At 36.1% G+C, this 288,358-nt stretch overlaps 1 protein-coding gene and 1 non-coding gene across 5 annotated transcripts; one reads left to right on the top strand and one right to left on the bottom strand.

The window, feature by feature from the left end:
* The first annotated feature begins 46,528 nt into the window (after positions 1-46,528).
* On the top strand, positions 46,529-256,738 carry BRWD3 (bromodomain and WD repeat domain containing 3). Of its 4 annotated transcripts, none has more exons than XM_055338286.1 (41): positions 46,529-46,836; positions 46,958-47,016; positions 47,219-47,248; positions 47,635-47,694; positions 66,014-66,164; positions 67,702-67,800; positions 130,313-130,473; positions 131,436-131,657; positions 135,633-135,733; positions 136,834-136,904; positions 138,311-138,411; positions 164,886-164,926; positions 167,540-167,644; positions 168,883-169,036; positions 172,935-173,069; positions 174,098-174,226; positions 175,148-175,373; positions 186,920-187,087; positions 189,099-189,282; positions 190,832-190,925; positions 192,612-192,761; positions 201,256-201,332; positions 201,918-202,086; positions 203,151-203,264; positions 216,371-216,478; positions 218,630-218,754; positions 219,670-219,752; positions 221,219-221,330; positions 222,321-222,382; positions 222,486-222,641; positions 223,300-223,420; positions 224,801-224,926; positions 225,015-225,093; positions 230,114-230,170; positions 231,497-231,637; positions 232,533-232,604; positions 235,217-235,369; positions 236,380-236,543; positions 237,115-237,212; positions 237,752-237,904; positions 250,771-256,738. In XM_055338286.1, exons 1-41 carry the CDS (start codon positions 46,806-46,808, stop codon positions 251,523-251,525), a joined length of 5,397 nt encoding a protein of 1,798 aa, XP_055194261.1. In that variant the 5' UTR covers positions 46,529-46,805; the 3' UTR covers positions 251,526-256,738. The 4 variants fall into 4 exon arrangements, with proteins under 4 accessions (XP_055194261.1, XP_055194260.1, XP_055194263.1 ...); XM_055338285.1 differs by having other exon boundaries at positions 237,746-237,904; XM_055338288.1 differs by lacking the exon at positions 192,612-192,761 and having other exon boundaries at positions 237,746-237,904.
* On the bottom strand, positions 187,669-187,770 carry LOC129518952 (U6 spliceosomal RNA). The gene has a single exon (XR_008666287.1). It is a non-coding gene; the product is annotated as a U6 spliceosomal RNA (small nuclear RNA).
* Positions 256,739-288,358: the final 31,620 nt, after the last annotated feature.

Here is a 288,358-nt window from a genome sequence, read left to right as displayed (position 1 = left end):
GAGGAATCTCACAGAATGATCCAGTATGGTATACCCCTTGGTTCTGGGTGCATATTGGTCATGTTTTAGAAGGTATTACTTCTGCCATTGTAGAACAAAATGAAGCAGAGCAAACAAACAAACAAAAAAAAACACAAAACAAAATAAAACAAAAACATATCTTGGATATCTCCCAAAATTAAGTTGAGTATGTTGAAGGGAATCTAGAAGTGGACTATATATCTAGGACCTGTAATTGTAGAAATATGAAAGTCAAAAAGGAAAATCTTAAAAAAGAAGAGGTGGTAAAATATTGTAATTAAGGTATGAAAAGAGAAAAAACTCTTGGAAAATTACACTCTGATATGAAAACGAGTTGTACTGGAAAAGGAAGAAAAAAAAGGAGGGGTCCCCTCTGGTTCTATATACTGCAAATTCCTCAACTTCCCTTGGAGCTTTCCAGGGCTGCTTGGTTAAGAACATGCTCTTCCCCTGTTTTTCTAGCTTGTCTTCTGGGGGAGTGGCCTGCTGTGCTGATTCTCAGGTGTATGCACAGCTTAGTGGGAGCTGTTTATCGTTTGAGGCCCCTGTTCCCTGGCGGCCCCACCCTGTCCCAGGCACATAGTGACACAAGGAGGAACAACAACATTGGTATCGGCCAGCCTTCCAGCTCTGGAGTCAGCTCCCTCAGTAACTAATGCAGTCTCCCAGTCTGCACTGGCCTGGATGCTTCTGGGGTGGTAGGGGTGCTGACCTGCACAGTTTAGGGGTTCCTGGCAGCAGGAGAATCCTCGCTGTCCTGTGCCCTCCCCGCCTCCACCTGTCCCAGGGGAAGTGTAGGATTGGGGCCTGTGTTGTGCTCGGTGCCCTGGTATCTGGGGCCTGCACCACTGGAAGCATGCTCCTGGGACACGCGGCTCCTGAAGGCAGCAGGGCGCAGGCCTCTTTGCTCGGAGCCGTCGCCTGAGCTTCTCTTGAGGTCCGGCAGGGCGCGCGCTGCAGCCCTTTACCAAGATCAGCCCTTGGCACATGGCGCAATCTCCCCCGGGGCGCAGTTCCTCTATTAGTGACTGCAGGAATCTTGTGGCTCCACTGCCCCTCCTGTGATCCTACTGGATTATCCTGCTATGTGCCTTTCCATCCAGGTAGAATCCAGTGTAGATTTTTAAAGTTCCCACTTCTTCATGGCTGAGCTCTCATGTCTCAGAGGCTTTAGCTGCTGGGCTTTAGCCTGGCTACTCGCGGGGCCCCTCACCCACTTGATTCTTTTTTATCCTCCCCCCTCTTCCTACGTTGTTAGAAGTGAAAACTCCTCTCTGTAGCGCTCAAGCTGTTCTCTCTTTAAATCTCAGGTAGGTTTTCAGGATGATTTGAAAGTTATCTCAGAGTTTATCAGCAGTGTACCTGGAGCAGCACCAATAATTTGCATTTCTAAGTAGTTCCCAGGTGATTAATTAAGCTTTTTATCACTTAAGCCAACTTTGATCAAGTGTTCCATTACTTTTATCTAAAAATATCCCAAGGTGCACAATAATAGAGGACTTCTGAAACTGCAGTTAAATTATTTTAACATGAAACATTATACACACACACACACACATATATATAACAGAATATATAAGACACATAATAAGATTTTAAGAAATGATGATGAATAAACACATGTGTAGTCACCATCCAAGTAACAAAATAGAACATTACCATCATCCTGGCAGACCCCTATATGTCCATTTCTAATTTCATCAACTTTCTTTCTGACTTAGAAGCAACCCCTATCCTGACACCAGTGCCATTCGTTCACTTCCTTTATTCCCAAGCCTTACCACCTAGGTAATGTATACTTAAGCAAACTATTGTGTAGGAGTATACTGCATGTATTATTTTAGTTTTTGTCTTTTAACTGAGTACCAAGCCCAAACTTAGCTGTGTAAAGGATAATAGTACCCTCAATAGATGAAGGTTCCCAGAAGGTGATTTGCTGATTAGTCTCCAAATAATAATCTTTTCTGAAATATTAGTGGGTAAGATCATAGGTGGAACCTGGAAAATTGTCAGGGTTTACCTCAGTCAGAGTATTTGGAAGGGCTATTGTACAGAACAAGTGAAATACATCCAGGAGGAATATAGCCAGAGGAAGTAGGCTATACTGTATTTTCCAATGTTAAGTTCACTGTGGTCTGTCTCTAGTTTCAGGTATAGGTCAAAGCAAAATAATTCTGACGGATGAAATAAGTGTTCTTAGTTAACTCCTGAAGGGGACATTGATTTGGAGGTATTTGGGGAGCAAAATTTCATCATCACTCTGTTAAGATAAATGAAGTACTGGGTGTTATATGTTGGCAAATTGAATTTATTTTTTTAAAGATTTATTTATGAGAGAAAGAGAGAGAGAGAGAGAGAGAGAGAGAGAGAGAGAGAGAGAGAGAGGCAGAGACACAGGAGGAGGGAGAAGCAGGCTCCATGCCGGGAGCCCGACGCAGGACTCCATCCTGGGACTCCAGGATCAGGCCCTGGGCCAAAGGCAGGCGCCAAAGCGCTGAGCCACCCAGGGATCCTGGCAAATTGAATTTATATAAAATAGTTTTTAAAAAGATAAATGAATTAGACACAAGAATCTAAGCTAACCACACCAGACTGCGTCTTCAGGTTAAAAATAGGTATAATGGCAACAGAGATCTTGGTCATGGCATTCCTCAGTATTCCTCAGGATCTTTGTTTTTTAAATCATACTGATTCAATCTGATCTTAATGCTTTCTATGTGTGGTGCATAAAGCTGTTGTCCTCAGATATGTCTTCACTTTATTCACAAGGATCTTTTTAGGTTCTCTTTTGTGTTGAATGTACTGTGTTCTGTATCTTTAATTTTCCTTCTTATTAATTTACTTTATTGTTTTTATGCACACATCCTCTAGCATTTTTTTTCCTCTAGCATTTCTTAAGAACAAGTGCATGAGATGTAAATTATTTGAGATTTTGCATGTTTGAAACAATCTGCTTTAGCTTTATACTTGAGAGTTTGGCTGCCTATAGAGTTTTACATAAGAGATAATTTTCTTTCAGAATTCGAAGCAATTTTAACACTATCTTCTTGCTTTCAGTGTTGTTTGTCAGAAACACAAAAGCATTCCAATTCTAATCCTTTGCATATTTGTGTAATATGACCTTTACTTCTTATCTTTACTTCTTTCTCTATGTATCTTTTTTATGTGTAAATTTTAAAAACAATTTTATTGATGAATAATTACATATTATAAAAGTTACCCATTTTAAATGTATAATTAAGTGATTCTTCAGAAATTTACTGAGTTGTGCAACCATCACTACAATCCAGTTTTAGAACATTTTCATTACCCTAATAAGATTCTTCATGCCTGGTTACATTTAACTTTAGTGCCTATACCCAAATTCAGATACCACTAATCTACTTTCTTTCTCTATGAACTTGGTGATTTCTTGTATTTTTATCTCTCAGTTTTCCTTTTCTCTTTTTGTTTGTAGAATCATCTCTTTGCCCTCAGAAAGAAATATCACAATGATATGCCTTGGTGTGCATCTATTTTCATCCACTCTAATCAGCCTATAGTAGATCCTTTTAAACTGGTAACTAATGTCTTTGATATCTAAGAATTATTTTAAATTATTTCATTGATCCTGCCCTCTACTTTCTCTGTACTCTTTCAGGAACTACTATTAGTAGGATATTGGATTTTTTGGGCTGGTCTTCCATTTTCATTTCTTTTTCTTTCCTATTTTCTATGAGTCTTTTACACTCATATCTGAGAGATTTTCTCACTTTTGTCATTCTAATTTTCTGATGAGTTTTTTTTACATGTGAAAACATGTTTTATGTTTTTAATTTTCAAGACTTCTTTTTTGTACTCTGAATGTTCCTTTTTATAGTATTCTATTCTTAATTCATGAAAATAACTTATTCTCTTATCCTTTTGGGAATACTAATGATAACTCTTTTACTAACTTTTCAAATTCTTGCATGGTTTATTTCCTTGAATATTCTTTCTGCCTATTTGTTTCAGTCTTTATCTTCTCATTATAGTTTTTCTTCAAATTTTATAATCTTTGTTTACTTATTTTAGGAATGGAAGACTAAAAAGCTCATTTGAAGTTCTAAGCTATGGGTTGCTCTTGTCAACTTTGAACTTCACTTTAGGATTATCTGGGTGGGCGATTTGGGAGAAACCCCTACCCGCATCACTACCATTAAGGTATGTCTAAGGGTTTGTAGATTTCCTTGGGAAGTTTTCTAATTGCCTGGTTTCAGGTAAAGATCTGGTTGACAGCATTATAGGAGTATGCAGGGAGAAGAAAGCTGGTGGTCTCTGCATTCAGCATTCAGTTTTGCATTTGGTCCTTTCAATTTTGTTTTTCGTACAGTATTCTTACCCTTGAATGAGCCTAATGACCCCCATTCCTGACACTGTTTTATCCTTTCCAGGAAATAGATCTCAATCTCTGCTGCAGTTGGGGAAGGTCAGTGTGGAGTAAAAAGGGGATAATGGGGCCTAAATTCCCAAATCTTTCAACCTGGTTCTCCTTATTTTAGTTCTTTCCTCCCTAGCTATACAGTTAACTGGTAATATTAGTTTTTCTGCCTTTTAAGGATTCTGTGGTGTAAATAGAATTGGTTTTCAGCTTTGCCCATTGCTGACATGGGATTTAACTTCCTCAGTTTTTCTAAGTTTCAGGACTGACTGCTTTCCAGCTTCCAATGTTTTATGGCTGTTTTCTTTTTTTCTGCTCTTTCAATCCATTATTTTAGTGGAATAGTGAGTGAATAGAATTGGTTACATATATCAGCTCATGATTGTAATTTAGAAGATTGAAACTGCAATTTGATAATACATATGAGCAAAATCGTGGTCTTTTCTCAAAGTTTTAGATAAAGGTAAAAATCTAAATACGATATTTTCTTTCAATAAAATGTCTATAAGATTGCAAATATCAGTTTTCTTTGATCAATTTTTTGAGAAGTATCAGAAAAAATTAATTTTTATAATAACATATATTGTGTTTAATATATGTTCTAAAAATAGTTCACTGATTTTTGGCTAAATGGTATCTCCAAGGCCTTATATTAAATAATAGAATTTTGTAAAAATTGTATTCTTTTTCTTGCTGGATACATCCTATATATTACTAAATTATGCACACTCTATAATTTATCTACAAGTTAAGCAGAGTCAGGAAAAGCGAAGGTTTACATAACTGTATTGTTTCCCTCTCTACCAACTACTTCACACATGCTGAAATCTTTTTAAAAATTCCATTCTCATCGCAAAAGAAAAAAAATTTCTATGTATGATGACAGATGGTAATTGTACTGATCTTTCATGGTATATATATAAGTATCAAATCGTTACATTTATACCTGAAATTAATGTTATATGTCAATCATGCCAAAATTCAGAAAAATTCATTCTTAAAAAATATCCATCTTAAGGAAAACCATTTTTACCTTGCTTTCCTCAAACCACCAGCTCTATCAACAAATTCAATGGCCTATACATTTTTCCTAGAAACTTTTGTCCATTATCATGGTGTTCTCTTATTATCTATCTATAGAAATTAACATTATTTGTCACTTTTCTTGAAATGCTTTCTTCTCCTAATCTCCATGGCACCTGGCTCTCCGATTTCTTTACCCCAACATCTCTGACATCTCTTGTTCATTTTTTTTCTTTTCTTAAAATTTTATTCATTTATTCATGAGAGACACACAGAAAGAGAGGCAATGACGCAGGCAGAGGGAGAAACAGGCTCCATGCAGGGAGCCTGACATGGGCCTCGATCCCCGGTCTCCAGGATCATGCCCTGGGTCAAAAGCAGTGCTAAACCGCTGAGCCACCCAGGCTGCTCCTCTTGTTCATTATTATTATTATTTATGCTCATTATTCATTATTATTAATGCTCACTTATTTCACTATTCATGTTGAAAATGTTGCAGAGCTAAAGGACTCTGTCATTATTCCTCCTCTTTTCTCATTTAATTTCTCCTAACTGGGTGATCTCATTCAACATTGTGGCGGCATAATACAATTTTGAAATTATATATACTCTTTGAGATTTCTAGTAATGACAGTTATAAGGACTATATTTAAACACCTTTGCTTCAAGCAACCAAAATGTCAGACAATATATATAACAATGGTTTTCAAGACACTAACAAGGCAAAGAAAGACAGTAATACCTGAAAGACAGAAAACAAAGGAAGTGAGCCCAACTCTTGTTCCAACGTAATGCCTTAAGAGTTTCCACTCCATCCCAGAGGGATAGAGAAATAAGAAAAGAGCCATCTAGATTTCCTGGGATGAGGATATAGAACTGAGAATCTGTAGAGATCAAGATGGCTAGAGTTTGAAGGACAGAGTAATGGAAAGGAGAGAGTTGCAAAGAGATAAAATTCCTGAAATCTGAAGAAGTTCATTGAGTATTAAGTAGGGTCCTGATCAGCTTATATATTTGAGGAAACTACTTGAAGCCAAAGAAATTGGATTATTCCATTTTGGTGGGTGTTGAGTTTTATTCATTCTTTATATTTTGGGTACTAACCCTTTTTCAGATATGTCATTTGCAAGTATCTTCTCCAATTCTGTAGACTGACTTTTAGTTTTGTTGGTTGTTTCCCTTGCTGTCCAGATATTTTTATTTTGATGCAGCTCCAATAGTTTATTTTTTCTTTTTTTTCCTTGCCTCAAGAGATATATCTAGCAATAAGTTGCTACAGCTGATGTCAAGAGCCTTTTATTTCTATGTTCTCCTCAAGGATTTTGGTCTTTTTCCCATTGGATATTATTTCCTTTTTTGTCAATGATTAATTGCCCATATAGTCATGGGTTCGTTTCTGGGTTTTATATTCCATCCCATTGCTCTAGGTGCCCATTTTTGTGCTGGTACCATACTATTTGATCACTACAGCTTTGTAATATAACTTGAAGTATAGAATTTTAATGTGTCCAACTTTGCTCTGCTTTTCAAGGTTGCTCTGGTTGTTCAAGGTCTTTGTGGTTCCATACAAATTGATTATTTATTCTAGCTCTGTGGAAAATGCTGTTGGTATTTTGATATGGGTTGCTTTGAATGGATAGATTGTTTCAGGTAGTATAGATGTTCTAAGAATATTCATTTTTCCAATCCATGAACATGAAATGTCTTTCCATTTCTTTGTCTCATCTTCAGTTTCTTTCATCAGCATTTCATAGTTTTCAGAGTATAGTTCTTTCACCTTTTTGGTTAGGTTTATTCCTAGGTGTCTTATTGTTTTTAGTGCAATTGTAGCTGGGATCAATTCTTTAATTTCTCTTTCTGCTGCTTCATTATTGGTGTATAGAAATGCAACAGATTTCTGTACATTGATTTGTATCCTGTGAATTTACTGAATTTGTGTATCAGTTCTAACATTTGTTTTTTTGTTTTTTTAATAATAAATTTATTTTTTATTGGTGTTCAATTTGCCAACATACAGAATAACACCCAGTGCTCATTCCATCAAGTGCCCCCCTCAGTGCCCGTCACCCATTCACCCCCACCTCCCACCCTCTTCCCCTTCCACCACCCCTAGTTTGTTTCCCAGAATTAGGAGTCTTTATGTTTTTTTTTTTTTTTAGGAGTCTTTATGTTCTGTCTCCCTTTCTGATAACAATTTTTTGGTGGATTCTTTTGGTTTTTCTATATAGACTATCATGGTGTCTGATAATAGTGACAATTTGACTTCTTCCTTGTTGATTTGGAAGCCTTTTATTTCTTTTAGTTGTCTGATTATTGTGGTTAGGATGTCTAATGTTATGTGAAATAACATTGGTGAAAGTGGACAAACCTGTCTTGTTCCTGACCATATAAGAAAAGCTCTCAATTTTTCTCCAATGAGGATGATATTCATTGGGTTTCTCATATACGGGCTTTAAGATGTTGAGATATATTGCCTCTAAATTTACTTTGCTGAGAGGTTTTTTTTCTTTTATTTCTTTTTCTTTACCATGAATGGATATACTTTGTCAAATACTTCTACATACATCTATTGAAAGGATTATATGGTTCTTATCCTTTCTTTTATTAATATGTTCTGGGATCCCTGGGTGGCGAAGCGGTTTGGCGCCTGCCTTTGGCCCAGGGCGCGATCCTGGAGACCCGGGATCGAATCCCACATCGGGCTTCCAGTGTATGGAGCCTGCTTCTCCCTCTGCCTGTGTCTCTGCCTCTCTCTCTCTCTCTCTCTTTCTCTCTCTCTCTCTCTGTGACTATCATAAATAAATAAAAATTTATTAATATGTTCTATCATGTTGATTGATTTGCAAATATTGAACCACCCTCAAAACAAAGGGGTAAATTCCACTTAATTGTGATGAATTATTTTTTTAGTGTATTGTTGGATTCTATTTGCTAGTATTTCATTAAAAATTTTTCCATCGGGATCCCTGGGTGGCACAGTGGTTTGGCGCCTGCCTTTGGCCCAGGGCGCGATCCTGGAGACCCGGGATTGAATCCCACGTCGGGCTCCCAGTGCATGGAGCCTGCTTCTCCCTCTGCCTGTGTCTCTGCCTCTCTCTCTCTCTCTCTCTCTCTCTCTCTCTGACTATCATAAATAAATAAATAAATAAATAAATAAATAAATAAATAAATAATATTTTTTAAAAAAATTTCCATCCATATTTATCTGGGATATTGGCCTGTAGTCCTCTTTTTCAGTGGAGTCTTTATCTGGTTTTGGTACTAGGGTAATGCTGGCCACATAGAATAAATTTAGAAGTTTACTTTTGTTTTTGTTTTTCTGTTTTTGAATAGTTTGAGAAGAAAAGGTATTAACTTTTTTTAAATGTTTGGTCAAAACAACAGCTGGTGGTGAGTATGTGGAGAAAGAGGAATCCTCTTGCACTGCTGATGAGAATGCAAATTAGTGAAACTACTCTAGAAAACAATATGGAATTACCTAAAAAAGTAAAAATAGAACTACCCTATGATTAACCAATTGCACTACTGGTATTTACCCCAAAAATACTAAAATATTAATTCAAATGGATATATAAACCCTGATGTTTATAGCAGCATTATCTACAACAGACAATATATGGAAACAGCCCAAGTGTGAATTGATAGATGAGAGATAAAGAAATATACATAAACAGTGGAATAGTACTCATCCATAAAAAAGAATGAAGTCTTGCTATTTCCAATGATGTGGATGGATTTAGAGTATTATGCTAAGTGAAATAAGTCGAGAAAGACAAATACCATGTGATTTCATTCATATTTGGAATTTAAGAAACAAATCAAACAAGCATAGGGGAAAAAAAGAAAAACAGAAGCAAACCAAGAAACAAACTCTTAACAATAGAGAACAAACTGATGGTTACCAGAGGGGAGGTGGGTGGTGGGATAGGTTAAATAGGTGATGGGGATTAAGGAGTATATTTGTTGTGATGAGCACCATCTGTTGTATGAAAGTGTTGAGTCAGTATAATGTACTCCAGGAACTAATATTACACTGTATGTTAACTAACTGGAATTTAAATAAAAACTTAAAAAATTAAACTTATTGTGGTAACCATTAAAAAAGAGAAAATTTTAAAACAACAGGAATAAAGGAAACAGTTACATACAAGGGAAATATTATAAGACTTTGAGCTAATTTTTCAACCAAACATTAAATGACAGAAGGAAATGTCATGATACATTCTAAGTTTTGAAAGAAAAAAAATACAGCAAACATGAATACCCAGAACAGTTATAATTTTGTACAAGAGACATAAAAGCTCTCAGAGAAGCAAAAGTTAAAAACCATTCATAACCACTAAGCCAGCCCTATAAGAAAATTTAAAGAGGAGCACCTGGTTGGCTCAGTGGTTGAGCATCTGCATTTGACTCAGGTCCTGAGATTAAGTCCCGCATGAAGCTCCTCACACGGAGCCTGCTTCTCCCCCTGCCTATGTCTCTGCCTCTCTCTGTGTGTCCCTCATGAATAAATAAAATCTTTAAAAAAAGAAATGCTAAAGAGAATTATTTGAGTGGAAAGAAGAGGCCAAAAATAGAAGTAAGAAAATGATAAAAGGAAAAAAATTCATAGGTAAAGAAACATACAGCAAAGGTAATAGACTAATATCTTATAAATTCAGGGTAGAGATTAAAACATAAAAGTGCTAAAATCAGTTATATAAAAGAAAATTAGTCAAGAAATACAGAAAATTAAAGATGTAAAAATATATTATATATATATACTTACATATTATACATAATAGGGAGAGTAAAATTGTATGCTTTTACTCTGTGTCCAAGGTTAAGCAACCATAAATTTAATATATAGACTTCTATACACACAAGATGTTATATGTGAACCTAGTGGTGACAACAAATAAAAAACTTAGATACACAAAAAGGAAAAAGAAAAATCCAAGCATAACACAAAGATAAACCCACCAAACCACTGAAGGGAAGCAGAAGAAAAGAGAAACAGAGAAGAAATACAAAAATAAACAGAAAACAATTGCAAAATAGCAATTAGTACATACCTATCAATAATCACTTTAAATGCAAATGGTCTAAAGGGTAAAATAAAAAGACGGGGTGGCTGAGTTGATTTCAAAAGAAAACAAGACCCACATATATGCTGGTATAAGGTTACTATACTATGCTGGTATAGGTTACTACAGACCTAAAGACACATACATGCTGAAAGTGAAAGAATGGAAGAAGATATTCAATGCAGATGAAAGCAAAAAACAAAAAATCTGGGGTAGCAAAACTTATATCAGACAAATTAGGCTTTAAAATAAAGACTAGCAAGAGAAAAGAAGAGAAATACATAATGATAAAGGGTTAAATCCAATGGGAATATATAATAATTGTAAATACCTATGTACCCAACATAGGAGTACCTGAATACACAAAGCAAATATTAATAGACATAAAGAGACAGATTTAGAGTCATATAAGAATAGTATTATTAGTAACACCAAACTTATATCAGTGGTTACATTATTAGACAGAAAATCAGTTATGAAACATTGGCTTTGAATGACAAATTAGACCAGTTGGACTTAACAGACATTTATAGAACCTTCCATTCAAAAACTACAGAATCACATTCTTAACAAGTGTACATGGAATATTCTACATAATAGATCACATGTTATGCCACAAAACAAGTCAATAAATTTAAGAACATTTAAATCATATCAACCATCTGTTCTAACCATAAGATTAAACCAGAAAACAATTACATAAAAAACTAGAAAAATCACAAACACATGAAGGATAAAAATATAATACTAAACAACCAATGGGTCAATGAAGAAACAAAGAGGAAATTTTAAAAAATACATGGAAACAAATGAGCATGAAATCCCAATGGCCCAAAATTAATGGGACATAGCAAAATCAGTTCTATGAGGGAAATTTAAAGTGCCCTATGACCCAGCAATTGCACTGCTGGGGATTTACCAGATAAGATACAGATAAGATACAGATGCAGTGCAGTGATACAGATACAGTGAAACGCCGGGACACCTGCACACCAATGTTTATAGCAGCAATGTCCACAATAGCCAAACTGTGGAAGGAGCCTTGGTGTCCATCAAAAGATGAATGGATAAAGAAGATGTGGTCTATGTATACAATGGAATATTACTCAGCCATTGGAAACGACAAACACCCACAATTTGCTTCGACGTGGATAGAACTGGAGGGTATTATGCTGAGTGAAATAAGTCAATCAGAGAAGGACAAACATTATATGGCCTCATTCATTTGGGGAATATAAAAAATAGTGAAAGGGAATAAAGGAGAAAGGAAAGAAAATGAGTGGGAAATATCAGAGAGGGAGACAGAACATGAGAGACTCCTAACTCTGGGAAATGAACAAGGGGTGGTAGAAAGGGAGGTGGGCAGTGGGTGGGGATGACTGGGTGATGGGCACTGAGGGGGGCAGTTGATGGGATGAGCACTGGGTGTTATGCTATATGTTGGCAAATTGAACTCCAATAAAAAAATGGAAAAAAATAAAGTGATACAGGCCTACCACACAAAAAAGAAAAATCTCACATAAACAATTTAATCTGACACCTAAGGGAACAACAACAACAAAAACAAACAAAACCTAAATTTAATAGAAGGAGGGAAATAATAAATTTTAGAGTGGAAATAAGTGAAATTGAAACTTAAAAAAAATAGAAATAATCGTTGAATCCAGGAGCTGATTTGTTTAAAATTTGAACAAAATTGATTAACCTTTAGCTATACTCATGAAAAAAAGGGAGAGAGTTCAAAGAAATTAAATCATATGTAAAAGAGAAAACTAACAACTAACACCACAGAAATACAAAGGATTATAAAAGAATACTATGAAAAACTATATGCAAAAAAGTGGACAACCCAGAAGAACTGGATAAATTCCTAAAAATATGCAATCTTCCAAAACTGAATCACGAGGACAAAAAATTTGAACAGACTAATTATGACTAAAGAAATTAATTTCAAAAAACTCTCCCAAAACACAAGTATAGGACCAAATCACTTTTCAGTTGAATTCTGCCAATATCTAAATAAGAGTTAGTTTCTATTCTTCTCAAACTATTACCAAAAATAGAAGAATGAAAACTTCCAAATTCATTCTACAAGGTCAGCATTACCCTGATACCAAAACCTGACAAAGGCATTATGAGAGGGGGTGGGAGGAGAAGGAAGAGAGAGAAAATTACATGCCAATATCCTTGATCAACATAGATATGAAAGGATTTTTAAGGTATAAAAATTCTTTTTTTTTATTTTTTTTAAAATTTATTTATTTATGATAGTCACACACACACACACAGAGAGAGAGAGAGGCAGAGACACAGGCAGAGGGAGAAGCAGGCTCCATGCACCGGGAGCCCGATATGGGATTCGATCCCGGGTCTCCAGGATCGCGCCCTGAGCCAAAGGCAGGCGCCAAACCGCTGCGCCACCCAGGGATCCCTAAGGTATAAAAATTCTTAACAAAATATTAACAAACCAAACTCAAGAATACATTAAAAGGATCATTCACCACTATCATGTGGGAAGCATTCCAGGGATGCAAAGATGGTTCATTATCTGCAAAACAGTCAATATGATACATCACATTTAAAAAAGATAGGATAAAAAAACATATAATTATCTCAGAATGTTCTAGATGCAGAAAAACACATTTGAAAATATACATCATTTCATGATAAAATCTCTCAACAACATAGGTTTAGACTGAATATGCATCAATAAAACAAAGATCATATATAAAGAAAACAGAGCAAATATTGTATTCAATGGCGAAAAACTGAAAACTTTTTCAGATGAGGAAGAAGACAAGGATATACACACTCATCACTTTTATTTTATATAGGACTGGATGTCCTAGCCACAACAATCAGACAAGTAAAAGGAAACATGTTCAAATTGATAAAGTAGAAGTAAAACCTTTACTATTTGCAGATGCAGTGATACTATATACTGAAAACTCTAAAGGTTCCACCAAAATCTATTAGAACTAATAAAGGAATTCAGTAATGTTGCAGAATACAAAAGAGACATACATAAATTTGTTGCAATTTGTATACACTAATAATGAAGAGCAGAAAACAATCTCATTTACAATTGCACATTAAGATAAAATACCTTGGAATAAACTTAACCAAAGAGATGAAATACTTATACTCAGAAAAGTATAACACACTGAAAAAATTGAACACAATACAAATGGAAGTATATACCATACTCATGGATTGAAGGAATTAATATTGTTAAAATGTTTATACTACCAAAAGGAATCTACAGATTTAATGCAATCCCTATCAAAAGACAATAGTATTTTTCATAGAACTAGAACAAATATTCCTAAATTTGTATAAAACCACAAAATACTCCAAATATACAAAGGAATCTTGAAAAAGAGCAGAGCTGGATTTATCAAAATCCAAGATTTCAAGCAATTGCTGCAAAGCTGTAGTAATTAAACAGTATGGTACTGCCATAAAAGAAGACACATAGATGAATGGAATAAGATAGTGATTCCAGAAATAAATCCATGCTTATATTGTCAATTAATCTATTACAAAGTAGGCAAACATAAACAATGGGGGAAACTATGGTGTTTTCAATAAATGGTGTTGGGAAAGCTGAACAGCTACATGAAAGAAAATGAAACTGGACCACTTCTTATATCAAAACATACTCAAATTGATTAGAGACTTAAACGTGAGATCTGAAACCATAACACTCTTAAAAGAAAATTAGGCAGTAATCTCTTGGATCTTTGCCCTAGCAACATATTTATGGCTATGTCTCCTTACCCAGAGAAACAAAAGCAAAAATAAATTTTGGGGACTCCACCAAAATATAAAGCTTTTGCACAACAAAAGAAACTATTAACAAAAGAAAAGTTAAGAGAAGAAGGCAAGATGAAGGGAGTAGGGTCCCTAAGTTACCTGTCCTCACCGAATTACCTAGATGACCTTCAAACCATCCTGAAAATCTACGAATTCGGCCTGAGATTTAAAGAGAGAACAGCTGGAATGCTACAGTGAGAAGAGTTCGCGCTTCTATCAAGGTAGGAAGACGGGGAAAAAGAAATAAAGAAACAAAAGGCCTCCGAGGGGGAGGGGCCCCGAGAGGAGCCAGCTAAGGCCTGGGCGAGTGCCCCCAGGACAGGAAAGCACCAGCCCGGAGAAGCAGGAGCTTCACCAATCTTCCCGGGCGGAAAGGCACTCACAGGGAGTAAGAGCAGGACCCCAGGAGGGCGGGGATGCCATCAGGCTCCCTGGGACACTAACAGACACCTGTGCCCCGGGGAGAGTGCGACGAGCTCCCTAAAGGTCTGCAGCGTGCACAGGGCTGGACCCGGAAGCAGCTCGGAGGCGGCTCCGGCAGAGGAAGAGGCTCCACGCAGAGGGGCCTGCGTGGCCCCGTGAGCAGCTCGGAGGGGCTCAGGCGGCGGCTCTGCGCAGAGGGGGCTGCCTGGCCTGGAGAGGGATTCCAACAGCACAGGCCCCGGAGTACAGGGCACCCGGGACACAGCCCAGGATCCGCCCCCCCCCCCACCCCGGACAGGCAGAGGCCAGGAGGGCACAGGACAGCAAGGACGATCCTGCCCCAAGCTGAGCAGATCAGCTGCCCCACCTCGGGAGCATCCAGGCCCTGCAGACTGAGAGCCTCGTAGCTACTCCAGGAGCTGAATCCAGGGCTCCAGACCTGGCTGCCGCCACTGTGGTTGTTCCTCCTGGGGCCTCACAGGGTAAAAAACCCCCACTGAACCTCACAGTGGCCTCACCAGATAAACAGGATACACATTACTCACTGAGCCCTACACCAGGCAGGGGGCAGAGCAGCTACCCAAAGTGCTAACACCTGAAAATCAGCACAACAGGCCCCTCCCCCAGAAGACCAGCTAGAGGGACAGGTGAAAAACAAATTATTGACCAAGCAGCACTGGAAAGTTCCAGGGGAATTCAAGGGACTTACAGTATACAGAATCAGAGGATACTCCCCCGTGGGTTTTTTTTGTTTTTGTTTTTGATTTTTTTTGCTTTTTAATTTCTGTTTCCTTCCCGCACCCCTTTCTTTTCCTTTCTTTCTTTTTCTATTTTTCTTCTATTTTTTCTTTTATTCTTCCATTTTTCTTTTTTCTTTTTCTCTTTTCTTTCCTTCTTTCTCTTATCTCTTTTTCTCCTTTTCCCAATACAACTTGTTTTTGGCCACTCTGCACTGAGACTACAAGGAAAACCTCACCTCAAAAGAAAGAATCAGAAACAGTCCTCACTCCCACAGAGTTACAAAATTTGGATTACAATTCAATGTCAGAAAGCCAATTCAGAAGCACTATTATAAAGCTACTGGTGACTCTAGAAAAAAGCATTAAGGACTCAAGAGACTTCATGACTGCAGAATTTAGATCTAATCAGGCAGAAATTAAAAATCAATTGATGTTTCTAGCAGCCATGTCCACAATAGCCAAACTGTGGAAGGAGTCTCGGTGCCCATCGAAAGATGAATGGATAAAGAAGATGTGGTTTATGTATACAATGGAATATTACTCAGCCATTAGAAACAACAAATACCCACCATTTGCTTCAACGTGGATGGAACTGGAGGGTATTATGCTGAGTGAAGTAAGTCAATCGGAGAAGGACAAACAGTGTATGTTCTCACTTATTTGGGGAATATGAATAATAGTGAAGGGGAATATAAGGGAAGGGAGAAGAAATGTGTGGGAGATATCAGAAAGGGACACAGAACATAAAGACTTCTAACTCTGGGAAATGAACTAGGGGTGGTGGAAGGGGAGGAGGGCGGGGGGTGGGGGTGAATGGGTGACGGGCACGGAGGGGGACACTTGACGGGATGAGCACTGGGTGTTATTCTGTATGTTGGTAAATTGAACACCAATAAAAATTAATTTATAAAAAAAAAAATAGAGTTCCCCTACCCCCCAGTAATTGCTCTACTGAGGATTTACCCCAAAGATACAGATGCAGTGAAAAGCCGAGCCTACACTCCAATGTTTCTAGCAGCAATGTCCACAATAGCAAACTGTGGAAGGATCCTCGGTGTCCATCAAAAGATGAATGGATAAAGAAGATGTCGTATATGTATACAATGGAATATTAGCCATTAGAAACCACAAATACCTACCATTTGCTTTGATGTGGATGGAAATGGAGGGCATTAGGCTGAGTGAAGTAAGTCAATCGGAGAAGGACAATCATTATATGGTTTCACTCATATGGGGAATATAAAAAATAGTCAAAGGGATTATAGTGGAAAGCAGAGAAAATGAGTGGGAGAAACTAGGGTGACAAAACATGAGAGACTTTTAACTCTGGGAAATGAACAAGAGGTAGTAGAAGGGGAGGTGGGTAGGGGGATAGGATGACTGGGTGATGGGCACTGAGGGTGGCAATTGACGGGATGAGCACTGAGTGTTATACTATATGTTGGAAAATCGAACTTCAATAAAAAGAATATATGTATACAAAAAAAAAATAAAAAAAATAAAAATCAATTGAATGAGATGCAAACCAAACTAGAAGTCCTAAGGACGAGGGTTAACGAGATGGAAGAACGAGTGAGTGACATAGAAGACAAGTTGATGGCAAAGAGGGAACCTGAGGAAAAAAGAGACAAAGAGTTGGAAGATGTTGAAGATAGATTAAGGGAAATAAATGACAGCCTGAGGAAGAAAAACCTATGTTTAATTGAGGTTCCTGAGGGCGCCGAAAGGGACAGAGGTCCAGAATATGTATTTGAACAAATCCTAGCTGAAAACTTTCCTAATCTGGGAAGGGAAACAGGCATTCAGATCCAGGAAATAGAGAGATTCCCCCCCCCGCCTAAGATCAATAAAAACTGTTCAACACCTCGACATTTAATAGTGAAGCTTGCAAATTCCAAAGATAAAGAGAAGATCCTTAAAGCAGCAAGAGACAAGAAATCGCTGACTTTTAAGGGGAGGAGTATTAGGGTAACAGCAGACCTCTCCACAGAGACCTGGCAGGCCAGAAAGGGCTGACAGGATATATTCAGGGTCCTAAATGAGAAAAACATGCAACCAAGAAGACTTTATCCAGCAAGGCTCTCATTCAGAATGGAAGGAGAGGTAAAGAGCTTCCAAGACTGGCAGGAACTGAAAGAATATGTAACTTCCAAACCAGCTCTGCAAGAAATTTTAATGGGGACTCTTAAAATTCCCCTTTAAGAAGAAGTCCAGTAGAGCAATCCACAAAAACAAGGACTGAATAGATATCATGATGACACTAAACTCATATCTTTCAATAGTAACTCTGAACGTGAACGGGCTTAATGACCCCATCGAAAGGCACAGGGTTTCAGACTGGATGGAAAAGCAGGACCCATCTATTTGCTGTCTACAAGAGACTCATTTTAGACAGAAGGACACCTACAACCTGAAAATAAAAGGTTCGAGAACCATTTACCATTCAAATGGTCCTCAAAGGAAAGCAGGGGTAGCCATCCTTATATCAGATAAACTAAAATTTACCCCGAAGACTGTAGTGAGAGCTGAAGAGGGACACTATATCATACTTAAAGGATCTATCCAACAAGAGGAATTAACAATCCTCAATATATATGCCCCGAATGTGGGAGCTGCCAAATATATCAATCAATTAATAATCAAAGTTAAGACATACTTAGATACTAATGCACTTATACTTGGTGACTTCAATCTAGCACGTTCTACACTCGATAGGTCTTCTAAACACAACTTCTCCAAAGAAATGAGGGCTTTAAATGATACACTGGACCAGATGGATTTCATAGATATCTACAGAACTTTACATCCAAACTCAAGTGAATACACATTCTTCTCAAGTGCACATGGAACTTTCTCCAGAATAGACCACATACTAGGTAACAAAGTCAGAACCGATACCAAAAGATTGGGATCGTCCCCTGCATATTCTCAGACCATAATGCTTTGAAATTAAAACTAAATCACAACAAGAAGATTGGAAGGACTTCAAAGACGTGGAGGTTAAACCATCCTGCTAAAAGATGAAAGGGTTAATCAGGAATTAAAAATAGACCTGCCCTACGACCCAGCAATTGCACTGTTAGGGATTTACCCCAAAGATTCAGATGCAATGAAACGCCGGGGCACCTGCACCCCGATGTTTCTAGCAGCCATGTCCACAATAGCCAAACTGTGGAAGGAGCCTCGGTGCCCATCGAAAGATGAATGGATAAAGAAGATGTGGTTTATGTATACAATGGAATATTACTCAGCCATTAGAAACAACAAATACCCACCATTTGCTTCAACGTGGATGGAACTGGAGGGTATTATGCTGAGTGAAGTAAGTCAATCGGAGAAGGACAAACAGTGTATGTTCTCACTTATTTGGGGAATATGAATAATAGTGAAGGGGAATATAAGGGAAGGGAGAAGAAATGTGTGGGAGATATCAGAAAGGGACACAGAACATAAAGACTTCTAACTCTGGGAAATGAACTAGGGGTGGTGGAAGGGGAGGAGGGCGGGGGGTGGGGGTGAATGGGTGACGGGCACGGAGGGGGACACTTGACGGGATGAGCACTGGGTGTTATTCTGTATGTTGGTAAATTGAACACCAATAAAAATTAATTTATAAAAAAAAAAATAGAGTTCCCCTACCCCCCAGTAATTGCTCTACTGAGGATTTACCCCAAAGATACAGATGCAGTGAAAAGCCGAGCCTACACTCCAATGTTTCTAGCAGCAATGTCCACAATAGCAAACTGTGGAAGGATCCTCGGTGTCCATCAAAAGATGAATGGATAAAGAAGATGTCGTATATGTATACAATGGAATATTAGCCATTAGAAACCACAAATACCTACCATTTGCTTTGATGTGGATGGAAATGGAGGGCATTAGGCTGAGTGAAGTAAGTCAATCGGAGAAGGACAATCATTATATGGTTTCACTCATATGGGGAATATAAAAAATAGTCAAAGGGATTATAGTGGAAAGCAGAGAAAATGAGTGGGAGAAACTAGGGTGACAAAACATGAGAGACTTTTAACTCTGGGAAATGAACAAGAGGTAGTAGAAGGGGAGGTGGGTAGGGGGATAGGATGACTGGGTGATGGGCACTGAGGGTGGCAATTGACGGGATGAGCACTGAGTGTTATACTATATGTTGGAAAATCGAACTTCAATAAAAAGAATATATGTATACAAAAAAAAAATAAAAAAAATAAAAATCAATTGAATGAGATGCAAACCAAACTAGAAGTCCTAAGGACGAGGGTTAACGAGATGGAAGAACGAGTGAGTGACATAGAAGACAAGTTGATGGCAAAGAGGGAACCTGAGGAAAAAAGAGACAAAGAGTTGGAAGATGTTGAAGATAGATTAAGGGAAATAAATGACAGCCTGAGGAAGAAAAACCTATGTTTAATTGAGGTTCCTGAGGGCGCCGAAAGGGACAGAGGTCCAGAATATGTATTTGAACAAATCCTAGCTGAAAACTTTCCTAATCTGGGAAGGGAAACAGGCATTCAGATCCAGGAAATAGAGAGATTCCCCCCCCCCGCCTAAGATCAATAAAAACTGTTCAACACCTCGACATTTAATAGTGAAGCTTGCAAATTCCAAAGATAAAGAGAAGATCCTTAAAGCAGCAAGAGACAAGAAATCGCTGACTTTTAAGGGGAGGAGTATTAGGGTAACAGCAGACCTCTCCACAGAGACCTGGCAGGCCAGAAAGGGCTGACAGGATATATTCAGGGTCCTAAATGAGAAAAACATGCAACCAAGAAGACTTTATCCAGCAAGGCTCTCATTCAGAATGGAAGGAGAGGTAAAGAGCTTCCAAGACTGGCAGGAACTGAAAGAATATGTAACTTCCAAACCAGCTCTGCAAGAAATTTTAATGGGGACTCTTAAAATTCCCCTTTAAGAAGAAGTCCAGTAGAGCAATCCACAAAAACAAGGACTGAATAGATATCATGATGACACTAAACTCATATCTTTCAATAGTAACTCTGAACGTGAACGGGCTTAATGACCCCATCGAAAGGCACAGGGTTTCAGACTGGATGGAAAAGCAGGACCCATCTATTTGCTGTCTACAAGAGACTCATTTTAGACAGAAGGACACCTACAACCTGAAAATAAAAGGTTCGAGAACCATTTACCATTCAAATGGTCCTCAAAGGAAAGCAGGGGTAGCCATCCTTATATCAGATAAACTAAAATTTACCCCGAAGACTGTAGTGAGAGCTGAAGAGGGACACTATATCATACTTAAAGGATCTATCCAACAAGAGGAATTAACAATCCTCAATATATATGCCCCGAATGTGGGAGCTGCCAAATATATCAATCAATTAATAATCAAAGTTAAGACATACTTAGATACTAATGCACTTATACTTGGTGACTTCAATCTAGCACGTTCTACACTCGATAGGTCTTCTAAACACAACTTCTCCAAAGAAATGAGGGCTTTAAATGATACACTGGACCAGATGGATTTCATAGATATCTACAGAACTTTACATCCAAACTCAAGTGAATACACATTCTTCTCAAGTGCACATGGAACTTTCTCCAGAATAGACCACATACTAGGTAACAAAGTCAGAACCGATACCAAAAGATTGGGATCGTCCCCTGCATATTCTCAGACCATAATGCTTTGAAATTAAAACTAAATCACAACAAGAAGATTGGAAGGACTTCAAAGACGTGGAGGTTAAACCATCCTGCTAAAAGATGAAAGGGTTAATCAGGAATTAAAAATAGACCTGCCCTACGACCCAGCAATTGCACTGTTAGGGATTTACCCCAAAGATTCAGATGCAATGAAACGCCGGGGCACCTGCACCCCGATGTTTCTAGCAGCCATGTCCACAATAGCCAAACTGTGGAAGGAGCCTCGGTGCCCATCGAAAGATGAATGGATAAAGAAGATGTGGTTTATGTATACAATGGAATATTACTCAGCCATTAGAAACGACAAATACCCACCATTTGCTTCAACGTGGATGGAACTGGAGGGTATTATGCTGTGTGAAGTAAGTCAATCGGAGAAGGACAAACAGTGTATGTTCTCATTCATTTGGGTAATATGAATAATAGTGAAGGGGAATATAAGGGAAGGGAGAAGAAATGTGTGGGAGATATCAGAAAGGGTCACAGAACATAAAGACTTCTAACTCTGGGAAATGAACTAGGGGTGGTGGAAGGGGAGGAGGGCGGGGGGTGGGGGTGAATGGGTGACGGGCACGGAGGGGGACACTTGACGGGATGAACACTGGGTGTTATTCTGTATGTTGGTAAATTGAACACCAATAAAAATTAATTTATAAAAAATAAAAAAAAACAAAAAAAAAGAAAAAATTAAAAAGATTCATGGAAACTAATGAGAATGAAGATACAACCATTTAAAATCTTTGGGATGCAGCAAAAGCAGTCCTGAGGGGGAAATACATCGCAATACAAGCATCCATTCAAAAATTGGAAAGGACTCAAATACAAAAACTAACCTTACACCTAAAGGAGCTAGAGAAAAAAACGGCAAATAGACCCTACACCCAGCAGAAGAAGAGAGTTAATAAAGATTGGAGCAGAACTCAATGAAATCAAGACCAGAAGAACTGTGGAACAGGTCAACAAAACCAGGAGTTGGTTCTTTGAAAGAATTAATAAGATAGATAAACCATTAGGCAGCCCTATTAAAAAGAAGAGTGAGAAGACTCAAATTAACAAAATCATGAATGAGAAAGGAGAGATCACTACCAACACCAAGGAAATAAAAATGATTTAAAAACATATTGTGAACAGCTATATGCCAATAAATTAGGCAATCTAGAAGAAATGGACGCATTTCTGGAAAGCCACAAATTACCAAACTGGATCGGGAAGAAATAGACAACCTGAACAGGCCAATAACCAGGGAGGATATTGAAGCAGTCACCAAAAACCTCCCAAGACACAAAAGTCCAGGACCTGATGGCTTCCCAGGGGAATTCTATCAAACGTTTAAAGAAGAAAACATACCTATTCTACTAAAGCTGTTTGGAAACATAGAAAGAGATGGAGAACTTCCAAATTCCTTCTATGAGGCCAGCATCACCTTATTCCAAAACCAGACAAAGACCCCACCAAAAAGGAGAATTACAGACGAATATCCCTGATGAACATGGATGCAAAAATTCTCAACAAGATACTAGCCAATAGGATCCAACAGTACATTAAGAAAATTCTTCACCACGACCAAGTAGGATTTATCCCAGGACACAAGGCTGGTTCAACATTCGTAAAACAATCAATGTGATTCATCACATCAGTAAGAGAAAAACCAAGAACCATATGATCCTTTCATTAGATGCAGAGAAAGCATTTGACACAATGCAGCATCCATTCCTGATCAAAACTCTTCAGAGTGTAGGGATAGAGGGAACATTCCTCAACATCTTAAAAGCCATCTACGAAAAGCCCACAGCAAATATAATTCTCAATGCGGAAGCACTGGGTGCCTTTCCCCTAAGATCAGGAACAAGACAGGGATGTCTACTCTCACCACTGCTATTCAACATAGTACTGGAAGTCCTAGCCTCAGCAATCAGACAACAAAAAGACATTAAAGGCATTCAAATTGGCAAAGAAGAAGTCAAACTCTCCCTCTTCGCTGATGACATGATACTGTACATAGAAAACCCAAAAGCCTCCACCCCAAGATTGCTAGAACTCATACAGCAATTTGGTAGCGTGGCAGGATACAAAATCAATGCCCAGAAATCAATGGCATTTCTATACACTAACAATGAGACTGAAGAAAGAGAAATTAAGGAGTCAATCCCATTTACAATTGCACCCAAAAGCATAAGATACCTAGGAATAAACCTAACCAAAGAGGTAAAGGATCTATACCCTAAAAACTATAGAACACTTCTGAAAGAAATTGAGGAAGACACAAAGAGATGGAAAAATATTCCATGCTCATGGATTGGCAGAATTAATATTGTGAAAATGTCAATGTTACCCAGGGCAATTTACACGTTTAATGCAATCCCTATCAAAATACAATGGACTTTCTTCAGAGAGTTAGAACAAATTATTTTAAGATTTGTGTGGAATCAGAAAAGACCCCGAATAGCCAGGGGAATTTTAAAAAAGAAAACCATAGCTGGGGGCATCACAATGCCAGATTTCAGGTTGTACTACAAAGCTGTGGTCATCAAGACAGTGTGGTACTGGCACAAAAAACAGACACATAGATCAATGGAACAGAATAGAGAATCCAGAAGTGGACCCTGAACTTTATGGTCAACTAATATTCGATAAAGGAGGAAAGACTATCCACTGGAAGAAAGACAGTCTCTTCAATAAATGGTGCTGGGAAAATTGGACATCCACATGCAGAAGAATGAAACTAGACCACTCTCTTGCACCATACACAAAGATAAACTCAAAATGGATGAAAGATCTAAATGTGAGACAAGATTCCATCAAAATCCTAGAGGAGAACACAGGCAACACCCTTTTTGAACTCGGCCACAGTAACTTCTTGCAAGATACATCCACGAAAGCAAAAGAAACAAAAGCAAAAATGAACTATTGGGACTTCATCAAGATAAGAAGCTTTTGCACAGCAAAGGATACAGTCAACAAAACTAAAAGACAACCTACAGAATGGGAGAAGATATTTGCAAATGACTATCAGATAAAGGGCTAGTTTCCAAAATCTATAAAGAACTTTTAAACTCAACACCAAAGAAACAAACAATCCAATCATGAAATGGGCAAAAGACTTGAAGAGAAATCTCACAGAGGAAGACATAGACATGGCCAACATGCACATGAGAAAATGCTCTGCATCACTTGCCATCAGGGAAATACAAATCAAAACCACAATGAGATACCACCTCACACCAGTGAGAATGGGGAAAATTAACAAGGCAGGAAACAACAAATGTTGGAGAGGATGCGGAGAAAAGGGAACCCTCTTACACTGTTGGTGGGAATGTGAACTGGTGCAGCCACTCTGGAAAACTGTGTGGAGGTTCCTCAAAGAATTAAAAATAGACCTGCCCTACGACCCAGCAATTGCACTGTTGGGGATTTACCCAAAGATACAGATGCAATGAAACGCCGGGACACCTGCACCCCGATGTTTCTAGCAGCCATGTCCACAATAGCCAAACTGTGGAAGGAGCCTCGGTGTCCATCGAAAGATGAATGGATAAAGAAGATGTGGTTTATGTATACAATGGAATATTACTCAGCCATTAGAAATGACAAATACCCACCATTTGCTTCAACGTGGATGGAACTGGAGGGTATTATGCTGAGTGAAGTAAGTCAATCGGAGAAGGACAAACAGTGTATGTTCTCACTTCATTTGGGGAATATGAATAATAGTGAAAGGGAATATAAGGGAAGGGAGAAGAAATGGGTGGGAAATATCAGAAAGGCAGACAGAACATAAAGACTTCTAACTCTGGGAAACGAACTAGGGGTGGTGGAAGGGGAGGAGGACGGGGGGGTGGGAGTGAGTGGGTGACGGGCACTGAGGGGGACACTTGACGGGATGATTACTGGGTGTTATTCTTTATGTTGACAAATTGAACACCAATAAAAAATAAATTTATTATTAAAAAAAAAAAAGAAAAGTTAAGGGACGCCTGGGTGGCTCAGTGGTTGAGCATCTGCCTTTAGCTCAGGGCGTGTTCCTGGAGTCCCAGGATCGAGTCCCACATAAGTCTTCCTGCATGGAGCCTGCTTCTCCCTCTGCCTGTGTCTCTTCCTCTCTCTCTGTGTGTCTCTCATCAATAAATAAATAAATAAAATCTTTAAATAAAAGGAAAAGTTAAGCTCCCTAGTGGGAGAAGATATTTACAAATGGTACATCCAATAAGGGGTTAATATCTAGAATATATAAAGAACTTCTACAACTTAACACCAGAAAAACTCTACAAATAATGTGATTAAAAATGTGTAGAATAACTGCTTAGACAGTATTCCAAAGAAGACATAGAGATAACCAATGAATACACACAAAGATGGTCAACATCACTAATCATCATGATAAAGCTAATCAAACTACAATGAGATATCACCTCACATCAGTCAAAATTGGTGAAATAAAAAAAGACAAGAGATAAAAAATGTTTGTAAGGATATACAGAAAAGGGAACCCTCATGCACTGTTGATGGGATTGTAAAATGGTGCAGTTGATATGGAAAACAGTATAAAGTTTTCTTAAAAAAATAAAACTAGAAGCACTATATGATCCAGTATTTCCACTTTGGGGTATACATTCAAAATATTTGAAAGCAGGGTGTCAAAGAGATATTTGCACACTTATGTTCATAGCTGCACTAGTCATAATAGCCAAGAGGTGTACAAAACACAAATGTCTATTAATAAGTGAACTGTACATCTGAAACTGATGATGCACTATATGTTGGCTAATTGAAGAAGTTTAAAAAACACTTTACTATTTGCCCCTAGTCATTTCTCCAGAATCATCTCCCACTAATTCCTGATTTGCACCTTATATTCTACCTATTTTGAGTGAGTTTTTCATTGTTGTTGTTGTTACTCTAAGTGCTCCAGACTATTTCCATCTTCTGTGACTTTGCATATTGCTGCCACAGATGATAATTTTTTCCTTTCCATTTCTGCTTAGAATTCAATCTCATCATTTTGTGTACCTCTTTTCCTCCATAGTTCCTCAATTCTCCTTACTAAGTACACAGAAACCTTAAAAATCCTTCTTCTCTGAGTAACTTTGGCCAAAATAAATGAATAGCAGTAACTTAAAATTCCATTCATATTATCAATTAAATGACCAATATTGGCTTAAAGTCTCTTCAGGTCTTTAATACTTTTGAAGAGGTACAGAGTTTTAATTAAAAGTACTCTTGGGGCACCTGGGTGACTCAGTCAGTTAAACGTCTGCTTTCGGCTCAGGTCATAATCTCAGGGTACTGATATTCAATATCAGTATCAATATCAGCCTAGAATAGGGCTCCATGCCCAGCAGGGAGCTTGCTCTTTCTCTCCCTTTCCCTCTCCCTCTGTTCTCTCTCTCTTCTTAATAAGCAAACTCTTAAAAAAAATGCTTAAGCAGTAGGTTGCATATAGAGAATGAGTGAGTATTCTCAAGTGAATGAATATTTTTTTGGTTAGAAGTCCTTTACTCCACACTTGGAGTAATGAATATTCTCAAGTAAATGAATATTTTTTTGGTTAGAAGTCCTTTACAGCCTAAGCACGTGACCACTCCCACTTCAAGTTCCCAAACTTAGAGTTTCCCATTTATCATGTCAATCAAATCCTTGAGCTAAATTCTACCTTTACTGACTACAATGAAGAATGTGGCCTGGGAGTCTTTTCCCATAACTTCATCTGTAATCAAATAAGCCTCAGGTTAGTTTGCATTTTCTTCTTCCTTAGACTGGAACTACAATATTTTGTATATCTGTGCAACCTTTAGCTTATTTTACCTCCATTTTTAAGCAGTGATAAGTTTAGAGTTCTTTTTTTCATACTTTTAATTTCTTAGAGAAAAAATTTGCAAATGCTCTGAAAAGCATGATTTTTCTCTTTGAAGGGGGAAACAAGTAAAAAATCAACTGGTATGATAAGCAAATTTGTGAAGTGATTATGTTTTTTTTCTTTTTAAAAAGTTGGAAAGGTATAGCAAAATTATCTTTTAAAAATTTATCTTGATCCTGATGAAAGAGCCCCAATAAGATCAATAACAACATGGGATGTTCTTGAATGGATTGCCACCTAACTGTGACAAAAGATTTGTATGTGGTATAGTGACTGTGCATCTTAGATTTTCTGGTTAAGTCCCAACTTCAAATATTTTGTACTTTTGTCAGATCTTTGTGTTGATTCTTATTTTCTTAATTGTTCATTGTTATTTGCCATCATTCTTTTTTCTTTGTTTTAATTGAAATATATTTGACATATAATACTGTCTTTATTTGAGGTATACAGCATGTTGACTTGATATATTTATATATTGTAATGTGATTGATACTATAATGATAGCATTATAATTTCTGTGATGGAATAATTAAGATCAAGTCTCTTATCAAGTTTGATGACTTAAATACAATATTGTTGTCTATATTCACTGTATTGTGCATTAGACATCCATGACTTATTTATCTTCTACTTCAAGTGTTGTACCCTTAAAAACATATCTATTTCCCCACCATTTCACTGTTTTATGAATTAGGGTTTATTAAATTCTACATATAAGTGATATCATATGGTACTTGTCTTTGTCTTATCTCACTTAGAATAATGTTCTCAATGTCCATCCATGTTGTTGAAAATGGTGGGATTTCCTTTTTTCTCATGGTTATAAAATATTTTGTTGTACATATATACTACATCTTCTTTTTAAAGATTTTATTTATTTATTCATGGGGGGTGGAGAGAGGAGTCAGAGACACAGGCAGAGGGAGAAGCAGGCTCCACGCAAGGAGCCCCATGTGGGACTTGATCCCGGAATCCCGGGATCACGCCCTGAGCTGAAGGCAGATGTTCAATCGCTGAGCCACCCAGGCGTCTGTATACTACATCTTCTTGATCCCTTCATTCACAAGTGGACACATAGATTGTTTCCAATGTTGTATATTTTAAATAATGCTGTAGTATATATGGGGTGCATATATCTCTACAATATCCTGCTTTCTTTTCCAGTGGCCCAGAAGTGGAACTTCTGAATTATATAGTAGTTCTATTTTTAATTTTTTGAAGACTCTCCATTTAAGGACCTCCACATTTTGAGAAGTCTCCATGGCTGGAGCAATTTACATTCCTACCACCAGTAGACGATGGTTCCCTTTTTTCCACATCTTTGCCAATACTTGCTATATCCTGTTTTTTTTTTCTTTCTTTTTTTTTTTTTTTTTTTTTTTTTTGATGATAGCCATCCTAATAGGTGTGAGATGGTATTTCACTGCAGTTTGGGTTTGTATTTCCCTGAGAGTGATGTTGAGAATCTTTTCATGCACCTGTTTGCCATTTGTTTATTTATTTTCTTTAGGACAATATTTAGTGCCTCTGCACATTTTAAAATCAGTTTGTTGGGGTTATTTTGCAACTGAATTTTAAGTAGTTCTTTATATATGTTGGATATTAACCCATAATCCAATATATGATTTCTAATTATTTTCTTTCATTCTGCATGTTGCCTTTTATTTTGGTGTTTCTTTTGCTGAGCAGAAACTTTTAAGTCTGATGTAGTACTACTTGTTTACTTTTGCGTTTGTTGCACTTTTGGTGTCATATTCAAAGAATAATTGCCATGATCAATGCTGAGGAAATTCTTCTTTGTTTTCTTCTAGGAGTTTTATGATATTAAGTCTTATGTTTAAGTATTTGATTCACTTCAAGTTAATTTTTGTGAGCGGTGTTAGATAGGAATTTAATTTCATTGTTCAGTATATGTTTACACAGTTTCCCCAGCACCATATGTTAAAGAGACTATACTTTCCCTTTTCTGTGTTCTTGGTTCTCAAGTTGAATATTAGTTCAGTATATATCCAGGAGTTTCATTCTGGGCCTTCCATACTGCTGCATTGGTCTGTGTGTCTATTTTATGACAGCAGAACACTGTTTTTGTTACTTTAGTTGTGTAGTATAGTTTGAAATCAGAAAGTGTGATGAACTGAACTTTGTTCTTCCTTCTCAGGATGGCTTTGACTGTTCAAGGTCTTTTGAGATTACATACGAAGTTGAAGACTTTTTTTTTCCTATTTCTGTGAAAAATATCATTGGAACTTTGATATGGATTGTGTTGAATCTATAGATAAGCTTTGGGTAGTATGTACATTTTAATGATATTTATTGTTTTAACTCATTAACATGGAATTTTTTCCATTTGTCTTCTTTGATTTGCTTCAATAAAGTCTTTTAGTTTTCATTGTACAGATATTTCTCTCTTTTAGTTAAATATATCCCCAAGTGCTTTATTGTTTTGGAATCTATATTAAATGGGATCATTTTCTCTCTTTTTTATATATATTCCATTATTCATATGTAGATATTCACTGATATATGTATATTATTGATTTTAAATCCTGCAAGTTTATGTAACGTGTTGATAAGTTTAACTGTTCTTTTCATGAGTCTTTGGGACAGTATGAAATCATATCAACTGCAAATAATTACAATTTTACTGCTTTTCTAATTAAGATGTATTTTATTTATTTTTCTTGCCTAATTGTTCTATCAACTATTCTAGTTTGAACTATATTGAATGAGTAGTTAGCATGGGCATCTTTCTCTAATTTGTTTGTTTCAGGTTTTCATTTAAATTCCAGGTATAACATATAGTGTAATAATAGTTTCACATGTAGAATTTAGTGATGTATCACTTATATACAATACCTAATGCTCATCTCAAGTGCCCTCTTTAATACTCATCACTTATTTAATCCATTCCTCTTAACCACTTCCCCTACTGTAGCCCTCAGTTTGTTCTCCATACTTAAGAGTCTATTTCTTTGTTTGCCTCATTTTCCCCCATATGCATTTGCTTTGTGTCTTAAATTCCACATGAGTGAAATCATATGGCATTTGTCTTTGACTGCTTTATTTCATGTAACATAATACTCTCTAGCCCCATCCATGTCATTGCAAATGGCAAGATTTCATTCTGTTTTATGGCTGAGTAATATTCCATTGTATATATACATATGACATCTTCTAACTACTAGTGTAATTGGTGAATTGTAAGGTAGTTCTATTTTTAACTTTTTAGGAACCTCCATAGTTTTTTTTTCCCAGTGGCTGCACCACTTTGTGTTCCCACTAACAGTGTAAGAGAGTTCCCCTTTCTCTGCGTCCTCACCAACACCTGTTTTTTCTTGTAATGTTAATTTTAGTCATTCTGACTTGTTCATATCTCATTGTAGTTTTGGTTTGTATTTCCTTAATGATGAGTGATGTTGAGCATCTTTTCATGTGTCTTGTTAGCCACCTGCATATCTTCTTTGGAAAAATGTCTATTCATGTCTTCTGCCCATTTCTTAACTGCATTATTCATATTGTGGCTGTTGAGTTTTATAAGTTCTTTATATATTTTGGATGTTAACCCTTTTTCAGATATGTCATTTGCAATCAGGTTCTTCCATTCTGTAGGTTGCCTTTTAGTTTTTTGTTAATTTTTTCTTTCACTGTGCAGAAGCTCTTTATTTTGATGAAGACCCAATAGGCTATTTTGGCTTTTTGTTTTCTTTACCTCAGGAGACATATCTAGTAAGAAATTGCTACAGCCAATGTCAACAGATTATTGCCTGTGTCCTTTTCTAGGATTTTGATGGTTTCTTGTCTCACATTTATGTCTTTCTTTTGTTGAATTTATTTTTGCATATGATAGTGGTCCAGTCATCTTCTTTTGCATATAGTTGTCTAGTTTTCCCAACACCATTTGATAAAGAGACTGTCTTTTTCCCAATGAATATTCTTTCCTGTATGTCAAAGCTTAAATGCTAATACAGATGTTGATTAATTTCTGGGTTTTCTATTATGTTCCATTGAACAAAATATCTGTTTTCGCGACAGTACCATACTCTTTTGATCACTACAGCTTTGTAATATAACTTAAGTCTAGAATTGTTATGGCTCCCAGTTTTCTTTTCTTTTTCAAGATAGCTTTGGCTATTCAGGGTCTTTTGTAGTTCCATACAAATTTTAGGATTGTTTCTTCTAGCTCTGTGAAAAAATCCTGCTTGCATTTTTATAAGAAATGCATTAACTGTGTAGATTGTGTTGGGTAACTTAGACTTTACAAAATATTTGTTCTTCCAATTCATGAGCATGGAATATATTTCCATTTGTTTGTATCATCTTCCACTTCTTTCATCAGTATTTTGTAGATTTCAGAGTACAGGTCTTTCACCTCTCTGGTTAGGTTTATTCCTAGGTATCTTACGCATTTTAGCGCACTTGTAAATGGGATTGAATCCTTGATTTCTCTTTCTGCTGCTTCAATATTGGTATACATAAATGCAACAGATTTCTGTATGTTGATTTTGTATTTTGCAATTGTATTGATTTGTTTATCAGTTCTAGTTATTTTTTGGTAGGCTCTTTTGGGTTTTCTATATAGAGTATCATGTCTTCTGCAAATACTGGAAGCTTAACTTCCTTTTCTAGTGTGAATGAGTTTTATTCGTCTTTGTTGTCTGTCTGTGATGGTTAGTACTTCCAGTACGATGTTAAATAAAAGTGATGAGAGTGGACATCCCTGTCTTGTCCTGACCATAAAGGAAAAACTCTCAATTTCTTGCAATTAAGGATAATGTTAGCTGTGGGTTTTTCATATATGGTCCTTATGAAGTTTTTTTTTTTTTATTTACGATAGTCACAGAGAGACAGAGAGAGAGGCAGAGACACAGGCAGATGGAGAAGCAGGCTCCATGCACCGGGAGCCCGACGTGGGATTCGATCCCGGGTCTCCAGGATCGCGCCCTGGGCCAAAGGCAGGCGCTAAACTGCTGCGCCACCCAGGGATCCCGGTCCTTATGATGTTGAGGTATGTTCCATCCACATGTACTTTGTTGAGTGTTTTTATCATGAATGCATGTTTTGCTTTTGTCAAATGCTTTTTCTTCAATTATGGAAAGGTTCATGGTTCTTATCCTTTCTCCTATTAATGTGATATATCACCTTGACTGATCTGAGAATATTAAATCACCCTGCAACCCAGGAATATGCCCCACTTGATTGCAGTGAATGATTTTTTAAATGTATTCTTGAGTTCAGTTTGCTAGTATTTTATTAAGAAGTTTTGCATCTCAGTTCATCAGGAATATTGGACTGTAGTTATTTTTAAGTGAGGTCTGTATCTGGTTTTGCTATCAGAGTAATTCTGGCCTCATAGAATGAATTTGGCAGTTTTCTTTCCTGTTCTATATTTTTGAATAGTTTGAGAAGAATAAGTATTCGCTCTCCTCTAAATGTTTGGTAGAATTTGCCTATGAAGGTCTGGATTCTTATTTCTCGGGAATTTTTTGATTACTGACACAATTTCTTTGCTGCTTATTGGTCTACCTAAATTTTCTACTTCTTCCTGTTTTAGTTTTGGGAGCTTATATGTTCTAGAGATTTATCTATTTCTTCTAGATTGTCCAATTTTTTCACATATAACTTTCTCTCATGATTGCTTGTACTTCTCTGGTGTTGATTATTTTTTCTTTCTTGTATGTGACCTTATTTATGGGTCCTTTCTGTTTTATTCTTGATAAGTCTGGCTACAGGATTGTCGATTTCATTGATTTTTTTCAAACACCCAACTCCTGATTTCACTGTTCTGCTATATTGTTATTTTAGTTTCTATAGCATTTATGTCTGCTCTAATTCTTATTATTTCTTTCCTTGTGTTGTTTTTAGATTTTATTTTTTTTTCTAGCCCATTTTCGTGTACTATTAGGTTGTCTATTTGAGACTTTTTTTTTTTGTATCTTGAGGTAGGCTTTGATTGCTATAAACTCCCCTTTTAGGACTGATTTGCTGCATCTCAGAAGTTTTTGACCACTGTGTTTTCATTTTCATTTGTTTCCATGTACTTATTTTTTTCTTCAAGTTCTTCATTGATGCATTCATTGAATCATTGATTAGTATCATGTTATTTAACCTCCTGGTCTTATACAGTTTTTCTTGTGGTTGACTTCTCGTTTCATAGATTTATGGTCAGAAAATAATCATGGTATGATTTCAAACTTCTTGAATTTTTGGCTTTTTTAAGAGGACCAATATGTGATCTATTCTGGGGAATATGCCATGTGCACATGAAAAGAATCTGTATTCTATTGGTTTTGAATGAAGTGTTCTGATTATATCTATTAAATCCGTCTATTACAAAGTGTCATTCATAAACATTGATTCCTTGTTAATGTTCTGTTTAGATCAGTTTGTGGATGTACATGGTGTATTAAAGTCCCCTATACTACTATTTTATTCTTATCAATTAATTTCAGTTTCTTATTAACTGTTTTATGTATTAGGTGCTCCTATGTTGGGTGCACAAGTATTTAGAATTGTATAACTTCTTGGTTTGTCACAATTATTATTACATAGTGTTCATCTTTGTTGTATCTGCATATGTTGTAAAGTCTATTTTGTTCAATATAAGTATTGCTACTCTAGCATTCTTTTCTTTGTGTGATTGAAATGTCTTATTTTGTCTCCCTTTCCGATTTCATCTTCTTTTGTGTTTTTCTCTCATCCCCTATGATCCTCCGTTTGGCTTCTCTTTTTTCCTCTATTTTGCTTCTTAAATTCCACATATGAGTGAGATCATATGATAACTGTTATCAATGATTAACTTATTTCGCTTAGCATAATATCCTCTGTTCTATCCACATAATTGCAAATGGTAAGATTTCATTTTTTGATGGTTGAGTACTATTTCATTAGATAGATGATAGATAGATAGATAGATAGATAGATAGATAGATAGATATCTCATATCTATTTTATCCCTTCACCTGCCCATGGGCATCTAGGTTTTTTCCATAATTTGGTATGGTGGATATTGTTCCTATAAACATTGGGTGCTCCTTCAGATCACCACATTTGTATCTATGGCGTAAGTACCCAGTAGTGCAATTGCTGGGTAATAGGGTAGCTCTATTTTCAACTTTTAGAGAAAACTCCATACTGTTTCCTGGAGTGGTTGCAGCAGTTTGCATTCTCTCCAACACCTAAGAGGATTCCACCTTCTCTGTATCCTCGCCAACATATGTCATTTCTTGAGTTGTTAGTTGTAGCCGTTCTATTTTGAGGTGGTATCTCATTGTGGTTTTGATTTCTATTTCCTTGATGCTGAGTGGTGTTGAGCATTTTTTTCATGTGTCTGTTGGCCATTTGTATACATTCTTTGGAGAACAGTCTATGTATTCTGCCCATCTCTTTAATGGATTGTTTGTTGGCTGTTGAATTTGATAAGTTCCTTATAGATTTTGGATTATAGCCCTTTATCTGGTAAGACAATTGCAAATATCTTCTCCCATTCAGTTGGCTATCTTTTGTTTTGTCAACTGTTTCCATTGCTGTACAGAAACTTGATGAAACTTTTATCTTTATGAAATGCCAAAGTTCATTTTTGCCTTGTTTCCCTTGCCTTTGGAGACATGTCTGGAAGAAGTTCCAGTGGCTGATGTCAGAGGGGTTGCTACCTCTGTTCTCTAGGATTTTTATGGATTCCTGTCTAACATTTAGGTCTACCATCTATTTTTGTGTCTATTTTTGTTTATGGTGTAAGGAAAAGTTCCAGTTTCATTCTTCTGCATGTGCCTGTCCAATTTTCCCAATATCATTTGTTGAAGATACTGTCTTTTCCATTGCATATTCTTTCCTGCTTTGCCAAAGACTAGTTGACCATAGAGTCGAGGGTCCTCTTCTGGGTTCTCCTATTCTGTTTCATTGATCTATGTGTATGTTTTTAATGTATGCTTTTGTGCCAATACCATACTTCCATGGTGATTATAGCTTTTTAATAGATAATAGAGCTTGAAGTCTGGCATTGTGATGCCACCAGCTTTGGTTCTTTTTCAACATTCCTTTGGGTATTTGGTGTCTTTTCTGGTTCCATACAAATTTTAGGATATTTGTTCCAGCCCTGTGAAAAAAGTTAATGGTATTTTGATAGGGATTGCATTGAATGCATAGATTGCTCTAGGTAGCATAGATATTTTAGTGATATTTTTCTTCCAATTCATGAGCATGGAACTTTATTCCATTTCTTTATATCTTCCTCAATTACTTTCATGAGTTTTCTGAGTACAGATCCTTTGCCTCTTTGGTTAGGTTTATTCCTAGGTATCTTAGGGATTTTGTTGCAATTGTAAATGTGATTGACACTTTGTCTTTCTTCTGTTTCGTTGTTAGCATATAGAAATGCAACTGATTTTTTGTGCATTGATTTTATATCCTGCCACTTTGCTGAAGTCCTCTATGAATACTAGCAGTTTGGGGGCGGAGACTTTTGAGTTTTCACATTGCTTATCATGTCATCTGTCAGGGCTGAGAGGTATACTTCTTTTCAGATTTGGATGTCTCTATTCCTTTCTGGTCTCTGTTATTTTTATATCTCTCTCCTTGCTTACAAGATCTGCTTTACTATTTCTTGCAGAGCTGGTTTAGTGATCACAAATTATCCTAGTTTATGTTTGTCCCAGAAGATCTTTAAATCTCCTTCTATTTTAATGATATCCTAGCTGGATAAAGTATTTTTGGCTGCATATTTTTCTCATTTAGCATCCTGAATTTTAATGCCAGCACTTTCTGGCCTGCCAGGTCTCTGTCAGTAGGTCTGCTGCCAGTCTAATATTTCTACCCTTTGTAAGTTAAGGACCTCTGGTCCCGAGTTGCTTTCAGGATTTTCTCTGTCTCTAATATTTGCAAGTTTCACTATTATATGTCAGGGTGTTGATCTATTTTTATTGATTTTGAGTGGGGCTCTCTGTACCTTTGGGGTTTGAATGCCTGTTTTCTTCCCCAGATTAGGGGTGTTTTCTGCTATAATTTGCTCCAAGGTACTTTCTGCCCCACTCCATTTCCTCTTCTTCTGGGACCTAAATTATTCTAATATTGTTTCGCTTTATATCATTTATCTCTTGAATTCTCCCCCTTGTTATTCAGTAGTTGTTTATCTCTCTTTTTCTAAGCTTCTTTATTCTCCATTATTTAAAAAAATATTTTGTTTAGTTATTCATGAGAGACACACAGAGAAAAGCAGAGACATAGGCAGAGGGATCCCTGCAGGGAGCCCGATGTGGGACTTGATCCCAGAACCCCGGGTTCACGACCTGAGCCAAAGGCAGACAACCACTGAGCCACCCACGTGCTCCTATTCTCCATCATTTTGTCTTCTATATCACTAAATCTCTCTTCTTCCTCATTTTTCTAGTAGTTACAGTCTCTATTTTTATTGCATCTCATTAAAAGCCTTTTAAATTTTGACTTGTGTAGATTTTATTTCTTTTACTTTCCCAGAAAGAGATTTCCTATTGTCTTATATGCTTTTCCTAGACCAGCTAATATCTTTATAATAATTATTCTGAACTATATTTCTGACATCTTACTTATATCTGTACTGATTAGTTCCCTGGCATTCAGTACTGACTCTTGTTCTGTTTTTTTGAGGTGAGTTTTTCCATCTTGTCATTCTGTCCAGAGAAGAATAAATTAAAGAGAAGAAAATTTTTTCAAGGAACCGGCTCCTGCTTCCTCGATCTGTCCTATTTTCTTTGTTTCTATATGACTGTTTCTCCTGAAATCATTATTATTCCCTTCCTTCTGTTGGCTTCAGTCTTCAGACGGTGTAAGGTTAGGTTATTTGAGATTTTTCTAGCCCCTTTAGGTGTAAGGTTAGGTTATTTGAGATTTTTCTAGCCCCTTTAGGTGTAAGGTTAGGTTATTTGAGATTTTTCTAGCCCCTTTAGGTGTAAGGTTAGGTTATTTGAGATTTTTCTAGCCCCTTTAGGTGTAAGGTTAGGTTATTTGAGATTTTTCTAGCCCCTTTAGGTGTAAGGTTAGGTTATTTGAGATTTTTCTTGGTTCTTGAGGTAGGCCTGTATTGCTATAATCTTTCCTCTGTAAAACACATTTTCTGCATCCCAATGTTTTGGGGCCATTTTGTTTTCATTTTCATTTGTCTCCATGTATTTTTCCATTTCTTCTTTGATTTCTTGGTTGACCATTCATTATTTAATAGCATTTTGTTTAACCTCCTTATATTTGTGGTCTTTCCAGATTTTTTTCTGGTGGTTGAATTTTAGTTTCATTGTTTTGAAGCCAGAAAACGTTCATGGTATGACTTCAGTCTTTTTGTATTTGTTGAGGCCTGTTTTGTGACCCAATGTGTGATCTATTCTGGAGAATGTTTCATGTGCATTTGAAAAGAATGTGTATTCTCCTGTTTTAGGATTGAATGTTGTTATGTTAAATTCATTTGGTACAGTTGTGTCATTCAATGCCACTGTTCCCTTGTTGATTTTCTATTTGGATGATCTGTCCATTAATGTAATTGGAGTAGTAAGTTCTACTATTCTTGTAGTACTATTGATTAGTTCCTTTATATTTGTTATTGACTGTTTCATGTATATGGGTGGTCCCATATTGGGTGCATAAATATTTACAATTCTTATGTCTTCTTTTTAGATCATGTGTTCCATGATTATATTGTTTTTCCTTGTCTTTTCTTACAATCTTTGTTTTACACTGTATTTCGTCTTGGCAGACAGCCTCTCCTCTGATGTCCTGCTCACTATTCCCTTGCACTGTAGTCAATAAAGTTCTATCTCCTTTAAAAAAATACAAGAACAAACACAAAAATAAAATTATTTTGTCTGATAAGTATTGGTATCCCTTCTTTTCATATCTGTTAGAATGATAAATGATTCTTAATATCCTCACTTTCAATCTGCAGGTGTGTTTAGGTTTAAAATGGGTCTTTTGCAGGCAGCAGACAAATGGATCTTGTTTTTATATACATTCTTACACACTATGTTTTCTGATTGGAACATTTAGTAAATTTTCATTCAAAATAATTATTGATAATGTTTTTATTGCCATTTTATTCCTTGTTTATTGTTGTTTCTTTAGATTTTCTTGATTTTTTCTTTTCTTTGTCATTTTTGCTCTTTCCTTTCCCCTTAACGAGTCCCCTTTAATATTTCTTGCAGTGCTGGGTTCATGGTCATGAACTCCTTTAGTATTTGTTTGGGAAATTCTATCACTCCTTCTCTTCTGAATGATAGCCTTACTGGATAGAGTATTCTTGGCTACAGAGTTTTTCTATTCAGTACTTTGAATATATCATGTCACACTCTTCTGGCTTGCCAACTTTCTTTAGAGAAATTTCTAGCTAGTCTTATCAGTTTTCCCTTGTAAGTTATGGACTTCTTTTGTCTTGGTAATTTTAAGATTTTTCTTTATCACTATATTTTGCAAATTTAAGTACAATATGTCTTGGTATTGGCTTGCTTCTGTTGATTTTGATGGGAGGTCTCTGTGCTTTGTGGATCTGGATATTTGTTTTCTTGCCCAGGTTAGGGACATTTGCAAGTATTATTATTGGATTAAATTTTCTGCCCCCTTTTCTCCCTTTTCTTCTTCTTGGACTCCTATAATACAAGTGTTAGAACATTTGTGTAGCACTGAGTTCTCTATGTCTATTCTCCTGTTGCATATTTCTTCTTTCTTTGTTCAGCTTCATTACTTTCTGTTACTTTGTGTTCTAGATTATTAATTAGTTCCTCTGCTTCTTCTAGCCTTCTGTTCATGGAATTAAGCATGTTTCTTGTCACATTAATTGCACTCCTCATCTCTGATTCATTCTTTTTTAACTCTTTTATCTTTGTGGCAATGGTCTTACAGATATCTTTTATTCTCTTCTCATACCCAGTGAGTATCTCTATGATCTTTGCTTTAATTTCTCCATCAGGCATGTTACTTATATCTGTTTCACTTAGATCTTTGGCAGTGGCCTTATCTTGTTATTTCATTTGTGATAAATGCCTCAATCTCTGCATTTTGTCTATGTCTCTGCCATCTTTTCTGTGTTAGAAAAGCCAGTTATGTCTCCAGCTCTTGGAAGAGACTGCCTTATGAAGAAGAGGACATGTACTGCTGAGGCCCTGGCACTTCAGGGATTATATACAGTGTATGCTCTAAGTCCTCTGCTATTGTGCTGAGGAGATATTTGCTCCTCTATCCTTCAGGTCAATTTTCTGTAGAGGTTCTTCTTGTCTGCTGTGGGTAGTATTTGCTCCCTGGCCTTGAATGTGGTAGGTTTTAACTAGGTGTGCTGTGGTCTGCTTGTGAAATGAGACCTGTCACCACATCTACCAGAAATGAAGCCCTACAGAACTCTTTCGTTGTGAGAAGTGGTGTCAGCAGGGTTTTGTGCTGGTCTTCAGAGGTCTGGCTGCCCTGGGACTGTGGCAAGTGTGACTGAGGTAGGCAATCCCAGTGTAGTGCAGGGGGTGGGGGGCTTGGTGTAAGCAAGTTAGGTAGCTAGTGGTGGTGCTGTTTTACTTCCCACAGGTGGCTCTGTGTTTGTGCTGAGGGGTATGGGAGGGAAATGGTACTAGGCAGCTCCTTTTTTACCAGAGAAGTATTTCTGTGAAGGCTGCCTCACAAGAATGCACTCTGAAAAGAGTGAGTAAGCTCTCTACTATGTGTTCCTGGTGCTCTTCAGATTGCTCTTTCCAGGCTGTGTGCTCCTTAGTTGTTTACTTGCCTTCTCTCCAGGAGGGCACTATTCCAACTAAACACACTGACCTTTTTAAGTTCCAGACTTTAAGCTCTGTTGGTCGCAAGAAATCATTTTCAGCCCCTGAATTTAGCCCCTCTCATTTTCCAAGCCAATGGCTTTTGGGGAAATGTTCTTGTACGTTCCCTTGTGAGTCTCTCTCTCTCTCTCTCTCTCTCTCTCTCTCTCTCTCCCTCTCCTCTCCCTCTCCCTCTCCCTCTCCCCCTCTCTCTCCCTTCTCCACAGTCACAATTCACTCCTCTCTACAGCACAAGTGATATGTTTCTCCCCTAAACCATGTCTCCACACTTTCTACACTTTTTGATGTAGCCTCCTCTCACCCTTTAGTTGTGGAGTTTGTTCTGTCAGTCTTAGGTGAATTTCTGGGGTATTTAGGATGATTTGGTGGTTATTTTGTTGCATTCGTGGGATGAGGTGATCATAAGGTCCTCCTATTCCATCCTCTTCCTCTGTTACTCCAGGTTTCTTTTGACTTCCATTTCCATGATAGATGTTTTTCCATCCTCTCACTTTCAACCTGCAGCTGTCTTTAGGTCTAAACTGGGTCTTTTTTAGGCAGCATATAGATGAGTCTTATTTTTTTATTCATTAAGCCACCCTATGAGACTGGACACTTTAAATAATATATTATGGCAACCTTTGGTACTGGTACACTTTTCTCTCAAGTCTTGTTATTATGTGCTTGTTTATATCACTGTGCAAAGCCTCTGACATTGCCCTCAGAGGATGCAGCCTTGATTACACACACATTCACCCTGGGAGAACACTCATTTTGGCAGGGCTTTCCTTGTCTCCTTCTCTGATCACTCCCAGATCTTAAGTTTCACTAATTGCCTACTGATTGGTCTATATTTTTTAAAATATGCACTACAGCATAAATTGACTTAGAGTCTGATCCAGTCAAATTTCAGCTCCTTTGAAAGGATATTTGCCTAGATCAGTGTTTGAGATTTGTTCTGTCCTCTGGATGTCTCTTTTCAGATGCTTTTCTGCCTATTTCTCTCCAGAAAATAATCAGTCTAAGATTTAGCCTATAATTCAAATTATTCTATTAATTTCCTTCCAATTGTATTTTGCCACTTCCCTGTTTTAGAGTACTCTTAGGTTTAAATCTCTATTGTAAATAAAGTCAGTTCCTTTGGGGGAGATTCATAGTTCTCTCTTCTAAGCCCTCATTCTTTCCTAGTGCAAAATCTCCAAGGTACAGCTCTGGTACTGAGGGCCAGCATAGTAGGATACTTCCCTGTGACATCCCAACTTTTGGAGATGAGTGCTTAGTGTAGGAGGGATGCAGCAGGTTTAGGTCTCTTTGCCTTGCCTGTCTTAGCATGCATCCCCTGTGCCACATTTCAGTGTAAGAGTGATCAAGACCCAAGTATTCTCAGTGCCACCATGTTCCATATCTAGCCTTGTCTCATGAAAGAGGGCTGGGTGAAAGAATGATGTCCACCATGTCTTGGCTGCACTGGATCAGAACTAAGCCTCAGGAACAGGTAGTTGGGGGAATTATGAGAAACACCTGTGTCCTATTCGACCCAAGAAGGTACACCTTCAACTGAGAACTAGCAGGAGAGGAAGCCATATATTTTCAACTATTTTATTCTGCAGTGGAGTTTCTCCCTAGATAAGCTTCTATGGGGATAAAGAGGAAGTGGTTCTTGGTTCAAATACCATAAATTTTGTTTCGAAAGTTTTAGATTTTCTTAAATACATGCTTTTTTCATTTATTTTATACCTTTAGGACCATTTCTAGAGATTTTAAGTGGCTGTTTATATTTTATAATTTCCACTAGTTTCACTGGGAAGCTTATCCCACAAAGCTCTTCATGCTGTTATCCTGGAAGTAGAATCTATCCATTCACATGTCATGCTATTATTGATGTAGTTGGGTTTATATGTATCATTTTAATTTTGTTTTCTATATATCTCATGTCTTTTTTGCCCTATTCCTTCTTTCATTCTCTCTTTTGCATTAAGTAAATATTTTCTAGTGGAACGTTTTCAGGTTATTTTTTTCCATTATTTTAAAAGTTATTTTCTTAGTTGTCCTAGGGCTTAGCATATATGCCTTAGCAGAATACAGTTCACTTTTTTATTTTTTTTTTTAGATTTATTCCTTTATTTTTTTGGTTTTTGATCCTATTGTAAATGATATTGGTTTTTATTTTTTTTTTACATAGAGTAGAATTTTATTTAAAGAGTTTTCTTTCTTGAATTACTTCTACTTAAGATTTTTTTCCCAGAATTTTTTTTTATAAATTAATTTTTATTGGTGTTCAATTTACCAACATACAGAATAACACCCAGTGCTCATCCCGTCAAGTGTCCCCCTCCGTGCCCGTCACCCATTCACCCCCACCCCCCGCCCTCCTCCCCTTCCACCACCCCTAGTTCATTTCCCAGAGTTAGAAGTCTTTATGTTCTGTGTCCCTTTCTGATATCTCCCACACATTTCTTCTCCCTTCCCTTATATTCCCCTTCACTATTATTCATATTCCCCAAATGAGTGAGAACATACACTGTTTGTCCTTCTCCGATTGACTTACTTCACTCAGCATAATACCCTCCAGTTCCATCCACGTTGAAGCAAATGGTGGGTATTTGTCGTTTCTAATGGCTGAGTAATATTCCATTGTATACATAAACCACATCTTCTTTATCCATTCATCTTTCGATGGGCACCAGTTCACTTTTTTAAAAAAAGATTTTATTCATCCATTCATGAGAGAGAGAGAGAGAGAGAGAGAGAGAGGCAAGGACATAGGCAGAGGGAGAAGCAGGCTCCATTCAGGAAGCCTGATGTGTGACTCAATCCCGGGTCTCCAGGATCATGCCCTGGGCCAAAGGCAAGCGCTAAACCACTGAGCCACCCGGGCTGCCCTATAGTTCACTTTTATACTAACTTAGTTCCTTTGAGATATACAAATGTTACTCCTGTACAGTTCTATTCCGTCTTCCTTCCTTATTCCCCATTTTGTTATACATATTATACCTATTTAATATGGTAAAATATATTAACATATCATAATGTATGTGATCTATTTAAAAATCTAAGAGTACATTATTTTATTTATTACATTGTATGAATTTTTAAGAAAATAAGATAGGAAAATGGAACTATTTATTTATAGTTTATTATATTAATCTTCCAGTTTACTACTTCTGTCCCTCTACCTCAGGATATCCTACTTTTTAACTTTCTTTTTTTGCCATCCTAGGGAGATTTGTTAAATTTCCAGCCTTTGCCTACCATTAATGTTATTTTAAAGAGACAGAATAAAATAAATTATTTTGTGGGTTTAATTATGTCCCTTCTAAAAGATATGTCAATTTCCCCATCCCCAATATGTGTGAATATAACTTCATTGGAAAATAGTATCTTTGCTCAATGTAAATCATTAAGGTTCTTGAGATGATAGCATTCTGGATGTAGGGTGGACCTAAACTACATGACTGGTGTTTTTATGAGAAAGAGGAGAAGGAGTTTTAACACAGGGACACACAAGGAAGACCACACGAAGAGATAGAGTCCAGTCTCCATCTTCATGTGGTCTTCCTTGTGTGATACTGCCACAAGCCAGAAGCCACCAGAAGCTGGAAAAGGCAAAGAAGGATTCTCCCCTAGAGATTTTGGAGGGAGTGTGGCCCTGATGATACTTTGGTCCTAGATTTCTGGACTCCAGAACTATGACAAAACAGATTTCTCTAGGGCAGCCCAGGTGGCTCAGCAGTTTAGCGCTGCCTTCAGCTCGGCCTGATCCTAGAGACCCGGGATCAAGTTTCAAGTCAGGCTCCCTGCATAGAGCCTGCTTCTCCCTCTGCCTGTGTCTCTGCCTCTCTCTCTCTCTCTCTCTCTCTCTCTCTCTCTCTCTCTCTCTCTGTGAGTCTCTTATGAATAAGTAAATAAAATCTAAAAAAACCAACATTTCTCTGTGGTAATTTGTTATGGCCATCCTAGGAAAGTAACACAGCCAATCAGGTAAACATTCCAGGCTTTTTTCTTTGTAAATCCATGTTTGCTTTCATTTATTAAAATTTCCTTCCCCTTTCAATTAAGATTTTGGGCACAGGGTTAATACTGGTGACTTTAATTGCAACAAAGTAATTCAAAGCATTTGGTTTATCATAAACAACAAATGAAAACTTATGTTAACATTTACATCTTAATAACTTTCCTTTTGTCAACCTCGTCATTAAAGTCAAGAGAAAAGCAAGGAAATTGTGCCAGTTTATTGATTTGCTGCTTATCATCTCTAAATTCTCCCTTCTGAGTGCTCTATGAAAATGGTCCAGAGACATTTAAATATTTTTCCTTTTGTCAGGTAGAACTGAAGATTTGTCAGTAGATGGAACTGGAAATACAGTGCAGGAAGAGAGTTTTGCTTCCTGCTTCTGACAATTTACTGGCTAGGCTGTTTGCCCAGCTTGTGCAAATTTCTTTGGTGCCTTGTTCCTGTGGTGCATTGTTTTGGTAGCACTCCCAGCAGCTTCCTCTGGCAGCCTTCTTCTGATGTCTTTGTAGTAATGTGCTTCTGGTGTTACACACCATGTGTTCCCAAGAACACATTTCTCAGGAACCCTAAAGGACTGACCCCGGAGGGTAGGCTTCTAGAAATTTCCAGAAGTCAGAGTTCCAATGATTTCCAGAGTTTAGTTTCAGCAAGTTCTGCCTACAGAGCACCATCTTTCCTGCTATTTAATAAGACTTGTCTGGCTTTATTCTCTCCAACCAAGTCTGGATCTTAGCCCTAAGTGGAGAGTAGGGTTGAGGGTACTATATCTCAACTCTAGGGGTAGTGGCTATTCTATCTACTATTATATATCTGCTATTCCTATATTTGTTAGTATATATTTACCCCTTATAAGGTAATCCCTCATTACTCCAATCTCCTGTTATCATTAATAATTTTGTATCTTGAACTGTCTGGTACTTTGAATTACTATGTGACTTTTCCCTCCTGATTGCACTCAGACTGGTACTGAGGCGATCACTGGAATAACAATGTCCTGGGATGCCTGGGTGGCTCAGAGGTTCAGCCTCTGCCTTTGGCTCAGGGTGTGATCCCAGAGTCCTGGGATCGAGTCCCACATCAGGCTTCCTGCATGGAGCCTGCTTCTCTCTGCCTATATCTCTGCCTCTCTCTCTCTCTCTCTTTCATGAATGAATAAATAAATAAACAAACAAACAAACAAACAAATAAATAAATAAATAAACTATTTTAAAAACACCAATGTCGGGATCCCTGGGTGGCGCAGCGGTTTAGTGGCTGCCTTTGGCCCAGGGCGCGATCCTGGAGACCCGGGATCGAATCCCACGTCGGACTCCCGGTGCATGGAGCCTGCTTCTCCCTCTGCCTGTGTCTCTGCCTCTCTCTCTCTCTCTCTCTCTGTGTGACTATCATAAATAAATACAAAAAAAAATTCCTAAGAATTCACTCCTAAACTTAAATCTTCAAATTTGATTATTTTAATGAATGAAAATAGTACATGTACTGTAAAACATAATTTCTAATCTCAACAGGCTCAGCTTCTATTAATTACTTTTAGTCAAGGCTTGAAGTGGGAACAAAATATTAGGGAAAAGTAGAGAAGGAAACTCAGTTTATTATATATGTATCAATTATTCTACAAATCCTTTAATCACTTAAGATTTTGGTAACTAAATAAAGTCAGTACTGCACTAAAAATTTAGTTTTTGTGTAATAAAAAAAGTCCCAAAGCTTGCATACAGATTTGTATACAGATTTGTATATATTATTTGCAATAATATATAAAACCACCTTGCATACCACATGTAATAATACATAAAAATCCATGGTTAGCATAAAACACTTTGGCAGTACTTGAAGACACAACTGAAAATTATCCTAAGGGAATGAGACAGTTATGGCACGTGTTAAACTTTCAGAAGGGGAAAATAATAAAATGCTTCATATTTGACAGCATATTTCCCCCACGACATCAGATTTTAGAACTGGTCGTTATAACAATATAAGCCCTGCACTCTGGACTGGTAAATAGAATATTTTCGTCTGGGAACAAAAACCATTTTGGGCAGCCCTGGTGGCGCAGCGGTTTAGCGCCGCCTGCAGCCCAGGGCGTGATCCTGGAGATCCAGGATCGAGTCCCGCGTCAGGCTCTCTGCATGGAGCCTGCTTCTCCCTCTGCCTGTGTCTCTGCCTCTCTCTCTGTCTCTGTGTCTCTATGAATAAATAAAATCTTAAAAAAAATTTTAAAGCAAAACAAGTGACGTTGAAATAGGGGCTCCTTTTCCTCCCTCAGTCACAAGATCCTTCAGTGGCTGGCCGCTTTTCGGCGAAGAGGCAAAAACAAAAACAAAAAAAAACAAAACCCAAAACAAAACAAAGCCTCTTCGGAAAAAGAAGAAAGCATCTGAATGAAGTCACCCCCTCACGTTTCCTCATTACAACGCCAGAGGGAAAGGTTCTCAACAGGAAAGAGATTGCCCTCACAGGAAGAGAAACGGACTCAGGCGCTCTCGGAAGAAAACTGCACCATGGAGTTCTACGACGTCAGCCAGAGCGCCGGCCGTCAATTAGCACCTCCCCCTGTTTCCGGGAGTGGTAGCTAGGCAACCGCCGGCCTCCGGTAGACCAGAGGATATTATGTTGCGTTAGTGCCCCTAGCGGGAAACGACGAGCACTGCAGGATCTTCTCAGTTTTTACCTCCCCTCTCTCCACCCCTTTTGCTCGTCCCCCCCTCCACAACTTCGGCTCCTCCCCTCTCTTCTCTCAGGCTCGCCAGCTCGTGCTCGCTCTCGCTCACTCGCTCTCTTGGTCGCTCTCTTGCTCTCTCTCTCTCTCTCTCCTTTCCGCCTCCTCAGCTCTTGGGCTAGAATATCTGTGGGTCGAAACGTGATGCGATGAATCCAAGAGAGACCAGAGAGACCGAAACTAGGACGAGGAGTAGGGCGGAAGCGGTGGGACTCCTGGGCATGGGGGCTTCACCACAATAGAGGCAGCGCCCCCACCCGCCCCCGCCAGCTCCTCCGGAGCAGAGCCCCCAAACCCCTTAGGGAAAAGGATGGCGGCGGCACCTACCCAGATCGAAGCCGGTGGGTAACTGTGTCTGGGGGCTAAGGAGATGGGAGCTTGGCGCGACGGCTGTCAGTTTCTTTTGAAAAAGCTTCTGTTTTTCTTTACCTCCCTCTCAACCTCTTTTTCCCCTTTTCACAGAGCTGTATTACCTGATCGCTAGATTCTTGCAGTCTGGACCCTGCAACAAATCCGCTCAGGTGAGAGGGAGAAGGAGATCTAGGAGACGTGGGGAATGGTCCCAATGGGGAAATCGAGGCATCGGGTGTGCGGTTTCACTGAGGGTGAGGGAAAGGCCGGCCTTGACTAGTCCTGCCGTCAGTGGCTGGGTTCTAAGTGGGGAGGGAGGAATGTGTTGATGGCCCTAGCTGCTCCTCATATCTGTGTTTCCCTTTTGCTCAGGTGCTAGTGCAGGAGCTCGAGGAGCATCAGGTACGCAGCCCCTTCGGGAAGAGGTGGGGAGGGCTGGGGTGAGACTGGAGGAAGAGGAGGGCAAGTCAGGGGCGGAGGACACGGGCTGGGAGGGAAGCTTGGATCTGGGCATTGGAGTGAACCAGCTTCTTCCCTCAAAGGGGGCGGATATCACCGGGGTCTTAACTCGTCCCTTCTTTTTTACCATGGGAGGCGGCTTTTCAATATTTCCTCCCCCTCGGCCTCCTTCCTACACTGGACTAGCTTTGGGGCAACAGCTATCGGACCTAGAAAAATACAGACGCCAGAGGGTCGGGGACCAGGACCCAGGTTGGTTCGGGTTCATTGGGAGCCAGGCCTATATATGGTTTGCCCACCCCCAACCCTTTCTTTTCTCCTGCCCCCAGTTGATTCCTCGCCGCTTAGACTGGGAGGGAAAAGAACACCGAAGAAGCTTCGAGGATCTGGTGAGTAAAGTTTTCATTTCAACTTAACCCAACTCTTTATCCACTCCCTCCCCACCTCGTTCCTCCAACCCGCTCCCGACCCCTCAGCCAACAGGGCTCTAGAGCTTTTTGCTGGGCCGAAGAACGACTGCCCCTTCCCCCCCCCCCCCCGCCGCCGCCAGTCGGAGAAAGGATACCTTGCCCTCCCCTTGGTTTCGCTTATTTCCACCCGAAAACTTTGAAGAATGTGAGTTAGTTATCAGAGATGCCGTTTTGTATATTATGAGTATGTTACAAACATTGAGAAAGGCCCATTGTAGGGGGAAAAGGGAGAGAAACCTGGGGGTTATCTTGGGGCACGTACCAAGGACTGACGTTGGCCAATGACAGCGTTCGTAACAGCCCAGAGTTCCGGATTAGTGGAAGAAAACTGTTTTCTGGTTGGTCCTGGCTTGAAATACGGGAACTGAGGCCAGGCTTAGTCTTCGCGGGTGGGGGTACGGGGGAGGGGGCTCAGGGGGGTTGTTAACCGACCCTGGATTGGGCAGAACGACACAATTAAAAATGATAGGAAGCATCAAGCAAATTCCAAAATTTGCCGGTTTTAGGTAATCGACTACCGAATAAAAAAGCATAATTATTGTATATATCACATGTTAGAAAATAGCTCATTAAATCATAGATCGCATTTCTGCATATACATTTTCACCAACAACTACGAATTATGACCTTTTTGAGAATTGGTGAAACATGATTTGGGGGTTTAGAAGAGACAACAGGGGTTATATTTTAAAATATACTTTAGTAAAGGACCAAAGGCATTGGATTGACTGTGTTGTTTTTCCTACAAATATAATTCATAGTGTACATGCACTTCTGTTCAGCATTGACACACACAAAAAGGTGATCTTGTTTTTATTTTTGGAAAGATGTCCCCTTGCATTAGCCTCTGGTACAGTGAATTGGGAGGAAATGAAAGGAGAAAGGGTAATGTTACTGAAATCTAAATTCAGCTATCTTTCTTTCAAATAAGATCCAAATGGAGGAAAATCACAGTTAAAGAAAGTTGAAGGGGTATGGTAGACTCTAAACATAAATATAATAATTTAATGACAATATTTAAATGATTTAGTATATTAAATTATAATAAGGCCATGTTAATAATTATGACTAAATAATTTTAGTTTGCTGACTAAATATTTTTTTGCATATCACAAAATAGTTTAGTATTGTGATATGGATAAACTTCATGTGTAATATTAATGGTACAAAATTCTCAGGTGGATAAAAATTATTTTGGGAAAGCTGCATGTATTATCAATGCATTTAATTTGTAGTCAGACTTTTTGTTGAAGTCCTGCCAAAAAAAGGGCAAAACAGTGCCTACCAATATCTATTTAAACACTTTTATAACTAAGGTGGTTTTGAAGATCGAGTTTTATACTGGGGTATATTGAATATATTTTCATTGACATTTGTCTCAAAGCAGACCATTTTAAGCAAATAGCAAAAGGTAACTTAAAAGTTTTTTAAAAATTACTTGGCAGTGATAAAAAGCAAATGGACATCAAAATAATTTAAAGCCTACTAACCACACACACACGTAAAACCAAACCAAACAAAACTCAAAATCCAGTTTACTGGACTTCCTTTCCTTATATTGTAAAGGCATATTTTTACATAATTGTAATCAGTGTCCATTTTAAGCTCTATGTTTTCTTAACATTTTAACATATAATTATATTTGAATGGACATTGTCATTTCAATGGTAAGAAAAGGTTTGTTACATTTAAGTTTGCTATGATTTGAATCAACATTAAGTTGAACATTTTAGGTTGCTTCCAGTCTTTCATTAATATCTTTGCGTAGTTAAGTACTCTTCTTTTTTCCTTTTTTTCTTTTCTTTGGATTTATTTTCCTGGGCAATATTTCTAAAGTGGAGTTTTCAGGTCAAAGGGTCTCATCAGTTTTATAACTTTACTTATATCTTAAAAAATTGCTTTCCAGAAGAGCAATTTCTGGAGAAGTTTCTCCAGAATTTCTCCAGAAGTACTAATTTCTCATGTTACCATAAAGGTACTTAGAGTGAATTTTTAAATATTTTTAAAATCTTTTAGTGGCTTTATTAGGTGAAATAGTCCCTAGTTGATTTAATTAGTTCTTTTTTTCATTATTTGTGAGGCTTAAATTTTAACCATTTATCTTTCTAATTGTTGTTAATCCATTTGTATATCCCTACATGTGCCTGATTTTCACATTTATCTTTTAAATTTTTTTATACTTCCGTACACATTATTACTTTTATATACACAAAATTTCATCTATTTTTTGAACATTGTCTATAGTTTAGTGTATCTTTTTTGTTTTTAATTTAAGTTTCATATTGTACAGAAGTTTTTATTTTTCTGGGATCTAGTGTTTCTAGGAATATTAAACTTTGATAATATGGTCCGGTCCTATTTTAAATTAAATATCTCTTCTCTACCTATGAATTTCTTTGTAAGGGAAGATGGGGTAAGGTTGAGTGAGAATTTGAACAGAAGGAAAAGAAATATTGTGGCTGAGAACTGAATGTGCTGAGTTAGATTGATTGTAGATGCATCATTTGTTTAGTTGCTTAGAATTATTTCACATTTGACTTTTGATTTTGTATGGCTTCATTGTGGAAGAGATGGGTTTTTTTCTTAGTGTAGGTATTTTTTCAAATGCTTTTAGAACAATGGATTTAGGGATCCCTGGGTGGCGCAGCGGTTTGGCGCTTGCCTTTGGCCCAGGGCGCGATCCTGGAGACTCAGGATCGAATCCCACGTCGGGCTCCCGGTGCGTGGAGCCTGCTTCTCCCTCTGCCTGTGTCTCTGCCTCTCTCTCTCTCACTGTGTGACTATCATAAATAAATAAAAAATTAAAAAAAATTTAAAAAAAAGAACAATGGATTTATACAATGTGATCTTTGATTTGCCTAAATGTTTCAGGTTGAAGTTTAGGGCAAGTATTAGTAGTAAAACCTTATGTACCTATAATATTTATAAGTAATATAATCTTATATGTTAAATTATATAGCAATACTTCAAAATGAAGGTGTACTAGGGTATAAAAAAGAATGAATACAAATGCATGGAGAGGTAAAGGATTATAAATAAGGATATCAAAACACTGAATTAAGATTGCATAGCCATGTATATTACATCTATGAAACAAAACTCCTGCCTTTCTATCTGTCCATGTATCTTCACTTAAATTGTATATGCTGCTTAACTTGGTTTATCTGGAAGAATATTAAGATAATAAGTTGGATTTCTTCAGCACTTCATTACTGTTATTATTATGCATTCTAGAGATCCCTCTTTTTCTTTCTTAAATCTGATTTTGTGTTTTATTTATAATTTGGAACACAAGGGAAGGTGGTATTTTGTTAAAGCTACTGGGAGGCAAATATTGACATATTCAGATCTGAAGTGTCTTTTAAAATATGAGAGTCTTTATACAAAATGTTTGTCAGTTTATGTTGAACTATAAAGTTTCTGAATATGACATTCAAAATAAAACATTCTAAATTAACTTTCAGAATTTTATGTAATGATAAAGGGAGAAATTTGAAGTCATGGTGAGTGTTTTTGAAGTTTGATCTGGACAGGTTTCATTTCTGCTTGACTCTTATTTACAATGTAATATAATTAGATTTGCTTCTTACAATTCATCTTGTGGTAGATAATTTAAATAATTACAGATGTCTGTTCATTTGTGGTGACCCTGTCGAACTGTTGGCTATTTTATTGCTTCCTCCTTGGAGCTTTACTGGGGACTACAAACACAGTAATGAGGGGTATGTTTGTATGTGTGTATTTAAATGAATAGTTTTTGTTAACATACAAATTTTATATATTGAAATTGTGACTTGGACACTTTTTAAAGGCATGTTTTAATATTTTATAAGCACTTTAAGGGGACTTGCATCGTAAGACTGAGCCAAAGGTATAATTATCTTTAGGTGTGGTATATATTTTTACATTTATTCAGCATTTTTCATCTATAGAATTGAAAGCCTTAATTAGTGCTTTCATTTGGAATGACATATATTGTATTACGTTTATTTTATATTCAAATTGAAAATATATTGAAAAAAAGTTTATCAAGATTGTATGTTCATTACTATCTTTTTAATGTGTATATCTATGATGATATTGTCATAAGAACTTGCATTTGCATATAATATATGCAAGTTTAAAAATGCTTTCACATTATCTCATTAGATCCTCAGCAAGTACTTTAAAATACTGTATTTGAATTCTAGACATACCTGTATCTTTTTTTACCTTACCTAGCTCTTGTTCTCTAATTACTAGTAATAGCTTAAATTGTCTATTAGAATAGTAGAATGATTTTTGAGTGCTGGTGGCATAATTATTGCATCCCTAAGTTTGGAAGTAATTTAATTGTGTGTGATTTATTGCCTGCTATGTGGATACCCAGTCATGTTTGGAAGAACAGAATGCATCCAGGGAAACAAAAAGGCATGTGTTACTCAACCCCAGTGTGGATATAGTGCCAACTGATAGGTCCTATGGTAGAGAGTAATTGATGCCTAGAAATTAGTGTTCCTCACTTTTTGATTTGTTTGAGCCATGTACATATATCTACACTTTCGCTTTCTACAATATGTTGGTTTTAGGTATTTGTCTAGATTGATCATTGTCTTTTTTTCACACTTTGGCCCTAAGAACATACTTTCAATGATTTAAATCCTAGGAAACTGGAATCTTAGTACAAATGAAATGGCATTAAGAAAGTGGAGATAGCTGCTGTTAGGGAGTCAGAATTTGGATTGGATGAATGTTCCTTTTACAATTTTGTTCTGAAAGCACCTTTGTCAATTTGAATATTAGTTTGTGTGTTTTTGTTCTTGGTTTACTGATGTTGATTACTGATTGTTTAATAAATAGTTTTTTTTGGTAGAAACCAAAAAAGTAATTTTAAGGTAATTTAGTGTTTGTTTGGGTCAATTTTCAGAGACGCCCTTGTTTGACATTTCTCATACAGGATTTTGTGAGTAGGAGAAAAGAAAATGAGATTTGGTTGGGAAGATAGTTTACTTGCTGAGAGACCCTGAGCAAGTTACTTAACCTCTGAAAGATGCAGTTTCCTCATTTGTAAAATAAAACTCCCTATCTCTTTTACAAGGTTGTTGTGTGAAACAAATGGGTTAAATATGAAAGAATGCATTTTGTTAATTGAAAATGCTGCGTAAATGAATTGGTACTGCATTTTAAAAATAGGCATAGAGGTGAATGGAAAATAGATATCTAAAGAACTATGACCCCAGATTTTATGTTATTGACTAGCTAATTATCACCACTTCATTTTCCTAATATTTTTATAAGGTGAGGGGCATATCAAACAGTACCACTGGAAAAAAAGTATTTAAAAAGTGTTAGAACTGAACCCAAAAATGAGTGCTTTGAAGTGCATCTGTATTAACTCAAACAAGAAATGATTGTTATGTCAAAAGATGTTTAGTGATATTTTCATTTTTATTAATTAGAGAAAGTAATTTGGTATGATACTGGTATAGTATTCACTGTATTTTAAGAAGTGGGAGATATGTCTTTCTGATATGTTGTTGCAGAGATCCTCAACTCTTGATTGATTTTTTCTTATCCTGAACTTATTTTCTATACATTATTGCTAAGTAATTTCTTGTATTTTAAATTATTTTGTTGAAGATGTTTTCTCATGCCCTTTAATATCTACCAAAAGATTATATAATATCTGGACCTCAGTTATTATTTGCGTAATTTTCTTAACTTTTGTTAGGAACATTTCATGATATATATTTCTTAGTCATATTTAATATGCTGGCCGGAATAGAGTTCTTTTATCGGACCTTTCTCTACTGAGAAACTTCTAGAATGTAGGGAGGTCATTTGTCCTTGTCTTGATATTATCTGCCTTCAAGGTTATAGTACTTTTGGTGCTTTCTTAAGGTACTGTAACCCAGAGAATATTTGAGCCTAGGTGGGTTGCTCTTCGCTGTCTTATTTCTGAGGAATTCTTAAAACTAATAGAAAAATAAATGCTATGAACAATACAAACATTTTCAAAGGACAGTGATAAGTGTTAAAACTTTGCAGCCCATTGTACAAACTAGTGGTATTACTCTAGTAGAAAAGTCTACCTGTTTTATTTGCCCTTTCTGCCCAGTTTTTCCCTTTTCATTTAAATTCAGCAAACATTAAAACTCAATACTTTATGATATAATATTGGAGTATTGCAAACATTTATATTTTACTGAGAAGTATCAAGAAAATAAACTTATTATTTTTTTGCGTTTTATTCTAGTCTTATTTTTTTGTACATGCGTATTTTCCCTTCAAAATCAGATCATCCTCTGAGTTTTTTATAACTTTTTTTTTAAGTTAATGTTGTGGGGGAGAATCTTAAACATTGAGGGATATTATGTGTTAGTCACTGTGCACAGTATGTTTACTGGGTAGGGGTACCTTTTATATTTGCCTGGAATGCCTTCCATTCCTTTTGTCTGTTCTTGTGAATTTTCACTTAGCCTTCAAGTGTGAAGTTAGACAGGAACCTCTACCCCTAGGCTGAAGTAGGTATTATATTTCTTTGCTTCTCTTAGCTCTTTGTATTACCTCTCAGCACTTGTTCTTTGATTTGTTTTATTTACTAGTTTGTTTCCCTCACTGAGACTGTGCATTCCCTTAGGGCAGCAGTTTAATTGTCTTCCCATCTCATCTCTATACATTAAATGTCTGAATGAATAAATGCACAAGTGAATGATTTTGTTTTTGTTTTACAAATCATATGAGGTAGTTATCCTTACTCCCTGTTTTACAGATGCAGAAGCTCAGGCTCTTAGACTGAGCAACTTTGCAGGTCACAGAGGTAGGAACTGAAGATGGTAGAAAAATGAAAATCTAAGTCCTTTCTACTGCTACAATTTCACACTGCTGGAAGGAGTAACAGCTAGTAAATTTTAGAGCCCAAATAATCTGGGCTTTCAGACTTCAAAGTACCATGCATATCTCTATATTATACTTATATTGATGTATGTGAAACCCTGATCTATTTTTCAAAATCTATTTTGTTTTCTGTCCCTAAATATAAAAAATAATGTGACTAGTTTTTTTATATGTACTTCACCCCTCCTCCCTTGCCCATACCAAAAAAAATAAAATCTCAGATAAAATATTATATTTCACTTCTTCAACGTATAGGCCCAGTTTGATTATTCATTTTGCCTGTGTAGTCATGATCTTAGAAAACAAAACACAGAAACAATTATCTTTGTATTTGTTTTTTTTTTTCACTTGACCTATAATTTCTAATAGCTAAGGTAAAAATGTTATTACTGCTCTCTGAAAATTAGTATTTCAAATGTAGTGCTTGGTATGGGCGTGGCACCCTGAAGTTAGGTACCTTTTGCATTTTATTCAGTTCTCTGCTGGATTCCTTTTAACAATTATGATGAGTAGGATCATTTCTGTGAACTCACTGGTCTTCTCACTTGTCATAATAATTCTGAAGTTTAGTAATTCATTTGTTAGGTTTGTTTTTTAAGTCGGCCAGTCTTCTTATCAAGAATGTTTATAATCCAGGATTCATTTAATTTCTTTCAGTTGATTTAAATTTATAGTTTTACTTTTTTTGCAGTCTTCATGATAGTTATTGCTATAATTTTTTAACTGCCTTAATAAGACAGTAATGGGAAGAACAATAGACGGGGAAACCCAGATTTCTGTACATTTACTGTGGCCATTGGACTTCACTTCTCCAAATCTGTTTTTCCTACTGTAAGATGTGAAGTTAGGTTGATTATGTATGAGGAAACTTCTAAATAACACCCTATAATTTAACTCCTTGGAGCTCTTTACAGAATAATATAGAAGTTTGAGTTATACTCTTGAACTTTGTTTTTAGAGAATGCTTTTCTTCTGTCGATATCAAAGTACTTATTGTGTTACTTGGGTCATTATATTCCAGGGAGAAAATGTGGTTAAATAACTGAAATTAGAATGTTTGAGCTTTAATTGAAAAGAGTGACTTATTATGTTGAGAATTTCATAGAATAATACATACTTTAAATATTAAATCTTATTACATCATGCATATTTCTAATACAGAATTTTTTAAAGACTTAAAAGTAATTACTGAGGGTAGATAAGAGTTATTAGGCTAAAAAAAGATCACCTTTAAAAAATTCCAACTTTAATCAAAGCAGATAGATTGAAATAAATGTCGACTATCACTTATAAATCCTGATATTTGATTTAGAAGAAATTATTATTGCAAGAACTGAGCTGGTATAGTGTAGAATCCTGTTGATATTGTTTAAAGGAGATGCTAGCATATTCAACTCAAATGTATTGTTATTGCTATTGTGTTGATAGAATCTGTGTTCACTACTGGTTCATAATCAAATTTTTATTGATTTTAGAGGAATGGACTTTTTTTGAATGGGGCCAGTTAGAAATTAAGCAATTTCCAATTGTATAGGGTAGAAATCAAACTTGTGAAATTTATTTAATAGCTTATAATAAAAGTCTTCAAGGTGGAGAATTTGGTGTAGATAAGCCCTGTTTGGTTGTTTTATTAATGATTCTGTATTTTAAAATCATTACCGAGGAATTGATAGAAAGATTACAAAATTGGCTGAAAATCAAACATCATTGTTTCTATAAAATGAAGTTGCCAGGTGACTAAAGATGTCAGTTTAGGATATACTTCTGACAGATTTTCTGTAAGAGGGTGATTCTAAAAAGAAAATTCATATTAGAGAACTATTTTCTGGATTATAGATGGCTAGATACATTGTAATTTCTAGGCCGATGAATAACTCTTAAAATAGTAATGGAATGAATAAAATAAAATTGATAAAAAGAAAATGCCAGCTAGGAAGGGCACTTGATGTAATGAGCACTTGGTGTTATATGTTAACTGATGTATCGCGAAATTCTACCCTGAAACTAATAATACACTATATGTTAACTAACTTGAATTTAAACAAAAAATAAAAACAACCCCCCCAAACCCAGGCAAACAAACAAAAAAGAAAATGCCAGTAAAGACATAAACTACCATCCTATGTAAAGCCTTCATGCAGTGTTTACTTGATGAAAAAATAATGGCTGATAAAGGAAGCCAAGTATATCTGAGACAGTGTTTTTTTTTTTTTAAAGAATTTTTTAATTTTTTATTTATTTACGATAGTCACAGAGAGAGAGAGAGAGGCAGAGACACAGGCAGAGGGAGAAACAGGCTCCATGCACCGGGAGCCCGACGTGGGATTCGATCCCGGGTCTCCAGGATCGCGCCCTGGGCCAAAGGCAGGCGCTAAACCGCTGGGCCACCCAGGGATCCCTGAGACAGTGTTGATGGGAAAAAAGACATAAGCTATTATAGATGTTCATATGCAGTATTTTAAAGTAGTTTTCTTTCAGATACATATTTTCTAGAGTACTTAGTATACTTACTTGAAGGCATATATAGGAAAATGTTCTAATGTGGAGGGAATGAATTACAAACTAGGATTTTTAGGATATCAGTGTTTGTAGATAATACTAGATTGAATTGAATCAGCTACTTTTTTTAAAGATTTTATTTATTTATTCATGAGAGACACACAGAGAGAGAGAGAGGCAGAGACACAGGCAGAGGGAGAAGCAGGCTCCAATGTAGGTAGCCTGACATGGGACTCAATCACAGGTCTCCAGGATCACGCCCTGAGCTGAAGGCAGCACTAAACTGCTGAGCCACCCGGGATGCCCGAATCACCTACTTTGACTTTAATAATACCTGTATGTTTAACTGAGAGGTGTTTCTGTGTAGTTATTTGCTTAGAAAACAAAACTAGAGATATGAGAAGTAATTGAAAGAATTTGCCCGATCCTTTGTCCCCATCCAGAAGCTAAACCTTTTAAATGCAGATATAAAATAACCAGGCTAGATTGCCATTCTTTCTGAGCATCATGACAGTTCCCAAGCCCCATTTATTTTGGTAGATTAAAATGAATTTTTCCTGGGACTTAAAAAGATAATTTGCAGGAAATAATTTTTAAAAATCACAATAGAATCATTTATTCACAGAATTCTGAATACATGTTGGATTGTAGTTCTTCAGCTTATGTTTTCTAAGAAAATACAAAAAGTACCTAGATAAGAGAATCTAAGATTTTTCCTCTTTATAGAGGAAGTGTCATGTGATATTTCTTATAGTTAGACTTTACTTTGGTTTTTTAATGTTCATTGATTCGCTGAACAAATAATTAACAAGAACATATATAATTGCTTCTTTCGAATCATTAGGGATGTTTTACAAAATTATTCTTTAATGTTGTATTGTTCTTGACCTGTTGATTATGTATTGATGTGAGGTCCTATGTGATGTTTTTTTATGTATATATATATATTTATATATATATTTACATATATATTTACATTTTTATTTATATTTATTTTTCCTTCTCTCTTTCTCTCCCTTTATGTCAAAATGAAAATATAGATGATCTTTTTATTTAAGGGTTTTTAATAGTCCAGTTCTCTGTTTGCTTCTTTAATAATTAGATTTTTATGAAACACCGTGGGGATTTGAACATTAGTGTAGATAAAAAATGAACAGTTTTGTTGTTTAATTTTCACATCCCTGTCTTCATATGTTTATCATCTTCAGAAATTTGCTTCTGTGTTTTAAAAATGAGTTAATGTTGTGATGAATTTTGAGTACATTGCTTATTTAGAGCATAATATTTATAAAAACATAATTTGATACTGTTTTGGAAACCAATTAACTTTTAAAAGGAACACCAGTTCTGTTTTTTTAAGTAGATATGTCCAGTTAATCCTTAAGGGATTTAGGAGAGAATATGGTGCAAGTAATACCTATTTTTTGTATCTCTATAATTTTTTTGTATATTATTTTTATTGGAGTTTGATTTGCCAATATATAGCATAACACTCAGTGCTCACCCTGTCAAGTACACCCCACAGTGCCCGACACCCAGTCACCCCAACCCCCCCCACCTCCCCTTCCACTACCCCTTGTTCATTTCCCAGAGTTAGGGGCTCTCATGTTCTGTCACCCTTTCTGATATTTCCCACTCATTTTCTCTCCTTTCCCCTATAATCCCTTTCACTATTTTTTATATTCTGCGAATGAATGAGACCATATACTGTTTGTCCTTCTCCAATTGACTTACTTCACTCAGCGTAATACCCTCCAGTTCTATCCACATTGAAGAAAATGGTGGGTATTCGTCGTTTCTAAAGGCTGAGTAATATTCCATTGTATATATAAACCACATCTTCTTGATCCATTCATCTTTTGATGGACACCAAAGCTCCTTCCACAGTTTGTCTATTGTGGACATTGCTGCTATAAACATTGGGGTGCAGGTGTCCTGCCATTTCACTGCATGTGTATCTTTGGGGTAAATCACCAGTAGTGCAATTGCTGGGTCCTAGGGTAGTTCTATTTTTAACTCTTTGAGGAACCTCCACACAGTTTTCTAGAGTGGCTGCACCAGTTCACATTCCCACCAACAGTGCAAGAGGGTTCCCCTTTCTCCACATCCTCTCCAACAGTTGTTGTTTTCTGTCTTGTTAATTTTCCCCATTCTCACTGGTGTGAGGTGGTACCTCATCATGGTTTTGATTTGTATTTCCCTGATGGCAAGTGAGGCGGAGCATTTTCTCGTGTGCTTGTTGGCCATGTCTCTGTCTTCTTTGGTGACATTTCTGTTCATGTCTTTTGCCCATTTCATGATTGGATTCTTTGTTTCTTTGCTGTTGAGTTTAATAAGTTCTTTATAGATCTTGGATACTAGCCCTTTATCTGCTAGGTCATTTGGAAATATCTTCTCCCATTCTGTAGGTAGTCTTTTAGATTTGTTGACTGTTTCTTTCACTGTGCAGAGGTTTTTATCTGGATGAAGTCCTACGAGTTCATTTTTGCTTTTGTTTCTCTTGCCTTTATGGATGTATCTTGCAAGAAGTTGCTGTGGCCAAGTTCAAAAAGAGTATTGTCTGTGTTCTCTAGGATTTTGATGGATTCTTGTCTCACATTTAGATCTTTCATCCATTTTGAGTTTATCTTTGTGTAAGTTTCATTCTTCTGCATGTGGCTGTCCAATTTCCCTAGCAGCATTTATTGAAGAGACTCCTTTTTCCAGTGGCTAGTCTTTCCTGCTTTGTCGAATATTAGTTGACCATAAAGTTGAGGGTCCATTTCTTGGTCCTATATTCTGCTCCATTGATCTACGTGTCTGTTTTTGTGCCAGTACCACACTGTCTTGATGATCACAGCTTTGAAGTACAACTTGAAATCTGGCATTGTGATGCCTCTGGCTCTGGTTTTCTTTTTCAATATTTCCCTGGCTATTCAGGGTCTTTTCTGATTCCACACAAATCTTAAGATTATTTGTTCCAATGCTCTGAAGAAAGTCCATGGGATTTTTATAGAGATTGTATTGAACACGTAAATTGAATTGACATTTTCACAATATTAATTCTTCCAATCCATCAGCATGGAATATTTTTCCATGTCTTTGTGTCTTCCTCAATTTCTTTCAGAAGTGTTCTGTAGATTTTAGGTTATAGATCCTCTACTTCTATGGTTAGATTTATTCCTAGGTATCTTATGCTTTTGGGTGCAGTTGTAAATGGGATTTATTCCTTAATTTCTCTTTCTTCAATCTCATTGTTAGTGTATAGAAATGCCACTGATTTCTGGGCGTTGATTTTGTATCCTGCCACACTGCTGAATTGCTGTATGAGTTCTAGCAATTTTGGGGTGGAGTCTTTTGGGTTTTCTACGTTCAGTATCATGTCTTCTGCAAAGAGGGAGAGTTTGGCTTCTTCTTTGCCAATGTGAATGCCTTTTATTTCTTTTTGTTGCTGGATTGCAGAGGCTAGGATTTCTAGTAGTATGTTGAATAGCAGTGGTGAGAGTGGACATCCCTGTTGTGTTCCTGATCTTAGGGGAAAGGCTCCCAGTGTTTCTCCATTGAGAATGATATTTGCTGTGGGCTTTTCCTAGATGACATTTAAGATTCTGAGGAATGTTCCCTCTGTTCCTACACTCTGAAGAGTTTTGATCAGGAATGGATGCTGTATTTTGTCAATTGCTTTCTCTGCATCTGTAGAGAGGATCATATGGTTCTTGTTTCTCTTGCTGGTTTGATCTATCACGTTGATTATTTTATGGGTGTTGAACCAGCCTTGCACCCTAGGGATAAATCCTAGTTCGTCATGGTGAATAATCTTAATGTACTGTTGGATCCTATTGGCTAGTATCTTGTTGAGAATTTTTGCATCTGTGTTCATCAGGGATATTGGTCTATAATTCTCCTTTTTGGTGGGGTCTTTGTCTGATTTTGCAATTAAGATGATGCTGGCCTCATAAAACGAGTTTGGAAGTATTCCGTCCCTTTCTATCTTTTGGACCAACTTTAGTAGAATAGGTATTGTTTCTTCTTTAAACGTTAGATAGAATTCCTCTAGGAAGCCATCTGACCCTGGACTTTTGTGCCTTGGAAGGTTTTTGATGACTGCTTCAATTTCCTCCCTGGTTATTGGCCTGTTCAGGTTTTCTATTTCTTTCTGTTCCATTTTTGATAGTTTGCGGTTTTCCAGAAATGCACCCATTTCTTCCAGGTTGCCTAATTTATTGGCGTATAGCTTCTCATAAGATGTTTTTAAAATCGTTTGTATTTCCTGGTGTTGGTAGTGATCTCTCCTTTTCATTCATGAGTTTATTAATTTTAGTCTTTTCTCTTTTGTTTTTAATAAGGCTGGCTAATGGTTTATCTATCTTATTAATTCTTTCAAAGAACCAACTCCGAGTTTTGTTGATCTGTTCTACAGTTCTCATTTCTATTTCATTGAGTTTTGCTGGAATCTTTATTAACTCTCTTCTTTTGCTGGGTGTAGTTTTTATTTGCTGTTTTTTCTCCAATTCCTTTGGGTGCAAGGTTAGCTTGTGTATTTGAGTTTTGTCCAATTTTTTTGAGGGATTCTTGTATTGCAATGTATTTCCCTCTTAGGACTGCTTTTGCTCTATTCCAACGATTTTGAACGGTTGCATCTTCATTCTCATTAGTTTCCATGAATCTTTTCAATTCTTCTCTAGTGTCTTGGTTGACCCTTTCATCTTTTAGCAGGATGTTCTTTAACCTTGAGATGTTTGAATTTCTTCCAAATTTCTTCTTGTGATTGAGTTCAAGTTTCAAAGCATTATGGTCCCAATTTTTTGGTATCAGTTGAGACCTGATTTGTGACCCAGTATGTGGTCTATTCTGGAGAAAGTTCCATTTGCACTTGAGAAGAATGTCTATTCAGTTGCCTTTGGATGTAAAGTTCTGTAAATATCTGTGAAATCCATCTGGTCCAGTGTATCATTTAATGCTCTTGTTTTTTTTGGAGCTGTTGTACTTAGAAGACCTGTTTTTGCTGAAAGTGCCGTGTTGAAGTCTCCCAGTATTAGTGTATTATCTAAGTATGTCTTTACTTTGTTTATTAATTGATTGATATACTTGGCAACTCCCACATTAGGGGCATAAATATTGATGATTGTTAGGTCCTCTTGTTAGATCCTTTAAGTATGATATAGTGTCCCTCTTCATCTCTTACTAGTCTTTGGGATTAATTTTAGTTTATCTGATATGAGGATTGCTACCCCTGCTTTCTTCTGAGGACCATTTGTATGTTAAATTGTTCTCCAACCTTTCCCTTTCAGGCTGTAGGTGTCCTTAGATATAAAATGAGTCTCTTGTAGATAGCAAATAGATGTGTTTTGTTTTTTATCCAGTATCAAACCTGGTGTCTTTTGATGGGATCATTTAGCCCATTCATGTTCAGAGTTACTATTGAAAGATATGAATTCAATGTCATTGTAATACCTATTAAGTCCCTGTTTTGTGGATTATTTCTTCGGGTTTCCTCTTTCTTTTACAGTGTCCCCCTTAATATTTCTTGCAGAGCTGGTTTGGTGGTCACATATTCTTTCAGTTTCTGCCTATCTTGGAAGTTCTTTATCTTTCCTTCTGTTCTGAATGAGAGCCTTGCTGGATAGAGTATTTTTAGCTGCATGTTATTCTCATTTAGGACCCTGAATATATCCTGCCAGCCCTTTCTGGCCTGCCAGGTCTCTGTGGAGAGGTCTGCTGTTAATCTAATATTTCGCCCCATGTGTTTAGGGATCTCTTGTCTCTTGCTGTTTTAAGGATTTTCTCTTTATCTTCGGAATTTGCAAGTTTCACTATTACATGTTGAGGTCGTGAATGGTTTTTATTGTATTTATGGGGGTATCTCTCTATCTCCTGAATCTGAATGCCTGTTTCCCTTCCTAAATTAGGGACGTTCTCAGCTGCGATTTGTTTAAATATGCTTTCTGTCCCTCTGTCCCACTCAGTGCCCTCTTGAACCCCAATTATATGTAGATTTTTCCTTCTGAGGATATCATGTATTTCCTTTAATCTTTCCTCAGGGTTTTTTATTTGTTTTTCTCTTTTTCCCTCAGCTTCCTTCTTTGCCAGTATCTTACTTCTATGTCACTCTTGATTCTACCTCATTAACCCTTGTTTGTAGGACCTCCAGTTTGGATTGCATGTCATTTAATTGATTTTAAATCCAGCCTGATTAGTTCTAGATTCTGCAGTCATGAAGTCTCTTAATTCCTTTATGTGTTTTGCCAGAGCCCACCAGTAGCTTTATAATTGTGCTTCTGAATCGGCTTTCTGACATCAAATTGTAATCCAAATTCTGTAACTCTGTGGGAAAGAGTAGTGTTTATGATTCTTTCTTTTGTGGTGAGTCCTTTTTCTAGTCATTTTGCTCAGTGTAAAGTGGCTGTATGAGTGTTTTGCATCAAGAATATTAACCACGACCTAAGTAAATTTCACCCTCGATAAGTCTGCCGAGGTCAGAGACCAGAAATTGAAAACCAAGATCAGAACGAAGTAACACAAAAGGGCCACTAAAGTGAAAAACAGATTTTCAAACAAAGTAGTAAAAAATAAAAGGCCAAGTATCCTAAAGAAGAAGAGAGAATAGAAAAAGAAAGGAGGATAAGGAAAAAAAAGAAAAAAAGTAGGGGTTACTGAGATATGGTGGTGGTGACAAAGTTGTAGTGGAGGGAGAATGTAATCTACCTGAGGGTTCCTAGAGCATGATCCTCTTGTTTCTGAGTATATTAAGTTTTATATGTTAGAAGATTCTCTGTTCCAAATTTATATAAACCAGAAATACTTGTAGAGGGCCCCAACATTGACCACCAAAACATAAATGATATAAAAGAAGGAGGCAGAATGGGAATAAGGAATTTCACAAAATGGACCAGCACAGTATACCACTTGGTTCTGGGTACTTACTGGTCATGTTTTAGAAGGTATTAACTTCTGGTATTGTAGAAAAATGAGGTAGAGAAAACAAAAACACAAAACAAACAACAAAAAACATATCATTTATATCTCCCCAAATTAATTTGGGTATGTTGAAGGGAATCTAGAAGTGGAAAATATATCTAGGACCTGTACTTGTAGAAATATGAAAATCAAAAAGGAAGAATCTTAGAAATGAAGAGGTGGTAAAATATTGTAGTTAACGTGGAAAAAGAGAAAAAAAGTATTAGAAAATTACAGTCTGATATAAAAACGAGTTGTCTGGAAAAAGGAGGGGTACCCTCTGGTTCTATATAGTGTAAATCCCTTGACTTCCTCTGGAGCTTTCCAGCCTGCTGGGTCAAGAACTTGCTCTTCCCCTGTTGTTCCAGCTGGTCTTATGGGGGAGGGGCTTGCTGTGGTGACTCTGGTGTGTGTACCTGGGGGAATTGACCCCTCCCCACAAGTGCTGGGCTCAGTGGGAGCTTTTTACCCTGTGAGGCCTCTGTTTCCTGGAGGCCCCACCTTTCCCAAGCACAGTGTGACACAAGGAAGAACAACACCTATGGCAGCGGCCTGTTCTCCATCCCTGGAATCAGCTCCCCACTTCACTACCGCAGGTCCCAGTCCACACTGGCCTAGATGCTCCCAGGACAGGGTACGCTGATCTGCATAGCTTGGAGGTGCCCGTGGGCTGTAGCGTCAGTCCCAGCTGTCCTCTGCCCTCCCTGTTTCCGCCAGTCCTAGGGGGAGCGCAGGATGGTGGGCTGTGTCGCCTGTCGCCCTGGGATCTGGGGCCTGTCCTGCTGGAATTGCGCTCTGGGGCTGCAGCTCCCAAAGGCACCGGGGCGCAGACCCTTCCACCCAGAGCCCCCGCCTGACTGGCTTCTCCCCAGTGCCCCACAGCCTGCGCACTCCAGCCCTTTACCGAAATCGGCCAGCGGAGTGTGGTGCCCTTTCTCTCAGGTGCGTTTCCTCTATTAGTGACTCCAGGAAACTAGAGGCTCCACTGCCCCTCCCCCTGCGATTCCGCTCAGCCCCCCCCCCTTTTTAAAGATTTTATTTATTTATTTATGAGAGACACAGGCAGAGGGAGAAGCAGGCTTCATGCAGGCAGCCCGATGTGGGATTCGATCCCAGGACTCCAGGATCATGCCATGAGCAGGCGCCAAACCTCTGAGCCATGGAGGGATCCCCTCGATTTCCCTTTAAATCACCTTTCTATCCGGGAAGAATCTGGTGTGGATTTTTTAAAGTTCCAGCTTTTTTGAGGCTGGGCTTTCCTGTCCCAGAGGCTCTCTGGTCTTAGCCTGGCCCCTTGCTGGGCCCCTCCCCCACTTGATTCTTTTTTATCCCCCCCCCACCTTCCTACCTTGTTAGATGCGAAAACCCTTCTCTCTGTAGCATTCTAGCTGTTCTCTCTTTAAATCTCAGGTCGATTTCATAGGTTTTCAGGATGGTTTGACAGTAATGTAGTTAAGTTGGTGGGGCCAGGTGATTTGAGGACTCCTAGTCCTCTGCCATGTTGCCTGAAGCCTATTCTTATCACTTGTATAGAATCTAGATTCTCTGATTTTTGAACAGTTCATCATTACTGAATAGATCAATTTACCAGAAGAGTTTACCCATTGTCTTTGTAGTTTAATTTTAGGCATGTACACTTTTGCTGTTTTGCAATACTTATTTCATAAGATTAACAGCTAAGCAAATGATTTAATCAAGGCATGTAAAAGTGAGTTTGAGTGCCATACCATTTAAATGTTATCATTTAGATGTGCTTAATTTTTGTAGCTGTTTCCTTAATTTGGTTGAAATATTTAATGTTTAAAATGTTATTTTCCTGATTCTGTAGATAAAAATTATACTTTGTTCCAAGATGGAATGGTTTGGTAATGGATTAAATTATGTTTTTAAACCAAATTGGTTTTCCTGTTTTATTTATGCTTTTTAGGTGGCAGCCAATGCACACATTCCTCCAGACTACCTCCTTAAAATTTGTGAGCGGATTGGTCCCTTACTAGATAAGGAGATCCCTCAGAGTGTTCCTGGGGTACAGACATTACTAGGTGTTGGTCGGCAATCTCTGTTACGGGATGCCAAAGGTAAGATTTTCAGTTTTTAGAGGAAGAAATGGATAAGGGCTTATTTTTATGTTAAGCAAATATTCCCATGCTTTCCGAAATACTAGTTTTCTTCTAGCTTTCCTTATTTTTCCAATCTTATTCTTATTTTCTTAGTGTACAAGTAAATTTTTAGAGTCCTAAAAGGAGCCCTCTACCATAAAATAGTGAATGCAATAGAGGTAAATAATATAAATATTTTTTAATCCTGTGAAATAGAGATGTTAAAACATCACTGCTTTGATTAATGTAGTATGAATGCTTAAAATAGTCTTTCATTATATTTTATTATTTTTAAGTAATTATGAGTCTTTATATCATCCTAATCACATTGTATATTATAATAGGTAAATGAAAAATGATATATTAACATTTATATATGACATATAAACATTTTTATAATTGGAAATATTAAAAAAAGAAAATATTAAAAAATATATCAATCTATTAGTGACTGTTCAATAATAGTTTTTCTACTCTACTGTTTTTCAGTTTTAAAGATTTTCCCCAAAGTTTTTCATGGAACCCCAATATGTAAAATATATAAAGTAGTATTTTATGAACATAAAAATATGAAAATAGGCTGCCTGTTTAGTTTAATAAAACTTCAGGTCCAGCAACTAATTTGTTTTGTTTTATTAGCATCATGTCTTTAAAAATTCTAATTCACAACAGTAAATAGCTTCAAAAATACCAGTTTTAAACATCTCATTTTATAATATAAGGAAATTCTTCAAATCAGTTAATTTGGAAGCTTTTGAGAGAGCAGTATAGGGGTGCTTGGTTGGCTAAGTTGGTTAAAGTGTCAAATTCTTGATTTCAGCTCATGTCATGATGTCAGGGTTGTGAAACTGAGCCCCGTGTTGGGCTCCATGCCTAGTGTGGAGCTTGCTTTGGATTCTCTCTCTCCCATTCCCTCTGCCCCTCCCCTCAAAAAAAGAGTAGTGCAATATTTTTTATCACAGTTGAATTATTAGGAATATGTCCTATTTGCTTGAGCTTTTGACATAAAGGACAAAACCATAACTATTTATAGTCAGTTATCATCTGATAAGGCAGTATTGATACCTATTGTGGCACAGTTTGCAGGCACTCCATAATGTGACTGTGTACCAAGTATAAATATTTCTGAATTTTACCTGGCATACTTGTGCTATAGTTGTAACCTTGCTTATATAGTTTTATATAATTAGAAATGTATAAGCCTAAAGATCAAGAAGGACCAATATAAAATTAAAACCTTATTAATCCCTGACATATTTACATAAGATTCAAATACACACCTAATAAAAGCTCTAAGTTCTAGAAACAAAATATCCTGGTGATATATTAAAATGTTGTTGTTTACCAGTCATAATATTTTATAACATGTTTAAAATTATACACATTAATTTTTATTGTGGTAAGGGTTAAAAATATTTCCAACAAATGAAATTGAAAGCAGACATTTACCTCTAAGGTACAATTTAAAATAAAACACTGTTTATTTCTTGACTAACTTTTCAATCTTTTTGAATAGACTGTAAGAGTACACTATGGAATGGGTCTGCTTTTGCAGCTCTACATAGAGGCAGACCTCCAGAACTACCTGTAAATTATGTGAAACCTCCAAATGTGGGTGAGTAATATCCATGTGAGCTATGAACATGTTCTTGATTTGTTTCTTCCTGATCTCATTATACAGCCAAAAATAGGTAACAGAATTAAATTTGAAGTATAAACAATCTGCTTACATTCAAGGAATTTCTTAGTCCAACTTTTTAAAGCATTTTTTAATGTAATTATGTTTTTGTGTTCTTGTTTTCTTTCTTTTTTCTTCTTTCTTTCTTTCTTTCTTTCTTTCTTTCTTTCTTTCTTTCTTCTTGCTTTCTTTCTTCCTTTCTTCTTTTTCTTTCTTTCTTCTTAGCAGATGCATTTCCTTTATATATACTATAGGTGTTTTTAACCATATGGATGTCTATTTACATATCTAGGTACTGAGCTTAAAGATTTTACAGGGAACTATGTAAAGATAACTTTCAGAACAAAACATAATACATTCTGCTTATATCTGTTTGCTAAAAATAATGATGTGATTGATTTCATATGTCTTTATTAAAACAAAAAAGTCACTCCTCCCCCTTTTAGTTTACTGAAATTCACATGTTCCATTCAAATTATTCCTGGGGCATCTCTAGCCAGACCATTATGAAGAGATACTACTAGTGGTTTCCAAGGAAATGTAGCTACAAAACCATTTGTACTAAAACTTAACTCTTAAAAAGAATGTATAAATAGCTGGATGAGTAATTGTCACTCTGCTTTCCTATTTTCTCACTCTTCTAAACAATTATTTTATATAGTGCCTAGGGCCTAGAGAATATTCCTTAAATTCAAATTGAAAAATAAAAATACATTTTAAAAGGAATACTATCTTATATAATAAGCCTATTGAAGTTACCCCAAGAGGTTAAACAAATTTAGGCTATAATTTCAAAAGTTATTTAGACAAAATTATTGATAAAAATTCATAAGGGTTATTGAAATAAATTAGATGTTTCCATATACATTACTAACAATACTATTCCATGGCCTAGATGTTATTGGGTGAAGAAGACTACTGATGTGGGTCTAATTGGAAATGATATTTTTAACATTTCTTTTTCATTTTCAGGGGTAGTTTGCTTACCCTTTAGAATTTTCCAGTGTTCACTTTTCCTCTTTATTACGAATAAAGCTTTATTCATAATTAACTTATTAACTTGAATTAAGATGCCTCTTATTATTCATGCATTAATTTATGTTCAAAAGATTCAATATTTTTAACTACACTATCAACATTATTTAAAATGCTTTATACTTCTATAAATGGTCACATGTAAAGTGCTGAAGAGTAGCATTTAGAGTATTAGGTTCCATCTTTCTTTAGTCTTTCTTCCCTTCCCTTTTTAAAAACTATTTTAACTATATACATTCAGACTTTTACCGGTTTTATACAGTGAACACTTTACATTCTGACCTAGATCACTTTGTTATTTTTATTGTAACTGCTTAGGAATTTCAGTGTTCCTGGCATTGATGCTTTTACATTCTTAATTCTGCCTTATAATTTGAAGAGGAGGTATTACAATAGAAATGATTCAACCCTGATGTATTTTCATGTAGTATATACTGGTCAAAAACATTTAAGTTTAGGATATTTAGAATTCACAACCTGGTAAAAACTCGAGGAGTTGTCTAGGAAAGTAGCAAGATGAGTAAGAAGTCTTTTAAATTTGTGATTTAAGGGTTATCTCATTAAGGGGTATGTACAGTTCTGTATAGCTACTTTAAAATCAATCAGTTTTATAGTTTCCCAATGTAAATAAAATTTAATCAAGATTAAGTGAGGCACCTGGGTGGCTCATTCTGTTGAGCATCTGACTCTTGGTTTGGCTCAGGTTGTGATCTCATGGGTCATGATCTCTTGGGTCCTGAGATTGAGCCTCCTGTGGGGCTCTGTGCTCATCAGGGAGACTGCTTGAAAGGTTCTCTCTGCTCCATCCCCAACTTGATCCCTTGGGTGTATACGCAAGTTCTTTCTCAAGTAAATAAGTCTTAAACACTTAATCAAGAAGATGATCTTGAAAATTTAATTAATGAATCTTAGAACTTTAGCAACACTATTTTTAAAAATTATTTATTTGTTAAAAAACTTTATTTTGAGAGATAGAAAGAGCCAGGGGGAGGGTTGGTGGTTAGAGGGGCAGAGGGAGAAGGAGAGAGAGAATCTTAAGCAGACTGCATCCCGTGACCCTGGGATCATGAACTAGGCCAAAATCAAGAGTTGGATGCTTAACTGACTTAGCCACCCAGGTGCCCCAACAGCACCATTTTGTAATAGAAGTGTTTCTTGGTCAAGTAAATGTGGGAAACACTGAGTTTAAAAAAATTATAGAAATAAATCAATGCATGTAGGACTGCTCAGAGCCTTTCATATGCTAAATGCATTGTAAATTACCATATGGGGAACATTTCCTAGATAATTTAACAGTAGAAACCCTTTTTCCAAAATATGTGTAACATTCTGAAAATTTCTTGGAAACAGATTTGAGAAACTGGATAATAATCCCTAATTACACCAGAAAAAGCCAAAGTCTAGAGAAGCATGGGACTGGTATAAGTTACACTGCTTGCCTTCCAGTCTATTTCTATACCGTATTTTCTTAATATAACCGATCTATACTTATAGGGCACCAAAGATAGAAGATTAGCCATATTACATATAAACATGCATTATTTATTTATTTATTTAGATTTACTTTTTATTTATTTTTAGAGAAAGAGAGTATATGTGGGTGGGGCAGAGAGAATAGGAGGAAGCAATCTCCTTACTGAGTGGGGACCCTGAAGTGGGGTTAGATCTCAGGACCCTGAGATCATGACTTGAGCCAAATCATAGAGTTGAACACAAGTGACTGATCCACTCAGGAGACCTTATTACTTTTTATTTTTTAAGTCAAATATATTATGGTATAATTTCTATTAAATAAAATTTTCCCCTTTATAAGTTTGTAGTCCAATGAGTTTTGACAAATATATACATTTGTGTAACAGCACAATAAAAGTGTAGGATATTTCTGTCACCTCCTGAATTTCTTCATCTCATTGCAGTCAATCCTCTGCCCCTCCGGGTATTCCTGGAAAACAGGAAGTTTGTCCACTCTACTTTTGCCTCATTTACAATTTCATCTGAATGAAATAATAAGCATGTAGCCTTTTGTTTATATCTGATTTTGCTTGGAGCCTAATGATTTTTGATTTATGCATGTCATTTCATGTATCAGTAATTTATTCCTTTTTATTACCAAGCAATATTTTATTGTATGAATGGATATACCATGATATGTTTGTCAGTTCTTCAGTTGATAGGCATTTGAGGTGTTTCAGATTTTGGCTATTTTAAATAAAACTACTATATACTTTTTAATATATATCTTTGCATGAACATTTGTTTTCATTTCTCTTGGGTAAATATCTAGCTAATGGGATTGTTGGGTCATATGGTAAGTATGGGTTTAACTTTATAAGAAACTGCCAAATTGTTATGAAAGTGACTATTACATTTTGTATTCCTACAGCAATGTATAATTTTAGAATTAGCTTCTTAATTTCTATCCAGAAACAACTAGGATTTTGTTTGGGATTACCTTGAATATGTAGATAATATGGGGGAAATTAACATACTAACAACATTGAATCATACAATCCAGAGCATGGAATAATTTCCCATTTATTTAGATCTTATATAATTTCTTTTTTAAGATTTTATTTATTTATTCATGAGGGACACACATAGAGAGAGGCAGAGACACAGGCAGAGGTAGAAGTAGGCTCCATGCAGGAAGCCCAATGTGGGACTTGATCCAGGACTCCGGGATCACGCCCTGAGCAGAAGGCAGACGCACTTAACTGCTGAGCCACCCAGGCGTCCCTTCTATAATTTCTCATAGCAGTATTTTGTAGTATTTAGTGTAGAGGTTTTGCACAACTATTGTGAATTTTTTCTCTTAAGGGTTTCATGTTTTTTTGGTGCATTTTAAATTACGTATTTTAAATTTTCAATTTACAGTTTGTTGATAGTAAATAGAAATGAGTTTTGTTTTGTTTTTGTATATTGATCTTGCTAAATTCATTACTTCTAACAGCATTTTTTTAGATTCATCAGAATTCTCTACATAAATGGTCATGTTGTCTATAAATGAGACAGGTTTACTTTTCCATTCTAATCTTATCTGCCTTATGGTTCTCTCTTGCACTAGTGAACTGCTAGTGCTTCAGGTATAATGGTGAATTGAAATAATGAGACTGGACATCCTTCCATAGTTCCTGATTTTAGGGGGAAAGCAGGCAGTCTTCCACTATTAATTATGATTGTAGATACCTTTATCAGTTTGAGGGTGTTCCTTTCTGTTCCTGCTTTGCATAGAAGTTTTATCATAAAAAGATACGTTCCACTTTTTAATTTTATCCAGTATAGTTAGACTTACATCAGTTATTTCTTGGGGCTCATATTAACTGGTATTTTATGTAGAATAGTGCTACCCAATAGAACTTTTTGTAATGATGTTTTATTTGGTGCCATCCAAAACAGTAGGCATCAGCCACATGTGGCTTTTGTGTTGTAGGCAAGGAACTCAATTTTTAACTTTAGAGAATGTTTACTAATTTTTAAGTCTATAACCGCATACGGCTAATGACTACTATAATGGAAAATGAAGATCTAGAACAATATGAAAACCAGTAAGAAGCTTTCTGAATAGGTACATAATTTAGTAGTAATGTATTGACTAATGATTCATAACAAACTTAACCTGGAATGTTTTCTACTTTTGTACTTAGAAACTACTTTTATGGGATCCCTGGGTGGCGCAGCGGTTTAGCGCCTGCCTTTGGCCCAGGGCGCGATCCTGGAGACCCGGGATCGAATCCCACGTCAGGCTCCTGGTGCATGGAGCCTGCTTCTCCCTCTGCCTGTGTCTCTGCCTCTCTCTCTCTCTCACTGTGTGCCTATCATAAATAAAAAAAAAAGAAACTACTTTTATTTAGCTTTTCCTATTTTTATTTTAGTAACTCACTTCAAAGATCATATTGTCCCACTTCTTTCTAGTGAGTTTCACAATTGTCTTTGGCCATAAACAGTAAAATTCTGACCTTATCTGGACTTTCCACAATATTGGATTATTTATTCAAATGTTCCCATCTTTTGTGTAGTTAATAATGTTACTTAGTAATTTAATGAAATGGATGTGAGGGAGCATTGTAGCATAGACTAACTCGTCTAATACTTTTCATGTATGTGTACTTAAGTTTACCAAGGCATGTGTACTTAAGTTCATCAAGGGTGAATTTCTAAATCACTCTAGGGTAAGAGCAAAGGTACCTATGATATTTATGTTATAACAAGTCTAAGCTCCAGTCATGCCATTTCCTTAGCTATATGCTTTACTAATCAAATTGGGTTTGCATTATGCCAAAATTAAATCAAAGGAAGAAACTTGAACTAAATTCAAAACTATATTAATACCTAATGCCATGCAAAAAAATCCTGGAGCATATGTAATTAATTATTTGGAGATATTACTTGAGATTTTGCCCTTTAATCACCAAATATTGTTGTTTCTTCATTCCTTTAAAGATTAGTATTTGTTTTGGAAACTTTGTAAGTAGTTGCATTAAAATTTGAAAATAAAAGTTCATTCAAGCACAACTCCAATACTCAGCTCGTATTTTAGTACAGAACTAATTTCAAAAGTCTGTTTCATGTCCATTTGAAATGAATATTTGAAAGAACTAGTATTACAGTTAATTTCCATCATTATAAAAGTTTGCAAAGTTTTCCTACTTATATTCTAAAAAATTTCTATAAAATTATCTGTAGAAATGGCAGCCCGATGGCTTGTTTATTCTAGTTGGAGACTGACAGACATTATTACCCAAGGAACAAATGTGCATACTCGTTTCTAAACTGAATCAAGGGCGTGATATGACAAGACTACTTTTAAACTTTTTTTCTCTTTTATCTTCAGTAAAATTGATATATAGTATTGTCCTGTAATTTACATAGTAGGCCTGTATTTTATACTTATTTTTACTGTATATATACTATATTTTGTATAGCTTAGGAAGCTTGCATTAACTCTAAAGCCAAATTAATATTTATATATTGCCATAAGCTCCCATTTAGCATTGATTGGCTCTTGACTTATTGGTGATTGTGTGGTTATATGTCACATGTAAACCCATAATTCACTGGGAGGTGGGAGACCACCTCATGTTACTGTAAATATAAATTGAAAGATAATCCAATGTAAATTTATTTGGCTGAGGTGACTGGGTTTCTTCCAGGAATATTTGTTATCCTTCCTCTCTAATTTTATGTATATATTGATACATATAATATCTGCATAGAGCCTGCTTCTCCTTATCTCTTGTCCATGGATAACACTTTTGCCAGGCTTTACTTTTTCTTGCCTCCTTCCTCCTTTTTGTACTCACATAACTGTACATGAAACAAGTTGATTATAAAGTCATTACTTTTATGTATCTGGACAGGAGCAGGTGTTTCTTGTCACACCTGCAAGCAATTAGAACTTGAAAATAAACTCAGAATATTTTGTGAGTGCTACACTGTTAGTGCTCACTAAATATTACACGAATAAAAGTAGTATAATTGCTGCCACATGGAAACTTAAGCATGCCTTTTAAATGCATTGATATGGTTTTATATAGCTCATATTAATTTCTTATTTGTATTCATGTCAATATTGTATTAATATTAGGATTAATTGTTTCTTTATTTGAAATAAAACAGCCTTTATTATAGGAGTCTTAGTATCATCATGTAAAATATAATAAAAAAAGAATTTCTCTGTTCCTATTTTGAACATTCTTTCCCTTCTTCATTATTCTTTATTATTCCTTTAGCTTTTTCATTCAGTATACACCAAGCCATTCGAAAAGAATCTTTTGGTATTTATTTTATACATTTTATTAAGTACCTTAGAGAAATAGAACTTCATATTTATGGTTCACAGAGGTAAGCTATAAAACAATTTCAGATTTGTTTAGTTGAAGAAAAATACAGCCTAAAACATCTGTGTTTAATAACCAAATCCAGTTAAATGGTTTAGGAGATAATAAAATAAAGATTTAGGGTATTTATTCCCAAATAATGTTTTTTTTAAATTTTTATTTATTTATGATAGTCTCACACACACACACACACACACACACACAAACACACACAGAGGCAGAGACACAGGCAGAGGGAGAAGCAGGCTTCATGCACCGGGAGCCCGATGTGGGATTCGATCCCGGGTCTCCAGGATCGCGCCCCCGGCCAAAGGCAGGCGCCAAATCGCTGCGCCACCCAGGGATCCCTATTCCCAAATAATGTTAAGTGAACTTTGCAAAAAAGGTTAAATGGAATTAGAAATATCATTTATTTGCTGTATCTTAATAGTATCCTAGGAATAAGACATTCAGTGATCATGAATGTAGATACTCTGTGGGTCTTAGTAGTGTAGTTTAAATTGTACTCTGGATAGGTGTTGTGGGATGGGAATGGCATCAGCCTTAAAAACTGTAAAGCTGTTCTGTGTGGTTAAGTTTCAGAGACATAATTTGATCTATAGTAGCATCGAATCTATGAAAGAGATAAATCTGTTGTTTTGTGCTTTTACTACAGTTTTCAGTTTTTATTAAAATTTGTTTCTGTTCTTTTTCTGGCTTCTTTTATAATACTTTTTTTTTGTTTAGTTGTTAGAGCTTTTTTTGGAAACCCTCAAATCAAGCTTCACAAAAAATATTGCTAGTCATTGTAAATCTAGAATTGACACGGAATTTCATGAGTTACTTTCCATTGTTCTTGAAAGAGTATTTTCTTAGTTTACTGTTCTCTCTGCTTATAAAGAGTATTTTCTTAGTTTACTGTTCTCTCTTCTTATAGGAGCCAGTATGTTCAAGTGCATTTAATTAATTAATTAATGAAGATTTTATTTCTTTATCTGAGAGAGAGCGAGAGAGGGACAGGGAGCTTGACAAAAGACTCCATTCCAGGACCTTGGAATAAGGCAGACACTTGACTGACTGAGCCACCCAGGTGCCCTAGTTCAAGTGCATTTTAAACAATCAGAAGGATGGGATCCCTCAGTGGCTCAGCAGTTGAGCCTCTGCCTTTGGCTCAGGGCGTGATCCCGGAGTCCTGAGATCGAGTCCCACATCAGGCTTCCTGCCTAGAGCCTGCTTCTCCTTCTGCCTATGTCTCTTTCTCTCTCTTTCTCTCTGTGTCTCTCATGAATAAGTAAAATTAAAAAAAAATAAGTAATCAGAAGGTTGCATATTTGCTATGATTCTATTTTCTGATTAAAGTTAAGAAAAGTAGAACTATAAATGTTGATCAAGTGACTTTTTGGTAAAAGAGAGAAAACTAATCCAAAATTATTTTAGCCTTCTTTAAATATATCTTATTTTCTGAAGAATTTTGTATTTGAATATGATATTGATGGTGATCAGGGTATGGTATTAGAAGCCTGATTTGTGAACAATAATCCTTTTGGTTTGTGTGTATAAAGACTCTTTTTTGGTTAGCAGTTATTGGCTGATCCTCTGGTTTTTTATTCAGTCTTAAGCTTTTGCTAAAAGCACTCCCTCTCTATTTCATCTTCCTCCTAACCTCCACATTCCTGAGGTTTGTCTTTGAGGTAGATGTATAGATACTATTTCTTAGAAGTTCAAAATTTTGCTTTATTGTTTTGAAGTTGTTTTAGTGGATTTTAAAACATTTCTTGACCCAACAGTCATACTATTAGAATATGATTTTGGTAATTTCCTTTGGCCTTCATTTGCTTTGTAAGGCTGTCCTAGCAAAGTCAGATTGAGATTATTCTTTAAACTAGCTAGACCCACCATTTCCCAGCGTTCCTGGTAATGAGAAACAATTTAAACTCTCTGGTTTGTTTATGGCTTTTTTGTATATGAAAGTAGCTTGACCTATAGTTAAAAAATCTAATTCTTTTATCTTTCAATACCATTTACAGAAGAATTGGAAATATTCTGTTTATATATATATGTATATATATATATATATATATATATATATATATAATCGGTCTTATAGTTTAATATGAAAAGTTAGAAAATTATACGAGGATTTCCTGAACATTAGGTATGGCACATTATTAGGTTGTGGGGTGACAGGTAAAATTCCTTGAATTATGGGACTGATATATATTAAAAATCAGATAATATCACCAGTTTATATACTTTTGTTTTATCTGGATCTGGATGCTAAGTTAATAATATATTGTTTCTCCCAATAGGTATGGTAGTTACCTGGTTTTGGTTAAATATATTTCTTAGTGTCATTGATCAGATATTTCCTGTAATATAAGCAGTAGAATTCAGTGAGTTCGTCTGGGTAGGGAAAGTTACTTATGGTTAATGATTTTCTGGTTTAAATGGAGAAGTGGTTTTTTTTTTTTTTTGTTTGTTTTATCAGGAAAGGGAGGGTGATGCTTTTTGTCAGTACTAAACTGCTGATTCTGTAGGTAATTAAAAATAATTAACCTTGTGGAGCCTTGGGTGGATCAGTCAGTTAAGCATCCAACTCTTGATTTCAGCTCAGGTCATAATCTCAGGATCTTGAGTAGAGACCTAAGGGCTCTATACTCAGCCAGGAGTCCACTTGGGATTCTTTTTTTCTCTCTCCCTCTGTCCCTCTTCTTCACTACTGCCCCAATAAAAAATAAATCTCTAAAAACTTTTACCATGTTAAAGCCTCACCAACTAGAGACCATGAAGAACAAGCCTATAGTCTGAAAAAAATCGGATTTATTGAATCACTAGTGAAGAGAGTATACACCAGAAGAACAATACAAGGCCTCTGGATAAGAGAGAATGGAAGTGTGTTTTGTAACTTTTGGATTGCCACTGTAGAATTCTGAGAAGGGTCTGAAGTCAACCAGGATTAGTTTTGGATTGGTGGCCGCTTTTGAAGCAGATTAAGTGAAGTAGGGATTAACTAGGGTTTGGGGAGCTATCATGAAGCAGGATAGTTTAGGAATTTGGTATCTCCCTCTAGTAATAAATGAAAATAAAGCAACTCTAGAGGCATCATTGGTAAGAAAGCAATAATCACTCAAAAAGGGGTCATTATGATATTTCACAACTGGTGCATGACCTGGGAAATCAGTGTTTCTTTTAACTTTTCATTTGGCTTTATCTGTGTCTAACCTCCTATCCTGATTAATTGCAAGACTGCCTTTTTTTTTTTTTTAATTCATAGCTGGTAATCACTTTTTCAGTCACAGATAGGTTTTGATTCTTTCAACATGTAGTCTTACAAATATTTTTTAAAAGTTTTTATTTCAATGCCAATTAGTTAACATACAATATAATATTTGTTTCAAATGTGCAGTGTAATGATTCAACACTTTAATACATCACTGGTCTTCTTCACAAGTGCACTCCTTAATGCTTATCACCTATTTAACCCATTGTCCCACCCACCTCTCCTGTGATAGCCCTGAGTTTGTTAAGAGTCTGTTTCTTGGTTTGCCTTTCTCTTTCTTTTATCCTTTTGCTTCTTTGTTCCTTAAATTCCACATAGTACTGAAATCGTACGGTACTTGTCATTCTCTGTCTGACTTATTTCACTTAGCATAATACTGTCTACCTTCATCTATGTCATTGCAAATACTAAGATTTCATTCTTCTCTATGGCTGAATAGTATTCTATTGTGTATACATGTATAAATGTATATATGTATAAATATATATGTATTACACTTTTATATCCATTAATCATTCGAGGGACTTGGGCTGTTTCCATGATTTGGCTGTTGTACGTAATGCTGTTATAGAAATCAGGGTGCACATATCCCTTTGAATTAGTATTGTTGTATCCCTTAAGTACCTAGTAGTGTGATTCCTGGATCATATGGTAGTTCCATATTTAAGTTTTGAGGAACCTCCATATTGTTTTCCAGAGTGGCTGCATGAGTTTGCATTCCTGCCAACAGCAGAAGAGGGTTCCCCTTTCTCTACATCCTCACCAACACCTGTTGTTTCTTGTGTTGTTGATTTTATAGCCATTCTGACAGGTGTACTTTTGATTCGTATTTTCCTGATGATGAATGATGTTGAGGATCTTACATGTGTCTGTTGGCCATTGCAGGTCTTCTTTGGAAAAATGTGTGTTCATGTCTTCTGCCCACTTATTCACTGCATTATTCATTTTTTGGGTGTTAAGTTTTAGAACTTATCGAAATATTCTGGATACTAACCTTTTATCAGACATGTCATTTGCAAGTATCTTCTCTCATTCCACAGGTTGCCTTTCAATATTGCTGATTGTTTCCCTCGCTGTGCAGAAGCTTTTTATTTTGATTAAGTCCCAATACTTTATTTCTGCTTTAATTTCCTTTGCCTCAGGAGACAAATCTAGAAGACACTGCTATGACCAATGTCAAGAGATTACTCCCTGTGTTCTCCTCTAGGATTTCTATGGTTTCGGGTCTCACTTTTAGGTCTATAATCCATTTTGAATTTACTTTTGTGTGTGGTGTAAGAAATTGGTCCAGTTGCATTCTTTTCCATGTTGCTGTCCAGTTGTCCCAACACCATTTGTTGAACAGACTGTCCTTTTCCCATTGGATGTTGTTTCCTGCTTTGTCAAAGATTACCTGACCATATAGCTGTGGGTTCATTTCTGGGTTTTCTATGCTATTCCATTCATCTGTATCTAGTTTTGTGCCAATTCCATACTGTTTTGAACACTACAGCTTTTAAAATAACTGAAGTCTGGAACTGTGATGCCTCCAGGTTTGCTTTTCTTTTTCAAGGTAACTTTGGCTTTTCGGGGTCTTTTGTGGTTCCATACAAATTTTAGGACTGTTTGTCCTAGCTCTGTGAAAAATGTTGGTGGTATTTTGATAGGGATTGCATTAAACGTGTAGATCACTTTGGTAGCATGGACATTTTAACAATATTTGTTCTGCCAATCCATGAGCATGGAAAGTCTTTCCATTTGTTTGTGACATTTTCAATCTCTTTCATCAATGTTTTGTAGTTTTCAGAGTCCAGGTCTTTCACCTATTTTGTTAAGTTTATTCCCAGGGATCTTCTTGTTTTTGGTGCACATGTAACTGAGACTGATTCCTTGCTTTCCTTTTCTGCTGCTTCATTGTTGGTGTATAGAAATGCAACAGATCTCTGTATGCTGATTTTGTATCCTGTGACTTTACTGAATTCATCAGTTGTAGTAGTTTTTTTTGGTAGAGTTTTTCAGGTTTTCTACAAGCAGTATCATGTCATCTGCAAAAGGTGAAAGTTTTACTGCTTCCTTGACTGTTTGTGTGTCTTTTATTTCTTTGTGTTGTCTCATTGCTGTGGCTAGGACTAGGACTTCCAGTATTATGTTAAATAACTGGTGAAGGTGGACCTCCCTGTCCTGCTCCTGACTGTAGAGGAAAAGCTTTCAGTATTCCCCATGAGTCTATTAGCTCTGGGTTTCTCATATATGGCCTTTATGATGTTGAGGTATGTTCCCTCTAAACCTACTTTGTTGAAGGCTTTTATCATGAATGGATGTTGTACTTTGCCAAGGCTTTCTCTATGTCTATTGAAATGATCATATGGTTCTTATCCTTTCTTATATTAATGTGGTATCATGTTGATTGATTTATGAATATTGAAACATCCTTGCAGTTTTGGAATAAATCCCACTTGATTGTGGTGAATGATTTTTTTAATGTATTGTTGGATTTGGTTTGCTAGTATTTTATTGAGAATTTTTGGATCTATGTTCATTAGGGATATTGGCCTGTCGTCTTTTTCAGTGGAGTGTTTATATGGTTTTGGTATCAGGGTAATCAGGGTAATGAATTCGGAAGTTTTTCTTACTCATCTATTTTTTGGAACAGTTTGAGAAGAATAGGTATTAGCTCTTTTCTAACTGTTTGGTACAATTCTCCTATGAAGCCTTCTAATATTGGGCTTCTCTCTCTCTCTCTCTCTCTCTCTCTCTCTCTCTAAATATTTGATTAATTGATTGATTAAGGGGGGAGGGGAAGTGGGAGACAGAATCTCAGGTAGACTTCTCCTGGAATGAGGAATGTGATGCGGGGCTCAATCTCACATCCCAGAGAACATTACTTGAGCCAAAACCAAGAATCAGACTCTTATTACTGACCCACTCTGGAGTCCCCTGTACTTCTTTGTTGCAAATTTTTTGATAACTGATTCAATTTATCTGCTGATTTTTAGTATTTTCAAGTGTTCTATTTCTTTCTATTTCACTTTTGGTAGTTTATATGTTTCTAGGAATTTATCTATTCCTTCCAGCTTGTCCAAATTGTGACATGTCGTTTTTCATAATATTCTCTTATACTTGTTTGTATATATGTGGTGTTGGTTATTTTTCCTGTCTCATTTTTTATTTATTCAGGTCCTTTCTCTTTTCTTTTCGATACATCTGGCTAGACGTATATCACTTACATTAAATTTTTCAAAAACAAAGCTCCTGATTTCATTGATCTATTTTTTCCTTAGCTTCTATATCATTTATTTCTGCTCCAATATTTATTGTTTCTTTTCTTCTGCTGGTTTTATGCTTTGCTTTTCTTTTTCTACATTCCTTAGATGTATGGTTAGGTTGTTTCTTTGAATTTTTCTTCCATCTTGATTTCGGCCTGTATTGCTATATACTTCTCTCTTAGGCCCACTTTTACTGCATCCCAAGGTTTTTGGACTATCATATTTTCATTTTCTTTTTCATTTATTTCCATATTTTTTAAATTTCTGCTTTGATTTCCTGGTTGACTCATCCATTGTTTACCGCACATTGTTTTACCTTCATGTATTTGTGGTCTTTCCAGACTTTGTATGTGTGTGGTTTACTTCTAGTTTCATAGTCTTGTGGTCGGAAAACAGGCATGGTATGATTTCCATTTTTTGTATTTGTTGAGGCCTGTTCTGATAGCTAATACATGATCTATTCTGGAGAATGTTCCATGTGCACTTGAAAAGAATGTGTTTTCTGCTGCTTTAGGATGGAATGTTGCAAATATATCTGTTAAGTCCATCTGGTGGAATGTGTCATTCTAGCCACTGTGTGCTTGTCAATTTTCTACTTCTCGATCTGTCCAATGATGTAAATGGGATGTTAAAGACACCTACTATTACTGTGTTAGTATAAATTAGTTCCGTTTTGTCTGTTATTGTTTTATATATGTGGGTGTTCATATGTTGGGGGCATAAATATTTATAATTATTAGATCTTCTTGTTGTATTATCCTCTTTATGATTGTATAATGACCTTCTATATCTCTTTTCAGTCTTTGCTTTAAAGTCGAGTTTGCCCAATGTAAGTATCGCTAATCTGGCTTTCTTTTGACATTCTTTCTCATAAATGTTTCTCCATTCCTTCACTTTCAATCTGCAAGTGTCTTTAGATCTAAAATGAGTCTCTTGTAGGCAGCATATAGATGGGTCTTGTATTTTTATCCATTCTGACATCCTGTAACCTTTGATTGAAGCATTTAGTCCATTTACATTCAAAGTATTGATAGGTATGTGTTTATTGACATTTTATTGCTTATTCTGTTATTGTATGTGGATATTATCTCTGATCCTTTCTTGTCTGTCACTTTTGGTCTCTCCTTCACACTCAAAGACTCTCTTTTAATATTTCTTAGGTGTTTGTTTAGTGGTCAGGAACTTCTTTGGTTTTTGATGGTCTGGTAACTTTTATCTCTCCTTCTATTCTGAATGATAGTGGTGATGGATAGAGTATTTTTGGCAGAAGATTGTTCCCATTTGGCACTATGAATAAGTCATGCACTCCCTTCTGGCTTGTGAAGTTTCCGTTGAGAAGTTTCCAGAGAGCCTTATGGGTTTACCCCTGCAAGTTAAGGACTTCCTTTTAATTGCTGCTTTTAAGATTTTTTAATTTATCACTATATTTTGAAAATTTAATTACAATATGTTTTGGTGTTGGCCTGCTTTTGTTGAATTTGATGGGAGCTCTCTGTGCCTCCAGGATCTGGATGTCTCTTTTTTCCCTGGCCTAGGAAAATTTTCTGCTATTATTCCTTCAAATGAATTTTCTGCCCTCTTCTCTCTTCTCAAACCAATGTCATTGTGTTTGATGGAGTCACTGAGTTCCCTAAGTCTATTCTTGTGTTGCATATCTTCTCTCTTTTCTTCAGCCTCATTATTTTCCATTATTTTGTCTTCAGGATCACTAATTCATTCCTATGCTTCTTACAGCTTGTTGTTCATTGCATCAAGCCTGTTTCAAATCTTGTTTATTGCATTCTGTATATCTCTTTTTCCTTTTGTCTCTGTGGTAAGAGTCTCACTCTGGTTGTTTGCCTGCCTTCTCTCCAGGAACAGCACAGTGTCCTCCAGGCTCAATTCCAGCCAAGCCCACTGGCCTTTAAAACTCCAGGCATTACGCCTCACTGTTTGCAGGAACTCATGAAATTCATTTCCTTGCATTTTCCAAGCCAATGGCTTTGGGAGAACATTTGCTTTGTGCATTCCACCGTATTCTTCTCTCTCTTCCCCTTTTATATGACCACAGCTCTCTCCTCTCTACAGCACCCAGGATCTGTTTCTCCCCTAAACAATGTCTCCACACTTCCTACCTTTGATGTTTCCTCTTCTCTCCCTTTAGGTGTGGAGTATTTTTCTGTCAGTCTTCAGGTTGATTAATGGGATATTTAGGATGACTTGATAGTTATGTAGATGTAATTGTGGCACAAGATGAGCCTAGGGTTTTCCTACTCTGCCCCCATCTTCACCTTCATCAGTTACATTTCTATATACTAATAATGAAACACTGGAAAAGAAAACTATCCTATTCACAGCAGCATCCAAAAATAAAATATTTAGGAATAATTTTAACCAAGGAAGTAAAATATTTGCACAACAAGAATATATGGCTCTATCAAAAGAAATCAAAGAAGACATAAACAAACACTAAGACATCTCATGTTCATGGATCAGCATAATGAATAACATTAAAGCGTTCATACTAACCTAAGCTGTCTATAAATGTAGTGCAATCTCTATGAAAATTTTAATGGCAGGGGTGCCTGGATGGCTCAGCTGGTTAAGCATCCAATTCTTGGTTTCAGTTCAGGTCATGATCAGGGTCACAAGATTGTGCCCCGTGTCAGGTTCCATGCTCTAGCAGAGTCTTTTCAAGATTCTCTCCCTCCCCTTCTACTCCTCTCTTTCCTTATAAGCCAGTTTTTTCTCTCTCTAAAGTAAGTAAAAAAATAAAATTAAAAACATTTTAATGGTATAATTCACAAAAACAGAAAAAAATACTCCTAAAATTTGTATGGAAGTATGTAAGATCCCAAATAGCCAAAGAAATTCTGAGAAAGAACAAATTCAGAGGTATCAAATCTAATTTCAAAACATACAATAAACCTATGGTAGTAACAACAGCAGGGTGCTGGCCTAAAAACAGACACCCAGACCAGTGGAACACATTGTATACCCCAGAATGAATCCTCTTATATACAGTCAACTAATATTCAAGAAGGAGGCCAAGAACACCCAATGGGAAAAAATAGTCTCTTCCATAAAATGGTGCTGCATATAAATGGACCACATGCCAAACAATGAAATTATATCCCTATCTTATACTACTTACAAAAATTAACTCAAAATGGACTTAAACATAAGACCTGATGCCATAAAACTCATAGAAAGAAACAAGAAGCTCTTCAACATTGGATTTGGCAATAATTATTTGAATGTGAGACAAAAAAGCATAAACAATAAAAGCAAAGATAAACATATGGGACTACATCAAATTCAAAAACTTATGCACAGTAAGAGAAACAATCAGCAAAATGAAAGGGCAACCTGCATAATGGTAAAAATGCTTGCAAACAATATTTTGGACAAACGGTTAATATTCAGAACATATAAAGAACTTTAGAACTCAGTTAACAACAACAAAACAAATTATTTGATTAAAAATGGGCAGAAACAGGGCGGGAGCGCGAATCCAAAGCGCAGGCCCCAGAGCACAGGGCGCCGGGACACAGCCCAGGATCCTGCCTCCCCCTGGGACAGGCAGAGGCCGGGAGGGCCCAGGAGAGCAAGGACGCTCCTGCCCCGAGCTGAGCAGATCAGCGGCCCCGCCCCGGAGCCTCCAGGCCCTGCAGATGGAGAACCGAGAGCCCCGAACCCCGTAGTTCCTGCAGAGGCTGAATCCAGGCTTCCAGAGTTGCCATAGCAACTGCGGCTGATCCTCCTGGGGCCCCACGGGGTAAACAACCCCCGCTGAGCCCTGCAGCAGGCAGGGGCAGAGCAGCTCACCCAAGTGCTAACACCTGAGAATCAGCACAGCAGGCCCCTCCCCCAGAAGACCAGCTAGACGGACCAGTGATACTCCCCCGTGTTCCAAAACAACTTGTTCTTGGCCACTCTGCACTGAGCAAAATGACTAGAAGGAAAACCTCACCTCAAAAGAAAGAATCAGAAACAGCCCTCTCTCCCACAGAGTTACAAAATCTGGATTACAATTCAATGTCAGAAAGCCAACTCAGAAGCCCTATTATACAGCTACTGGTGGCTCTAGAAAAAAGCATTAAGGACTCACGAGACTTCATGACTGCAGAATTTAGATCCAATCAGGCAGAAATTAAAAATCAATTGAATGAGATGCAATCCAAACTAGAAGTCCTAACGACGAGGGTTAACGAGGTGGAAGAACGAGTGAGTGACATAGAAGACAAGTTAATGGCAAAGAGGGAAACTGAGGAAAAAAGAGACAATCAATTAAGGGACCATGAAGACAGATTAAGGAAAATAAATGACAACCTAAGGAAGAAAAACCTACGTTTAATTGGGGTTCCCGAGGGCGCCGAAAGGGCCAGAGGGCCAGAATATGTATTTGAACAAATCCTAGCTGAAAACTTTCCCAATCTGGGAAGGGAAACAGGCATTCAGATCCAGGAAATAGAGAGATCCCCCCCTAAAATCAATAAAAACCGTTCAACACCTCGACATCTAATAGTGAAGCTTGCAAATTCCAAAGATAAAGAGAAGATCCTTAAAGCAGCAAGAGACAAGAAGTCCCTGACTTTCATGGGGAGGAATATTAGGGTAACAGCAGACCTCTCCACAGAGACGTGGCAGGCCAGAAAGGGCTGGCAGGATATATTCAGGGTCCTAAATGAGAACAACATGCAACCAAGAAGACTTTATCCAGCAAGGCTCTCATTCAAAATGGAAGGAGAGATAAAGAGCTTCCAAGACAGGCAGGAACTGAAAGAATATGTGACCTCCAAACCAGCTCTGCAAGAAATTTTAAGGGGGACTCTTAAAACTCCCCTTTAAGAAGAAGTTCAGTGGAACAATCCACAAAAACAAGGACTAAATAGATATCATGATGACACTAAACTCATATCTGTCAATAGTAACTCTGAACGTGAACGGGCTTAATGACCCCATCAAAAGGCGCAGGGTTTCAGACTGGATAAAAAAGCAGGACCCATCTATTTGCTGTCTACAAGAGACTCATTTTAGACAGAAGGACACCTACAACCTGAAAAAAAAAGGTTGGAGAACCATTTACCATTCAAATGGTTCTCAAAATATACCCTAAAAACTATAGAACACTTCTGAAAGAAATTGAGGAAGACACAAAGAGATGGAAAAATATTCCATGCTCATGGATTGGCAGAATTAAGATTGTGAAAATGTCAATGTTACCCAGGGCAATTTACACGTATAATGCAATCCCTATCAAAATACCATGGACTTTCTTCAGAGACTTAGAACAAATTATTTTAAGATTTGTGTGGAATCAGAAAAGACCCCAAACAGCCAGGGGAATTTTAAAAAAAGAAAACCATATCTGGGGTCATCACAATGCCAGATTTCAGGTTGTACTACAAAGCTGTGTTCATCAAGACAGTGTGGTACTGGCACAAAAACAGACATATAGATCAATGGAACAGAATAGAGAACCCAGAAGTGGACCCTGAACTTTATGGTCAACTAATATACGATAAAGGAGGAAAGACGATCCACTGGAAGAAAGACAGTCTCTTCAATAAATGGTGCTGGGAAAATTGGACATCCACATGCAGAAGAATGAAACTGGACCACTCTCTTGCACCATACACAAAGATAAACTCAAAATAGATGAAAGATCTAAATGTGAGACAAGATTCCATCAAAATCCCAGAGGAGAACTCAGGCAACACCCTTTTTGAACTTGGCCACAGTAACCGGAGAAGGACAAACAGTGTATGTTCTCATTCATTTGGGGAATATGAATAATAGTGAAAGGGAATATAAGGGAAGGGAGAAGAAATGTGTGAGAAATATCAGAAAGGGAGACAGAACATAAAGACTTCTAACTCTGGGAAATGAACTAGGGGTGGTGGAGGGGGAGGAGGGCGGGGGGTGGGGTGAATGGGTGACGGGCACTGAGGGGTACACTTGACGGGATGAGCACTGGGTGTTATTCTGTATGTTGGTAAATTGAACACCAATAAAAATTAATTTATAAAATAAAAAAAATACACATACAAAAAAAAATGGGCAGAAAAAAACAGAATAGGCATTTGTTTTAAAAAAAAAGACATCCAAAAGCCCACCAGGTACATGAAAAAAGTTATCAACATCACTAGTCATCAGGATAATGCAAATCAAAACCACAATGAGATTATCACATCATACCTATTTCAATGGCTATCAAAAATACAAGAGACTAATCAGTGTTAGTGAGGATATGAAGAAAAGGGAAACCTTGGCCAGTTGGTGGGAATGTATATTGGTTCTCCCAATGTGGAAAATAATATGAATCTTCCACAATAAATTAAAAATAGAACTACCATATGATCCAGCAATTCTACTTCTAACTATATATACTCAAAGGAAATTAAAACAGAATATTGAAGAGATATATGCAGTTCCATATTTATTGCAGTTCTTTTCATAGTAGCCATAATATGGAAACAACCCACATTCCCATCAATGGATGAATTAATAAGATTTGGTATATATGTAAATGGAGTATTATTCAGCCATGAGAAAGAAAGGCATTCTGCCATTGTGACAATGTGAATGGACTTTTTTTTTATAAATTAATTTTTATTGGTGTTCAATTTACCAACATACAGAATAACACCCAGTGCTCATCCCGTCAAGTGTCCCCCTCCGTGCCCGTCACCCATTCACCCCCACCCCCCGCCCTCCTCCCCTTCCACCACCCCTAGTTCATTTCCCAGAGTTAGAAGTCTTTATGTTCTGTGTCCCTTTCTGATATCTCCCACACATTTCTTCTCCTTTCCCTTATATTCCCCTTCACTATTATTCATATTCCCCAAATGAGTGAGAACATACACTGTTTGTCCTTCTCCGATTGACTTACTTCACTCAGCATAATACCCTCCAGTTCCATCCACGTTGAAGCAAATGGTGGGTATTTGTCGTTTCTAATGGCTGAGGAATATTCCATTGTATACATAAACCACATCTTCTTTATCCATTCATCTTTCGATGGGCACCGAGGCTCCTTCCACAGTTTGGCTATTGTGGACATGGCTGCTAGAAACATCGGGGTGCAGGTGCCCCGGCGTTTCATTGCATCTGAATCTTCGGGGTAAATCCCTAACAGTGCAATTGCTGGGTCGTAGGGCAGGTCTATTTTTAATTCTTTGAGGAACCTCCACACAGTTTTCCAGAGTGGCTGCACCAGTTCACATTCCCACCAACAGTGTAAGAGGGTTCCCTTTTCTCCGCATCCTCTCCAACATTTGTTGTTTCCTGCCTTGTTAATTTTCCCCATTCTCACTGGTGTGAGGTGGTATCTCATTGTGGTTTTGATTTGTATTTCCCTGATGGCAAGTGATGCAGAGCATTTTCTCATGTGCATGTTGGCCATGTCTATGTCTTCCTCTGTGAGATTTCTCTTCATGTCTTTTGCCCATTTCATGATTGGATTGTTTGTTTCTTTGGTGTTGAGTTTAAGAAGTTCTTTATAGATTTTGGAAACTAGCCCTTTATCTGATATGTTATTTGCAAATATCTCCTCCCATTCTGTAGGTTGTCTTTGAGTTTTGTTGACTGTATCCTTTGCTGTGCAAAAGCTTCTTATCTTGATGAAGTCCCAATAGTTCATTTTTGCTTTTGTTTCTTTTGCCTTCGTGGATGTATCTTGCAAGAAGTTACTGTGGCCAAGTTCAAAAAGGGTGTTGCCTGTGTTCTCCTCTAGGATTTTGATGGAGTCTTGTCTCACATTTAAATCTTTCATCCATTTTGAGTTTATCTTTGTGTATGGTGCAAGAGAGTGGTCTAGTTTCATTCTTCTGCATGTGGATGACCAATTTTCCCAGCACCATTTATTGAAGAGACTGTCTTTCTTCCAGTGGATCGTCTTTCCTCCTTTGTCGAATATTAGTTGACCATAAAGTTCAGGGTCCATTTCTGGATTCTCTATTCTGTTCCATTGGTCTATGTGTCTGTTTTTGTGCCAGTACCACACTGTCTTGATGACCACAGCTTTGTAGTACAACCTGAAATCTGGCATTGTGATGCCCCCAGCTATGGTTTTCTTTTTTAAAATTCCCCTGGCTATTCGGGGTCTTTTCTGATTCCACACAAATCTTAAAATAATTTGTTCTAAGTCTCTGAAGAAAGTCCATGGTATTTTGATAGGGATTGCATTGAACGTGTAAATTGCCCTGGGTAGCATTGACATTTTCACAATATTAATTCTGCCAATCCATGAGCATGGAATATTTTTCCATCTCTTTGTGTCTTCCTCAATTTCTTTCAGAAGTGTTCTATAGTTTTTAGGGTATAGATCCTTTACCTCTTTGGTTAGGTTTATTCCTAGGTATCTTATGCTTTTGGGTGCAATTGTAAATGGGATTGACTCCTTAATTTCTCTTTCTTCAGTCTCATTGTTAGTGTATAGGAATGCCATTGATTTCTGGGCATTGATTTTGTATCCTGCCACGCTACCAAATTGCTGTATGAGTTCTAGCAATCTTGGGGTGGAGGCTTTGGGTTTTCTATGTAGAGTATCATGTCATCGGCGAAGAGGGAGAGTTTGACTTCTTCTTTGCCAATTTGAATGCCTTTAATGTCTTTTTGTTGTCTGATTGCTGAGGCTAGGACTTCCAATACTATGTTGAATAGCAGTGGTGAGAGTGGACATCCCTGTCTGGTTCCTGATCTTAGGGGAAAGGCTCCCAGTGCTTCCCCATTGAGAATGATATTTGCTGTGGGCTTTTCGTAGATGGCTTTTAAGATATCGAGGAAAGTTCCCTCTATCCCTACACTCTGAAGAGTTTTGATCAGGAATGGATGCTGTATTTTGTCAAATGCTTTCTCTGCATCTAATGAGAGGATCATATGGTTCTTGGTTTTTCTCTTGCTGATATGATGAATCACATTGATTGTTTTACGAGTGTTGAACCAGCCTTGTGTCCCGGGGATAAATCCTACTTGGTCATGGTGAATAATTTTCTTAATGTGTTGTTGGATCCTATTGGCTAGTATCTTGTTGAGAATTTTTGCATCCATGTTCATCAGGGATATTGGTCTGTAATTCTCCTTTTTGGTGGGGTCTTTGTCTGGTTTTGGAATTAAGGTGATGCTGGCCTCATAGAATGAATTTGGAAGTACTCCATCTCTTTCTATCTTTCCAAACAGCTTTAGTAGAATAGGTATGATTTCTTCTTTAAACGTTTGATAGAATTCCCCTGGGAAGCCATCTGGCCCTGGACTCTTGTGTCTTGGGAGGTTTTTGATGACTTCTTCAATTTCCTCCCTGGTTATTGGCCTGTTCAGGTTTTCTATTTCTTCCTGCTCCAGTTTTGGTAGTTTGTGGCTTTCCAGGAATGCGTCCATTTCTTCTAGATTGCCTAATTTATTGGCGTAGAGCTGTTCATAATATGTTTTTAAAATCGTTTGTATTTCCTTGGTGTTGGTAGTGATCTCTCCTTTCTCATTCATGATTTTATTAATTTGAGTCTTCTCTCTCTTCTTTTTAATAAGGCTGGCTAATGGTTTATCTATCTTATTAATTCTTTCAAAGAACCAACTCCTGGTTCTATTGATCTGTTCCACAGTTCTTCTGGTCTCAATTTCGTTGAGTTCTGCTCGAATTTTAATTAACTCTCTTCTTCTGCTGGGCGTCGGGTCGATTTGCTGCTTCTTCTCTAGCTCCTTTATGTGTAAGGTTAGCTTTTGTATTTGAGTTCTTTCCAGTTTTTGAATGGATGCTTGTATTGCGATGTATTTCCCCCTCAGGACTGTTTTTGCTGCATCCCAAAGATTTTGAACAGTTGTATCTTCATTCTCATTAGTTTCCATGAATCTTTTTAATTCTTCCTTAATTTCCTGGTTGACCCTTTTATCTTTTAGCAGGATGGTCCTTAACCTGCACGTGTTTGAGGTCCTTCCAAACTTCTTCTTGTGATTGAGTTCTAATTTCAAGGCGTTATGGTCTGAGAATATGCAGGGGACGATCCCAATCTTTTGGTATCAGTTCAGACCCGATTTGTGACCCAGTATGTGGTCTATTCTGGAAAAAGTTCCATGTGCACTTGAGAAGAATGTGTATTCAGTTGAGTTTGGATGTAAAGTTCTGTAGATATCTGTGAAATCTATCTGGTCCAGTGTATCATTTAAAGCTCTCGTTTCTTTGGAGATGTTGTGTTTAGAAGACCTATCAAGGGTAGAGAGAGCTAGATTGAAGTCACCAAGTATAAGTGTATTATTATCTAAGTATTTCTTTACTTTGGTTAATAATTCATTTAAGTATTTGGCAGCTCCCACATTCGGGCATATATATTGAGGATTGTTAAGTCCTCTTGTTGGATAGATCCTTTAAGTATGATATAGTGTCCCTCTTCGTCTCTCACTACTGTCTTCGGAGTGAATTTTAGTTTATCTGATATAAGGATGGCTACCCCTGCTTTCTTTTGAGAACCATTTGAATGGTAAATGGTTCTCCAACCTTTTATTTTCAGGTTGTAGGTGTCCTTCTGTCTAAAATGAGTCTCTTGTAGACAGCAAATAGATGGGTCCTGCTTTTTTATCCATTCTGAAACCCTGCGCCTTTTGATGGGGTCATTAAGCCCGTTCACGTTCAGAGTTACTATTGACAGATATGAGTTTAGTGTCATCATGATATCTATTTAGTCCTTGTTTTTGTGGATTGTTCCACTGAACTTCTTCTTAAAGGGGAGTTTTAAGAGTCCCCCTTAAAATTTCTTGCAGAGCTGGTTTGGAGGTCACATATTCTTTCAGTTCCTGCCTGTCTTGGAAGCTCTTTATCTCTCCTTCCATTTTGAATGAGAGCCTTGCTGGATAAAGTATTCTTGGTTGCATGTTGTTCTCATTTAGGACCCTGAATATATCCTGCCAGCCCTTTCTGGCCTGCCACGTCTCTGTGGAGAGGTCTGCTGTTACCCTAATATTCCTCCCCATGAAAGTCAGGGACTTCTTGTCTCTTGCTGCTTTAAGGATCTTCTCTTTATCTTTGGAATTTGCAAGCTTCACTATTAGATGTCGAGGTGTTGAACGGTTTTTATTGATTTTAGGGGGGTATCTCTCTATTTCCTGGATCTGAATGCCTGTTTCCCTTCCCAGATTGGGGAAGTTTTCAGCTAGGATTTGTTCAAATACATATTCTGGCCCTCTGGCCCTTTCGGCGCCCTCGGGAACCCCAATTAAACGTAGGTTTTTCTTCCTTAGGGTGTCATTTAATTCCCTTAATCTGTCTTCATGGTCCTTTAATTGTTTGTCTCTTTTTTCCTCAGTTTCCCTCTTTGCCATTAACTTGTCTTCTATGTCACTCACTCGTTCTTCCACCTCGTTAACCCTCGTCGTTAGGACTTCTAGTTTGGATTGCATCTCATTCAGTTGATTTTTAATTTCTGCCTGATTGGATCTAAATTCTGCAGTCATGAAGTCTCGTGAGTCCTTAATGCTCTTTTCTAGAGCCACCAGTAGCTGTATAATAGTGCTTCTGAATTGGCTTTCTGACATTGAATTGTAATCCAGATTTTGTAGCTCTGTGGGAGAGAGGGCTGTTTCTGATTCTTTCTTTTGAGGTGAGGTTTTCCTTCTAGTCATTTTGCTCAGTGCGGAGTGGCCAAAAACAAGTTGTATTTGAACACGGGGGAGTATCACTGGTCCGTCTAGCTGGTCTTCTGGGGGAGGGGCCTGCTGTGCTGATTTTCAGGTGTTAGCACTTGGGGGAGCTGCTCTGCCCCTGCCTGCTGCAGGGCTCAGCGGGGGTTCTTTACCCCGTGAGGTCTCAGGAGGAACAGTTGCAGTTGCTATGGCAACTCTGGAAGCCTGGATTCAGCCTCTGCAGGAACTACGGGGCTCGGGGCTCGGCTTTCTGTCTGCAGGGCCTGGAGGCTCCGGGGCGGGGCCGCTGATCTGCTCAGTTCGGGGCAGGAGCGTCCTTGCTGTCCTGGGCCCTCCCAGCCTCTGCCTGTCCCGGGGGAGGCCGGATCCTGGGCTGTGTCCCGGCGCCCTGTGCTCCGGGGCCTGCGTTGTTGGATTTGCGCTCCCGCCCCGCAGCCCCCTCTGCGGAGACGCCGCCCGAGCCCCTCCGAGCTGCTCCGGTCGTCCAGCCGTGTGCGGTGCAGCCCTTAGGGAGCTCGGAGCACTCTCCTGCGCTGCTCGCAGGTGTCTGTTAGTGTCCCCGGGAGCCCGAGGGCATCCCCGCCCTCCTGGGTCCTGCTCCAACTCCCTGGGAGCCCCTTTCCGCCCGTCCGGGAAGGTTGGTGCAGCTCCTGCTCCTCCGGGACGGGGCTTTCCTGTCCTGGGGACACTCGCCCCGGCCTCAGCCCGGCTCCTCGCGGGGCCCCTCCCCCTCGGAGGCCTTTTGTTTCTTTATTTCTTTTTCTAGGTCTTCCTACCTTGATAGAAGCGTGAACTCCTCTCACTGTAGCATTCCAGCTGGTCTCTCTTTAAATCTCAGGCCGAATTCGTAGATTTTCAGGATGATTTGAAGGTTATCTAGGTAATTTGGTGGGGACAGGTGATTTGGGGACCCTACTCTTCCGCCATCTTGCCCCTCCTCCTCAATGTGAATGGACTTTGATCGCACTATGCTAAGTGAGAGAACTCAACCAGGGAATCACTTTTCTGTGGAATCTAAAAAGTCAAACTTGTAAAACCAGAAAGTAAAATGGTAGTTACCAGGGGCTGATGGTTGGGGGATCAGACAGATGTTGTATAAGGGTACAAATGTGCAAAAAGGAGTAAATAAGTCCTAGAGATTTATGCATAATATAGTGACTATAGACAAAAATATTGCATTAAAATCAACAAAATTACTAAGAGACTAGAATTGAATTATTACAATAAAAGGAAATAATAATTATAAATGTGATAGAGGTACTAATTACTGCTACAATGGCAACCATATTACAACAAATAAATGTATCAAATTAACATATTGTAGAACTTAAATCTATATGTTTTATATCAAATAAATTTCAATTTAAATAGTACAATAAGAAGGCCCTTATTCTAGAAAGCCTACATTCAAGTAAGCACTTGAATCAACCATATGAAGAGACACTTCCACAGGTATAATTAGAAATTTAATATTTCTATTCATTTTCTTTGTCCTTAGGAAATTCTTATTGTGATTTACATTTAAAATTTAACTGAGCTTTGTTCTCTTTAATTCTAAACACAAAAAATGCAGGAGACAAAAAAAAAAAAAACAGCTGTCTTTGGCAATAAGTAAATTCAATCCTGCCATCTGCAACAACATGGATGAACTTGGTGGACATTATACTAAGTGAAATAAATGAGACAAAACGTACATGATCTCAGTGATACAAGGAATCCTAACAAAAAAAAAATTCAATTCATAGTAACGATAATTGGAATGGTGGTTACCAGAGGCTAGAAGGGTATGGGAAAAGGGGACACACTGATCAAAAGGTATAAACATTTGATTACCTCATACAGCATAGTGACTATAGCTAATAATGTACTATATACTTGAAATTTATTAAGAGACTAGAGCACAAGTGTTCTCATAAAAGAAATGATTACTATAGTAGTTGATGGACATGTTAATTTTTTATTGCAATAATCATTTCACAACATAGACATATATAAAAATATATTACACACCTTCAATATACAAATTTTTTATTTGTCAAAAATAAATGCAAACCATCACCAGGGAAATACAGATCAAAACAACGAGATACCACCTCACACCTGTCAGAATGACTAAAATTAACAACACAGGAAACAACAGATGTTGATGAGGATTTTGAGAAAGGAGAACCCTCTTACACTATTGGTGGCAATGCAAACTGGAAAACAGTATGGAGGTTCTTCAAAAAGTTAAAAATAGAACTATTCTAAAATCAAGCAATCATACTATTAAATATTTACCCAAAGGATACAAAAATCCTGATTCAAAGGGATACATGCACCCCTATGATTATAGCAACCTTATCAACAATAGCCAAACAATACCCAAATGTCCATGTACTGATGAATGGATAAAGAAGATGTGGTATGTACACACACACACACACACACACACACACACACACACTGAAATATCACTCAACCATCAAAAAAAAGAAATTCTGCCATTTGCAATGATGGGATGGAGCTAGCATGTATAATGTTAAGGGAAATAAGTGAGAGAAAGACAAATACCATATGATTTCACTCATATGTGGAATTTAAGAAAATAGATGAACATATGAGAAGAGGGAAAAAGAAGAGAGGGAAACAAGCCATAAGTGACTCTAAACAATAGAGAAGAAATGGAGGGTTGATGGAGGGAGGTAGGGGAGGGATGGGCTAGATGGGTGATGGGTATTAAAGAGGGTACTTGTGAAGAGCACTGGGTGTCATATGTAACTGACGAATTGTTGGATTCTACTCAGAAATCAATACCGCACTGCATATTAACTAACAAAATTAAAATTAAAAAAATATTACTCATACTTTACTGACCAGAACTGACCATAAAAATCATATGTTATATATAATAAAACTTAACATTTAACACTTTTCATGTGCCAGGCATTGTGCTAATAACTTTATATGTTTAACTTATTTAACCCTATAAATTATTATTAATATCCCCCTTTTAAAGATGTGGAAACTAAGGCATAGAGGAGTCAAGTAATCTCTCCAAAATCCCAATCTGGTAAATACCAAGCAAGGATTCAAACCCAGACAATCTGGCTTCAGAGGTTTATCTCCTTTTTTTTTCTTTTTTTAGAGGTTTATCTCCTAACCAGTACTTTTTAATACATTTTCTGAAAGTGAGAAGAAAAAAATTAATTTTCATTTGCCCCAATAGCCATATTGTGTTCCAATGACTGCAACAGGTTTCACATAAAACATTAAATTCTAGCTCACACCAACTAAGAACATAATTAAATCTGTTAAATTATCCAATCCCGAAATTGTAATGTAAAAATAGCAGGGCAGAATATGTTTTAAAAGAGTTTGAAAACTTCTAGAAATAAGAGGTGAGCTCAACAAGGTAGGAGGAAATAAGATCAACAAACACAAATTAATTGCATCTCTATACACTAAAAATGAACAAGCAAAAGTCAAAATTAGGAACACAATACCATTTACAATCATTCACAAAATTAAATACTTAACTATATATTTAACAAAGTATGTACGATATCTGTGTATACTGTAATTACAAAATCCTGATGAAAGAAATCAAAGACCTCAATAAATGAAGAGACATACCATGGTCATGGATTGGAAGCCTCCACACAGTAAACAAATCAGGTCTCCCAAATTGATTTATAGGCTTACTGCAATTTCTTTCAAAAGTCTTTTTCAGGAACTGACAAGCAGATTCGTAAGTACATATAAAAGGGGTGCCTGGGTCAGTTAAGTGTCCGACTCTTGATTTCCACTCAGGTCATAATCTCAGGGTTGTGAAATCAAGGCTTGCATGAAGCTCCATGCTGGGCATGGAGCTTGCTTAAGATTCTCTCTCTCCCTCTTCCTTTCCCCTCCTTCTCAAAAAATAAAATAAAATAAAAATGGAAAAGCACCAGCCCTAGAATATTGAAAACAATCCTGATAAAAAGTGGAAGGAATTACTCTTTGCAATGTTAAGATTTACTATGCAACTACAGTAATCAAAACAATGTGGTACTGGTGAGGAGATAAACACATAGATCAGTGGAATAGAATAGAGAATCAAAAAATAGATTTTTGACAATGTTTGAAATATTCTTGACTGTTGTTTGAAAAAATGCAGATCAAATTCTATGGAAGAAGAATATCCTTTTCAACAAAGGGTGATAGAGCAGTTAGACATTCATAAGGAAAATATAATGAACCTCCACCTAAAACTCATATATTACACAATTTAACTCAAAATGGATCATAGAATTAAATGCAAAACTATCAAGCTGCTCAAATAAAAGACACAGGAGAAAATCTTCAGAATTATGAGGCAAATAGTTCTTAGCAATAAAAGCATGATCAAAAAGAGAAAATTTGATATACTAGATGTCATTAAAGTTAAAAACGTTTGGTCTGTGAAGGCCTATGTAAAGAGGACAAAAAAAGTTATAGACGGAGAAAATATTTGGAAACAACATATCTAACAAAAGACTAGTATCTAGAATATATAAAGAACTCTTAAAGCTCAATAATAGAATAAAAATAATCTAATTAGAAAATGGATGAAAGACTCAGACATTTCAGCAGAGGACATATGTACAGTAAATAAGCACTAAGAAAGATGTTCAACATCAGTAGCCATCAAGAAAATGGAAATTAAAACCACAATGATATAGCACACTGCATAGCCATGAGAAAATCTAAAATAATATATTTTGACAATACCAAATGCTGGCAAAGATGTGGAAAAATTAGATTGCTGGTGGGAATATAAAATGCTACAGCTACTCTTAAAACAATTTGGCAGTTTCTTAAAAAACTCAACATGCAATTACCATATGACCCACAATTGTATTCTTGGGATTTTATCCCAGTGAAATGAAAGCTTATCCGAAAAAAGAAAGCTTATTTTCACACACACACACCAAAGCAAAACAAAACACCTAAGCACAAATAGCAGCTTTATTTGTAACTGCCAAAAGGTAGAATCAACCTAAATGTCCTTTAACTGGTGAACAAATAAACTGCGGTATACCCATACTATGGAATACCACTCAGCAATAAAAGAGAATGAATGTTAACACATAAGACAGCTTGGATCAATGTCCAACTAATTATGCTGAGTGAAATAAAGTTATATACTATATGATTCCATTTATACAGCATTCTTAAAATGACATTTGTATAAACAAATGGAGTACAGATTAGTAGTTGACAAGATGGAGGCAGTGGGTAAAGAGAGGCAGAAGATGATAGGTGTGGTTATAAAAAGGCAAGATGAAGGATTCTTGTGGTGTCAAAACTCTATCTTAACTGAGGAGGTGAATACACAAGTGATCCAACTGTATAGAAGACACTACTCACACACAATCAAATAAGAAAATAATAATTTCTTATTCTTATTTCTGATTAAGATAATAGGTAATTTCAAGTCTTAAAATAAACTTCTCACAGTTTACTATCCTGGCACCTTTGCTTATGCTATTCCTTTAGCCTTTTGCCTATGTCTGCTATTTTACCCTGTCAATATCCTCCTTAACCTTGGAAACATAGCCTAAAACCACCTCCTTTTTTAAAAAAGAAATCTTTCTCAATCACTTCAGCCAAAAGAGAACTCTCCTACTTTACTTCTGGACCTCGTTATAGTACCTGTATTAGTTACTTCTGCGTATCTCTGATCTAATAAGATTATAAGCATTTTAAAGATACAGATTAATGAATTCATCATAGAATGACCTAGCTAATAAGTTCCTTAGAAGCAAGACACTCAAGTATTTGTTTAATTAATCTGGTCCCACTTTTCTAAAAATATCTAACCATAATTCCTACTCCTCTTGAGCATAAATTTTCCACTTGAAATGAGATAAACCATCTTGTCTTTCCTATGCAGATATCCTCTTACCTGGAATGTTCACTCCTCAGCTTTCAAAGTTCACCCCAAAGGCCACTTATTCCTTAAAATTGTCCCTTGTTTCTCTTAATTAGTTTTATCTCTCCTTCCTGAATGTTCACTACACTTTGTATTTCCTTTAAATCTCTTAGTCTATATGTCTACTATACACTGTGCATCCCACCCACAAATTCATGTTGAACACCTAATGTCCAATATGATAGTATTGAGATGTGAGTCCTTTTGGGAGGTGATTAGGTCATGAGAGCAGAGTGCTCATGAATGGAATTAGTACCCTTTATAAAGAGGCCTGACAAATCTTCCTTGCCCCTTCTTCCACGTGAAGTTACACTGAGAAGGTACCATTTATGAACCAGAAAGTGGGCCCTCACCAGACACTGAATCTCCTTCTGCCATATTAGACTTCTCAGATTCCAGAATGGTGAGAAATAAATGTTTGTTGTTTATAAGTCACCGAGACTATGCCAGTTTATTGTAGTAGCCTGAAAGGACTGAGACAATGCCCTATACTATAATCATATTCTTGCATCTGTCTAAACATCTCCAAAGAATAAAATCCTTTTTTTTAATTTTTATTTATTTATGATAGTCACACACACAGAGAGAGCGAGAGAGAGAGAGAGAGAGAGAGAGAGAGAGAGAGAGGCAGAGACATAGGCAGAGGGAGAAGCAGGCTCCATGCACTGGGAGCCCGACATGGGATTCGATCCCGGGTCTCCAGGATCGCGCCCTGGGCCAAAGGCAGGCGCCAAACCGCTGCGCCACCCAGGGATCCCCAGAATAAAATCCTTTATAGCAAAGACTTCCTTGAACACTTGGAAAAGGCTTTGCATATATTTGGTTTTCAAATATTTGATAAATTGAGTTAAAAATTATTTCTAGAAAGTTATGTAATTTTGATTATCCTTCAATCTCCCAAAACCATTTAGAATTTAAATTACATAGTCAATAAGTTTTATAGGGAATGCAGATTAAGTCTATAATCCTCTTCTTATGACTTAAAAGATCTTATTTGATTCTTCCCCTGCCTCTATAAATCTTTGCTTCTTAGTTCCTTGTCTTGTTTTTGTTTTTGTTTTACCCTAACTCATTCTTGATGAAATGTTGATAGTTCATTCAAGTGCTATTGAGGGTTATCTTCTGTATTCATGCTGCCCTGGCAATCTCACCTACCCACATACTAATTACTGTCAAATTTTATCTCTAACCTTTGTCCTTCACCTTAGCTCCTAGCCCACATTTCCAATCACCTCATGGAAATCCATCCCCTCTACCTGGATATACCATAGATGGAGATTTCTCATATCAAGCTAATTATCCTTCCATTGCAAGTTTCTTATATTCTCCCTCTCCTCAATTTTGTCACTAACATTATTTCTTATTCTTCCTCTTTTATTCACCATATCCAACCAAATTATATTTTTTCCAAATTTTATTATTAATTTCATCTCTAAAATTTTGTTTGAATCAGTCCACTATTTCCATTTCTATTGCCACTGATGCCATACTTATCATCTCCTGTCTACATTTACAGTAATAGCCTTCCCTCTGATTTCCCATCTGCCTCTTCCAGTCTCTCTTCTCTCCAAGTTATGCTGCTCTCTGCCACCTTTGTTTTCAAAATAAAATTTTATCATATAATTTTCCTATTCAAAAGTATCCAATGGGGGACGCTTGGGTGGCTCAGTGGTTGAGTGTCTGCCTTTGGTTCAGGGTGTGATCCTGGGGTCTGAGGATCGAGTTCCACATTGGGTTCCCTGCAAGGAGTCTGTTTGTCCCTCTGCCTTGTCTCTGCCTCTCTCTCTCTGTGTCTCTCATGAATAAATAAAATCTTAAAAAAATATACCCAATGGTACATTAGTATCTACAAGATAAAATCTAAACTCATTAGTACCATAGAACAGCGGTTGACAAACTATAATCCATGGTCCAATTTCAGGCCACCACCTGTTTATGTAAAAACAATTTTATTAGAAAACAACCATTCTCAATCATTTACATAATATCTATGGCTGCTTTCACATTACCACATAGTTGAGTAGTTGTAACAGAGACCAAATGACACACAAGGGCAAAAATCTTTACTATCCAGGCCTTTATCCAAAAATTCCATTGACTCCTAGCATGGACAGTTCAGAATAACTGGGCCCCCACCTCCTTTTCTAGTCACATCTCCCACTGCAAATTCCAGGCACTTATATTATCAAACAGGCAATTCTATTCTGAATACCACTATTCACTTTACAAGGCTATATAACTTGATAGAGTTTGACCTCAAAGTATATTAAATAAAATAGTGTTTACCAATTTCCATGATATTATCTCATGTCTTTTTTAAAACATATCTTAACAATCTGAAAACTATGATTCTAAAGATACATCAGAGGTTGGAAACTATTTGGCAAATATGAGGATTATAAACATCTCAAAGTACCTACAGTGATTCACAAGAGAATCTACTATAGCAACCAGGAAATATATATTATTTACTTGGCTAAGAATTTTGTGGGAGGATGACTAGATTTATAGTGAAAGAACAGGTCTGACACAAGTTTACATACTAAAGAAGCATCTCACTATAATTGTATGTGAGTTAGACGATATTTTCACAAAGATAACTAAAATACTACATCTTTAATCTATGAGACATTATTACTGTTATTCACACTATCAGCCCATAGGATCCCATATCATAATTAAAATTCTAACTCCATGACATTGTAAAGATTATGATTTAATTCCACAGACACCTCATTTCAGTTCATGGTCATTCTGTGAGATGTGAAGGAAGTCATTTTCTTCAATTTGTAAGTGAGGAAATTAAGGCCCAAAGAAACTAAGTAATTTGTCTAACATCATAGAGCCAATTAACAGCCAGGCCTAGATTCAATCCAGGTCTCCTAATTCTAGGTCAATATTCTTTATACTTTTCAATGCTATATACTTTAATGAAATTATAGAAAATGTATTCTGCTATGAGTCTGAAAAAGTAACTTTAACAGCAAAAATTCTCTATTATGTACTTCCATCAGGCTGCAAAAGTTAGTTAACAGTATCAACAGTAATTCTCATTCTATTATAATTGGGTTTTACTAGAAAGTTCACCAGATTTGAAGAGTATTCTAAAATGGCAACATCACAGTTATTAAACCACAAGTCTATTTAATTCATTTTCTATTTACAATGGAGAAAAATCTATTTGTTTTAAAATTACTTAACAGCAACATGGGTAATATAACTGGTATCAAAAATATTTCTGGGGTGGGGATCCCTGGGTGGCGCAGCGGTTTGGCGCCTGCCTTTGGCCCAGGGCGCGATCCTGGAGACCCGGGATCGAATCCCACATCGGGCTCCCAGTGCATGGAGCCTGCTTCTCCCTCTGCCTATGTCTCTGCCTGTCTCTCTCTCTCTGTGTGACTATCATAAATAAATAAAAATTTTAAAAAAATTTAAAAAAATATTTCTGGGGTAAAATAAAGGATTTTCAACTCCGCAAACTAAGAACATACAGAAAATCCCTTAAGTACAATTAGTAACAAATTTTTCTATGCTATGTGCTTTAAAAGATTTACAATAGTGAGTAAGTATATACCCAACATGGGAGCACCCAAATATATAAAACAATAAATAACCAACATAAAAGAACTAATTGATAGTAATGCAGTAAGTGGAGAGAATTCTAATATCCAGATTACATCAACAGACAGATGATCTAAACAGAAAATAAACAAAGAAACAATGGCTTTGAATGACACACTAAACCAGACGGACTTAACAAATATATTCAAATATTCCATCCTAAAGCAGAAGAATACACATTCTTTTCAAGTACAAATGGAAAATTCTCCAAAACAGATCACACATTAGCCCTCAAAACAGGCCTCAACAAATACAAAACGATTAAAGTTATACCATGAACCTTTTCTGACCACAACGCTATGTAACTAGAAGTCAGCCAGAAGAAAAATGTGGAAAAATCATAAATACATGGAGGTTCAACAACATGCTACTAAGCAATAAATGGGTCAACCAGGAAATCAAAGAATAAATTTAAAAATACATGGTAACAAATGAATATGAAAACACAAGATCAAAACCTGTAGGATGTAGCAAAAGCAGTCCTAAAAGATTATAGCAATACATATAGTCTACCTCAATACATATAGCCTAACTCAAGTAACAAGAGAAATCTCAAAGAAGCAACCTAACCTTACACTAAAGGTAGCTAGAAATGGAAAACATGCAGCATAAAGACAGCAGATGGAAGGAAATAATGATTAAGAGCAGAAACAAAGGATACAGAAACTAAAAACAAAAAACAAAACAGAACAGGTCAATGAAACCAGGATCTGGTACCTTGAAAAAAAATAAAATTAATAAACCCACAACTAGACTTCTAAAAAGAAAAGAGAAAGAACCCAAATAAAATCACAAATTAGAGGGGAAAAATAACAACCAATACCATGGAAATACAATTATAAGAGAATATTATGAAAAACTATATGCCAACAAATTGAAGAACTTGGAAAAAATGGATACATTCCTAGAAACATTATTGCCAAAACAGAAAGAGGAAGAAATAGAAAATTTGAGATCAATAAATAGCAAATAAACTGAATCACTAATCAAAAAAGTTGCAAGAAAGAAAAACCCAGGACCAAATGGCTTCACAGGTGAATTCTATCAAACATTTAAAGAGTCAATGCCAAAAAAATAAAATAAAAAATAAAGAGTCAATGCCTATTCCTCCCAAACTATTCCAAACAGTAAAAATATAAGGAAAACTTCCAAATTCATTATATGAGGCGAGTATTACCCTGATACTAAAACCATATAAACACTCCACTGAAAAAGACGACAGGCCAATATCCCTAATGAACATAGATCCAAAAATTCTCAATAAAATACTAGCAAACCAAATCCAACAATACATTAAAAAAATCATTCACCACAATCAAGTGGGATTTATTCCAAAACCGCAAGGATGTTTCAATATTCATAAATCAATCAACATGATACACGACATTAATAAAAGAAAGGATAAGAACCACATGATCGGGGAGGGGCAAGACGGCAGAAGAATAGGGTCCCCAAGTCATCTGTACCCACCGAATTACCTAGATAACCTTCAAATCATCCTGAAAATCTACAAATTCGGCCTGAGACTTAGAGAACAGCTGGAATGCTGCAGTGAGAAGAGTTCACGCTTCTATCAAGGTAGGAAGACAGGGAAAAAAAGAAATAAAGAAACAAAAGGCATCGAAGGGGGAGAGGCCCCACTAGGAGCCAGGCTAAGGCCCGGGCAAGTGCCCCCAGGACAAGAAAGCACCATCTTGGTGAAGGAGGAGCTTCATCAATCTTCCTGGACAGAAAGGGGCTCACAGGGAGTTAGAGCAGGACTCCAGGAGGGCAGGGAAGCCCTTAGGCTCCCTGGGACACTAACAGGCACCTGTGCCCGGGGGAGAGTGCACAGAGCACCCTAAAGGGCTGCAGCGCGCACAGCGGGACTCGGGAGCAGCTCGGAGGGGCTCGGGTGGCGGTTCCGCGAGGAGGCGGCTGCGCGGCTTCGGAAGCGGCTCGGAGGGGATCAGGCGGCGGCTCCGCGGAGAGGGGGCCCCGGGAGCAGCTTGGAGGCGGCTCCAGCAGAGGAAGAGGCTCCATACGGAGCAGGCTGCGCAGCCCCTGGAGCAGATCGGAGGGGCTCGAGCAGCGGCTCCGCGGAGAGAGGGCTCAAAAGAATTTATGACTGCAGAATTTAGATCTAATCAGGCAGAAATTAAAAATCAATTGAATGAGATGCAATCCAAACTAGAAGTCCTGACGACGCAGGTCAACGAGGTGGAAGAACGAGTGAGTGACATAGACGACAAGTTAATGGCAAAGAGGGAAACTGAGGAAAAAAGAGACAGACAATTAAAAGACCATGAAGACAGATTAAGGGAAATAAATGACAGCCTGAGGAAGAAAAACCTATGTTTTACTGGGGTTCCCGAGGGCGCCGAAAGGGACAGAGGTCCAGAATATGTATTTGAACAAATCTTAGCTGAAAACTTTCCTAATCTGGGAAGGGAAACAGGCATTCAGATCCAGGAAATAGATCCCCACCCCCTTAAATCAATAAAAACCTCAACATTTAATAGTTAAGCTTGCAAATTCCAAAGATAAAGAGAAGATCCTTAAAGCAGCAAGAGACAAGAAATCCCTGACTTTATGGGGAGGAGTATTAGGGTAATAGACTTTTAAAATTCCATTTAAGAAGAAGTCCAATGGAACAACCCACAAAAACAGGGACTGAATAGATATCATGACACTAAACTCGTATCTTTCAATACTAACTCTGAACATGAACGGTCTTAATGACCCCATCAAAAGGCACACAGTTTCAGACTGGATAAAAAAGCAGGACCCTTCTATTTCCTGTCTACAAGAGACTCATTTTACACAGAAGGACATCTACAGCCTGAAAATAAAAGGTTGGAGAACCATTTACCATTCAATGGTCCTCAAAAGAAGCAGGGGTAGCCATCCTTATATCAGATAAACTAAAATTTACGCTGAAGACTATAGTGGGAGATAAAGAGGGACACTATATCATACTCAAAGGATCTATCCAACAAGAGGAATTAACAATCCTCAATATATATGCCCCGAATGTGGGAGCTGCCAAATATATCAATCAATTAATAACCAAAGTTAAGACATATTTAGATAATAATACACTTATACGTGGAGACTTCAATCTAGCACTTTCTACAATCGATAGGTCTTCTAAACACAACATCTCCAAAGAAACCAGAGCTTTAAATGATACACTGGACCAGATGGATTTCACAGATATCTACAGAACTTTACATCCAAACTCAACTGAATACACATTCTTCTCAAGTGCACAAGGGACTTTCTCCAGAATAGACTGCAAACTAGGTCACAAATGGGGTCTGAACCGATACCAAAAGATTGGGATCGTCCCCTACATATTCTCAGACCATAATGCCTTGAAATTAGAACTAAACCACAACAAGAAGTTTGGAAGGACCTCAAACACGTGGAGGTTAAGGACCATCCTGCTAAAAGATGAAAGGGTCAACCAGGAAATTAAGGAAGAATTAAAAAGAGTCATGGAAACTAATGAGAATGAAGATACAACCGTTCAAAATCTTCGGAATAGAGCAAAAGCAGTCCTGAGGGGGAAATACATCACAATACAAGCATCCATTCAAAAACTGGAAAGAACTCAAATACAAAAGCTAACCTTACACCTAAGGGAGCTAGAGAAGAAACAGCAAATAGATCCTACACCCAGCAGAAGAAGAGAGTTAATAAAGATTCGAGCAGAACTCAATGAAATCGAGACCAGAAGAACTGTGGAACAGATTAACAAACCAAGAGTTGGTTCTTTGAAAGAATTAATAAGATAGATAAACCATTAGCCAGCCCTATTAAAAGAAGAGAGAGAAGACTCAAATTAATAAAATCATGAATGAGAAAGGAGAGATCACTACCAACACCAAGGAAATACAATTTTAAAAACATATTATGAACAGCTATACGCCACTAAATTAGGCAATCTAGAAGAAATGGACGCATTCCTGGAAAGCCACAAAACACCAAAACTGGAACAGGAAGAAATAGAAAACCTACACAGGCCAATAGCCAGGGGGGAAATTGAAGCAGTCATCAAAAACCTCCCAAGACACAAAAGTCCAGGGCTAGACGGCTTCCCAGGGGAATTCTATCAAATGTTTAAAGAAGAAACCATACCTATTCTACTAAAGCTGTTTGGAAAGATAGAAAGAGATGGAGTACTTCCAAATTCGTTCTATGAGGCCAGCATCACCTTAATTCCAAAACCAGACAAAGACCCCACCAAAAAGGAGAATTACAGACAAATATCCTTAATGAACATGGATGCAAAAATTCTCAACAAGATACTAGCCAATCGGATCCAACAGTACATTAAGAAAATTATTCACCATGACCAAATAGGATTTATGCCTGGGACACAAGGCTGGTTCAACACTCGTAAAACAATCAATGTGATTCATCATATCAGCAAGAGAAAAACCAAGAACCATATGATCCTCTCATTAGATGCAGAGAAAGCATTTGACAAAATACAGCATCCATTCCTGATCAAAACTCTTCAGACTGTAGGGATAGAGGGAACATTCCTCGACATCTTAAAAGCCATCTATGAAAAGCCCACAGCAAATATCATTCTCAATGCGGAAGCACTGGGAGCCTTTTGCCTAAGATCAGGAACAAGACAGGGATCACTACTCTCACCACTGCTATTCAACATAGTACTGGAAGTCCTAGCCTCAGCAATCAGACAACAAAAAGACATTAAAGGCATTCAAATTGGCAAAGAAGAAGTCAAACTCTCCCTCTTCGCCGATGACATGATACCCTACGTAGAAAACCCAAAAGCCTCCACCCCAAGATTGCTAGAACTCATACAGCAATTTGGCAGTGTGGCAGAATACAAAATCAATGCCCAGAAGTCAGTGGCATTTCTATACACTAACAATGAGACTGAAGAAAGAGAAATTAAGCAGTCAATCCCATTTCCAATGGCACCCAAAAGCATAATATACCTGGGAATAAACCTAACCAAAGAGGTAAAGGATCTATACCCTAAAAACTATAGAACACTTCTGAAAGACATTGAGGAAGACACAAATTGATGGAAAAATTTTCCATGCTCATGGAATTAATATTGTGAAAATGTCAATGTTACCCAGGGCAATTTACACGTTTAACGCAATCCCTATCAAAATACCATGGACTTTCTTCAGAGACTTAGAACAAATTATTTTAAGATTTGTGTGGAATTAGAAAAGAAACCCAAATAGCCAGGGGAATTTTAAAAAAGAAAACCATATCTGGGGGCATCACTATGCCAGATTTCAGGTTGTACTACAAAGCTGTGGTCATCAAGACACTGTGGTACTGGCACAAAAACAGACACATAGATCAATGGAACAGAATTCATAATCCAGAAGTGGACCCTCAAGTTTATGGTCAACTAATATTCGATAAAGGAGGAAAGACTATTCACTCGAAGAAAGACAGTCTCTTCAATAAATGGTGCTGGGAAAATTGGACATCCACATGCAGAAGAACGAAACTAGACCACTCTCCTGCACCATACACAAAGATAAACTCAAAATGGATGAAAGATCTAAATGTGAGACAAGATTCCATCAAAATCCTAGAGAACACAGGCAACACCCTTTTCGAACTCGGCCAGAGTAACTTCTTGCAAGATACATCCACGAAGGCAAAAGAAACAAAAGCAAAAATGAACTATTGGGACTTCATCAAGATAAGAAGCTTTTGCACTGCAAAAGAGAGAGAAGCCCAGTATTAGATGGCTTCATAGGAGAATTGTACCAAACAGTTAGAAAAGAGCTAATACCTATTCTTCTCAAACTGTTCCAAAAAATAGATGAGTAAGAAAAACTTCCGAATTCATTACCCTGATTACCCTGATACCAAAACCATATAAACACTCCACTGAAAAAGACGACAGGCCAATATCCCTAATGAACATAGATCCAAAAATTCTCAATAAAATACTAGCAAACCAAATCCAACAATACATTAAAAAAATCATTCACCACAATCAAGTGGGATTTATTCCAAAACTGCAAGGATGTTTCAATATTCATAAATCAATCAACATGATACCACATTAATATAAGAAAGGATAAGAACCATATGATCATTTCAATAGACATAGAGAAAGCCTTGGCAAAGTACAACATCCATTCATGATAAAAGCCTTCAACAAAGTAGGTTTAGAGGGAACATACCTCAACATCATAAAGGCCATATATGAGAAACCCAGAGCTAATAGACTCATGGGGAATACTGAAAGCTTTTCCTCTACAGTCAGGAGCAGGACAGGGAGGTCCACCTTCACCAGTTATTTAACATAATACTGGAAGTCCTAGTCCTAGCCACAGCAATGAGACAACACAAAGAAATAAAAGACACACAAACAGTCAAGGAAGCAGTAAAACTTTCACCTTTTGCAGATGACATGATACTGCTTGTAGAAAACCTGAAAAACTCTACCAAAAAAAACTACTACAACTGATGAATTCAGTAAAGTCACAGGATACAAAATCAGCATACAGAGATCTGTTGCATTTCTATACACCAACAATGAAGCAGCAGAAAAGGAAAGCAAGGAATCAGTCTCAGTTACATGTGCACCAAAAACAAGAAGATCCCTGGGAATAAACTTAACAAAATAGGTGAAAGACCTGGACTCTGAAAACTACAAAACATTGATGAAAGAGATTGAAAATGTCACAAACAAATGGAAAGACTTTCCATGCTCATGGATTGGCAGAACAAATATTGTTAAAATGTCCATGCTACCAAAGTGATCTACACGTTTAATGCAATCCCTATCAAAATACCACCAACATTTTTCACAGAGCTAGGACAAACAGTCCTAAAATTTGTATGGAACCACAAAAGACCCCGAAAAGCCAAAGTTACCTTGAAAAAGAAAAGCAAACCTGGAGGCATCACAGTTCCAGACTTCAGTTATTTTAAAAGCTGTAGTGTTCAAAACAGTATGGAATTGGCACAAAACTAGATACAGATGAATGGAATAGCATAGAAAACCCAGAAATGAACCCACAGCTATATGGTCAGGTAATCTTTGACAAAGCAGGAAACAACATCCAATGGGAAAAGGACAGTCTGTTCAACAAATGGTGTTGGGACAACTGGACAGCAACATGGAAAAGAATGCAACTGGACCAATTTCTTACACCACACACAAAAGTAAATTCAAAATGGATTATAGACCTAAAAGTGAGACCCGAAACCATAGAAATCCTAGAGGAGAACACAGGGAGTAATCTCTTGACATTGGTCATAGCAGTGTCTTCTAGATTTGTCTCCTGAGGCAAAGGAAATTAAAGCAGAAATAAAGTATTGGGACTTAATCAAAATAAAAAGCTTCTGCACAGCGAGGGAAACAATCAGCAATATTGAAAGGCAACCTGTGGAATGAGAGAAGATACTTGCAAATGACATGTCTGATAAAAGGTTAGTATCCAGAATATTTCGATAAGTTCTAAAACTTAACACCCAAAAAATGAATAATGCAGTGAATAAGTGGGCAGAAGACATGAACACACATTTTTCCAAAGAAGACCTGCAATGGCCAACAGACACATGTAAGATCCTCAACATCATTCATCATCAGGAAAATACGAATCAAAAGTACACCTGTCAGAATGGCTATAAAATCAACAACACAAGAAACAACAGGTGTTGGTGAGGATGTAGAGAAAGGGGAACCCTCTTCTGCTGTTGGCAGGAATGCAAACTCATGCAGCCACTCTGGAAAACAATATGGAGGTTCCTCAAAACTTAAATATGGAACTACCATATGATCCAGGAATCACACTACTAGGTACTTAAGGGATACAACAATACTAATTCAAAGGGATATGTGCACCCTGATTTCTATAACAGCATTACGTACAACAGCCAAATCATGGAAACAGCCCAAGTGTTCAACCACTATGGATAGTTAAAGAAGTGGTATATATACAACATAGTATTACTCAGCCATACAAAAGAACCAAATATTTCCTTTGTAACATCGGGGATGGTGCTAGAGTGTATTATGGTAAACAAAACAAGATAATCAGATAAAGACAAATACCATATAATTTCACTCAAATGTGAAATTTGTGAAACACAGCAATTGAAGAAATGGGAAATAATAGAAGGGAAACCAAGAAACAGACCCTTAGGTATAGGGAACAACTTGGTGGTTACAGGAGCGTAGGCTGGTGGGGACAAGGGTAAAATAAGTGACGGGTAATAAAGGGTGCACCTTTTGTGATGAGAACAGGGTGTTTTATGGAAGTGTTGAATCACTGCATTATACATTTGAAACTAATAATACACTGTATTTAATGAACAGGAATTTAAATTAAAAGTTTAAGAACAATGGAATTGATAATTGCATGTTGATCTTATATTCTGTAAGTTTACTAAATGTGTTGATTTTTTCCCATTTTTTGTTTGATTATTGAATTTTTAAAAATCATATGACATACAAATAACAATTATATTTCTTCCTTTCTGATTCAGATGCCTTTTCTTTGTCTTACCTAATTTCTATAGTTAGGACTTTCAGTACTATATTGGAAAGAGAGATGAGAGTTGGTATCCTTGTCTTGTTCATGATCATAGAGGAAAAGATTTCAGTTTTTCACAGTTGAGGATAATGTTAGCTATGAGTTTGTTGTATATGACCTTTATCATGTTGATATATGCTGCTTTCTATACCCATCCTGTTGAAGGTTTTTAGCATGAAAGGATGTCATATTTTGGAAATACTTTTGTATCATCTATTGATATAATTATGTGATTTTTTATATTTCTATTAATGTGATGATTATGTTTATTGATTTGAGTATGTTGATCCATCCTTGAATCCCAGGGTTAAATTACATTCGGTCATGTTGTTTAATTTATAATGTGTCTTTGAATTTCGTTTGCTAATAGTTTGTTGTGAAATTTTGCATCTATGTTTATCAGGGATAGAGTTTTCTTGTAGTGTCCTTATCTGGCTTTGGTATCAAAGTAATGTTGGCCTCATTGAATGATTTTGGAAATTTTCCTTCCTCTTCAGTTTTTTGAAAAAGTTTGATAGAGATTGACGTTAATTCTTTAAGTTTGGGTAGAATTTGCCTTTAATGCTGCCTGTCCTGTGTTGGGAGGGTTTTGACTACTGTATCAATCTGTTTCTGTTCACTGATCTGTTCAGATTTTCTATTTCTTCTTGATTCAGTCTTGTTAGGTTATGTGTTTCTAGGAATTTATTCATTTTTTTACTACATTATCTAATTTGTTTGCACATGATTATTGATCCTTGTCTCTTAGGGTCCTATGCATTTCTGTTGTAATGTGTCCTCTTTCACTTATAAGATTATTTCACTCTTCTCTCTTTTTTTTCTTAGTGCAGCAATTTTATCTTTTTGAAAAACTAGCTCTCAGTTCTGTTGATCTTTTGATTTTTTTTTTTTGTTTTGGTCTCTATTCCATTTATTCCTGCTCTGATCTTTATTATCTTTCCTTCTCCTAACTTAGTGCTTAATTTGTTTTTATTCTCTCTAGTTCCTTGAAATTTAAAATTATGTTTATTTGAGATTTTTATGTTTTGTTAATAAATGAAGTTATTGGGGCAGCCCCGGGTGGCTCAGAGGTCTAGCACTGCCTTCAGCCCAGGGAGTGATTCTGGAGACCCGGGATTGAGTCCCATGTTGGGCTCCCTGCATGGAGCCTGCTTCTCCCTTTGCCTGTGTCTCTGCGTCTCTCTCTCTCTCTCTCTCTCTTTCTCTCTACCTCTCTCTCATAAATAAAATGTTTAAAAAAATAAAAAAAATAAATGAAGTTATTGCTATAAGACTTCGTCTCAGAACTGCCTATCCAGCATCCCTTAATATTCGATATGCTGTGTTTCCATTTTCATTTGTTTCAAGATATTTTTTATTTATCTTTTGATTTTTTTTGTTTGTCTCATTGATTGTTCAGAAGTGTGTTTATTTTCCACATTTGTGGATGTTTCAGCTTTCCTCTTGTTGACTTCTAGTTTCATCCCATTGTGGTCTGAAAAGATAAGGCGTATGATTTCAGTCTTCTTAAATTTGCTGTGACTTGTTTTGTGTCCTGTCATATGATCTGTCCTTGGAGAGTGTTATGTGTGCACTTTGGAAGAATGAATTCTCGTGATGTTGGATGGAACATTCTGTGTATGTATGTTAAATCTGTTTGGTCTAAAGTATGTTTCAGTTTTGTTTTCTTGATTTTTCTTATGTCCTGTTTGATTCTTATAATTAAATAAGTTGGCTATTAGAACCTTTTTTTTATAAATTAATTTTTATTGGTGTTCAATTTACCAACATACAGAATAACACCCAGTGCTCATCCCGTCAAGTGTCCCCCTCAGTGCCCGTCACCCATTCACCCCCACTCCCCGCCATCCTCCCCCTCAACCACCCCTAGTTCATTTACCAGAGTTAGAAGTCTTTATGTTCTGTCTCCCTTTCTGATATTTCCCACACATTTCTTCTCCCTTCCCTTATATTCCCTTTCACTATTATTCATATTCCCCAAATGAATGAGAACATACACTGTTTGTCCTTCTCCGATTGACTTACTTTACTCAGCATAATATCCTCCAGTTCCATCCACATTGAAGCAAATGGTGGGTATTTGTCGTTTCTAATTGCTGAGTAATATTCCATTGTATACATAAACCACATCTTCTTTATCCATTCATCTTTCGATGGACACCGAGGCTCCTTCCACAGTTTGGCTATTGTGGACATGGCTGCTAGAAACATCGGGGTGCAGGTGTCCTGGGGTTTCATTGCATCTGAATCTTCGGGGTAAATCTCTAACACTGCAATTGCTGGGTCATAGGGCAGGTCTATTTTTAACTCTTTGAGGAACCTCCACACAGTTTTCCAGAGTGGCTGCACCAGTTCACATTCCCACCAACAGTGTAAGAGGGTTCCCTTTTCTCCGCATCCTCTCCAACATTTGTTGTTTCCTGCCTTGTTAATTTTCCCCATTCTCACTGGTGTGAGGTGGTATCTCGTGTGGTTTTGATTTGTATTTCCTGATGGCAAGTGATGCAGAGCATTTTCTCATGTGCATGTTGGCCATGTCCATGTCTTCCTCTGTGAGATTTCTCTTCATGTCCTTTGCCCATTTCATGATTGGATTGTTTGTTTCTTTGCTGTTGAGTTTAAGAAGTTCTTTATAGATTTTGGAAACTAGCCCTTTATCTGATATGTTATTTGCAAATATCTCCTCCCATTCTGTAGGTTGTCTTTTAGTTTGTTGACTGTATCCTTTGCTGTGCAAAAGCTTCTTATCTTGATGACGTCCCAATAGTTCATTTTTGCTTTTGTTTCTTTTGCTTTCGTGGATGTATCTTGCAAGAAGTTACTGTGGCCAAGTTCAAAAAGGGTGTTGCCTGTGTTCTCCTCTAGGATTTTGATGGAGTCTTGTCTCACATTTAAATCTTTCATCCATTTTGAGTTTATCTTTGTGTATGGTGCAAGAGAGTGGTCTAATTTCATTCTTCTGCATGTGGATGTCCAATTTTCCCAGCACCATTTATTGAAGAGACTGTCTTTCTTCCAGTGGATCGTCTTTCCTCTTTTATCGAATATTAGTTGACCATAAAGTTCAGGGTCCACTTCTGGGTTCTCTATTCTGTTCCATTGATCTATATGACTGTTTTTGTGTCAGTACCACACTGTCTTGATAACCACAGCTTTGTAGTACAACCTGAAATCTGGCATTGTGATGCCCCCAGATATGGTTTTCTTTTTTAAAATTCCCCTGGCTATTCGGGGTCTTTTCTGATTCCACACAAATCTTAAAATAATTTGTTCTATGTCTCTGAAGAAAGTCCATGGTATTTTGATAGGGATTGCATTGAACGTGTAAATTGCCCTGGGTAACATTGACATTTTCACAATATTAATTCTGCCAATCTATGAGCATGGAATATTTTTCCATCTCTTTGTGTCTTCCTCAATTTCTTTCAGAAGTGTTCTATAGTTTTTAGAGTATAGATCCTTTACCTCTTTGGTTAGGTTTATTCCTAGGTATCTTATGCTTTTGGGTGCAATTGTAAATGGGATTGACTCCTTAATTTCTCTTTCTTCAGTCTCATTGTATAGTGTATAGAAATGCCATTGATTTCTGGGCATTGATTTTGTATCCTGCCACGCTACCAAATTGCTGTATGAGTTCTAGCAATCTTGGGGTGGAGGCTTTGGGTTTTCTATGTAGAGTATCATGTCATCGGCGAAGAGGGAGAGTTTGACTTCTTCTTTGCCAATTTGAATGCCTTTAATGTCTTTTTGTTGTCTGATTGCTGAGGCTAGGACTTCCAATACTATGTTGAATAGCAGTGGTGAGAGTGGACATCCCTGTCTGGTTCCTGATCTTAGGGGAAAGGCTCCCAGTGCTTCCCCATTGAGAATGATATTTGCTGTGGGCTTTTCGTAGATGGCTTTTAAGATATCGAGGAAAGTTCCCTCTATCCCTACACTCTGAAGAGTTTTGATCAGGAATGGATGCTGTATTTTGTCAAATGCTTTCTCTGCATCTAATGAGAGGATCATATGGTTCTTGGTTTTTCTCTTGCTGATATGATGAATCACATTGATTGTTTTACGAGTGTTGAACCAGCCTTGTGTCCCGGGGATAAATCCTACTTGGTCATGGTGAATAATTTTCTTAATGTGTTGTTGGATCCTATTGGCTAATATCTTGTTGAGAATTTTTGCATCCATGTTCATCAGGGATATTGGTCTGTAATTCTCCTTTTTGGTGGGGTCTTTGTCTGGTTTTGGAATTAAGGTGATGCTGGCCTCATAGAATGAATTTGGAAGTACTCCATCTCTTTCTATCTTTCCAAACAGCTTTAGTAGAATAGGTATGATTTCTTCTTTAAACGTTTGATAGAATTCCCCTGGGAAGCCATCTGGCCCTGGACTCTTGTGTCTTGGGAGGTTTTTGATGACTTCTTCAATTTCCTCCCTGGTTATTGGCCTGTTCAGGTTTTCTATTTCTTCCTGCTCCAGTTTTGGTAGTTTGTGGCTTTCCAGGAATGCGTCCATTTCTTCTAGATTGCCTAATTTATTGGCGTAGAGCTGTTCATAATATGTTTTTAAAATCGTTTGTATTTCCTTGGTGTTGGTAGTGATCTCTCCTTTCTCATTCATGATTTTATTAATTTGAGTCTTCTCTCTCTTCTTTTTAATAAGGCTGGCTAATGGTTTATCTATCTTATTAATTCTTTTAAAGAACCAACTCCTGGTTCTATTGATCTGTTCCACAGTTCTTCTGGTCTCAATTTCGTTGAGTTCTGCTCGAATTTTAATTAACTCTCTTCTTCTGCTGGGCGTCGGGTCAATTTGCTGCTTCTTCTCTAGCTCCTTTATGTGTAAGGTTAGCTTTTGTATTTGAGTTCTTTCCAGTTTTTGAATGGATGCTTGTATTGCGATGTATTTCCCCCTCAGGACTGCTTTTGCTGCATCCCAAAGATTTTGAACAGTTGTATCTTCATTCTCATTAGTTTCCATGAATCTTTTTAATTCTTCCTTAATTTCCTGGTTGACCCTTTTATCTTTTAGCAGGATGGTCCTTAACCTCCACGTGTTTGAAATCCTTCCAAACTTCTTCTTGTGATTGAGTTCTAATTTCAAGGCGTTATGGTCTGAGAATATGCAGGGGACGATCCCAATCTTTTGGTATCGGTTCAGACCCAATTTGTGACGCAGTATGTGGTCTATTCTGGAGAAAGTTCCATGTGCACTTGAGAAGAATGTGTATTCAGTTGAGTTTGGATGTAAAGTTCTGTAGATATCTGTGAAATCTATCTGGTCCAGTGTATCATTTAAAGCTCTTCATTTCTTTGGAGATGTTGTGCTTAGAAGACCTATCAAGGGTAGAAAGAGCTAGATTGAAGTCACCAAGTATAAGTGTATTATTATCTAAGTATTTCTTCACTTTGGTTAATAATTCATTTAAGTATTTGGCAGCTCCCACATTCAGGGCATATATATTGAGGATTGTTAAGTCCTCTTGTTGGACAAATCCTTTAAGTATGATATAGTGTCCCTCTTCGTCTCTCACTATTGTCTTCGGGGTAAATTTTAGTTTATCTGATATAAGGATGGCTATCCCTGCTTTCTTTTGAGAACCATTTGAATGGTAAATGGTTCTCCAACCTTTTATTTTCAGGTTGTAGGTGTCCTTCTGTCTAAAATGAGTCTCTTGTAGACAGTAAATAGATGGGTCCTGCTTTTTTATCCAGTCTGAAACCCTGCGCCTTTTGATGGGGTCATTAAGCCCGTTCACGTTCAGAGTTACTATTGACAGATATGAGTTTAGTGTCATCATGATATCCATTTAGTCCTTGTTTTTGTGGATTGTTCCACTGAACTTCTTCTTAAAGGGGAATTTTAAGAGTCCCCCTTAAAATTTCTTGCAGAGCTGGTTTGGAGGTCACATATTCTTTCAGTTCCTGCCTGTCTTGGAAGCTCTTTATCTCTCCTTCCATTTTGAATGAGAGCCTTGCTGGATAAAGTATTCTTGGTTGCATGTTCTTCTCATTTAGGACCCTGAATATATCCTGCCAGCCCTTTCTGGCCTGCCACGTCTCTGTGGAGAGGTCTGCTGTTATCCTAATATTCCTCCCCATGAAATTCAGGGACTTCTTGTCTCTTGCTGCTTTACGGATCTTCTGTTTATCTTTGGACTTTGCAAGCTTCACTATTAGATGTCGAGGTGTTGAACGGTTTTTATTGATTTTAGGGGGGGATCTCTCTATTTCCTGGATCTGAATGCCTGTTTCCCTTCCCAGATTGGGAAAGCTTTCAGCTAGGATTTGTTCAAATACATATTCTGGCCCTCTGTCCCTTTCGGCGCCCTCGGGAACCCCAATTAAACGTACGTTTTTCTTCCTTAGGGTGTCATTTAATTCCTTTAATTGTTTGTCTCTTTTTTCCTCAGTTTCCCTCTTTGCCATTAACTTGTCTTCTGTGTCACTCATTCGTTCTTCCACCTCGTTAACCCTTGTCGTTAGGACTTCTAGTTTGGATTGCATCTCATTCAATTGATTTTTAATTTCTGCCTGATTGGATCTAAATTCTGCAGTCATGAAGCCTCGTGAGTCCTTAATGCTTTTTTCTAGAGCCACCAGTAGCTGTAGAATAGTGCTTCTGAATTGGCTTTCTGACATTGAATTGTAATCCAGATTTTGTAACTCTGTGGGAGAGAGGGCTGTTTCTGATTCTTTCTTTTGAGGTGAGGTTTTCCTTCTATTCATTTTACTCAGTGCAGAGTGGCCAAAAACCAGTTGTATTGGGAAAAGGAGAGAAAGAGAGAGAAGGAAAGGAAAGAGAAAGAGAAAAAAGAAAAAGAAAAGAAAAAGGAAAAAAAGAGAAGAAAAAGAGAAAGAAAAAGAAAGAAAGGTGAAAAAAAGGGGCTGGGGTGGGGGAAGCAATCAGAAATCAAAAAGAAAAGAAAAAAGAAAAAAAACAAAAACCACGGGGGAGTATCTTCTGAATCTGTAGACTTTAAGTCCCTTGACTTCCCCTGGAACTGGTCCCTCCAGCTGGTCTTCTGGGGGAGGGGCCTGCTGTGTTGATTTTCAGGTGTTAGCATTTGGGGGAGCTGCTCTGCCCCTGCCTCCTGTAGGGCTCAGTGGGGGTTGTTTACCCCGTGAGGCCCCAGGTTGGAACAGCCGCAGTTGCTATGGCAACTCTGGAAGCCTGGATTCAGCCTCCGCAGTAACTCCGGAGCTCTCTGTCTGCAGGGCCTGGAGGCTCCGGGGCGGGGCCGCTGATCTGCTCAGCTTGGGGCAGGAGCGTCCTCGCTGTCCTGGGCTCTCCCGGCCTCTGCCTGTCCCGGGGGAGGCCGGATCCTGGGCTGTGTCCCGGCACCCTGTGCTCCGGGCCTGCGCTGTTGGATTCGCGCTCCCGCCCTGCAGCTCCCTCCCTGGAGCCGCTCCCTAGTCCCTCCGAGCTGCTCTGGGTCCCGCCGTGTGGTCCCGCTGTGTGCGCTGCAGCCCTTAGGGAGCTTGGTGCACTCTCCTGCGCTCGCAGGTGTCTGTTAGTGTCCCAGCGAGCCCGAGGGCATCCCCGCCCTCCTGTGTCCTGTTCCAACTCCCTGCGACCCCCTTGCCGCCGGGGAAGGTTGGTGCAGCTCCTGCTTCTCCGGGACGGGGCTCTCCTGTCCTGGGGATACTCGCCCCGGCCTCAGCCGGGCTCCTCGCGGGGCCCCTCCCCCTCGGAGGCCTTTTGTTCCTTTATTTTTTTTCCCCCGTCTTCCTACCTTGATAGAAGCGCGAACTCTTCTCACTGTAGCGTTCCAGCTGTTCTCTCTTTACATCTCAGGCCGAATTCGTAGATTTTTAGGATGATTTGAAGGTTATCTAGGCAATTTGTTGGGGACAGGTGATTTGGGGACCCTACTCTTCCGCCATCTTGCCCCTCCTCTATTAGAACCTTTCTTTTGTATTACAGAATGTGGCACAGTAACTCGTGCATGTGGTTTTCTCCTGTGGTGTTACTTCTCACAGATGCACTAGGAGCATGCATAAGAACCTGGCATTGGTATGGGAATTGGCATGAGCTTAGCACCTTGGGGCTTTGAAGGATACCCATTAGGCAGTGGATGGATCATCTAAGTGGAGCACTCCCAGAGATTAGTGGGGTAGACCTATTGATGTTCTGAAGTAGACAGCATGAAGCTTGTGCCTTCAATGTGTTTTGATATTCTTCTCTGCTTTTCCCCCATTCTCCTTTCCTTCAGTCATGGCGGTCTGTCCTCCAAAATTCTGGGGCTGCCTGAGAGGACCAGGTATCTTCAATTGCAGCCTACACATTTGCAGTTGCTGGGAAATCAATTAGCACTTTTGATTTTGACTACTCTGTAGGAGTAGTTGCAACTTTCAACCTCTGCAGGAGAGGGTGCTGCTGCAGCTGCCAAAATCTCAGCCCCTTGCAAAGTCATCCTGGGAAACAGTGCTCCCTTGGCAAGTTCCTCCATCTCTGGGTCCAAATTCATCTCTATTCCACTCTGTATTATGCCAGATTCTCCCTTCATGCAGGCTAGACCTCCACAAAGTCTCTATTGCCTGTGGCTATCCACTCACTTTTGCACTCTCCAGGTTCCCTTTATTCCATGATCACCTGAGTTGGGGTAGGGCATGCTTGCCTAGTGCCTTGAATTGCAGCCCCCACTGAAGCCTTGTCTACCAATAGGTGCACATGTAGGTAAAAACCTCTGGGGTATTCTGGTGTGATGTGCAGAAGCACTTTTTTCTGCTGTGAAAGTCTAATTAGTTGTTAATCGAAGTGGAGAAAGAAGTGGAACAATTAATTTGCCAAGATGCTGACATTACTCCATTAATGAACTTTAAATTTGAGTTTTGCTATTGATAGTTGTATCTTAGCAATAAAGCATGTGTAATATGTGATTCTATAAGAAATATTCATTTTATTTCTAAAATGGAATCAGTTTGAATATATTATGTAATAAACTAGGATTCTTAAAATAATCGAGAAATCTTTTTTTAAAGATTTTATTTTTTGGATATTTTATACTTTATTACTACTTTTGTACTTTTTCCATTTTTTAAATTATTTATTACTTTACAATTTTTGTCTTACTTGTCTTGTTACACAGTTGTTTCAGCATAGGCTTTCTGATCTTTTTTGATCTAATAATGTTCTGTCTTTCATGTATAGAGTTGATAGAAGAAAAAAAAGAGTTGATAGAAGAGACTGTGCTCTCAGGTATTTCTCACAGAAGTTATGCATTTGCACTGATCTATTTCTTCCTGCTTACTGACCTAGGTGTTTTGATATGATTGACTGAATTTAGGAGAACAAACTGTGGTCTTGACTGTTATAGGGAAAAAACTGATGTAGTAATGTTTTCTTAGTAAAACAACCCTGTAATAAAATCGTTGATTTCGTTTATTAAGGGTTGTTGTTATTTGGTCCTATATTGTTTTTCAGGGTTTTTAAAATTACTATTTAATATTTGAAATTCTAGTACTAAGCTTTTTTTAATGTAAATTCAATTAGCCAACATATAGTACATGATTAGTTTTAGATGTAAAGTAATTCATCAGGTGCACATAACTCCTAGTGCTCATTCCATCACGTGCCCTCCATAATGCCTATTACCCAGTTACCCCATCTCTCCACTTACCTCCCCTTCAGCAATCCTTAGTTTCTTTCCTATAATTAAGAGTCTCTCATAATTTGTCTCCCTCTCTGATAACTTCCCATTCAGTTTTCCCCCTTTTCCCTATGACCCTCTGCACTGTTTCTTAATATTCCACATATGAGCGAAACAATATAATTGCCTTTTTCCAATTGACTTATTTCACTTAAATGGTACCCTCCAGTTCAATGGTACATATTCATCCTTTCTGATGGCTGAGTAATATTCCATTGTATATTAATATATACCACATCTTCTTTATCCATTCATCTGTTGGTGGACATCTCAGCTCCTTCCACAGTTTGACTATTGTGGACATTGCTCCTATAAACGTTGGGGTGCAGGTGTCCCTTCATTTCACTATATCTGTGTCTTTGGGATAAATACCCGGTAGTGCAATTTCTGGATCATAGAGTAGATCATTTTTAACTTTTTGAGGAACCTCCTTACTGTTTTCCACAGCTTGCATTCCCACTAACAGTGTAAGAGGGTTCCCCTTTCTCGGCACCCTTGCCAAAATTTGTTGTTTCCTGTCTTGTTAATTTTATCCATTCTGACTTGTGTGAGGTGGTATCTCACTGTGGTTTTGAATTGTATTTCCCTGATGACAAGTGATATTGAGCATTTTTTCATGTATCTGTTGACCATGTGTATGTATTCTTTGGAGAAATGTCTATTCATGTCTTCTGTCCATTTTTTGACTGGTTTGTTTGGATTTTTGGGTGTTGAGTTTGATAAGTTCTTTATAGGTCTTGGATACTAACCCTCTATCTGATGTGTCATTTGCAAATATCTTCTCTCATTCTGTAGGTTGCCTTTTAGTTCTATTGACTGTTTCCTTTATTGTGCAGAAGATTTTATCTTGAAGTCCCAACCCAATAGTTCATTTTTGCTTTTGTTTCCCTTGCCTTTAGAAACATGTCTTGTCAGAAATTGCTGTGGCTGAGTTAAAAAAGGTTGCTGCCTGTGTTCTCCTCTAGAATTTTGATGGATTCCTGTCTCACATTTAGGTCTTTCATCCATTTTGAGTTTTTCTTTGTGTATGGTGTAAGAAAATGGTCCAGTTTAATTCTTCTGCATGTGGTTGTTCCATTTTCTCAGCCCCAGTTATTGAAGAGATGGTCTTTTTTTCCATTGAGTATTCTTTCCTGCTTTGTCAGAGATGAGTTGACCATCGAGATGAGAGCCCATTTCTGGGTTCTCTGTCCTATTCCATTGATGTGTGTGTCTGTTTTAGTGCCAGTACCATACTGTCTTGATGATCACAGATTTGTAATATAGCTTAGAGTCAGGCATTGTAATGCCCCTGGTTTGGTTTTGTTTTTCAGCATTCCTCTGGCTACTCAGGTTTTTTTATGATACAAATCATAGGATTATTTGTTCCAGCTCTGAAAAATGTCCATGGTATTTTGATAGGGATTCCATTGAATGTGTAGCTTGCTCTGGGCAGCATAGACCTTTTCACAATATTTATTTTTCCAATCCATGAGCATGGGATGTTTTTCCATCTCTTTGTGTCTTCTTCAATTTCTTTCATAAGTGTTCTATAGTTTTTAGAGTATAGATCCTTTATGTCTTTGGTTAGGTTTATTCCTAGGTATCTTATGGTTTTTGGTACAATTGTAAATGGGATCATTTTCTTAATTTCTTTCTTCAGTCTCATTGTTAGTGTATAGAAATGCAACTGATTTCTGTGCATTGATTTTGTATCATGCAACATTGTTCAATTCCTGTATGAATTCTAGCAACTTGTGGTAGACTCTTTTGGGTACTAAGCTTTTAAGTCAAGATAATATATATAGTACATCTTGTGCCACATGCAACAAATGTTCTAAAATAGACTTTTTCTAATACGAGGATTTTAACAGGTGGTTGGTAGTTTTTTCTATAAAATGACAGAATGGATCAGTAATGTAGAGGACAGTGAAGAAAGGATTAATATAAGAAACGAAGTACATCCTTATAATACATTCAGGATGCCACAGAGTGAGGAAGACAAAGCTATTGTTAATGACTACATAAAGAAAATCACAGTCTGGTTTGAACTTTATTAATTTGGATTGCAGTATTTCATATTATAACTGCAGAACAAATAGAATTGGAGTATATGAAATGATATATTAATATCTATCATGTACTGGAATATCATACACCTCAAATTATGGCATTTTTATATGCTTTTTCTCAAAAACCACTCATTATTCTTAATTTCTAAAGGCATTTCAATAACATTTAAAATGTTAATAGAAAAAATAACAGATATCAGGAGAATATTGCATTGAATTTTATTGACTTTTAATTTAATTAATTCTTTAAAATGTTCTTGATAAAATTTGAGTCTTTTTATGGAATAACTGTGATCTCATATTCTCTCCCATTTACTGTTCACTAGTATTTCTAATTGATGTTGAGAAAGCATAGAAAATTAAACTGAAATAAGTTAATTTTACTGCTTATTAGGGATACTCATAAAATTATCCAGTTTTTTTTAAATTACCCAGTTTTTAAAAAAATGATATGATGAAATATAATGGCTATAATATAGGGAAAAGATCCACACAGGAGGAAGTAATCAGTAATTCACAAGAGAAAACATTAGGTTGTACACAATATTTATAAATATTAGGTATAATGCAACAAAGTGAACCAGAAAATTTTATACAAAGAGATACAAACTTGAAATGGTATAAATGTGGCTATGGTATGAAAAACAATGGGTAGAGCTAAAAGGAGTGAGAAATATGTATGTGATTATACTAGTGACCTGACATTCTGGATGTTGCTTTCTTAATGGAGAGGTAAAGAAAGCAGGATACCTACATCTGACGAATGCTTCATGTCTCCCCATTCCCCACTCGAATTATAGCTATTATGTTGAGCTATGTAAAATCGCTATTTTTATGTAGAAAATAGTCAAATAGCAATAATTTTGTTCAGCTCAACCCATATAGGATTACTTCAAAACACCTATAAAGTCCCAGTTAGCATATAGAGGAAGAACCTATAGGTTTATCACAAAGAAATAGATGGTATAAATTCATAGCTTAAATGTGAGAACTTGAGATAATGATCTTTTCCATTAGTTTTTATATTAAAGAGAATGATCTCTAAGCTGTAAATGGTAGATTAAGCATGGTTAAATAAAAGATAGAAGATACACTTGTCCCTATTTATTATAAGAATCCAAAATAATTAAATCCTGGAATACTGAAACAGTTTTCACTGGCAGGTATTCTTTGTGAAATCAGAGCGGACAGGAGAGATGGAAATGACCCAATGGACAACTATACGAAAAGAAACAAATAGTAGATTCTAGGAATTATAGATTGGTGAATTTAGCTTTAACCCCAAGCAGAATTTTAGACAGGTTTATTGAAGAGGTAGTTTGTGTACTCTTAGAAAAGAAAGATGTAATCACTAGGAACATATATTTACTAAGAAAGAATGTTGAACTAACTTTATTTCCTCTTTAACCAATAGATAGTATAAGGCAGTTTTTTTTTTTTTGAAACCTAATGTAGTCTTTGCGGTCTTAAGTTGTATTCATAGAAGTGTGGTTGTAAATAATCCATTGTAGGGATTCCTGGGTAACTCAGTCATTTAAGCAGCTGCCTTTGGCTCAGGTCATGATCTCAGGGTCCTGGGATCAAGACCTGAGTCATGCTCCCTGCTCAGTGGGGAATCTGCTTCTCCCCCTCCTTCTCCTCCTACCCAGCTTGTGCATGTTCTCTCTTTCTCTCTCAAATAAATACTTAAAAAAAAAAGAAAATAACCCACTGTACTCTGATTAGACCACTAGAATATTTGGCTCAGTTCTTGTTATTTTAAGAGCTTAAGACATTGATGAACTAGAGACTTCTCAGGAAAAAGAAACACTAGTGTTTAGGTGAAAAAGTGTTTTTCTATAGGGGATGATAGGTATTTGTAAAGTACGGCTTTGGATAATTTAGATAGGACCTCATATATTGAGAGAAGATATAAGGCACAAGTGATAGCTCTCTTTAAATATTTGATGGGGTACCATGTAACAAAAAGATTTGACTGTTTTTTTTTTTTTGTTGTTGTTGTTGTTTTTTCAGTGTAGCTCCCAAAGACAGACTATATGATTTCTGGAAGTTACAGGGAAAGAGATTGAGTTCAATTAAAGGTAGAGTCTCCCCAAAATTAGAGTAGCTCAACATATGAATTGGCCATTTTTAAAGAAATAATTATCTTCTCTTTACCAAAAGTGTTTAAGCAGAGGCTAAATGGCTAGCTGCCAGATATGTTACAGAAAGGATAATTTTGGAAGGAGGGAGGTTGGACTAGACTTAGTGGTTCCCAACCAGGGTAGAGTTACAGCATCACCTGTAGAACTTATTAGAAAAATACACTTCCAGGGATCCCTGGGTGGCGCAGCGGTTTGGCGCCTGCCTTTGGCCCAGGGCGCGATCCTGGAGACCCGGGATCGAATCCCACATCGGGCTCCCGGTGCATGGAGCCTGCTTCTCCCTCTGCCTATGTCTCTGCCTCTCTCTCTATCTCTCTGTGACTATCATCAATAAATAAAAAAAAAAATTAAAAAAAAAGAAAAAAGAAAAATACACTTCCAGAGCTGTATGTATTTGTATAGATCACTTTCCTCATTAAACTATCTTATTCATTCATGAAATTGGATAAATAATGAAAGCTGTGTTCGGTGGAATGTAAATTCCATGAGGATGGGGATCTTGTTTGATTTGTTTATAAGCTGTATTTCCAATGTCTTTCATAGTGCTTACTTCATAGTAGGTGGTCAAGAAACATAGGTGTTTTTTTTTAAATTTTTATTTATTTATGATAGTCACACACACACACACACACACACAGAGAGAGAGAGAGAGGCAGAGACATAGGCAGAGGGAGAAGCAGGCTCCATGCACCGGGAGCCCGACGTGGGATTCGATCCGGGGTCTCCAGGATCACGCCCTGGGCCAAAGGCAGGCGCCAAACCGCTGCGCCACCCAGGGATCCCAAGAAACATAGGTTTTAAAGAAAAGCCAATCATTTTATTGATAGCTATTCACTTCTCTGTGACTTAATAAATTTAAAACATACAGTAAGTCTTATCCTGTTCTTACTTGAATCTTTAAGCATTTTGGTTTATCATTGAGTTAGTTGATATATCTTTCTTCTTGTTAGAGAACATTTAGATGCCTATCTTACAAAATTTTAAAGAAAAAGTTAGACATAATGGATTCTGAATAGAACATTTTGTATTTAAATATTTTTGCACATATATACATTTGACTAATTTTTCTACTGATTGAATTTGTCAACATTGCTTGATACAAAGAAATGTATTGTGATATCAAGGATGTTTGTCTGAAAAGGAATGTTATTAAAATATTTTCAAGACAGAGTTGGCATGTTCATATCACTGCTCAAGAGAAAATTCTCTGTAGCTGATTGTTGGAATGTGACCATGACTATGCCAGATCCTTGGATAGAAAGGTGTCACACTTGACGGGATGAGCACTGGGTGTTATTCTATATGTTGGCAAATTGAGCACCAATAAAAAATAAATTTATAAAAAAAATAAAGTCAGCTGTTGAATTGTAAAAAAAAATTAAAAAAAATAAAAAAATAAAAAAGAAAGGTGTCACAACTACAGTATAGTATACTATTTCTCTGAAGTTGTCAAATCCTTACCAGCAGTGAGTTGAGAGAATGCCTTCTCAGCAGGCATTTTGTTCTGACTAAAATTATGTTGATTGGTTGCCCTGTTTCAAGTATTGTTTTTGCCATTTCACTTTTGTGACTATGTAGGGCTAATCTATAGTAAATAGAGATTGAAATAACATAATTTACCCTTTATGGTGTTTTTGAAAAGCTTAAGTAAGTAATCAAGGTAATTGATTGTATATTATAAAACTTACTACATGCTTTTGAAGTACTATGGATTTTGGAAGACTTAATAGTGAGAATGCAATAATGACATATCAATGGATATATTGACCTAGGGTTATAGAAATTTTTTCTTACTTGCATTATACCTAAAATAGAAGAAAAATTCACTCAAATAGTACATTTGGTAGAGACCTTCAGATACATCACGGTGACAATTGTGTGTTTGTGTATCTGTGTCTTTATTGTTATTTTTGAGAGAAAGAATAATAACTTTGAGCATTCCCCTCCCTTAAAGAGAGCATGAACAATATTCATACTAGAAGGATGAGTTCTAATTCTTCCTAGTAACATATTCAAGGTTTGGTTAAAAGTGAATTCTTATATCTTTATAAGACAGTTATCAGCTGTTAACAATTGAGGAAAATGTTTCTGATAACATGTTCTCTAAATTATATAAGAAAAGCAAAAAGCAGCAATACTGAAAAATAGTGGTTAAATGGATACTGCATGCAAAAAAGAGTATTGACAGAACTCCTTAGTGTATATAGAGCCTAAGGCCTCTTGATATCAAATGACTGAGAAACATGTACAAATGTTACCATCTCAGGTGCTAGATGAATAAACCAAAAAAATCACTGAAATTGGAAAAAAGGAATATTTGCTGCTGCTGTCAAATATATGTTAGAATTTTTTTGAATAGCTAGTAGCAATAGCTAGGAAGAATGCAATAGAAAAAATGTGTTTAAGATAAAAATGTATTGTTAAGGGTTCTAGGTGAAATTTTTACCTATACTTTGATCACAAAGTAGTTGGTTTCATTTCTCTTGTTTCTTTCTAGTCTTTATTATACATATATGCATATTTTCCATAATTTAAATGACAGTATACTTCTAAGGTTGTATTTTATATTTTTTGCTTTGTAGTTCCTACATTTTTCCACAGTGCTGTAGTTTTGTATTTTAATTATTAGTTTCATTTTAATTATTAGTTCCTACAGAAGAGTCCATCACATAATTCTATAATTTAATTAACCATTCCCCTGTTATTAGACTTAGGTTATTTATCATTCTTTAGTATTATAAATAGTAATTTATTAAACATTTTATACATGTAACTCATTTTTGCTAATCAGATGTGTCATTAGAATAGACTCTGAAGGGTTGGGCATTGGGTATGTATATTTTCATGACTCTTGAAGGGTATTGCTGAAGTTATTTTCCAAATTGATCATGTCACTTTATGGTGTATCTGGAAATATAGTCATGTACTGGTTTCAAGTAGTAATTGCTAGCCTTAGGTTTTAGAATTTTTAAAGTGCTAATTTATTAGGTATAGTATTGTATTTCATTATTTTCATTTAAATTTCTTTTGATAGTTGGCAAAATAGTTAAATGTATTCCGTGATTCAATTTATTTGCATTTCCTATATCATGACTTATCTGTTAATTTCGTTTATCCATTCATCTATTAGATCTTAGTGGTATTCTTATAGATAGTTTTGTATGTTTTGAAATACTAAGATTTTGTCATTTGTTGCAAATATTTTCGATTTTTCTTTTCAATTACTTACTAAGTTTCTTTGTAAATGAGTCTTAGTAAAAGCTAATTTGTATGCACTGTAAAGATGCATAGTGTTTTCAGTCCTTGTTCCTGATTTAACAGCTTTGGCCTGAGTTACTAATGGGATCTCTTAGTTCAATCAAGAATATTTTGTTTATATGCTAAGTTGTGTTCCTTTAGCCTTCAAGAAGTTCAGATATGTGTTAGAGGCATGTCTGGATTTCTGGTAGCTTTTTATTGCTCCTCTATGTCTTTCACTACTTTTTTTTCTTTATGTCTCTACTTTTCTTCTTAGATGCTTTCTGATTACTTTTCTTCCTATTGATGCTTTTTGTTTGTTTGTTTTTATACTTTAAGCAGTGGTTTTTTAACTGGTGGCAGTTGTTGCATTTTTCTTTTTATTTATTACCACCGGGAGACATTTGGCGATGTCTCAGATATTTTTCTTGTCACAGCTTTGTGTTGGTAGGGTTCTACTAAAGTCTAGGGGGTAGAGGCCAGAGATGCTAATTATTCTTCAGTAGACAGACAACTCCCCACAATGATGGTTCATCAGGCCCAAAGTGGCAGTATTTCTGAGGCTGAGAAACCCTGCCTTACAGTAATACACCTTTTCTTCTATCTACTTGGAAAGTATCGCTAGAAAAAAACAAAGCAGAAGTGATGATTGATTGTTTTAAGGACCTAAGAGCAATAAGAAATGTTTGACTGGAGAGGGAAGATTACTAAGTCCCAAAGTTATGGTGTCTGCTCTTTCCATCTTGGAGAAAATTTCTAGTGATTGGGATGGGGAGCAAGTGCCAAAAAGAAATCCTTTTAGTTGGTACTGATGCTTCTGGGTTTTCTACCATTTATTTACTTAGTTTCTCACAGTGTTATATACATACTGAGATCTCTGTTATGTTCTTATGATTTTCATTCAAAGTTTCATTGGTTTTGTTATTCATCTTTCATTTTTTTGTCATTTTGTCAGTTTAAAATGGCCAGTGGATCTACCTTTGCCTGAAAAAAAAAAAGACTCCATTGCTCTTAAGATTGAGATGTGAAAAGGTTTCATATGTTTATTGTGGCATGGTTCTAATTGTGTTAATTTAGCTACAGATCCATTCTTGCCTTAGATTTGCCTTACTTCAACATAAAGCTGTTATCATTTGCATTATGTATTTATGCACTATGGTAAAATGTCATTTTGCCTCGAGGTGACTTTGTACTTATAAGCATATTATGTTTTCATTAGAATATAATATATATGGTGTTAAATATTTTCAGTGTATAAGGGAAAACTGGAGGAATTTCACAGAGCAGATGGGTGCTTGTAAATCCTTACGTGGGTACTAAGGTCTCCATTTTCGGTAAGTGAGAAGAATCCAGGTGGCATTTGGAAGAATTGGACAGACTTGTGCTTTATTCTGTTTTTTTTTTTAAGAAAATTAATAAGGCAAAACAAACAAAAAGATCTATGATTTTGTATAGGAGTTGCAGTTTCAAAAAATTCATTGGTAACTAGTGGGGAAGCCTACAGTTCCAGAAACCAAAAAGCAGAGAACCTATAGACAAACCTAGAAAGGATCGTTTGTTACTGAAAATTTAATGTATTATCATAGCTTCCTTTCTTTTTTTCACTGTATAAGTCTATTAATCTTGAAAGTTTAGAGACAGCTGCATAAGGAGTGGATGGTTTTGAGGAAGTAGGACAGCAGTTCATAAAATTCACTATGTAATTTTTAATATGTATTATATTATCCAAATATAGTCTCTATTCTAAAATTCCTTCATCTTATGGTAAGATTTACCTATGCATTTAATGTGACAGTATCTTTGACTATAGTTTACCAAGAAAGGTAAAATGAGAATATACTTGAGAAACCATAGTAAGGCAAACAGAAAATCAGACTTGTGGGATTTAAAATAAGAGTATTCTCAGGGCACCTGGGTGGCTCAGTGGTTGAGCGTCTGCCTTTGGCTCAGGTCATAATCCTTGGGTCCTGGGATCGAGTCCCATATCAGGCTCCCGGCAGGGAGCCTGCTTCTCCCTCTGCCTATGTCTCTGCCTATCTCTCTCTCTGTGTCTCTCTTGAATAAATAAGTAAAATTGTAAAGAAAAGTAAAATATTCTCAGTGCTTTGAGGTAGTAAACTTGAATAAAACCATGAAATGAGTAATGGAATTTAGACTTTTTACAGGGTAAATTTGCTATGGTGTATGTACCCTGTTTTATCTCATCTTAATATTTATGATTTAATTTCTTGAAGTAGGTTTTGCTTTTAGGTTTTAAGAAGGATTCTTCTATTTTATGTCTTTCAGTGAATATCACCTCTGGCAGGCAATTAACTGGATGCAGTCGCTTCAGCCATATTTTCCCTTCATCTGCTTACCAGCACATTAAGATGCATAAAAGAATTCTGGGGCACTTGTCATCTGTCTACTGTGTAGCATTTGACCGAAGTGGGAGAAGAATTTTTACAGTGAGTTTAAAATTAATGGTACTGTAGTATGTTAGAGATTTACTGCAATTGAAAGTAGGCTTCATGGCACTGCATTATACTTTGTAAGCAATTCATCCTTCTTAGACACATGAATGCAAGAAAAGATGAATAGTTTACAAATTGAGTGGCTGGAGGGCACTGGAGGTGGGTAGGGGAATGCGTAGTTGGGTGAGGGACATTAAGGAGGGCACTTGATGTAATAAGCACTGGGTGTTATATAATTGATGAATCACTAAATTCTACCCCTGAAACTAATAATGCACTATATGTTAACTAAATTGAATTTAAATAAAATCTTTAAAAAAGTAAAGTGGAAAAAATACTATGTAACTTTAAAAAAAGAAATTTAAAATGTTTTCTCATTCTATATAACTAAATGGATGAACTATAATGTACTCTATGTTTTGGGAAATCTAATTAAAAATTTAAATCTTAAGAAGGCCTTATATTCTAGAGGTGGTTAATTTATGTGAAATGAATTTATCTATTAAATTTCATTTCATTCCATTTTAGCAAACATTTATTAAGATGCATTTGCCATTTGTCACTTAGTGTAATTGGTGCCTATTCTGCTTAATTAAAACAATTATGTCATTCTTATGGTTGAATAATTTGTACTATAAAGTTAGTAAACAAAATTACAGTTTTTTTTGCTTTTTTAATATTTTGTTTTTGAGAGAAAGAGAGCTGTTTCATGTGTGCACAAGCAGAGGGAGAGGGAGAAGCAGATTTCCTGCTGATCAGGGAGCCTGACTTGGGGCTTGATCCCAAGACCCTGGGATCATAACCTGGGCCAAAGGCAGCAACTTAACCACCCAGATGCCTCCTCCCTTTGTCATTAATTAATACTATTTGTTTGATTTAAACATCTCCAAGGGGATGGGGTGGTGGTGCAAATTTTTGCTTCATTGGAAATTTTCTGTCTTTTTGTGTTACTGCAGGGTTCAGATGACTGTTTGGTGAAAATTTGGGCAACAGATGATGGACGTCTCCTTGCTACACTTCGAGGGCACTCTGCTGAAATTTCTGACATGGCTGTTAACTATGAAAACACTCTTATTGCTGCAGGCAGCTGTGATAAGGTTGTAAGAGTGTGGTGTCTTCGAACTTGTGCACCAGTTGCAGTCCTTCAGGGACATTCAGCTTCTATTACTTCCATACAGGTAAGAAAAAATGAAAAGATATCACTAATATATGTAATGAGAATGAGAATTCTCTCAGTTTTTGTTATTTTGTGGGGATATCATTATAAAGAATGGCAACATAAAATGTTCATCTCTAAGGGCTTTGTCCCTATCCTGCTCTGGTATTTTTTTAAATTCCTTTTTCATATAAATTTATTCCTTTTAGGGATAACTCAAAAATCATTGAAAAGGTTTTTCAAATACAGTATTAGACATTTATCTCACAAGTATTTGTGAAGAAGGGAAGGCTTTATAAATGCTGTAAGGAAGCAACACTAATAACCTGTTAGTCAGGTTGTAAACAGGTTCTAACTTGAATATTGGCATGCTTTGTATTAATATTTAATGCAGGATGTTTGTCAGTCAGATTGTGTGTGTATCTGTGTGTAATTTAATGTTAAAGAAAATTTTATTCTTAGTTTTAGTGATTTCCTATTTAAACTTGATGTTTGACATAAAATACATTGATTTCTTTAAATTCTTGTTCATAGAGTATTTTTACTAACTGTTGGTAGTGAAAATCCCGAATACCCCCCAAAAAAACTTTTATTTAAGAATTTAAGTATTTAAGAGTATTTAACTTTGAGTATTTAACTTAAGTATTTAAGTATTTAATATTCTTAATATTTAAGAATATTAAGTTCTGCTTAGTTCAGCAGAACTTGTCCTCGTCTTTGTGTTGAGAGCAAAAGAGGAATCCTTCTGAAACGGTGTTTTATACTTTGGTCAAGGAGACCACTTTTGTGGATGAGATAATTATTCCCATTTACTTTTCTTTCTTCTTGAGTCACTAAGCAGTGTGTCATTCAATGTTTTTGTGTTATTTAATAAACTATCACATGTTTATGAGGAGCTAGAAAGAATTAGGTTTAATGTATATTGGATTTTTTAAATTTTATATCAAATTTTTGATCAGTTGAAATTATTTCATGGATTTTGTTTTAGATTATTAGTTGTGTTCCTAACACCTTATCTGATTATTTCTGGAATTTGTAAATAAATCTCATTTAATGTAAAAAAAACAACTGCTTATATTGAAAAGTGTTTATGATACTGTTTGGCGACTTCATAGTCTCATTTTCTAATTTGTAACTCATTCTGGTTAAATGTGGGAACTCTCTAAAGATCCATGGATCTTTGTCCCATTCTTTCCCTTAGTGATAACTCATTAAGTCTCATGGCTTTGGATTTATCTGTAGGCTGATGATTTTCAAACTCAGATTTTCTTCTTGGGAACTTTCCATACTTATATATTTAACTATCCACTCGGTATCATCACATGAATGTCATGAATCTCAAAGTCTACATATTTAAAATTGAATTTCTGTCTTCCTTCCTCTAATCTATTTTTCCTAAAGCTTTCTTAACTAAACAAATTTTATACTTCCAATTGCTGAGAGTAAGCATCCCTTTTTTTTTCTTTGTCTTCTATCTCATATCTAACTTGTTAGCATATCATGTTGGCTTTACCATCGGAGTAAATCCAGAATCTGATCAATTATCATGACCTTAATCATTGTTATTCCATTATAATCTGTGACCTAGATTATTGAAACAGACTTCTAATTGATCTTCCTGCTTCTTCCCTTTCTTGCCCCCGTCTAACCTCTGCATAGCAGGGTGTGTGATTCTTAAATGGAAGTTAAATCATGTCACTGGTACTCAGAAACTTCAGTAGCTTACAATTTCAGAGTTAAAGTTGAAGTTTAAATGACCCACACTGTAAGGCCTACATTCTCAGCCCCTTGCTATCTTTTACTTCATCTTCTACTACTTGTTTTCTGTTTTCATTCTGCTTAAGCTGCTACCCTCTTTGCTTTTTTAGACCACTCTAGCTTCACTCCTGTCTTTCCTCTCTGTTTCATGTCTCTGGAATGGTCTTCCTTGGATAGTCACAAGGTTTATTCCTTCTGTTTCTAACCACTTTGTGCAAATGTACCTTTCTCAGGGAGACTTTCTCTGACCACTTTACCATTCTAAAATTTTAAGTTATTCCCTGGGCCAGCACTCTTTATCTCATCTTAATTTTATTTTTGTCCATAGTAATCAGTACCATGTAGCATGCATTCAATATGCTTTACTTATTCTTTGCTAATTACCTTTCTCTCTTAACATCATGATGTATATCCTTTTCAGATTCTTTTTTTTATAAGCAAAATTGAGGTAAAATGATATGATACTAATAGTGGTTGCCTCTGGATGGTGGGGTTATAAGTAGCTTTTGTTGTTTTTCTACATTTACTAAATTTTCTTTAATAATTATATATTAATTTATATTCAGAAATGTACATATAAGTGTTTTAATTTTTACAATGTCTAACATGATTTATTATTTAAAAACAATCCAATTAGAGTACATTAATAGGCCAAATCCCCCTTTGTGACTGATGAATATGTTTAAATATAATGGTGATAATAAAGGCTCTAATGTTTCTTCAAACTTAATACAATTATACTATTTTATATTTATTTATCTCATGTGTATAAATCAGAGATCAGCAAATTTAAATATTTGATAATAAATATTTTAGGATTTGTAGGCCTTTGGATTCTGTCACACTTACCTCTGTGTTACAGTACAAAAGCAGCCACAGGCAGTGTAAGGTGAATTTGTTCCAGTAAAACTTTATTTACAGAAACAGACAGCATGCTGGATTTGGCATGTGGGCTATAATTTGTGGACTCCTGGTATAAATTGTGGATCAAGTTTTCCAGTGCAACCTTCTCTATTTCAGAAAGGGAAATATAGGCATACTACCTGAGTACTAGTTTCTTTACTATTTCTCAACTATAAATGGATAACATTAATTAATACTATTTGTTTGATTTAAACTCTGTAGTCTTTGTAGAAGTTATGTGTTTCCAACCAAGAATATTAGATAAATGACTTCTAATATCTGTAATGATCATTTTCTCTAGATTTGAGGTAAAAATGTATTCAAACCCTATGCATCTTGATTCTTAATACTTATTTTACTGTTGTTGATTATCTCTATTTGGGATTTTTAAAACTCATGGCATACAGATACCCTGGTTTGATTTTAACTTTTTCCTGTATCTCAGGCATCAGGAACCCAATGACTCTTCCCTTATCTGGGATTGTTTTCTGAGGATGTACAATATACTGAGAGTTAGAGCCTGAGAATCCTACATGATAAGGCCATTCATGTTCATCTAGGGTAGTAGTCATCCTTTAAATTGGCAACTTAGGTATATTTTTTAATCTGTTTTTTTCCACAATGGTATAGAGGTTTGACCTATTTTACTTATTGTACTAAAACAAATGAAAAATGATTTAAATTTATAAAGAACAAAATTTTTACCATATGTCACAGAAGCTAGAATTTAAGGTAAAACATTAGGGCCAAAATATTTAGATATTAACTTACTAAGCTTTGATTTTAGATTGATTTCTGATGCCCTATGCATATGAACTATAAAAATTCCATAATTATTGCTATATAAGTTTATGTTTAGCAGATTTGCAATGGTTTAATGAATAACCATGTTGTGATTTTTTTCTTCATTAAAAGTAATGAAATAATCTTAAAGTTTTTGATATTCAGTAACTTAAAAATTACTTTTATTTGTTTTTTAAGGTTTTATTTTTAAGTAATCTCTGTACTTAATGTGGGGCTTGAACTCATAACCCTGAGATCAAGAGTTGCATTCTCTACCAACTGAGCCACCCAGGCTCCCCTAAAAATAATTATTTTAAGACTAATATATTTTATCCTAAATTTGATGTCTTTTTCCTACAATTTCTTGATACTTTAAATTTTTGCTAGTTATTCATTAATCTAAGAAATTTAGATAACTGATTTCTTGAAAGTGAAATTCTTAACTGAATTTGTTTAAGGTAATTTTAAAATGATTATAATTTTAAAACATGCTGTGTTTAAAATAAGTTTGAACATGAAAGCTTTCTATTTGAATTAGAATTTTTTTTTATAGTTTTGTCCATCAACTAAAGGCACAACCAGATACCTCACTTCTACTGGTGCTGATGGAACAATCTGTTTCTGGCAATGGCATGTAAAAACAATGAAGTTTAGGTAAGTTTAGAATTGGGTTAGAAATTTTGTGCAAGCTCAAGCATGTTTATTTTTCCTTACTTCCTTGAGAAATTCTTAACAGTCCATGCATTTGTTTTTATTTTTATTTTTTTAAAGATTTTATTTATTTATTCATGAGAGAACAGAGAGAGAGAAAGAGGCAGAGACACAGGCAGAAGGAGAATGAGGCTCCATGCAGAGAGCCTAACGTTGGACTCGATCCCGGGTCTACGGGATCACACGCTTGGCTGCAGGCGGCACTAAACTGCTGTGCCACTGGGGCTGCCCAGTCCATGCATTTAAGTATGTGTGTGTGTGTGTGTGTGTGTGTGTGTGTGTGTGTGTGTGTGTATTCTTAATACTTATTTTACTGTTGTTGATTATCTTTATTTGGGATTTTTAAAACTCATGGCATGCAGATACCCTGGTTTAAACCAGATTTTCAACTTTTTGAATATATATATATATATATATATATATATATATATATATATATATACATGCGTACACACACACATATATACCTACTTCCTTTAGATGTTAGAAATTTTAGAATAAAATTTTTATGAAACCAATGTTGAAGATACTATTTAACTTAAACCCAAAGAAATTTTTTTAAAGATTTTATTTATTCATGAGTGACATACAGAGTGAAAGGCAGAGACATAGGCAGGGGATAAGCAGGCTCCCTACGAGGAGCCTGATGTGGGAGCCTGTTAATCCCAGGACCCTGGAATCATGACCTGAGCCAAAGGCAGACACTTAACCACTGAGCCACTCAGGCATCCTACAAAATTTTTGTAAAGAGTATTTGTTTCATTTATTACTATGGTAAGAAGACTTTGAACTCTTAATGGTAGGTAGTAAGTTATCTGGTAATTTGTTTGTAAAGTTATAATAATAATACTGGTATCTTAAAGTGTGTTTGCAAGGTTTAATGCATTTTTAACCTGAATGATGGGAATAGTACTTATTGAGTACTTCAATTGTGTAGTTTTTATAATATTGATGTTAAATCTGTCAATATCTAGCAGTGTGGAAAGATTCTTGCATGCTAAATGAGGATGATGGAAAATAAAAATATCTTACTTTTCCCTTAGAGATCGCCCAGTGAAATTTACTGAGAGATCTAGACCCGGAGTTCAGATATCTTGTTCATCTTTCAGTTCTGGTATGTGTAAAAAAGTGAAAGTTTCAAGTACCCAAAATATTGATATGATGATACAGTTTAATTTATTACAACTTGTAATAAATCTATTTTTAATTTTGTATTGGAAAAAAGTGTATGTTAGTGGAAATATACCCAAAATGTGAACCATATAATATAATAGATGAACCTTTCTTGACTTTTTTTTTAATAAATTAATTTTTTATTGGTGTTCAATTTATCAACATACAGAATAACACCCAGTGCTCATCCCGTCAAGTGTCCCCCTCAGTGCCTGTCACCCACTCACCCCCACCCCCCGCCCTCCTCCCCTTCCACCACCCCTAGTTCGTTTCTCAGAGTTAGGAGTCTTTATGTTCTGTCTCCCTTTCTGATATTTCCCACACATTTCTCACCTTTCTTGACTTTAATTAACATGTAATAGCTTTTGAGTTTTTTTCTTTTTTTTCTAATATATTTTTATATAAGTCAAAATTTGGCTGGTTAAAAAGTACAACTCTCCCCTCATACACACACAGTTCAACATTAAAATCCTGCCCTGACATTTCAGAAAATTTGTACTGTAGTTCCATATAGAAGACACTTTTATAATGTGCAAATGGTGCTTTTCTACTGCTAAGAATCACATGCTAATTGACCTTATCTTTTACTGTGATAAAATATAACAAGATTTACTAATTAAAAAAAATATTTATTTATTTATTGATTTGAAGAGAGAGAGTGCCCATGTTTGTGCATGCATGCATGGAGGGGAGGGGTAGAGGACGGGCATCTCAAGCAGCCTCCTTGCTGAGCTTAAAGTCCCATGCAGTGCTCAGTCTCAAGACCTGAAGATCATGACTGGAGCTGAAACTAAGAGTCAGACACTCAACTGAATGAGTCACCCAGACACTCCTAAAATTTACTGTTTTAATAACTAACCATTTTTAGGCGGATAGTTTTGTGACTTTAAGTATATTCAAATTGTTTTGAATGCATTAGCACCATCCATGTCTATAATATTCTCATAATCCCAAAAATGGTTGAGATTTTACATTATACCATTATAGCCACTGTAAAGAGAATTGTAGCAATAGGTCATTTTATAAGTAATTTTGGAGCAAAATGATTTTACATAAATACAAAGAAATGAATTCCTCAAGACTCTGAACTTTAATGTTTATTATTCAGAAACTTGTAATTAGTGTATAGCTGTTGGATTTTCATTGGGTGAATGGTATAGTTGCCCTTTAAATATGTCTATTTAATTTTACTTTTTATCTGAAATTTTATATGTCTTTAATAATTTGAAGATAACCTGTGTTTCTTGAAGCCCTCTTAATATAAGGTAGCATATAACTAAGAAGGCAATCAAAGGGTTTTTAAAGTTCCTTGGTACAATGTTTGCTTATTTGTTTTTAATCTTCCAGGTGGTATGTTCATTACAACAGGTAGCACTGACCATGTGATTAGAATATATTATTTGGGTTCTGAGATCCCTGAGAAAATTGCTGAATTAGAATCACATACGGTAAGAGCAAAATGAGAAACTTATATATGTTGCTTTCTTTTTTAATATCTTTGGAAAGTTGGTTTTATTTCTTCTTTTCTAATAGGTACTTTTATTTAATATATATTGGTACTGCAGTCTATATGGTAAGATATTTTTGTAGTAATGAAGATCAGTGTGAGATTCTAGATTTAGTATGGTTGTATTTAAAACAAGTTCTATTTGACCAAATGGGAAAAGAAAATACCACATATTAGTTAAGAGTTTATGAAAATCATCTTTTAGCCTGCTGTGTTTATTAATTAATTATATGAGCTGTTTCTTACTTTAAAATCTACGTACTTTTTAAAATAACATTGAAAAATGGTGGCATAGAAGGATCCTGAAATTACCTCCTCCTGTGAACACAACAAATCTACAGCTATATGTGGGACAGTGCCCTCTGAAAAGGATCCAAAAGCTAGATAAACAGTGCCTCTACAACAAAGGATATAAGAGCCACATCGAGATGGGTAGGAGAAGTAGAGATGTGGTCCTGAAAAAAAACTCCACCCCAGGAGCAGCAATCCACAGTTGGAGTGATCTCATGATATGGAACTTCTTCTTGAGGAGCAAGGTATTTATGTCCCATATCAGTTAGTCTTACCCTTGGGAATTGCACTGGAGAAATCAGTCCCTAAAGCATCTGGCTGTGAGAACCCAGTGAGGCTTACTTCTAAGAGAACCATAGGGAATGAAAAATATACTCTTAAAAGGCTCCTGCACAGATTCACTATCATGGGACCCAGATCAAAAGCAACAGTTTGTAAGGCTCCTAGACTTTATGTGAAGAAGACTCATTTACTAATCTTAAAGCATCTGCTAGAGAGGCAAAAACCTGTTGGGACTCTTTCCAGGGACATAGGAGAGCACCATTTTTGCATTCTCTTACCTTGTTGGTCCTGGTATAGGTGAGTGCTATTTTGGAACCCCTTCTTTAGGTCTTTAAGTCTGCTAGCTTCAATGGGAGCACCCTGGCCATACACACTGCAACTGTGGCGGCTATTCTACCACAACCAGGTGGGCTGAATACCCCATCCCTATACCACATTCACAGCCCTCCTGCCATAGCTGGTGAGCATGCACAGCCCATACAGAGGACACTCCTTGACCACCTGGCTCTAGTGACCTGGGGGTATTATATTTTTGGACCCAATGGGTTTGAAGCAGTTAGACAGTCTTTGGCAGGCTACCATGTCCAGGGCACTACACAAACAGAAGACTGAAACATATCCCCATGTTTGATGTGAAAAAAGCCTTTTTTTTTGTGGAGTATGTCACACATCCAGAGGCTAAAGAAGTGCTCACAGGGAACATGAGCAGAGATTTACCATGTTAGCACCCTCACTTCACCTCATCATAGCTCACCACTACTTCACAGAGAAGATTATACACACGTCTAAAGCTACCATTTTTTGCAAATGTTGCCCAGGGGACACCTGTGGAACTGGTCTGGAGGTTATCAGAGTTTACAATTTTGGACTCAAAGACTCTATATTTGCATATCTTAAAAGATACTACCTAATAATCTGTCTTCCAGTTAGCCTGAAACTAGGCACTGAGATCTCTCCCTTTAGAACAGTGACAGGTTTTGACATACCCTCAACATCTGAGACCTGTCAAGAACAAATTGTCCTACTTCTAGACAATCACAGATGTCTGAGAAACAACCAAATGCTAGGGCATGGATGAACTAATAAGGTTTATCTCCAATGCAAGGCCACACTATACAATTTCATTCATAGGTGAAATCTAAAAAATAGAACAAACAAAAAGCAGAAACAGACCCATAGATACAGAGAAAAGATCTGTGATTGCCAGAGGCGAGGGAAGTGGCAAAATTGGCAAAATGGGTGAAGGGGAATGAGAGATACAGGTTTCCAGTTATGGAATAAATACCCCGGAGGGTATAAAGTACTGAATAGGGAATATAGTCAATAATATTGTAATAGAATTGTATGGTGACAGATGGTAGCTACACTTGTGGTGAACATAGTATAATGTATAAACTTGTCAAATTGTACACATGAAATGGACGTAACATTGTATATCACGTATAATTTAAAATTTTTTGAAAGGAGATGTAACTATTTTATGTAACATATAGAAACAAACATGGAGTCCAGCAAAATGAGGAGAGAGGTATATATGTTCCTGATGAAAGAATAGGAGAAAACCTCAGAAAAAGATCTTAATGAAATGGAGATAAGTAATCTTCCTGGTAAAGAATTCAGAGTAATGGTCATAAATATACTCACCAAACTTATGAAAGAAGGATAAACACAGTGAAAAATTCAACAAAGAGAAATAAACCACAAGAAACTAATAAAAAGAAATCATGAAGCTGAAGAATACAAGGGCTGAAGTGGTAAATATACTAGGAGGTTCAATGGCAGACTAGACAAAATAGATAAAATAGACAAAATAGAACAGATGAGCATCCTGGAAGACAGTACATCAGAAATAACCAAGAACAGCCAAAGGGAAAAAAATAGAAAAAATGATGTAGTTTAAGGGACGTACTGGATAACACCTAGCAGAATTAAATAAGAGAGAGACAAAAAAGTAGAAAACTTACTTCAGGAAATGCTGCAAATTTCTCTAACTTAGGGAAGGAAACAGATATTCAGTTCCAGGAAACCCACAGAGTTCCAAATAAGAAAAAGCAAAGAGATCTACATCAAGGAACATTCAAACTAAAATATTAAAAATGAAAGAGAATCTTAAAAGCAGCAAGAATAAAATAACTTACTGCATAAAAGGTGACCCCCATAAGCCCATCAGCTGATTTTTCAATGGAAGCTTTGTAGGCCTGAGGGGAGTAGCATGGCCTATTGAAGGTGCTGAAAGGAAAAAAAAAAAAAGCAAGCAAGCATCCAACCCAGAATTGTGTACCTGGTAACATTATTCAAAATTTAATTAGAGATACAGTTTTCCAGACAATCAAAAACTAAATGAATTTGTCACCATTAAAACAATTTTGTATATTTATTTTTAAAAGGTTTTTATTTATTTATTTGAGAGAGAGAGTGAGTGAGAATGAGAGAGATCACAGAGGCAGAGGGAGAGGAAGAAGCAGACTCGCCACTGAGCAGGGAGTCCGATGCAGGGCTTGATCCCAGGACCCTGAGATAATGATTTAAGCCGAAGGTAGACATTTAAAGGACTGAGCCACCAGGTGCCCTGACCATTAAAACAGTTTTATAAGAAATATTAAAGAGATGAATTTCAGCTGAAAAGAAAAGGAATTAACTGGTAATAAGAAACTGTATGAAAGTAAAATGTCTCACTAATAAAGACATATATTAAAGGTAGGGGATTAAACATGCATGAAGCTAATAATGAATTTTAAAACAAAAAATTGGAAAAATTAACTAGGTAATAGTACAGGGATACACAAAATGAAAAGATTTTGTTAATTAAGGTTTATTTATTTATTTATTTATTTATTTATTTATTTATTTCGAAAGATTTTATTTATTTATTCATGAGAGACACACAGAGAGAGGCAGAGACACAGGCAGAAGGAGAAGCTGGCTCCATGCAGGGAGCCTGATGTGGGACTTGATCCCAGGTCTCCAGGATCACACCCCAGGCGGAAGGCAGCGCTAAACTGCTGGGCCCCCGGGGCTACCCTAATTAAGGTTTTTTTTAAATTTGTAATTTCAGTTAGTCAAGTGTTATATTAGTTTTAGCTGTACAATATAGTGATTGAGCAGTTCCATGCATCACCCAGTGATCATCATGAAAAGTACGCTCCTTAATCCGCATCACCTATTTAGCCTATCCCTCCAAAACTCCTCTGGTAAAGATCAGTTTGTTCTTTATAAAGTAAAAGTTTGTTTCTTGATTTGTCTCTCTCTTCTTTCCCTTTGCTCCTTTCTTTTGCTTCTTAAATTCCACAGGTGCTTGAAATCATATGGTATTTGTCTTTCTCTGACTGGCAATTCACTTAGCATTATACTCTGTAGCTCCATCCCTGTCATTACAAATGGCAAGATTTCATTCTTTTTTAAAAACTGAATAATATTCCATTGTATATATTCTTTATCCATTAATCAACTGATGGACATGTGGCTTGCTACCGTATTTTGGCTATTATAAAAAATGATGTTATAAAAATAGGGGTTCATGTATTTCTCTGAATTAGTGTTTTTGTATTCTTTGGGTAATTACAATCGCTAGATCATAAGGTAGTGCAATTTTTAACTTTTTGAGAACTTCCATATTGCTTTCCAGAGTGGCTGCACCAGTTTCCATTTCCAGTAACAGTGCAAGAGAGTTCCCTTTCTTCATATCCTCACTAACACCTGTTGTTTCTTATATTGTTGATTTTAGCCACTCTGGCAGGTATGAGGTGATACCTCATTGTAATTTTGATTTGAATTTCCCTGATGGTAAGTGAAGATGAACATCTTTTCATGTGTCTGTGGGACATCTGTATGTGTTTTTTGGAAAAAATGTCTGTTTATGTCTTCTGCCCATTTTTTAACTGGATTATTTGGTTTCTGGGTGTTGAGTTTTATAAGTTCCTTATGTATTTTGGATACTAACCTTTTTTTATCACATATATCATTTGCAAATATCTCCTCCCATTGCTTAGGCTGCCTTTTAGTTTTGTTGTTTCCCTCTCTGTGCAGATACTTTTTTTATTTTGATGCAGTCCCATTAGTTTATTTTCCTTTTGTTTCCCTTGCCTCAGGAGATATATCTAGAAAGAAGTTGCTGTGGTTGATGTCAAAGAAGTTATTGCCCTTTTTTTCTAGGATTTTGATGGTTTCCTGACTCACATTTATGTCTTTCATCCCTTTTGAATTTATTTTTGTGTATGGTGTAAGAAAGTGATCCAGTTTCTTCCTTTTACATGTGGTTATCCAGTTTTCCCAACACCATTTGTTATAGAGACTAGATTTTTCCCATTAAATATTCTTTCCAGCTTTTCAAAAATCAATTGACCATGTATTTGTGGGTTTAATTCTGAGTTTCCTATTCTTTTGCATTGATCTATATGTCCATTTTTATACTAGTACCATACTGTTGTGAAAACTACAGCTTTGTGGTATAACATGAAGTCCATAATTGTGATGCCTTCAGATTTGCTTTTCTTTTTCAAGGTTGCATTGGTTATTTGAGGTTTCTTGTGGTTCCCTACAAATTTTTGGATTGTTTGTTCTAACTATGTGAAAAATGGTCATGGTATTTTGATAAGGATTTCATTAAATGTGTAGATTACTTTGGGTAGTATATACATCTTAACAGTATTTATTCTTCTGATCCATGAGCATGGGATGTCTTTCCATTCCTATGACTCCCGTTTTCTTTCATCAGCGTTTTATAGTTTTCAGAGTCCAGGTCTTTTACCTCTTTAGTTAGGTTTATTCCTATCTATCTTATTATTTCTGGTGCAGTTATAAGTTGGATTGATTCCTTAATTTCTCTTTCTTCTTCTGCTTTATTATTAATGTAGAAATGCAACAAATTTCTGTATGTTGATTTTGTATCCTGCAACTTTACTGAATTTATTTATCAGTTTTAGCAATGTTTTGGTGGTGTCTTTTGTGTGTTCTGTAAGGAGTATCATGACATTTGGAAATAGTGAAAATTTGATTTATTCCTTGCTGATTTGAATGTCTTTTATTTCTTTTTGTTGTCTAATGGCTGTGGTTGGGACTCCTAGTACTATGCTAAATAACAGTGGTAAGAATGACATCCCTATCTTGTTCCTGACCATAGAGAAGAAGCTCCCAGTTGTTTCCCATTGAGGGAAACTGTTAGTTGTGGGGTTTTCACATAAGGCCTTTATGATGTTAGAGTATGTTTCCTCTAAACCTATTTAGTTGAGGGATTTTATCATGACTGGATGCTGTACTTTTGTCAAATGGTTTTTCCACATCTATTGAACAGATCATATGTTTCTTATCTTTTTTCTTATTGATGTGATGTATCACATTGATTGATTTCAAATACTGAACCACTGTTGCAACCCAGGAATAAATCCCACTTGATCTTGTTAAATAATTTTATTCATGTATTGTCGAATTTGGTTTACTAGTATTTTGGTGAATATTTTTACATCCATGTTCATCAGGGATATTAGCCTGTCATTCATTTTTAGTGGTGTCTTTTGTGTTGGTATCAGGGTAATGTACTCAGAGAATGAATTTGGATATTTTTCCTTCCTTTTCTATTTTTTGAACTATTTGAGGAGAAGTATTAATTCTTCTTTAAATATTTGGTAGAATCTACCTGTGAAGCCCTCTGGTCCTAGACTTTTGTTGGTTATGAATTAGTTATTTTATTACTGATTCAGTTTCATTGTTGATATTGTTCTGTTCAATTTTATATTTCTGGATGTTTCAGTTTTGGTCATTTATATGTTTACAGAATTTATCCATTTCTTCCAGGTTGTCCAATATGTTGGCATATCATTTTTCATTGTATTCTTCTATAATTGTTTGTATTTCTATGGTATTGGTTATTTCTGTTTTCTCCTTTGGCATTCTATTCATTTGAGTCCTTTCTCTTTTTTTCTTGGCAAGTCTGGCTAGAGGTTTATCAGTTTTATTAATTTTTTCAAGGAAGCAAGCTCCTGGTTTCATTGATGTGTTCAATTGTTTTTTTAGTTCCTATATCATTTATTTCAGCTCTCATCTTTTTATTTCCTTCTTTCTGCTGGTTTTAGGTGTAGTTTGTCCTTTTTCTAGACCTTTTAGGTATAATGTTAGGTTGTTTATTTGGGATTTTTCTTCTTCAAGAAGGCCTGTATTGCCAAAACTTCCCTTTTAGAAATACCTTTGCTGCATTGAGGGTTTGGAACTGTTTTTTTTTTCATTTTTATTTGTTTCCATGTATTTTAAATTTCTTCTTTTGTTTCCTGGTTGACTATTCATTGTTGAGTAACATTATTTAATCTCCATGTGTTGTGGTCTTTCCAGAATTTTCTTGTGATTGACTTCTAGTTTCATAGTTTCATAGGTCAGAAAAGATGCATAGTATGACTTTGCTATCTTTAATTTGTTAAGGATACTTTGTGGGGTAATTTGTGTTCTATTCTAGATAATATTCTGTGTACACTTGAAAAGCATGTCTATTTTGCTGTTTTAGGATGGAATGTTTTGAATATATATGTTAAATTCACATATTCCAGTGTCTCATTCAAGTCCATTGTTTCCTTGTTGCTTTTCTGTTCAGATATCTGTCCACTGATTAAGTGCAGTGATAAAGTCCTGTACTAAAATTGTCTTAGTGTTGATTAGTTCCTTCATGTTTGTTATTAACTGTTTTATGTATTTGTGTACAGCTAATATTTATAGTTGTTATATCTTGTTGTTGGAGTCTCCCCTTTATTATTACATAGTGACCTTCTTTGACTCTTGTTAGTCTTTTTGTTTTAATGTCTGTTTTTTTCTGATGTAAGTATTGCTACTCTGGCGTTCTTTTGACTACCATGTGCGTGATATTTCTCCATCCCTTTACTTTCAATCTGCAGGTTTCTTTAGGGCTAAAATCAGTCTTCTGTAGATAGCACATAGATGGGTCTTGTTTTGTACCTGTTGCGTCACCCTATATATTTGATTAGAACTTACAGGCCATTTACATTCAAAGTAACTATTGATAAATATTTATTTATTGTCATTTTATTATTTTGTAGTTGTTTATGAAGATTTTCTTTGATCCTTTCTTGTTTTTCTCTTTTTTATGTTTTCTTGATACTGATTAGTGATGTGTTTGGATGTCATTCTCTTTATTTTTTACACATATATTGGTGGTTCTTGATATATGGTTACCATTAGTTTTGTGCATAACTTCCTTTGTATATAGAAGTCTATATTAAAGTGATGGTTTCTTAAGTTTGAATTCATCCTTACTCCTCTAATCCCCATGATTAATGCGTATGTTGTTATAATTTATATCCTGTTATTTTGTGAGATTAACTGATTTTTTACAGAAATATTTATTTTTACTGTTTTTTTTTTTGTTTCCAACCATTATACTATTACTTTTTGTTTCTCCTTTCCACACAAAGAGTCCCCTTAAATATTTGTAGCAGGGCTGGTTTTGTTTGTCATGAATTCCTTTAGGTTGTTTGTTTGTCTTGGAAACTCTTTATGTCTCCTTCTATTCTGAATCATAGCCTTGCTGGATAGACTATTCTGGGCTGCAGATTTTTCCCACTCAGCACTTTGTCACTCCCTTCTGGCTTGCAAAGTTTCCATTTAAAAGTCTCCTTGCTAGCATATTGGTTTTCCCTTTTAAGTTACTATATTCTTTTGTCTTGCTGCTTTTAAGATTTAGTCTATATCACTATATTTTGCACATTTAATTATACCATGTGTTAGTGTTGGCCTGCTTTTGTTGATTTTGATTGAATTTTCTGTGCTTCCTGGATTTGTATATCTGTTTCCTTCTCCAGATTAGGGAAGTTTTCAGCTATTATTTCCTCACATAAATTATCTGGTTCCTTTTCTCTCTCTTGTTCTTCTGGAACTCTTATAATAAAATGTTATTAAATTTGATGGAATCACTTAGTTCCCAAAGTCTATTCTCATTTGGTATTTATTTTTTCTCTCTTTTGTTAAACTTGAGTACTTTTCATTATTCTGTCTTCTCCATCAATAATTTGTTACTCTGCTTCTTCCATTGTTCTCTTCATTTCATCAAGCATGTTTCTCATTTTGTTTATTGACCCCTTTATCTCTGTAGTATTATTCTTTATCTCTGTGCTAAGGTCTTCCTCATGTCTTCTACCCCTTTCTTATGTGCAGTGAGTGTCCTTATGGTCATTGTTTTAAATTCTCTACTAGGCTTGTTACTTACATCTGTTTCATTTAGATCTCTAACCATGGCCTTTTCCTGTTCTTTCATTTGGGATAAAGTTCTCTCATTTTGTCTCCCTCTCTGTGTCTGTTTCTCTGTGTTAATAAAGTCAGCTATGTCTTCTACTCTTCAAAGTAGTGCCTTTAAAAAGATGTCCTAGAGTGCCCTGCAGCATACTATCCCATGTTTACCTGAATCTTGCACTTCATGAGTGTATACTGTGTGTGTGTGCATGCACGCATGTGTGTGTGTTGCTTGTCCTCTGCTGTTGTGACTGAGTCACTTTTCCTTTCATTGCATTCATCTGTACTGATTCTCTGCCTGTTGTGGGATATCCTTGTTCTCTGTATTGTTAGTGGGAACTGGGCAGGCTAGCTCTAAGGTCATGCCCACCCAGGAACTTGGGAGTAGGGTGGTAGTGTTAGCAGCTTTTGCACTGGGCCACTAGCCCTATGCTGCATCCCCAGAAGCACTGTATTGGCTGGGGACTGCATGCCGGGCTGGCCGGGGGTAGGAGGTTGAGTGCTGACTGTCATGATGCCTGCGTATGATTGGTGCATGATAGTGGCTTGGAGCATGTGACAAGGCTTGGCCCTACAGCACCAGTTTTGTACTCAGCAGCTGGTCACTACATGGTCAAAATGGTTCAATATGGCAAGATAGTTGTGTGCTGTGAGGTCGCTGGGTTCAGTGCATGGGGGCACCTATGTACTGGTGAGTGGGGGAGGAGTGTGTGACTTTAACAAAATTTGCCCTGAGCCTACCATCACAGGTCAGCAGGCTTGGAGTGGCTGAGTGCTCAGGAGAACTCATGGAGGTGGCCTACTGCCAGTCTGTTAAATAGCAAGTGTCTGTGTAGCCCCATCTCCTGCAGATGACCACGTGTTTATGCTGAGGGATGGGAGTGAAACTCGTGCCTGCTGGGTCCTTCATTTTTGAAGTCCTGCAACATGGTCTGAAATCAGTATGAACAGATCTATCTCCTGTTTGCTCCCCAGCATTGTGTAAAATACTATTTTTATGTTGCCTCTCCATGCAGGTTGCTATCTCTTTAAGGTCAATGGCCCAGCTGTCACTCAGTCTCATGGCTGGCACAGTGCTGAGTAACCTGACTTTTAAAGTTTCAGGCTCCAAGTCTCACTAATTATACAAATTCACAGAATTTAGCCCCTCTGGTTTTCAAAGTCAAACATTATGGCGATTAGTCTTCTCTATGTGAGTTCCTTGGTGTGAAGGCCTGTTTCTTTGTGCTCTCCATGCACACAGCTCCCTCCCTTCTGCCAGTAGCCTCCCTCTGCGTTTCTGACCTTCCTAACCTTTCAGATGCAGCTTTTTCTCTCCATTTCGTTGTGGAGTTTATTCTGACAATGTTCAAATTACTCTCCAGTTTATTTATTTGGATCTAGTGGTATGGATTGAGCTCAGGTCCTCCTACTCTGCAATTTTCCCTGGTAGGCATCCAAAATGAACAGAGTTAAAATGAACATTAATTTTAAATAAATAAATAAATAAATAAATAAATAAATAAATAAATTCAATGTAAAAATAACACACAAGGGGTGATAAAGATGAATAGTTTTAGAATGCATTCATATGTCAGATTCTGTCACTTAAAAATTTTATATATATATATGATGTTCATTGTGAAACTCATTTAATACAAAGCAGAAATCTGTAGTAGAACACAAAAGAGAATGAGAAATGAGTTAAGCATAACACTAAAGAAAATTACAAAAGCACAAGAATGCAAAAGAAAGAAAGACAAAGAATGAAATTGAACAGAGAGGAACCAAAAAGCCAGAAAATACTCAACAATTGTTGATAAGTACATTTTTATCTATAATTACTATGAAGCTAAATGGACTAAATTCTCCAGTCAGAGACATAGAATAGGTTAATGGATTTAAAAAAAAAAGCAAGATTTATTAATATGTTGCCTGCATAGTCATGGCAGATCTAAGGACACAACAAAACAAAGTGAAACTATAGAAAAAGATTTTTGATGCAAATTGAAGTGCAAAGAACAGTAGTCTTTTGCATGTTGGGAGTTTTTGATTACTAATTCAGTTTCTTTGCTGGTTATTTGTATCTTCAAGTTTTCTATTTGTTTCTATTTTAGTTTTTGGCAGTTTATATGTTTCAAGGAAATAATCCATTTCTTCCAAATTGTCTAATTTGTTGTCATATAGTTTTTCATAATATTTCCCTATAATTGTTTGTGTTTTTGTAGTGTTGGTTGTTATTTACCCTCTTTCATTTCTGATTTCATTTATTTCATTTTTTCTCTTTTCTTTTGATAGTCTGAATAGAGGTTTATCAATTTGTTTTTTTAAATAATAAATTTATTTTTTATTGGTGTTCAGTTTGCCAACATACAGAATAACACCCAGTGCTCATCCCGTCAAGTGCCCCCCTCAGTGCCCATCACCCATTCATCCCTACCCCCCACCCTCTTCCCCTTCCACCACCTCCAGTTCGTTTCCCAGAGTTAGTAGTCTTTATGTTCTGTCTCCCTTTCTGATATTTCCTACCCATTTCTTCTTCCTTCCCTTGTATTCCCTTTCACTATTATTTATATTCCCCAAATGAATGAGAACATAGAAGCAGCTCCTCATTTCATTGATCTGTCCTTTTGTGTTTTTTTTTTTGTTTTTATTTTTAGTTTCTATATCATTATTTTGTGCTTTAATCTTTATTATTTGCTTCCTTCTGCTGGCTTTAGGCTTCATTTGCTGTTCTTTTTCTAACTCCTTTAGGTATAAGGTTAGGTTGTTTATTTGAGATTTTTCTTGTTTCTTGAGTTAGGCCTTTATTGGTGTAAACTTCCCTCTTAGGACTGCTTTTACTGCATCCCCAAAACTCCCAACAAACAAAAGTCCAGAGCCAGATAGCTTCACAGGCAAATTCTAACATACATGTAAAGAAGAATTAATACCTAGTCTTCTCAAACTATTGCAAAAAAAATAGAAAAGGACAGAAAACTTCCAAATTCATTCTATGAGTCCAGCATTACCCTGAACCATAACCAAGTAAAGACTCCACTAAAAAAAAAGAGAACTATAGGCCAATATCCCTGATGAACATGGATGCAAACATTCTTAATAAAATGGTAGCAATCCAAATCCAACAATACATTGAGAAGATCATTCACCATGATCAAATAGGATTTCTTACTGGGTTATAAGGGTAGTTCAATATTCATAAATCAATCAGTGTGATACACTACATTAATAAAGGAAAAGATAAACATATGATCTTTTCAATAGATGCAGAAGAAGCACTTGACAAAGTCCAACATCCATTTATGATAAGAACTCTCACATAAATAGGTTTAGAGGAAACATACTTCAACATCATAAAGGTCTTATATGAGAAACTCATAGCTAACATCATCTTTAATGGGAAAAACTGAGAACTTCTCCTTTACACTCAGGAACAAGATAGGGATGTTTACTCTCACCATTGTTATTTAACATGTTACTAGAAGTCCTACCCAACATAAATCAAATAATAAGAAGAAATAAAAGACATCCAAATCAGCAAGGAAGAAGTCAAACTTTCAGTATTTCCAGATGACATCATACTCTATATAGAAAACTCAATACCCTACCAAAACACTGCTAGAACTGATAAACAAATTCATTTGTTCAGTTGCAAGATCCAGAATCAATATACAGAAATTTGTTGCATTTCTACACACCAATAATGATACAACAGAAGGAAAAATTAAGTAATCAGTTCAATTTCAGTTGCATCACTAATTTTATACCTAGGAACAATCCTAACTAAATAGGTGAAAGACTTTTTACTCTGTAAAGTATACAACACTGATGAAAGATAGGAAGACAACACAAAGAAATGGAAAGACATCACATGCTCATGGATCAGAAGAACAAATGTTCTTGAAATGTCTATATTATCAAAACAATGTACATATTTCATATGATACATATCAAAATACCAACAGCCTTTTTCACAGAACTGCAGCAAACCATCCTAAAATTTGTATGAGACCACAAAGACCCTGAAGAGCGAAACCAATATTGAACAAGAAAAGCAAGAAAAGCAAAGCTGGAAGCATCTCAATTCTGGACTTTAAGCTATATTACATAGCTGTAGTGATCAAGACAATATGGTATAGGTACAGAAATAGACACATAGATCAATGGAACAGAATAGATAACCCAGAAATGAACTCACAAATATGTGGTGAATTAATCTTTGACAAAGCAGGGAAGAATATCCAGTAGGAAAAAGACAGTCTCTTCAACAAATTGTGTTGGGAAAACTGAACAGCAACATGAAGAAGTATGAATCTGGGCCACTTTCTACACCAAAAGAGAAATAAATACAAAATAAAGACCTAAATGCAACATCTGAAACCATAAAAAACATAAAGTATTACACAGGCATTAATCCGTTTGACATTGGTTGACATTGGTTGTAGCAGCTTCTTGATAATGAGTCTCCTGGGGCAAATGAAACCAAAGTAAAAATAACCTTTTGGGATTATCTTAAGATATATATATATATGTAATCTTAAGGAAATATATCTATATATAGATATATATCTATATCTATATATATCTACTGCACATAGAGGGAAACAATCAACAAACCTAAAAGGCAAGCTATGGAATGGGAGAAAATAATATGCATATTATATATCTATTAAGTGTTTGGTATCCAAAAAAGTTATAACACTTAACCCCCCAGGGGTGCCTGGGTGCCTGGGTGGCTCATTTGGTTAAGTATCCAACTCTTGATTTTGGCTTAGGTCATAGTCTCAGGGTATTGGGTCAATCCCTACATCATGCTCTGTGCTCAGTATGGAGAGCACATGTGTTTGAGATTCTCTTTCTCCCTCTCCCACTGCGGGGAGGATGGGCAGAGGGAGAGGGAGAAGTAGACTCTCCACTGAGCAGGGAGCAAAGGAAAACAAATATATAGAGAGGCAGATATAAAAACAGACTCTTAGCAATAGAGAACAAACTGATGGTTATCAGAGGGGCAATGGGTGTGAGATGGGTTAAGTTGTTGATGGGGGTTATGGAATGTACTTTTGATGAGCACAGGGTGTTGTGTAGATGTGGTAAATCAGTATATTGCCTGCCTGAAACCAATATTACCCTGAATGTTAACTAATTGGATTTAAACAAAACCTTTTAAAAGTGAAAGCTTTTAAAGGGAAAAATAAAGAACCCTTGTGAAACTATACATATGCCAGAAAAAATAAACTAAAATGTACATGGTAATGAAAGGTATAGAAGGGAATTATCAAATGATGAAGGCACCAATCCAACATTAGGATATATTATTTGTAAATATTTAATCAGTCAACATAGGAGCACCTAAATATAGAAAAAAAAATTAACAGATTTTAAGGGAGAAGTTGACAGCAATAAAATAATAGTAGGGGACTTTAATATACAACTGACATCATCGGATAGATTTTCGAGGCAAAAAACCAATAAGGAATTATTGGCCTTAAAGGACACATTAGGCCAGGTGGACCTAATAGATACATAAAGACTGTTCCATATAAAAATACCAGAATACAAATGAAACATTGTCTAGGGTAGATCATATTTAGACCACAAAACAAGTCTCAGTAATCCAAAAAGATTGAAATCATATCAACCATCTTCTTATCACAATGCTATAAAAATAGAAATCAAAATAAAAAATGAAATATTCATACTTCATCAAGGTGAAAGGCTTCTGCACAGTAAAGGAAACAGTCAACAAAACTAACCAGCAACCTATGGAATCGGAGAATATATTTGCAAAGTACTTACCAGATAAAGGACTAGTATCCAAGATCTGTGAAGAACTTATCAAACTCAACATCCAAAAGAACAAATAATCTAGTCAAGAAATGGGCAGAAATCACAAATTCTCTAGAATACATACACATGGTCAACAGACCCATGAAAAAATGCTCAATATCACTTGTCATCAGGGAAATACAAATCAAAAACACAATGAAATACCACCTTACACCAGTCAGAATGGCTAAAATTAACAAAACAGGAAACAAATGTTGGCAAGAATGTGGAGAAAGGGGAACCCTCTTCCAGTATTCGTGGAAATGGAAGCTGTTATAGCCACTCTGGAAAACAGTAAGAAGGTTCCTCAAGAAGTTGAAAATAGAGCTACTCAGCAATTGCACTACTAGGTATTTACCCCAGAGATACAAATGTAGTGATCCAAAGGGGCATCTGCACTCCAGTGTTCATAGTAGCAATATCCACAATAGCCAAACTGTGGAAGGAGTTCAGATGTCCACTGACAGATGAATGGATAAAGAAGATTTTTATCCTCTTGATACATATATATATATATCAATATATCTATATCTATCTATCTATCTATCTATCCCCTCTTGATAAGAATCAAATACATACCATGCTCCATGGTGTCTGTGATGTCCAGTGTGAACTTGGTTAAGATGAAAACTTGTTTCCTAGAATATCCTCCCTGTATGGTTCCAGATTAGAGTAGTCCAAAAGAGGAATTTGCATGAGGAAGTAAGGCAACAGCCATACCTTTTGGAAGGTTGTGGCAGTTAGATGCAGTGACAGACATTCTTACAGGTGCTGGAAGGCTCCCAGTTGTTCTGTCTCCTATGCTCCATATCTCACTCTTCTTCCTGACTTCTGACCCTACTGACCAATGGCAACCCCAAGGCCCATCACCAGATCCCAATTGTGGAGCCCCAAAGACAACAGTTTCTCCCCCAGCTGCTGCTTGTTTGTCCCACCTAGGGACGACCTTTTATATATGTGTATGTATATATATAATATTCATATTATATATATGTATATATATTATACAAAATATTACTCAGCCATCAAAAAGATGAATACTTACCATTTACATTCTCATGGATGGAACTGGAGGATATTCTGCTGAGTGAAATAAGTCAATTGGAGAAAGACAATTATCATATGGTTTCACTCATGTGGAATATAAGAAACAGCACAGAGGATCACAGGGGAAGGGAGGGAAGACTGAATGGGATGAAATTAGAGAGGTGACCAACCATGAGAGACTTAACTTTGGGAAACAAACTGAGGGTTGCTGAAGGGGAGGTGGGGGGGGTGGGATAACTGGGTAATGGGCATTATGGAGGGCATGTGATGTGATGAGCATCAGGTGTTATATGCAATTGATAAATTATTGAACACTACATTTGAAACTAATGTACTCTATGTTGGCTAATTGAATTTAAATGGAAAAAGAAATCAATTACAGAAAGAAAACTGGTGGGAAATCACAGATATATGGAGATTAAACAGGATGCTACTGCACAACCAATGGATTGATTGAGAGATCAAAGAAGAAATCAAACAGTACCTGGAGACAATTGAAAATGGAAATACAACAGTCCGAAACTATAGGATATAGCAAAAGCAGTTTTAAGAGCTAAGTTACAACAATACAGGCATATATCAAGAAACAAGAGAAATCTGAAATAAATAATCTTACTCTACACATAAAGGAACTAAAAAAAGAAAAAAAGCCCAAAGTTAGTAGAAGGAAAGAAATAAAGATCACAGGAGAGATAAATGGGAGATTAATGACAGTAGAAAATATCAATAGAATTAAGAGCTAGTTCTTTGAAATAATAAAGTTGACAGACGTTTAGCTATATTCAGGAAAAAATGAGAGTGGACTCAAATTGATAATCAGAAGTAAGAGAGAAGTTCCACTTTGTACCACAAGGAATCATAAAAGACTGTATAAACCATTATGTGCCTATAAATTGGACAACATAGAAGAAATGGATATGTTCTTTAACCATACAATTTTCTAAGACTGAATAATAAAAAATAAAAATAAATCTGTAAAGACGAATTCTTAGCAAGGAGATTGAATCAGTGATCAAAAACCATCCAAAAAACAAAAGTCTGGAACAGTTGGCTTCACTGAATACTGCTAAAACATTCAAAGGAGATTTAATCACTGACCTCATACTCTTCCTAAAAAGTGAGGGAATGCTTCCAAACTCGTTTTACAAGGTCAATCTCTGATGTAAACATCAGCAAGGACACCAAAAATGAGGAAACTATAGGCCAATTACCCCTATGTAAGGTATTCAACAAAATATTAGCAAACTGAATTCAGCAATGTATTCAAAGCATCATATGCCATGATCAGGTGGGGATTTTTACAGGATGCAAGAATGATTCAACACCTGCAAATCAATCTACGTGATACACTACATTACCAAAATGAAGGATGAAAGTTATATTATCATCTTAACAGATGTAAAAAAAGTATTTGACAATATTCCACATTCATTTATGATAAAATCTCAATGAAGTGGGATGGGGGGAATGTATCTGAATATAGTGAGGTGATATGTGACTAATTCACAGTTAACATCATACTTTGTGGTGAAAAGGTGAAAGCTTCTCTCTAAGATCATGAAAAACACCAGGGTGCCCATTTTTGCCACTTTATTCAACATATTATTGGAAGTCCTATCCACAGTAATTAACCATGTAAAAGAAAGAAGAAAGAAAGAAAGAAAGAAAGAAAGAAAGAAAGAAAGAAGAAAGAAAGAAAGAAAGAAAGAAAGAAAGAAAGAAAGAAAGAAAGAAAGAAAAGGCATCCAATTTGGAAAGGAAGAAGTAAAACTATTTGCAGATAATATAATCATATATATAGAAAACCCTAAAGATTCCACTAAAAAAAACTATTAGAACTCATATTTAGTAAAGTTGCAGGATAGAAAATCAATATATAGAAATCTTTTGTTTTTCTGTACACTGAGATTGGACTATCCAAAAGAATATACTAAGAAAACCATCCCATTTATAGTTGCATCAAAAGATGGACATACCTAGAAATAAATTTAACCAAGGAAATCAAGATCTGCACACTGAAAACCAGAACTGATAAAGGAAATTGAAGAGGATAAATAAATGGAAAGATATTCCATGTTCATGGATTGTAAGAATCAGTATCATGTCCAGGCTGTCCAAAGCAATCTAGAGATTATATGCAATCCCTATCAAAATCCCAGTGACATTTTTCAGTATTGGAAGAGATAGTTCTAAAATTTGTAAGAACCAAAAAAGACCACAAATAGCCAACACAGATTTGAGAAAGGAGAACAAAGCTGGAGGCATCCCACTTCCTGATTTTAAGCTATACTACAAACTTCTAGTAATCAAAACAGTATGGTGTTGGCAGTAAAACAGACAAATAGATCATGGAACTGAATAAAGAACCCAGAAATAAACCCACACATATATGGTCCATTAATTTACAGTGAAGGAGCCAAGAATATACAATGTGAAAATAGTAGTTTCTTCAATAAGCAGTGTTGGGAAAACTAGATAGCCACATGCAAAAGAATGAAACTCAAGACCGGTGTTTTACACGATACACCAAAATTAACTTGAAAGGAAGACCTACTTGAGTATGAAATCAAAATTGCTGAAGAAAGCATAAGCAATTGGCAGTTTATGACCCTCTCAGGAGCTTATTGAGTGTAATCTGAAACTGGTCCCTATACTCAGAGGACAAGGAAAGAAAGAGGCAGGCCATTACAGGTTGATAGGTGACAGTTTTCATAAGTTAAAGGAACTTATATATGACCCAAGTCTTGGGTGGCAGCAAGACAAATAGATCCCTATGGCCACCCACCAAATTTAAAAGTTTATCAAGAGGCCTTAACAGGGCCCAGTCAAGTTGTGCAGCTATTCTCAGTAGCACATCATTACCTCAAAGCTTTGGGAGTAGGAAAGGCAAGAGGGACCCATATTCCAAGCGGGGAGGTAAGGAGCCTTTGATTGCCTGGGGTCCAGATCACAGTCAGCTGGTGGTCACATCTTCTAAATGATCTTCCCCAACATTCCACCATTCATAACCAGTTTTTATAATCTCATGTGCCCCCTTCTTCTGATATGGTCTCTAAGTGTTCAGCAAGGGATTTTATTAGCATGGAGGTGGCTCCTTTGATGACTGACTGCATTGAAGGCTAATGCCACAGCAACAATACAGATCTGTGTAAAAGGAAACCCAGATTAAGAAAATGATTACAGGGTGGCTCAGCGGTTTAGCGCCGACTTCAGTCCAGGGCGTGATCCCGGAGACCCGGGATCGAGTCCCATGTCAGGCTCCCTGCATGGAGCCTGCTTCTCCCTCTGCCTGTGTCTCGGCCTCTATCTCTCTCTGTCTCTCTTTCTGTGTGTGTGTGTCTCTATGAATAAGTGAATAAAATCTTTTTTAAAAAAGAAAATGATTACAAAATCAGTGACAGCTTTTTTTTTTTATAAGAGCCCTTGATCTGAGCCACTGATTAAGTCTCCCATGTTAGGGATTGGCTTACAAAGGACATGACATTCACTTGTATTCCTTGTGATTTGATAAAGATGATGCATTAGCAGATTCATTGGAGTGAACATAAAACATTGTGTTTGGATAATGGCACAGGTACCTCCTTGTGAGGCAGTAATAATGTCTAAGGCTATTTTATTTTGGAGTACAGCTTTGTAAGAAATACGTACAGCTTACCAGAGACATTTCCAGTGTTCAGTAAGGACAGCTTTTACTGCTATCATTCAATCATGCTTGCGGATTGAATTTATTAAGGGCTTCACATTTGCTATTTTAATGTCTTCTAAATCTAAGCCAATGGAGGGAATAAAGACAGTGGCAAAATAGTCTTATTAGTAGAAAAACCAAACATTTCTCCTGACTTTGAGGGAGAGGGAAGTTAACACCTTTAGAAACTTGACCTGGTTGTACATACCATACATGTTGGCCAGGGGAGGCAGCACTGTCAGGTGTGAGTAGATGAGGTGGGGTCAGGATATGACATTATCAGGACCCCCATTTTCTCCCTTCTTTTAGTGGTGCGTGTTTCATTTCAGGTATAGTGTAGTGCATTTTAACAGTTCCAGTGTACAGCAAGATAAGGTTATCTTAGTTGAGATTGAGTAGTTCTTCACCCAGGGGTATGAAGGAACTCACCTGTCTTGGTGGGATACTGTATTGTAAATTCTAGTAGATAATTCCTTTTACAGGAATGATGGGGCCTGGTGTTTTCCACAGTATAGATTTTCCATAGTCTCACAGTTTTGATCCACTGTAAGATTTGGGGCAATGGCTGTTTCCAGAAACTTCTATATCTTTACAGCATTGGGTGCCTGGGCAGGGAACCCTGGTCTAGTATATGGGGCAATAGACCCTACTATTTGGTCATTTAAATATATTAAAGCCTCAGACAGTACTTTTGCCCAGTTGGCCAAGGTAGTTTTGCCTATTAAGTATTTAATATGCTGTTTTAATATTCCATTTTCCTTTCTACCAACGCTACTGCTTGTGGGTTATAGGGGAGATAGAGCCTTTATTTAATGTCACATTTTATGTTCAGTCTTGCACATCATGATCTTTGAAATGTGACCTCTGATAATTATGTGTTTGATGAGGATATTCATACATGATATTCAGTTTTTTAAGCCCTTAATGTTACAGCCTGGTTTGTAGGGTGGCAGGGAAAAGCATTGTTTAAACCAGATGCAGTGTCTCTATAAACCAAGGCATATTTAAAACCCTTACATAGGGGCAATTTGCCAATTTCTCATAGGTTGGGAACTCCAGTAGATGGCTTGATTCTTTTGGCAGTTCCCTTTGGTGTTGTTTAGAACGCACAACATGCTGTTACTACATTAACCAATGCACTGTACTCTGAGAGCAGTCCAGCATCCTTGGCAATATACCATCCTACTTGGGCATTGTGGGGGCCATTCTTTTTTTATGCACCCATTCTGCCTACACTACTGAAGGGTTAGTAGCTAGGGCTCATTCCCAACTAGGGCACCAGCTTCCTGATTGCTAGGGGAATGTCAGTGTCTTAAGAGCTGGGACATGAAAAACAGTAAGAATCATTTCAGGTTCTTACAGATGGACCCAAATGTCATTTTATATATATTTTGACCCCACAAGGACTTTTTAATAATCAGCTTCCTATTGTTCAAGCCATAAACTTAATCCCTTTAGAATAATCTAATTATTAGTGCCAAAGAGTTATTGGCCCGGGCTCAAGAGTGATTGGCAGCCAGACCACTATGAGCTCAGTACACTAGCTGCTGTACTGGCTGCTGTATGAGAAGCTTTATCTGGAAGAGCACGATGTACATTGCTAGGAGCTGTTGCTCTATGGGGTATATTGGGCTTTTGCCCCCTTCCAGAGCTGGAATCAAAATCCCAGGGGCATTCTCCTCTTTTGTTATCTCTGCCATAATGTCTGACCCATAACTTTTGGAGTCACATAGACACATATAACTTAAATGGTAGCCCTGCTTAGGAGATCCCCAGAGCTTTAATCTGTTTTATTAGTATTTTTGCTTTCTCAAAGGCAGCACACTGCTGTCGTCCCCAGCCCCATATATGCCCTTTCTTTACCAGGCAGCATGAGGAATGGGAGTATTGTGCCAGGTGTAGATTAGAAGTCTTCCAAAACCCCAAAATCCCTATAAAGGACGGCACCTCTTTCCATTCTTAGAAGTTGGATAGGCTTGCACCTTTTCGGTTACAGCTTTATGAGTCTTAGCTGACCAGATGACACCCAAAACCTTATGGCAGTATTTGAGCCTTTAATTTTCTTTGGGTTCATTGCCCATCTTCTTCCTCACAGATGTTCCTGAGCAAAGCCTGCAGGTGTCCTGCAGCAGAGGTAAATCTTTACATGTTAACACTGTATTATCAATGCAATGGGCCCATTTTGCTGATGTGGGAGAGGTGAACAGGGATAGGTCCCCAGCTACCATTCTATTATGTATTGTGGGGCTATGCACATAGCTTTGGGGGAGTACTTGAAATGTTCATAATTATCTCTCTAACATAAAGGCAATTAAATCTTAGTTATCAGAAACTAGTCAAAGTCTTTTCCATGAGTGTTCTTAAATATGAGGCACATTTGTAGGAATACTTTTTTCAAAGCATCAGAGCAAAACAGTAACTGCAAATGACAGAAAACTTAAAAGATGATCACTTGATTTGATGAGAGTTCATTATAATACAATGGACAAGAGAACTATAGCTGTATTCTTAAAAGATGACCACTTTTTTTTCTGGCAATGTTGTGGTTATACCCAGGGGTATTTATATTTCAAAGACATAATAAGATATATAAACTTGAAAGGACAGAGAAAGATGCAAGTTTTCTCCTAGGAGTTTTGAGGTAATTGGTATTTAAAATTAGGGGTCAGGGCAGCCCGGGTGGCTCAGCAGTTTAGCACTGCCTTTAGCCCAGGGCATGATCCTGGAGACCCGGGATCGAGTCCCACGTCGGGCTACCTGCATGGAGCCTGCTTCTCCCTCTGCCTGTGTCTCTGCCTCTCTCTGTGTGTGTGCATCTCACATGAATAAATAAATAAAATCTTTAAAATTAGGGGTCAGAAGGAACGGGGCATTTTGGCTGTTTCCTCATCAGTTACCACAACATTTTCCTTGTCATTTTCATCATTTTCTCTAAGATTCCACCTCTTAACAGCCTAATCAGGCTTTCTCATAAGTTCTCATATCTTAATACATAGCAGCTTGCACCCTCCTTGATTTGCAAAACAGGACACTAAAATCTCTATTATTTTGCTCTTCCATCTTGTCTAACAGCCCCAGAGCTAGCAGAGTAGTGGATGCTCATAGATACTTTTCTAACCTCAGCTCTTCTAACTTTCTAACTTGAGCTTCAGCCTGTAGTTGGGCATCCATGGCCAACTGGACTATCCACATTTGAGGCCCACAGTAGCAACTTTGTTTCCCTTCTCTTGCCTCAGTGTGGTATGTACATTTCCTCTAACAAACACATTACACTGGCTGATATTTTCTGTATGTCCCCATATTCATGTAATAGTCCACAAGTATCTAACATACAGGCCACCCTTCCTTACAGAAGTTGATAGCTAATTTGGGATTTCTCCTGTGGATTCCTCATTCCCAAGGCCCATTTCTTTGGTTTCTGGGCTGGCTTGCCAATTGTCAGTTTACAGCTCTCTTGGGTGCTTTCAGATATAATCTGAAACTGGCCCCTGTACCCAGATGTCAGGGAAAGTCCAAAGAAAGAGGTAGGACACTCTGGGTTGGTAGGTGGCAGTTTTAATAAGCAAAGGGAACTTACACCTGAGGGTTGTTTTGGGTGTCAGCAAGATGAATGGATCCTTGTGCCTGCCAGTAACTTCTTAAAAGGTTATAAAGAAGCCTTACCTGGGTTCATTCAAGTATACTGTTTAGATGTTCTCAATACCACATCATCGTCTCAAGGCTATGTTGTTAGAGCAGCTTTTGGGAGAGGGAAAGGCAAGTGGAACTCATATAGCAAGGATAGAGAAGTGGGTAAGGAGCCTCTAATCTCCTGGGATCCAGCTCACAGGTCAATTTGCAGATACATCTTTTTGATGATCTTCCCTAGCAGTGGTAAGGTCCTTGGCATTGGTCTTAGTGACCCAACAAGTGGGACTACTTCTTATTAAAGACTACTGCTATTATTTATATTCCCCAAATGAATGAGAACATGCAATGTTTGTCCTCCGATTGACTTACTTCACTCAACATAATACCCTCCAGTTCCATCCACGTTGAAGCAAATGGTGGGTACTTGTCATTTCTAATGGCTGAGTAATATTCCATTGTATACATAAACCACATCTTCTTTATCTACTCATCTTTCGATGGACACCAAGGCTCCTTCCACAGTGAAGAAAAACATCAATAAAACAAAAAGGCAGCTTTCTAAATGGGAAAGGATATTTGCAAATAATATATCCATTAGGGGATTAAAATCCAAAATATATAAAGAACTCATATAACTCAATAACAAAAAACAAACCCAATTAAAAAATGGATGGAGGAACTAAATAAGACATTTCTCTTTCCTAAAGCAGATAGACTGATGGCCAATGGGAACATGAAAACATGTTCAGCATCACTAATTATCAGGGAAATGCAAATGAAAACCACAATGTGGTGTTACCTCATACCTATTAGAATGGCGATTATCAAAAAGGCAAGAAATAACAAGTGTTGGAGACGATATGGAGAAAAGGATACTCTTATGCACTATTGGTGGGAATGTAAATATAAATCGGTGTAGCCCCTGTGGAAAGCTGTATGGAGATTTGTCAAAAAATTAAAAACAGAACAAGTATATGATCCAGATACTCCACTTCTGAATATTGACAAATACAAAAACACTAGTTCAAGAAGATTTATACACTCCTGTGTTCATTGCAGCAGTATTTATAGTAACCAGGATATGGAAATAACCTAAGTGCCCATCCATGGATGAATGGATAAATAAATTGTGGTATACACATACACACATACACATATATACACAGTGGAATACTACTCAGCCACACATAAGGAAATCTTGCCATTTGCGACATTATGGGTAGACCTTGAATATATTCTAAGTGAAAAGTTTGTTGCAAAAAGGCAAGTGACATAATTTCACTATATGTGTATTCTAAAATAACTAAACAAATGAAAAAAACAAACAAAAACAAAAGAGATCCATGGTTACCAGAGGGAAAAGGGTGTTGGGGGATGAATGAGAGGGCTTATTTGTATGGTGATGGATGATAACTAGACTTATGGTGGTGATCACTTTGTAGAATATACAGATATCAAAGTATCACATTATACAGCTGAAACATATAAGGCTATGTGCCCAATTTACCTCAATAAATAATAAAGGACATATTAAGTGTATCTTAAGAAAAAATAATTTACTAATTTAGCTTGTTGATTTTAGTATGATTGTTTTCAGAATGTCATCACAGACTCCTGAAATCTAATCCTACTCAATTATCAATAACAGCAGGGAACAGCTTTATGCCTGGGTGACAGCCATTGGTGATTGGCCATTGGTGATTAGAACTTTTCCTCAAGCCATTTCTACATTCTTTGTTAGGAAGCTTGGATCCAGTAATGTTTTTTCATATCCCTGTGTACCTTTCATCTTTTTCCTCTTCTTTTCCTTACATTTTTCTCCAGATAACTATTATGGCAAATGGGAGTACTTATTTTTTAGCTTACTGTGCATTTCATATACCTCATTGTCAAAGCTATATAGTCAGCAATTAAAAGCACTAAGCTTTGCAAGTCTAAAAGTTACTGTTTTTATTACTGTTGACCTCTCATTTGGAGTAGTATTAGCACACATCAATAAAAATACACAGTGTCCCTGTATGATGACTAATAGAAAAAGATACTTTGTGAGTTACAAAATCAATCATGTTCCTGAATTTTGTAGTAAAAGAGACCCCTGTTAGAAACCTTCTTGAGCTTCTGGAAACAGCCTCCTGATTTTGTCCCATCCCATAAACACAATTGAACAATTACTTACGAATCATTACTGAACCAAGCTGAGCTCTTATCTTGATGTTACTTATTCCTAGATACTAAAATCCTGGAATATTATTTAAATTGTGAATAAGAAAAACTTAGGAAATATATAAAGATCTAAATCTGAGACTATCCATTGGGAGAAATCCATTTGTACTAGAGTATGCAAAGGAGGCATCTTTACAATTACCACCCAAGCAGGGTATGTATACAAGTGCAGTCAAGTTTATTGAGAGCTGAGTGAGTAGGAGATAGTAGAAACAATGGACAATAATTGGGTGGGGGAAAGATGAAGAAAAATTGATTAGTAGAGTTTTGTGGGTTTTTTTTTCCCCAGGGTCCAGCTAAGAGAAAGTCAGAAAACCTAAATACTCCCTGTTGAAGTCAGTGGCTACTGTTAGTCATCAAAAATAAGATGTACTTTCAGAACATCTAAAACCAGTTATTGCAACTGGCAGTGAGAATACAGAATATCTTAGATAAATACTATAGTGAAATCATTGAGCAGTATGAATCATGGATACCTCCAAACATATGAAGACAGTTTAATAATTTTTTAAAATGAAAAATAATTAAATAAAAAGATATTTAGTATCTGAGCTTTTTACTAAAAGTTCAAATGCAGTTCAGTAACTGTTTTGTGAAAATAGTACAACTTTTTAGGATACATTTTAGCTTTGTTATCAAGGAATAAAGACAGATAAAATGCATATTCTGGCTTATATTTTATTCTCATCACTATAATACACATTATATTAATAAAAGTATAGTTTAATCATTATAAATGAAGATTTAAACAGAAGTATCTAAACTATTGTACCTAAAAACATATGAACCCTATATAAAATAAATAATCCATTTGAGAAACAGGAAATGATTTATTTTCTGAAATTTAAAAGATAGTAAGTGGGAAATTTAATTCAACTGCTCTCAAATTAACTTTAATGTCACATTTTAGGTTAGTGTGCTGTCTTATTATGGGGGACATAAAAACTGATATCTATTCAAAAATGTCTCTTGAGATTATAATTTAAAAACAGGTTTGCTTATGTTTGGTTTGTTTCAATTTACTGCTGATAAGTATTCCTCATCAGTTAATCAATTGTTTCAGCCTTCTTTTTCTTTTTTAAGAATATTGGAGTTTTTTCCAAGAAAATTACAGCATTAAAAACCTACTCCATGATGCTTTTGCTTGTGAATTTTAAGGGAAGAATACTTCATTCATCTTACAAATAAACTAACTCTAACCAAAAATCTGTTGTTTTATGTCTTAGGACAAAGTTGTTGCTGTTCAGTTCTGTAACAATGGAGACAGGTAACTATGTAGTACATATCTGTGTAAACAGATGTTTGACATATTTTACTTCTATTCCTTCAGCAGTAGCTCCCTCTACTGTATTACTTTATTTAGCTGAAAGCCCTTGTCTATTTTTGATGACATCCTTACCTCATGTCTTTTAAACTCCTATCTAATTAGTAGCCATACTTTATCAGTTCTTCTTTCTGAATGACTTCTTTTTTGTTTACTTTTTTTCTATTTCTATTTCCACTCACTTTAGCAAATGATTCTATTATTTGGCCCATTACCTTGAGTTTTCTTCTCCTTTCTAAATCTATCCTGTCCATTTCTGCCAGATTTACAGTGCTCTGTTTAGAAATCTTTAGTATTTCCTCTTTGTCTATAAAATAGAAATCAAATGTCAGGCTCGAATTCAGAACTTTCTAAAACTTGACTTAGACCTACATTCTTTTCTCATTTACTACTCCCCATATAAATCTTTACATTTAGCCTAAGTGACTCAATCATTGTTCCTGTTACATTCCATATTTTTTCTCTCATTCATTTATTTGCTTATATTTTAGCTCATACCATTCTTACCCCGAAATATTACCCCCTCACTCCTCTTTCCCTCCCACAGCTTCCCTGTAGCTTCTACTCTCCTTTACTCTATTTTTCTCCTCCCACCAGTCCCTTTCTCTTCCTTTCTAAGTCCTATCTTCCTTTTAGGGTTCATGTTCTACCTGAAGCCTTTTCTGACTGCTGCATATTTTAGCTACATTGTCTTCCTCTAAACATCTGTATTACTTATTGTCTCTTCTCATATGATACATATTTCCTATGTCTATAAACTTAGAAATTATATACAAGTATTTGTGTACCCCCTCTCAAATGTTTGATCCCCAAAAGATGATAATCTTTTGCCCTGGTCTAAAATTGACCTAGGATAGATTTAAAAATGTAAGCACTTAACATAAATGTTTATCCAGATATTTCTATAAGGACTTTTATGTGGGTGACCATGTTTTAATTTAATTTAATAAAAAAATTTTTTGACCATGTTTTATTTTTAAATATTTTTCAGACAGTGGGTGATTGCTATGATGAATTTGTTCATCTTTATTAAATGCGAGAGTAAATAATGATGGTCCACATAGAGTGAAGTTTATATTAGGAATGAGAAAACCTTCAGATAATTTTTTGAGGTTGATTTATTGCACTGTACTGAGTTAAACACTTGAAGGTTTGTACAGCTATGATTCTTTCATGCTAGAGGAATCTGAAGTTTTTAATTCCTTGCCTTTTCCCTAAAAGAGAAACATAATTTTATCTTCATTATTTATGTGGACAATAAACAAAGGATATCCAGTTTTACTAATAATTAAAGATACAGTTCAAATTAAGAGTAACATGTTTTTCTTTCAGAATAACAAGATAATGAAGAATGTCAGCACCCAGTATTGCCAAGGGTTTAGGGAAAATGGGCACTCACTCTCCCATAACTTTTGAAGAGACTGTAAAGTGTTAAAAAAAAAAAACTTTTCAGGGGAATAATTCATCAAAAGCTTTAAAAATGTGCCGACCATTTGACTCAGCAAAGATATATATAAGGTTGTACAAAGATATGTATAGAGATACTCCTCACAAAACTATTTATAATGGTGATGAATGGAAATAGTTTAAATATTTATCTTTAGGGGGTTGATTAAATAAATTTCAATATATCCATATAGTTCCATACTTATTCAGACAGTAGTTTTAAATTTATAAACCTAGAGATCTATAAAATAACACTTAGGGAAAAACATAATAAAACATTATATGTAGTACAATTCTGTTTCCTGAAGGGGGAAATATATAAGTATATATACATGTTTTTAATAAAGTCAGGTGGAATAGAAATGAAAGTATGAACAGTGATAGAAATATGGGTGAATGAATGTATTTTTGTAAGTTTTTTTGAGATATAATGCACATAACATAACTTCAGTGGTTTTTAGCATATTCACAGGGTTGTGCAACCTTTACCACAATCAATTTTAGAACATTTTTAGCACCCCAAAAAGAATTCCCATACCCTTTAGCTATCAATCTCCAATATCTTTATACCTCTACCCTTAACCCTGGGCAGCCTTTAATCCAGTTTTTATCTTTATAGATTTGCCCATTCTGGAAATTTTATATAAATTGAATTATACAATATGTGGTCTTTTGTGACCAACTTATTTCACTTAATGTAATGTTTTCAAGATTCAATCATGTTGCAGTATGTATCATTATGTCATTTCTTTTTATTGCTGAATAATATTTGGATGTATGAATACCACAATTTGTTTATCCCTTTTAGTTGATGGACATTTGGATTGTTACCACTTTTTGACTTGTGGTGGATAATGCCATGGTTATTTGTGTATAGGTTTTTATGTGGACTTACGTTTCATTTCTCTTGGATTTATAGCTGGGAGTAGAATTGTTGAATTATATGGTGACTCTGTTTATCATTTTGAGGAACTACCAAACTGTTTTCCAAAGTATATACTTTTCATTCCCCCCAGTAGTATATGGGGATGAATGTATTACTTTCTTTGAAAAAAAAGTGATTTCTAGTTTGGAAAAAAGTAATAAGGGTATTTTAACCTTTCTTTGCAGTTTAAGATTTGTTAGTGGAAGTAGAGATGGAACAGCAAGAATTTGGCAATATCAGCAACAAGAATGGAAGAGTATAGTGCTAGACATGGCTACTAAAATGACTGGGTAAGATTGGATGTTAGATATTTCAGTGCTTCTCATATGGTATAGTATCTTTTGATTTACTGAATTATATTTCATAATGAAAATATATTTTCAGATTAGTAAATAGTTTGGGGTTCATTGGTAGATCTAAAGTTTGCATCTGTATTTAGTCTCTAAGTAAATTGTCTTTTGCTTGTTGATTACTGGATGATAGAAACGTTGCTGAATCATTCAAAATTCTGGTCTCTTGTGACCCAAACATCTCTACTCTACTAATGCCCACAGGATTATTTCCTGCCTTATTTTTCTATAGGTCATTTTTAAAAAAGATTTTATTTATTTATTTATGAGAAATACAGAGAGAGAGGCAGAGACCCAGGCAGAGGGAGAAGCAGGCTCCCTATGGGGAGCCCCATGTGGGACTTGATCCTGGGACTCCATGATCGTGCCCTCAGCCCAAGGCAGATGCTCAACCACTGAGCCACCCAGGCATTCCTTTATAGGTCATTTTTTATATTTATCTATACTACTTTCAACTTTGAGGGCTTTTCCCTATTAAATGTCATCATAATTTTAGCTATCTCTGTCTTATCGAGGTTACCTTTATGATGTTTCATATTGTTAGCATTCCTACTCAACATTATAAGTACACTTAATCAGCATTCTGTTTCATTATATTTCCTGTTGATTGGAAGATATATAATTATATCTTTAGGACATTACAGTTTCTGTCGGCTAAGGCCCTGTAACTAATTATTTTCCCATTAATGACAATATAGAACTGATGTTATATTCCTAGCCAGCTATTCATATTATATTCAAGTAAATCAAAAGTTATTGAATTTTTTACTGCTCTATTATAAGACTTATTCATTTAAAAATTTAAGGGAATAAAGGGTCTATTATATATTTCTTTGCACTTTCTTGAAGCAAACATGACCTTATATTTTATTTTTCAAGGAATTTGTAGATTTTTTTCTAGCTTCATTTTTTTGCTGTTGTTCTTGTGTTAGTAACTAACTACAAAGTTATTTGTCATTTTGTGTCTTTTGTCTCCCTACAATAAGCTTATGGGTATTGCCCTATTTAGGTACTTTATTATTTTATTTTGTGAGCACTGAAAAGTATAGTTCAGTATTTTTTTTTGAAATGGTTTAGTATTTTTTTTCTAAAAATTTGCAAGCTACTGGATTTTTTTCATAATTTGCTGTTTTGTTAATAATTTACAAAGTATGAATACTGCAAATTATTTTATTTAGGAATAATTTGCCATGTGGAGAAGACAAGGTCACTAAACTTAAGGTGACTATGGTGGCCTGGGATCGCTATGACACCACAGTTATTACTGCAGTGAACAATTTCCTTTTGAAAGTATGGAATTCTATCACAGGGCAACTTCTTCATACTTTATCTGTAAGTATTTTTGGAATTAATAAAATGATCAATAAGGGCATTATTGTGGAAGACAGGAAATTTAAATTTTAGTTTATTTTCTCTGACTTACTATCCCTTGGATCAGTAATTATTTGAGTCACCTTTGTTGACATATTTGCAAAATAAGGAGGGCACATTGGTATAGCTGCTAAAAGCAGGTTCAAAAACTTTTCAAGATTCTTTTGAAGTCTGATACTTATCTATCTAACTTACATGCAGTCAATGTAAGTTATTTTGTTTTTAGCATGAGTTGGGATTTTTGTTATTATTGTTTTAGGTGTATAACTATATTTTGACAAGAGAATCCTTTTTTATTCTACTTTCAGGGATTTGTTTATGCAAGAAGCAGGAAAAGGGGGCTTTTCTTCTTTTAAAAAATGAATTTGTTGTAGTAAAAGGCTGTAATATTTGTGACCTGAAAAGCTGATAGGATTAATAGCAGAAATCAACATGGTTTATCATGGTTGATATCATGGTTTATCATGGTTGGTTTTTGGTTTATCATGTAAATTTCAGGTTAAATGCCACTTAAAAGCCTTATCTGCTGAAGCCTATCTGCTTCTATTATCACTTCATAAATACTTTAGGGACAAGGGCCAAGTGATTGCCATATGATTTGCAAAATAGTAAGTGATTGGGACTAGAATCCAATTCTCATAACTCATTTGACTTTGTAGTATACCATGGTATCATCCTTATTTGACTCCATGTGAGATAATTTTATCTATAACCTCTGAGGTGTCTAAAGATTTGTTTAATTTTGGGAGGATTTCCATATACCTCCAATTCTCTTTCCTAAATGAAATCCTAACACTGTATTAGTGGAGTTTTAGATTATTTTTTTTATTCATTTAACCAGTTCTTTATCTCCTTCTGCCTTTCCCTATTCTTTGATCTAAGTTTCTGTTAATATGTATAGGAAAATCTATAATATTTGCTTGAATCTTTAATAGGAAATGTTTGTTCATGCGACATGCTCTAATAGAAATATAATATGAGCTATATATGTAATACTAATTTTTCTAGCAACCACAACAGAAAAAGTAAAGCACAACAGGTGAAATTAATTTTATAATACATTTCATTTAACCAGTATATCCAAAATAGTAGCATTTCAACATGTAATTAATATAAAAATTATTAAATATCTCACATTTTCAAAATACTAAATATTTGAAATCTAGTGTGTATTTTACACTTACAACATCTCAATTTGGAGTAGCCACATTTTGGATGCTTAATAGCCACATGTGGCTATTGACTACAATATTAGCATAAATCTATATCTCTAAAAATCACAAAGTTCATGCCATAGCCTCTGGTTTTATAGATCTGTGTAAAATTCTGTCTTAATAAGTACCTCAATTTAGAATTTTCTTTAGTGATACTCTTCCCATGGGTTGGCTCATAGGTCATCTGTTTTCAGTGAATTTTACTGAAAAAATTTAGAACTGACTATTTTTATTTTTAGTCCTTGTAACAGTCAAATCTCCTTAGTTTTGATACTTATATTTTCTGTGTTAACAGTTTGTTTTTTGAGGGTCTTAGTGTGGTGTAAAGTTCTTCCACTCAGCAAATACTTACTAAACATCTTCTGTGTGCCTTCAGCGGGGTTAGCTGTTAGAAATAAATAGTAAATTAGAGAGTCCCCATCATCTTAGAATTTACAGCTTATTAAGAAAAAACAAACCACACAAAAATTAATTAAATGATCAGAAAGAGAAGTGTAAAATACAATGCAAGTTTCTAATAGGGTGACCAAACCTGGTATAAACCTATTTGATTCTGGTCAAAATAGTATCAGATACTTCCTAAGGAAGTTAAATTTGGGTTAAGATTTGAAAGATAGGTAGAAATTACCCAGATCTCAGCCTAAATGTCACCTCCTTGACAAGGCTTTCCCTGATAGAATAATCTAGAGTAGTCTTGCAGTCTTTTTCTTATTCTGTCACCTTGCTTTATTTTCAGCATAACGTTTATCACTACTTGATATTTTCTTATGAAACAATAAGAAAATTTTGCCTCAATATATAGGATATCAATAAATATTTGATTAATTACATATGTGAGGGAGTTTGGAGGGTAAAAGTACATCAAAAGTCTTCAGATAGAAGGGAGTTGAAAGAAAACCAGTTTTTGGCTAGAGCACAGAGAACAGAAAGAATGTCACCAGATAGGACTGGAGAAATGGACAGGGAACAGACCATTCAAGCTCTTATAGGGTCTACCCTAGACAAATAGAAAAGCATTAAAAAGTTTAAAAGCTAAGGAATGACATGTGAATTTTGCTTTTGAAAAATATCATATAATTCTGGCAACAGAATAGATTGGAACGAAGCTAAGAGTGATTCTGGTATAGCGTAAGAGCGTAAGAGTCTATGGTAAGATGGGCCATGATGATAATTTGAATTTGTGTTGCAGTAGTGAAGATAGAGGTGTGCTTAATAAATATAAATAAGACATGATGTATCTTAAGAAATTACTAAATTTGATTACGTTTTGTTCCCTATGATCTAATGACTATGTCCTATCCTATGACATGTGACCAAGAAAATAAAACCTTTATTTAAAAGCCTCTCTATTCCAATGTACACTGAAATAGTTGTATCATTATTATTTGAGTTTAAGAAAGTAATTTTGTTGTTTTCTCATTAGGAACCCAAGAAAGTATTTGTTATATCAAGTTGATTATTTAGCATATAACAAAGAAGTAGTTTTTTGGTGGTCACTGGGAAAAGAGTTTTGGTAAACTTTCAGTTGTAAGAGTATTTATTGCGATGGGATTTTACTTACGAATTTTGAGCTACTATGCAGTTATTTTTTAATAAGTTATATTTTTGTCCATATAGGTAATATGGTAGTAGGGTGTCCTATTATTCCATTTTTTATATGATGATTTGAGATAGAATGCACTTGTGAGAGTCATAAGATATGATGATTTCTAAAAGCTCCTGATGTGTAATATGCTGATGTTTTTCTAGGTGAAATGCAACTTCAGGATGTCATACATCCTTTTTTAAGAAATAGTTTGCCAACACTTGATTCATTTATTCTCTTTAACAAAGATCTGAATCAAGTGTTGGCAAACTATTTCTTTAAGAGGCCAGATAGTATATTAGGCTTTGCAGGCCACATATGGCCTCTGTTACATATTCTTTGTTTTTCAAAGCCTTTTAATGTAAAAACCATTCTTAACTCACAGATTGTGTGTACAAAAATGGGAGCTAAATTTGCCTGCAGGCTACAGTTGCAGACACCTGATCTAAGGTCTCTCTTTATATACTGATATTCATTGGTAAGGGAAACATATAGAGAGAGCATTGGTTTTCAAACTTTTTTTTAGCAGCAAACCCATTTTTCAGGTAGCATATCAAATGAGACTTTCAACTATAAAGTAGAAAAAGGGCAGAGCCACTATACTTTTGTGTTTGATTGTACCATGGGGCCTTCCAAAATATAATTTGAATACTAGGTATTGAGAGTGCTGGATGAAGAACAATGAAGGTTTGTCTGTTATCTCTGTGGCAGAATTGGGTGTTAATGAAAGATCCTGTTTATTCATTCTCTGTGGGTCTTTTAAATAGCAGAGTCATAGAAATATCAATTCTATTTCAGGGGCCTGGTTAATAAGCTGTAACTGTCTTGGACTACACTTTAAACACCTTTCTGGGTCTTCTGTATTGAGTACTTTTTGAAATCAGCAATTAAACATATAAGGAACTCTAATTGAAATATTTCTTGTCATGTCCATGTAGTAAATACTATGGTGTACATAAATTCATCTGAACCAGATTGATAGCACACTCCCAAGATCTTTTGGCCAAATAAACCAAATACTGTGTGTTGCTTTTCATTTTTAATATTGATTTTATCACAGGGACATGATGATGAAGTATTTGTTTTGGAAGCACATCCATTTGATCAAAGGATCATACTTTCAGCAGGTCATGATGGGAACATTTTTATTTGGGACCTTGACCGGGGGACCAAAATTCGGAATTATTTTAACATGGTAAGGAAAAATCTGTGCTTGGTTCATATTAAAATAGACATCTCTTATATGACAACTTGGTAATTAAAGTATACTTAGTGCAAAGGAACCTGTCATCTGTGTTTAAATCCATACAATAACTTAGAGAATGTCTGAAGACCTGAGAGTAAGGCCAATTGAGAACACTTTTCAGAGTGACTCTATTATCATGGTATTAGCATTTTCCAAATTCTTGTCCCCAGGTCTAAATTCTAGAAACTCAAATTTAATAGGCTTTTGGAGCTAATACTAACCAAAATCACAAAATGTTTAATGTTTAAACAGTAATCCTAATATATGAATCATAACAGTGTCTATTGTATCTGTTTCTGGTAAACCCTACATAGCTTAGTTAGTAATCAGGAAGTTGTTGGGCAAATGTAGAATTGGAAGCATAGATACTCTTAAGATATATTTCATACAAACCATGGAGAAATCTGGTGAGTTTATCCCTTTTCCCAGTAGAATACCCTCCTATGTTAATGGCAATACTCATATCCTCCAAATTTAGTGTTCCTTTGAAGAATAGTTCTTGAGTTAACATTTCTAAATTGTCAACCTTTGAACTCCCTTTTATAGACTTGGTATATTTCTAGAGTGTTAATAATACCCTCTGTCTTTTGTTAGTAAAATTGATTCATGTACTTTAATTTTAGGAAGGCTATTTTAAGGTTTACTCGCCTTACAATTTAAGGTGTAAAGATATTATCTTGACATTGCTGAGTTGTCCTTTTGGTTGTGTTTAGATCTTTTTTTATTCTCAGTCACTCATTTAGTACTTCTTGAAATATGACATTGCTAGTAATATTTGATACCATGTATTGCATTTTTATTCTTCCTAAATTCTTTCAGAGCATTACTGTCTCTGTAGGATTCTGGCAACAGAAGCCAGAGAGTCATTGGAATGTTGATGCATCACATAACTCAAGATATTAGGAAGCGGAATCTATTGCCTACTTATTTGTAAATTACCTCTTAAGATGACTTAAAGTGACTCCTCTAAATTTCAGATCGAAGGCCAAGGCCATGGTGCAGTGTTTGATTGTAAATTTTCACCAGATGGAAACCATTTTGCCTGCACAGACTCTCATGGACATTTGCTGCTTTTTGGTTTTGGATGCAGTAAATACTATGAAAAGGTTAGTCTATTTAATTTTTGTTATAGACTATAATTTTGGATTGTATCATTCATAAATTTTATTTGAAGTCTTCTAGTAAATAAGGGTCATTGTGTGTCAATAAATATAAACTTAAAAAGTCACCTTTCTTGATAAAGTTTTTCATCACTGCCAGAACAGGCTTGGCAATTCGAATCACTATCAAGATATAAGATTATGTAGATATAAAAATTTATTAGGAAATCCTTTTGCTTAGAACATATTCTCTGTACTGCCCTTCAGGTGTAATGAGAGAACAACTTTACCAGATTACATCCTCTAACTTATCATAAATTATAAGAAAACAGCTGGTGACCAAATGTTAATTTTCTTGCTTGGCCACTTTACCCATTATCCATCTTGTTAAAATACTTTGGAAACTAACTTAATTGGTTCTTTATATTTTATTAGCTATGAATTTGGAATTGATTATAGATTCTTGGAGTTGTAAGAGAACTCAGAATCATTGAGTGGAGCTCAATACTTATATCATCTTTGAGTATTTTTTATGTATTTGGTATTTACCTGCTTTGCCATTTATATTATACTCCCAACTATCCTTATTTGAATAAACTAAGCAATAAAAGTAGTTATAAATGTTTGTATGATGTTTGCAACTTAAATAAAAATAACTAACTTTATCTACTGTGTTATTGCTCTCCTTCTTCATATGCTAATTGGAGAAATATGATATAGAGCCAGAAAGTAATGCAGATTATAGGACTTTGTGGAGAAGAGATAAGATTACCATTTAGGTGATTCACTTCTACCTAGAGGGAATGAATATAAAGCAGTAGATGGCTATAAGAGTATGTAAAATGTGTCTGATTTGAAACATGCATGTTCTCTAGGAATAAAAACTAATTCTCTATGCATGTTAAATACTTAAAACCTATCATAAAGATTCCAGATCAGATGTTCTTCCACACGGATTATCGACCTCTTATCCGTGATGCCAACAACTATGTACTGGATGAACAAACCCAACAAGCTCCTCACCTTATGCCTCCCCCATTTTTGGTGGATGTTGATGGCAATCCTCATCCTACAAAATTCCAAAGACTAGTACCAGGACGGGAAAATTGTAAAGATGAACAACTTATACCACAGCTGGGATATGTGGCTAATGGTATGTTGCCTCCAAAATTAAATATAAGACATTTTGCAAAATGTTATACTTACTGTTGTTCTCTCTGTATGTCTCTTGCTAAACTCTTTATAGGTTATAATATATTTTACCTAATACTTCTATTAATTTTCAATTCCACAGTACTTACTAGAGTACTTTTACACTTTTATGTCACTTAAACTGAGATAAATGGATTAGGACAACAAACATATACTCAAACAGAGAATATATTGATCTGCTTCCTTAGAACCTGAACATATGTATGATCCTGTTGCTTATAGTATTTACTTTTAATAATGATTAACTGTACTAACTTTAATGTGTCAAGCTTTTCTTATTGGTAAAATTCCACTGCTCATGTTATTGGTATTTTAATTTGACAGTCCATAATTAATGGACAGAAGATGAGGAAATTTCAAAAACCAAAAACTGGGAAATGGACATTTACCCATTCTCTTGTGTGAAATGCAAATAATTATTTAGTGTTTAAATAACAGTCAATCCTGGAGGATGTAAAGGAAGCAGTAATGAGCATGATATGTGATGTAAGGATGCTAGAATAAGACAGTGAAATGTGCTATTCCTTGTCAAAGCAACTGTTCTTTTTACAATTTTAATCCCAGTATAGTTAACATACAGTGTTATATTTATTTCAGGTATACTATATACTATATAATGATTCAACAATTCCATGTATCACCCAGTGCTCATCATGACAAGTGCACACCTTAATCCCTATCACCTATTTGACCTACACTCTACCTACCTCTCCTCTACTAACCATCAGTATGTTCACTATAGTTAAGAGTCTGTTTCCTGGTTTGTCTTTCTTTTATTTTCCTTTGCTGATTTATTTTGTTTCTTAAATTCCATATGTGAATAAAATAATGCAGTGTTTCTCTTTCTCTAACTTATTTTAATTAATAATACACTCTCTAGCTCCATCCCTGTCATTGCAAATAGCAAGATTTCATTTTATGGCTGAATAATATTTCACTGTGTGTGTGTGTGTGCACATACTATATCTTCTTTATCCATTCATCTATTGATGAACACTTGGACTGCTTCTATAACTTGGCTATTGTCAATAATGCTGCTATAAACCTGGAGGTACATGTATCCCTTTGAATTGGTGTTTTATGTTTTTTGGGGAATGCTCAGTAGTGCGGTTACTGAATCTTAGGGTAGCTCTATTTTTAACTTTAAAAAAAAAGATTTATTTATTTTAGAAAGAGAGAGTGTGAGGGGCGGGACAAAGGGAGAGGGAAAGAGTCTCAGGCAGACTCCCTGCTGAGCTCCCTCAGCAGAGTCTGATGCCAAACTCAATCTAACAACCCTGAGATCATGACCTAAGCTGAAATCAAGAGTTAGACACTTAACCAACTGTGTCACCCAGGTGTCCCACTATTTTTAACTTTTTGTGGAACCTCCATAATGTTTCACAGTAGCTGCACCAGTTTGCATTCCTACCAATAGTGCAAAAGGAATCCCTTTTTTCCACATCCTCAGCAACATTTGACATTTCTTGTGTTTTTTATTTTAGCCATTCTGACAAGTATGAGGTGGTATCTCATTGTAGTTTGGATTTGTTGAGCATCTTTTCATGTGTTTGTTAGCCATTTGGATGTCTTTGGAGAAATGCCAGTTCTTTTCTTCACCCCATACTTTAATATAGGATTACTTTTAGTCTTGTTGATTGTTTATTTTGCTGTGCAGAAACTTTTTATTTTGATGCAGTACCAATAGTTCATTTTGGCTTTTATTACCCTTGCCACAGGAGACATATCTACAGAATGTAGCTATGGCTGTTATCTGAGAAATTATTGATTATGCTCTCTTCTAGAATATCTATGGTTTCAGAACTCAGAGTTAGGTCTATTTAAAAAAATTATTTCTTATATTCATTTATTTTATTTTATTTTTTATTTTTTTAATTGGAGTTCAATTTGCCAACATAGAGCATAACACCCAGTGCTCATCCCTAAAAAAAAAAAATAAAGATTTATTTTTTTGGGGGGGGAGGGGCAGAGGGAGAAAGAGAAACCTTTTATTTAAATTTATTTTTTATTGGTGTTCAATTTACCAACATATAGAATAACAACGAGTGCTCATCCCATCAAGTGCCACCCTCAGTGCCTGTCACCCAGTCACCCCCCACCCACAGCCCACCTCCCTTACTACCACCCCTTGTTCGTTTCCCAGAGTTAGGAGTCTCTCATGTTCTGTCTCCCTTTCTGATATTTCCCACTCATTTTTTCTCCTTTCCCCTTTATTCGCTTTCACTATTTTTTATATTCCCCAAATGAATGAGACCATATAATGTTTGTCCTTCTCTGATTGACTTATTTCACTCAGCATAATACCCTCCAGGTCCATCCACGTTGAAGCAAATGGTGGGTATTTGTCATTTCTAATGGCTAATATTCCATTGTATACATAGACCACATCTTCTTTATCCATTCATCTTTCGATGAACACTGAGGCTCCTTCCACAGTTTCGCTATTGTGGACATTGCTGCTATAAACATCAGGGTGCTGGTGTCCCGGCGTTTCACTGCATCTGTATCTTTGGGGTAAATCCCCAGCAGTGCAATTCCTGGGTCATAGAGCAGTTCTATTTTTAACTCTTTGAGGAACCTCCACACAGTTTTCCAGAGTGGCTGCACCAGTTCACATTCCCACCAACAGTGTAAGAGGGTTCCCTTTTCTCCACATCCTTTCCAACATTTGTTGTTTCCTGCCTTGTTAATTTTCCCCATTCTCACTGGTGTGAGGTGGTATCTCATGGTGGTTTTGATTTGTATTTCCCTGATGGCAAGTGATGCAGAGCATTTTCTCCTGTGCTTGTTGGCCATGTCTATGTTTTCCTCTGTGAGATTTCTGTTCATGTCTTTTGCCCATTTCATGATTGGATGGTTTGCTTCTTTGCTGTTCATTTTTGCTTTTGTTTCCCTTGCCTTTATGGATGCATCTTGCAAGAAGTTGCTGTAGCCAAGTTCAAAAAGGGTGTTTCCTGTGTTCTCCTCTAGGATTTTGATGGAATCTTGTCTCACATTAAGATCTTTCATCCATTTTGAGTTTCTCTTTGTGTATGGTATAAGAGAATGGTCTAGTTTCATTCTTCTGCATGTGGATGTCCAATTTTCCCAGCACCATTTATTGAAGAGACTATCTTTTCTCCAGTGGATAGTCTTTCCTGCTTTGTCAAATATTAGTTGACCATAAAGTTGAGGGTCCACTTCTGGGTTCTCTATTCTGTTCCATTGATCTATGTGTCTGTTTTTGTGCCCATACCACACTGTCTTGATGACCACAGCTTTGTAGTACAACCTGAAATATGGCATTGTGATGCCCTCAGCTATGGGTTTCTTTTTAAATATGCCCCTGGCTACTCGGGGTCTTTTCTGATTCCACACAAATCTTAAGATATTTTATTCCAACTCTCTGAAGAAAGTCCATGGTATTTTGATAGGGATTACATTAAACGTGTAAATTGCCCTGGGTAACATTGACATTTTCACCTTATTAATTCTTCCAATCCATGTGCATGGAATATTTTTCCATCTATTTGTGTCTTCCTCAATTTCTTTCAGAAGTGTTCTGTAGGTTTTAGGGTATAGATCCTTTACCTCTGGTTAGGTTTATTCCTAGGTATCTCATGGTTTTGGGTGCAATTGTCAATGGGATTGACTCCTTAATTTGTCTTTCTTCCGTCTTATTGTTAGTGTATAGAAATGCCACTGACTTCTGGGCATTGATTTTGTATCCTGCCACACTGCTAAATTGCTGTATGAGTTCTAGCCATCTTGGGGTGGAGGCTTTTGGGTTTTCTACGTAGTGTATCATGTCATCGGCGAAGAAGGAGAGTTTGACTTCTTCTTTGCCAATTTGAATGCCTTTAATGTCTTTTTGTTGTCTGATAGGTGAGGCTAGGACTTCTAGTACTATGTTGAATAGCAGTGGTGAGAGTGGACATCCCTGTCGTGTTCCTGATCTTAGGGGAAAGGCTCCCAGTGTTTCACCATTGAGAATGATATTTGCTGTGGGCTTTCCATAGATGGCTTTTAAAATGCTGAGAAAATTCCCTCTATCCCTATACTCTGATGAGTTTGAGAAAGAGAATCCTTAAGCAGAGTCCCCACTGAGCATGGAGCCCAACCTGGGGCTGAATCACAGGATCCTTAGATCATGACCTGAGCCAAAATCAAGAGTTGGATGTTTAACAGACTGAGCCACCGAGACGTCCCAGTATAGACATTTATAAATATATGTTTCTTTCCATAAGCATGAATGTCTTTCCCTTTCTTGGTGTCATCTTCGATTTTTGTCATCAGTGTTTTATAGTTTTCAGAGGCTAGGTCTTTCGTCTCTTTGGTTATTAGGTTTACTCCTAGGTAACATTATTTTGGTATAATTTTAAATGTGATTGTTTTATTTTTCTGCTGCTTCTTTATATGAATGGAATAGATCTGCACATTGATTATATATCCTGTGCCTCCTGAATTCATATGTTAGTTTTAGTAGTTTATTGGTGGAGTTTTTACATTTCCTATATAGAGTCTCATGCCATCTACAGATAGTGAACATTAAACTTATTCCTTACCAATTTGCATGCCCTATACGTATATATTTTTTGTGTGATCTAATAGCTGTGGCTAGGATTCCAGTACCATCTTGAATAAAAACGGTGAGAGTAGACATCCTTTTCTAGTTCCTTCCCCTAAGGGGAAAGTTCTCAGGTTTTCCTCATTGAGATATTACCTGTTTTGTTGTTGTTGTTTTTGTTGTTGTTGTTGTTGTGTTTTTATATATGTACAGCCTTCATGATGTTGAGGTATGTTTCCTCTATCCCTACTTTGTTGAGAGTTTTTATCACAGATCAATGTTGTACAATATCAAATGCATTTTCTGTATCTGTTGAAAGAATACTATGGTTCTCATCCTTTCATTTATTAATATGGTGTATCACGTTGATTGATTAGTGAATACTGAACCATGCAGCTAAGGAATAAATCCTACTTGGTCATGGTGAATGATTTTTCTTAGTGTTTTGTTGGATTCTGTTGGCTTGTATTTTGTTAAGGATTTTTGCATCTATGTTCTTCAAAGTGATTTACCTGTAGTTCTCTTTATTAGTGGTGTCTATCTGGTTTTGGTATCAGGGTATTCCTAGGCTCGTAAAAATGATTTTGCAAATTTTCCTTCCTCTGGTATTTTATGGAATACTTTGAGAAGAATAGGTACTAACTCTTAATGTTTGGTAGAATTCACCTGTGAAACCATCTCGTCCTGGACTTTTGTTCATTGGGTGTTTTTTGATTACTGATTCAACCTCTTTGCTGGTAATCAATCTATTCACACTTACTATTTTCTTCCAGCTTCTATTTTGGTAGTTTATATGTTTCTAGGAAGTTATCCATTTCTCCTAGGTTGTCCAATTTGTTGGCATATAGTTTTTAATAATATTCTCTTATGACTGTATTTCTGTGGCATGGTTATTATTTCTCCTCTTTCCTTTGTAATTTTATTTATTTGTGTCTTTATTCTCTGTTTTTTGATGAGTCTGGTTAGAGGTTTATGAATTTGTTTATCTTTCAGAGAACCTGCTTCTGGTTTCATTGATCTCTTCTACTGTTTCTTTAGTTTCTATATCATTTATTTCTGCTATAATCTTTGTTAGTACCTAACTTCAGCTGGTTTTAGGTATATTTTGGTGTCTTTTTCTAACTCCATTAGTATAAAAATAGGTTGTTTCTTTGAGATTTTTCTTCTTAAGTAAATCCCGTATTGGTATAAATTTCCCACTTAGAACCATTTTTGCTGCATTCCAGTGCTTTGGGACCATTGTGTTTTCATTTTCATTTGTTTCCATATTCTTTTGGATTTCGTCTTTCATTTCATGGTTAATCCATTCATTATTTAGTAGTATGTTATTTAACCTCCATGTATTTGTAGTCTTTCCAGATTTTTTTTTTCTTGTGTTGACTTCTACTTTCATAACTGTCATAAAAAATATGCATAGTATGACTCAAATCTCTTCAAATTTATTGATGCTTTTTTTTCTGGCTTCTATTCTGGAGAATGTTCTGTATGCATCTGAAAAGAATGTATATTCTGCTGTTTTAAGATGGAATGTTCTAAATATATCCATTAAAATCCACTCAATGCACTGTGTCATTGTTTGCTTTTTAGTTTCTGTTTAGATATAGTGTATTAAATACTATTATTGTATTATTATTGGTGGTTCCTTTTTTTTTTGCTCTTTTTATATATGGTGGTTCCTTTATGTTTGCTATTACCATTTTATGTATTTAGTGTTCCCATGTTGGGTGCATAATATTTACAATCATTATATCTTTTTGGTGGATTATCCCCTTGTTATTTAGAGAGTCCTTTGTTTTAAAATCTATGTTTTCGTGCTCGCTTTAGCAGCACATATCTAAAATCTATGTTTTCTGATATAAGTATTGCTACTATAGCTTTATTTTCACATGCATTTATTACATGATAGATGTTTTTTGATTCCCTCACTTTTAATCTGCATGTTTCTTTAGGTCTAAAATGAGTCTCCTGAAGGCAGTATAAATGGGTCTTGGTTTTTTTAATGCATTTTGTCACCCTATGTCTTTTGATTAGAGATTTAGTTCATTTACATCAAAGCAATTATTGATAGAAATCTATTTAATGCTATTTTATTACTTGTGGTTATTAATTTTTTCTTTGATTCTTATCTTTCAAGTTTTGCTGATTCGCTTAAGTGCTATATTTGGAATTCTTTTTATTCTTTGCCTTTTTATTAGTGTTTTTTGATTTGTGGTTATCATTAGGTTTATATAGAACCTCTTGTACATATGGCTGTCTATATTAACTTCATTGCATCCAGTTTGTTTTGAATCTCAGTTATTGCATTTTTCATTTCTATTAATTTTAACTCTTTTATCTCTGGGTTAAGGGCCTCCATGAAGTTTTCCATTCTTTTCTCAAACTAAGTGAGTATCCTTATGACTGTTGCTTCAAATTGTCCATCAGGCATATTACTTATATCTGTTTAGCTTAGATATCTGGCTGTAATCTTATCTTGCTTCATTTGTAATGAATTCCTCCATCTTGGCATTTTGGCATTTTTGTCTAAGTCTCTGTCTACTTCTCTGTGTTAGGAAAGTCTGTTAGGTTTCCTGTTCCTGAGAATTATGGCTTTATGAAGAAGAAGAAGTCATATAGTGTCCAGGGGCTGGCACCTCAGAGTGTGTCTTTGGTGTGCACTGAGTATGCTCTGCTGTGTTTTATCTGCTCTGTCCTTCTAGACCATTCCTCCTCAGAGTCTCTCCTTGCCTGCAGTGGGCAGTGTTTAGATGTGTGTGGGGGTTTCTGCTGGTCTCCTGGGGAAGGGGCCCATCACACTGAGACTGAGGCAAACTTTACCTAGAAGGGCAGTAAGGGTAGAGTGCAGGGTAGAAGGGTAGATGTGGGTCCTGGAGTAAGCAGGTTCGGCACCCAGTGTCAGCACTGTGCTATTTGCCAAAGGTGGCTCTATGTCTATGTGAGTGGCAGGGGTGGAAAATGGTGCCAGCCAGCTCTTGTGTCCCAAGAGAGGAGTCTCAGTTTTGACTGCTCTCAAGGAAGCACTGTGAGAAGAAGGAATAATCTCTTCCAGTGTGTTTGGGTGTTTTTCAGTTGTTTTCATGTTCTTCACCCCAGGGTTGTTTGCCTGCCTTCTCTCTAGGAGCAGCACAGTGCCTTCAGGGCTCTATTCCAGTCAAGCTCACCCACCTTTAAGCTCCTGTCTTCAAGCCCTGCTGATTGCAAAAACTCACAAAAATCAGCCCTTCAATTTTCCCAGCCAGTGAATCTGGGGAAGTGTTCTCCTTGTGCATTCTCCTCTGTGTTCCTCACTTTCTTGCCTTTCTCTGTGACCAGGGCTTCCTTCCCTCCACAGAACCCTGTTTCCCACCCAAACCATGTTTCCACACATCCTATCTTTCTTGATGTGCTTTTCTCCCTCTAATTGTGGAGTTTGTTCTGTCAGTCCTCAGGTTTATTTTTTGGGTATTCAGAATGATTTGATAGTTATGTAGTTGTCTTCAAGGGATGAGATGAGCCTAGGATCCCCTTACTACACCAGTATCTTCTAGCTGTCTGTATTCAGTTGATAGTCATTTAAGATTCAATCCAGTTTTTACTCCTCTCCTCCCACATTTTCAGCAATTTTAGGTATATGGTGTCATATTTTACATTCTTTTATTTTGTGAGTTCCTTGATTGATTTCTTACAGAAATACTCATTTTTACTGCTTTTGTGTTTCCTACTTACTGTCACTTTTGGTCTTTCCACTCAAATAATCCTTTTTAATATTTCTTGTAGGGCTGGTTTATTGGTCATTAACTCCATTCGTTTGTCTAGGAAACTCCTTAGTTCTCCTATTCTGAAAGATAAGCCTGCTGGATAGAGTACTCTTGCCTGCAGGATTTTCCCATTCAGCACGTTGAATACATCAAGTCATTCCTTTTATGTTTTAAAGTTACTGCTGAAAAATCTGCTGATAGCATTTTGGGATTTCCATTATATGTAACTGTCTTCTTTTGTACTACTGACTTATTTTTTGTTTACTTATCACTATATTTTGCCATTTTAATTATAATATGTCTTTGTATGAATTCACGTCTGTTGATTTTGTTGGGGGTTCTCTGTGCCTCCTGGATATGGGTATCTGTTTCCTCCCACAGATTAGAAAGTTTTCAGCTATTATTTCTTCGAATATATTCTTTGCCCCCCCCCTTTCCTATCTTTCCTTATTCTGGGACTCCTATAATACGAATGTTATTACATTTGATGGAGTCACTAAGTTCCCTAATTCTTTCACATCATTCTTTTTTTCTCTCTTTTGTTTATCTTGATTACTCTGTCAGCTATGTCATTAATTTGTTCCTCTGCTTCTTCCAGACTGCTTCATTCCATCAAGCTTGTTACTCATTTTGTTTATTGAATCCTTTATCTCTGCTATTTATTCCTTATCTCTTTTAAGTGCCTCACTAATGTCTTCTGCTCTTTTCTTAAGGTCAGTGCATATCTTTATGATTATTACTTTAAATTCTCTATCAGGCATGTTACTTATATCTATTTTTCTTATATCTCTGGCTGTGGCTTAATCTTTTTTTCATTTAGGAGAAATTCCTCTCTGTCTTCTGATTTTGTTTGCCTTTCTGTGTCTGTTTATTGTATTGGAATATTGTGTATTGGAATGTCTGTGTATTGGAAAGTCAGCTATGTCTCCTCTTCTTAGGGGTGATGACCTCTTGAAGAAATCCTTGTAGTATCCTATAGTATAGTGTTCCCTTTTCCTCAGGCCCCAGCACTTCAGCAAATTTTTCTAATGTGTGCTACAGACACTTCATTGTTTTGTGCCGGCCACTTTATTCTTTAGGCCCATCTTCTGTAGATACTGTCTTTGCCTGCTCTTGGCATTGTTTGGACCCTGGCCTATTTTGGTGAGCTTTAAATAGGTGTGCTCAGGTCTGCTTATGAAATGAGACCTGTCGCCAACTGCTACTGGAACCCAGGTCCTGCAAAGCTCATGCATTGTTGGCAGGAGTTTGGGCCAGTCTTCTAAGGGAGAACTGCTGTGCTGAGGCTGAGGAAGTGTGACTTGGAAGGTCAGTTCCATCTGAGCATGGTGGGGTGGGACTGGGTATAAGCACTTTAGGTCATAAGTTCTGGTGCTATATTTCTCATAGGTGGCCCTGATGGATGGGGGAGGGAAATGGCATCTGTGTTACTTTGTTCACAGACAGGTCTCTCTATGAATCCTGCCACTTTGGGACACATTCTGAGATGGGCAGATAAGTTCCCCACTGTTTGCCTAAGGTGCTCATGAGATCAGTTTCCATGCCATATGTCTACAGGCCATTTGCCCTGAATTCTTTCCAAGAGCAGCCCCAATGCTTTTATGTTCTCCTAGAGCCAAACCCATTGACCTATAGAACTCCAGGCTTTAAGCTTCACTGTTTTCAAGAACTCATGAAGTTCAGCCCCTCTGGCTTACCAAGCCAGTTGTATGAGGATTCATTTTTACCATAAGCGCTCTCCTTAGTGCTTATCTCTTACCCTTCTCTACGACCTTGCCTCCCTCTCCACCATGGTGGCCATGATATATTCCTCTACAAAAAACGGGTCTCTGTGCTTTCTACCTTCTCTAATATGGCCTCTTATCTACCTTTAGTCATGGTTTGTTCTATTAGTCTTCAGGTTGATTTCCAGGGTATTTAGGATGAATTGGTGTTAATCTACTTGTATTTGTGGGAGGATGAAAGCCTAGTGTCTTCCTACTCCATGGCCATCTTCCCCTCCATAGCATATCTTGTTTATATGTTTATCTTGCATGATTTGCTTCCCACACCCTATCCCCCCACACCAGAATGCCTTCATATCATATAGTTTTTTAGTTGTAGGTTTTCTTCCAGGTGTGAGGTAGATACTGATTTGTAAATGGAATTGTTTTTCCTTACTAGGGATTTAAGACTCGAATTGTCCTTTATAAGTGAAATATTGAATATCTTTTTATGTACTCTCTCATAAAGATTTGTACAGCAATGAAATGGTGTTACACATTTGCTAATCTTGACTTTAATAATGCCATATGTGTTAAATAAGGGCAAACAGCATGAATATTAAATAGGAGATAAAACTCAAAACATTTGAATGAAATAAATATAATTCATCTCACTTCATTTCCTATAAGACCTGATGACTTGGCTACTTTTTTGGCTACCTTTTAGTCTGACTAGAAAATAAGATGAAAAACATATCTAAGATGTATTTAAGAAAAAGAATATAGGCGGCGCCTGGGTTGCTCAGTTGGTTGAGCTTCTGACTCTTGATTTTGGCTCAAGTCATGATCTCAAGGTCCTGGGATTGAGCTCCACATGGCTTGATACTCAGCAAAGTGTCTGCTTGAGGATTCTCTCCCTCTCTCTCTGCTCTTCCATCCCCTCTCTGGAATAAATAAATCTTTTTAAAAAGAGAAAAAAAGAATATAGAAATAAATAAAGTATTCAGATGTAATCATTGTATTTCAGTGTGTCAATAGAAATTTCTGTACTTATCAATATACTGAGGTGTTTTCAAAGGAGACAGTATTTAAAAGACCGTTACTTTATTTCAGAAAGGAAATTCTCATGAAAGATGTAAAACATTTTCTGTATCTGTAGTTGAACTTTTAACTTACTCAGCTCTCTAATCTGGACTTTTTGCTTGGAATATTTCATCAAGAAAGTACATTTGAAAATTCATAATTCAGTAATTATTCTTTAAGATGAGAAGACACTATTATGGCTAATTTGGGGACATTTGTTAAGTCATACACACAAGCTGACATATCAAACAATATAAAAGCTCTTTACAAATACTATTTGATATATGTCTTATTTTCATTTTAATCTTATTTTTTTATTATTGGCCTAGAAAATTATAGATGAAGGTTGTTTTTATTATATTTAGGATAGATAAAAATTTAAGTAATTTTGTGGCTTTATATCTTTGATCTCATTAAGGTGATGGTGAGGTGGTAGAACAAGTAATTGGGCAACAAACCAATGACCAAGATGAAAGCATTCTTGATGGAATAATCAGGGAACTACAGAGAGAACAGGATCTTAGACTAATAAATGAAGGAGATGTTCCACATTTTCCAATTAATAGATCATATTCTGCTAATGGTGGTAAGTATGTATATATTTATATGATGGAGGTACTTTATTTAATTTTACTTGCACTAAGTGATTACATGTAAGAAAAATTTTAGGTTTTTAAATAAGAACATTTTTGTTAACACCAAAGTGCCATAATCTGATTGTCATTTGTTGCTAAAAGGCCTTAGCGTTTCTTAGAAATACAGATAGTGCATTTTAATAAACTGTTTTCTCTTAACTAAAGAATGTATTTGCAGCCTTTACATTTTTTCTAATAAATGAGGTGCTACAATAAGTACAGCCTTTTTGTAAAAGGGGACCAACTTACGTTTTCAAAATTAAAACCACTGTGAATATAAAAATTACTAACAAAAGATTTACCCTTCTTTGTTGAAAAGAAATTAACATTATCCCCTTCATCTCTTGAATTTACAGACATACACTGGAAGATAAGCCCTATTCTTAGGAAATACAGATGCAACTTCTGAATTGATTTTTGAAACACTTTGAATAATGGCAATATTCTAATTTATTGTATCGTTTCTTTACTTGAAATATGGCTATACATCTGAATTTTATATAAATCTTAGCTTGTCAGTTTTACTTTTTTTAAAATGATGGAGTTCTTCATGAATTTGCATGTCATCCCCTCTCAAGGGCCATGCTAATCTCTGCATTGTTCCAATTTTAGTATAAGTCATGACGAAGCAAGTGCCATCAATTCTACTTTTATCAAGAACTATTAGTTGTACTTCAAAATGCAGTTGTCTTATGGGATTTTGGCAAATGTGTTTCTTTTTACATTTATATAATTGGGGTTTATTTGTATATAATAGCTTTTAGAATCCAAGAATTGGGGCAGCCTGGGTGGTTCAGCGGTTTAGCGCTGCCTTCAGCCCAGGGCCTGATCCTAGTGACCCGGGATCGAGTCCCACATCGGGCTCCCTGCGTGGAGCCTGCTTCTTCCTCTGCCTGTGTCTCTGCCTCTCTCTCTCTCTCTCTCTCTCTCTCTCTCTCTCATGAATATATAAAGAAATAAATCTAAAAATAGAATCCAAGAATTGAGTAAAGTGATTTAAATTTGAGGTGATTCACAGGGTATTATACTCATTTCCTGATTATTAAGTATCCCATAAAATTAAAATTAAAACATTTCTTTGTTCACCTAAGGAACACCTAACTAACTCATAAACTTTCCTTAACCTGGAAAAAGATAATAAGTGGACTGATAATCCTACAGTAACCAGGCCTTTCTGTTTCTAAGATGTAAAACTTTCTTAGAACCTTGATTTAGAGAATCATTAATGAAATCAGCATTCAGCTTTACCCTCAATAGCTCTACCCTCAATAGTAGAATTCTGTGGATAGATATGAAATGCCATTAGTCAAAACACCTCCACTGAATTCTATTTCCAATGTTTTTGTTTTTGTTTTTGTTTTCTTTCCTGGGTGCTTATTTTAATGGTTAAATGAATGATTCCATTTCTACTTTTATTTGGAAATACAACAAAAATAAATTTACAGGGACATGTCTAAGGACTTAGAAAAGGTTTCATTACTTCATTTCACCTTTTATTCATTGCTTATCAGTTTTGAAAATTAAAGTTTGTTAAAGTATTTTTGTTTATCCTTTTTCTCTTATTACTACTTTTGAACGCCAATTGAAACTTTATGCATAAACCTTTTAATGGGCTAAATATAGGATATAGATTAAAAGCTGCTTTCTGAAGCTTTATTTCTGAATGCTAATAAACATTTGTAAATCTACCAAATCACACTAAATACACTTTTTGTATTTCGTAAGCATTTATTAGATGACAGATGTGAATATACTGTGAAAAAATTTAAAAGAGTGATAGAAACTTTAAGCATTTATTGAGTGCCTTGCTTTATTCATCACTGTATAAAAACCGTGAAGGTGGTACAGAAAATAGAACAAAGGGATAGCAATATTGTCATAGACTTTCCTATTTTAGTGTACTGATCTCTGAAAATTTGGTGCCTTTACTCAGAGAAACTGGTACCTTTCTTTTTGTTTTAGCTCTGAGAAGTCCAAATATGGATGTATCTTCTTCCCCAAATACTGGATTTCGACGTAGTGGTCAGATTGAAGGTGTCCGACAAATGCATAATAATGCTCCCCGGAGCCAGATGGCCACTGAACGAGATCTCATGGCATGGAGCAGAAGAGTGGTGGTCAATGAACTAAATAGTGGAGTTAGTAGGTGAGTCAATAAGGTAACATTAATAAGAAAATTGAGAACTTTATTGTTTAGTTAGTCGATTTTATAACTAAAATTATTTTTTAATCAAGCTGAAGTTTTGTATGTTTTTCTACCTTATTCCAGTTAGTTAATTCTGTAACAACTATTTAATAATTATATTCAATTTGCTTGGCTTTATGCTAAATGGTTTGGGAAATACAGAAAAATTAAAACATAGTCTTCCATGAATTTATAGTCTAAGTTAGAAGATAAGAATACAAATACTATTAAGTAAGAATATGAGACCAGACGTGAGTAAATATTTCAATGATATGTAGACCCAAAATTCAACAGTGGTTCTGAGGAAAGGCCATCAATCTGATATTGGAATAGTTTGGGAATGCAATATAGGTATGTTGTAGATCCCAGTGCTTAGGGTAAATTTTGAAATGCCCTTTAAGTAGACTTCCTTGTATGAAAGGATTTTATTAGGATAAAATTTAAATTTAGAATACCTATTTCTATTTATAAATCCTAACATTTACATTAATATCAATTCCAATTAATCCACATAGTCTGGAAGTAGATTTAGAAAAGAAGAAGAGGAATGCCTGAGTGGCTCAGCAGTTGAGCGTCTGCCTTTAGCTCAGGGTGTGGTCCCAGGGTCCAGGAATCGAGTCCCACATTGGACTCTTTGCATGGAGCCTGTTTCTCCTTCCTCTTTCTGTGTCTCTGCCTCTCTCTGTGTGTCTCTCATGAATAAATAAATAAAATCTTTTAAAAAATTGAAAAGAAAAAGAATATTTGACAGAGAACATACAATCTCTCTTAATCATGCTATCTCCTTTATCAAGCCTTTTACTGATTCATCCAACAAGTAGCAATCATAATTTAATTTCACCTTTTCTTTCTATAGCAATAATAAGAAAAAAGGAGACATAGCTAATTTATGAACTCCTGGCAGTAGAGCAATTTGAAATAATACTTTGCTCAAAATGTTAAAATACAGTTGAAAGAAGGAAGTCAAATAGATACTTGTATGCCAGTGTTCATTGCTATATTATCCATAATACCAGAACAATAGAAATAACTCCATTGTCTGTTCTCAAATGAATGGATAAACAAATTGTGATATATACATACAAGGGAATATTGCTCAGTCATAAAAAGAATGAAGTTCTGATACCTGCTACCACACGGATAAGCATTAAAAACATGCTAAGTGAAATACCAGACACAAAAAGATAAGTAGCAGATGAAATATATATAGAGATATGAAATATCTAGAGTAAGCAGATTCATATAGACATAAAGTTGATTAGAGGTTAACAAGGACTGGTAGAAGGAGAAATAGAGAGTTACTATTTAGTGGTTACAAAGTTTGTTCGGAGTGATGAAAAAGTTTTGGAAATAGTGGTGATGGTTGTTACACAATATTGTAAATGTCAGTAATGTATACCTAAAAATGGTTAAAGTAGCAAATTTTACCTTTAAAGATTTTTTGTTATCTGACTTTAGACTGTTGGTTTGATTTTTGATGATTTTCTGTCACTTTGACATTTGTTATTAGGGTTCAGGAAGAATGTCGAACTGCAAAAGGTGACATAGAAATCAGTCTTTATACAGTTGAAAAGAAGAAAAAGCCATCTTATACTACCCAAAGGGTAAGTTTAGTTTTATAGTACTTTGGGATATACTGCTTGCAAATATTTGCAGATACTAAGTTTTTCAAAGGTAGCAGTTATGTATTAAGCAGCTATTTTGCTAGTTGACTACATATAGGGAGCCTATTTTTTAACGCCAAATTGAAATACATAGCAATTATTAATAAAAAAGAATTACACACAAAAAAAAGAATTACACAAAGTCAGGACATCCTCCAAAATTTAGGATATGTGGTCATTGTAAGTATAAAACATTTGTATTAAAATACCATTTTTATATGGTTAGAGTAAAACCTTAAAATTGTTGGCTGGTCACTAATCACAGTGTAAAAAAATGTTTAGATATCCTAGTAGTCACAAACCACTACCCATGCTCTAAATCTGGTCTACAGCCTATTCCTGTTAATGTAAGTTTTATTGGAACACAACCATACTTATTAATTAACATATTGTCTATGGCTGCTTTCATATACTATAGCATTGAGTAGTTACAACATCTGACTTGCAAAGACAAAAATATTTACACTCCGTCCATTTACAGAAAAGGCCCACTCTTGGCCTACCTAATTATATAGGAGCAAAATCTGATCTATTTTGGAAAGATTCATATTCCCAGTAGAAACTGCTAAGCAGGGAATCAGATTCCTATACTTCATTAGGTACATAGTAAGCCCCTTACTAGTATTCTGATATTGAACAAACTAGTGGCATAACAATGTATGTTCTTATTCCCAGATCAAACTATAACTCCTGAAAAGTATGGTAATGTGGATAGTCTAAGATGATATTAATTTTATTAAAGAAATCTAGGCAATGGGCACTGAATTTTAAAAGTGTTTTTCAGTATTGATAAACACAATTTTAGGTAAGTATCATATGAATATCGTCAAATATCCTTAGATAATATTTTTTTGCGACATTCTTAATTTTTAAATAAGCTTTGTTAGCTTATTTGATGTTCTCCAACAAGGTTATTTTCTTAGAGATTTTGAATGACTCAGATCCATGATTTATATTATTTTCTCCTGCTAAGCTGATTTGTCAGATATGTCTGAGACTAATTAACAAGGCAGTTGGGTCTGTAAACATTTTATATTAAAAATGGGAAATATTTACATATAGGATAAGAAACTGGTCCTTGATACTGATTTATTTATAAGAATTTTAAATTTGTTTACTCCAATAGCATACTACGGTTTTAACTTTTACATAAAGGTATATTATTAATATTTTATACTTGTAAAGGTTAGAAGAACATATTTTTCACGTTAATTTTAGTTAAAAATTAAATATTTTTATCGGTTTATCAAATGTAGTTTTTTAGAAAACTAAAGAAGTACATATTAAGAATTACATATACATAGGTATGATATAGATATCTTGCTTCATCTTGTAACAAACTATGAATAATATAGAATATGTAAATTCTGAGTCAGTCCATTCTTACAGCCCAAAATTTAGGCACTCTTTAACTTGATCACAAAATTTTCAAAATAGGAAAGTACTCAATATTAATGGAAGGTGGCGTAAATATACATGTATCTTGTATTTTCTTTTTGGGGATTTATTCCTAATTGTTACATCTATCCCCACCCTACCCCTGCCCAGTTGATTTGCTTTATATATGTTTGTGTTTGATCACTGGGCCTTCAATTTTTTTAAATCTATATTCTTTCTGTTTTACAGAACGATTATCAGCCTAGCTGTGGGCGGTCTTTAAGAAGGACACAGCGTAAGCGTCAGCATACTTACCAAACACGGTCCAACATAGAGCATAATTCACAAGCATCATGTCAAAATTCAGGTGTACAGGAAGACTCAGACAGTTCCTCAGAGGTTAGATGTCTGCTATTTACTCAGTGTAATTTTTGGTTTCCCCATTAGTATCATCACCTTGGATTTACTTTTAATAGTCATTTTAATAGAAACTAGTTCTAATAATTTTCTTTGAAGATTATTCTTTAGTAAGACATTTAATAGGCAAATTTGCGCATTACATTGAAGTCCTTTACATATATTCCCTGATTTATACCTAAGATTTTTTTTTGCTTTTTTTTTATTGGAGTTCAATTTGCCAACATATAGCATAACACTCAGTGCCCCCTCAGTGCCCGTAACCCAGTCACCCCAACCACCCGCCCACCTCCCTTTCCACTACTCCTTGTTCATTTCCAAGAGTTAGGTGTCTCTCATGTTTTGCCACCCTCACTGATATTTTCACTCACTTTCTCTCCTTTTCCCTTTATTCCCTTTCACTAATTTTTATATTTCCAAAATGAATGAGACCATATAATGTTTGTCCTTCTCCGATTGCCTAACCTCACTCAGCATAATACCCTCCAGTGCCATCCTCGTCAAAGCAAATGGTGGGTAATAATGCTGGTTCTAATGGCTGAGTATATTCCATTGTATACATAGACCACATCTTCTTTATCCCTTCATCTTGTGATGAACACCAAGGCTCCTTCCACATTTTGGCTATTGTGGACATTACTGCTATAAACATTGGGGTGCAGGTGTCCCGGCATGTCACTGCATCTGTATCTTTGGGGTAAATCCCCAGCAGTGCAATTGCTGGGTCGTAGGGCAGTTCTATTTTTAACTCTTTGAGGCACCTCCACACAGTTTTCCAGACTGGCTGTACCAGTTCACATTCCCACCAACAGTGCAAGAGGGTTCCCCTTTCTCCACATCCTCTACAACATTTGTTGTTTCCTGTCTTGTTGATTTTCACCATTCTCAATGGTGTGAGGTGATATCTCATTGTGATTTTGATTTGTATTTCCCTGATGGCAAGTGATGCAGAGCATTTTCTCATGTACTTGTTGGCCATGTCTGTGTCTTCCTCTGAAATTTCTGTTCATGTCTTTTGCCCATTTCATGTTTGGATTGTTTGTTTCTTTGCTGTTGAGTTTAATAAGTTCTTTATAGATCTTGGATACTAGCCCTTTATCTGATACGTCACTTAGAGATATCTTCTCCCATTCTGTAGGTTGTCTTTTAGTTTTGTTGACTTTCTTTTGTTGTGCAGAAGCTTTTTATCTTGATTAAGTCCCAATAATTCATTTTTGCTTGTGTTTCCCTTGCGTTTATGGATGTATCTTGAAAGAAGTTACTGTGGCCAAGTTCAAAAAGGGTGTTGCCTGTGTTCTCCTCTAGAATTCTGATGGATTCTTGTCTCACATTTTGATCTTTCATCCATTTTGAATTGATCTTTGTGTATGGTGTAAGAGAATGGTCTAGTTTCATTATTCTGCTTGTGGCTGTCCAATTTTCCCAGCACCATTTATTGAAGAGACTGTCTTTTTTTCCAGTGGCTAGTCTGTCCTGCTTTGTTGAATATTAGTTGACCATAGAGTTGAGGGTCCACATGGATTCTCCATTTTGTTCCAATGATCTATGTGTCTGTTTTTGTGACACAAGACAGTACCACACTGTCTTGATGACCACAGCTTTGTAGTACAACCTGAAATCTGGCATTGTGATGCACCTAGCTCTGGTTTTCTTTTTCAATATTCCCCTGGCTATTCGGGGTCTTTTCTGATTCCACACAAATCTTAAGATGATTTGTTCCAACTCTCTGAAGAAAGTCCATGGTATTTTGATAGGGATTGCATTAAATGTGTAAATTGCCCTGGGTAGCGTCGACATTTTCACAAAATTAATTCTGCCAATCCATGAGCATGGAATATTTTTCCATCTCTTTGTGTCTTCCTCAATTTCTTTCAGGAGTGTTTTGCAGTTTTTAGGAAATTGAGTCTTTACCTCTTTGGTTAGGTTTATGCCTAGGCATCTTATGCTTTTGGGTGCAATTGTAAATGGGATTGACTCCTTAATTTCTCTTTTGTCAGTCTCACTGTTAGAGTTTAGAAATGCCACTAATTTCTGGGCATTGATTTTGTATCCTGCTACACTGCCGAATTGCTGGATGAGTTCTAGCAATCTTGGGGTGGAGTCTTTTGGGTTTTCTATGTACAGTATCATGTCATCTCCAAAGAGGGAGACTTTGACTTTTTCTTTGCCAATGTGAATGCCTTTTTTTTGTTGTTGCCTGATAGGTGAGGCTAGGACTTCTAGTACTATGTTGAATAGCAGTGGTGAGAGTAGACCATCCCAGTCTTGTTCCTGATCTTAGGGGAAAGGCTCCCAGTATTTCCCCATTGAGAATGATATTTGCTGTGGGCTTTTTGTAGGTGGCTTTTAAGATGCTGAGGAATATTCCCTCTATCCGTATACTCTGAAGAGTTTTGATCAGGAATGGATGCTGTATTTTGTCAAATGCTTTCTCTGCATCTATTGAGAGGATTATATGGTTCTTATTTTTTTTTTCTTGGTGATATGATCTATCACATTGATTGCTTTACGAGTGCTTAACCAGCCTTGCATCCCAGGAATAAATCCCACTTGCTCATGGTGAATAATCTTCTTGATATATTGTTGGATCCTATTGGCTAGTATCTTGTTGAGAATTTTTTAATCTGTGTTCATCAGGGATATTGATATATAATTTTCCTTTTTTTGTGAGGTCTTTGTCTGGTTTTGGAATTAAGGTGATGTTGGCCTCATAGAACGAATTTGGAAGTATTCCATCTCTTTCTATCTTTCCGGAAGAGCTTTAGTAAAATAGGTATTCTTTCTTCTTTAAACTTTTTATAGAATTCCCCTGGAAAGGTATCAGGCCCTGGACTTTTCTGTCTTGTGAGGTTTTTGATGACTGCTTCCATTAATTCCCTGGTTAATGACCTGTTCAGGTTTTCAATTACTTCCTGTTCCAGCTTTGGTAGTTTGGGGTTTTCCAGAAATGCATTCATTTCTTCTAGATTGCCTAATTTATTGGCGTATAGCTGCTTATAATAGGTTTTTAAAATCGTTTGTATTTCCATGGTCTTGGTGGTGATCTCTCCTATTTCATTCATGATTTTATTAATTTGAGCCTTTTCTCTCTTCTTTTTAATAAGGCTGGCTATTGGTTTATCTCTCTTATTAATTCTTTCAAAGAACCAACTCCTGGTTTTGTTGATCTGTTCCACAGTTCTTCTGGTCTCTATTTCATTGAGTTCTGCTCGAATCTTTATTAACTCTCTTCTTCTGCGGGGTGTAGGATCTATTTGCTGTTTTTTCTCCAGCTCCTTTAGATGCAAGGTTAGCTTTTGTATTTGAGTTCTTTCCAGTTTTTGGATGGATGCTTGTATTGGGATGTATTTCTGCCTCGGGACTGCTTTTGCTGTATCCCAAAGATTTTGAATGGTTGTATCTTCATTCTCATTAGTTTCAATGAATCTTTTTAATTCTACTCTAATTTCCTGGTTGACGCTTTCATCTTTTAGCAGGATGCTCTTTAACATGCACGTGTTTGAATTTCTTCCAAACTTCTTGTGATTTGATTCTAGTTTCAAAGCATTATGGTCTGAAAATATGCAAGTGACAATCCCAACTTATAGTATCAGTTGAGACCTGATTTATGACCCAGTATGTGGTCTATGCTGGAGAAAGTTCCACATGCACTTGAGAAGAATGTGTATTTAGTTGCATTTGGATGGAAAGTTCTGTAAATATCTGAAATCCCTCTGGTGCAGTGTATCATTTAATGCTCCTGTTTGTTTGGAGATGTTGTACTTAGAATATCTGTCAATTACAGTGATCCCTGTGTTCAAGTCTCCCAGTATAAGTGTATTATTATCTAAGTGTATCTTAACTTTGGTTATTAATTGATTTACCTACTGGAAGCTCCCACATTAGGGGCATAAATATTCATGATTGGTAAGTCTTCTTGTTGGATAGATCCTTTTAGTATGATATCATATCCCTCTTTATCTCTTACTATAATCTTTGGGATAAAGTATAATTTTTCTGATATGAGGATGGCTACCTCTGCTTTCTTTTGAGGACCATTTGAATGGCAATGGTTCTCCAACCTTTTATTTTCAGGCTGTAGGTGTCCTTATGTCTCAAATGAGTCTCTTGTAGGCAGCAAATAGATGGGTCTTGCTTTTCTACCCAGTCTGAAACCCTACCCCTTTTGATGGGATCATTAAGCCCATTCATGTTCAGAGTTACTATTGAAAGATATGAATTTAGTGTCATCATGATACCTATTCAGTCCCTGTGTTTTTGGATTATTTCCTTGGACTTCCTCTTTCTTTTACAGTGTCCCTCTTAATATTCCTTGCAGAGCTGGTTTGGTAGTCACATATTCTTTCAGTTCCTGCCTATCTTGGAAGCTCTTTATCTCTCCTACTATTCTGAATGAGAGCCTTTCTGGATAAAGTATTCTTGGTTGCATGTTTTTCTCATTTAGGACCCTGAATATATCCTGCCAGACCTTTCTGGCCTGCCAGGTCTCTGTGGAGAGGTCTGCTGTTAACCGAATACTTCTCCCCATAATGTTTAGGGATCTCTTGTCTCTTGCTGCTTTAAGGATCTTCTCTTTATCTTTGGAATTTGCAAGTTTCGCTATTAAATGTCAGGGTGGTGAACAGTTTTTATTTATTTTAGTGGGGGGATCTCTCTATCAACTGCATCTGAATGCCTGTTTCCCTCCCCAGGTTAGGAAAGTTCTCAGCGATGATTTTTTCAAATACACATTCTGGTCCTCTGTCTCTTTCGGTGGCCTCTGGAATCCCAATTTAACATAGATTTTTTCCTTCTGAGGCTGCCATTTATTTTCCTGAACATTTCCTCATGGTCTTTTAATAGTGTTTTTCTTTTTTCCTCAGCCTCCTTCCTTGCCATCAACTTGTCTTCTATGTCACTGACTCATTCTTCTACCTCATTAACCCTTGTCATTAGGACCTCCAGTTTGGATTGCGTCTCATTTAATTGATTTTTTTTATAAGTTAATTTTTATTGGTGTTCAATTTACCAACATACAGAATAACACCCAGTGCTCATCCCGTCAAGTGTCCCCCTCCGTGCCCATCACCCATTCACCCCCACCCCCCGCCCTCCTCCCCTTCCACCACCCCTAGTTCATTTCCCAGAGTTAGAAGTCTTTATGTTCTGTGTCCCTTTCTGATATCTCCCACACATTTCTTCTCCCTTCCCTTATATTCCCCTTCACTATTATTCATATTCCCCAAATGAATGAGAACATACACTGTTTGTCCTTCTCTGATTGACTTACTTCACTCAGCATAATATCCTCCAGTTTAATTTCTGCCTGATTGGATCTAAATTCTGCAGTCATGAAGTCTCGTGAGTCCTTTTTGCTTTTTCCAGAGCCACCAGTAGCTTTATAATAGTGCTTCTGAATTGGCTTTCTGACATTGAATTGTAATCCAAAATCTGTAACTCTGTGGGAGAGAGGACTGTTTCTGATTCTTTCTTTTGTGGTGAGTTCTTCCTTATAGTCATTTTGCTAAGTGCAGAGTGGCTAAACACAAGTCGTACTGTTTAAAGGTAGGAAAGAAGGGGGAAAGGCAGGGGGGAAACAAACAGAAAACAAGAAACAAAGAGGTGTATCCTCTGAATCTGTATACTATAAGTCCCTTGACTTCCCCTGGAGCTTTCCAGTGCTGCTTGGTTAAGATCTAGCTCTTCCCCTGTCCTTCCATGTTGTCTCTGCTGGAGGGGCCTGCTGTGCTGATTCTCAGGTGTGTGCACCTGTGGGTGCTGCCCCACCCCTGCCAGGTGCATGGTTCATTGGGAGCTGTTTATATTATGAGGCCCCTGTTTCCTAGCAGTCCTCCTCAGTCCCAGGCACAAGGTGACACCAAGAGGAATAACAAGTGGTGGTGGCCATCTCTCTAGCCCTAGAGTCAGCTCCCATTCTGCAGGGGCCTGGATGCTCCAGTGGCAGGGGGACCTGATCTGTACAGCTCGGGGCCACCTGGTGGCAGGACTGTCCTCACTCTCCTGTGCCCTCTTGGCCTCCTCTTGTCCCAAGGGGAGTGCTGGATCTTGCGCTGTGTCTCCTGGCACGTTGGGCTCTGGGGCCTGCGCTGCTGGAATCGCGTTCCTGGGACGGCACAGCCCCCCCCACGTGGAGCCGCCGCCTGAGCTGCTGCCTGGGCTGCTCCCTGGGCCCTGCTGCGTCCATGCTCCAGCCCTTTAATGAGCTCGGTCTATGGTGTGTGGCGTGCTCTCCCCAGGTCTCATTTCCTCTGTTAGTGTCCCCAGGAACCTGGGAGCTCCACTGGCCCTCCTGGTATGTTGCTCGAGCTCCCTGCAAGTGCCTTTCCGTCTGGGAAGATTGGTAAAGTTCCTGCTTCTCCGGGACTGGGCTTTCCTGTCCTGGAGGCACACCTGGCCTTAGCCTGGCTCCTCGTGCCCCCCCCCACTGGATGCTTTTTAGTTATTTTTTTCTGTCTTCCTACCTTGATAGAAGCGCGAACTCTTCTCACTGTAGCATTCCACCTGTTCCCTCTTTAAATCTCAGGCCGAATTCTTAGGTTTTCAGGGTGATCTGAAAGTTATCTAGGCAAGTTGGTGGGACCAGGTGACTTGGGGATCCTACTCTTCTGCCATCTTGCTCCGCTCCCAATAAGATATTTTTTTTTTGAGAGCATAAAATATGCCAGTAAAGTTTGACTTTCAGGGACACCTGGGTTGCTCAGTGGTTAAGCACCTGCCTTTGGCTCAGGGTGTGATCTGGGAGTCCTCAGAATGAGTCCCACATTGGGCTCCCTGCATAGAGCCTGCCTCTCTCTCTGCCTCTCTGTGTCTCTCATGAATAAATAAATTCCTTAAAAAAAAACTTTGATTTTTGGACAGTGAGAAAAGAGTGAGAGGTAATTTTCCCAGAAATAAAAAGTGGAATATAAACAGTGATAGTTTACAGTCCCAGACCTGGTTTACTGTGTAATCAGCTGAATACATAGATTTTCCTTTATTGTTGACTTTATCAGTCTTGGAAATTACTAAGTGATGGCTTCTTTCAGTCCCACTTTTTTTCATGGTAAAGAATAGAGTATTAGAATAGAGAAGGACAAACATTATATGGTCTCATTCATTTGGGGAATATAAAAAATTGTGAAAGGGAATAAAGGGGAAAGGAGATAAAATGAGTGGGAAATATCAGAAAGGGAGACAGAACATGAAAGACTCCTAACTTTGGGAAATGAACTAGGGGTGGTGGAAGGGGAGGTGGGCGGGGGGTGAGGGTGACTGCATGACAGACACTGAGGTGGGCACTTGATTGGATGAGCACTGGGTGTTATTCTCTATGTTGTCAAATTGAACACCAATAAAAAATAAATTTATAAAAAAATAAAACTTGTAGTGAACTTTGGACATCAGAAATAAACAAACATTACATTAAATAAAAACAAAAAGAATAGAGTATACCAATTCTTTTCTTCCTTTCTTCTGCAGTCCTGTCCTTTTGTCTCTTTAGTTGTTAAGTGGATAATGTCGGTTTAATCAATCATTGGCAATATATGGCACTCCTATCATTTTTTCAGCTTTCACAGTTGTTTAATTCTTATCAATGATGCCCTTCCTTCTCTCCCCCACCTATGAAAATCTTGAACTAAAAAGAATGGTCAGATATTAAGGAATGTTGTTACCTCTCTAATGTGATAATAGTGGTGTGGTTTTGTTTTAAAAAAGAATCCTAATCTTACTAAATGTTCGTAGTTAAAATGGGTTTTTTGTAAGCATTTACTTTCAAATAATTACTTGGGTATGAGTCATTTGGTCATGGTACAGATAAAACAAGACAGGCAGCGAGTTATTGTCTAAACTGGAGATTGTGTACACAAGGGTAATTTATTCCCTCTATTTTGGTATGTTTGATATTTCACATAATAAAAAGTTTATTAAGTTTTATGGAGAATAGTTATATTAACTTGGCAGAGGCATATAGATATTTTTTAAACAATGATTTTAATATTTAAGAGGGTTATATTTGAGAATCTTAAGGAGTCTGTTCAGTCTTTGAAATAATAAACGATGTTCCATATCAGTAAGATAGTAGATGTTAGAAAGGTTTTAATACCTGGTAGGCTTAGTTGTGAGTTACAGATATATGTAGAAAAATGATTATGTCCATTGTTAAAAATTTATTTATTTATTTTAGAGAGAGAGAGAGCATGAGTGAGTGAAGGGGCAGAGGGAGAAGGAGAGGAGAGAGAGAATATCAAGCAGACTCCCCACTGATCACATGCCCATCATGTGGCTCAATCCCACATTCATGAGGTCACAATCTGAGCTGAAACCAAGAGTCACATGCTCAACTGACTGAGACATCCAGGTGCCCCAGATTATGTGTATTTTAACTGGATTGTTGGTTAGAGGAAATACAAAAAGTGTTATAAAACAGGTAGTGTGTGCTAAATAATAATATGCTGATTAATAACCATGTATCTCAATTGCTGGCTCCTTGTTGCAGGAAGATGAAACAGTTGGCACAAGTGATGCTTCTGTAGAGGATCCTGTTATTGAATGGCAAAGTGAAAGTTCTTCCAGGTAGTTTTAATGGCTTTGATTTGGTCAAAATTATTTGAGCATTTTAAATTTAATGTGAAATTGTGTTCTTGTAAGACTCTGGTAAAACCATAGTTAAAATAGTATTTTATAATAGAAAGGCTGCTTGGTTGGAAATCCAGAGACTTGTTTTATCCTGGTTCTGCCAATATCTTTTTGGGCATGTCACTACACATCAGTTTCCTCATTTCTAAAATAAGTTGTTTTGTAAATTCAAAACTCTGCATCTTAGCAGGCTATATTTAGTTGAGTTTTAAAACAGCTATATTTAACCATTTCCAGGGATTAGGGGCATCTTTATTAAAGGAAGCTTTTGTGACTTAGACAGGAAGTTTGAATTTTAAATTCTGTTATGGGAAATGAACCACTATACTTTATCCAAGAAGCATTTCACTAAAATAACTTAAATAATGATCAAAAATCTATATTGATATTTTTCTGTTGTTAGAATTAAATCAAGCATATTATTTATAATGCTATTTTATTACAAAATGATCATCTTTCAGTTAGGATGCAAAACTATTCCTTTTCTAAACTTACATATTCATAATTTTGATATTTTTATAGTGATTCATCAAGTGAATATTCTGATTGGACAGCAGATGCTGGAATAAATTTGCAGCCTCCAAAAAGACAGACTAGACAGGCAACACGGAAAATATGCAGCAGCTCTGAGGAGGAGAATTTGAAGACACTAGAAGAAAGGCAAAAGAAACCTAAACAAACTAGAAAGAAGGTTTTTAAATTTACAAATTGTTTTTGTTGTTTTTGTTTTTGACTTTGACACTTGAATAATAGTAACAGTTGACTTTTCTCTAAAAATAACATTCCATCTGGGAAACTAAGTAAAATTGTTTAAAATTACTTTAAAATAAAAAGAATTTCATTTTTTTCTGTTATCAAAAGTAGAAGCCAGAATATCTTCATTCTTATTTTAGTCATTATTAAATTAAAAGATTGGTAATCACTTCTCAAAATATAGTAGAGTTTTACATAATAAGGTACTGTAATATAAGTGTTATTCTTGTCATATTTCTTTTCATAAATTTCTTTTAAAGATTCATTTATTTATTTATTTATTTGAGAGAGAGAGCACTAGTCGGGGAAGGGGCAGAGAGAGAGGAAGAGCGAGAATCCCTAGCAGATTTGCCACTAAGCATGGAGCCTGACCACATGGGGCTCAATCTCACTGATTATGACCTGAACTAAAATCAGGAGTCGGACACTCAACTGACAAGACACCCAGGTGTCCCTCTATACATTTTTGACTTATAAAATGGAAGAGTATAATAAATCACGTAGGACTACTTCCATTTCTTTATATATTTTATTTCATCCCAATGATGGTTTCTCTTCCTCACTATAATTTCATTTGTACTAGGTAAAGACTTAATCCACATAGTTATTTGAATATTCATTTTAAAAAATTATTTTGTACATATTCTGTATCCTGTTGCTTTAGTAGATAGAATTGTCTTCTTGATTGTTACAATTTTACTGTCAAAAAGATCCTGTGTTACTTATATTCAAATTCACATGGTATTCTAGGGATGTGAAACTATGTGGTTCTTACATAGTACATAATGTCATATTATTATCTGTCAGCCAAAATTAAGCAACATATTAAAGAACTCACTAGATTATCTTTTTATTTTAAAATTGTATATAATTGATAAATGAAAAATTTTTAAATTTGTATATTTTAGGTTTTATTATAACCTGATTTTTTTAACATTCTCTGTTATTTTTCATACTACTGTCATATATTTATGGCTTGTATATTTGTGAACTATATTTTAGAAAGGAGGACTGATTTCTATGGCAGGTGAACCCAATGAAGAATGGTTTGCCCCTCAGTGGATTTTGGATACCATACCACGACGTTCCCCATTTGTCCCACAGATGGGAGATGAGGTAATTGTTACCTATTATAACTTTTTCTCTTGGAACCTCAAGAGCACTCATTTTAATCAGTCTTAGGTCATTTATATTCTCAATTCTATTATAGTTATATGTACATTGTCTTAACAGCACTCCTCCATCATGTATTCTTGTGGACAGTGACGGAATCTTACTAATTTTTTATTGTTTGTTTTGTCAAAAACCTACCTCCATGCTTCAGATACAACATATAATGCAAAGACAGAGTTTGATTAAAGAGGAACAATACCTTTATTGCCTTCCCAGGCAAAGGAGGCTACAACAGGGTATGATCTTTAAAAATTGCAAGTCTCCTGGATGAAGGGGTTAGGGGTTACTATAGGGAAATACAGAATCGAGGTGGTTTTGATAGGAATTTTCTACTTCCTACCACTACTTTTGTCATGTCGTTAGAGTGGTAACAAGTTCCTGAAACAAAAGGCTAAGAAAGGAGGAGGAAAGGTTTGCAGAGAAGAGGTAGAAGGTTACTTTAAAATCTAGATACATTACTATAGCCATTTTGATTTCTGTTCAACTTTATGCTTTTAAGTGGTTTCATTTGTAGTACTTAGCACAGATTCTTCAATATCTTAGATGCTCAGAGAATATTGAAATAAATTGGTTGGCTTATGAAGTCATGAAAATAATTGTCTTTATTTTTAGCTTAATTGCTACTTAGTAAAATTAAGTGTTATTTTGATCCTAATTCAAGTCCTAATATTCTTTTAAAAAAGCCCATGCTCGACCTGATAGAAAATACATTAGAGAACAATTGCCCCTTTCAGTGATTAGAAGAATGTCATTTTATGGGCAGGTACTTCCTACTGAGCCTATGATTGAATAACATTGTCATATTTATCACTGGTCAGTTAAAAATAGATTTAAATTCTATCCCGTGAGAAAATTTTCATTTCCTTATGAAAATTATAGTAACATTGTAATATTTAACTAAAATTGGCTTGCATACTCTCTGATATACTGAATAATCATTCATTTCTGAGTGATTAAATGCTTACAGTTTTCAAGACTAATAATAGGAATATGATATTGTCTTTATAACAAAAGAAGGGGCAATACTTTGCAAATGGATCTAAAAGTCATGGGACCAATAAAAATTTCACCAAATGTTTCTATATTTGCCCATTATAAATATTTTATACTAGACATAGTGATCAAGCAGTCTTATAAATGAAGAATTACTTTGCAATTACCTTTTAATATTATAAAATTTTGATTAGCACTTCCCCGATGATTAGTGATGTTGAGTATCTTTTCACATGTGTATTGAAGATCTGTGTATATTCTTTCGAAAAGTATCTATTCATGTCTTGTGCCCATTTATGAATTGAATTATTTGATTTTTGGGTGTTGAGTTTTATAACTTCATATATTTTGGATATTAACCCTTTATCAGATAGGTTATTTGCAAATATCTTTTCTCATTCCATTGGTTGCCTTTTAGTTTTGTTGATTGTTTCCTTTGCTCACAGAAAGATTTCATTCTGATGTGGTCCCAACAGTTTATCTTTGCATGTTTCCCTTGACTCAGAAGACATATGTAGAAAGAAGTTACTATACCCAATATCAAAGAAATTAGTGCCTCTCTTCTCTTTAAGGATTTTTATAGTTTGAGGTCTTAAGAAAACCATAGAAGATAATGGGGAGTCTATTACTGCAGAGATAAAAGAACTAAAACTAGTCAGGCTGAAATAAAAAAATGCTATAACTGAGATGTGAAACAGATTGGATGTAATGACGAGGAGGGAGAAGAACAAATAAGTGATATAGAAAATAAAATAATGGAAAATAATGAAGCTGAAAATAACAATGAAAGGAAAATATTGGATCATGAATGTAGACTTCGGGAATTCAGTGACTCCATAAAGCATAATAACATTCATATTATAGGGGTCCCAGAAGAAGGGAGGGAAAAGGTGGCAGGTTTATTTGAGCAAATTATAGCTGAACACTTCCTTAATCTGGGGAAGGAAACAAAGATTGAAATCTAGGAGACAGAATTCCCACCAAAATCAACAAAAGCAGACCAACATGAAGACATATTGTAGTAAAATATGCAAAATACAGAGATAGGAAGACATCCTGAGATCAGCAAAGGAAAAGAAATTCCTAATTTACAAGGGAAGACAAATCATGTTACCAGAAGACTTGTCAACAGAATCATGGCAGTCCAGAAGAGAGTACCATGATATATTTTCATATTTTCCCCATTCAGCCATAATACCTGATCCAATAAGGCCTTCATTCAGAATAAAAGGAGACAAAGAGTTTCCCAAACAAACAAAAACTAAAGGAGTTTGTGACCACTACAGTAGCTCAAGAAATAGGAAAAAAACTTTGAGTGGGAAAGTAAATCCAAAGGCAAGAAAGACTAGACAGAAACAGAGAAAATCTCCAGAAACAACAAGGTAACATAGGTAACAGAATGGCACTAAGTTTATAGCTATTAATAATCACTCTGAATGTAAATAAACTAACTGCTTCAGTTAAAAGACATAATGTATCTGAATGAATCAAAACATAAGACCCCCCCCCAAAAAAAAGAAAAAAAAAACATAAGACCCATCTATGTGCTGCCTACAATAGGCTCACTTTAGACCTAAAGACACATACAGACTAAAAGTGAAGGGATGGAGAGCCATCTATCATGCTTATAGATGTCAAAAATTCTGGAATAACCATACATATATCAAACAAACTAGATTTTAAACCAAAGATAATATAACAAGAGATGAAGAAGGGCACTATATCATAATAAAGTGATCTATCCAACAAAAAGCCCTAATATACATTTGAATATTTATGCTGCCAACTTGGTAGCACCCAAGTATATAAATGGGTTAAGAACAAACATAAAAACTCAGTGATAATAATACAAATGTATTATGAGACTTTAACACCCCACTTATGGCAATGAACAGATAACCTAAGCAGAAAATCAACAGGGAAACAATGGCTTTGAATGATAGACTGAATGAGATAGATATAACAGATATATTCAGGACATTTCATCCTAAAGCACCAGAATACACATTCTTTTTGAAAGCACATGGAATGTTCTCTGGGATAGATCACATATGGGGTTACAAATCAGGCCTCAACAAATACAAAAGGACTGAGATCGTACCATGCATAATTTCTGACCATGATCTGAAACATGAAGTCAGCCACAAGAAGAAATTTGGACAGACCACACATACATGGGTATAAAAGAACATCGTACTAAAAAAATGAATTTGATTAACCATGAAATTAAAGAAGAAATAAATATATGGAAACAAATGAAGATGAAAACACAATAATCCCAAACTTTTGGCATGCAGCAAAAGCAGTCACAAGAGGGAAGTATATACAAAACAAGCCTACTTCAAGAAGCAAGAAAAGTCTCAAATACACAACCTAACCTTACATTTAAAGGACCTAGAAGTGGTACAGCAAATAAAGCCTAAAGCAGGCAGAAGAAGAGAAATAATAAAGATTAGAGCAGAAATAAAAGATATAGAACAAAGAAAAAGGGCAGCCCGGGTGGCTCAGCGGTTTAGTGCTGCCTTTGGCCCAGGATCGAGTCCCACGTCGGGCTCCCAGCATGGAGCCTGCTTCTCCCTCTGCCTGTGTCTCTGCCTGCCTCTCTCTCTCTCTCTGTGTGTGTCTCTCATGAACAAATAAATAAATAAATAAAATCTTAAAAAAAAGAAGAAACAAAACCAATAAAACAAATCAGTGAAACTAGGAACTGATTCTTCCAAAGAATTAATGAAATTAAAAAAAAAAAGAACTAATGAAATTAAAGAACCTGGGCAGCCCCGGTGGCCCAGTGGTTTAGCACAGCCTTCAGCCCAGGGCGGGATCCTGGAGACCCGGGATCGAGTCCCACGTCAGGTTCCCTGCGTGGAGCCTGCTTCTCCCTCTGCCTGTGTCTCTGCCTCTCTCTCTCTCTGTGTGTGTGTCTCTCATGAATAAGTAAATAAAATCTTTAAAAAAGAAAGAAATTGAAAAACCTCTAGCTAGATTTATTAGAAAAAAAAAGAGAGAGAAGAGAGAGAGAGATAAAGGACCCAAATAAATAAAATCATGAATGAAAGAGGGGAAATCACAACTAACACCACAGAAATATAAAAACTTATGAAAATGTTATTAAAAATTATGCCAGAAGTTGGGCAATATGGAAGAAATGGATAAATTCCTAGAAATGCATAAACTACCAAAATTAAAACAAGAAGAAATAGAAAACTTGAAGATATGAAAAATCACCAAAAAATTAAATCAGTAGTTACAAATCTCCCAACAAACAAAAGTCCAGGGCCAGATGGCTTCACAGAAGAAGTCTACCAAACATTTAAAAAAGAGTTAATACCTATATTCACCAAACTCTTGGAAAAAATGGAAGGAAAATTTCCAGAGTCATTCTATGAGACCAGGCTTACCTTGATACCAAAATCAGACAACAACCCCACTACAGGGGTACCTGGGCAGCTAAGTCAGTTAAGCACCAACTCTTCGTTTTGGTTGAGATCATGATTTCAGGGCCATGGAATTGATTTCTATGTTGGGCTCCACACTCAATATGGAGTGTGCTTATCCCTCTTCCTCTGCTCCTTCCACTGTTAATTCTCTCTCTCTCTCTCTCTCTCTCTCTCTCTCTCTCTCTCTCTCAAAAATAAAAAATAAAAAAATAAGAAGACCCCATTAAAAGTGAGAATTATAAGCTTGTATCCCTGATGCATATGGATGCAAAAATTCTAAAGAAGGTCCTAGCAAATTGAATCTAACAGTACTTAAAAGAATGATTCACCAGTCATGGGATTTATTCCTGGGTTACAAGGGTAATTCAGTATTTGCAAATATATCAACATGATAACACCACATTAATAAAAGAAAGATCAAGAACCATTTCATTTTCTCAATAGATGCAAAAAATCTTATGACAAAGTACAGCATTCATTCTTGGGAATAAAATGACCTCAACAAAGTAGGGATGAGGGAACATACCTCCACATAATAAAGTCCGTATATGAAAGACCCATAGCTAATATCTTCTTCATTGGGGAGAAACAGAGTGTTTCCTCTACATCAAGAAGACAGGGATGTTCATTTTCACCACTGAATTTAACATACCTGAAAGTCCTATCCACAGGAAAGAAAAAGTAATAAAAAGCATCCAACTCAGTGAGGAAGAATTAAGTTTTTACTCTTTGCAAATATCCTGATGCCCTGTAGAAATCCCAAGGGACCCCACCAAGAAGTTCCTAGAACTGATACACAAAATCAGTAAACTTGAAGAATACAAAATCAGTGTACAAAAATATTTTGCATTTATATACACCAGAAATGAAGCAACAAAAATAAATCAAGGAAACCATCCCATTTCCAGTTGTACCAAAAGCCAAAAGAGACCTATGAATAAACAACCTATCCACAGAGGTAAAAGATCTATACTCTGGAAACTAGAATAATTATGAAAGAAATTGAAGAGGACACAAAGAAATTGAAAAATGTTCTATGTTCATGGATTGGAAAAACATATTGTTAAAATGTCTATACTACCCTAAGCAATCTGCACATTTAATGCAATCCCTATCAAAATTCCACCAGCATTTTTAACTGATGTAGAACAAACTATCCTAAAAAACACAAAAGACCCTGAATAGCCAAAGCAGTCTTGAAAAAGCAAAGCAAAGCTGGAGGCATCACAGTTCCAGACTTCAAGCTCTATTACAAAGCTGTAGCAATCAAGACAGTTGGTAAATTGAACACCAATAAAAAATAAACTTATTAAAAAAAAGACAGTATGCGACTGGCAGAAAAACAGACACATACATCAATGGAACATAGTAGAGAACCAAGAAATGCACCCGTAACTAGATAGTCAACTAATCTTCGACAATGTAGGAAAGAATATCCAATGGAAAAAAGACAGTCTCTTCAACTCATGATGTTGGAAAAACTGGACAGCAACATTCAAAAGTATGAAACTGGTACACTTTTGTGCACCATATAAGAAGCTAAATTCAAAATGGATGAAAGACCTAAATGTCAGACAGGAATCCATCAAAACCATAGTGGAGAATCATGGAGAAACCATTTTGACATTGGCTATAGCAACTTCTTACTAGACATGTTTCAAGAGGCAAGGGAAAGTAAAGCAAAAAATGAACTTATTGGGGCTTCATAAAGATAAAAAGCTTCTGTACAGCAAAGGAAACAACAAAACTAAAAGGCAGCCTTTGGAATGGGAGAAGATATTTGCAAATGACATATCTGATAAAGGGTTAGTATCCATAATATATAAAGAACTAATAAAACTCCACACCAAAAAAACAAATAATCCTGTCTAGAAATGGGCAGAAGACATGAATAGACATTTTTCCAAAGAGAATCTTCAGATGTCTAACATCCATGCACATGATAAAATGTTCAAGATGTCATGATCAGTGAAGTATAAATCAAAACCATGATGAGATACTACCTCTCACCTGTCACAATGGCTAAAATTAACAACACAACTCCAACAGATGTTGGAGAAGATGTGGAGAAAGAGGAATACTGCAGTGTTGATGGGTATGCAAATTGGTATAGCCACTCTGGATAACAGTTTGGGGGTTCCTCAACAAGTTAAAAATAGAACTACTCTAAGACCCAGCCATTCAGTACTAGGTATTTATCCAAAAGATACAGAATTACTGATTCAAAGGAGCACCTGCACTCCGATGTTTCATTTATCAACAATAGCCTAATAATGGAATGAAACCAAATGGCCTTTGATTGATGAATGGATAAAGAAGTGGCATATATATACAATGTAGCATTACCCAGCCATCAAAGGGAATGATATCTGACCATTTGCAACAATGTGGATGGAGCTAGAGTATTTATGCTCAGCAAAATAAATCAATCATATAAATACAAATACCATATGATTTCACTCATGTGGAATTTAAGAAACAAAACAGATGAACATAGGGAAAGGACAAAAAAAGAGGGGGAAGCAAACCATAAGAGACTGTTAAATATAGAGAACAAACTGGGTTACTAGAGGAGAGGTGGAGAGCGGATGAGCTAAATGGGTTATGGGTATAAAGGAGGGCACTTCTTGTGAGCACACTGGGTATTACATGTAAGTGACGAATCACTAAATTCTACTCATCAAACCAATATTACACTATAACACTAACTAGAATTTAAATGACAGCTTGAAATAGACAAAAATGAAATTATATGGTTTTTATCCTTTCTCTCACAAATCTCTCACGTAATAAGATTAATTACGTGATTTGCAAATATTGAACCACCTTTGAAACCCAGGAATAAATCCTACTTGATATTCGTGAATTATTTTTTAATGTTTTGTTGGAAGTATTTTAATGAGTATATTTGCATCTATGTTTATCGGGGATATTGGACTGCATTTCTTTTTACTGGTGTCTTTATCTGGTTTTGGTATCAGGATAATGCAGGCCTCATAGAATGAATTTTGATGTTTTCCTTCCTTTTCTACTCTTTGGAATATTTGAGGAAATATACGTATTTACTCTTCCTTAAATGGTAGAATTCATCTGTGAAGCCTTCTGGTCCTAGACTTTTTTATGTTGGGAGATTTTTCACAAATGATTCATTTCTTTGCTGGTTATTTTTGTGTTGAAGTCTTCTGTTTCTTCCTGTTTCAGTTTTGGTAGGTTATATGTTTCTAGGAATTTATCCCTTTCTTCTAGGTTGTCCAGTTTATTGGCATATCGTTTTTCATAGTGTTCTCTTATAATGTTTACATCTCTGTGGTGTTGTTATTTCTCTGCTCTCATTTGTGATTTTATTTATTTGGATCCTTTCTCTTTTGTTTTTGTTAACTCTGGATAGAGTTTTATAAATTTTGTTAATTTTTTTTCAAAGAAACTGCTCCTGGTTTCATTCATCTTGTAATTTTTTTTTAGTTTCTTTTTTTTAAAGATTTTATTTATTTTTTCATGAGAGAGAGAGAGAGGCAGGGACACAGGCAGAGGGAGAAGCAGGCTCCATGCAGGGAGCCCAACGTGGGACTGGATCCCGAGTCTCCAGGATCAGGCCCTGGGCTGAAGGCGGTGCTAAACCGCTGAGCCACCCAGGCTGCCCCAGGGATCCCCATTTTTAATTTCTTTATCATTTACTTTTTCTGTAATCTTTATTATTGCCTTCCTTCTTCTGGCTTTAAACTTCAGTTTTTCTTGATCCTTTAGGTGGAAGGTTAGGTTGTTTCTTTGAGATTTTTCTTGCTTTTTTGAGGTAAGCCCATATAGCTTATATACTTTGATCATCGGACTGCTTTTGCTACATCCCAAACATTTTGGACTGTTGTGTTTTCATTTTCATTTGTTCCCATGTATTTTTTAAATTTTTTCTTTCATTTCCTGGTTGTCCCATTCATTGTTTAGTAGCATTTTGTTTAACCTCCATGCATTTGTTGTTGTTCTAGGTTTTTTTTCTTGTGGTTGACTTCTAATTTCATAGTTTTATAGTCAGAAAAGGTACATGGTATGACTTCAATTTTTTGAGGCTTGTTTTCTGACCTAATATATTCTGGAGAATGTTCCATGTACACTTGAAAACAGTGTGTATTCTACTGTTGTAGCATAGAATGTTCTGAATATTTCTGTAAAGTCCATCTGGATAAGTGTCATTCAAAGCCATTGTTTCCTTGTTGATTTTCTGTTTATTTGATCTACCTGTTCATATAAATGGGGTGATAAAATTCCCTACTAATATTATATTATTACCAAGTAGCCTTTATGTTTGTTAGTAGCTGCTTTATATATTTGAGTGTTTGCATTTTGGGTATGTAGTTATTTACAATTTTTAAATCTTCCTGCTTGATTGCCCCCTTTATTATGCTATAGTGCCCTTTTCATTTCTTGTTACATTCTTTCCTTATAATGTCTACTTTTTCTGATATAGCTACTGCTGCTTTCTCTTGACCTGTATTTGAATGATAAATGTTTCCTCATCTGCTTGTTTTCGATCTTCAGGTATCTTTGACTCTAAAATGAATCTTACATAGGCAGCACATAGAAAAGACTTGTGTTTTTATCCATTCTGACACTCTGTGTCTTTTCATTGGAGTATTTTGTCCATTTACATTCAGAGTAATTATAGATAGATATGTACTTATTGCCATTTTATTACTTGTTTTGTCCTTGTTTCTGGAGATTTCCTCTGATCCTTTCTGATCTTTGTCACTTTTGGTCACTCCTTTCCCCTCAAAGGGTCCCCTTTAATATTTCATGGCAGGTCTGATTTTGTGGTCATGATCTTCAGTTATTGTTTTTCTAGGAAACTCTTCATCTTTCCTTCTATTCTGAATGATACCCTTGCTCAATAGGGTATTCTTGACTGCTGATTTTCCCCACTTAGCACTTTGAATATATCATGCTGCTCCTTTCCTGCTGGCCAAGTTTCTGTTGAGAAATCTGCAGCTGCCTTATGTGTTTTCTCTTGTGCTTTAAGGACTTATTTTCTCTTTCTGCTATTCAGACTTTCTTTTATCACCAAATTTTGGACATTTAATTATAATATGTCTTTTTTATTTAAATTCAATTAATTAACATATAGTGTATTATCAGTTTCAGAGGTAAAGTTTAGTGATTCATCAGTTGCATAAAACACCCAGTGATCATTACTTCAAGTGCCCTTCTTGGTACACATCACCCAGTTACCTCATTCCCTGACTCGCCTCATCTCCAGAAACCCTCAGTTTGTTTCCTCTAGTTAGCAGTTTCTTATACTCTCTGAATTTGTTTTATTTTTCCTTCGTTTCCCCTACGTTCATCTGTTTTGTTTCTTGAATTCCACATATGAGTGAAATCATACGATAATTGTCTCCGATTGACTTATTTTGCTTAGCATACCTTCTAGTTCTATCCATATCATTGCAAATGGTAATATTTCACTTTCTCTGTCTATGGAAATCTGGGCTTTTTCCATAGTTTGGCTATTGTGTACATTGCTGCTATAAACATTGGGGCATAGTTATCCCCTTGCTCACTATGTTTGTATCCTTTGGGTAAATTTATAGTAATGCAGTTTCTGGGTCCTAGGATAGCTCTATTTTTAATGTTTTGATGAACTTCCATACTGTTTTCCAGAGTGATTGTACCAGCTTGCATTCCCACAAGCAGCATAAAAGGGTTTCCCTTATTCCCCTTTCTTCCCAACATCTGGTGTTTCCTGACTTCCTAATTATAGCCATTCTGACTGTTGTGAGGTGTATCTCATTGTGGAATTGATTTGTATTTCCCTGATCCTGAGTAATGTTGAGCATTTTTTTGTGTGTCTCTTGTTTATTTTTGTAAGTCTTCTTTGGTGAAATATCTGTTCATGTCTTCTGCCCATTTCTTGACTGTATTATTTGTTCTTTGGGTGTTTATTTTGATATGTTCTTTATAGATTTTGGATCATAACCCTTTATCTGATAAGACATTTGCAAATATCTTCTCCCATTGTGTAGGTTTCTTTTGGTTTTGTTGACTGTTTTCTTTTCTGTGCAGAAGCTTTTTACCTTTATTATGTCCCAATAGTTCATTTTTGGTTTTGTTTCCATTGCCTTTGGAGACATGTCTAGCAAGAAGTTGCTGTGGCCAAGGTCAAAGAGGTTGCTACTTATATTCTTCTCTAGGGTTTTTGATGGATTCCTGTTTCACATTTAAGTTTTTCATCCGTTTCAAATTTGTTTTTTGTGTATGGTGTAAGAAAGTGGTCCAGTTTTATTCTTCTGCATGTGGCTGTCCAATTTTCCCAACACTATTTGTTAAAGAGTCTCTTTTCTCCATTGGATATTCTTTCCTGCTTTGTCAAAGATTATCTGACTAAATTACAACACGTCTTGGTGTTGGCCTGCTTTTGTTTAATTTGAATGGAGTCTCTTTGCCTCCTGGATCTGGATGTCTGTTTCCTTCCCCAGATAAGGGAAGGTTTCAGCTTTTGTTTCTTCAAATAAATTTTCTGCACCCTCTTCTCTCTCTTCTTCTTTGACTCTTATAATACACATGTTATTAGATTTGATGAAGTCACTAAATTCCTTAAATCTATTCTCATGTTACATAATTCTTTCTTTTGTTCAGGTTCATTACTTACTACTACTTTGTCTTCTAGGTAACTAATGCATTCGTTTGTCTATTCCGAATTGCTGTTCACTGAATCAAGTATGTTTCTACTCTTATTTATTGCTCTTTTCATATCTGATTGTTTTTTAACTCCTTTGTCTCTGTAGTATCTCCCTGATGTTTTCTGTTCTTTTCTCAAGCCATGAGTATCCTTGACTGTTGCTTTAAATTCTTCATCAGGTGTGTTACTTATATTTATTTTGTTTAAATCTTTTTCTTTAATTTGGGAAGAATTACTCCATCTGTGATTTCATCTAAGTCTGTCTTCTCTGTGTTATAAAAGCCAATTATACTTCCTTCTTTGCAAAAAGAACACTTGACAAAACAATACAAGGATTTGTAAATTCTTTGATCTGATGAAACAACTCTCTATAGGACCATATTTATCTTGGTGGAATCACTTTACGTCTATTTTGCTAAACTTAGCATATGCTTATATACTTCAAGACTAGTGTGTATTAGGTAATGACAGTTGTACAGGTAATGGAGTAGATATATAAGTGAATCAGACAATTAAATACATAAATTAAATAATGTTTTTAAAGAATTCATAAAACACATGATTTTTATAAAATCAACTCTTAATGACAACATTACTTTTTACTTAGAATGTTAAGCCCTCAGTATTTTGCCTGGATGGCCATACCCACAGATCACTGCCTTTGAAAATGCTCATTATTCAAAGTCTAACTTAAATGCCAACTTCTCCTGGATATTATCCTTGCTTTCCATTTGCCTGACACTCTTTCCTCCTGAGCTTTCATACCTAAATTATTTTTCTTGTATGATACTTAGTATATTCTGCCTTATATCATACTCATATATTTACATGTCTGCCCATATCCTTTTTGAAAAAAAATATTTTATTTATTTATTTATTCATGAGAGAGACACACACAGAGAGAGAGAGAGGCAGAGCATAGGCAGAGGGAGAAGTAGGCTCCAAGTAGGGAGCCCTAGTAGAACTCAATCCCAGATCCCGGAATCACACTCTGAGCCGAAGGCAGACACTCAACCGCTGAGCCACTCAGGCATCGCGTCTGCCCATATCCTTGAGTGAAAAGATTTTTATTTTGATATGTTAACCAGGGCACCTAGTGCCTTGTATATACATATCCAATCATTATTTGTTGAGTACAGGAATAAATATATAATAAATGATATCTGGATAATATGTTTATTATTGATATTTTACCTTTTAATTTATATATTAGCATTTAAGCCTTTTTAGTGTTCTACTTGTATTTTTAGAAAAATTCTGACTTAGACACCATTGATTGGTAGAGTGTATCTGTATTTTTTAAATATCAGTATTTTTTTAAATGTTACTTTTTTAATTTTATTATCTCTATTACCACTTTAAAATTATTGGGAGTGAGAAATTTTTTCTTATAAATCAGAATATGAATATAGTGTTGTATGTTCTCCTAAGGAGGTGAAAGGCATTAACTAATACTACATGAATTCATTTTCTTTCCATACTATGCCAGCTCTGATGTTAATTTTTTGCAAAATAAAAATTCTAATCTATTGGAAATTACTCTATTTAAGTGGCCTGTAGTTAGAATTGCATATATGTGTGTGTGTATATATATATATATATAACATATATATACATATAAAACATTGATATTTAGAATGTTAATTATTGTTTGAAATATAGTACTTTAAAATATGAACCATTTTGTGTACATTTGTCATTGGTCCCTTTCTTCAGAAATTTGTGAAGCAGCTAATGGGAAAAAGATTGTGTGTACAGTATTTATATTATGCAGTAATTAGTGCAGGGCAACGCAAGTATGAGTACTGAATGAACATTATTTGATGGTGACATACATTTTTAAAATTATAATTATGTTTGTTTTAAACAGAAGACATTTGTAAGAATATATATTGGGATATATAGAGTTGTTAAATAGAATGCAGCTGTTTAATACCTTATGTTTTTTGTTTTAGCTTATCTATTTCAGGCAAGGACATGAAGCTTATGTACGGGCTGTAAGGAAGTCAAAAATATACAGCCTTAATTTACAAAAACAACCATGGAATAAAATGGATCTCAGGGTAAATTTGACATATTCATAAGTGTGCAATTGAAATAGCTTAGGAATTAAGTTATTTGCTTACATGTTTTTTTCTGTTTCATATATATTTCACTATTGATTGTATGTCTAAGATAAGGTAATGTACCATACTCTTGTACAGTTGAATGTTATTGGTCATATTTTGTGTTTTCTGTAATTTGTATGCTACCTGTTGTCTTGATTATTTGACTTAATTTCCTTCAAGCTTCAAGTCTTCTATGTATATACCTTTTTTTAGAGAGAGAGAGAGAGAGAAAGAGAGAGAGAGGAGTGTAAAACAGTAGTTCCCTGGTATAGATATTTTCCTTAGCAATTACAAAGTTGCAAAGCCTACATTCTGGAGGCTCTATAAACTGACTGCATGTGTGGACTACAGACAGCCTTGTGGTTCCAATGGCTTTAAGATATAGTAAATATCATAAATCTCAAGGAATTCAGAACTTTGTGGTGCTTTATGGATTATCTATTTTTATATATTACCCTATACCTACATGGTATTAAGTAAAATAGATATTTATTTTTTAGAGAAGGTTTTTCTGACTGTACATACATATTCATCCATTGATTCATTCATTTGTAGATAGATATATGCATACAAACAGACATAAGGATACATACACCATCATTTCTAGTTAGAATTATGGGTGTTTTCTTTTGTTTTTCAAAGTTGGAGAACAAGAGACTAAAGAGCAATTTTATATTGGTTTTCCAGGTAAATGAAGAATGGTTATGCAATGATGTTTAGCAGGAAGGATACATGGAAGAATGTATATGTATTGAAATAAAATTTAGAATATTTAAATATTTAAATATTTAAAATATTACATTAAGTTTGTAAGCTACCAAAATATCTTATCAAGTGAGCTTTACACGGTCATCTCCTGGTAGATAGTGATAGTCATCTATTCTGAATCATGTGAAAATTGTGGTGTGGGGTTTTTATTTGTTTATTTTTTTTAGAATCAAAGTATGAATAAAACATCATTTTTTATTTTAAATTCTAACCCTGTGGCTCTAGAAAATTGTAGGAGGTAGCATATGTGTGAGTGCAAGAGTCTGTAGGAGGTAGCATATGTGTGGGTGCAAGAGTCTAGGCTTTGAAATATGACCTATTTCAATCCCAAATTTGATTTTATACACACATACAAGTGTATAATTTTAAGCAAGTCACTATACCCATGAGGCTCAGTTTTGTCATCTGTTAAGTGTGGCTAATAATCAGTTATAAGTGTGGTTTATAAAATAATTTTGTGGGCATTAAAAATGTAAGTCCTTTCTTCAAATTTATCTATCTATCTATCTATCTATCTATCTATCATCTATCTTTCTATCTGAAAACTTGCATACTGTATTTCTCCTGGAGGAGTGATTCTTTTTTTTAAGATCTATTTATTTATTTATTCATGAGAGACACAGAGAGAGAGAGAGGCAGAGACACAGGCAGAGGGAGAAGCAGGCTCCATGCAGGGAGCCCGGCGTGGGACTCAATGCCTGGTCTCCAGGATCACACCCTGGGCTGAAGGCAGCACTAAACTGCTGAGCCACCTGGGCTACCCAGGAGGAGTGATTCTTAACTAGACAGAGCATCATAATCCCCTAGGGAGTTCTTTCAAAATATGTAGGACTCAGCTTATACCCCAGACCTACTGAATTCAATTCTATAGGGGTAGGGTTTAAGAATATGAATTTTAGGGATCCCTGGGTGGCGCAGCGGTTTGGCGCCTGCCTTTGGCCCAGGGCGTGATCCTGGAGACCCGGGATCGAATCCCACGTCAGGCTCCCGGTGCATGGAGCCTGCTTCTCCCTCTGCCTGTGTCTCTGCCTCTCTCTCTCTCTGTGTGACTATCATAAATAAATAAAAAAAAATAATAAAAAAAAAGAATATGAATTTTAAAAATGTTCTCAAGGGGATTCTGTTGCATATGTTTGGTCTAGAGCCCTGCTATTACTACAACCTGCTATTAAGGGTCAAGAACCATGTCTTATTGCCTTTAGCACTTAGTGGAATGCTTAATACTTGGTGAGTATTCAGATAATTGTTTTTAACTGTTCGATAAATAGTAAAATAATATGCAAATGTTGGGCAATTATTTATATTAAAATTATAATTTGTTGGTATTTTCATTAATAGGAACAAGAGTTTGTTAAGATTGTAGGAATCAAATATGAGGTTGGACCACCTACACTATGTTGTTTGAAGCTTGCATTTCTGGACCCTATTTCAGGCAAAATGACTGGAGAATCTTTTTCCATTAAGTGAGTAGCTATCTCTGGTTGTTGTGTGTGTGTGTTTGTCTGTGTGTATACACTTGACCCTTAAACAATGTAGGGGGTTATGGGAACTGACCCCCACACAGTTGAAAATCTGCATATAGCTTTTGACTCCCAAAAAACTTAACTACTAATAGCCTGCTGATGAGCAGAAGCCTTAGTAATAACAAATTTTTGACTAATATATATTTTGTATGTTTTATGTATTATATTTAGTATTCTTAGAGTAAGGTAAGCTAGAAAAAGTAAAGTGTTAGGAAAATCATAAGGGAGAGAAAATATATTTACAGTACTATATCATATTTATTGAAAAAATCTGCATATAAGTGGACCTGCACAGTTTAAACCCATATTGTTCAGAGGTCGATTGGATATATGTATTTATATATATATATACACACACACACACATATATGAGCAATTTGCTTAACCTCTTTGAATTTATGCCTTCATCTGCAAAATGTAAACATTAATAACTTCCTCAAGATTATTGTGATGAATTAAAAGGAAAACCTTCATAAATGCTTATTTAACAGCATGGCTAAAACATAGTAGTTGCTTTTATTTCTGTTAATACTAATAGGAATAGCTAATCAGGGACTCATTTCTTAAAGTTTGAAATCTAAGGAGCTGAAAGACCATCAGTTCATAAAATAAAAAAAGTCTAAGCTTTAAGGATCTTCATTGGTGTCTTTATGTTATTGAAGCAACATAGTAGGCAGGGACTCCCAAATAAATAAAAGCAGATGTAGTTTAAGTTAAAGTCATTTGCAGGAACCCTGAGGATTTCACAACAGTTTTTAAATGGCTCCTCATTAAAAATATATTTTGGGATATTTAGTAAGTAACATATGCTATTATTTTGGATATTGATTTATATGTGCTTTATTTTTTGTATAGGTATCATGACATGCCAGATGTCATTGACTTCCTTGTGCTACATCAGTTTTATAATGAAGCCAAAGAAAGGAACTGGCAGATAGGTAAGTATAAAATTCTCACTTAACTAATAAGTGTGAAATAGAGTTAGCAACTTTTTAACTCCAAGTTATTTTTTTAATATTTTATTTCTTTATACATGAGTGACACAGAGAGAGAGGCAGAGACACAGACAGGGGAGAAGCAGGCTCCTCGCAGGGAGTCCAATTTGGGACTCCATCCCCAGACCCAGGATCATACCCTGAGCCAAAGACAGATGCTCAACTGCTGAGCCACCCAGGTGTCACTTTAACTCCAATTTAATAGAAATAAACTAGTTTAACATGTAGTAGATAAAAGCTGTTAGCCAAATTAGAAAAATCAAATTAAATTTTCCTTCTTGGTTATGTTTAGGTGATTTTATGCACATTATATGTGACATCTAACTTCTAAACTTTCTGCAAATATATAATCTGTTAGAATTATAAAGAAACTCATCGGGATCCCTGGGTGGCGCAGCGGTTTAGTGCCTGCCTTTGGCCCAGGGCGCGATCCTGGAGACCCGGGATCGAATCCCACGTCGGGCTCCCGGTGCATGGAGCCTGCTTCTCCCTCTGCCTGTGTCTCTGCCCCTCTCTCTCTCTCTCTGTGACTATCATAAATAAATAAAAATTAAAAAAAAAGAAACTCATCAAATGTCAGTTGCCCTGATGGAGTACTTAACACTTGGGCTCTTAAGGAGACCATTACTGATTGTGGTTTTATTTCTTCTCTTTTTCTGTCACTCTTGTCTTTCTCCATCTCTCTCTGATTCTCTCTGTACCTCTACCTCTTTCTACCTCTTTTTTCTTCCTCTCCCCCACCCACCTTCCTCTGTCCCTTTCTTACCTCCTCACTAGCTATTTGATCTTGAACAAATTTTTAATCTCTTTGTGTCCTACCTCTATTATCTTTATAATGGAAATCACATCAAAATGTACCTATAAGGTTGATGTGAGCAATAAATGAATTAACATACAGAAAACACTTAAAATGGTATTTAAGTACTTAAAATTCATACTGTTTAATGTTTGCTATTAGTACTTTTAAATTCTCCTTTTTTTGTGGGAGAAAATTTTTGTTCACAGTGGTTTGGTTTTATAATCCTTAGCCCTTTGGAGGCACAAAATCAGTATTAAGAGATTTTTTAAAGGCAAAAAGGAGAAGAAACAACTGTAGTAACTAATGTATAGTACAAGAAAAAGTATGCCTAATGATGATCCTAAATAATGGCTAAATATTATATGTGATAGCATTTATTTAAGAAGGTATGGACATATTTGATTTATTTCAGAAAGATTATAGTACTTGACACCAAAATTTCTTAATGAGGGCAAAATGTAAAATTTATTTATCTAGGAAACTCAGATTGAAACCTCTGATAATCCTAGATACAATGCTACTTCTGTGTCCAACAAAAAGTAGCAAATTAGAATTTGAACAAAGTATTATTCTCAAAAACATCCTTTTAAGAATTTCTAAAACATTATAGGTGATAGATTCCGCAGTATAATAGATGATGCCTGGTGGTTTGGGACTGTGGAGAGTCAGCAGCCTTTTCAACCAGAGTATCCTGATAGTTCTTTCCAGTGTTACAGTGTTCAGTAAGTACACTTATGGTATTTTAATGCCTGATATAATACTGTTGTAGTACTATATGGACATTCTATAAACCCTACTAGGAATAATACCTTGTTAATTTGACTTATCTTTATCTGACCTGTAAGAAAGTAATCATAGTACCTGTAAGGAAGGAATTTGATGATAAACCTCTTGGTCCAATATGTGTACTAAAACAAAGAACTGAAGACTTATTTCTATCTCCCTTATGCCTATATTTTAAGTATTTGTGTTTTAAACAAGAATTGCAACTATTATTTCATGAAGAATACTGAAATTCAGTGTTTAAAATAATTGTTATAGCTGGAATATAGCAATAAATATTAGTACTCAGTCTTTTATTTAATGATATGAATTCTAGGCAGAGGTATTATATTTGGACATACTATTTGTCTACATCGTTTACTTTAGTTCTTCATTTAAACACCAGCATAGTAAGATTTCTAATAAATGAAGTTTTCTTCAAGAATGATAAAGCTTAAAAAGCAGAATGATAAAGGTTTATTCTATGAAGTTTGACTTTCAGTCTCGATATTGCTGATGAAAAGGGAATAATAAAATTTTGGAGATGCTGTGATACTTAACACTGTTAGGTTAAAGTGGGTTATCCTACAGAAAAAAAAATTGATCTATCAAATTGACTTGTTTAACCTAAAAGGAATTTTCCAAAGAGATCTTTTCATTCAGTACCCTGGTTTGATATTGAATACATACTTGATTGGAATGAAAAAAAACCCAAGTAAAATTAAGTGTAAACTTACTGCTCTCTATATTTCATATTGGTGGACTATTCTCTAATTTCCTCTATTTCTTTTGCTGTCTCTATTAAAGGTTTATTATATTATCTTTATGTAAGTGAAATTGTACTTTAAGGATAACTGTATCCCAAATTTTACCACAAGAAGTCATGCAAATTATGCTAGTATATAAAAGTGTCATGTGAATTTAATTTATATCTTGTTATTTTTTAATAGCTGGGACAATAATGAAAGAGAAAAGATGAGCCCCTGGGATATGGAGCCAATTCCAGAAGGAAGTAGATATACTTTTTAAAATGAATTTTAAATATTCTAAAAGAAAAATATCAGTAGCATAATATTGGAAACTAATCATTTCTGATTTTTTCATCTTATACCTAGCTGCCTTTCCAGATGAAGTTGGTGCTGGTGTTCCTGTGTCCCAGGAGGAACTGACTGCTTTGCTATACAAACCACAGGAAGGAGAGTGGGGAGCTCACTCCAGAGATGAGGAATGTGAACGGGTTATTCAGGGCATCAACCACCTTCTTTCCCTGGGTATGGTGGATGTGAAAGAATATTAGGACAGAACGAGGAAAACCAGAATTTTAAGTTCTACAAAAGGAAATACATTTTTTTCACTGTATACTTTTAATTTGAGAGGCACTTTTAATCAAGTTACTAGTTTATTATTAATATTTTTATATGTTTGAACAATGTAATAACTGATAAATGTTTTCTATTCTCTGGGGGCTTACAGTAGAGAAGGCAAGCATATAGTTGTCTTTTACTTTCTTTAGTCACTTTGGTGCTCCAGCTGTTCCCTGAGCCTAACTTTGCATGAGGTTTTTGGTAGACAGTGGATGAGTAATATATTTTACTCACATGCCTAAACTGTATTATCTAAAACATATCACTTAAGCTGTTTGGCATTTATCCAGAAAAGACATCAGTTTAAAGTTAAACACAGATCTCCTTTAATTTGTCTCATTTCACCTGATTTGCACCACTGTATTATACAGGATTCATAGATATTATGTCCAAATAAAGAAAATGACATTTTAATAATATTCATCTAATATTAGCATAATTGAATCATCATTTTAATAATGTAGTATATTGCCCTCCCTTCTTATTTATATATGAGTTTTTGTTTGTTAACATGAAATATTAATGTCCTTTATAACTACCTTTTTAAATTTTGGTAATATTATAGATTTTGCCAGCCCTTTTGCTGTTCCAGTGGATCTCAGTGCCTATCCTTTGTATTGTACTGTAGTTGCTTATCCAACTGACCTCAACACCATTAGGCGGAGACTTGAAAATCGCTTTTACAGGTCTGTTTAGTTTTATTATTTACTATAAAGTTCATAGCTTTGTATCTTTTGTTTTCCTTTTTGCATAATGATGCAGTGAGATCTGAATTGTCATAGAGTAAAATAATCATTCAGTATACCCACTGCAAAATTTCTTTAAAAATTTGGAACTCTGATTTTCCTTTATTCAATAGATTCTCAGTCTTTTAGGGTAAGGAGTGTGGAGTAAAGGACAGGGAAGAGGGATGCCCAGGTGGCTCAGCAGTTGAGCATCTGCCTTCGGCTCAGGGCATGATCCTGGAGTCCCAGGATCAAGTCCCATATCAGGCTCCCTGCATATATCCTGCTTCTCTGTCTGCCTGTGTCTCTGACTCTCTCTCTTTCTCTGTGTCTTTCATGAATAAATGAATAAAATATTAAAAAAAAGAAGAGGGAAGAAATTTTGAGTAGCACAAATCACATGTGAAACAAAAACAACAGTTCACTTTGGTTTATTAAAGGCAGATTAAATGGTTTGTAGTTTCATTGTGATTAAGGTGCTATAGAAACTTGGAGCATGATTAAATCCCTTGTTGAGGAATTAGGCAACAGTTAGATTTAATTACCAGTCCCCGAATGTGTTTAGATAAAGAGCCAAGTTATTTTTTTCTTGGTTTCAATTGGGAGATTGTGAGAAAGTAGTGGAGGACACCTTTTAGTACCTCTCTCACCCCAGAGTCTACTATGTCTGAACCTAGTTATTCCAGCATGAACTGGTTATAAATATAATCAGGTGGTTGTATTTTATATTACCTACAATTTCATTTAATAATATATATCATAAACCTAACTATGTAAAAATCTGTCTTTTTCTAGAACATGGTTTCTTTTTTTTTCTTCTCCCCTGAAAACTAAACATTGTTTTGACCTTATAAAAACACCGTTTGTGTTTACACTTACTTGGTTAAATCACTCTTTACCCATAATGTCCTGGGTCAGTTCTTTTTTTTTTTTTTTTATGATAGGCACACAGTGAGAGAGAGAGAGAGGCAGAAACATAGGCAGAGGGAGAAGCAGGCTCCATGCACCGGGAGCCCGACGTGGGATTTGATCCCGGGTCTCCAGGATCACGCCCTGGGCCAAAGGCAGGCGCCAAACCGCTGCGCCACCCAGGGATCCCCTGGGTCAGTTCTTTTTAATATGAAGTCCAGTGGTCCTTAATTCTTACCTAGGCTTCAAATACTGTAACTATATACCTTTATTAGTGCACATCCATTTAGACACATTTATTAAGTCACATACATGTGGTAGAACACCTTTGACATACTATGATTGAGTGTTTAGTTGTTCCATGTTGTATATTCTTAGAATAAACTTTAAATGTATTAATCAAGAGTAATAGGGCAAGTTTTTCTTTCATAGGAGAATATCAGCATTAATGTGGGAGGTGCGCTACATTGAACATAATGCCAGGACTTTCAATGAGCCAGACAGTCCTATAGTTAAAGCAGCCAAAATTGTAACTGATGTCTTACTTCGATTTATTGGGTAAGAAGCAGTTTTATCTTCTATAGGAGCTGATTTCTGATTTTTTAAAAATTACATTGAAATATATTTTGACTTTCTTGTTTCTTAGGGATCAGAGCTGTACTGATATACTGGATACTTACAATAAAATTAAAGCAGAAGAATTAAACAGTACTGATGCAGAGGAGGTGAGATTCACAGCATGATTAATAGGCATGAATTCCTTTTCTGTTTTTTGAAGTACAGTAAGTATTATGTGTGTTATAACTGGCTATAAGCATTGAAGCTGATTTCTAAAAGTTGCCTGAGTACCTACATCTTTTTGTATTAAACTCTTTAACCTGTATTTAGATGGCATATACTAGAAATGTAGTGGTGCTACAATTTTTAGTCAGAAATAGGTGGCCAGTCATTCTGTTTGACTCAGTGAGTTTCAGTGATGAGAAATCAACACTTCATTTTCCAGCTTTAAAAACAAGACAAAACACTAAATATTTTAAAAGAATGGTTAGTTTTTGGAAATTTTAATAGGGATTGATTTTCTATGCAATATGTATAAAATATTAAAGTATTTTAAATTTTCAGGTTTCAAAGTACATTTTTAGTAGTTTAATGAAATTGCTATTTAATTTCCTTTATTGAAATTTACAAACATAAGCCAGTTTTTCTTAATGAAATTAAATTAGTATCATCAGCAGACCTACACATATCTAATTTCCCTATACTTCCAATTTACATAAAACCATTTTTCATTGAAAGCTATTATGGAAGCAAAAACCAAGAGGTGGAAATAATGGAATGTAATAATTCAAAAATATTTAATGGAAAACAGTTCATCCCAAGGATGAGTGTCTCAAACATGCTATTGAAATGGCTATTGTATAGATATATTTTACATGTTTATATTGTCTGTGTTAATATCTAGAACGTAAATATCCAATTTTTTCTTTTTCTTTTTAATTGACATAACATTTATTAGTTTGAAAGGTATAACAAATTATTCTATATTTATATATATTTGGAAAGAATCACCAAAATAAGACTAGTCACCATACATAGTTATAGTTTTTCTCCTGTGATAATAATTTTTTAAATTTACTTTCTTAGCCACTTTCATATATTCAAGATAATATTATTAAACAGTAGCCACTGTGCTGTACATTTTATCCCCAACACTCATTTATTTTATAACTGAAGCTTGTACCTTTTGACCCATTATGTGTATTTTGGTCCCGCACTCTAGTCATCCCCATCTCTGGCAACTACCAATCTGTTCTATGTATCTATAAATAATTTTTTTTAGATTCCACATATAAGTGAGATTATAGATGTTTTTCTCTGACTTGTTTCACTAGGCATAATGTTCTCAGGGTCCATATATTTTTGTCCTAAATAGTTTCCTTTTTATGGCTGAATAGTATTCCATGAGGTATATATTACCATTTTTTCTTTATCCATTTACCCATTAATGAACACTTAACATTGTTTCTATGTAATGGCTATTGTAAATAATCCTGCAATGAATATGGGAGTAATATATCTTTTAGAGTTAGTGTTTTCATTTTCTTTGCACAAAATCTCAGGAGTGGAATTCCTAGATAATTTTCTTTTTTTTTTTTAATTTTTTGAGGAACCTCCTTACTGTTTTCCATAGATTGCACAAGTTTACATTTCCACTAATAGCGCACAAGTGTTCCCTTTCTCCAAATCCTAACCAACACTTGTTATTTCTTGTTTTTTTGATAACAGCCATTCTAACAAGTGTGAGGTGATATCTCATTGTAGTTTTGATTTGCATTTCCCTGATGGTTATTGATGTTGAGCACCTTTTCATGTACCAGTCAGTCATCTATATCTTCTTTGGAAAAATGTGTATTTAGATTCTCTGCCCATTTTGTTTGTTTTTTAAGTCTTTTATTTGAGTATAGTTTATACACAATGTTACCTTAATTTCAGGCATACAACTCCTCTACATGTTACGCAATGTACACCACAAATGTAGCTACCATCTGTCACCATATAATGCTATTACAGTATTATTGACTCTGTTCCCTATGCTGCCTTTTATTCCTGTGACTCATTCATTCCATACCTGGAATCCTGTATCTCCCACTTCCCTTCACCCATTTTGCTCATCAACTCCATCCCGTTCCCTCTGACAACCATCAGTTTGTTCTCTGTTCCAATATTGTTATTTATTCTTTACTGAAAATGTATCTGACTATAAAACATTGTATTATCAGATTTAAATGTTATTGACATAATAAGGAAAACTCAGATATTCCAATTAGATATCATCCTCTTAAAACTAATGAAAAAATTTTCAAATTCCATATATAAGTAATACCATGCAGTATTTTGTTTTGTGTTGTTTTGTTTTGTTTTTTTCTGGCTTATTTCACTTAGCATAATGTCCTCAGCATCCACCCATGTTGTCCCAAATGACAGGTTTACCTGTTTCTCAAGACTGAATAATATTCCATTGTGTGTATATATTACAGCTTCTTTATCCATCCATCTGTTGAGGATACTTTGGCTGTTTCCTTATCTTGGCTACAGTGAATAATGCCTTAGTGAATATATAAGTGCAACTGTATTTCTTTGATATCCTGTTTTTATCTGGATAAATACCCAGAATTAGGATTGCAGGATCATATGATAGTTCTATCTTTACTCTCTTTGAAGAACCTCGGGGATGCCTGGGTGGCTCAGCGGTTTAGCTTCTGCCTTCAGCCCAGGGCATGATCCTGGCATCCCAGGATCAAGTCCCACATCAAGCTTCCTGCATGGAGCCTGCTTCTCCCTCTCCCTGTGTCTCAGCCTCTGTCTCTCTCTCTCTCTGTCTCTCTCTCTGTCTCTCATGAATAAATAAATAAAATCTTAAAAAAAAGAAGAACCTTGATACTGTTTTGTATAGTAACTATACCAATTTAAATTTCCACCAACAGTCCTCAAAGGTTCCTTTTTCTCCATATCTTCACCAACATTTATTATCTTTTGTCTTCTTGATAATAGTCATTCTAATAGATGTGAAATGATATCGTGGTTTTGATTTACATTTCCTTGATGACTAGTGATATAGAATACTTTTTCATGTACCTGTTGGCCATTTTTAGATGTCTTCTTTGCAAAAATGTCTATTCAATCCCAACGCCCATTTTTACATTAGATTTTATTTTTATTACTGAATTATATATTTTTATATATTTTTACTATTAACCCCTTACTAGAGGCAAGATTTGCAAATACTTCATCCCATTCTATAAGTTGCCTTTTCATTTTGTTGATGCTTTGCTTTGCAGAAGCTTTTTAGTTTGATATAATCCAGTTTACTTTTGCTTTTGTTGTTCTTTGTTGCCTTTGGATTTTGTTAAATCCAAAAAAATCCATTGCCAAGACCAGTGTCAATGAATTTACTCCCTGTGTTTTATTTTCCCCTAGGGGTTTTATGGTTTCATGTCTTACATCCAAATCTTTAATCCACTTTGAGTTGAATTTTATGCATGGTATAAGATATGGGTCAAGTTTCATTCTTTTGCATGTAAATATCCTATTATCCCAGCACCACATATTAAAGAGACTATCCTTTCCCAATTTTGTATTCTTGGCTCCTTTGTTGTAATATAATTGAGCATATATGTGGGTGTTTTTCTGAGCTCTATTCTGTTCCATTGATCTGTATATCTTTTTTTATGCCAATACCATACTGGTTTTGTTACTGTAGTTTTATAATATAGCTTGAAATCAGGAAGTATGAGGCCTCCAGCTTTGTCTTTCTTTCTCAAGACTGTTGGAAAGGTCTTGAGACCTTTAGGTCTATTAGGAACTTTTTTTGTGGTTCCATACAAATTGTAAGATGTTTTTTCTATTTCTGTTAAAAATGCTATTGGAATTTTGATAGGGGTTATGTAATCTGTAGGTGGCTTTGAGTCATATGTGCATTTTAATAATAATAATTCTTCCAATTAATTACCACAGGGTATCTTCATTTAATTCTGTCTTCAATTTCTTTATTCAGTGTCTTATGGTTTTTAGTATGCAGATCATTCATCTCCTTGTTTAAAATTATACCTCAGTATTTTATCCCTTTTGGTGCAATTATAAATGAGATTGTTTTCTTACTTTGGCTTTCTGATAGTCCTCAGTGTATAAAAATGCAACTTATTTTTGTATATTGATTTAGTATCCTACAACTGTACTGAATTTACTTATTAGTTGTAACAGTTTTTTCAGTTGAGTCTCTAGTGTTTTATATATATAATGTTATGTTATCTGCTGAAAGGCGTAGTTTTGCTTCTTTTATAATTTAGATGTATTTTGTTTTTCTTGACTAAGTGCTGTAGCAAAGGCTTCCAATACTATATCAAATAGAAGTGGCTAGAGTGAGTATTCTTGTCTTGTCCCTGATCTGAAGAGAAAAGCTTTTAATTTTTCACCATTAATCATGATGTTAGTTAAGGGATTGTCATATATGGCCTTTATTAAAGTGTTGATGTATATTCCCTCTACATCTAGTTTATTGAGAATTTTTATGATGAATTTGGTGTTGCTGTGTTGCTGTCCTCAGAGTAGCATTCTTTGGGTTAAAATAGAATATTAAAGTAAAATGTATTTCAACTTTATTTGATTAGAAGGAATACCAGTAGCTCATAGGCGGGTTTTATTTTCTCCAGACATTCCTTATGTGCTTCACTACCACCAGGGTGAAAAATGGCGTGTGGGCCTTGCCTCTTTGTATTAAAAAACTATGCCTCAGAGGGATATTTAACTGCATCTTAAGTTTTAATACACACTCATATTTTCCCTATAGAAAATAGATGTATTTCTTAAAATGGTGAAAGATTAAAATGAGTAATTCATGATTATAATATATTGAAGTAGCATGTCATATAGAATAAGTTTTATAAAAAAATATTAACATTAGGTAAAATTTTAGATACCAGTCCTATAATTTTTTCTTAATATTTGATTCTTATTTAAAGAGAAACTTTGTTTACTCTTCCTCTCCCAATATATTTTTCAGTTTGTATCTAGCACATAGGCAAAGTTTGGAGTAATTGTTCCTTCAAACTTTGTTCTGCCTGCTGCCTGCTCCAATGAAGGTGTTATTTGTGATTGTATTTGCCATTTCTTTGTAAATGTTTATAAAATTTGTAAGACTTTGAATATAACATAATATCTTTTCTTACTCTTCCCTTTTAATTTTAGGATACAGAGATGGTTGATTTAGATTCAGACGGTCCTGGTACTTCATCTGGAAGAAGGGTGAGTGAATAAAATAAACTGCTAAGAAGAAAATTTTTCAGGCTTCCTGTGTCAGGGATCCTAAGACCAACTCCACCTGTTTGGAGAATTGCTATAAAGACTCATAGAACTCAGCATATATACTTGTGATTCATTGGTAAGGTTTATTACAATGACATAATAAGGATATACAGCTGGGATCACAGGGAAATAAATATAGGCAGAGTCCAGAGAAATCCATGTGCAGGCTTCCTTATGCTCTTTCCATTCTTTGAGGAGCCATACAGAGCACACTCTTCCCCTACAATGAAAATGCAGCAATATATATGTGATTAGAGGCTCAGACCTCAAGGAATTTATTGGAAAGCAAGGAAGCATAGGAAAAGCAAAGAAAAGCAGGTGTTCAGTGTAAATCACATTGTACAAACAGCATAGGCATAGTAAACCACCTTTGTATTTAGGAAATGGTTCAATTGCTAAGTACCCAGAATGCCAACCAAGGGCTAACCTTACAAGCAAGCCCTGATAAAGATAGTAGCCTCAGATCTGTTATGTTTATTCTGTTCTGTACACTTCCCCTCCATGGTAATTAGACAAATACTTGTTTCATATAAGGAAAGTTTTCTTTGAAATACTGAAAGAAATCATATTAAAAGGCATCAAATGGGGATCCCTGGGTGGCGCAGCGGTTTGGCGCCTGCCTTTGGCCCAGGGCGCGATCCTGGAGATCCGGGATCGAATCCCACATCGGGCTCCCGGTGCATGGAGCCTGCTTCCCTCTGCCTGTGTCTCTGCCTCTATCTCTCTCTCTCTCTCTGTGTGACTATCCTAAATAAATAAAAATTAAAAAAAAAAATTAAAAAAAAAAAAAAAAGGCATCAAATGGTAAAGGCTAGACTGTATCATGACAACAAAGGATATATATATATATATATGCATAAACAATAAGTACATAATATATAAATATATAGATAAATATGTATTATATGTCAATTTTGAGAAAATTATGATGCCATTGTCAAGTATACTTAACTACCAGTAAATACTAAGGCATTAAGATTATTAACCTTATAGAGGAGAAAAAAAAATGTATTTCCCTGGGTTTTATTTGTGGTTCAGATTTTCTTAAAATGAAAATTCAGAATACTTGAATCTTGCTATTTCCATGAATGTACTGTCTAGTTTTTATTGTATGTATTTTTTGTTCTGGAGAATGATGTCTAAACTAAGAAACTTAAATATCAACTCCTCTATGTTACATAGATATATTAACATTAGGAAAAGAGGAGAGAATCAATGAAGAGTTAAGGAAAGAGTTTTTATATATAATTCTATTAAAATCTACAGGTCAAATGCCGAGGCAGAAGACAGTCTCTAAAGTCTAATCCTGATGCTTGGAGAAAACAATGCAAAGAACTGTTGAGCCTCATTTATGAACGTGAAGACTCAGAGCCATTTCGACAGCCAGTTGATCATCTTTCTTACCCAGTAAACACATACTTGTTTAAATAATTGCCAATTTGTAATTTCCCTTAAATGTATATGCTAAAATATAGTTACAAGCTACTTTTCCCTTTTTCCTTCTTTCCTTCCTCCACTCCTCCCTCCTTCTTACCTATTCCTTCTTTTTTGTATATCTTTTAATTGTGAAAATGCATAGTGTGATTAATCATGACTTTGAAATTCCAGTCATGTATTTTGTGTGTAAATTACATAGTTGTGAACCAAATTTGAATCTAAATATCTTTGTAGTTCCTTCCTGCCTTCATTTTGAATATTTATTTAATAAATTTTATGAACTTCTATTACATTTCTACTCACTGGAGACCCTTAGTAACCTATGTTACTCCTGGTAATTTTTTACTAAATGACTAAATGTATTATCCAATATGAGCACTTAGAGTAATCAATATATTCCATATTACTTTTCATCAAAGGTAAAAACATCAGAACTTAGATTATTGGATTCTTTTTTCAGGAGTATATCTATTTATATGTTGAATAACCATTTAGTGTAGATAGCAAATCTATCTTAACTTTTTTTGGAGAAGTTATAGTGGTATTTCAGAAATGCATCAGATCGTCCTCTGAAATTAGTAAACCTAAATACATACATAGGTTTTACTTGGGAAAAAAATACTCAAACAGAAAACACTTATGTTCAACAAAGTTAATTTTGTAGGGAGTTTGGGTAGAATAAATTAGTCTTGTTTTTCTCATACTAGAGGACAACAGTGAATGTAGAATCCTTCATCTTAAAGTAGTCAGTAAAATCCTAATTCCTGTTTATGGAACTTCAAGCTTTAAACCAGAATTGCATTGCAAGTCTTGATATTTTGTTGTAGTAGTTTGGAAATACAATATATCCTCTTTACTCTAATAGGGCCATCAAGAGCAAGAAGGGGAATCCTCAGAGTCAGTTGTTCCAGAAAGACAAGCTCCATCTCTTTCTGAGGTAGACCTAGTAGTCTCTTGAAAGACAATGTTTTTTGCATTGTTTTACTTTTAAAATTTCTGTAATGTAAATGAAAATTTTATAATTTGTAAAGCTGTTTTCCAACTCTTCTCACTCTCTTTTTATCTTTGACTTTTTTTGGCTGTTTATGTTTTGGTTTTGCTTTTTTAAGGTTTTTTTTTAAAGAATTATTTTTTTAGAGTGATAGAGCAGGGGGGAGAGGCAGAGGGGGACTCAGTCGGGAGTCCAATGCAGGGCTCCATCTCAGGACCTGAGATCATGACCAAGAGTCAAATGCTTAACTGACTGAGCCACCCAGGCACTCCTATATTTTTGTGTTTTTAAATCAACATCTATTTCCAAATGTTCTTTGTGGCATCTGCACACATGTTTATTTGTTTCTATAGATCTAAAGTTACTGTAGTAGAGTAGAAAACATCAGTTGCACAATATATAAGTACTGCAGCTGATTGCACCCACTGGGACTTCATTTAGCAACCTTACTGTGTCTTTTGAGTTTTAGTCACATTATACAAGTTCCAACATATCTCCTCTATGAAAACCTTTGTTTCATAAGCTGTACTATGTTGTAATATACTTTTGGTTGTTATGATTTAAGCCAAAAAGTATTTTTAAAGATAGATTAAGAGCAATCATGATTTATTACACTTGGAGAAATATTTTCTTTTTTTTTATAATACTTTTCCTCTGCTCATTCTTCTCTTTGGCATTTTCTTTGAAAGAAATGTGGTGATTGTTGGGTTTTTTGTGTATTTTTTATTGGAGTTCGATTTGCCAACATACAGTATAATACCCAGTGCTCATCCCGTCAAGTGCCCCCCTCAGTGCCCGTCACCCAGTTACCCCATCCCCCTGCCCACTTCCCCTTCCACTACCCCTTGTTCATTTCCCAGAGTTAGGAGTCTCTCATGTTCTGTCACCCTCACTGATATCTCCCACTCATTTTCTCTACCCTTTAATCCCTTTCACTATTTTTTATATTCCCCGTACGAATGAAACCATATAATGTTTGTCCTTCTCCGATTCACTTACTTTACTCAGCATAATTCCCTCCATTTCCATCCATGTTGAAGCAAATGGTGGGTATTCGTCATTTGTAATGGCTGAGTAATATTCCATTGTATGTATATATACCACATCTTCTTTATCCATTCATCTTTTGATGGACACCAAAGCTCCTTCCACAGTTTGGCTACTGTGGACATTGCTGCTATGAACATTGGGGTGTAGGTGTCCCGGCATTTCACTGCATCTGTATCTTTGGGGTAAATCCCCAGTAGTGCAACTGCTGGGTCATAGGGTAGCTCTATTTTTAACTCTTTGAGGAACCTCCTCACAGTTTTCCAGAGTGGCTGCACCACTTCACATTCCCACCAACAGTGCAAGAGGGTTCCCCTTTCTTCACATCCTCTCCAACATTTGTTGTTTCGTGTCTTGTTAATTTTCCCCATTCTCACTGGTGTGAGGTGGTATCTCATTGTGGTTTTGATTTGTATATCCCTGATGGCCAGTGATGCGGAGCATTTTCTCATGTGCTTGTTGGTCATGTGTAGGTCTTCTTTAATGAAATCTCTGTTCATGACTTTTGCCGATTTCATGATTGGATTGTTTATTTCTTGAGTGTTGAGTTTAATAAGTTATTTAAAGATCTTGGATACTAGCCCTTTATCTGATAGGTCATTTGCAAATATCTTCTCCCATTCTGTAGGTTGTCTTTGAGTTTTGTTGACTGTTTCTTTTGCTGTGAAGAAGCTTGTTATCTTGATTAAGTCCCAATAGTTCATTTTTGAAATGTGGTGATTATTACTTAATGATTTTAAATGGGATGAAGGATCTAATACTAACTGTGGTTTTCACTCTAAAATGTTGTTTATTGATGGTTATGGTATATGTAAGTATAAATTTTAGATGCCATTCAATATGATAACCTTAGGCATATCTTAACTGGACTTGACAGATTTAGGTTGAGATATCTTAGAATCTTCTCCATCTCCTAGTCAAAATCAAATTAATTCAGAATTTATGCGATTGCAGACCTCCAATGAAGGACAAGTGTTATATTCATTAAAAAGTAAAAATATAGGAGCTAGGCAGACATGGCCAGTTCGACCTTCAATTAGCATTTTAGGTAGAATGCCCTCCTAGCTGGGAATATCTTGGAAATACGTAGCTAATTTGTGACATGGAAGTATTTAATTATATGTGAATAGTCCCATCTTCTATCTTCATTGAGCACTTTGCCAGGGAATTGGGGGCTGCTTCAGCCTCTAAGCATAGAATGCAATTCTGTATTATGGACTCTGTAGGGATAAAGCCAGTTTGTATGCATTTTTTAATTTGTTCTCTTGAGAGAATCATATGGTTATCAATTTCAGAGTGAAGGCTAAGACCGTACCAACGACCCCTGCTGTTTTCCTGAGCTACCAAGGGACCTCTGTTTAAATGAATGGTTTTGATTGCGATAGATAGTTGGCCGATTGAAAAGCAGCATGTTTATTTCATGGTGGATTGGTGATAGAAGTCTCAGTACCATGATATTATGTAGTATTGTTATCCAGCCTGTGTATTTAATAATAAATTCTTCTTTGTAGGATTATCCAGATGTTATAGACACTCCTATGGACTTCAGCACTGTGAAAGAAACTTTGGAAGCAGGAAATTATGGTAGTCCTCTGGAATTTTATAAGGACGTTCGCCAAATATTCAGCAACTCCAAAGCTTATACCTCTAATAAAAAGTCAAGGGTATGAAAAACAACATTAGGTGGATTAATTACTTAAGCATTTACATATATATATACACACACACACACAAACACACACACACATATATCAGGTAGTTTTCTTTCACCAGTTTTAAAACTGCTCAAGAAGTATATATATTACAATTCTGACATGGTTACTGAAGTTTGATATTTTCCCCATGTTTTGTCAGAACTTAAATATCTTTGGAACAAAAGAATAATATTTTTTTGTAATCACTGGTATCTGATTAACTTTTAAGTAAGTTGTTCACTCGGTATATATTTGTCTACTTTCACCCCATATAAAATGAATTTTCACTAATTTCTGCAGGCATAATTTTTTCACTTTTGGTTTATTTCCTATATATATACTTAAATATGTTTAAATATTCTTGGAAACTGTAAATTTCATATTTTGAAAGTTTTTTTTCAGCTTATATATTATGAACATTTTCCCATGTCATTATGGCTCTTCAAAAACCAGTTTTAATGTCTCCATAGTATGCTACTGTATGGTTGTTTTATGTTATTTAACTAGTGCCCTGGTGCTAGAGATTTCAGTGGTTTCTACTTTTTAACTTTATATGAATAATGTGTGGCTTTCATCTTTAACATCCTTGAACATAATTATTTTGTGTGTGCAATTCTCTGATATTTACTTAGGATAAATTCCTAGAAGCAAAATTATTAGTGAAAGGATACATATATTTTTATTATTTTTGGTACATAATGCAATTTGTTGTTTTAGAATGTTGTTCCAGTTAAAATACTCACTGGCTATGTATGAGAATCTTTTTCCTACCCTTCCCAACATTGGATATGATCTTTTAAAAATCTTTGTTAATTTCTAGGTGAAAATGATATCTTGTTTAAATTCTTTAAGAAGAGTTTTTCAAGTGTATGAAATTGCATATATATATTTTGTCATAAAAGGGTAATGTTGTTACTGGTCCAGGCATGTTTATACTTTTTATTTTATATGATTAAAATAGTTGATTTCTACCTTTTCAGATCTATAGCATGACACTGCGATTATCTGCCTTATTTGAAAGTCGTATTAAAAATATCATCTCTGAATATAAGTCAGGAATGCAGAGTCAGAAGAGGAGAAGGCCACGGTACAGAAAACGTCTAAGAAGCAGCAGCAGTTCATTATCTAGTAGCAGAGCTCCTAGGTATTGCACTGATGTAGAATTTTATGTTTTAAAGCATTTTATGTATAGTACCTCATTTCTTTTAAGTGAGAATTTTAAAAATATTTTTATTTATTTATTCATGAGAGACACAGGGAAGGAGGCAGAGACATAGGCAGAGGGAGCAGGCTCCCCGCAGGGAGCCTGATATGGGATTCGATCCCAGGACTCCAGGATCATGCCCTGAGCCAAAGGCAGATACTCAACCACTGAGCCACTCAGGCATTCCATATTACCTCATTTCTTAAAGTTTATTGAATACTTTGAGAAGATCCAAAGACCAAAAATATTTTTTAAGTACTCTTGCACTATGTAAAGATGGAGTTGGTAACATCTTTATTTTAAAAAAAGCTTTATTTATATGGATTTTATTGTAGCAAAAACTAGGTTTTTTTAATTTTAATGATTGAAATTTAATTTGTCATATTACCAATTTGAAACATTTCACTTAAATTATAAGATATTTCTTAGATCAGTTTAAGCAATTTGTATCATACTATCATAATATGTCACTAATAAAAAAATATTCATTGTAATATATTTTAAATTGTAGTCCCAAAGGGAAGCAGAAACAAATGAAGTTGCTGCCTAAAAATGACCAGAATACCTCAGTGTCTTATGCCAGGACTAGCTCTCCTTTCTCGTCTCCTGGTAAATATGTCTTTTGTTTTCAGTGTTCTGTATTTTAGTTTAATACTGGATGTAGAAGAGGCAGCATGATTTATAGTACAAAGAACAATGGATTTAGATGTAGAAAAATTTTTATTCCTAGTGCTTCTTCATGACCCTGGGTAAGACATTAGGCCATAGAATTCAGTTTCTTCACTTTTAAAATGAAAGTGTTGAGGCTAGATGAATTTTAAAGTCTTTTAGTTTTAAAAATGTGTAACTATAATTTTTAACTCTATAGTGTCTCAGAGCACTTATCTACAACATATTTGCAAAGACGAAAATTGAGGATTTTCTTGAACAAGTTTTTCTGACATTCTGTGCTTAAAAATTTAATAATGTGATGAAACATTTGTTCTCAATATATTCATATTCCCCTCTTCAAAGAACTTGTATTTTTGATGTTGGTGTAAAATAACTGAGTGAGATATAGTTTTAAAACAACTTGTTTCCCTGAAAACATAATTTTCCTGAAAACATAATTATGTTAATATTATAATTTTATTAAATGTAAGTTTCAGATGCTGCTGAAGGCCTTTCATTATATTTACTTGATGATGAACTGGATGGGCCATTTTCTTCATCGAGCTTCAGTGGTTATAGTCGAAGTGGAAATAGCCATGACCCAGGGAAAGCCAAATCATTTCGGAATAGAGTTTTACAAATTAAACAAGGTAGGAAATAAATATGGACAGGGCATTTATTCTTTGCTTTCTTATGACGGCAGCTGAATCATTTAAAAGTTGATGTATTTGGGTAGTAAAAATTAGCATGCCTTTATAGTTAATGACGATTTTAATGTTGTCAAATAAATTTGAATAAGATAGAGTTTTATATCCACAACCAGGAAACAGACCATAAGCAGAATCCAATAACTAGTTCAAAATATATTTTAGTCTTTTAAAATAAAATATGCAATAAATAGGAAAAACTAAATGAAGATATATTTCAAACCAAACCCTTTTTTAAAATTGAGATAACCCTTAAAAATATAAAACCTATCTAAAGATAATTTTGGAATTTTTTTCCTTTGTTATTAGTATACTTTAATATATGAAATATATTTTTATTTTGTGTAAATTTTAATGAAGGATTAAGTAGCATTTCTGTTGTTGAACTATCAAATGACTTAAAAATGGACTTTCTAAAGATATAATTTATATTAGTTATGTGAAAAATATTGAAACATTTGATTACTTTAAAATAATTAGTGCCTTTATTTTTCCCAGTTTGTATCTTTATTCACTTCTCTGATCATGCTGCATATTGCCTGCTCATGCCACTTTCTTCTCTTTTTTCCTTCTCTTTCACTATCAAATGATGAGAAAGAAGAGCTTATATTTCTTGCTTCTTTTTTCTTTCCATCTGAAAACTCCTTTATCCTTTATTGTCTGGCTTCTGACTGCACCACTCTCCAAAAGCTGTTCTCCGTAAAATCACTTTTTCTCTTAATAACCAACCAGTATTCTTTTCTTAGTCCCTGTCTCCTTGATTTTCTCTATCTTTACATACTATTAAATATCCCTTCTAGGAACACTAATGCCAGGCTTCTTTCCTGATTATCCTACATCTCTGTTTTTTCTATATTTCTACATTTTCTGTTTTTCTTTGTCTGTACTTACCTCCTATTTGCAGAGTTTCCCACAGGTTTCCTGATTTATTTGTTTTGTTTTGTTTTAGTCTTCTACAAATAATCTAATAACTATATCAATCATCTTTATGCTAATGACTCTCCAAATTCACGTATCTAGCCCTAACATCTCTTTATTGTACCAGTCTCATTTCCAAGTACTTCCTAAGATAATTTCCTTGAGTGCTTATCATCCATCTTTCTGTCTCGAGCATATTTCTATTTCTACACTCACTATTTTAGTTAATGCTACCACCATCTTCTTAGTCACCCAACTTAAACTCTTGCAGTGCTCTTAGACATTTTACCCTTCATATCAAGTTAGTTGCTAAGTTTTATGAATTCTAAAACTCTTTAATACCAGTTAAATCCTTTGTCTACAGTTTATTGCTATCACCTTAGTCTCTAGCCTACTTGTCAGCCAAGTAAGCTAATTAGTCAGCTTGGACTGTTACATTATGATACCACAGACTAGGTGGCTTCAACAGCAGGTATTTGTTTTTAGAAACTTTATTGAGATATCACTGACATAAAATATTATATATATTTAAAGTATACAACTTATTTTGATATATATAAACATTATGAAATGGTTACCACAAACTAATTATAACATATCCATCACCTCTACATTGTCACCCTGTGTGTGTTGAGTTAAAATCTTTCCTTTCAACAAATTTCAAGTGTACAATACACTATTGTTAACTATAATCACCATGATGTATATTAGATACCTAGAACTTAAAAAAAGATACCTAGAACTTACTCATTCTGAATAACTGAATCTTTATACACTTTGACAAGTACCTCCCCAATTCCTCTGTTCCCAGCCCCTAGCAGCCACCATCCTACTCTCTGTTTCTGTATGACTGTTTTTGATTATCTATATGTGACATCATGCAATATTTCTCTTGCTCCGCCTTGCTCATTTTGCTTAGCATAATGTCTTCCAAGCTCCTAACATGTCACAAATGGCAAAATTCCCTTCCTTTCTAAAAGCTGAGTAATACTCCATTATGGGTTGTGTGTGTGCACATGCATGTACATATCATATTTTTACATTCACCTGAAGAAAGACATACATTATTTCCATATCTTGGCTATTGTGACTAATGCCACAGTGAATAAATAGATGATAGATAGATAGATATAGAGATAGAGAGTGTATAGATATTTCTTGAAGACCTTGATTTCAGTTACTTTGGATATATATCCAGAAATGAGGTTACTGTATCAAATGATAGTTGTATTTTTAGTTCATTGAGGAACCTCCCTAAATATTTCCATAATGGCTATACTAATTTTCCCTTTTCTCCACATCCTTGTCAACAATTGTTATCTCTTGTCTTTTTTTTCCAAAGAAAGAAAACTTAGCCAGTAATATTTATTTCTATAAAACAAGGTGAGTGTACAGAAAGACCATTACAAGACCATGTACATCAGACATTTCCCATGTTCTGTATTTCTTCCCTCAGGGGCACTGTGCATGAGGCCTGGGAAAGATGGCAGGTACTGGTGCAGGGTGTGGATGGAGGATGGAAGAAATAGGACATAGACATGTGGTATCATGCCCACAGCCACAATGGGTCCTGTCTTTTCTTAAAAATTATTTTAATGCCAGTTAGTTAACATGCACTATTAGTTTCAAGTGCACAATATGTGATTTAGCAATTACATACATCACCTGGTACTCATCATGACACGTGTACTCCTTAATCCCCATCACCTATTTAACCCATCCTCTCACCCCACCCCTCCCCTGGTAATCATCAGTTCTCTGTAATTAAGAGTCTGTTTCTTGATTTCTCTCTCTTTTCTTCCCTTTGCTCATTTGTTTTGTTTCTTAAATTCAACATATGAGTGAGTCATATGGTATTTGACTTTCTCTAACATATTTCACCTAGCATATTACTCTCTGCTCCATCCATGTTGTTGCAAATGGCAAGATTTCATTCTTATTATGGCCAAATAATATGCCACTGGGGTGTATGTGTATACACACACACACACCCCACATCTTCTTTATCCATTCATTATTCAGTGGATACTTGGGCTTCTTCCATATCTTAGCTATTGTTGATAATGCTTCTATAAACATAGGGGTGCATGTATACCTTTGTATTAATGTTTTGTATTCTTTGGGTAAATACCCAGTGGTGTGACTGCTGGATCATACAGTAGTTCTGTTTCTAACTTTTCAAGGAACCATAATGTTTTATACAATAGCTATACTAGATTGCATTCAACAGTGCAAGAGGGTTCCATTTTCTCCACAACTTTGCCAACACCTGTGTTTCTTGTGTTGGTGAGTTTAGACATTCTGACAGGTATGATGTGTTATCTCATTATAGTTTTGATTTGCATTTACCTCACAGTAAATGTTGATGAACATCTTTTCATGTGTCTCTTGGCTATCTGGATGTCTTCCTTAAAGAAATTGTCTTTTCATATCTTCTGCCCATTTTTAATTGGATTATTCATTTTGGGGTGTTGAGTTTTGTAAGTTCTTTATATATTTTGGATACTAACCCTTAACTGGATATGTCACTTACAAATACCTTCCCCATTCAGGAAGTTGTCTTGTAGTTTTGTTGGTTATTTCCTTCACTATGCAGAAGTTTCTAATTATGATGTCCCAATGATTTCTTTTTGCTTATGTTTCCCTTGACTCAGGGGACATATATAGTAAGAAGTTGCTACAACCAATGTCAAAAAGGTTAACGCCTGTGTTCTCTTGTAGGACGTTCATGGTTTTGATCTCACATTTAGATCTTTAATCCATTTTGAATTTATTTTTATGTATGTTTTAAAGGAGTGACCCACTTTCACTCATTTGCACGTTGCTATCCAGTTTTCCCAACACCAGTCGTTGAGGACATTTTTTCCCATTGGATATTCTTTCCTACTTTGTTAAAGATTTTTTTTTATTTATGATAGTCACACACACAGAGAGAGAGAGAGAGGCAGAGACATAGGCAGAGGGAGAAGCAGGCTCCATGCACCGGGAGCCCAACGTGGGATCCGATCCCGGGTCTCCAGGATTGCGCCCTGGGCCAAAGGCAGGTGCCAAACCGCTGCGCCACCCAGGGATCCCTACTTTGTTAAAGATTAATTGACTATATAGTTGTAGGATTATTTCTGGCTTTTGTATTCTGTTCCATTGTTCTATATGTCTTATTTTTGTGCCAATACCATACTATTTTGAGCACTAGAGCTTTGTAATGTACCTTGAAATCTCTAATTGCAGTGACTCCAGCATTGCTTTTTTTTCTTTTTCAAGATTACTTTGGCTATTTGTGGTCTTTGTTGTTCTGTACAAATTTTAGGATTGTTTGTTCTAGTTCTGTAAAAATGACTGTTGGTATTTTGATCTGGGATTACTATTAAATTTGTAGACTGCTTTAGGTGATACAGACATTTTGACAATATTTGTTCTTCCAGTCCATGAGCATGGAATGTCTTTCCATTTCTTTGTGTCATCCTCTATTACTTTTATCAGTGTTTTGTAGTTTTCAGAGTTCAGGTCTTTCACCTCTTTGGTTAGGTTTATTCCTAGGAGTCTTATTATTTTTGGTGTAATTGTAAATGGGATTTTTTTCTTAATTTCTCTTTCTGCTGCTTCATTATTGATATATAGAAATGAACCAGATTTCTGTACATTGAGGTTTTTCTCCTGTGACTTTACTAAATTTATCAGTTCCAGCAGGTTTTGTTTGTTTGCTTTTTTTGTTTTTTGGGCTATTCTTGGTGAAGTCTTTCAGGCTTTCTCTGTACAGTATCATGTCATCAGCAAATATTGAAAGTTTTATTTCTTTCCTATTTTTTTTATTTTTTTAAATTTATTCATGAGAGACACACACACAGAGAGAGAGAGAGAGAGTCAGAGACATAGGCAGAAGGAGAAGCAGGCTCCATGCAGGGAGCCCAATGTGGGACTCGATCCTGGTACTCCAGGATCATGCCCTGGGCCAAAGGCAGGCATGGCATTCAACTGCTGAGCCACCCAGTCTTCCCCCTTTTCCTTCTCTATTTGGATGAATTTTGTTTTCTGCTGTGTCTGATACTTCAAGTACTGTGTTGAATAAAAGTGGGGAGAGTGGACATCCATTTATCAATGGGCAGTTGGGCTCTTTCTATAATTTGACTATTGTAAATAGTGCTGCAATAAATGTAAGAGTGAATGTACCCCTTTGAATTAATATCTTGGTATTCTTTGGGTAAATACCTAGTAGTGCAATGGCTAGATCATAGGATAGTTCTATTTTTTTAATTTTTTGAGGAACCTTCATGTTGTTTTTTAGAGTGGCTGCACCAGTTTGCATTCCCACAAACAGTGTAAGAGGGTTCCTCTTACTCCACATCCTTGCCAACACCTGTTGTTTCTTGTGTTGTTGATTTTAGCCATTATGATAGGTGAGAAGTTATATCTCATTGAGGTTTTGATTTGCATTTTTCTGATGATTTGAGATGTTGAGTACTTTTTCATTATATGTACAGCAAACATTTATTTCCGCACTGTTCTGTAGATTCAAAGTCCAAGATCAAGGTGCCAGCAGGGTATCTGGTCAGAACTCTCTTCCTGGCTTGCTGATGGCTGCCAGATTGACTATATAATTGTAGGTTCATTTCCTGGTTCTCTCTTATGTTCCGTTAATCTGTGTGTCTATTTTTGTGCCAGTACCATACTTTTTTCGTCATTACAGCTTTGTAATGTAACTTGTATCCCAGAACTGTGATGCCTCCTGCTTTGCTTTTGTTTTTCAGGATTGCTTTGCCTATTCAGGGACTTTTGAGGTTCAGTAGAAATTTTAGTATTTTTTGTTCTAGCTCTGTGAAAAATATTGTTGATATTTTAATAGAGACTACATTAATGTCTAAATTGCTTTGGGTAATAGAGACATCTTAATAGTATTTGTTCTTCTTCTGTCCCATGAGCATGGAATGCCTTTCCATTTCTTTGTGTCATCTTTAATTTCTTTCATCATGATGTATAGTTTTCACATCACAGGCCTTTCAACTATTTGATTAGATTTATACCTAAGTATCATAGTTAAGGTGCAATTATTAAAGGGATCATTTTCATAATTTTTCTGTTACTTCATTATTGGTGTAGAGAAATGCAAAAGATTTCCCTACATTGATTCTGTATCCTGCAATTTTACTGAATTTGTTTATCAGTTCTCACAGTTTTTTGGTGGAGTCTTTTGGGTTTAGTATCATGTCATCTGCAAATAGTGAAAGTTGTACTTCTTCCAGTAATATGTTAAATAGTCATAGTGAGAGTGGATGTCTTTGTCCTGTTCCTGACCTTAGAGGAAAAGCTCTCAGATTTTCCCCATTGAGGATATTAGTAACTGTGGGTTTTTCATATATTGTCTTTATTATGTTGAGGTATATTCCCTCTAAACCTACTTCATTGAGTGTTTTTATCATGAATAGATGCTGTACTTTGTTAAATACCATTTCTGCATAAATTTTGATAATCATATGGTTCTTATCCTTTCCTTTACTAATATCATATATAACATTGATTGATTTGCAAATATTGAACCACTCTTGCAATTCAGGAATAAACCCCATTGATCATGGTGAATGATTGTGTTATTGTTGTATTTGGCTTGTTACTATTTTGTTGAGAATTTTTGCATCCATATTCATCAACAATATTGGCCTGTTGTTCTCTTTTTTGGTACAGTCTTCATCTGGTTATAGAATCGGGATTATGCTGGTATCATAGAATGTATTTGAAAGTTTTCTTTCCTTTTCTCTTTTTTGGAATAGATTGAGAAGAATAAGTATTAACTCTTCTCTGAATGTTTCATAGAAGTCCCCTATGAAGCTATTTGGTCTTGGACTGTTGTTTGTTGGGAGATTTTTTATTACTGATTCAATTTCTTTGCTAGTGACTGTTCTGTTGAGGTTTTCTATTTCTTTTTGTTCAGTTTTGGTAGTGTATATGTTTCTAGGAATTTATCCATTTCTTTCAGATTGTCCTATTTGTTGAACTATGGTTCTTCATAATGTTCTCTTACAGTTGTATTTCTGTGGTGTTGGTTGTTATTTCTCCTCTCTAATTTGTGATTTTATTTGGGCCCTTTCTTCTTTTCTTTTGATAGGTCTGCCTACCAATTTTATCAATTTTATCAAAGAACCAGCTCCTGATCTCGTTGTCTTTTCCATTATTTTCTTTGTTTCTATATCATCTAATTCTGTTCTAAACTTTAATATTTCCTTCTTTTTCTGATTTTAAGCTTCATTTATTCTCTTTCTAATTCCTTTAGGTGTAAGATTAAGTTGTTTCTTTGAGATTTTTCTTGCCTCCTGAGGTAGGCTTTTACTGTTTTATACTTCCCTCTTAGGATTGCTTTCTGCTGCATCCCAGATGTTTTGCTTTTATGTTTTCATGTTCATTTATTTTCATTTTTTAAATTTCTTTTTAATTTCCTAGTTGACCCATTCATTGTTTAGTAGCATGGTACTTATCTTCCATGTATTTGTGGTCATTCCAGATTTTGTTTGTGCTTGACTTCAAGTTTCATAGCAATGTATTCAGAAAAGGTACATGGATGATCTCAATATTTTTGTTGAGGTCTGATTTATGATGTAGGATGTGATCTATTCTGGAGAATGCTCCATCTGCACTTGAAAAGATTGTGTATTCTACTGTTTTAAGATGAAATATTTTTAATATATTTGTTTAACTCCATCTGAATCAGTGTGGCACTCAAAGGCATTGTTTCCTTCTTGATTTTCTATTTACATGATCTGTCCATTGATATAAGTGAAGTGTTTATGTCCCCTACTATTATTGTGTTGTTATTAATTTCCTTATGTTTGTTATTCATTGTTTTATATATTTGGGTAATCCCATGTTAGTGCATGAATATTTTCATTTGTTACTTCTTGTTATATTGTTCCTTTTATTATGATATAATAACCTTCTTCATTTCTTGTTACAGTCTTTGTTTTACAATCTAGTTTATCTGATATAAGCATTGCTACCCTGCTTTTCTTTGACATGCATTTGTGTGATAAATGTTTCCCCATCCACTCACTTTCAATCTGCTGGTATTTTTAGGTCTAAAATCGGTCTCTTATAGGCAGCATATAGATAGTTCTTGTTTTGTTTTCCATTCTGACAGCTTATGTCTTTTGATTGGAGTGCTTAGTCTTTTTTTTTAACTAAAGAACATTTATTCATTTTTTTCACTAAGACTTTATCTTGAGGACATAACTAAACTGTCACCAGCCCCCCACCCCAACCTGAAGGGTTAGTACAATGAATATTATAAAGCAGATATGAACAGTTTGAAGGACTGGAACCAACATTAACTGACAAACAACTTCCATCTAAATTATCATAAAAATGTTTAAGTAAAAAAAAAAAGGAAGGGAATGGGGGCGATGGGGGTTTCAGATTGAACAAGATCCTTACATTTCATCTAATACATTCAATCCTGACTAGAGTATACCAAAATGTAAACAGGATTACTATAATACAAAACTTCCACTACAGCACGCTGTACACACCTGTGTTCCAAGCCCACCCCCATTCAGAGTAATTATTGATAGATGTATATGTAGTACCATTTTACTCCTTGTTTTGCCATTGTATCTTGAGGTTTTCTCTGTTCCTTTCTCGTCTTTGTCACTTTTGGTCCTTCCGTTCCATGCTAAGATTCCCCTTTAATATTTCTTGCAGGACTGGTTTTGTGTCACATAGTCCTTTGTTTTTTGTTTTCTGAGAAACTCTTTATGTCTCCTATATTCTGAATGACAGCCTTGCTGGATAGAGTGTTCATTGCTGCAGATTTTTCCCATTCAGCAAGTTTAATATTTCATGCCATTCCCTGTTGACTTGCCATGTTTCTGTTGAAACATCTCCATCTAGCCTTATGGGTCTTCCCTTCTAAGTTAATGATTTCTTTTGTCTTGCTGCTTATAAGATTTTTATTTATCACTAGATTTTTCCAGTTTAATTACAATATGTCTGGGTGTTGGCCTGCTTTTGTTGATTTTACTGGGAGTTCTCTGTGCCTCCTGGGCCTTTCCCAGATTAGGGAAGTTTTCTGTTATTTCTTAAAATAAATTTTCTTCCTCCTTTTCTCTCTTCTTCTTCTGGGACTCATATAATACAAATGTTTTTACATTTGATGGAATCACTACATCCCCTAAATTTATTCTTGTGTTATATAATTCTCTCTTTTTGTTCAGTTTCATTATTTTCCATTGTCTCTGTATAACTAAATCAGTCCCTGCTTCTTTCAGCCTGCTTGTCATTGCATCAAGCATGTTCCAATCTCATTTACAGCATTCTTCATTTCTGTTTTTTATCTCTTTTATCTTTGTGGTGTCTCCCTGATGTCTTCCATTTTTTTGAAACCCAATGAATATCCATATAATTGTTGCTTTAAATTGTCCATCAGGCATGTTAATTTTGTCTGTTTTGCTTAGGTCTGTGGTTGTAACCTTATCTTGTTCTTTCATTTGGGATGAACTCCTATCCTCTGTCTTGGTATTTTGTTTTAAGTCTTCACCCTCTCCTATGTGTTAAGAAAGCCTTGTTATGGTTCATGCTCCTGAAAGTAAAGGCTTTATGAAGAAATGGTCATATAGTTTTCAGTTCCTGTCACTTCTGAGATTTCTGTCTGGTGTGTGCTACATATGCTATGCTGTTTTGTTTTGGCTGCTCTGTCCTTCAGGCCAGTTACCTGCAGAGGCTCTCCTTGCTTGCAGTGTATATAGTATTCATTCCTTGGTCAGAATGTGATGAGTTTTAGTGTGTTCTAGTCTGCCTGTTAAATGAGATCTGATGCTATTTCCACTAAGGCTGATGCCCTATAGAACTCTTGTAGGGAAACATGGTTTGGGCAAGGGTTTCTGCTGGTCTTCTGGGGAAGGAGCCCACCACACTGGTACTGGGGCAAGCTTGACATAGAAGGGCAGTCTCATTTGAAGTGAAGACCCTGTGAGGTCATTATATTGGGAGGGGAGCTTTTTTCTTAAATTTCAGTGTCATTAACTTACAGTGTTAGACTAGTTTCAGGTGTACAATATAGTGATTCAACAAGCCTGTACATTACCCGGTGCTCATCATGACAAGTGTGCTCTTTAATCCTCATCACTGATTTCCCCCATCCCCTCTGGTAACTATCAGTTTATACTCTATAATTAAAAGTCTGGTTTAAAAAAAAAAGAGAAGGGCAGTCTCACCAGAAAACTGGGGTGTGGGACTTGGTTGTAAGCATCTTAAGCAGCCAGTATAGGCACTGCAGTGCTTCCTGCAGCTGGCTCTGTGTTTATGCTGAGGGGCAGGGGAGAAAAATGGCACCAGTCAACCCCTGTTCCCTGAGCAGAATCTTCATGAATGCTACCTCTCAGGGAAGCACTCTGAGAAGAGCAAATAATCTCCCATCTGTGTGCCCTGAGCATTTTCTAGTTTACTGTTTCCAAGCTGTCTATCTCCAGGTTTGTTTTTGTTTTTGTTTTTGTTTTTTGTCCACCTTTTCTCTAGGAGTAGCACAGTACCCTCTAGGCTCTATCCCAGATAATCCTGTTGATCTTTAAAACCCAGGCTTTGGCGACATGGTGTGGACAGTGGTTTGTGCTAGTCTTCTGGGGGATAGGCCCACCATGCTTAGTCTGAAGCAAGCTTGACTGAGAAGGGCAGTCCCACTAGAGTGCAAGGGTGTGGAGCTTGGTGTAAGCAAGTTAATTAGCTAGTGTGAGAGCTACACTGCTTTGCACTGGTAGCTCTGGGTTTATGCTGAGGGGTACTGGAGGGATATGGCTCTGGCCAGCTCCTTTGTTTCTGGAGAGGCATCTCTATGAAAGCTGCTTCTCACGGAAGCCCTCGAAGGAGAGTGAATAACCTCCCTCCTGTGTGCCCCAGGTGTTGTTTAAAACACTGTTTCCATGCTCTGTCCCTAGGTTGTTTGCTTGCCATCTCTCTCTAGGCGCAGAGCTGTGTCCTCAGGGCTCTGTCCCAGTCAAGCCTGCTAACCTTTGAAACTCTAGGCTTTACACCCCACTGATTACAAGAACTCATGAAAATCAGCCCCTCTCATTTTCCAAGTCAATGGCTTTAGGTAAATGTTCTTGTGCATTCACCTATGCGCTCTACTCTCTTTTGCCCTTCTCTGTGACCACAGCTCCCTCCCCTCTACAGTACCCATAATCCAGTTCTGGGTACTTCTGCATTCTGCATACTTCCTACCTAGTTTAATGTGGCTTCTTCTCTCCCTTTAGTTGTGGAATTTGTTTTGTCAGTCTTCATGTTGATTTCTGGGGTATTTAGGGTTATTTGATTGTTATCTAGTTGTGTCTGTGAGATGACATTAGCCTAGGGTCAGTCCTTTTACTCCACCACCATCTTCCTCCAGAAAAGGAATCCAGTCTATAACACCTAGACTATTAAACTAATTTTGTCACTATGGTTACCATACAACCCTATCTTTGCTCCTTCCAAGCTTTTCAGTCCACTCTCCTTTTTTCCTTCTGCCTCATTAGCTGTTCCTTCTCAATTATCTATGCCAGTTCTTCTTTATCTTTAGATGTTGGAATATCCCAAGTCTCAGTCATCAGCCACATTCTCTTTCTTTATTCTCCCTCTCAATAAGCACCCTCTGTTCTCTTGATTCTAAATGTCATCTCTTACTGAAATCTTCCAAAATTCTATCTCCATTTCTATATGAGTCTCCCCTGACCTCTAGACAAGTACATCTACCTGCTTTTTTTTCTTTTTGTTATTGTTTTTATTTGGAACTCTAGTATATTTAAACTGGAATTTTGATATTTTTTCTACCAGACTGCCTAAACCTATTCCTCTTTCAGTGTTCTCCAACTTAGCAAAATATCTCTACCATTCAAACAGTTTCTAGGTCATAAGACCCTGGAGTTGATCTTCATTCGTACCTAACACTTCACACCCAATCCATCAGCATTTCCTGTCAGTTCAAACTTTAAAAATAAAAGGTTGGTCCCGATGGCTCCTCTAGAAGGAAAATCTCCAAATCTAATCACTTCTTATCACTTCTATTGGTACATCCCTTATCATGTCTTACCTAGACTATTGCAATGGTGTCCCAACTGGACTTTGCTTTTAATCTCTTCCATAATTCCTTCTATCTAGAAGAACCATGGTGCTCTTTCAAAAATATAAATAAGTTCCTTTCATTCTCTTGTTCTAAAACCTTTCATCATTGCCAGTTATCTCCCCCTACCCTGTTTTTTCTTCCGTTCTAGTTATACTTGGGTTTCTGTTTCCTCCAATGGAATGTTCTTTTCCCAGATCTCACTTCATTCAGTTTTCTTCTCAGATAGTACCTCTACATGAATTTTTCTTATCTAAAATACCCAGCATATATAGACTTGAACATTTTATTTATTATTTTTTTGTATTTTATTATTTTTTTAAATTTTCTTCATTCTGTATCAAGCTTTCCAGGCTAAAATATAAATTCAAAGAGCAAGGACTTTGTCTCATTATTGCTATATTTCAAACTTCTAACAATATAGTAGGTAATTATTTGTTACCTACTGCTTATTACCTAAAAATTATTTTTACCTACTGGTAAATATTTGTTCATTGAATGAATGGAATTATTCTGATACATGTTCCTACATGATTCTTTATATAGTTTAAGCCCTTGAAATTTATGCCCAGCTTCCTAACTACCCATCATCCTTCTCCCTGCCCCATGCAAAAAACACCATCAGACACAACCCAAAACGTTAGTGTCTTCCATTTCTAATAGATTTAAATTTATACTCCAATACTTTCCATGGCTTTACCCCGTCTATCTTTGGGTGCTTAAGTATTTTTTGATAGAATTTTTATTTTACTTTTGAAGTTAAATAACCATCTTCAGTGTCGAAGTTTAACTTTAAAAATTATTCATCTTGGTTTAGATCACTCCCTTGATGGACCCCTTACAAATGGTGACGGCAGAGAGCCTCGGACAGGAATCAAAAGAAAACTACTTAGTGCATCAGAAGAAGATGAAAGCATTGGAAGAGAAGAGAATGAGAAAAAAGAAACAAAAGAGAAATCACATTTATCCTCCTCAGAGAGTGGAGAGTTAGGATCCAGTTTAAGTTCTGAAAGTACCTGTGGTTCTGATTCTGATTCCGAATCAACTTCCAGAACAGATCAAGATTACGTAGATGGAGACCATGACTATAGCAAATTCATACAAACCAGGCCTAAAAGAAAACTCAGAAAGCAATATGCCAATGGAAAAAGAAACTGGAAGACAAGAGGCACAGGAGGAAGGGGCAGATGGGGCAGATGGGGTAGATGGAGTAGAGGAGGCCGAGGAAGAGGAGGCAGGGGACGAGGAGGTCGAGGAAGAGGTGCAGCTGCCACTAGAGGGAGAGGGAGAGGGAGAGGAGGAAGAGGTACTTCTAGAGGAACCACCAGAGCCAAACGTGCACGTATTGCAGATGATGAATTTGATACCATGTTTTCAGGACGTTTTAGTAGACTGCCTCGAATTAAAACAAGAAACCAAGGCAGGAGGACTGTTTTATATAATGATGATTCTGATAATGACAATTTTGTGTCCACTGAAGATCCTCTGAATCTTGGTACATCCAGATCAGGCAGAGTGCGTAAAATGACAGAAAAAGCCAGGGTTAGCCATCTCATGGGATGGAATTATTAACAGTTAATAAATTTAAAATAATTTTAAAAATTCAATGGCCTTCTACTGCAGGGAATTTACTAGGAAATCTACAAAGCAAGTTGTGTGGGGACTTCTGTTTCCTTTCACATTGGTGCTTTTCCATTATGCCAGTATACATTTGTTTCAAGACTTTTGATCTCCACACTTCATTTGTTCAAACAAGCCTTACTCATTAGGCCTTAAATTAAAAAAAAATCTGCCCACATATAGACACACACACAACACATCACAAACACACTACAGATTTACTACATTAAAGGAGCATTCTGCTTCTTAAGAGTAGCATGACATTTTTATCTCAATTGAATATCCCTCTTTTGCTTTTGTATCACAGAAGTATAGCACCTTCTTACAGAGTTTTATATAGTTTGTTTTTGCCATTTTGATTCTTATACCCAGTAATAATAACTTTTGCACAATACACCAATCCTATAGGCAGCTATTAAATGTTTACAGTTTCTATATTGTAAGAACGATCTGGATTATTTTACTCTTCCCAGGCCAAACTTTATTGAATTGTACTGAACTGAAGTATATATTTATACTACAGTTTTTTGGGGGTGGGGGGATCTTGATATGCTTTTCATTGATTTGCTTAATTCATGTTAAAGGTGAGAAAGGGTTGGTGCCTTGTAAATATGTAGCAAATCTTTGTGGTGTGTTCTGATGTTTGCATTAATTTTATTAAAAAAGAATATTTGAGGTATCAATCTAGACAAGGTGCCAAATGCAAAAGTTTCTTGCATCCATTTTCTTTTTCCTATTATATTTTATTGCATTAATAGAACTTGTGTAGTTTAAAGAATAACTTAAACATTTGAAAAAAATCCTCATCCACAAAGAATAACTTCTTTGAATAGTAGCTCAGCTACCTCTATTGACTACAACTACTGGAAACGTTAAGGAAAATAGATGCTGTTATTCATTACTGACTAAGAAAAAATAGAACAAGCTTAGTAGGAATGAATACTCATAAGCGGAGAGGTTGTTAATAATTGTATTGGCTCTCAAATTAATAGTTGTAATTAACAAGCTTTCATAAGTGTAGTATGCTGTATCTTAGGCTTTTCTTAGAACATACTTGTGTAAGTAGACTTGGTCTACTGCTTATGTATCTCTGCTACCACCTGCTATTTACAGCTGTGAGTGATTGGTTTTCATTTGAATTTTAAAATGTAACAAAGCAGCTAGTTTGAATTGGAATGTTTTGGCTAGCAAATATTTTGAGGCAACTTTAATAGATTTTTGCTCATACCATTCCAAAGGGCTCTTCTGTCATAATATTTAAGAAAAGAACCTAATTGAGTCATTATTTTATAGATTTAAAAAAAAATCTTTAAGATCCTTATGGTCTTGTTTACAGCAGTAGAGTGCACATGATTCCGTAAATGAGCTTGAGTTCCAAGATCAATTTTACTCCTCAAATTTGAGAAATTGCAAATTCACTAATTTATTAAGGTGAGTAGGATAATATTGATCTCTGTTACTGTAACAGCAGATTTGTTGCCCTTAGATCAGACTTTGGGGATAAAAGAAACTAATTAATGTATGCCTAGTAATCCCAAGATATTCTGAAGCTGATGTGTTTGTTTCATGTTTCCAATCATTTTATGCATCTGAAAATCCTTAAGTACAAAGGAAGGAGTACACACATAACTTTGCTCTTTTGTTTGGGTCAGGTGGGGGTTGTTCCTGTACTTACAACTTTAAGCAATTTTCACTTGCAGTAGAAATGATGTTCAGGCTTTAAGGAGATATTGTTGTGAATTCTTAATGGCACTAACTTCTATTACTGAACAGTAGATCAAGCTGATTTTTTGTTGTTCTAGTATTCTTGTTGTTGTTTTCACTAAACCAAAACTACTGCTGGATAAACTCAGCTGACACTTTTAACCATACTATTGTTTCAAAAACATTCACATTTAAAAATCTGCATTTGATTTTTGCTAAAATATGCTATTTTAATTATTCATCTAATGGGCATTTTGACTAAATTTGTGCCTGTGTTTTCCTAGACTCAATAATACTTTGACTTACCCTAATCAAAGTGACATAGTTACTTAAATTCATGGATATACCTAAATGTGTATTATGTGTATCATTTTGGTGTGAAATTTTTTGTTGACATTCTTCTATGAAGAGCTGACCCCTTCAATTGTAGAAGAATTACTATTTGTGTGGTTTTAGCTATCTTAAGCTTTATTTATAATTTATTTTGAAAAATAAAAATGCCACATTAATCTCCCATATATCAAGATTTTCTAGGTTTAGATAATTAGAATAATAAGGCTGAAGACATTTTTAAGCACATTTTATATGTAGTGAAATACTGTGAAAATACTAGTGAACAGCATTTTGCTATAATGTTGATTTCAGTTACTAGAATTTATAAGTCACCAGGGTATGTTAGATGAGCATATTTACCATTTATTATAAAATAAACAGATTATTTTCTGTTTGCATGCAAATTATTTTAATAAGTTTGAAAATAAAAGTTTGGAAGATAGTATTTTTACTTTTATATCTGAATACTCCCTCCCCCAGTTTATATTTTGCTTTTTTGTAACACTGCCTCCTGTGAATGTGTTGTAATTTGTATCACATTGAATATTGTACACTTTAATTTTTTAGAGTACCTTTAAACCTAAATAATATCAGGTTCAGGCATAGCAAAGCAAATAGGAAATGAGCCGAAAATTTTAAAGAAAAGTTTAAATCTTAAATCAATTCCTAAAAATAAAACACATTTAGGTCCATGAGAACATACACATGTATAAACCTTATCCTATGCTGGATATTAATAGTCACTGAACTAAAATATTTTTCATGAATTCTAATAATCTTTTAATTCCCAGCTTTAAGATCTTAGCATGTGTAATCTGTTTATGAAAACAGAATTTTAGGTTCTGTATCTTGCCATGTGTATCTCTTTCAGCAATAGGATGCTTTCCAAAATATTCACTAGCCTATCAGCCTAATGACTACATTTGTGTGTGTGTGTGTGTGTGCGCGCGCGCGTGTGTGTGTAGATTTTTTCCAACTAGACACACTATCTCGGACATTAAAAAAATAATATTTTGTATGGAAGACAACTGTATTCACAGTCTACCAATTCTTTCCCTCTGTTTAAAGCACTTAGCCTATATATATACTCCTTGATCATTCATTTCATTATGCCTTCTAGATAGATAAACTAGGTTTTTATCATGTATTGTGTCCCTCTAATTTTTTTATTTATCCTTCCTTCACTTTCTGTTTCCCAGAGATCAGGCCTATGCTAGAATTCTTCATATAGCACTTTGTTTCACCCAGAGGCTAAGAAATTGAGTAAAATTCAGAAATCTCATTCTGCACAACTGTGTGCTCAGATATCTAACTCAACCTTCTAATACTTTGAAGTAAATCTGAGTGATTTATTATTTTGTGGGTTTGGTTTTTTTTTTTCTGTAATCCTATAGGTTGTCATCAGACAATAACAGAGTGATTGAAAAGAAAAATGTGAATGCCACTTCTTAGTTTTTGATAAAAACTTTTTTGAGCATTTTTCAAAATTTGTACGTTTGTGATAGTGATAAGCACGTTAATTACTTGCTTATATATCTCGGGATTTGTTTTATGCACATTTGCCAACTGGTACTTATCTTTAAAGTTGGAATTTTCACATCCACAAAAAACAAATATGCTGTATAATTTTCAGTTTACTTTGATATACAGCCTTTTAAATGATTACTAACATTTTGAGTTCCAAAATAAAAATAGTCCAGTTATGGGGGAGAGAATGGAACTTTTGACAATTTAAAATTCACTGTTTTAAATGTTAACCCCATCCCCAGCATTTTTGTGCTACATGAGGCTTTATGAAGGTTTTATTGAAAATAGAGTAAGATCACTTTTAAGGCTTATTTTAAAAATTAGTGTGAAAATATTTTCATGCTTTTTGATTTTCATCTCTTAGTAAATTTCTTTACTAAGGTTTAATTATGAAGTTTACCAAGTTTTATTTAAATTCTTATATAATTTTTTCATGGTGCTGTATTTTGTGAAATAAGAATTGTCTTCAAGTTTCTAGCCATTTATTTTTTATACAGCCTTATTCTTGGTTATTTTCTTTTCAATCATTCCTCTCCTGCTTACTTTTATCCTCACATCTCTTTCTGCAATGCAGACTGTACCTAACTTAGCACACGTCAACAAGACTGGCAATTTATGATCTACTGATGGGAGAAGTACAGTAGTAAGGCCCTGCAGTTTAGAGTTAAGGTGTGTTTATTTATATGTATGCCCATTTGTTATTCTTATACCTATCTTAATTAAATCTATAATATGAGATTTTGACATATAAAAGCATGATAAGTATTTTCTAAAACATAAAACTGTTGATACATATAATCACCATTGGTAATTGACTTTTAAAATCACATAAAAAGTATTTAGAAACCCAGTTGGGAAATGTGTTTTTACATATGTCACCAGATACACATTAGGCAGTACTAGAAATGTTAATTATTTAAACGATACTGTGGTGATGGCAATCAGTAATTTATTTCTTTGTCCTGTAACTTAGCATCTTTGTCTTTTGTAATCCTTTATAAAGTATTAACAAAACTGTACTTTATGTTTGTTCTTAGTATCCATAAAATTTTAAGACGGAAAGTCATTGAGTTAATAGTTGATGTGATGTGGTATATGGACAAAATGTCCATTAAACTAAAATTCAGTAAAGAAAGGTAAACTAACTGGCTTGGTTTATGAAAGATGTTTTGTTTGGCAGTTACCAGTCATTTTAAGCAATTATCTTCAAAGACAAAAAAACTGGATTAATTTGTTGCCATTCTTTATGGGATGTTTACAATAAAATTCCAGGTTGTTTGGAATCATTTGCACTCTTGCTGCTTTATGCTTTAATTCAGGTACTGAAGATAAATTAAGAAGAAAGAAGAAGTTTCCTTTCCATTTTTCAGCTTCAGAGATTTTAACATGTAACTCTTGGGTCTTTTCTTTCTTGCTTCATTGTCGTATAATATGTTACTACTATTTTTTTACTGGAAAAACTAGGGTACTTATCAAAAAAATTAAGTTTTTTTTCCTTAGTTATTGCAGATATTCTTTGGGCCACTTTTAGGTAATAAATTTTAACATTTTAGATGTGACCTACTTGGTGCATTAAATAACAGCATGCAGAGCTTCAGTCAATATTTTGTTTAGAAATGATTAGATTTCTATTATCTTTATGGATTATAACTTTAACAACTAAGCTGTAAATCCGTAACATTTTTACTCATAGTAATATTCCCCACAGAGGCTTAACTATATTATAAATGTGTATGGAGGAAGGAGAGAAGTAAAATGAGATGTAACTTTTGATCCAGGAATTGAAAGCCTTAACAGGAACATTTATTTAATTTACAATTGGGAATTTTCTTCCCAGTGGCAAGAACTTCACTTGGTTCAAGGTAAGTAAGCTGGCCGAAGAATGGACTGCATGTTTTATACATATATTGTCTGTATTATGTATTTAGAATAAAAAAGATATTTAGAATAAAAAATATCATTTTTGCCTTTTTATGTAGTATCCTATGGCTGTGAAAGGAGCCCAAATTTTCACATTTGGAGAGTGAGGTGAAGATATATTGCTATTTTTGTTTAGTTGTTTGGTTAAAGATAGCGCTATTAAAGATACAAAAGTGCACATTAAAAATTCTTTATTAGCAGGCTTTGATGCTTTCTGACTTGACCCTCTAGGTTTTTTTAATAAAGAAGTTTTATAACAAAATGTTATAACAATATTCAGAAGAAGATCCATTGTTTCCTTAGTTGACAAGGTCAAGAACAAAGTACTCTCTACTCTTTTTCTCAGTTATATGTCCCTGACAATTTAAAGTTAACTGCCAAAAATACACAAAATAAATTGAAGTGGATGTATATTAAGCCTGTGAGTTAGTTTTCTTGGAATATTTAATCCCACACACTTATGTTTGCTATCTCAGATCCTTTATATTACTACTTAAAGGATCTTTTATGCTACTCATTGCTGGAAACCCAAATATACCATTAAATAAAATAAACTTTTTATGGTACTGATATTTTCCAAAAGTTTTGAAGAAACATTGTTTTCTTTTTCTTTGCTTTCCTTGCAACTTTAGAATGTTTTCCTTTGCTGGCTATGGCAGTTGCTTTAATAACAATACCTCTTATCTTGAGATTATAAAAATCTAATAATTTTACTTTGTAGTTTATTTTTGTCACATTAAATTCTAAGTAGAATTTATATAGCAACATGTTAATTTATATTTGGAATTTTGTACAGGAAACTAATTAAAGACATTAAACCTGTCTTTTTTAACTCTAAGTTCAATTAACATATAGCGTATTATTAGTTTTAGAGGTAGAGTTCAGTGATTCATCAGTTGCATATAACAACCAGTACTTATTACATCATGCGTCCTCCTTAATGCCCATAACCCAATTATCCCATTCCCCCACACACTTACCCTTCAGAAACCCTTACTTTGTTTCTTATGATTAAGAGTCTCTTAGAGTTTGTCTCCCTCTCTGTTTTTATCTTGTTTTATTTTTCCCTCCCTCACCCTATGGTCCTCTGTTTTGTTTTGTTTTTTCTTAAATTGCACCTATGAGTGAAGTCATATAATTGTCTTTATCTGATTGACTTATTACACTTAACATAATACCCTCTAGTGTCATCCACATCATTACAAATTGCAAGATTTCATTCTTTTTGATTTCTGAGTAATATTCCATTGTATATATACCACATCTACTGTATCCATTCATCTGTTGATGGACATCTGGGCTCTTTCCATGCTTTGGCCATTGTATATATTGCTGCCATAAACATTGAGATACAGGTGCCCCTTCAGATCGCCACATTTGTATCTTTGGTTAAATACCTAGTAGTGCAATTACTGGGTCATAGGGTAGCTCTATTCTTAACTTTTTGAGGAACTGCCACGCTGTTTTCCAGAATGACTATACCAGCTTACATTCCCACCAACAGTGTAAGAGGATTCCCCTTTCTCCGCATCCTCAAAAACATCTGTTGTTTCCTGTCCTGTTAATTTTAGCCATTCTGACTCCTGTGAGGCAGTATCTCATTGCAGTTTTGATTTGTATTCCCTGACGGCAAGTGGTGTGGAGCATTTTTTCATACGCTTGTTGCTCTTTTGTAAGTCTTCTTTGGAGAAATCTCTGTTCATGTCTTCTGCCCATCTCTTGATTGGATTATTTATTCTTTGAGTTTGATAAGTTCTTTTTAGACTTTTGGATACAAGCCCTTTATCTGATATGTCATTTGTGAAGATCTTCTCCCATTCTGTAGGTTGCCTCTTGGTTTTGTTGACTGCTTCCTTTGCTGCGCAGAAGATTTTTATCTTGAGGAAGTCCCAATGGTTCATTTTTGCCTTTGTTTTCCTTTCCTTTGGAGACATGTCTAGCAAGAAGGTGCTGTAGCCAAGGTCAAAGAGATTGCTGCCTATATCCTCCTCTAGGATTTTGAAAGATTCCTGTCTCAACTTCAGTCTTTCATCCATTTTGAGTTTATCCTTGTGTATGGTGTAAGAAAATGGTCCAGTTTCATTCTTCTGCATGTGGCTGTCCAATTTTCCCAACACCATTTATGGAAGAGACTGTCTTTTTTCCATTGGATATTCTTTCCTGCTTTGTCAAAGATTAGTTGACCATGGAGTTGAGGGCCCCATTTCTGGGTTCCCTGTTGTGTTCCATTGATTGATAAGCCTGTTTTTGTGCCAGTACCATGCTGTATTGATGATTGCAGCTTTGTAATATAGCTTGAAGTCCGGAATTGTGATGCCATCAGCTTTGATTTACTTTTTCAACATTGCTTTTGCTATTTAGGGTCTTTTTTGGTTCTATACAAATTTTGGGATTATTTGTTCCAGCTCTGTGAAAAATGTTGGTGGTATTTTGATAGAGATTCCATTGAATGTATAGATTGCTCTAGGTGACATAGACATTTTAACAATATTTGTTCCAATCCGATGAACATGTAACATTTTTTAATTTCTTTGTGTCTTCCTCAATTGTTTTCATGCGTGATCTCCAGTTTTTAGAGTACAGATCCTTTGTCTCTTGGGTTCGGTTTATTCCTTGGTATCTTACGTTTTTGGTGAAATTGTAAATGAGATTGACTCCTTAATTTCTCTTTCCTCTGTCTCATTGTTAGTGTATAGAAATGTAACTAATTTCTGTGGCATTGATTTTATATCCTGCCACATTGCTAATTCCTCTATGAGTTCTAACAATTTTGGAGTTGAGTTTTTGGGTTTTCCATATAGAGTATCATTTCTTCTGCAAAGAGTGAGAGTTTGACTTATTTGGCGATTTGAATGCCTTTTATTTCTTTTTGTTGTCTGATTGCTGAGGCTAGGACTTCTTGTACTTTGTTGAACAGCAATGCTGAGATTTGCATCCCTGTCATGTTCCTGACCATAGGGGAAAGCGCTCAGTTTTTCCACACTGAGAGTATTTGCTGTGGGCTTTTCATATATGCCTTTATGATATTGAATTATGTTCCCTCTATCTTTACCTTGTGAAGTGTTCTAATCAAGAAAGGATGCTGTACTTTGTCAAATGCTTTTTCTGCATCTATTGAGAGGATCATATGCTTCTTGTTTTCTTTTATTAATGTATTGTATCACATTGATTGATATATAAAAGTTGGACCACCCTTGCAGTGCAGGAATAAATCCCACTTAGTCATGGTGAATAATACTTGTAATGTACTATTGGATCCTATTGACTAGTATCCTGGGGAGAATTTTGGTATTGATGTTCATCAGAGATATTGGTCTGTAATTCTTTTTGCTGGGGGTCTTTGGTTTTGAGATCAAGGTAATACTGGCCTTATAGAATAAGTTTGGAAATTTTCCTTCCATTTCTGCTTTTTTGAAACTGCTCAAGAATAGGTATTAATGCTTCTTTAAATAGTTGGTAGAATCTCCCTGGGAAGCCATCTGGCCCTTGACTCCTGTTTGTGAGGAGACTTTTTTTTTATCAGCAATTTATTTGCTGGTTATGGGTCAGTTCAGGTTTTCTATTTCTTCCTGTTTCAGTTCTAGTAGTTGATAAGTTTCCAGGAGTGCATCCATTTCTTCCAGATTGCCTAATTTGTTGGCATATACTTGCTCCTAATACATTATTAAATTGTTTGTATTTCATTAGTATTGCTTGTTATCTCTCCTCTTTCATTTATTATTTTATTAACTTGGGTCCTTTCTCTTTTCTGTTTGATAAGTCTGGCTAGGGGTTTATCTATCATATTAATTCTTTCAAAGAATCAGCTCCTAGTTTCATTAATCTGTTCTACTGTTTTTCTGGTTTGTATTTCATTGATTTCTGCTCAAATCATTATTTCTCTTTTCCTCCTTGGTTTAGGCTTTGTTTGCTGTTCTTTCTCCAGCAACTTTAGGTATAAGGTTAGGTTGTATGTTTGAGAACTATGCAGCATCCCAAAAGTTTTGAACACTTTTGTTTTAATTTTCATCTGTTTCCATGAATTTTTTTTGTTGTTTCCATGAATTTTTTAAATTCTTATTCAGTTTCCTGTTTGACTCAATCTTAAGTAGGATGCTCTTTAACCTCCATGTATTTGAGTTTTTTCCAAATACTCTCTTGTGACTGAGTTCAAGGTTCAAAAGCATTGCGGTCTGAAAATATGCAGGGAATAATCCCAATCTTTTGGTACTGGTAGAAACCTGATTTGTGACCCAGTATGTGATCTATTCTGGAGAATGATCCATGTGCACTAGAGAAGAATGTGTATTCTGTTGCTTTAGGATGGAATGCTCTGATTATGTCTCTGAAGTCCATATGGTCCAGTGTGTCATTCAAAGCCTTTGTTTCCTTGTTGATCTTCTGCTTAGATTATCTATCCCTGCTTAGATTATCTATCCATTGCAGTGAGTGCAGTGTTAAAGTCCCTTACTATTTTTGTATTATTTTCCATGTGTTACTTTAATTTTGTTATTAATTGATTTATATAATTGGCTGCTCCCTTGTTAGGGGCATAAATATTTACAATTGTTAGATCTTGTATAGACCCTTTAGTCATGATATACTGTCCTTCCTTATTATAGTCTTTGGTTTAAAATCTAATTTGTCTGATGTAAGGATTGTTACCCCCACTTTCTTTTGATGTCTATTAGCATGATAAATTGTTTTCCACCCACTCACTTTCAATCTGGAGGTGTCTTTGGGTCAAAAATTAGTCTTTTGTAGTCAGCATATTGATGTGTCTAGGCTCACTGGAGGGAGGAAGATGGTGGAGAAGGTGGCCTTAGTTTTGTCTGGTCCCTGGAATTCAGCTAGATAGCTTTCAAATCATTCTGGACACCTATGAATTCAACCAGATTGCTAAGAAAAGAATTGTTGCAATTCTACCAATAGAAAACTGACCAAATTCTGCAAGGTAGGAGTGGACAAATGAATCTGAGAGGATATATCAGAAGATATACTATGGGGAGAGGGAGCCTACATAAGCTGGCTACCAGAAAGTGATGAACCAGCTGAGTGCAAAATCACAACTTTTAGAAGTCTGCACTGATGAGGGACATCCCTGCTTGAAAGGTGCTCAGGTGGTGAAGTGGGGGGTAAATCCTAGATGGGACAGTGTGGTCTCAGAGTCACAAAAAGAATGAGGGTGCCTGAGTGCAGCAGAGTTCCCAGACAAAGGAGTGGGGAAGCCAGCTGTCATCAGCAAGCCCAGGAGTGGGCTTTCAGCTTGGTGTTGCCATAAACTAAGAACTGTGGCATGGTCTGGTGACGTCTCCAAATAGGAGCTCAGCAATGGACAGAACCACAGTGAGACTCCCCTCCTTCTGCCAGGAGGAGTGGCACCGATTCTCACCACAGGAGTCTGCAAAGTCTGTAGGCTCAAAACGGATTCTCAAGCCTGAGACAAAAATGCTCAGTCACAAGTTTGGTGAACACAAAGTGTGGACAGATACCAGAGAAACAAGAGTGATTGACTGCTTTTCCCTGAAGGCACACTGAATAGTGAGAGTCCTGTTCTTTCAGCTCCTGGGATAGAGAATGGGAGGTTGCCATTTTCATTCTCATCCTCTAAAGCTGCATCAAAAGCCTTCAGGGTACAAAAGCCACATGGAGCAATCCGGAGCCACATACACTGAGCCCGGCTCCCTTGCAAGAGTAGAGCAATTCTACCAAGGCAAAGACACCTGAGAATCAGTGCAATGGGCCTATTCCTTACTGAATCAGGAAGAACATCTGGCTAGTACCAAGTTTACTGGTCACACAGAACTGCAAAATTCCAGTGCTAGGGGAAAATAGTGTATAGAATTTGTGAGGTTTTTTCTCAGGATTCTTTGGTCTTTCAATTTTAACATTTTTTTCCTTTTTCCTTATCAACCAATTTCTTATTTTACCAACTCTCAAGTCTTTTTGAATTTCATCTTATATATTATATAATATATAAATATTATATATATATATATATATATATATATATATATATATATATATTCTTTACAATTTTGGAATATACTTTCTACTAACAGACCAAAATACACCCAGAATCTACTGTATTGCTCTGGTCTGTTCACCTGTCTGATTATATTCTCTCCTTTTTTTATCTAAATTTTCTTTGCAGTTTTTCAGGCCTCTTCTGATTTGTTTAGTGTATATTTCTCTGGCATTGTTAATATTTTAGTATTTTGTTATCACATTCATCTATTATCCTCTGGACAGAGTAACAAGACAGAAAAATCTCACCTCAAAAAAAAAAAAAAAAAGAACAAGAGGCAGTGCTGACTGCCAGGGACCTAATCAGTATGGACATAAGTAAAATGTTGGACCCAGAGTTCAGAATAATGATTACAAAGATACTAGCTGTACTTGGAAAAAGCATAGGAGACACTAGAGAATCCTTTTCTAGAAAAAGAAAAGAACCAAAATCTAATCAGGTTGAAATAAAAAAAGGCTATTAATGAAATGCAATTAAAAAAATGGAGGCTCTAACTTGCTAGGATAAATGAGGCAGAAGAAAGAATTGGTGATAAAGAAGACAAAATGAAAGAGAATAATCTGAGAAAAAGAGGGAAACAACTACTGGATCACAAGGGGAGAATTCAAGAGAGAAGTGATACCATAAGGAAACAATATTAGGGGTCACCTAGGTGGCTCAGTGGTTGAGCGTCTGCCTTTGGCTCAGGATGTGATCCCAGGATTCGGGATCGAGTCCCACATTGGGTTCGTTGCAGGGAGCCTGCTTCTCCCTCTGCCTGTCTCTCTACCTATGTGTCTCTCATGAATAAATAAGTAAAATCTTAAAAAAAGGAAACAATATTAGAATAATTTGGATCCCAGAAGAAGAGGAAAGGGGGATCAGAAGATAGTTCTGAGCAAGTTATAGCTGAGAACTTCCCTAATCTGGAGAAGGAAACCGGCATTCAAGTCCAGGAGGCACAGAAAACCCTCTGCAAAATCAACAAAAATAGATCAACACATAGACATGTTAATAATAAAGCTTGCAAATTTCAGAGACAATATCGTGAAAGTAGCTTGAGACAAGATGTTCTTAACATACAAGGGTAGAAACATTAAATTGGCAACAGACCTATCCACAGAGACCTGTCAGAACAGAAAGGAATGACATGATATATTCAGGGTGCTAAATGAGAAAAATATGTAGTCAAGAATACTTTATCCAGTATTGCTGTCATTCAAAATAGGAGAAATACAGAGCTTTCAAAACAGAAACAAAGAATTTGTGATCACTACACCAGCCCTGCAAGAAATATTAAAGGGGATCCTTTAAGCAAAGAGAGAGCCCAAAAGTAACAAAGACCAGAAAGGAACAAAGACAATCTACAGAAACAGTGACTTTACAGATAATGTAATGACACTAAATTCATATATTCTGATAGTTACTGTGATTGTAAAAGGGCTAAATGCCCCAATCAAAAGACACAGGGTATAAGGTTGGATAAAAAAGTAAGGCAGCAAAATTCTTAAGTTGTGTGTGTGTGTGTGTGTGTTTTGCTTTGATTTTTTTTTTTTGCTTTTTAAAAAAAGTTTTTAATATATTGTTAAAATGAGATTTGCAATCCAAATTGTATAATAAACCATTTTTAGGGAGATATTTTGTTAGTCTTGGAAATTGTTCATCTAAAAACAATGAAGTGCTCATGTTTCTGAATTGTTTCTGTTTCTTAAAATTTAATTTATAATTTTCAATTTATAAATTAATTTATAAATTAGAGCAAACCTTGTATCTAAAAACAGAAGTTCTGGGATCCCTGAGTGGCGCAGCGGTTTGGCGCCTGCCTTTGGCCCAGGGCGCGATCCTGGAGACCCAGGATCGAATCCCACGTCGGGCTCCTGGTGCATGGAGCCTGCTTCTCCCTCTGCCTGTGTCTCTGCCTCTCTCTCTCTCTCTCTGTGTGACTATCATAAATAAATAAAAAAAAAAATTAAAAAAAAAATAAAAAAAATAAAAACAGAAGTTCTTATTTTGTCTAGTCTGATCCTAGGGAGCAGGAAATATGCCTTTGACAGTCTCATAATCAAATGACCAAATAGTCCTTTCAGTTTTACATGTTGTTTGTTTTTATTGCAAAGTATATCTCTCAAAATATTCTTATCACCAGAATGCAATTATCCATAAATTCCATTTTTCAGATAAGAAAATTGAGTTTCAGGAAATCAAGTAATTTGCCAAAAGTCAGTAGACTACTAAATAGAAAAGCCTTGATTCATCCAGAATATCTACTTCCAGGTTTCTAGTCTTAGCTTTTATATCTTATTAATGGAATAATATCTGATTCCATTTACCTTCTTCCCATTCTCCATGAAATAGAGACTCTGAAATAATACATGTGTATCTTGAAGATCACATTTTCTTTTGTTTTTTAAAGATACCAGATTTGGAAGTAGAAAAATGAATGGAGCTCTTAAAGTGCATTATATTTGGAAACTTAAACAAGGGTGAATGTTTAGTCCTATCTTATTGTGAAGATTAATTCTGCTAATAATTTGCACTAGTCTGCCTCACAGTGCATGATACAAATTTTATCCTTTATTGCTAATTTCCACATTCTATAATTTTCGCCAGTTGGAAAACTGAGAATTTGCTTTCCCTTCTGAGTTCAATTGGGTTTCAGGCAGTTTTCAAGGAATGTAGCAAGGTTCCTGACTTGATCCAGGAGTTTTAGTTAACTTTGTTTTGTTTTAGGTATTTTTTTTTTACATTCTTTCAACTACCTCTGAGTTTTACTATTTAATTTGTCACTCTCCCTTTACACTCTCATTTTATAAATATGCTCAAATTCAAAATGTCCAGGGACAATAAGACCATTTCAAAAGAAAACATTTACTATCTTAACTTTTATATACCCTTCCTTTAATATCTTTTAAATGATATTAATATCTTTTTGATGACTTTGGGGCAAGAGTGGTAGTTGGTGGGGTTTGACTAGCCCTGTAAATAAAGTAAAACTGAATTTGAACCCCTGCTAATTTGAGTTTTATAACAATTCTCTGTAGAAGATATGTGGTTATTAGGGACAAAAAGTTTCAATTAATTTAACTCAGGATCCATGGTAGATTTCCCTTCTTTATTTTTAAGGAGTGAAGTTTTGCGGTGTGTCTTGAAAGGCCATTAGAACTGCCCAAGTTGTATTTGGTTCATGGCATTTATATTGGTCTCATTCATATTTCACAATGGCACCTTTTCTCTTCTAACCACCTTCTACTCATTCTGATTGTCATCTAAGGAACAAAAATGTTGGTTTCTAACAGACTTTTGAGTTTTTCTATCAACAAAGATTGCTATAGAAATTAAAGAAAAAAAAAGAAATTAAAGAAAAAAGGAGTAGAAAATAGAGAATATTAATTTTCTCTAGCCTTACTGTTTAATTTCTAGTAACTCAGTTTTCCTTTCTTTTGGGCTTCCAAATAGAATTTATTTTTATAGATAGAGCAAGTCAGCTCTGGCTAACTGATTACATCTACACTAATCTTTGCTTATATTAGAAAAATACAACCTAGAAATCGGAGTTTGCGTCTTGTACTATTCACACTGCTTTGTGACCTGGCCTCTGTTTGACAATGTGTATTTAGATAAGTGTAGCCTAGCATGGAGTCAAGTATTGTGGTTTGTGGAGGCTAAGAGGAAAAGGAAAGCTAAGGGGAAACTTTCAGTTCTAAGATCTATCTTAACCAGAGGAAAGAAAATAGTGGGGTTTGGAGGGTTAATGCAGAATGAAGTCCCCTAATGTTCAGGGTTTAGGTGTCAATGACAGCAGTCTCAGAAACAGATTAGTGAAAATCCCACATTTTTGTTTTCTGAGGGGAGAGAGGTTGCAAAGCAGGCACTGGTGGTGATGGTAAGATTTTAATGTCAGAATTGCTGTAATAATAATAATAGCTGTATTTCTTGGGATCTCAACCCTATTAGGAAGGTATTATTAGCCTCATTTTGCAGATGAGGAAACTGAGGTGTGGGGAAGCAAGGAAACTTGCCCAATATCACACTAATAATAAATGGCAGGATTTATACTCAGATCTTTTTACAAAGCCTATGTGCTTAACTATTATCACACATGCCACTTGCCTTTGGTATAGTTTTGATTCTACCTCTGTCAGAGATTTGAGTGTCTTTGGCCATGATGCTCTTATTTTTTTGTTTCAGTTTTTAGGTACACAAGGCTGAAGATGATTACTAAATGATTTCTAAGGTCCTTATGATTCTATTGCTTTATTTTTTATTTATTTTTAATAGATTCTATTGTTTTAAATATCTTGCTTATCCTAATGCAACTTCCTAATCTCTGAAACATACTCCCATTGGAGGTTCAATTTTCTTAGAAAATTAGAGTGGAAATAAAAGAAACAGAGAAAAGAAAAAAAATAAAAGATAATAAAATAATCTATGAAAAGATAAACAAAACTGAAAAACCTCTAGCTACACTAAGAAAAAATGAAGATAAATTCAAATTAATAAAATCAGGAATGTGAAATAAGACCTTACTACCTAACTTACAAATTTTTAGTGAATACTATGAACAATTGTATATTAGTCTGCTAGGGCTATAATAACAAAATACCACAGATTGAGTGGCTTAAAAAATACAAATCTTTATTTTTTCACAGTTCTAGAGACCGAAATTCCAAGATCAAAGTGCTGGTAGTGTTAGTTTCATCTGAGGCTTCTCTCAATAGCATCTTCAGGGTTTCCCCACATGGCCTTTTGTGAGCATGCATCCCTGATGTTTCTTCCTCTTAAGGAGGCACCATTCATATTGGATTAGATCCCCAACCTTATAACCTCATTTAACATTATTTACCTCCTTAAAGACTATTTCCAAACAAAGTTGTATTAAGGGTTAGAGCCTCAACATATAGGGGGGACATAATTTAGTCCGTAACAAACTGCATGCCAACAAATTAGATAACATGTGGAGTGGACAAAATCCTGGAAAGACACAAACTGCCCAAATTAACAAAGGAAATAGAAAATCTGAATAGGAAGATGGCGGAAGAGTAGGGTCCCCAAGTCCCCTGTCCCCACCAACTTACCTAGATAACTTTCAATTCATTCTGAAAACCTACGAATTCGACCTAAGATTTAAAGAGAGAACAGGGATCCCTGGGTGGCGCAGCGGTTTGGCGCCTGCCTTTGGCCCAGGGTGCGATCCTGGAGACCCGGCATCGAATCCCACATCGGGCTCCCGGTGCATGGAGCCTGCTTCTCCCTCTGCCTATGTCTCTGCCTCTCTCTCTCTCTCTCTGTGAGTATCATAAATAAATAAAAATTAAAAAAAAATTTAAAGAGAGAACAGCTGGAATGCTACAAAGAGAAGAGTTTGTGCTTCTAACAAGGTAGGAAGACGTTAAAAAAAATCAAGTGGGAGAGAGGCCCCCCGAGAATCCGGGCTAAGGCCTGGCAGTGAGAGCCTCCAGGACAGGAAAGCCCAGTCCCAGAGAAGCAGGATCTTTAAAAATCTGCACCGGATTCTTCCTGGACAGAAAGGCACTCAGCAGGGAACTTGGGCAGAACCCCAGGAGGGGCAGTGGAGCCTCCAGGTTTCCGGGGTCACTAACAGAGGAAGTGCGCCCAGGGGAAAGTGCGCCACAGGCCGCGACCCAGTGGGGCCTCAGGAAGCTCAGGTGGCAGCCAGGCAGAGGGGGTTGCGCCCTGCTGCCTTTGGGAGCCACGGCCCCAGGAGCGCGATTCCAGCAGCACAGGCCCCAGATCCCAGGATGCCGGGGGACACAGCCCATGATCCTGCAGTCCCTGGGACAGGCGGAGGTGGGGAGGGCACAGGGATTCTCCTGCCGCCGGGTGCCCCCAAGCTGTGCAGATCAGCGCCCCCCACCCAAGGAACACCGAGGCCAGTGCAGACTACGAGAATGCGGTGGTTACCAGGGGAGCTGACTCCAGGGCTGGAGAGCTGGGCGCCGTCACTCTTATTGTTCCTCCTGGCCTCACCTTGTGCCTGGGACTGAGCGGGACTGCCAGGGAACAGGGGCCTCACAGGATAAACAGCTCCCACAAAGCCGTGCACATGGCAGGGGGTGGGGTAGAGCCCCAGGTACACACATCTGACAATCAGCACAGCAGGGCCCTCCCCCAGAAGACCACCTGGAAAGAGAAGGGAAGAGCAAGTTCTTGACTGAGCAGCCCTGGAAAGCTCCATGGGAAGTCGAGGAATTCACAGTATATAGAAACAGAGGATACGTCTCCTTGTTTTCTTTTGCTTGCTTGTTCTTTTTTTTTTCTTCCCTTTTAGAGTACAACTCGTTTTTAGCCACTCTGCACTGAGCAAAATGACAAGAAAGAAAAACTCACCACAAAAGAAAGAATAAGAAACACTACTCTCTGTCACAGAGTTACAGAATTTGCATTACAATTCAATGTCAGAAAACCAATTCAGAACCACAATTATAAAGCTACTGGTGGCTGTGGAAAAAAGGATAAAGGATTCCAGAGACTTCATGACTGCAGAATTTAGATCTAATCAGGCAGAAATTAAAAATCAATTAAATGAGATGCAATCCAAACTGCAGGTCCTAAGGATGAGTGTTAATGAGGTAGAAGAAAGAGTGAGTGACATAGAAGACAAGGTAATGGCAAGGAAGGAAGCTAAGGAAAAAAGAGAAAGACAATTAAAATATGATAAGGAAAGGTTAAGTGAAATGATAGCCTCAGAAGGAAAAATCTACCTTTAACTTGGATTCCAGGGGGCAACAAAAGTGACAGAGGACCGGAAGGCATATTTGAACAAATCATAGCTCAGAATTTCCCTACCTTAGGGAGGGAAACACGCATTCAGAGCCAGGAGATAGAGAGATCCCCCCTAAAATCCATAAAAACCGTTCAAAAACTCCACATTTAATAGTGAAATTGCAAATTCCAAAGATAAAGAGAAAATCCTTAAAGCAGCAAGAGACAAGAGATCCCTAACTTATATGGGGAGAAATATTAGATTAACAGCAGACTTCTCCACAGAGACCTGGAAGGCCAGAAAGGGCTGGCAGGATCTATTCAGGGTCCTAAATGAGAAGAACATACAGCCAAGAATACTCTATACAGCAAGGTTCTCATTCAAAATAGGAGAAATAAAAAAAAAATAGGAGAGATAAAGAGGTCCCAAGATAAGCAGAAACTAAAAGAATATGTGACCACCAAACCAGCTCTGCAAGAAATATTAAGGAGGACCCTGTAAAAGAAAGAGGAAGCCCACAGAGAAAAGCCAAAAATCAGGGACTGAATAGGTATTATGATGACAATAAATTCATATCTTTCAATAGTTACTCGGAACGTGAATGGGCGTAATGACCCCATCAAAAGATGCAGGGTTTCAGACTTGATAAAAAAGCAAGGCCCATCCACCTATTTACTGTCTACAGAAGATGCATTTTAGACTTAAGGACACCAACAGCCTGAAAATGAAAGGTTGGAGAACCATTTACCATTCAAATGGTCCTCAAAAGAAAGCAGGGGTAGCCATCCTCATATCAGATGCATTAAAGTTTATCCCAAAGACTGTAGTAAGAGATGAAGAGGGACACTATATCATACGTAAAGGGTCTATGCAACAAGAGGACCTAAAAATCATGAATATTTATGCCCCTAATATGGGAGCAGCCAAGTATATCAATCAATTAATAACCAAAGTAAAGACATGCTTAGAGGATAATACACTAATCCTGGGAGGCTTCAACACGGCAATTTATGCAAATGAAAGATCTCCTAAGCACAATATCTCCAAGGAAACAAGAGTTTTAAATGATACACTGGACCAGATTGACTTCACAGACCTTTACAGAACTTTATATCCAAACGCAACTGAATAACATTCTTCTCAAGTGCACATAGAATTTTCTCCAGAATAGACCACATACTGGGTCACAAACCAGGTCTTAACTGATACCAAAAGATGAGATTGTCCCCTGCATATTTTCAGATCATAACACTTTGAACTTGAACTCAATCACAAGAAGAAATTTGGAAGAAATTCAAACACATGGAGATTAAAGAGCTTACTCCTAAAAGATAAAAGAGTCAACCAGGAAATTAGAGAAGAAGTAAAAGATTCATGGAAACTAATGAGAATGAAGATACAACCATACAAAATCTTTGAAATACAGCAAAAGCACTCCTAAGAGGGAAATACATCGCAATACAAGCATCCCTCAAAAAAATTGGAAAAAACTCAAATACACCAGCAAACCTCACACCTAATGGAACTGGATAAAGAACAGCAAATTAAACCTACACACAGAAGAAGAAGAGATTTAATAAAGATTCAAGAAGAACTCCATGAAATATAGACCAGAAGAACTGTGGAAGAGATCAACAAAACCAGGAGTTGGTTCTTTGAATCAATAAGATAGATAAACCATTAGTCAGCTTTATTAAAAACAAAAGAGAACAGACTCAAATTAATAAAATCACAAATGAAAAAGGAGACATCACAACCAATACCAAGGAAATACAAACGATTTTAGAAACATATCATGAGCAGCTATATGCCAATAAATTAGGCAATCTAGAAGAAATGGACTCATTTCTGGAAAACCACAAGCTACCAAAACTGGAACTGGAAGAAATAGAAAACCTGAACAGGCCAATAACCAGGGAGGAAATTGAAGCAGTCCTCAAAACCTCCCAAGACACAAAAGTCCAGGGCCATATAGCTTTCCAGGGGAAATCTATCAAATGTTTAAAGGAAAAACAATACCTATTCTACTAAAGCTGTTCAGAAAGATAGAAAGAGATGGAATATTTCCACACTCGTTTTATGAGGCCAGCATCACCTTAATTCCAAAACCAAAGACCCCACCAAAAAGGAGAAGAATAGACCAATATCCCGATGAACACAGATGCAAAAATTCTTAACAATATACTAGCCAATAGGATCCAAAGGTACATTAAGAAGATTATTCACCATGACCAAGTGGGATTATCCCCGGGATGCAAGGCTGGTTCAACACTTGTAAAGCAATCAACGTGATAGATCATAGAAACAAGAGAAAAAACAAGTACCATATGATCCTCTCATTAGATGCAGAGAAAGCATTTCACAAAGTACAGCATCCATTCCTGATCAAAACTCTTGGGAGTGTAGGGATAGAGGGAACATTCCTCAGCATCTTAAAAGCCATCTACGAAAAGCCCACAGCAAATATCATTGTCAGTGGGGAACCCTGGCAGCCTTTCCCCTAAGATCAGGAACAAGACAGGGATGTCCACTCTCACCGCTGCTATTCAACATAATACTAGAAGTCCTAGCCTCAGCAATCAAGCAACAAAAAGTAATCAAAGCATTCAAATTGGCAAAGAAGAAGTCAAACTCTCCCTCTTCGCAGATGACATGATACCATACGTAGAAAACCCAGAAGACTTCACTCCAAGATTGCTAGAACTCATACAACAATTCAGCAGTGTGGCAGGATACAAAACCAATGTCCAGAAAGCAGTGGCATTTCTATACACTAACAATGAAGAAAGAGAAATTAAGGAGTCAATCCCATTCACAATTGCCCCAAAAAGCATAAGATACCTAGGAATAAACCTAACCAAAGAGGTAAAGGATCTATGCCCTAAAAACCTCAGAACACTTCTGAAAGAAATTGAGGAAGACACAGAGATGGAAAAATATTCCATGTTCATGGATTGATATTAGAAGAATTAAATGCTACCCAGGGCAATGTTCACATTTACAGCAATCTCTATCAAAAGACCATGGACTTTCTTCAGATAGTTCGAACAAATCATCTTAAGATTTGTGTGGAATCAGAAAAGACCCCAAATAGCCAGAGGACTATGGAAAAAGAAAAGCAGAACCAGGGGCATCACAATGCCGGATTTCAAAGCTTGATTACAAAGCTGATCATCAAAATAATGTGGTACTGGCACTAAAACAGACACATAGATCAATGGAACATAATCAAGACTCAGAAATGGGCCCTTACCTCTATGGTCAACTAATATTTGACAAAGCAGGAAAGACTATCCACTGGAACAAGGACAGTCTCTTCAATAAATGGTGCTGGGAAAATTGGACAGCCACATGCAGAAGAATGAAACTAGACCATTCTCTTACACCATATACAATGATAAACTCAAAGTGGATGAAAGATCTAAATGTGATACCAGAATCCATCAAAATCCTAGAGGACAACATAGGAAACACCCTTTATTAACTTGGCCACAGGACCTTCTTGCAAGAAACTTCTCTGAAGGGAAGGTAAACAAAAGCAAAAATGAATTTTGGGACTTAATCAAGATAAAAAGCTCCTGCACAGCAAAAGAAACAGCCAACAAAAGTAAAAGACAATCTACCCAATGCGGGAGAGGATATTTGCAAATGACATATCAGATATAGGGGTAGTATCCAAGTTCTATAATGAACTTATTAAACTCAACACCCAAGATACAAACAATCCAATCATGAAATGGGCCAAAGACATGAACAGAAATTTCATAGAGGAAGACATATACTTGGCCAACAAGCACATGAGAAAATGGTCCACATCACTTGCCATCAGGGAAATACAAATCAAAACCACCTGGATGCCACCTCACACCCGTGAGAATGGTGAAAATTAACAAGACAGGCAACAGCAAATGTTGGTGAGGATGTGGAGAATGTACAACCTTATTCCAGTGTTGGTGGAAATGGAAGATGATAGCTATTGTGGAAAACAGTGTGGAAGTTCCTTAAGAGCTAAAAAAAATAGAGCTACCCTATGACCCAGCAATTGCACTACTGGGTATTTACCCCCAAAGATACAGATATAGTGAAACAACTGGACACCTGCACCCTATTGTTCATAACAGCAATGTCCACAATAGCCAAACTGTGGTAGGAGCTAAGTTGTCCTTCAATAGATGCATCAATAAAGAAGATTTGATACATATATACAATGGAATATTACTCAGCCATCAGAAAAGATGAATATGTACCATTTACATTGATGTGGATGGAACTGTAAGTTATGCTGAGCGCAATAAGTCAAACAGAGAGAAAATTATATGGTTTCATTCATATGCTGAATATAAGAAATAGTGGGAGAGATCATAAGGAAGGAGGGGAAACTGAATGGGGAAAATCAGAGAGGAATACAAATCATGAGAAAATCTTAATTCTGGGAAACAATCTGAGGTTTGCTGAAGGGGGAATGGGTGGGAGGATGGGGTAACTCAGTGATGGGTCTTAAGAAATGCATGTGATGTGATGAGTACTCGGCGTTATACACAACTGATGAATTATTGGAAACTACATCTGAAAATATCAATGCTCTGTATGTTTGCAAATTGAATTTAAATTAAAAAAATAAAATGAATAAGAAAAATAAATCAAAGCCTGTAATAAGCTATGGAGAAGGTCATTATATAATGATAAAGGACTCAGTCCAAAAAGTGAATATAACATTTATAAATATTTGTTCACCCAGTATAGGAGCACCAATATATAAAACAAATATTAATAGGCCTAAAGGTAGAAATTAATAGCAATACAATAATAGTAGAGGATTTTAATATACACCAATGGATAGATCATCCAGGAAAACTTCAATAGGGAAGATAATCTTTAAACTACACGTTATACCAGACAGACTTGTATATATATATATATATATAAAACACTCCATCCCAAAGCAATAGAATAAATATTCTTAAGCTCTCATGGAACTTCTCCAGGATAAATCATATATTGGACACAATAAAGGCTTTATAATTTTAAAAAGATTGAAATTATATTAAGCATTTTCCCCAACCATAAGATCATTAAACTATAGGTCAATTACCAGAAAAAAAAAACCTAGAAAACCATACAATATGTGGAGATTAAGCAATATGTTACTGTGTAACTGATGGTTCAAAGAGAAATCAAAAGTGAAATAAAAAATACCTGACAAAGGAAAATGGAAATAGAGCATACCAAACTTATAGGATGTGGTAGTAGCAGTTCTAAAAAGTTCTGAGGGAAATTCATAGCAATAAATGCCTACATGAAGAAAAAAAATCTAAAATAAACAACTGAATAAATAAAGCCCAAAGTTAATAGAAGAATGAATGAATGAGAGAAAGAAAGAAAGAAAGAAAGAAAGAAAGAAAGAAAGAAAGAACAGTTGAAATAGACGAAAATACAATAGAAAAAAACCAGTGGAAATAAAAACTAAATAGACAATAGAAAAAAACCAATAAAACAGAGAATTGATTTTTCAAAATATAATCAAAATTGAGAAACATTTAGCTAGACTCACCAAGGAAAAAAGATCTGACTCAAAATCAGAAAGTAGAGAGGGGATGTTATAACTGATACCTTAGAATATAAAGGATCATAAGAAAATACTGTGAATGATTGTATGCCAATAAATTGGAGAAACTAAAAGAAATGGTTAAGTTCCTAGAAATGTACAATCTACCAAAAGTGACTCATGAAGAAATAGAAAATCTGGTGGCACCTGAGTGATACAGTTGGTTGAGTATCCAACTCTTGGTTTTGTCTCATGTTGTAATCTCAGGGTTGTGACATCAACCTCACATTGGACTTCACACTCTGTGTAGTCTCCTTGAGATTTTCTATCCCTCTCCCTCTGCCCTTCCCACGGGTGTTCTCTCTCTCTCTCTCTCTCTCTCTCTCTCTCTCTCATAAATAAATCTTTTAAAGAATGAAATAGAGAATTTGAACAGATCAGTAACTAGTAAGGAGATTGAACCAGTAACAAAAAATCCCAACAAACAAAAGTCCATGATCAGATAGCTTCTCTGAGAATTCAACTAAACATTCAAACAAGAATTGATCTAATCCTTCTCAGTTCTTCCAATAAATAGAAGAGTAGGAAACATTTTTAAACTCATTTTATGAAAGCAGCATTACCATAACACCAAAATCAGGAAACAAAGCCACAAAAAAAACCCCAAAACTACAAGTCAGTATCCCTGATGAAAAATAGATGTAGAAATTCTCAACAAAATATTAACAAAGTGAATTCAACAATATATTAAAAAGTCCATGCATGATGATCAAATGTGATTTATCCTAGGGTTGCAAAGATGATTCAACATCTACAAATCAATCAAAGTGATGCACCATGATAACAACATGAAGAATAAAAAGCATATAATTTCAATAGATGTAATAAAAGCATTTCACAAAATTCAACATCTATTTGATAAAAAATGAATAAATTGGGTATAGGAAAATGTAACTCAACACATTAAAGGCTATATATGACAAGCCCACAGCTAAGATTATACTGAATGACGAGTAGCTGAAAGATTTTCCTCTAAGATTTGGGAGAAGGAAAGGAAACTCTCACCACTTTTATTCAATATAATATTGGGAGATTCTAGCCAGAGAAACTAGACAAAAAATATAATAAATAAAAATCACTGGAATTGGAAAAGAAGATGTAAAGTTTTCACTATTTATAGAAGATATTTATAGAAAACCCTTAAGATGCCACCACAAAAACCCTATTAGAACTAATAAACAATTCAGTAAAGTTGCCAGATAAAAAATTATTGTATACAACAATTTGTTTCATTTATATACACTAATAACAGTCAGAAAAAGAAATTTAGAAAACAATTCCATTTATAATTGCATCAAAAAGAAAAATAACACTTATGAATAAATGTAACCAGGAAGGTAAATCATCTGTAATTTATAAGACATTGGGGAAATAAGTCGAAAAAGACACAAATAAATGGAAAGATAATTCATGCTAACGGATTGGAAGAATTAATATTGCTAAAATTTCCATACTATGCATTTATTCCAAAGAATGGAATGGGTTAGACAGGGAAGGTGAAAGTAAAAGATAGTAAACTGTTGCTGATGGTTCCCACAACAGCAAAGATATTCTAGCCAGTGTTTATGCTCACTGCTGCTAAATCCATATACATATTTAGGGGTAGAGAAATAATTTTAATTCCTTTCTTGTTCTCTGAGAACAACTGATTGAACAATGAAAAATATATTGTCCTTGGGCTGAAGGGGAAATATTTTAACAATTTGTTTCTATGGAGGCCTCTCTTTTTAAACTAGATGCCAAAGACAAAAATGTACACTTTCCCATAATTAATGAAAATGTTCTAAAAATATTTTCAATTGACATAAAAATATAAGATGGGTATTGGACAAAGTTAGGACATGGTGAAGAAACATTCAATATGTTCCCTGCCTAAGCTATATTAATCTTAAAGAGTTGAACATCTTGCATAATAATCAACAGTCATCATTTTATCTCCTTTCTTTTTAATAAATTAATTTTTATTGGTGTTCAATTTACCAACATACAGAATAACACCCAGTGCTCATCCCGTCAAGTGTCCCCCTCAGTGCCGGTCACCCATTCACTGCCACCCCCTGCCCTCCTCCCCTTCCACCACCCCTAGTTCATTTCCCAGAGTTAGGAGTCTTTATGTTCTGTCTCCTTCTCTGATATTTCCCACACATTTCTTCTCCCTTCCCTTATATTCCCCTTCACTATTATTTATATTCCCCAAATGAATGAGAACATACACTGTTTGTCCTTCTCCGATTGACTTACTTCACTCAGCATAATACCCTCCAGGTCCATCCACGTTGAAGCAAATGGGTGGGTATTTGTCGTTTCTAATGGCTGAGTAATATTCCATTGTATACATAAACCACATCTTCTTTATCCATTCATCTTTCGATGGACACCGAGGCTCCTTCCACAGTTTGGATATTGTGGACATTGCTGCTAGAAACATCTGGGTGCAGGTGTCCCGGCATTTCATTGCATCTGAATCTTTGGGGTAAATCCCCAACAGTGCAATTGATGGGTCGTAGGGCAGGTCTATTTTTAATTCTTTGAGGAACCTCCACACAGTTTTCCAGAGTGGCTGCACCAGTTCACATTCCCACCAACAGTGCAAGAGGGTTCCCTTTTCTCCACATCCTCTCCAACATTTGTTGTTTCCTGCTTGTTAATTTTCCCCATTCTCCCTAGTGTGAGGTGGTATCTCATTGTGGTTTTGATTTGTATTTCCCTGATGGCAAGTGATGCAGAGCATTTTCTCATGTGCATGTTAGCCATGTCTCTGTCTTCCTCTGTGAGATTTCTCTTCAAGTCTTTTGCCCATTTCATGATAGGATTGTTTGTTTCTTTGGTGTTGAGTTTAATAAGTTCTTCATAGATTTTGAAAACTAGCCCTTTATCGGATATGTCATTTGCAAATATCTTCTCCCATTCTGTAGGTTGTCTTTGAGTTTTGTTGACTGTATCCTTTGCTGTGCAAAAGCTTCTTATCTTGATGGGGTCCCAATAGTTCATTTTTGCTTTTGTTTCTTTTGCCTTTGTGGATGTATCTTGCAAGAAGTTACTGTGGCCAAGTTCAAAAAGGGTGTTGCCTGTGTTCTCCTCCAGGATTTTGTTGGAATCTTGTCTCACATTTAGATCTTTCATCCATTTTTAGTTTCTCTTTGTGTATGGTGCAAGAGAGTGGTCTAGTTTCATTCTTCTGCATGTGGATGTCCAATTTTCCCAGCACCATTTATTGAAGAGACTGTCTTTCTTCCAGTGGATCGTCTTTCCTACTTTATCGAATATTAGTTGACCATAAAGTTCAGGGTCCACTTCTGGGTTCTCTATTCTGTTCCATTGATCTATGTGTCTGTTTTTCTGCCAGTACCACACTGTCTTGATGACCACAGCTTTGTAGTACAACCTGAAATCTGGCATTGTGATGCCCCCAGCTATGGTTTTCTTTTTTAAAATTCCCCTGGGTGTTCGGGGTCTTTTCTGATTCCACACAAATCTTAAAATAATTTGTTCTAAGTCTCTGAAGAAAGTCCATGGTATTTTGAGAGGGATTGCATTAAACGTGTAAATTGCCCTGGGTAACATTGACATTTTCACAGTATTAATTCTTCCAATCCATGAGCATGGAATATTTTTGCATCTCTTTGTGTCTCCCTCAATTTCTTTCAGAACTGTTCTATACTTTTTAGGGTATAGATCCTTTACCTCATTGGTTAGGTTTATTCCGAGGTATCTTATGCTTTTGGGTGCAATTGTAAATGGGATTGACTCCTTAATTTCTCTTTCTTCAGTCTCATTGTTAGTGTATAGAAATGCCATTGATTTCTGGGTATTGATTTTGTATCCTGCCACACTACCAAATTGCTGTATGAGTTCTAGCAATCTTGGGATGGAGTCTTTTGGGTTTTCTATGGAGAGTACCATGTCATCGGCGAAGAGGGAGAGTTTGACTTCTTTGCCAATTTGAATGCATTTAATGTCTTTTTGTTGTCTGATTGCTGAGGCTAGGACTTCCAATACTATGTTGAATAGCAGTGGTGAGAGTGGACATCCCTGTCTTGTTCCTGATCTTAGGGGAAAGGATCCCCGTGCTTCCCCATTGAGAATGATATTTGCTGTGGGCTTTTCGTAGATGGCTTTTAAGATGTCGAGGAAAGTTCCCTCTATCCCTACACTCTGAAGAGTTTTGATCAGGAATGGATGCTGTATTTTTTGAAATGCTTTCTCTGCATCTAATGAGAGGATCATATGGTTCTTGTTTTTTCTCTTGCTGAAATGATGAATCACATTGATTGTTTTACGAGTGTTGAACCAGCCTTGTGTCCCGGGGATAAATCCTACTTGGTCATGGGGAATAATTTTCTTAATGTGTTGTTGGATCCTATTGGCTAGTATCTTGTTGAGAATTTTTGCATCCATGTTCATCAGGGATATTGGTCTGTAATTCTCCTTTTTGGTGGGGTCTTTGTCTGGTTTTGGAATTAAGGTGATGCTGGCCTCATAGAATGAGTTTGGAAGTACTCCATCTCTTTCTATCTTTCCAAACAGCTTTAGTAGAATAGGTATGATTTCTTCTTTAAACGTTTGATAGAATTCCCCTGGGAAGCCATCTGGCCCTGGACTCTTGTGTCTTGGGAGGTTTTTGATGACTGCTTCAATTTCCTCCCTGGTTATTGGCCTGTTCAGGTTTTCTATTTCTTCCTGCTCCAGTTTTGGTAGTTTGTGGCTTTCCAGGAATGCGTCCATTTCTTCTAGATTGCCTAATTTATTGGCGTAGAGCTGTTCATAATATGTTTTTAAAATCGTTTGTATTTCCTTGGTGTTGGTAGTGATCTCTCCTTTCTCATTCATGATTTTATTAATTTGAGTCTTCTCTCTCTTCTTTTTAATAAGGTTGGCTAATGGTTTATCTATCTTATTAATTCTTTCAAAGAACCAACTCCTGGTTCTATTGATCTGCTCCACAGTTCTTCTGGTCTCAATTTCGTTGAGTTCTGCTCGAATTTTAATTAACTCTCTTCTTCTGCTGGGCGTCGGGTCGATTTGCTGCTTCTTCTCTAGCTCCTTTATGTGTAAGGTTAGCTTTTGTATTTGAGTTCTTTCCAGTTTTTGAATGGATGCTTGTATTGCGATGTATTTCCCCCTCAGGACTGCTTTTGCTGCATCCCAAAGATTTTGAACAGTTGTATCTTCATTCTCATTAGTTTCCATGAATCTTTTTAATTCTTCCTTAATTTCCTGGTTGACCCTTTTATCTTTTAGCAGGATGGTCCTTAACCTCCACGTGTTTGAGGTCCTTCCAAACTTCTTCTTGTGATTGAGTTCTAATTTCAAGGCGTTATGGTCTGAGAATATGCAGGGGACGATCCCAATCTTTTGGTATCGGTTCAGACCCGATTTGTGACCCAGTATGTGGTCTATTCTGGAAAAAGTTCCATGTGCACTTGAGAAGAATGTGTATTCAGTTGAGTTTGGATGTAAAGTTCTGTAGATATCTGTGAAATCTATCTGGTCCAGTGTATCATTTAAAGCTCTCGTTTCTTTGGAGATGTTGTGTTTAGAAGACCTATCAAGGGTAGAGAGAGCTAGATTGAAGTCACCAAGTATAAGTGTATTATTATCTAAGTATTTCTTCACTTTGGTTAATAATTCGTTTAAGTATTTGGCAGCTCCCACATTCGGGGCATATATATTGAGGATTGTTAAGTCCTCTTGTTGGATAGATCCTTTAAGTATGATATAGTGTCCCTCTTCGTCTCTCACTACTGTCTTCGGAGTGAATTTTAGTTTATCTGATATAAGGATGGCTACCCCTGCTTTCTTTTGAGAACCATTTGAATGGTAAATGGTTCTCCAACCTTTTATTTTCAGGTTGTAGGTGTCCTTCTGTCTAAAATGAGTCTCTTGTAGACAGCAAATAGATGGGTCCTGCTTTTTTATCCAGTCTGAAACCCTGCGCCTTTTGATGGGGTCATTAAGCCCGTTCACGTTCAGAGTTACTATTGACAGATATGAGTTTAGTGTCATCATGATATCTATTTAGTCCTTGTTTTTGTGGATTGTTCCACTGAACTTCTTCTTTTTTTTTTAATTTTTATTTATTTATGACAGTCACACAGAGAGAGAGAGAGAGAAAGGCAGAGACACAGGCAGAGGGAGAAGCAGACTCCATGCACCGGGAGCCCGACGTGGGATTCGATCCCGGGTCTCCAGGATCGCGCCCTGGGCCAAAGGCAGGCGCTAAACCGCTGCGCCACCCAGGGATCCCTGAACTTCTTCTTAAAGGGGAATTTTAAGAGTCCCCCTTAAAATTTCTTGCAGAGCTGGTTTGGAGGTCACATATTCTTTCAGTTCCTGCCTGTCTTGGAAGCTCTTTATCTCTCCTTCCATTTTGAATGAGAGCCTTGCTGGATAAAGTATTCTTGGTTGCATGTTCTTCTCATTTAGGACCCTGAATATATCCTGCCAGCCCTTTCTGGCCTGCCACGTCTCTGTGGAGAGGTCTGCTGTTACCCTAATATCCCTCCCCATGAAAGTCAGGGACTTCTTGTCTCTTGCTGTTTTAAGGATCTTCTCTTTATCTTTGGAATTTGCAAGCTTCACTATTAGATGTCGAGGTGTTGAACGGTTTTTATTGATTTTAGGTGGGGATCTCTCTATTTCCTGGATCTGAATGCCTGTTTCCCTTCCCAGATTGGGAAAGTTTTCAGCTAGGATTTGTTCAAATACATATTCTGGCCCTCTGTCCCTTTCGGCGCCCTCGGGAACCCCAATTAAACGTAGGTTTTTCTTCCTTAGAGTGTCATTTATTTCCCTTAATCTGTCTTCATGGTTCTTTAATTGTTTATCTCTTTTTTCCTCAGTTTCCCTCTTTGCCATTAACTTGTCTTCTATGTCACTCACTCGTTCTTCCACCTCGTTAACCCTCGTCGTTAGGACTTCTAGTTTGGATTGCATCTCATTCAGTTGATTTTTAATTTCTGCCTGATTGGATCTAAATTCTGCAGTCATGAAGTCTCGTGAGTCCTTAATGCTTTTTTCTAGAGCCACCAGTAGCTGTATAATAGTGCTTCTGAATTGGCTTTCTGACATTGAATTGTAATCCAGATTTTGTAGCTCTGTGGGAGAGAGGGCTGTTTCTGATTCTTTCTTTTGAGGTGAGGTTTTCCTTCTAGTCATTTTGCTCAGTGCGGAGTGGCCAAAAACAAGTTGTATTGGGAAAAGGAGAGAAAGAGAGAGAAGGAAAGAAAAGAGAAAAAGAAAAAAGAAAAAGAAAAGAAAAAGGAAAGAAGAGAAGAAAAGGGGAAAGAAAAAGAAAGAAAGGTGAAAAAAAAGGGGGGGTGGGGGAAGCAATCAGAAATCAAAAAGAAAAGAAAAAAGAAAAGCAAAAAAAAAAAAAAAACACGGGGGAGTATTTCTGTAGACTTTAAGTCCCTTGACTTCCCCTGGAACTGGTCCGTCTAGCTGGTCTTCTGGGGGAGGGGCCTGTTGCGCTGATTTTCAGGTGTTAGCACTTGGGGGAGCTGCTCTGCCCCTGCCTGCTGCAGGGCTCAGCGGGGGTTGTTTACCCCGTGAGGTCTCAGGAGGAACAGTTGCAGTTGCTATGGCAACTCTGGACGCCTGGATTCAGCCTCCGCAGGAACTATGGGCTCGGGGCTCTCGGCTTTCCATCTGCAGGGCCTGGAGGCTCCGGGGCGGGGCCGCTGATCTGCTCAGTTCGGGGCAGGAGCGTCCTTGCTGTCCTGGGCCCTCCCGGCCTCTGCCTGTCCCGGGGGGAGGCCGGATCCTGGGCTGTGTCCCGGTGCCCTGTGCTCCGGGGCCTGCGCTGGTGGATTCGCGCTCCCGCCCCGCAGCTCCCTCCCTGGAGCCGCTCCCGAGCCCCTCCGAACTGCTCTGGTGCGTGCTGCAGCCCTTAGGGAGCTCGGAGCACTCCCCTGCGCTCGCAGGTGTCTGTTAGTGTCCCCGGGAGCCCGAGGGCATCCCCGCCCTCCTGGGTCCTGCTCCAACTCCCTGCGAGCCCCTTTCCGCCCGTCCGGGAAGGTTGGTGCAGCTCCTGCTCCTCCGGGACGGGGCTTTCCTGGGGACACTCGCCCCGGCCTCAGCCCGGCTCCTCCGGGGCCCCTCCCCCTCGGAGGCCTTTTGTTTCTTTATTTCTTTTTCCCCGTCTTCCTACCTTGATAGAAGCGTGAACTCCTCTCACTGTAGCATTCCAGCTGGTCTCTCTTTACATCTCAGGCCGAATTCGTAGATTTTCAGGATGGTTTGAAGGTTATCTAGGTAATTTGTTGGGGACAGGTGATTTGGGGACCCTACTCTTCCGCCATCTTGCCCCTCCTGGGAGAAAATTTTTAAGAAGGAACTTTAAGAAGTTGCACTTACAAACATCAGGAGTACTACCTACATTTTTTCTGGTGTCCATGCCTTAAACATAGTAATAACTAGATGAGCCTACATATTTTTTTTTAGTGTTTCTACATATACACTCTAGCTTTTACATTTCCTTTCAATGTTCTCCATCTTGATGTCCTTTCCATAACAATGAAAATAGGAACTTAACATCTTGATGCCCATGTGTTATCCCAGACAGCTTAAAAATTTTTCATCTTGGGATCCCTGGGTGGCGCAGCGGTTTGGCGCCTGCCTTTGGCCCAGGGCGCGATCCTGGAGACCCGGGATCGAATCCCACGTCGGGCTCCCGGTGCATGGAGCCTGCTTCTCCCTCTGCCTGTGTCTCTGCCTCTCCCTCTCTCTCTGTGACTATCATAAAAAAAAAAAAAAATTTCATCTTATTTTATTTTTTAAAGATTTTGTTTATTTATTTGACAGAAAGACAGAGAAGAGAAGCAGAGTGGTAGTCAGAGGGAAAGGGAGAGGCAGACTTCCTGCTGAGAAAGAGCCTAATGCCAGCTTCATTACCTGATCCAAGGGAGACAATCAACTGAGCCACCTGGGTTCCCCGCCAATTTTTCTTTTAAAAATAAATTTAACACATTACCTAAATTTATTAAACACAAAAGGAAATTGCTCTTTACTTTTTTAAAAAGATTTTATTTATTTATTCATGAGAGACACAGAGAGAGGCAGAGACATACACAGAGGGAGAAGAAGCAGGCTCCATGCCAGCAGCCTCACACAGGACTTGATCCCAGAACCTCTGAATCATGCCCTGAGCTGAAGGCAGGTGTTCAACCACTGAGCCACCCAGGTGTCCCGCTCTTTACTTTAAAAAAAAAAGATTTTATCTATTTATTTGAGGTAAAGGGTGGCAGGAGCCAGGGGCAGATGGAGAGGGAGAATCAGGCTCCCCACTGAGCAGGGAGCCTGACATGGGATTCGATCCCAGGACCTCGGCATTATGACCTGAGTCAAAGGTAGACACTCAACCAATTGAGCATCCAGGTGCCCCCACTCTCTCCCTTTTGAAAAAAAAATTCTGGAGAAGGAATAACAAATCTCTGACTATAAAGACTGTAGGTGGTCAAAAAAAAAGAGAAGAAAAATCTCTTATCACTTACTATGATCCACTATATTATCTAAGATGATAAGTCAAAATATATTATTTTTTTTATTATTATTCCTATTAAGACATAAGTCAACTAGAAGGGTGGATGAATCATTATGGCAGAAGAGTAGGAGTCTTTGTTTCATCTGGTCCCCTTAATTTAGCTAGATAACTATCAAATGATCCTGAACACCTATGACTTCTACTTGACATGTAAGAAAAGAAAGGATGGAACCCTACAAATAGAAAAGTGACCACTTTTTGCAAGGTAGAAGTCCAGAGAAGATAAATGGAGGGGATATCATGGAAGATAAGTGGTGGTGGGGGAACCTTTATAAGCCAGCTGCAGGAAAGTGATAGAGCCATGGAGACCAAAATTGGGACCTGTAGAAATCTGGTTCTGTGAGAGACATTTCTTCCTGAAAGGTCCTCAGTTGTAAAGGGGCAGATTTCCAGGTGGGACAGAAAGAACTGGGGTGCCTGAGATGGCAGAGCTCCTAAATATTGGAGTGGGAAATGGATTTGGGTCAGTGAGCCCAGGAGGAAGCTTAGCTTATTTTTCCATAAACCTTGAACTGAGACTGGATCATGTGACTGCTCTCTGTGATGGGTCCCTACAAAGGACTGGAACACAGCAACTATCTGTCACTCCCCAGGAGAGGGGAATGGGTGTGGACTCATAGGGTGAACACTTTCTGTCCCAGGGCCCTGCTTCCTTTGGGAAGAGCAGACTCGGTGAATGCAGGAATGACCAAAAGCTCTCCTTGTAGAACCCTATATATTGCACAAATCAATGTCCCTTCACCTGCCCCCAGGGAGGATTTGAGTGGTCAGGCACCACAGGAGTCAGCAGAGTTTTACACACAGGGAGATCTCTCAGCTCTGGGGCTTGAGAGCAAGCAGCCATTTTTATTATCTTCCTTTAAAGAGGCTCAAAAAAGCCTCCAGGGAACAAAAGTCTCACACAGCAAACAGCTTACACTCAGCCTGGCCCCCTGGAAGAGGTAGTACAACTCCACCCAGGCACAGATACCTGAGAATCAGTGCAGCAGGCCCCACTTCCAGAAGACCAGCTGGAAGAACAGCAAGTTTACCAACAAAACAGAACTGGAAAACTCCAGGGCAAGGGGAAAACAGTATATAGAACTCGAGAGATTTTTTTTTCTTATGATTCATTTATCTTCCAGGTTTAAATTTTCAATTTTTTTCCTTTTTTCCTCATTTCAACTAGTTTCTTATTTAACTAACTCTGTTTTTAAGCCTTTTTAAAATTTTCATATTTTATAACTACATGCTATAGATATATTCTCCATCTTTGGCTTCCTTTCACTGTATTCAATTTTACTTTTTATACATATATGTTTTGTTTTGTTTTATCAATTTGAGATTTAGTATCTTTGAAACACACAGACCAAAATACACTCAAGACCACGTGAATCACCCTGTTTGATCTACTCTGTGAGATTATATTCTCTCCTCCACCCTTGTTCTCCCAACCCATTTCTCTCTCTTTTTGATTTTCTTTATCTTCATTTTTTTCCTTTTATTTTCTAATTCCTGACCTCTTTGGAATTGTCTATTGTGTATTTTGTTTGGGTCATGGTTGATATTTTGATTCTGTTCACTTGTACAACCATTCTTCATTAGACAAAATGTCTAGATGGAGGAATTCACAAGAGAAAGAACCAGGGTTAATACTCTCTGCCACATATCTAATGTATACATATTTAAGTAAAATATTGTAGATGGAGTTCAGGATAACAATTATAAAGTTACTAGTTGGACTTGAAAAAAGCATTAAAATCTGGGGGATCCCTGGGTGGCGCAGCGGTTTGGCGCCTGCCTTTGGCCCAGGGCGTGATCCTGGAGACCCGGGATCGAGTCCCACATCGGGCTCCCGGTGCATGGAGCCTGCTTCTCCCTCTGCCTGTGTCTCTGCCTGTCTCTCTCTCTCTCTCTCTCTCTCTCTCTCTCTCTCTCTCTCTGTGTGTGTGTGACTATCATAAATAAATAATGATAAAAAAAATTTTAAAAAAAGAAAAGAAAAAAGCATTAAAATCTGTAGAGAATCTTAGTGCAGAAATGAGATCTAATCAGGCAGAAGTTTAAAGTACTCTAAATGAGAGACAGTCTAAACTGTATGTTCTAACAGTTATGTAAATGAGGCAGAAAAAAGAATAAGTGACATAGAGGACAAGAGGATGTAAAGGAAGACATCTGGGGAAAAGAGAGAAAAACAACTAAAAGCCCATGAGGAGGGGTTATGAGAGATAAGTGATAGTTTAAAAAAGAAATAACATCCATATTATTGGAATTCCTGAGGACGCAGATAGAGGGTAAGAGTGAGAATGAGAGAGACATAGAGAGTGAGGGGGGGGAGGCTAGAAGGTATATTTGAGCAAATCATAGCTGAGAACTGCCTTAAGCAGGGAAAGAAAACAGACATTCATATCCAAGAGTTAGAGAGAACCAGTCCCAAAATCAATAAAAATAGATCAACATCCTGACATATAATAGTGAAGCTTGCAAATTTCAGAGATAAAGAGAAAATCCTGAAAGTATCCTGAGACAAGAGGTTCCCAACAAACAAAGGGAGAAATAGTAGATTAACAGCAGATGTATCCACAGTAATCTGGCAGGCCAGAAAATCCCGGCATGATATATTCAGGGTACTAAATGAGAAAAACATACAGCCAAGAATACTTTATCCTGCAAGTCTGTAATTTAGAATGAAAAGAGAGATAAAGAGGTTTAAGGACAGACAGAAATTGAAAGATTATGTGACCACCAAGCCAGCCATACAAGAAATATTAAGGGGGAGGGTCTTGTAAAAAATAATTAATGGGTCAATGAAGAAATTAAAGAAGAATTAAAAAGATTCATGGAAACTAATGAAAATGAAAGCACAACTGTTTAAAACCTTTGGAATACAGCAAAGGTGGTCCTTAGAAGGATGTACAGTTCAATACAAGTCTCTCTAAAAAACTAGAAAATCTCAAATATACAAGCTAACCTTACACCTAAAGGAACTGAAGAAAGAACAGCAAATAAAGCTTAAACCAAGCTAAAGAGAAATAATAAAGTTTAGAGCAACGCCAATGAAATAGAAACCAGAACTGTATAACAGATCAACAAAACTAGAAGCTGCTTCTTTGAATGATTTCATAAGATAGTCCTGTAGCCAGACTTTGTAAAAAGAAAAAGACCCAAATTAATAAAATCATAAGAGAAAGAGGCTGAACATGGCCATGAACAAGGATTTAAAAATGATTTTAAGTACTATGAGCAACTATATGCCAAGAAGTTAGGAAATCTGGAAAAAATGGATGCATTCCTGGAAACTTATAAACTACCAAAACTAAATAAAAAGTAATAGAAAACTTGAAGATGGCAGAAGAGTAGGGTCCCCAAGTCACCTGTCCCCACCAAATTACCTAGATAACCTTCAAATCATCCTGAAAATCTACGAATTTGGCCTGAGATTTAAAGAGAGAACAGCTGGAAT

Source organism: Nyctereutes procyonoides, unplaced genomic scaffold (genome assembly GCF_905146905.1).
Source record: "Nyctereutes procyonoides isolate TBG_1078 unplaced genomic scaffold, NYPRO_anot_genome, whole genome shotgun sequence".
In the NCBI taxonomy this organism is placed as follows: domain Eukaryota; kingdom Metazoa; phylum Chordata; class Mammalia; order Carnivora; family Canidae; genus Nyctereutes; species Nyctereutes procyonoides.
This window is presented reverse-complemented; position numbering and strand designations above follow the sequence as displayed.

Coding starts and splice junctions, on each gene's coding strand:
- BRWD3 (XM_055338285.1), top strand. CDS start 46,806: ATGGCGGCGGCACCTACCCAGATCGAAGCCG. Junction 67,801..130,312: donor TGTGAAACCTCCAAATGTGG/GTGAGTAATATC, acceptor TATGTCTTTCAG/TGAATATCACCTCTGGCAGG. Junction 135,734..136,833: donor GTAAAAACAATGAAGTTTAG/GTAAGTTTAGAA, acceptor CTTTTCCCTTAG/AGATCGCCCAGTGAAATTTA.